Consider the following 283,047-nt stretch of genomic DNA (forward strand, 5'->3'; position numbering starts at 1 on the left):
GTTAGCATCCACCCAGAAACAACTAGAGAGAGAGAGAGAGAGATAGTAATGTTATTGAGTGTGTTTGACGTTTTTTATGGCCTCCTGAAGAAGGGGAGATGGGAGTGGGTCACTGGGCATTGCAGAAAAGAGTGAGGAGAGATTCTATTGAAGTTACAAAATGAAGGTTAGGAATGAGTTTTGAGAAATTCCGAATGCAACACGTTGATGATGGTGATGGTGATTTTTCGTTTCCCTTTCTCTCTCTTTATTTTTATTTTTTTATTCGTTTTTCTTCTGCAAGTATTTTTTAGGTATTTTCTTGAATTTGAGGATGATTGTAGATCTGATATTCAGAACATTTGAGGATGATTGTAGACCTGAGATTCAAATCATATACAGAGATTTTGTAAATCGAAGTTCAGGAAGCAAATTGTTTATTGTTTTTATTTTTTATTTTTTATATGGCCGTATGAGTTCGATCTGATTTTATTTTGTTCGGGTCGGGTTAGTTTAGCGCCTTAAAGAATAGTATTCGGGTCATATAGGGCACAAACCCGATTGTACCAAGTTGGGTTGCAGGGCTATTTTGTTGTTGTCTATTCTTCGAGTCTTCTAGGTTCTTTCGGAGCACAATTGTTAGGTAAATACTTTGAAATAGGTAAGTTTTGTGCAAATTTTTTATAAAAAAATTATCATACTAATAATTAATAACTTTTTTAACAAAATTTTAAAATTAAGTTTATTTTTTTATAAAAATTTGTGTAAAATTTATTTATTTAAAGAGTTTTATTATGCATCAGTCACTATTTACTTTACACTCCATACCTGACAAATTTTCTTTATTTTTATAGGATATGGGATGTATGTAGTAAATAGTGACCATGAGAAATAATTATTTTTTATCCATCCATTATATTAAAAGATATTATAAATAAAATAATACAAAACATTCTTCATCTGTAAATGTTATGTAAACTGTGACTATTTAATTTTTATTCTTATAAAATATTATATTTTTAAAATATAGAAGTCGTGAATTAATCGTTTCAACGAGACTATAAGACGATAGGAAGGATGATTTCTCAAATTCAAAAATAAATTAATAGAATCATAAAAGGTAAGATTTCACGTGAATGATAGCGTTTGATGTATTGACTACAGAGTTTGGCCGACGAATCTAATAGGAAGCATTCGCAAGCAGGGTGGGCGGAAAGGGGGAGACGTCGTGAGCCTGAGCCACATGGAATCCGAGTCCATAGAAAAACCAGAGCCAACCGGCTGGGCTTCCAAAGCGTGGGCTCTACTCTCGGCTGTACGGAGCCAGTCACCGCTCATCCAATGCATAACCAACTTCGTCTCCATGGATCTGATGGCCAACACACTCCTATCCGCCGGGGCGTCGCCGGCGATGATCCACTCCATCGTTGAGATCCCGGACTTCACCCCTCACGCCAACGCGCTCTGCATCAACGTGGGCACGCTCTCCCCCGACTGGCTACCCGCCATGAAGGCCGCAGCCGAGTTGACCTGCAGGACCGGAAAGCCTTGGGTTCTCGACCCGGTCGCTGCCGGGGCTTCTGGTTTCCGGTTAAGGGCTTGTTTGGAGCTCGTGGAGCTTAAACCTACCGTTATCCGAGGAAATGCGTCCGAGGTTATTGCGCTCTCCAAGGCCTCTGTTGGACCCACGAAGGTAATAAAGTTTATTCATTTACTGATTACCAAGGTTTTTGAATACTATGACGATATTGTTTCTGGGTGTTTGAAGGTTTATCGCAATCTTGGGTCATCAAGGCAGTCTTTAATAAAGTTTATTCATTTACTGATTACCAAGGTTTTTGAATACTATGACGATATTGTTTCTGGGTGTCTGAAGGTTTATCGCAATCTTGGGTCATCAAGGCAGTCTTCAACTAACTTCATCGCGTAATTCATAGCTGTTTGATTCATTTTTTTGTAACTCTATAACCTAGTTATGGTTTTCAAAGGGTGTAGACAGCTCGCACGAGTCCACTGATGCAGTGGATGCAGCGAAGTCATTGTCTAAAGCAAGCGGTGCCATAGTTGCGGTGTCTGGAGCTGTTGACATTATTACAGATGGGGAGTTGGTTGTTGGTGCGCACAATGGAGTGGCTATGATGCAAAGAATTACAGCAACTGGATGTTCTGTCACTGCTCTCATTGCTGCCTTTGTTGCTGTTGATCCTTCACATGCTTTTGAAGCAACAGCTTCGGCACTATCCGTATTTGGGATTGCTGGTGAGATGGGAATGAAGATGGCCAATGGTCCAGCTTCATTGCGAATGCATATGATCGATTCACTCCATGGGCTTGATGAGGCTGATGTGCTTTCTCGCGTTAACATAACCGGCTACCGATAAAAAAAAAAAAAAAATTGATACATGAGAGCTGTATGTATGGTATGTGCATGGAACCCCTATATTGAGCATGATAATAACATATCAATCGGTTGGCTTGTCAGCTACTGCACATTTTTCTTTTCATTTGGAACTGCAGTTGCTGAGTTACTTTTCGTTCGTATAGTATCTGCATTTTGTTACCCTTGCAACTACATTTTCTCTTTTTATTTCCCTTGTACAGTGGAAAAAAAATTAAAAACCTTAATCTTTGAGCATTTATACGAATAGTTCTGTGTGTGTTTGAATTGTGAAGCTTTTATAAATTACCTTTTTTCCGATTATATGGTTGTCATTGATGTGTCGTGCCTCTAGTTATGGTGTGATTAAAACCCAAGAAGAGATTTTCTTCCCATGTGTCCCCTTAAGAAACATAAGATTTGATGGAAAATCAACTTATATCATCCTATAATCATGCTTTTGACCGTCTCAAGTTCATGCTCTTACAATCCATAGAAAGAAGAAACGTTAATTCAAACTTTAGTAGAGTAAAAACTTGCCATTAACTGTCAGGTTATGTCGATATATCTCGTGGGAAGATATATATGTGTGATGTAGTTCAAAGCACAATGCGTGTAAATGATTTAAGATAGTGGTTATAACTCTCACCCTAGCTTCTGAATGCAATTACCATTAGGAAGTCATTCAAAAAACAATAGGAAAAAGTCTAATTAGAAAATCATTTTTTTTTTGAACAAATTGCTTATGCTTCAGCTTTTCATTGCATCCTTCTACTGATGTATTAGTTGTTGGTGGCAATATTACATCTTGCATATGGAACCATCGAGATTCTACTTTAATGGTATCCCTTGGGAATCAAGTAACAAGACATCCCCTTTCATATGCCATCACCATAAGCAGAACACTTTAGAAGACAAGTACACGAGATATATAGAATTATCAACAATCTCGACTTTCAGTGGATACAATAAAAGATACTAAACAATTCCATATCCATTTCCACACAAACAAACTGGCATATAGTTTAACGAAACATTCTCAATATTTCAGATGGACAGTGATCCTTAGCAATGTCTCGGCACCATCTGTGACATGTTGACCTGAAGGTATGAGTGATCGTACTTCTGCAACCCCATAAGCACTCTTAAACTTGCCTGTCCCTCCTGTCACTGACAAATATGATACAGTACTCCCAATTTTGTATACTCCATAGAAGTTGAGGTTGTCATTATATTCCCCTCCTTCAATCATAGCCGTAAATGCCATCATCTGGCTGGTTCCATCTGCAGAGCTTGCCACGTAAACTCCTTGAGCTTTCCCCAATGTTTGTGACCCCAAATCTGGACTGGAGGTTAATATGTCATCGATGACTGTAATTGTTCCGAAGCCTAGCCCCAACCCATCAGGTCCAAGTTGGGTCTGAGGTAGATTTTGATTGTTTGTGCTTCCTGCAAAAGTGGTGCCAGCTAAGCCGGTTCCTAGTGGGAGACCATTGACACCATTGACGGTTGGAAGTGCACCATTTGCGTTGGGGATGGCAACCCCGCTTGGAGGTATAAACCCTATCTGCTTCGCAAATGGCACCTGACCATTGTAGATATTACCTAGCAAGCCAGTGATTGGCCTAGCTGTAGGGTTACTGCCCCCAAGAATGTCGTGCATGTATAGCTCAAGGATTGGTTCTTCTTTGGTGGCTGCTGCAGGATCAACTGCATCAATGTTGCTTACCATGTGCACAGTTGCAATTAGTATTAGGATGAAAATAGAAGGTGAAAACTGCTTGAACATTTTGAAGTGTGTATATCTGAGGGTTATCAGATCTGTGAGAATTGAAAGATGAAAGATGAAAGATTGATGAGTACTGATAATGCAAGCAGCCTGTGCATCTTGCTTCTTATATACAGAGGGCATAGCCAGCTTAAGATGGAGTTGTTGTAGAATGTGGTGAAGTTGTTGAATCGGTGTTAGTTATGGGAAACTATTTTTATTTAAGGTGTATTAGCTACTGATAAAAAAAATGGCTTTTTATTTAAGTAGTTAACTTTACTTATGAAGTGTAGTATTGACATTGTTATATTTAAGGTGTTCCAGGCATTCGGGGGCTGTACTCATTTGAAATTTTGGATCGAGTCTTTTTCGACTGAAAGCAGTAAAAAGGAGACGGAAAGGCAGTTAGTCTAAAACGATGCTACCGTACGCCTTTTTAATCTGAATTATAATTCATCACCTTGAGCCATTCCAAGCTCCATGTTTTCTACAAGTTCCTTTTGTGAAATATGATCATGCCTGACTTGTGTAGGGATGACAATCGACAATGCTGTCTTGAAAAGGAGGAAATTAAATTATTAAATTACGAAATACATCTCCTTTTGAAACTGTTGAACTTTAAGTTTTTTAAAATCATAATTTAATGGAATAAGTTGTCATGACAAACACTAATTACCCAGCAAATCCTCTCAAGTTTGTCTGTTTGTTTTTTGTACTGTCCTCTTGGAAGCTGGATTGTTGGCATGCACTGCAGAGGTGGGAGATGGGTAGTAGTGATTTTCCTTGACCTCAGTGTGTCGGGTACAACTACACCAAAGCCATGTCGTAACTAATAATTTGGCCAATGAGTACCATGAAAACGTAAGTACACGTACGGTATCCAAATACATAACATGACCTTACAATTCTTGTGCATTTGACAAGCTTCTGCTAAGTTTGTGTCAAAAGGATGTTTAGGATGATGAGGTTGACACTGGATATTGCATCGCATCTTATTCTCAACTAATGCCATTTTTTTGCTTTATTTTCATAACTGTTTAGCTGTCCTTTTATGTTAATTGAAGAATGACATCTGCACAAAGAATGATTACAAGAAGAAATGATAAAGCCAATCATGGCATAGCTGACTCATCTATCTGTTGGACAGGCTCATCATGATCCATGACTTTGTTCTGTATCACAGTTGGGGAGATCAGAGTCCACACTGCATAAAACTTGAGGATTAAAATATACACACACAAGGAAAAGGAGAGAGATGATTCCAAACACTACAAGCAGGTTCCAAATCCTGGGTGTCTCAAATCCTTTCCCAATCTAAATAATAATAATAATAATAACAACGCTCATTTGAACATCCAATTCTTTAGCTGGCATTGGTGGAATTTCTTGGTGGACTTGCCTAATTGTGCAGAGTATGGTCTATTGGTGTTTATATCATCCTTATTGCCTGATTCTAATGCATGCATCAGATACTTGAATAGTTGAGCTTGACTCTGTTATTTCTATGAACTTATCATGCTACCATATAATTGCAATGGGAAACAAATGCCTCGGATCATAAAGAGTTTACCAAAATTTCTGTGTAAGCAATTAGAAGATGACACACACAAGCATGGAAATACTTACAGTATATAGTGGCAGCAAACCACTCATTGACTATTTTCACCCATGTACTTGCCCAGCCAACATCAATGCTCCACCTGATTATTTTAACGTCCATAAGCATATATATGTTTGATATAAAAAGATGCCAAATAGAAAGATTTAAGTCAAAAGAGGCATGAGTTGTCAGGTTCTTACTTTCTGGCCGAGTTATTTAGGTTCCAACTGATGAATAACATCGCAAAATACATGGCTCCCAAGGAGAATACCAGATGGAAAAATCCATACGTGTAAGGAATATCATCTTCCTGTTGAACTTCATCTTTGCGGAACTGGACAATGCAAGAAATTCTCATAATATCTTACTAAATAAACAATGAAATCGTCCTCACTCTTAACAAGTGATTAACTTGGCCCAAGTTCACCATCAAAATGTTTTACATCCATCCTCTGTTAGCTGACAGACAGGAAGGTATGCGGTAAGATATATAAGTCAAATTTGTTTTGTGTTCCAGTTGTTTAATTGATGAGCTTCATGAACTTGGAAACAATACATGATTTCCTGCCTTGTCTCAATGATCGAACAAAATTTTGTCAAGAAAATCTCTTTGCACTGGCTCATGCAAATGATGGAAACCGAGTTGCAGCTGTTTGACCTTTTCTCTTTAATGACATTTCCAGTACACCTTAACTGAAAAGGCTTTACAAAAAAGATACAACTGTTGTCTGACCAGCTGTGAGTAATGACCGAAATTCTCTAGCTTCTTGAAGACCCTGAGGATTGGTAACATCAAATGAAACAGATTTCAACTCACCTGAAATGATTTTGAATCAATCCCGGTGGAAAAGGTTGCCATGACAATTGCACATATTGCTATCAGGAAGCCCTGGAAGGTCGAGATACACATACGAGGAAAAAAATATTGTTTACTAGTTAATTCACATTCCAACTTCTTTGTGCAGCAGTTCATACATGTGTATCTTTTTTGTTTTTTTCGATTAATTAATCAAAAGAGAGGATTTGGTTGTTGGCAACAGCACTCCTTAAAATATAGACTAGTGATTTTTCTTCATGTTTGAAGAAAAAGATAATATTTCAGCAATGATTCAATCATCCGGTATTCTAAGCATGTTTGTGAAATCCGCAAGGATGAGAGATTCCAACAATCACAAAAGAAGACCAAAGAATGATCTTCCATAATGCATACTCGAAAATACAAACAGGGGGGACACTTCATTTATACCAAAAAGTTGTCGACTCTTATGAGAAGGTTGGTTCAATCACTTACAACTATGGTAGTCCAATCACCATTTCCATTCACTGGCTTCTGTGTGTTGCATTTGGAAGTGGCGGGTTCACTGAAAGAGCACATTTGAAAAAAATGATTTCACATAAACAAGTATAAGATCAATAAACATGCTGGAATCATGATCAGAACAGGAGTAGTGGTCTTGAGCCAATGAAAGACCCGATATTTAAATCATAAAAGAGTTAGCAAAATGAAGATAATATTGATAATGACAACAATAATGATATGATAATAATGGAGTAACTCATCATAGAATTCCAGAAATAAACTAGAGTAGCGAGCCATGTCAATAGCCACACACCTTAATGAGAGCAGAAAGACCAAAAGAACATGGAGGAAACAAATATGGAGAGAAACAGGCATGGCACACCTTACGGTGTCGTTATTTCTTAAGTCCAATGTGAATGATTTACAATTAATTAGTTGACTTGCAAAAGAGTAGTGAAAACAGCTAAACAATGCAATCTAGGCATCCAAAACACTTCAAACTATCAAACTCAGTCCTAACCTTCTGATTGCTGACCAACAGAGGAAAACAATGTAAGACGCCATTATCCCTGAAGATAAAAGACCTCGGTTGACCTGTGAAAAGCACATGGATAATGAAATTTTGAATATCAGTCCGGTTTATTCCTAAAGAACCAAGCTGAAAAGGGAACCATTGTAGCCATGATACAGCAATAAACTTTAACTGCTAATAGTAATATGGTTGGAATTGATGATAAATGAACACATAGACTCCCCTACCAAACCAGGCTCAAACTATACTACTAGGGTGATATATATATATATATATATATATATATATATAATGAGATTGTGATATTGTAGGCAAACAAATCCAACAGTAAAATTATAACATCTGAATGTCTAAAAACAGATCTTTAAGCCTTCTAATATTTGAGGAGTCCATTTCCTTCCAACAGGGGTCGTCAAGTTGTCATTCTGTCAACACTGATAGTATTTGGAGAAAGATGATTCAAAATAAGTCTATGTAAAATAGCTCAACTAGCCAATGGGAATCCTAAATTTAATCATGCTTATCTGAGGGTAAAGGAGACATCTCCAGCTAGCATGTTGGCATGTGAAATATGTCACAGGAAATGAACATCAAATAGTCAAAGGCTAGTCACACCAACTAATGCTTGAGAGCAAAGAATGTTTCATAGTCAATATGAAAAACAGCCCAAACTTTCAGGGAATGAAACACAAACAACTTGCTAATCAACCACAAATGAGTACCCTTTCTGGTCTAATAATTTTAAAACCAGAACATGATCTGACAGCTTTGAACTGCAACACTGGAAAATTTTGAAGAGTACTTCAGAAAGAAATTCCTTGAAGGGCATACCTTTGAATGCAAGGATACTACCATCATCACAATTAGCAGAATTGCAGTCCATGTGATGAAAAATATGTTGAGTGTGCACAACAGTCTTTGTGCATATAACGGGTACATTGACACAATTCCACATATGGAAGCAATGTAGAAAATTGTTGACATTAATAACCCAAGGGAGCAGCTGTAAAATGTAAAAGAAGTTATCAGCAATTTCAGTGATAATGTCAAGTACCCACAATTAAAAGGTCAACATCATCCTAGACCTTAATAGGTTAAATTCATTAAAGTAGTATCTTATGTTTTTGGAAATCATTTGCCCTTCTACCAGTACAAAGTATGTTATCATATCTTATACTTGAGATAAACATGTTACTGCAACATGTCATAGACAATCTAAGCACATCCTAAAAGAGATTTGTATATTCTGAATGGTAAGTCCAAATAAACATATCAACGTTTGATTTACATTACTCCTAAGTTGTTTTAATTGATAAGTGAAATGGAACTCTGAAAAGCTTAGTAAGCAACAGAAAGTTTAAACTATCTGAAATAATAATCAAACAAGGAACTGATAACTTGAAAATCCAATAGATAAATAGTTACCACATAAGTTAGATTTTCAACCTTCCCTTAATTTCTTAAACTCAGAGATGGACCCTTGCTTTATTGAACTAAATGCCTATCTGGAATACAATATCACGCATCTGGCCAAGATGGATGTTCTGAAGACACCTATGTAGTCTAGATGTTTGGACTAAGCATTTCAAGCTTTTGATATTGGATGGATACACATAGTGCCTAACACTGACCCCTATGAGATTTAGGGCGGGGAGCAAGAGCTTATACCTTTGCTTCCTTTCCTTATCAGGCATCCAGTAATTATTCCACCAATGGATAAACTGGATAACACTTACAAGTTGTAGGATGAGAAAAATCCTGTAACATGTAAATCAGAACTTAATGTTAGTGATAGTGTACAGTACTCTAAAGATCAACCACATAGAACATGGAGTATGCAAGCAATCTAACAGATCTTTGTCCTTCTATCTGCATCTATCTAATTCTCAGATAGTACGAGGAAAACGAAAACAGATCCAACAAATTGATTTTTTTTTTTTTTTTTTTTTTTTTTTTTTTTTTCCGGTGTTTGAATCACTGGCTTCTCTGAGATCCGTGCAGAAGCAAAAAATGCCAGAAATTCTGTTCCCGTGCGGAAAAATCTAACCATGTTTTCTTCAATTATCTTATCAGACATTTGCCGATTGAGTACTTTAAATTCCAGAAACTTCATTGATCACTGTATCCATCTATGCCTTATTCTTTTAATTTCTATCAAGTTGGCATTGCCTTTTGTGGGTTCCAGTTCCCAAAAACATCAAAATCTTAGAATTTGGTTATATTAAATGGGGTTTAACCAAGAAAAAAATTGCATTTGCACAGTTCCTTATCATAAAAACTAATGTTGTATTAAATGTAAACCCACAAAGTTGCTTCAAGGTACAAGATGGTGCAACTTATGTTAACTCTCAGCACATTTGTGTTGTGCAAAGATGCCTGAAATTCTGGTTTCCCTGAGACTGCAGTAATGGATTAAGGAGAAGTGCTACATTTATAAAGAAATTTCACAAAAGTGAAACTCACAAATTGATGTGACTGAATGTGATACATTAAATCTACTTTGCAGTAAAAAAAGCTTTGCAACCTAATGCACCACAACAAGCCACATCAGTTTATGAATATTACTTTTGTGAACCAAACATTTCTCTGTATTCACTATCTGGTCAATTCATTGAGATAAGGTGCCATAAACATTTGCAGCCCTATATTGAAAAATTTTCTATAGGAACTTTGATTGCTTTAGATAGAAGCATTTAAGAAGAAATTAAAGATTACCCTGCACCAACACGAGCAAATTCACCTGCAAAGAAACAGTGACAAGCTTATTAATTTCTGGCATCTATTCTTCAAGATGGAGAGAGCAAAGAGCCTGAATAGCTTTTAACAAAAGCAAAAGGAATATTCAACTGCATTAGAGACGAATAGGGTCAACATTGGAAGCTTCCATTCTTTACATATATGACTACTGTTAACTTTCTGTGACCATTGTTATTTTGAGGAAAGGAGATAGGATTAGTATGAATCAGATGCAAATATTCATGACTCGCTACTGAACTCAAGGTCAACAAGGTTATTCTGCCCAAAACAAAATCTTCAACGTACCATATAATTGAATAAAATCTGGAGAGAAGAAGAATGGAACTGTCACTGATACAGCAAACAGGAAAAACTTAAACGCCCACCATCTTGAATGCCAGGTATTGCGAACTTCAAACAATTTCCTTGTTTTAGATGTAGTAAGAAACATTAGAAAGAAATATATCTGATACTTTGTGTCAAGGATGCTAATTCATGAAGATTGAAAATGATACAAACAACTAATTACCGTTACAAATCAGTAACAATGCACCACATGGAATCGTGTAATGTTTCATATTATATGTGGAAGTACATTCAAGTGCTATACTATTTATATTTCAAGTCAGACTCGGATATAAAAGGGAAACCGAAACTCTTAAGCCACAGCAACCAGACATTTTGTCTAGCGGAACAGATTGAGTATATATCGATTCTGACATTAAGACAAGCAGTTATGGAAAACCTATCTGAATCTGGCTTTCAAACAGATATCATATTCAAGAGAGCTCTAGGCCAAGCAATCATGATTGGCCAATGAATAAGAGGTTCAAGTACAGTATATATTTATATTGCCACAGTTCTGAATACTCATATTGAAAAACCCTCCTCAAGCACCGTTGAAGAAAGATACAAAACATCCTAAACTCACGCGAAGTACTCCCAGTGTCCGAAAACAATCATGCCCCTCGGTTCCACAAGCTGTTGGGTCTGCAAAAACAAGTTTTATGACAAGCAAGCGCAGTGTAACTGTGTATACCAGGATCTACAGTAACTGCATGTATAATTTTTTTTTTTTTTGGAGAGAGAGAGAGGGAGAGAGCATCGACTTACAGTGTAGCTGAGGTAAAAGCTTTTGCCCATAGTCGCGGACAAACCAAGCCATAAGATTTGTTATCAAGAAGATGGTACCATACGTATAACGGGCTTGCTGTGTCTGTTTCCTTTGTGCTGAGTAGTCAACGTTCTTTTGCTCCAAAGATACTTCTTCCAGAGAGACAACCTCAGTGTTTTCAAGCCTAATATCTACTGCAGTAGCTTCTTGTGCTCCACTCGACACTCTCATTCTGCTCACTCAATCGGTAAAGCAAAATTCCCTAACTTATCAATATCACACCTTTTTTTACACCATATATCTAATGCATCAAAAAATCTACACTGAAAAATTACAAAAAAATACTGCTTCAAAGGAATAAACAATGCATATTTTTCTCCACGAAACAAAAGTAACATTAAATTAAGTCAAATGCTCCAGTTTACCTTCGATAAGTAGAAAATGCATCTCCAAATGGTGATGCGAGAAAGAAAAACAGACACATTTAGCCCAAGAGTTGGTACTTTGTATACAGGAGCCTTCCAGAATTATATGGGAAAGAATATTGACATTTTAGTATATTCTATTTTTTTTTTTTTTTTTTTCCGGATAAGTATACTCAGACAGATCAGAACGGACTTCAAAACAATGCCCAGAAGAGGAAAATGTCCAGTTGCTGGACAGAATCCCAGCAATAATTAGAAGAAGAAAACCAGATGTTGTGAATCGAATGATAATAGTAATGATGATGATATGCTTGATGAATTAATAGAAAAAGGAAGAAAAGGAGCATTTATTGAGGGGTGAGGTTAAAGTTCCAACCTTTCTTTCTCGTTTCTCCAGTGTGGTATGAGGCTTGAAGCACCTGAGCTGCTGAAAGCAGGAAGAATGTGAGTGAAAGAAAACACTTTGGCAACTTCTTATTTCTTACAAGGACTAAGAAGGAAGCTAGCAATTTCCAAAGCAGTTGTTTGAAAGGCTTTCTATAAAGCTCGGAGTATGATATTAAAGTTGCAGCTGCGGTTCATAACCGTTGGATTCCAAGAACCATTTGCCAATGTCTTCTTCTGCGATGCAATGATTCCCCCTCGGAATGGCATGGAGACCTTTGACATTCTTTAATATATAACACGGATATCCCTCTCAGACACACTTTTGACTTTTTCATGAAGCCATTACCTATGTCAATTAACCCCAACACCGAACAAAGTCCAAACAGCTCATTGTCTCCCACTTTTTCTTCTGTTTTCCAACATTTTCTAAACAAGTACGTGCAAACGAGAGGAAATCTAAAATGGTATTGGTAAAGATTACGGGAATCATCTTTCCTAACTAAGAAAATAATAGAAGAAACCAGCTGTAAAGGGAGTATTGCCTTGAGAATTGGAGAAGCTCCATTCTTATTTGGTCCCAATTAAGTACAACCTTTAATTGTTCAACAACTACAAAGCAGCTTCATGTTTATCAGTCAAACAAATTTAGCAATGCTATTCAAGTTAAACAAGAACAGACGACATGAGCAACATCATGTATTTTCTGGTTTGAAATTTGAATCTAGCTAATAACTTAATTTCAACTTCCCTTATTAGTTCAAGGCTTGGAGTACTTCAATTTTCACTATTGACGACAGTAAGTTAGAACCGAGTGATGTTTTAATAAGAGTCGTAACTTTTGCACTTGATGAGAAAACGATAGCAAAGCTAGCTCGCTCGCTCGCTCACTCACACTCATGTCACGTAGAAGAGTGAGGCATTAACCAAATTGGGAAAAAGATGATGTGGGAGACGAAAGATAAAACAATGCCAGGACAAGGGTGGTAGGCCAGCCACATTGACCAAAACCAAATACCCTCCGGGTTTCAGGAGACGGCGTGGGACCGCGTCTGTTTGACCGTTGCGGCACATGGCGGTGGCGCGTGACCGTGACCTTGTGAAAAGCTGTACAGTACCATATACTACTACTCGATCCTGACAATCTTTTCAAAGCACTGCTTTGTAAGATTGATTCTCAAGTTTTTTAGGTTCTGAGAGCACTGGCATTTGACAAAAGGTTTACTGCAATTACATATCAAATAATTTAATAACAAATTCTTGAAATATTTAATTATGAATCATTTGCTTATACTTTTGAATCATTCATGGAGCTGAAACTTATAAGTTTCACGGTTTTCCGAGTCTGATCATGACCAGTGGCTGCATGCTTGCCATCCATCTTGATCCATCCATCCATGGTGGGTTATGATTGATATATTTAATAAGTTTGCTTATATTAATGTTGTTTCTTACTTCTCACTCTTTCTGCTTTCTTTGACTTCACGTTATAAAAACATGCATCTTTTATGTTAGTAGGTATATTATGATTGGGTTTAGGTGTGTGTCTTTCCGCGTGACAGAACCAGCAAATATTTTTTATCTTTTTTTTTTTTTGAATAGTCCCAATTCGAATAAAGAAATGAGCGGTGCTACGAAAATTTGTCCCGAACAACACATTTCATTTTTTTTATATTTTTCTTTTTATTTTTTTCATTTATTTTTTTAATCATCATAAATACTTTTTTAAAAATAAAAAATTTACAACATTATTAAAAAATACTTTCTTAATCACTAAGTTAAAAAAAAAAAAAAAAAGATTTCTAGAAAAATGTTCGGAATCCATTTTCGAGATCCCAAACATTTCTATAAAGAAATACATAACATTATTATATGTTAATTTAATTTGATGATTAGGGAACTTCTAATGCTAGATATAATATCAAGATATGCAAGTCCTGCATATTTTTTTTAAAAAAATTATAAATACAGGAGATACATAAAAACAAGATGTTAGTTCATGCGAGCCAGGAAAATGGCTTAAACCGCAGATTTCAATGCCTGCAAGTTTCACACTAGATAAAGTGGACAGAAGAAAGGCAATGGGCCTAATCGGTCGTAGATGAAAGCAAATCAATGGGTTTCGGTAACGTTAGAATTTTATTTTAATGGGCCAGGCCCAAATCCCGTGAGATAAAGAGGGCAGCAATTGTAAGATTTAGGCCTCGTTTAGATTTAAAATTCACTTCAATTCATATCATCTCATCATTATAATTTTTTTAAATTTTTACACCAACCTTCTCAACTCTTCTTTAAAACTAAACGGTTGTTAGCCAGGCTTGAGTATCTACAGCCCAATTCACAGGCCTGCCCATTCTTTCTTTTTCCTTCTTTCGAGATTTTCTTTAATTATATATGCACGATTTAAAATGTGTTACATTAATTATTTAAAGTGAACGTAAAAAGAATTAAATAAATACAACATATAATTAATTATGCGAATATCAAAGGTAAAAATTCACCCATTTGAACCATAAATCCCAGGAAGTAGCATTAAAATTACAAACATTCGGAATGAATAGTTTATAACTTTTTCATATACAAAATATACCCATTTTATAAGTCCAATACCTTTTTAAGTCCCTATCCCTGCGCTCGCCTCTCGCACTGAGAACCAGAACCGGAACCGGAACCGGAACCAGCAGCAACGACGTCAACAACCCCCACACTCTCTCTGTCTCAGGTGCTCCAACTCTTCGTTTTCTTCTTTTCCTACTTTAGTACTTTCTTCTACCAAACCCCGCAATTCACTTCGCTTAACAAGGAATTCCCAGATCTTCGATCTTCCTCTGGCATTTCTTTAGACTATACTGTTGAATTCAAATATAACTGAATTTTTCATCCAAAATCTGGCGATCATTTTTTTTTCTCCCTTTAAGTCGATAGAAAGAAGAAGAAGCAATTTGGAATCCGCGAATTTATATCAGAATCTAATTTCTGAAAGTTAGTGCATATAAAATTTTCTTTCCTGAATTTCCCGCAATGTGTGTCTTCTTTGATAATTCATATAGATTTGGATCGTGGGTTGTTGAATTTTTTCCGTAATATACAGGGACTTGTTCGGAAAGAGTGGGGATCTGGGGTTTTGGGTTTTGATTTGATTGAGATCAATGGCAGCTTTCCTGCCTCCTGGGGCACCTAGGCCCAGGAGTGGTAACGATAACCCATCACAACCTCCACCCCCTAATTACAACCCTAACTTGAATCCCAATTCACTAGCAGATAATTTGAATAATCTGAATCTCAATCGGCCACCTTCGATGCCGAGTTCTGCCCCCAGGGCTTCCCCTTTTGGTCAACCACCTCATTTCCCTTCACCAGCCTCTCTGCCTGGGGTTCCTGTTGGGTCCCCACAATTCTCTCGGCCTGGTCCTCCACCCGCTGCACTTTCAAGACCTGCAGTTACTCCAACAGGACCCCCACAGTCAACATTGCCTCCTAATGTGCTCCCGCCGGTAAGACCCACGGGGCCACCCACTGGCCAGCCATCATTTATTGGGTCCAGAACCCCTCCTGGGTCTTTGCCATCGTCGGGTGGCAATAATGTACCACCCACTTATGTGGCACCGCATCCCAGTGCTTTCCCATCTTCAGGTTTTCCAAGCCGTCCAGTTGGTTCAGCAGCACCACCACCAGGTACTCGCCCAAGCACTGCCTCTCCTCCTTTGACCACTGGTCCGGCTTTCCCTCATTCAAGTGCACCGAGTGGTTATGTGACTAATGGGCCACCATCATTCATGTTGGGGCTTCACGTGGTGGGCCCCGCTTTCCTTCAGCTGGCAGTGCACCACAACCACCCATTGGTCCTCCGCTGACATTGGGGTCGGCTGGGGCAACTCCTCAGGCTCAAAGCATGCGTTCTTTTCCGGCAAGTCCAGCGGTTGTTGCTCCACCGGGTCCTCCTGTACAACCTGCATCGCCATTTTTTGCTCCACCAGGTCCTCCTGCACAACCAGCATCACCATTTTTAGCACCTCCGCAAGGTGTAACACCGCCTCCAGGTTCTTATGGGCCACCAACATGGCCAGTGCAGCCCGGACAAGTAAGGAATGAGTATTTTTCTCTGTACATTTTTTTTCCAGTTTTTAAAGCTTAATTACTAGAGATGCCATATTGGTTGAAAATCACATTGTTGTTAAGCTGACTGATATAAGCAATACACTTTAGTATTTATTTGTCTTAGGAGTGGTTTGGATTCAGAGATGAGTTGAGATCGGTTGAGATGGTTTGTGAATAGTAGAATAAAAGCTGAATTATTTATTATATTTTATGTGGGAATTTGGGAAAGTTGTTTTAGGATTTGAAAAAGTTGAATTGTTTATTATATTTTGTGTGGGAATTTAGGAAAGTTGTAATGATAAGTTGAAATGAGTTGAGGTGAGTTTTGAATGCAAACGAGGCCTTAAAGTTTTAAGTTCTCTGACTTCTTCCACCTATTTTATATGTAATCTTTTTAAAAAGTTGCATTAATCATTTTTTTCTCTTTCGATAAGATGCAAAAAAATTTAGTATAAAAAAATTAGAAGAAACAGCGCCTTCTTAATTAGGGCATATAGTTGTTCATGTATTTGTATCGGGCTATGCCTAATTCTTTGATCAATAAAATTTGTTTACTTATAAATAAACAAAGTAGAAGAAACATTAATGTATGTTGTCAAATTGCGACAATGCTGATGATGCAACTTTCAAATCTAGTTCTTGAGTGGATGTTTGGGAACTTTTGCGGCCACCTTGATTGGTCTAGTTTTTTTGGGCGTTGTTTCCTTCTTTCCTTCATCTGATGAAAGATTTTGAGATGAGTGACAAGTGATGTAAGAGAAGGGAATTTCTGGAGTAGACCAAGGACACATTTAAAATTGTAGCTTATCTATATCCCAGACAGCCTTTCAAAGATTCAGAATACTTAAAGTGCATAAAAATGCCACTCATACTTTAATTAGTAGAGGTGTTTGCAAAAAAAAAAAGGGTGAGCTCTCATATGCATTTTCTCTTTGTATGATCTGCATTCTGATTTTTTGATTTGCGATAGGTGGGTCCATCTCAACCACTATCTGGTTCAGTACAACCACCTAGGATGTTTGGAATGCCACCACCACCTCTACCAAATCAATCTATGACTGCTATACCTGCACTGAGTCAAACTGGAGCCCCGGTGTCAGGGACATCGAAGATTGATCCCAATCAAATTCCACGGCCCATTCCAAGTTCCTCTTCTATCTTGTATGAAACTCGTCAGGGCAATCAGGCCAATCCTCCTCCGGTATGTCCTATTTCATCTATATTTTTTACGTTGGTGAACACTAATTTGATTTTAATTATAATTTTCTACATTTATTTATATTGTCTTGTTACAATTTACTCTAACCTTTTTCCCCTGCAATTTCACTTTTATTGTCATTGTTATGTGGATGTTGTAAAGTGATTTAATTGACAGCTAAGGGACTAATTACTTTTTTTGCCTGTTAAATTCGTCCATGTTATTTTGTCAAGCCTGCTACAAGCGATTACATTGTCAGAGACACAGGAAATTGCAGTCCTCGCTACATGAGGTCCACCATTAGTCAGGTCATGATCAAGAATTTAACATGCAACATTCTTTTTGTAATAAATTTTAAAATTCTTGGATGTTAATATCTCACAGGTTGTTGACATTTAGTGATTTCTTTTGATGATTTGACAGATTCCATGTACTGCTGACCTTTTGACAACATCAGGGATGCAGTTAGCCTTGTTGATCCAACCTTTGGCCCTTCCTCATCCATCTGAGGAGCCTATACAAGTATACTTGATTTCTTTCTTCTAAAACTCATTGCAAACTACTCTTTGCATTCATGATAAATATATATTTTTTCACAATGTTTGTTTCTTTTCTTATTTGTGCCAAACAGTCAATAATATTGAATTTAGATCTCAAGACTTTAGTTGTAGTAATTACATGGCCTTGATTTATGTAAAGGCATAACCTTATCTAGCTGTTTGGCTCCTGGCTGTGTTAGCATGTTGAAATCTCATTTACTGATTCAGTATATTATTGGGAAAGTTTTGAGCATGTTTGTGGAAGAATTTTCTTTTTTCTCTCCAACTTTCTATCCAAACATGTTTTTTTTTTGATAAGTAAACAAGTATTATTAAAACAAGAATGGGCAACAACTGCCAATTACAGAAGTCATTATGCCCTATCTACGTAGGCCAATCCAAACATGTTATAGACCCCAAAACAATTTTCATGTCTGAAAAAAGAATCATCTAATTGTTAGTGGACCCCACCACCTTCATAAAAATCTAAAAGGAAACAAAACTGTTTTCACAAAGGAAAAAAACGTTTCTATTTTAAGTGGACAGGCTACTTTCATAAACATTAAAGAAAAACACATCTAAAATATTTTTTCTTCCCAAACATCTTTTCAATTAGTCTCACAACTTTCATAGACAGACAAAACACACCTCAAAAAATTTTCTCAATTTTTCGTATGTAAACGTGGTTTTTTGGCTTACATAGCAATGGAACTTCCTCTTTGTGTCATCATTGCCATGTATTAGCCCATTTAATCCCAGATAAAATAGATATGCTGTATCTAAATGGTGCAGTCCAGGAAGAAAAGGGTTTCATTGCCTTCTTTTTTCTTCTTATGAATGGGTGGACTTGCTTTTCTGCTTTTGGTACATGAATCATTCAAAATGGGAAAAAAATATTTTGAATGGTCATCAAATTAAGTTAGCTTCTATAACTTTTTACTTCAGAACTTTGAGTTCTTTCGATTTCTTGGTTTCGTTGAGGACTCATTAGGCCCTTCTGGATACCTGAATTATATGGATAACTGATGACCTTGCTAGCCGTTTCTTGATGTGCCTTGCTTTGGAATTGTAGATTAGTGAGTTTTGACACCTATTAAAAAAATGAAACTACTCTAGTGTTTCTTTTCTGATGGTTTCCTCTATGTGCTTGTGCCTTGTTCATGGTCTTGTTATGTTCTCTAACCTCTCTTTTGGATGAGATTGAACTAATTGTTTTTTCTGCTTTTTAATCAATCAAACAATCAAAAACTGCATCCATTTTTCATCGTAATATGTTATATTTTTTGTTGTTATAGGTTGTAGATTTTGCGGATATTGGTCCTGTTCGATGTTCTCGCTGCAAAGCCTACATCAATCCTTTCATGAAGTTCATCGATCAGGGAAGGCGGTTCATCTGTAATATTTGTGGTTAGTAAAAACAATTGCTGTATATTTCTGTTGTTTATCTAGTGTTTAGTAGCTTGTTTGTATGTTGTGGAGATTGAACATCTCGTCCTTTTCCTCGCTTCCCAATTTATTTATAGATACACCGTTTGTAATGTGTATTACACATAGGTTTCAATCTTGTCGAGATTTTAGAATGACATACACCTGTGAGCTACTAATGATGTATATTTACTCATGGTGGTGGCTTTACAACATGCCATTTCTTTTGCAGGATATACTGATGAAACTCCCCGTGACTACCACTGCAACCTGGGTCCAGATGGTAGGCGTAGGGATGCTGATGAAAGGCCTGAGCTATGTAGAGGAACAGTTGAATTTGTTGCGACCAAGGAATACATGGTTGGTTAATTCATAAGATCTGCTATGTGAATTGAAATTTATATATGTATTTTTCTTTTTTTTTTAAGTAATAAGAGATTTTATTCCCAAGAGTAGGCATAAGCCCAAGTACACAGGACGTATACAAAGGAAATACCTACTACTTTCTAATGCCAAAAGGAAAATCTAAAACAAATTCTGGAAATTATCAACCATTACAAAAGTTTTAGCCCACAAACTCAGAGTACTAAAGAAAAAATCCTTAAGGTCTCCTAAAGAATGTTCTTTGTCTTCGAAGCATCTCCCATTCCTTTCAAGCCATAGACACCACATGAGGCAAGAAGGAATCATCTTCCAAAAATCAACAACATTCTTGCTACCCTTCACTCTCTTCCACCCTACCAATAAATCCACCACTTCCTTAGGCATTACCCAAAGAAGACCAAACCGATTCAATACCTCATTCCACAAGAACCTGGCCACTTCACAATGAAGAAATAGATGATTAACAGATTCCCCATCCTTCTTGCACATGACACACCAACCAGCAATGTACATACCTCTCCTTCTATGATTTTCAGTTGTCAACACTTTGCCTAGGGATACCACCCAACAGAAAAAAGCGACCTTGGAAGGAACTTTCACTTTCCATATGTTTTTCCAGGGGAATTCACAGCTCCTGTGACTGCTTAATATGCTGTAAAAAGAGGAAACTGAGAACTTAGAATTTCCTGCAGGAATCCACAGCATGTTGTCCTCCCTACCTAGCATCAACTTTGAACTGTAAAGTCTTTCCAGAAAAGCCTTCACATCATCCACTTCCCAGTCATTAACATACCTAAAAAAGTTAACATTCCACTGAATATTATTGTCAATACAAAAGAAAGAAAATCCCACAGCTGCATTTTGATCCCTTGCAATTTTGAAAAGGGAGGGAAAATCCAATTTAAGCATAGACTCTCCACACCACAAGTCATGCCAGAAAAGTATCCTCTTCCCATCTCCCACCTTTAATCTAATATGATTAGAAAATTCCCCCCATCCTTTCCTAATGAACTTCCACAAACTCACCCCGTATGCACCTCTTGTATCTTTTGAGCACCAAACTTCCCACAAACTACCATATTTTAAATCAATAACATTTCTCCATAAGGTATTTTTTTCCAAGTGGTATCTCCAAAGACATTTCCCAAGTAATGCTTTATTAAACAATCTCAAATTTTTTATCCCCAACCCACCACAATCAATCTGTTGACATACCTTCTTCCAACTAACCAAATGAAACATTTTTTCTTCTCCTTTACCACCCCATAATAAATTCCGAATTAAACTCTCAATTCTTCTTTCTACCCTTGCCGGCAAAGGAAAAAGAGATAAGAAATCAGTGGGAAGATTAGACAAAAGTACTTTTTATTAGAGTTAATCTTCCCCCTTTATACAAGTTGATCATCTTCCAACCAGCTAACCTCCTTTCAATTTTCTCAATCACCCCATCCCAAATATTAACAGATTTATAAGAAGCCCCCAAGGGAAGCCTGAGGTACCTCAAAGGGAGTGAAGAAATTCTGGACCCCAGAATATTTGCCAAGTCTGAAATATTCTGATTTAATGACATCTAGGATTTTCCTTTCACTAACTAGCTTATTGGGTGCTCACTGTCATGGCACTTATCAATATCATGTATATGTAAGACACTTACCTAGAAGTCAACCTTGTATCACTTGTTGGACTTTTATGAACAGTTGAATGCAGAGGCTAAAGTTTCTCTAATTTTATTTTGTTTCATAATTGGTTGGGGCCTGAAAGCAATTTTTTTATTGGTCAATAAGGATTTTATTCATGAGAACTAGGCATAGCCCAGGTACACTGGACATACAAGAGCAACACCTGGGCATGATTGACTGGCCTGGGAGTAATTTAGTATAATATAATTGTTAAGTGGTTCCTTTGTTCTTACTTATAACAAAAAGAAGAAGAAAGAAAATGATTCCTCTGTTCTTAGTTTTAGAAGACTTTTTTTTTCCCTCTCTGGGTTGCTGGACCAAGTGATTTTTTGCTTCTATTGACTTAATTCAGGTGCGTGATCCCATGCCGGCTGTTTATTTTTTCCTCATCGATGTATCCATGAATGCGATACAAACTGGGGCAACTGCAGCAGCATGCAGTGCAATCAGTCAAGTTATCTCTGATCTTCCAGTAAGTTTGCCTAGTCTGTGTAGTATTTGATCATGACTGTTTATAAAAACATATTCTTTATTGTTTTTTCCCTGCATTAATTTACTCATTATCTAAGCCCTGCCCCTGTCTGTTGAGATCTTTAGTTGTACAAGGACACACATCAATTTTTTGGTTTGTTATTTCTTGAGGCCGAGTCAATATATGCATTCATTACAGTTAGTGAATTATATATTGATGATTTTTTCTTGCAGGAAGGTCCTCGGACGATGGTTGGAATTGCTACATTTGACTCCACCATCCATTTTTACAATTTGAAACGTGCACTGCAACAGGTCACTACTAATTGTTAACAAGTTTTTTCATTCTTCAAAAGCTTAAGAACTGTAATCAGAATAAAAATTTGGTTCTAGTATAAGATATCAATTATTTTTGGCTATAGAAATGTGCATGAATTAATTTCTTTGGGATGAATGTGGGATAACTAGTGAAAGAGGAAAAGGCAAAATTCGTACATATCCTGCCTCTAGTTTTGGTTAGATCTGCAATGAACAGTTATAAGCATCATTATCTGTATGATTTTTTGTCTTGCTCTATGACATCGAGCCTCTAGTTGTATCCTGTTGCTAGGGAGTTCTGGTTGATAGTTCTCTTTGGTTGGAATTTCATGGTTTATTCTAGAGTTGGTAGTGGGTTTATTATGGTGTTGGAAGAATCATTTGGTGGGGATGTGAGTAGTATTATTCTGAATGCCATTTGACATTCTTTCATATGGTATATTTGGAGGGAGAGGAATGAATGCTTGTTCATTTGAAACATACTATTACTGTCAATAATTTGAAAATGTTCCACTGATTTCAGTTTCACATATGTTTGCAGCCACTAATGCTCATTGTTCCTGATGTCCAAGATGTTTATACTCCTCTGCAGACTGATGTTGTTGTTCAGCTCTCCGAGGTTAGTTTAAGCTATAAAATGTCTTCTTTTTGCGTTGCTTCATGGTTCTGCTAATAAGTAGATCTCTAGCACTTTCATTTAATGTTTATCAATTTAATGAATTTCCAAATGCATTAATTAGTTGTTGTGTGTTCTAGTGCCGTCAACATTTAGAGCTATTGCTGGAAAGCATTCCAAACATGTTTCAGAACAACAGAACTGCTGAATCAGCCTTTGGTGCTGCAGTCCAGGTGTGCCTTTCTATACGAGGAAATTATGTCTACACATGCTGTCTATGCACTTTCAGTTGCTAACCCCTAGGGGTTGGCTCAAGTGGTAAGGCCTTGGGCTTGGGGGCATACTCCCCTCAGGTCTAAGGTTCAAATCTCTTTGGGTGCAAACAATCTCTAGAAGCCATCGGACTAGGGGATTTTCCCTTGAATTACCGGAGGTGCACCTGTGGGAAACTCCTTGCTGCGGGCTTGTGCACCTTGGGATTAGTTGGGACACTGTTCTCGGATACCCAGTGCCAATAAAAAAAAAAAAATGCACTTTCAATTGGTACAATGAAACTATGTTAGCAGTGTAGTAGTTTATGAATGTGTTTATGAATTGTTTTGTGAGTGTGAAACCCAGTTTTGGCTTTGAGTCACAATTATATATGCATTTCTTGTTAGTGATTGGTCACCATATGGATACATAATGAGAAGATGCAGCACACATATCTATTGCAATTTGGAATTTTGTTTGGGTGTTTATGAAATAAATATATTAATTATATAATCATATGTCAGCAGATTGTGAGAACTTGATATTGTATAATTTAATGACGTGTATTTTCATGAACTGATGTTTGATCATTGTACATTCTAGTTTTTATTAATACAATTTTCCTCGTTCATTGGGAGAAATGTATTTGATTATTGCACATATTTTAAGTTTTTGTTCCCATCAGGCTGCTTTCTTGGCAATAAAGAGTAGCGGAGGAAAACTGTTGGTTTTTCAATCGGGTAAGCTCACAGTTTTCTGTACAATAAATACTCTTATTGGTAACATTTGTTACATTCGTGTTTATGGTTGGTGTATACAGTGAATTATGTGGAGCCCTTCCTACAGTTTTCTTCTTGATTAAGTTTGTTGAAAACCTCAAACTAAAGAACAAAACAAACGCCATGTCTATTTTGATTAATGTGCCTGCTATACTTTGTCATTCTGATGTTGCAGTTGCATGGTGCATAAAAGCAAATCTTGGAGATAAGTGTACAAATATTTCTAACAATGTAGGTTGTTTCTCTACAGCTAAGTCAAAATGGGGAAATTTTATGATGAAGATATTAGGAAATTAACATATCGCTAGGGATTTAGCATGTGGGTTTGTACCTAAATGGAAAAAACGGAAAGATGGATAATTTTAGGAATTTTTTCTAAGCAGATAGTTATAGAATTGATTTTGTTAAGCATGTCTGAATTGGAGTTGCAGAAGGGAAGAGAGCCAAAAATTCAAATTTGAGAGTTTTTATTAAACATCAGAAACTGAGGTAAGCAAATGGTGAGTCTGGATGTGAGACTGGAGCAACTTGGAGTCAGGAAAATGGGTTTTTGTTCTAATCAAATGGTTGAGTTGTAGAAACTAAGCTATGTGGCTTGTTGAGCAAGTTATAGGATCAGATCTATTTTGTAATTTTCAGTGTGTTCTAAAAAAATTCCTCATGCAGGGGTTGATAGTGGATGTCTGATATGGAGGTATCAAAATGGATATCACTTACTAAAGATTTTTTTTTCAGTTTGATTAGTTGGCATCAAATTAATAACTGGTAGCCCGCAAATTGCAGCAATGTGAAAGATGGTCCTTATCTATCTAGTGTGGAGTCAATACCTTTTTGTTGGTCTCCCTAAATATAGGGCTGTTAAAAGTCAGACACGTCATTGTTAGAACTCATGAATATTTAAAACATCTTGATGATTGACTAGTTACTCCATCTTTATGGATTAGGTATTCAAAACCATTTATGTATTTAGCTATGATTGTTATTTTTTACAGGAACTTTTGGTGTGCCCGAAATCCATAATAATTTACCAAAACGTTCTATTGCATTGGAGTATGCTGATGATTGTGCTATGTTTGTGTGCAGTCTTGCCGTCAACTGGCATTGGATCACTTTCTGCTAGAGAGGCTGAAGGGCGAACTAATATTTCTGCAGGGGAGAAGGTATAAATATCTTATATGTATGTGTCACCCACCATCTCTGTGTTCTTCAGATAATTATATGTAAAACTTATACGTACTAGTCAGTGTAAGTTCTAGAATTGATCAATGCAAGAGAAAACTTAGTGCTGTGGTTTTGAATTGAATAATTTTCCTTACTGGATTTCAGGAGGCCCACAAATTACTCCAACCGGTAGACAAAACTTTAAAGACAATGGCAATTGATTTTGCTGAGTATCAGGTTGACTTTAGTTTCTTCTCACTTGACTCTAATGAAGATTTTGGTGATAAATTATGCCAACTGACATTTGTTAGCAGGTAGTACTAGGGAGCATAATTTGTATGGGCTAATTGTTATTATCGTGATTGTTCCAGGTGTGTGTTGATATTTTTGTTACTACCCAGACTTACATAGACATTGCTTCCATCTCTGTCATACCAAGAACCACTGGAGGACAGGTATCAATGACTTTCAGATCACTGATCACTGTGTTATGAAATTTTAATGGTACTCAGTGCATGAACTGTACCGAAGTATAGTTTAGCAAGAATGAGGTCGAACCCACAAGGACTTGTAAAAACGTAGGAAACCAATCAAATATAAACATAAATTCTAATCTAGTTCAGAAAAATGAGTTCTAAAATAAAACAAGAAATTAAGAACTAAACAATCAATGAATCAAAGTAAAAAATAATTAATTTAATAAAGTAATTAAAATAAAAGAACTATAAATTCTAAAGATTCAAATCAATCTAAACAATGAATAAATTACTAATGGAGAATGAATTAAGGTTTTGGAATCCACCTTATTAATGCAAAGTAATATATTTATGATAATCGATTCTTCTTGATCATCTACATGATAATCTAGAAATCAATCTTGTTATCATGGAAAATATCATTGTTGAAATTTTTTTTTTTTAAAGAAAATATCTAAAGTATGTTCTTTTTCGCTCAAAGATACAAAATCAATCATCACTTGTATTTATTAAAACAAATCACAAAAGATATTAGAGTTTATTTTTAACAAAATTATGATCAGACTCAACTGATTAAGATTATTCTAGATCATGAGAAAAACATGATTGAACTCATATCGAGAATTTTCTCTCTTCTTAATTTTTTTTTTTTTTTATAAGTAAACAAATTGTATTACTCCAAGAATAGGCCTAGCCCAGTATATACAGAGACAACCCTGACTAGGAGGGCGCTAGAGATATAAGGAAATCATGAAGGGCCATGCTGTAGAAATCAACAGCATTGGACCATGTACATAACGTGCTATAAAATTGATATGAAGCAAGAACAATATATGGTTGAGCACAAATAATTGGGAAAAAATAAATCTCATAAATAATATTACTAATCGTCAATGAGATTTCATCCTCAACCTTAGTTGAAAACTTAGCTAGACATGTTCACGAAAATAAATTCCAAAATCTGAACATAAATAAACAGCAACACAATATTTAAAAGAAACTAAAGAGAAATAAAAATTACAGTACTCTCAGAACGTAAACATAGCTGCAAATTTTTTTTCTCCCTTTTGGTGTTCACCGTTTTGTCCAGTATGAGCCATGTGGCTCAAGTGCACACTATTGTATTTATATACATTGGAGGCCCTAGCTTTTTCTTTTTCTTTTTTCTTTTTTATCACCTCAGCCTTCACTTTCCTTATTTCTTCACGTCTTTATTTCGTTTGTAGCATTCTTCTCTCTTCCAACTTCCTTTGAATAGCAGCCCCATGCCAATGCTTTGCTTCCCTTTTCTTTTCATTATCTACTACCTTTTAGGTTCACATCCACGGCTTATTTTTTTATTACTCCTGTGAAAAAGTAAATATTTCATGACTAATAAAAAATATAAGAATTTACACTACATAGTTGTGATAATGCTTTATTTAAAATAGTAAAATTATGCACAATTCAACTATTATCAATGTGCATGCATGCCTGCTTTTGTGTGAATTTGTTATGAACAGTAAGACTTGAAGTTTCTCTCTAGTGCGTATTATCATTATGAGTTATTGCATATACTGCACCCCATCCAACTTTTATCTTACTGTACTGATCTGGTGCTGCCCATCGACTCTTATATCAACATAATGAGCCACATCAACACAATGGAATGAGAGTGGGATGTGAATATAGTCTATATCATTTTTCTATCACTACCGCATGGGATCCCTTTGCAGCAATGTCTATATTGACAAAAACATGGCAGTTGGAAGTGTTTTTGTTTTCCATTTTACTCCCTTGTGTTAAAAGAGAGCCTGCCACTTGGAAAGGTTTAATAGCAAGTTTTCAAATTTCCTGCTACTAATGCATGTGTAGGTCACTGGAACATATCTTTTAAACTGTTAAGACCTGCAACCTAGGTTGAACTAAGCAATCATCACTACATGTGGAATAGGTTGCTGTGACCATTCTTTTATTTTCTCCCCTTGCCACTCAAATGAGTCAAATCTGACTTGTATTCTAAATCATTTAGTGGCATCATACATCAAATCGGAATAATTGGTCAAAGAATTATAATTTTATCTTCTTGTTTTCTTCTGCTTACTTGGACTCAGTATCATTTGAGCACGAGTAATGCTATATACAGTCGTGGAGTGCGCAAGTATCGTGCAGTCGCTTTGAAAAAGAGTGGGGTTCACTATTAAAAAATTAATTTCTTTTCATATTGGCCCGTATTTATTCACTTTTTTCAAAGTGATTGTCCGGCGTTTGCGCACTCATGACTGCAAGTATCATTTCTCTTTGAGCACGGGCCCCATGACACTTATATTATAACAATAGTACTCTTCTTGCTTTCGTGGTTGCCACTATCTCATTCGATTTTAAGAGGATGGTGAATTCCCCTATCAATATGTGGCAGTGCATTGCAAGTCTTTGTTTTTTTTTGGGAATCAAGAATTTTTATTCATAAGAAAAGGAGGTATAGCCCAAGTACACGTGATGTATACATGAGAAGTGCCTATTTAGGGTTTACAACCGAAAGTAGAAAATCATGGACATTTAGGGGATGTTTGGGGATCGAGATGAGATGAGATGAGATGAGAATTCTGTGAATAGTAGTGAATGTAAATAGTAGTTAAATAGTTTGAGTTAAGATGTTTTATTGGGTTTTGGGAAAGGAGAAAGAAAAAGTTTAATAAAAATATTATAAAGTTAAAATGGTCCCCATATGTATGTGTTGGTGTATTTGGTGGGAGCGAAATGATAGAAGTTTTGAAAATCACGAGAGAACAATGAAGGAACTGAAAGTTTTTTTATTTAAAACATTGTTTTTCATGGGTGGGGGCCATTGTTTGTAATGGACTAAATGTCCATAACTTTCTACTTTCAGTTGTAAACTCTAGTTAGGTACTTCTCCTGTATACTCCCTGTGTACTTGGGTTTTGCCTATTATTATGAATAAAACTTCTTGATTACCGATAAAAAAAAAAAAGTTAAAATATTGTTAGAATATAATTTTTTAAGATTATTTTTATTTTGAAATTTAAAAAAGTTGTATTGTTTTTTGTATTTTATTTGGAAGTTTGGGAAAGTTGTAATAATTAGATGAAAAAGTTGAAAATTTGAAATTGAAAAGTATTTGTGTTTGAGTGATTTTTGAGAAGGAAATTATGAGAAAATTTTGAGATGAGACGAATTTAGTTTCCCAAACAACCCTTTAGTCCATTAAAATCAATGACCCCCGTCCATAAGAACAAGGTTTTAAATAAGAGAACTTTAAGCTCATTTATTGTCCTCTTGCGATCATCGAAACTTCTATCATTTCTCTCTCGTCAAATGCACTAACACATACATATAGGGGTCATCTTTCATATTGCTGCCACTTGTGAATTGGCTTGAAGTCTTCTCCAGCTTGCTAGAAAATCCACTAGCCTGCGAGGCATGGCCCATGATAATCCTATTCCCTAAGAAACATACCGCATGGTCCTGACCTCCTCACAATGTAAAAGCAGATGATCTACTAATTTTCCATTCTTTTTACAATTGCAACATCAACCCAACACCATTACACGTTTCCTCAGATTGTCTATAGTAAGAATCTTGTCTAGGGAGGTTGTCCAAACAAAAAAAGGTTCTTTCAGAGGAGCTTTCGTCTTCCATATATTGCTCCATGGAAAAGTGGTCATGTCCTGGCTAGTTAGAACTTGCTAGAATGATCTAACTGTGAATCTATCTTTCTTGGAAGGGCTCCAACTGATCTTATCTATGGTGCCCTTAGTCACTCTGACGGAATATAGTAAGGCAAAGAACTCGGTGCTAACCGCCAACTCCCAATCTTGTGCTACCCTAATGAAATCTACATTTCATTGAAGGGAACTACGAGAGAAGACCAAGAGAGCAGCTACTGAAGCATCATTAGCCTGCACAAGCTAAAAAATGTTAGGGAATGTTTCTTTGAGGCATTGTTCACCACACCATTTTTCATGCCAAAATTTGATTCAAGAACCATCACCTACCTTAATATGTACATGTCTTAGGAACGTCTTGCATCATTTTCTAATGTGTTTCCACAAACCCACCCCATATGGTCCACGTACCTCAATTAAGCATCATCCTCCCCAAGACTCCCTAAACTTCGAATCTATAACTGACTTCCATAGGGCCCCCCTTTCTTCTTGGTACTACTATAACCATTTACCCAAAAGAGCTTGATTAAATTTCATCAAATTACGAATCCCTGATCCACCCCCAAATATTGGTGTGCAAACAATCAACCGGTTCACCAGATGGAATTTGAACTCGTCCCCCATTCCACTTCACAAGAAATTCCGTTGTAGCGTCTCAATACTTTGGCTAGCTTTGTAGGGAGCAGGAACAAGGACATAAAATAGGTTGGTAGATTAGAAAGGGTACTTTTGATTAGAGTAAGCCTACCCTCTTTAGACAAGTATAACCTCTTCCAAGAAGCCAATCTACATCCCATATTTCAATCATGGCATTCCAAATCCCCTCTGATTTGAAAGAAGCATCTAAAGGTAGGCCAAGATACTTCATAGGTAGAGAAGATACCTTACATCTCAAGAGGCGAGCTAGATTCACCGCATCAGGAACAACCCCACAGGCACTAATTTAGACTTTGAAAGATTCACCACTCTCAAACCAAAACAAGGGAAGAGAGCTCTCAAAGGTTGAATGTGCCCATGATTTGCTCCACAAAAGATGAGAGTATTATTACACAAAGCAAAAATATCAATAGAGGCATAATCACCATTCCCCGCCGAGAAGCCATAAAGAAAGCCACATTCCACAAGTCCCAAAATCATCTTACTAAGAGCTTCCATGACGATAATGAAAAGTAATGGAGAGAGTTGATCCCCCTGTCTCAAACCATAGGAGGAGTTAAAAAACACCAATTGGTGAATCATTCACTAAGATAGAAAAGTGAACTATAGAAATGCAATGTGCCACCCAAGCACCACATTTCACCCCAAAACCACTTCTTGCAAATGGATAAAGCAAGAAGTTCAAGTTGACATGATTGTAAGCTTTCTCCATGTCTAGTTTGCAAAGTAATCCAAGTTCTTTAGATTTGAGTCGTCCGTCCAAGACTTCATTTGCAATTAATGTTGAGTCTACCTTTGATGAATGCATTTTGAGGCTTCAAAATTAACTTCTTCACCGTACCCAATCTATTTGCCAAAACTATAGAAAGGATCTTGTACACCCCATTCAAAAGGCTAATAGGGTTGTAGTCTCTAACATCCAGGGACCCCATTTTTTTGGGAATGAGAGCTAAAAAAGAGCATTGAGACTTTTTTCAAACCTTTCATTAGTACGAAACTCTTGAAACGCCCTCATGAGATCATAATTGATCACTTCCCAACAAACTTGGAAGAAACCCATGGTAAAACCGTCAGGGCCTAGAGCCTTCTCACTCTTCAAGCATATCAAGAATTTTTTTTTTTTTTTTTGATAAGTAAGCATATCAAGAAATATTCTCTCGCTTAGTTGCAAATAGCTCAATGAAATCTAGGTGGTCATTGATATCCAAATTCTCACCGGATCTCACATTTGTGAGAATGTGGATTCCCTTTATAACAGATGGTGGCCTAATTCCCTTGTCTTGTGAAAGTTCCTTCTCTCTTAAAATGATGTATTTGCCCTTGTTATCAATATCCTTTTCCTTACCGAACCACCTTTCTTCTCTTCATCTAACTATTGTACACGCGGCTAGCGGCGTGATCTCTTGTTGATGAATTATGTGTTTTTTCTTTTCCGTACAGTTATGGTTCTGTAGACAACAACAATTCACTGTGTTTATGCAATGTATTAGATCTCATTTGTTAGATTCCTTATCAAGCCAAACATAAGACTCATTACATTCTCGGACATATAGATTCCTATGATACATGTACCAGGCTTTGCCTATTCTTTGATTAATATAATTTATTTACTTATCAAAAAAAAAAAAAAACATATAAATTCCTATGCATCACATTCTTGGGAATTTAGATGCCTGAGGTATGCTATATTCCCCAGCCAATCATCATCTGGTCATCATCTACATCATAAAAAGCCTTTATGTTGTAGGCATTAATAGCTTTGGCCTTTATATATAGTCAGCTAAAGTTGCAATTATAAGGGCATTTGCTTATTCAAATGTCTGCTGAACCTACCGTTATGCCAAAAGGTAAGTGTTCCATGCCACGCTGAAAGGTAAATGCACCATGATTTGAGTTTTTATCTTGAATTTACAAAGGGCAAAAGTTATCAATGATGGTTGTGTTCTTGTAAACCACCCATTTCATGGTTTTTGAAGGATTTATGACTCTTTCCCCAGCTAAAATGAATTAGCGAAGCAGATGTCAAAATTATGCAATTGATGTAATTTTGACCTTTTATGCATATTCAGGTCTTCAGTTTTGTTTTCTTGTGAATTCTCTGTTTCAAGCTACAACTTTAAATGCTGCCCAATATCTTCCAGGTTTATTATTATTACCCGTTCTCAGCTCTTTCTGATCCTGCAAAGCTTTACAACGATCTTAGATGGAACATAACTAGGCCTCAAGGTTTTGAGGCAGTGATGCGTGTAAGGTGCAGTCAGGTATGCTTTTTGGTATACTGAAGTTCTTGTATGTAACAATAGTTTTCATGTTCTTAATAGTTGCTCTATTCTAGGTAGTTGATAGTGTTTTTGTCATCATAGGGTATTCAAGTTCAAGACTACCATGGAAACTTTTGCAAACGCATACCAACAGATGTTGACCTACCTGGGGTTTGTATATCTGCATGATGCTTGATTAACATTGTATTATTATTTTTTCATAAGTAATTGATTGTGTTATTATCATATAACATTTATTTCTATTGTCTATGAAACTTTAATGTCACGGAAACACAGATTATGTTGACCAGCAGTAACTCTGAAATTTTGAAGTTTTCATTATGTGGGAATAATCTGAAAGTTATTTTGGCATTGTATCTTCAAACTATAATAGCAAGATTTACCCCTAGAGACGAATTATAATGTGAATTCAAGCATAGGCCGAATAAACAATCATATTGACAACACAACTTTCTGCTATAAAGAATGAAAAATAAAACTAAGTTTTGAAAATTCTTTTACTCTTTTTTTTTTTTCTTTTGAGAAGTAAGAATTTTGAGAATTCTTTTTCTCATTACAAGCCTCTTATTATTCTTCTTACTCCATTTTTTGGTGTATTGGACTTGCGAAAGGTAATCTTCTTCTTCTTCTTCCCTTTTTTGGTGTATTGATCTTGCTGAAGGTAATCGTGTTCATTCTTCTTACTTTGCCCTAAGTCTGTTCTATTTTGTGGTTTTCTTTCTCCTATTTTGGTTTTTTTTTGGAAATTCTGTGCTTTCTTTCTACTATGTTTTCATACCTCTAACACATCTTTCTGCTCCACAGATTGACTGTGACAAAACTATAATGGTAACCTTAAAACATGATGATAAGTTGCAGGATGGCTCAGAATGCTCTTTCCAGGTATCGGAAAATTTCCCTGTAGTTTTGTGTGGAGTTTATAGTGATCATATTGATCATTTACTTGATGAAGGTTTTTTTTTTTTTTTTTTAAATCGTTTAGCACATTTTTGTTACCATCTTTGTTTTTTGTTTTAATATGCAGTGCGCCCTTCTTTACACTACTGTGTATGGCCAAAGAAGAATTCGGATTACAACTTTATCCCTCCCTTGCACCAGTATGCTAAGTAATCTTTTCCGCTCAGCTGACTTGGACACTCAATTTGCATGTTTCTTGAAACAAGGTATTTGATCTTGTTTTACTGCAATATATATTTTTCATTGTTTTGGTCGGTATTTTTGTCAGTCTGTAACAATTCTTTTGGTATCCAGCAGCTTATATGTATTTAGAATTATCATTATTTGTAACTCATCATCATATTTTTAAAATGTGAATATAAAGTGTGCTTGGGTTGTTCCCCTTACGCTCTTTAATAAAATTTAGTGATGTTATGTATCAAAAAATTAAAATAAAATGCTCTTCCCACTCCAGGAGATTCTTACTTTGACTGGTTCATTGTTGGTACTTTTGTTTTAAATTTTCCTGAAGTGTTATGATTCATGACTTTTTTAAATTTATTAATTGTATGTGAAAGAATACTATTAATTGTTATGCTAATTTTATCTTGTAGCGGCAAATAAAATTCCTTCCATTCCACTCTTGCAAGTCCGGGAACAAGTGACAAATCTTTGCATCAACGTTCTTCTTTCTTATCGTAAATTTTGTGCGACAGTAACATCGTCCGGGCAGCTTATCCTTCCTGAGGCACTTAAGCTCCTGCCTCTATACACCCTTGGTATATTCCTGTCTGCTAATATATATGTGTGCTGAGTTACATGAATGCATGGAGTTGAAACTGCCAACTTTTAATAAAACTTTGTACAGCTAACATTTATGTGCCACAGTGCTTATGTTATCACATTTTTTTTCCTATGTGAGCCATACTTTCTCCGTGTGGTTTAATGCTGAAAGCCTTGTGGGACATCAGAGGTCCATAGGGTTTGGCATGGAATCAGAAAATATTTAGCAGATTGGTGGATTTAAAACCTGCGGCAAAGTACATCCATTTCCTAGGGAGATGAGAAGAAAAGAAGGAAATGGAGAAAATTAAAAATTCTAGTCCGTCACAATTGTTTTGAGAGGCTAATCAATCACAATTGGGCATTCTAAGCAGCTACACCTAGGAAGAGAGCAATTAAACCTATCAAAATGAGAGCTTGAAAGCCAAGAGTATTGATCTCTAATGAAGATACCAATTACATGGGTTTGTGTAAGCTGATTCCGAGGTCTTAATGTTGATTTTAATTAACTTTTGAATCCAAATTAGACACTGTAAAGATTCAAGGAAACCACACAAGTCTTAATCACACAAGTTATCCCAAAATAAGACCCATTGACCACTAGCAAAATAACTCGAACTACTGAAATTTACTCGAACTTTAATAACTTTTTCAGCATCATACTAGCTTAAAAAAAATAGAAAAGACTTCAATTAGTGCCCCCATCAATTTTCACCTGGAGAAACTTTTCAGTATCTAAATAGTTCTGTACTTCAGCCTGTAGTTGTCTGCTTTGTAAGATGACAAGTTACTGCAAGAATTGTATTGCTTGTACATACCCAGCCTTTGCATAGGTAAATTAGTAAATTTCTGTGAAGCTTCACCTTTGTTTTCTTTTACTCTCTCTTACCTTCCATGTTACTTTATCACAGCTTGAGTCTTCACGCATTTGAGAAGTACATTTGTGTTTTCTTAATAGTTAATGGTAATTCCACATCTTACTTATACCAAAAGATGGCTGTCATCAAACATATCGCTTCTACTGGGAAAATCTGGAGCCACAAATAATGCTTGATTAGCAAACTTTATGAGTTAACTATTTGACATTAGTTTATATATCTTGTTCTTTCATTTCTTTTCAGCATTAATGAAAAGCGTAGGACTGCGAAATGATGGGAGAATAGATGATCGGTCTATTTGGATTGAGTGTGTTTCCTACCTTTCTACTCCTTTGGCAATTCCACTGGTATATCCCAGGATGGTGGCGATCCATGACCTTAAGCAAAAGGTGCGAGTAATGCCGCATAAAGTTGGGTTGTACTTTTTTTTTTTTTTTTTGTACTTATAAAAAAAAAAAAAAATCTCTTAATCGACAGGATGAAAATGAATGTCTTGTTTCTCCGGTGATTCCACTTTCAAGTGAGCATGTTACTGATGATGGAATTTATCTTCTTGAGAATGGTGTGGACTGTTTGATATATATTGGGAACTCAGTGGATTCAAATATCTTGCAATTACTGTTTGGCATCTCCTCGGCTGAAGAAATTCCTACTCAGGTAGTTTTCTGTGTTCCTTTCCGGAATACATAATCTCTACTTTACCTATAAAAAAATACATAATGTCTACCTTACGCACAGAAACTTGTGTCTGAGTGACCCAAACCCAAAGTGTTAAACACCCAAACTCAATTCTTCTTGCATAATTTGGCTTATTAATCTGCTAAATAGGCTCATTCAAGACATCGTTCACAAAAAAATCTTAAAGGCTGGATGACTTCAAACTACTTGATATTGAAAGCTCGTTGGCCTTTTTCTTTTTTGATAAATAAATTGGGAGTCTGGACCTAGCGAGCAAGCTCTTGATGATGAAGGGAACACAAATCTAAAAGTGTATGTTATATGCTTCAAGATATATCTATAATTAGGGCCTCATTTGGATGTTGAGATGAGATGAGATGAGAAATCTGTAAATAGTAGTGAAATAGTTTGTGAATAGTAGTGAAATGATTTGAGTTAAGATGTTTTATGGGGTTTTGAGAAAGAAGAGAGAAATAGTTAAATAAAAAAAATTATAAAATTAAAATATTGTTAGAATATAATTTTGTAATCTTATTTTTGTTTTGGGATTTGAAAATGTTGAATTATTTTTTGTGCTTTGTTTAGAAGTTTGGGGAAGTTGTAACGATTAGGTAATGATTAGATGAAAAAGTTGAAAATTTGAAATTAAAAGTGTTTGTGTTTGAGTGGTGTTTGGATATTGAGATGAGATGGGATGAGATGGCTTGAGACCATCTCAACATCCAAACAGGGCCTAAGGCAACGTGGACAAGGGGGTGTTTATAAAACCACTGAGTTATGGTTCCCTTGGTAATTTTATTATAATCTTTTGATCAAATGGCATTCTAGCTCCAATAAGTTACTAGTGTAAAGTGAAGTTGTAGGTGCATGAATGTGTTTACCTACAAGAAGAAAAGTCCCTTGTTTTTGGGGTGATATAGTGTTGTGTTGTGAAAATGGGTATTTATTAGTGGCACATCTCAGGAATTCGTTTGCTGGTTACATTTCCACTGTAACTTGGCATCTTGTAACTTATGACTTTGTGCGCTCAGTTTGTGCTGCAGCAATTTGACAATCCACTTTCACGGAAGGTAAATGATTTAGTAAATGAGATACGGCGACAAAGATGTTCCTACCTCCGGTAAGAATTATTGCAACATCTTCAGTGCATTTACCTAATTCATCAATTGATATCTTTATTCAAATGCAATTTCCAATAATCTTTGTGATTCTTTTTGCAGCATAAAATTGTGCAAGAAAGGAGATCCATCAGGTCAGTGCAGTTGAAAACTCTTGAGCCAAATGGAAATCCTTAATCTTTGTATTGCTAGCTAATTAACTATGATGTACTAAGTTAAACAGTGTCTAATTTTTCCCATTTAGCTTACATTGGCCAATAGTCTCATTCAGCTGATCCGTTGATTTTTCCTTTTAATATTGGGAAGGGAGATTAAGTGGTATTTGGATATCCTCATCATGGGAGCTGGTCCTTTTTTATGAGTTCAGATCTGACCATCATGCATCACTTGTCATAGCAGTAGCCCGTAGCCAAATTTATGTCATAACCCTTAATTAAGACAAGGTCAAATAAATTGTAGAAGAAAGGAGCTGTCATTGCATCAGAACACCCCTTTTATGCACAAGAAATACAAACTACAATATAGTGCTACCTGATCCACAGATAAAATTTAATGACCTTTTGGGGTCAGGTCTGGTGTATTTTGTCTTTCCACGGGCTTTTTGGGTCATTAGGGGCTTTTTGGGTCATTTTGGGCAAGGTGTTTTCTTGTATACATTCAGTGTACTTGGTTTCTCCTTTTGATATATATAATTTTTTACTTATAAAAAAAAAAAATTTAATGACCTTTTCATTCAAAAGAAAAAATATATTCTCTGGCAGTCTGAAAGTGAGAGCTCATTTAGTTCCCATTTTATTTGGGCCGACTCTCTCCATCATCTTTAGGCAATTCTATTCAAAGCGATAACCAACAAGGTTACATTCTTGTTGATAGCATTCTTGGTACCAGTTGTATTTTTCCCTTGCAGATTAGTGTATACTAGTAATAATTTCAGAAGTGGATTCCTGTTGTCAGCTTAAATAGTTGGGTCTGGGCATCTGTAGAGACTGTAAGATCTCATCAACTAGGAGGGCCGATGGTTGTGTGTCAATATGCATATTTGCACATCACATTGCCATTTATGGTATCCACTGTTCGTAGCTATCCTTCTTCTGTCGGGGCATTGGAATTTTGCAGACAGTATGGATAAATATATTATCTGAACTTATTGTCCATTGTTTTTGTCACGCTTATCAATCAACTAACGCCTTCTCGTTTGATTTGAGTATGTTGAGATTTGTTGCATGGGATCAAACACTGTTTTTAGTACTTCTCATTTTAGGGGTATGCTACGACATAGAATGTGGATGATATATTATCTTAGTCTGATCTTCTAGACATGTTATTGTCCCTTTGACTGTATCTATTAGATGCAATGAAGGAATTTCTTTAAATTATTTCACGATATTTCTTTTGTTTACTCAAAAGCATTTTACTGTTTCTTGTCCGCAGGAGCATTGTTCTCTTCTCATTTGGTAGAAGATAAGAATCCAAGTGGCCCCTCCTATGTCGAGTTTCTAGTACATGTCCACCGGGAAATCCAAATGAAAATGTCATCTTGATCATGTCCATGCTTCTTCATCTAGTCACCTCCAGCCATGGCGCTCTTGAAATTCAAAGAAAACAGGAACTCAGATTTTGTTATTTATATGCAGTCATCAGCCACCCCTGCGTGTTGTGAAAATTTTTAAAAAGTAAGCTGAGCTGAATTTTGCTAGATGAGGTTTGGTGGTGTAGGCAAATATTGTTGAGTGGACATTGTTGTAGTGAATACAAAGCTTACAGTTCTTTTATGTATTATGAATCTATGATGGTTGCTGCCCATCCCCGACACCCCTTCCCAACGTCGGGAAGGGGAATAGAGAATGTATGAACAATTTTGTTACTGCCATTGATAACTTGTATTTTTATGATCAAAGAAAGAAACATGTCTCCTCTTATACATAAATTTTGGGATCATTTGAAGTTCTCTCTCTCTCTCATTTTTTTTTTTATGAACTTGTATGAAATGCCAATGCAAAACAGATTTTTTTATTAATACTCACGTCATGTGAAGCACAATATAATGAGAAATGTTTTAGCTACAAAGAGATTTTAAGAAAGTAAATTTGTAAATTAACGTGTTTTGATGTGGTACGTTAGATAGATTGTAAAATTATTTTTATTATAAAATATATTTAATTTATTATATAAAATTATATCAGTTTGTATATTTACTTTTGTATAATCTGTTAAAATACTTCTCTTTTTAGATTCTAATTAACCGCCACACAAACTATTCTTCTATACAACGAATCGGATAAATATCATATTCATTTTATTTAATATCAATTTCAATCTTATATCGTGTTTCTTTAAATAAAATTAAGAAATGAGTACTGTTACGGGTCCCGAATTCGAGATTCAAAAAATTCACCAAATAGTGTAAATTTTTTCTTCTTTTTTTTTTCATGTATTTTTTTAATTATCATAAACATATTTTAAAACAATAAAAATTTATAACATCATTAAAAAATATTATTTTAATCATTCGATAAAAAAAAAAAAAAAAATTCCATTCGGTGAACTTTTTGGGTCTCGAATTTATTGTTGGAAATACGGTAAGGACACATCTGTCTTTTCACTTAAAGAAATTCCCAATTATGACCTTTTAGGGCGCGAAAAGGTCCGTTGTATCAGTGGCGGGAAGAGTACTCCAAGAAACGCCACCTGAATCACCCCGCAGTTGACAACCCAAATCCCCAAAGAAACCGCTAAATCCTTTCCCCGGAATGTCTTTCCTCGAAGAATTTCAAGCCGGTAAGCCTCCCTCCCTTCCCTATCCTCCTCCCTCTCCTATTCATTATTGCATGATCCTACTAAACCCTAATCCCATCTCGTACCTATGGGAAATCTTGATGTTGATCTTTCAGTATATCTTCTCGTCTTTGAGGTTCTTTTACCAATTTACAATTTTAATACAAACACACACACACACACACACACGTTTGTTTGTATATCTACGTTTAATATACCACACCTATGCATAAATACATTTAACGTTTGTTATGTTTTAATGCTAGGAATTCTATTTTATTATACAAAATAGTCGTTTTAGATTCTTGTAAAAATTTGGAGAGAAATAATTGTCTGACAAATTCTGTGGTACTTTGTTACACTTGCGTTCATTCATGAAACGTGCTTTTCTGTTTTGGTATCAAGGCTAATTTGTTCATGGAAAACATAGTTCGTAGCTGATTTCTGTGTGTTACTATATCTTTTGACAATTTCATCATAGATTGATCTAATGAGCCTCTATTTATGGGTGGGTTATTGGAGTTTGTTGTGTCAATTTGTATGTGATAGATCGGAGTATTTGCTGCTTTTCTACGATAGTTTTACTCTTTTTGCGAGTTATTGAAGTATTAGATTATACGAGGTGCTTGATGATTTAGGTACTGTTCTACAAGTAACATTTTTTTTTTTCATTTGCCATTTTACAACAGATTTGGATTCACTGCCCAGCATTTTGCAAAAGAAGTATGCATTATTGCGTGACCTTGATAAAAGTTTACAAGGTTTGACTCTTAACTACAATAGCAACAACATCATTGTCGTTGTTGATATTATTATCTTTATAAACTCTATCATACTTATGTAGCATCTTTTACTATTGGTGTGCTAAAGCTAAAATATGACTTGATTTTCGAAGATTAATGGGCAGAAAATAATAGTCACCATCAATTTGGTGCTATATTTCCTTACTAGATTCAAATGATGTAAGAATCATTAAGCCTACATATCCAGTATGCACAGTGGGTTGAACCTCAGATCATCTTTACGATGATAAAAATAGCACTAGGCTACTGTACCAGTGTTGTGATAACCATGTTTTATTATGTTCTTATTTTTAGAAGTTATAAGAAAGTCATATCAATTCTCTGTTTCAAGAAAACTACTTGTTACTGCTCAAAAAGGGGAGACAGAAATGACTTTATCAGCATGAGTTAGTGCTGGAACTGTAATTTGACCGGTAATGACATTACTATAGGTTTTATGATTATACAATAAGCAAACTCTTTTGCTCTCTTGGTTTCCCCCTTCATGTTACTTTTGGTTTTTGACTTGTGCAAGAACCTGTAGGCTCAAGTCATTATAGATATGAACTAGAATTATATTGACCAAATTAGCTAAATGTTATAATTTTTTTTTTAATTTTCTATATTTAGTACATAAGTGCATTTTCTTGCTTTAAGGAAAATTTGGACTTAATTTTTATGTACACGCTAATTGTTCACTATGCCATGTTCTTATTATGAATTTGAACAGATATTCAGAGACAAAATGAACAGCGTTGTGAACAAGAAATAGAGGAGATTAGGAAAAGAGTCAGGTCTGGAAATATTACTACCACTACTTCACTCATCAGATTCTCAGACGATGCACTTGATGAGCAAAAGCATAGCATCAGGATTGCAGATGAAAAGGTTGCCTTGGCTGTTCAGGCATATGATTTGGTATGCGGAATCTTCATCTTTCTTTCTATTTTGGTTACCGTGAGTGTTGCTTGTTTTTAGTTTTACCTTTATTAGAAAAGGCAATTACCACCAGATTTGCCAATAACAGTTAATAAAGCTAAAACTTTTTTTTTACTTATCAAAAAAAGGTTTACCTTTATTAACTGTTATTGGCATTTCTGGTGGTTATGTCATTCTGGCCTTTTTGTTGTTGAATCTGTTGGTGCCAAATATTCTATTTGTGAATTTGCGATTTCTCTTCTTTAGGACTTGCATCTGATGTTACTTATCAAAAAAAAAAAAGAATTGCATCTGATGCTGACACATCTTCTATTTGTGTACTTATCATATCTCTTTCTTATTAAATATTTTAGTAGGCTGAATCATTAGCATGAAGATGCTCCGAGTTTGTTTTAACCAATACATCCTGCGCCAAAAAATGAAGTTATATTTGGTTTAATGCAGAAATGTGCCGTGCATTCAATGGTATATGGTAAAATGAGATTTATTCTCAGAATTCTCTTTAATCAACGACTTTAATTTTTTGAGCAAAAGAGTATCTGCTTTCTACAGTGTTTAGTTTTAGAATAATGCACTTGAAGCCTCATGGACTTTTCTAATTGATTTATCAGCCGCTTGAACTAGATTCAGGAATTGATACCATCTGACAAAATTATTAGTTTTTCCTTAGTAAATTAGCTATTAGTTACTAATGTGGTAGTGTTAGAAGTTTCTTTTATATTCTGATTTTATGACCTCATTGATGAGGCTAAGATTTGCATGCCTTAATTTAAGGTAATTCCTATTACTGTAGATACTGTGAGGGATATCTTTTTTTAAAATTTGTAAGGAATTAACTTGGTGTTCTTATTGTTTATTTGTTTTGCTAAATGTGGCTATTCATAATAATGTTTCAGGTAGATACACACATACAGCAACTAGATCAATATTTGAAAAAATTTGATGAAGAGCTTCGGCGTGGTACTATACTATTTGATTCATTTTTTCTGATTAGATAATATGTTTACATGTCTTAACACTTTAAAGGTTTAATGTGTGAGAATACTCTTTACCTTTGCTACTTAGGTTTTTCACTTATAAAAAAATAATGATAACAATAATAAAGGAACTGTGGCTACTTAGATTTCTAATTATGTACGAGTGTGTGTGACAGAAAAAGAAAGCGCTACTGCAAGTGGCATCACACCTCCAAGTCTCGATGGTAATGTGAAAGCTGGAAGGGGGAGTGAAAGTGGCAGAGGCGGCCGTAAGAAGTATCTATCTTGCCTATTAATTCATATATGCTTATTTGATAGGTTTATTCTGCCTTTTGCTTTCTTGTAGAAGCTTTTATTGAATGCTTAGTAAGTTATTTCTTATTTAATGGATCCATCATAGATTCTTTACCTCCTAAAGATAAATAGAACATTGGATTTGAAAATGTTCTATATGAAAAAGTATTTTGAAATGGAGGGGATTTCCTTCAGCAATCAAAGGGCAACAAGCAGGGAGAAGAGTGCAAGGACCCTGAAATAAAGCAAGAACAAGAGTTGAGAGAACAGTAGTCTCTATGGTGACCCTTCATTAGACAAGTCCATAATTTATAAACTAGTAGCTTTGTTACATCAAATTTGAGAATGTGAGGTATAGTTCTTTTTTTTAATTGATAAATAATAATTTAATTGATGATAGAAAGTAGGCATAGTCAGAGAATGTGAGTGACTATGATATACCAACCTATTTCTGTCAGAACACGCCAGGCGACAGCAGCAGTGGTGGCAACGACAGAAGCAGCAACTGTTGCAAACTCTTCTGGTATGGATTTAGATCTACCCGTGGATCCAAATGAACCTACATACTGTTTATGTAACCAAGTTAGCTACGGTGAAATGGTTGCTTGTGATAATCCCGATGTATGTAACTCTTCCTACTCTTTATCTTCTTCTTTTTTTTCTTTTAATCTAAATTTGTTTTCTACATTCTCGACCTATAGTTTGATGATGGCCGTTTCCTCTTTCAACAGTGCAAAATAGAGTGGTTCCATTTTGGTTGTGTTGGTCTGAAAGAACAACCGAAAGGAAAATGGTACTGTTCAGATTGTGCGGTGATGAAAAATCGTCGCAAAGTTAGATGATGCTGGAAGGCAGTTATAGGACATAATAGTGTTATGGTTTTTACTGCCGTATCGTGAAATATAATTCTGCCTTTATGTATGCTTAACTTTATGATATAATTCTCACTTTCAGCCTTATATAATGAAATGATTTTTTAAAAGGGAACTCATGCGGGGGGTAGAGGGGCTATTGTTCTTTTTGGTGAACAAGTATTCTATCCAAGGATGTTTCAATGGTTCAACCGCATAGATTATTTTGAGAAATTGTGAAATTTTGATGACTCGAGCACACGTGACGGTGGCTTTTGACAATTGGGGGTTGATATTAGGCTGGAAATGGCTATGAAGCCATTCTATCATAGCCATTTCCAGCCTGTATCCCTTCCCAGACACAGAAATAGATGGGGCCTTCATATGCTACAGGGGTTTCGCCCGAGAGTTGATGAGCATTTGGTAGTGGTAGATCATGGACTTTTAGCTCCAAGGAACAATAATTATTGCTGATTCGTGCAAAACCAGTGCAGTTTTGCCATGCACCTGAAATGGAAGAAACTCGGAATGCTCGGCCTGCAAATTTTATTTATTTATTTATTTTCTCGGCCTGCAAATTACCGCTTCGTGGAGCTCAGGACCCAGCCAGCAGACTTGAGACCTACGCGCTTTCTCATGGAAGAAGAGCTATCCCACCTGCTACTTGGATATGCCTAACTCATCTAAGGTTGGATTGGTGACCCCTAAGCCTCAGCTCATACAACCAACCCTTCCTCAAGCTCCACTACCAGTAAAACACCTAGAGGATCCTCAATATTCCTAAAAACTCAGTGACCCTTGTAGCATCTAGACACACGAAAAATTCTTTTCATCAGTTACTATTTACCATCCCAAATCTCATTCTCTATAAAAAAAAACACCCTTACACTATGAAAAACACTCCAACAACTTATAAAAAAAATAAATTGCACGTGTGGAGTATGTGATGTGAACAGTTGTTAATTTGTAGCAAAACTACTAGAAACACATTTCAACTTGTGCATTAGGATTGGTTATATATAGAGCGACAGAACTTAGAAACAAATACCTAGCCTAACAAAACTAGTGTAGTAGTAACAACCTTTAGATTGCAAAGTAGACGGCAAAAATTCTAGTTCCGGTACATGGTGATTCCTCAGTGCAGCAACAATCACAGGTTTAATCCTAAGTTACCAAAACTACCTGCACGGTTCTCTTGCTATGGTTACATGGATACCTTGTGACCAAACCATTCAAGATTTAAAACGAAAAATCCCTAATGTTTGCATCAGGTATACATCTTGGAGATAAAACATCAAGGCTGTCCGGATGATTGTGCTCCCCAATTACCCATGCTAACAGGATCCTCAATAATCCATGCCGCCCATGCCACCACCTCCCATAGCCGGAACCTCTTTATCCTCTTTGGGTATTTCAGTCACAATGGCTTCGGTGGTTGTCATCAAAGATGACACACTGTTACATCAAAAGGCAACAAACAAGATTTAACACAATGTCGGTAATAACAAAGTATTACTGAAAACACAACAACAGAACGATCTTTCAGCTTACCTTGCAGCATCAACCAGAGCAGTCCTAATTACTTTCACTGGGTCAATTATGCCGGATTTGACCATATCAACATATTCACCTGGTGATGCAATTGAAAAGCAGAACCAAAAAAATCGTCAAAATGAATATACAATTTTGTAGGGGTAAATGAGAACCTGTGGATAAAGAATTGTGAAGATTGACTGACCTTTGGCTGCGTCATATCCTTTATTTGGGTCACTTTCTTCCAACAACTTACCAACAACAACAGCCCCCTCCACTCCAGCATTAGAAGCAATTGTGTACACAGGTGTCTGCATTATTAACAAATGAGAAATACGGTATTAGACACTAATTTTTGTGAGCCATGAAAGGGAAAATAAAAGGCTGAGATCTCATTATACAAAAAAAGAATGTCATCAGTAGGAGATTTTGTTCAAGTTGGTCCAATCCAATTGCCCTAAAATGGGAAAAATTGTAAGAGACAAACCTTGAGTGCATTCTGAATAATCTGAACACCAATCTTCTGATCAAAGTTGGCAGTTTCCAGCTTTTCCAACTCTTTTGATGCGTAAAGAAGAGCGACACCACCACCTGCAAATGGAAAACTCTTGTAAGTTTACCTCTGCCAATTCAAATTTCAACCAGATAGCTCCAACATTATAGAGATGCAATTTACCTGGTACTATACCCTCCTCTACAGCTGCCTTTGTGGCATTTAAGGCATCTGTCACTCTATCCTTCTTCTCACTAACTTCAGCTTCACTAGCTCCTCCAATCTGGGGGAAAAATATCAAGATTTAACCAATGTTTGCCATCATCATTCCCCAAAAATGTGCAAAAATAAAAAATGTAGAAACAGTTGGCCAAACCAGCAAGAATTTTGCATTACTTAGTTGCCAGTAGACAAAATGTTAGGATACATAATAGTAACCATACCTTCAACACAGCAACACCACCAGAAAGCTTGGCCAATCTCTCTTGTAACTTCTCTTTGTCATAATCAGATGTGCTATTTTCAATTGCTGCCCTGATCTGTTATTAAAATTATTGACAACATCAATCAAGTTGGGATCTAAAATATCTAATTGGGTTTTTTTGATGTACCTTGTAAACAAGAGGTTGAAAATTAATCAATTGTCAACAGTTCAAATACCAAGTAATGCCAAAGGGATAGAAGAACACAGTCAAGGAGACAGCAAGACAAACCTGTTCACATCTTTCCTCAATGGCCTTCTTGTCCCCAGCACCGTCAAGAACAACAGTATCATCTTTCGATATTGTGGCCTAAAATAAAAACCAGTAGTCATCTTTTGAAGATCATTACATATGGAATTAGGTGTGAAATCTATATCTCAAGGATAGAAAACCTAATCTTCAAATTTGCCAATCAGAATTTTACACATTAAAAAATTACCCCTAAAGAATCCATAGTCAAACTGCTGGGTAGTGTACCTTTCTTCTATAAGTTAAGCTTAATTGATAATAAAAATGATGTCATCCAGATATACGGGGAGTAAGATTACCTTTTTGCAACTTCCAAGCATATCAAGATCCACTTTTTCAAGATTCAAGCCAAGCTCTTCAGTTATCAGCTAAATATAAAAGCAGCACACATAAACACCATGCAGTATCATAAAATTCAGAAGGTTTAAAAGGATACAGGACAGCAGACTTACTTCTCCTCCAGTAAGAATGGCAAGATCCTGCAGATTGGCTTTCCTATTCTCACCAAAACCAGGGGCTTTGATGGCACAAACCTGTAGCAATCCACAATTGCATCAGATTGGCAAGTAAGGACACCCCTGTATTGAGAGTTAAGAAACAAGAAATACTGCCCCTGCCAACAAAAAATCAAGTCGACCTTGATTCCAGCACGAAGTTTGTTCAGAATAAGAGTTGCCAAGGCCTCACTTTCCACATCTTCGGCAACAATTAGCAAGGGCCTTTGTCTCTGAACCAAAAAAGTGTGAGATGACTATTGATAAAATGTGAAATACACCTATCATTGATCTACCAAAATTTACTCACCTTCAAAGCCAGCTCTAATAATTTGATGACAGCATTTAAACTTGAGATTTTCTTCTCATAAATTAAAATGAGAGGATCTTCCAATTCCTGTCAGAACATAGACATCGAAGTCACTGAAGTGAACCAGAACCAAGTTTTGCTCTTTGTTTTGGTTCTTTATTTAATTAAAAAGGGATTTGGAACACCACTGGTGACTGACATAAGTTGTTTGGACATTCATCCCTCAAGTGAATAGTGAATACCACCAGAACTTTCAAGTTATATAGAGCAGGCAGCTGTGTCACGAGAAAAGGAATAAACTTACACACATCTGGTTTTTCTGGTTAGTAATGAAGTAAGGGGATATGTAACCCCTGTCTAGCTTCATGCCCTCGACAACTTCCAACTCATTATACAATGTTTTCCCATCCTGTAACAGCATAAGATAGTAAGACCTGCTTCTTTGGAAGCTTCAGAATTAGAAGGGAGAGGAAGGAGAGAGAAACCCCCCCCCCCCCCCCCCCCCCCCCCCCCAAACAAAAGGCAGGTGATAGATATAAAACAGCAAGAAAACCCTATGGATAGAAATAAATAACGAGTTATTACTTGTATTGTGATCACTCCCTCTTTGCCAACTCTCTCCATAGCCCTAGCAATCAACTCGCCAATTTCTCTCTCTCCATTTGCAGATATTGTCCCAACCTGTTGTATTTGATTGACATAGAACCTTGGATTTACAACCTTCACAATCATAAAGCCAAGCACTAAGGTACTCGAGTGAGTAACCAGAAAGCATCAAACAGACCTGTGCAATTTCTTCAGATGTGCTGATCATCCGCGCACTGCTTTTCAAATGTGTAACAACAGCATCAACTGCCATGGAAATACCACGTCTTAGGTCCATTGCATTCATCCCAGCCGCAACTGACTTGCACCCTTCGGCAAAAATTGCTCGAGTAAGTACTGTAGCACAGGTGGTCCCTGCACACACATTGAAAAGTCCTCGATGCTCAACTTAACAGTGTGACAGAATTAATTACTCAGCTCACAATGAAAAATTCAAATATTCTACGGTGCATAGTAAAAATGCAAGCCAAGCCATACTCAATAACAACCAAAAACAATACAAATTGCATCACAAAATTATCAATGTAAATTTTTTCAGGTCCATTAAGCCAACAAGTGGAAGAAGACCTCACCGTCCCCTGCTTTATCATTGGTGGCATTTGCAACTTGTTTCACAAGACTGGCTCCAACATTTTTTACTTTGTCCTTGAATTCAATGTTCTTTGCAACAGTTACACCATCTTTTGTCACCTTTGGAGCACCCCAACTTTGTTCAATTACCACATTACGTCCCTTCAACAGCAAAAGACTAATGTCAACAACCGTTAACCATATCAACTGATCCAATATTTGTATGTAGCAATATGCTGTATTCAAAACGCACTTTCAAGAAGGTGGATATAGAGAACGTCAAACAACATGCATCTTTAATTGCTGACTTCCTGGTCAGTAGGAAAAAAAAAAGCAGAAGATTCAAGCGACAAAGTGCAGAAGTGTGTTTCAAGAAATCTCTCCAAAATGCCCCTTCCTTTCAGCAAAGTGAGGTGAAATTTTGCTGCTTCACAACCAATAATTCTTTGAGCAATGTATTTTCATGTTTCTGTTCATTGTAAAAGAATTTATATATTTTCATTGCCAAATCCCCCCCCCCCAAAAAAAAAAAAAAAAACATAATCATTGAAAAAAACCACAATGAGACTATTCCAAACATACAATAAAATCAGACAGACTCCAATGCGAAACACATTCATAATAAACGATTCATTTTTTGGGCCCAAAACAAGCAGAAACACTGAGGTTAGTCGACCTTTTTTATCTATAAATGGTATAAAGATAGTACGAGTTTCACGGCAAAAGCAAGAGATGCGAATTAAGAACTGGTGTGATAGCTAGTTATGAAGTACCTTAGGACCCATGGTGACTTTGACAGCATCGGCCAGGTCTTCGACACCCTTAAGCATAAGAGCCCTGGCCTCCACCCCGAATTTGATGTCTTTGGCCGCATAATTCCTGCTCCAACTCAATCTAGTACCAATCTAAATCAAACGCACACACGACATAGAAAGGCCAACACAATCAATAACACGGATAATCATATAGGGGTTTTACTGTTTTAAGGAAATCCAACAACTAGTGCTCTCACCTGCTGGGTACTTTTCCTAGCGACCCTGCAAAACCCCAAAAAAGAAAAAAAAAAACCAATGAATTCACGTTCTTTTTGTTCCCCTAAAAGCTTCGAAACTTATGTTTCATCGCTGCTTCCAGGAAGCAATATGTTTCATAGGATCTCAACTCTAAACAATGAAAAGAATCTCAGATCCCAGAAACTAGTTTCTCTTTGTCTCTCTCTTCTGCAATCTCTTTTCACACATTTTCTCGGGACCCAAACGGAATAATAGAAAAGGAGAGAAACCCATATGGGAAAATAGAGAGAGGAAACGGAACGTGAGGGGGTGGGGACGTACCGAACTTTGGAGGCGAAGCCGGTGGAGAAGCGGTACATTATGTGTATGTGAATACAGAAACTGAACAGTAGCAACGGCCCCCAGAAAGATAGTTTTGAGAATGGGAGAAATTGGGGTAGAGAACTGGTGATTTTAGAAGGAAACGAAGGGTCTAGAAGCGGCAGCAGCTTCTAGGGTTTAAGGGGTTTTTCTACCTTTTTTTTTTTTTTTTTTTTTTCCTTCGTGTTTGGGGATGAATTTTACAAGGTTTCTCGACGACTTTTTAAACCCTTTATTTCACTGGACCCCCAACAAATAAATAAATAAAAAAAATATAAATACCACACAGCTTTCTGCATGGATCATCATCAACATTATTCAGCAGAGCATCCTCAAAACCCCTGGATTTTTTGTTTTGTTTTTGCCAATAATTAAACAATGCACTAACATGTTGTTCAGTTCAAATTTTCCATGTTGTCAAACACATGCAGAGAGCAATGATCACCAAATGTCCGACTCATAACTTTTCAAATAAGATTTGACATAATGCCATCTCATATATAGCTTTGAATCTAACAGTTGTCTCATCGATGTGTTGATTGTGCTAGCATGTGTGTGCATGGCAATAACGATAATATGGTTGGAGATGCTCTTCAAATTTATCAAAGTAATCATAATTAAATGGCATATAAATATGGAAAAATAAGAGGATTTTTTTTTTTATATATAAATAAAATGAAATTTTATTAAAACTAGTAAGTATGCATGGCCTTAGCGAGAAAATTATATTTTGCATCCTAAGTTATAATATTATTCGTATTACATCTTGAGATTTCATTTGTTTACACGGATTAGATAAAAGTTGAAAATTTAATAAAATATTATTAGAATATAATTTTTTAATATAATTTTTATTTTAAAATTTTTAAAAATTTAAATTTTTTATTATATTTTATGTAGAAGTTTGAAAAAATTGTAATAATTAGATAAAATGAAATGAGATAGTTTGTATTAGTCTTTGAGATGAATTGAAAATGAGTCCTTCTATATGAGCAGTGCTACTCTGCCGCCCAAGTAGCACCGCTCGGTTTGACCGCTAGTTGTAAAACTAGTTTTTTTTTTTTTTTCTATTCACATTTTTTAATGTATTTAAATATTTTAAAAAATAAAAAAAATACATCAATACATTTAAAATTACTTTTTTCATCATTCGGTAAAAAAAAAAAAACTAGTTTTACAACTAGCGGTCAAACCAAGCGGTAACATTTGAACGGCATAGTAGACTTTTCCATTCAATATAGCATCCACTGTAGTGGGTGCACACAGTGGATGCTAACGTGTCTTTAGCATCCAAATTGAATATGTAACGTGTCTTTAACCAAATTGTTATTTTTTTGGTGCACATGTATTACAAAACTAAATAATAATTTATGAATGCAAATTGATAAAGTATATGAACAATCGTCTTTTTATAAAAGGTAAATTTGACATAGATTGTATAAAATATGCTTATAATATCATTTAATCCAATATAAATATCAGTATAAATTTTACTACAAATTTTAACTTTTGTATATGTTTTTTTTAAACAAAAAAAAGTAAAAAAGAAATTAGTTATAGGTTTTGTTATTTTGTTTTGTTTTCATTTTCCTGTTCTTCTTCCTTAACCTCCTCAGCACTTCCGTATTCCTGTTCAACCAAATTCCAACAGAGACAGCGAGAGATAGAGACCAAAGATGACGGAGGCAGCGATAAGGAAGAAGCCTGGGATGGTAAGCGTGAGGGACATGCCGATCCTCCAAGACGGGCCGCCTCCGGGTGGGTTCCCGCCGGTCCGATACGCCCGTCGGATACCCAACAAGGGCCCCAGCGCCGTGGCCATTTTCTTCGCCGCTTTCGGTGCATTCTCCTGGGGCATGTACCAGATCGGCAAGGGAAACAAGATCCGTAGGTCAGCACTTCTCAACAATCATCTCAGCTTCTTCAATGTCAATACGACCAAGTTGATTGCTTTCCCTTTTTAGTATTTATATTTAGTCTGTTTAATGGTTCGGTTAATTGGGTTTTGGCTATTTCGTGAAAAAATTCGACTGGGGATGCGGAGGTGGTAGTTAGTGACGGATAGATAGATCTCTTTTGGTAGATATTTTATTTAGTATTCGTGATTAAGGATTTCTGGTTTTTGGTAGTTCTTTGATACGAGCTCTAGAAATGAGGTGGGTCTGATGGGTTGTTCTGTTTTGGCTTGACATCTTTTGCAATTCTTGGAGAATTATACCTTTATTAATATTATTTTTCAATTGAAGTTAGCTATCTATCTGGTGTGAGCTTTGGTGTGTGGTAGTTTTGGTGAAGCATTAAATGTGACTACAGTGTGGCGTGGAATCACTCAAATGAGGGAGCTGACTATTCCCTTTGTCGAAGTAGCCGGGCTTTGCTTTGGAATATCAATTTAGTAAATGGTTTGCTATTGGCAATGCTTTCTTGTCAGTGAGGTTGAAAATTATAAGTGGTTGTACATATTTTGTATTATAATAGTAATAAATCCTCTGAATCTGAGTGAAGTGGTCTGATCTTTTGTGGATGATGCGAATAGAGAATTAGGCTTTTGAGGGAAAATATATGAATTGTGTATTTGAGTAAATTGTATGTGTTATATTAAGAAAGAAGTTTATAGTTTTCATGTGCGAAAGAAGGTGATTGAGGAATTTATAGTTCAAAAGAAGGGATCAGATATGGTAGTTTTATTATAAGTTTTGTGGCTATAAACTGGATAAAGAATGAGAAAATAAACTGGAATTAAAAAATAAACTCAATTCTCCACCTGGAATTGAGACTATTATATCGTGTAATTTAAGAAGTGGGTGGATAGATTAACATAGAAGAGATAAGTTCTGTATCCGTGCATGTGTCTATGAGAGAGAGAGAGAGAGAGAGAGAGAGAGAGGAGAGAGTAATATGTGTATTCATATGATGGCTCAGGGTATTGGAGAATGCAGCTTCAGTCCAGTTAGTAACTTGAACTCCTCGGATCTGATGAAGCTGCTTTCTCCAATAGCTTCCACTTGGTGATTACTTCTAAAAAAATCTTTTTTTTTTTTTTTTTTTTTTTTTTTTTTTTTTTTTTTTATGACGGGGGACGATAGAGCCCTTAGGACTCACCCATGGAACCTAAATCCCAAGGAGACTAGCATAGCAACCTACCGCCATGGCTTCCCACTTAAATCATAGTTTGATCCTAGGGGGAATCGAACCTGTGGCATGGGGCTCATGCATAAGTTCGCCCTTACCACTTGATCCATCTCTCTAATAGAAGGAAGCATATGAAGCTCTCCATCTCAACAAGGTATAAGCAAATAGCCTGTCATTGTTATATACTTGTATAATGTCCCAATTGTGGGGATTGCGGCTATTGCTAGTTGCAAGAATTAATTGAATTTATAAAGTAGGTGATCATGGTTTCCTGACATTTGGTGCGCTTCTAACTTTTACTGGTAGAGAGGAAGAGGCTGTAACGACCCGATATAGTATTATTAGAGATGAAGTATGGATAATTTTATTGGGCCTAAATTAGGTTTAATGGGCCATATTGGATAAGCCCACAAGCTATCAATTTATTGAGGTTGTCTAGGAATTTTAATTAGGCTCATAGGCCCAAAAGTTTATTTTGGTGGATTACAGAATTTTATTGGGCCAATAATTGAATTTAAAGCCCATTTAATATTTATGGACCAAGTAGATCCTATTTAATTGGAATTAAACCCAAGAATCTATTTATAAGGCCAAAGATATTTATTGGACGAGTTAGACTCATTTTAGAATTTAAGATCGTCGGCCATTAGAGTTTTTCCCATTTTAAAATCATCACTGATTGAGGTTCCCTACACAGTCTCTGTCACTCTCAGCCCTAGGTTAATGAACTGCTAAAGTGTATTTTTAAAATTCAAGAACTCTTAGCCATTGATCACTACCGAGTCCGCCTTGAAATGCACTACCCAATTTCACATGGAACTTCCCCTGTCTCTTAGAATCCCAACCCACTGACCAAGTCAATTTTACATGTTTAATTCATCCCCAGATTCCTTCTCTCAATCCCACAACTACCGTATTATCCATTAGCCAACTGAGCACAAATTCATCAGAGTTCTCGTCGTACACAATTTCATCCATTAGCCAATCAGCTTTTCTTTTGTACAGTTTAAACATGAGAACTCACCATGTCTGTCACCCTTCCTCCCGTCTCGGTGATCATGACCGACTCTTCATCCATCGGAAGTCAATGATTGACTTCAAGTTGAACATGTTGAAGGATTCCCTCCTATCTATATATATCCTCTTCCTCTGCAATTTCAAAACACAACAACCCACTCTCATAGCACCGTAGCATTCCCTTCCTCAAACCGAGATTTCAAAAATGATGTTCTTAACCTTGGGGGAGCGGGGTGTTACACATACACATTCTTATTGGCCTATGCATACAGTCCTGGAGTTCCAACTACTTTTAAGACATAAGAAACAATGATAAATGAATACAATAGATTTGCTTTATTGAACCCTAGGAATGCATATATCTAATGGTATGCCATGTCTGACGACAATTGCGATTGCTGTACTCTGTAAAATCTGTCTTATAATTCATCCACCAGAATTATGTTTCTAAATACAATTCCCATAACAAGAATTTCAGTTTATGGATCTATTTACTTTTAAGTTTTTTGAGTATATAGATACACACGTGCATACATACATGCATGCATGCATACATACATATTGGGACGAGGTTTGGGTTGCAAAAATGAAACTTCTGTTGCTGAGCTTAACGAAATTCTGAGGGGCCAAGATTCTTTTCCATGAAATTTCCTAAAAAATGACCTACTTTATGCGTAGGAAAATAATAAATTTACAACTATTTTATAACTCTATTTGAAAAGTTATGTAAAATTGAAATTATTTTTAATGAAGCGGTACAATTACATTGGTTAATTCCAATATAAGTTGTAAAAGAGTTGGTGTATCATTACTCACGCGTATAATATTTTCATTTTGCAGGGCACTTAAGGAAGAGAAATATGCTGCCCGAAGAGCAATACTTCCTGTTCTTCAAGCTGAAGAAGACGAAAGGTAAACAAGGAACATATTAGACAGTCCTCTTCCATCACCCATAACATATAAATAACCCACTAATTTCAGAATACTAACTCTTCGTTGTCTGCCATCTGTAGATTTGTCAAAGAGTGGAAGAAGTATCTTGAGTACGAGGCGGAAGTAATGAAGGACGTGCCTGGTTGGAAAGTTGGTGAAAATGTATACAACTCTGGAAAATGGGTGCCTCCAGCAACTGGTGAACTCCGACCTGATGTCTGGTGATATACTCTTCTGACTGCAGTTATTTTTGTGCTTGATGTTTAATCGTCAAGAGTTGCTTGTTTTCTATTCAAGAATTTTCTTATGTTGCTCATTGTCGGCTCTGGTGAAATAAAAATGTATTTGGAGCTTTGTTTTACATGCAATCGCATACGACAGTTAATGTTAATTATTATCCCATGTTGCTGTCTACACTCTATTTGTACTTATCTGTCTACACTTTACCTTAAAATCAGGCCTATAAGGAGTAATGGCGAAGTGTAATCTTAATCTGCCATTATTGGGGAAATTAAACTCCGACATGTTTCAGTGCTGCAGCGGTGGCACAATGAATAAAATACTAGCTAAATATAATACTACTTAAGTGGCAAATATGCAGAAATTTAGAACTAGTTTTGTTACAGAGATAATATCACATCACATCATCTTATTATTATATCTTTTTTAAATTATCATACAAAATATAATAAATAATTTAACTTTTTCAAATTTTAAAATAATAATAATATTTATTCAACTCGTCTAAAACTATCTCATCTCATTATCCAAATATATTTATGTCGATTGAATAGTAAGTTAAGATTAAATAAATTAAAAGTTAAAAATTGAATAAAATATTATTAAAATATTATTTTTTAAAATTATTATTATTTTAAAATTTGAAAAAATTAAATTATTTATTATATTTTATTTAAAAATTTAAAAAATTTATAATAATTTGATGAGATGAGAACGGAAATAATGTCAACGTCACGGTGAAGTTGGAGATAGCATGGTGACTGGACAATCTGTTTTAACTTTTGGTGGACGTAAGACGGTCCTAGAGATGATCGATGGAAGTTTGCCTGTGGTTTCGGTTTATTACCAAGTTTTGGAGGTGAGGAAAGTTGGAACAAAGCAGGCCGAAGCACAGAGACTTTGCAAAACATTTTCATAAAAATACAGAAGTATAATTAACGAGGAAAACCAAGCAAGACACATTTACCATGTAATAGGCTAATAGCTTATTCGATCTGTACAAACACACTACATATACTCAATATGTCCATAACTCGGACCATGTAACACAACACTGATATATCTGGAAAACCCTAAAGCTTTATTTACAAGTGTTGAAAAAAATAGAAGAAGAAGTTACATAACTCCATATTGTGGCCCAGTCCCACCTTCCTTGTTAGCATCGGGGATGCTGGAGTAGGAATACAGGTGGTTTGACAATTCCCAGCTCCAGTCATGCTTCCTAGACACGGACATTCGCGGCCATCGGTTTATCCTCACATAGTGCTCCCTGATTTTGCCTTCGCCAACAATGCTAGTGACAGTCAAGTAACAGCATTCATGACCGCCCCATACTTTGTCATCTGGATCTGCACTTTGGCTCCCGTCTGGATGGAAGTAGCGGCGCATGGGTGGGCCTGTACCCTTCCAATAAGGATCAAGATTTCTCCAATATTCTGGAGCCCCCTGACGGACAGAAAATATTAAGTCAGATTAATTGGTCAATTAGTCTAGTCTAAACAGTAGTAATTGGTCTCGTGCAAACTATAAGAGCGCTACTCACAGGTGACAAACATGAGATTTATGAGCTGGCCAAGTCTGGAGAATACCGGAGTTTGAGAATTAGTGGGTAGAATATTATGAAAACAAAACAAAATGAAACCGATGGTAAACCAGAAAATCTGGCACAAAGGATATGATGAGGGGTATGCACGAAAATGCTTACTCTACAGAGTTTTTTCTAACTTCTTTAAGAGTCGACGAAGGTAATGCACGCATAGAAACATGTTCTTTGCTCTTTCAATATCATTTGAGAAATTTGACAATGTTTGAAATTAATGGAATATTCAGCAATATGTGCAAATGTTTGAATACAAAGTTCATGTTTATGCTCCAGGGAAAAAAATAAATAAAAAAATCATTACTATTTACTTCATAGCATACACGTTAACTTCAAAAATAGTAAATTAACCTACAAAAACTATACTTTGATCTTTTCCACATTAGACCTTTAAATTATCTGGCATGCTATAGTGAGACTTTTGGCGTATAGGTCATCACTGCAGCATGCCCTTGATTATAAGGTACTATGTCAATAGCCAGACTAAATACATAATATGACCTAATGCAAATATTACATACCTTATTAAAATGGAACTCCCAAGCATGATCACACAAATCATCCTTCATGATACGGTTCTGACAACAAAGGAACAGGTCAGTCACATGACCCTTAAATATAAGGGACTATAAATGTGCACGGGTGCAGACTGCAAATATGTCATGTCAGTGTGCATGTGAATTTAAATGCATTTGTGTGTGTGTGTGTGTGTGTGTGAGAGAGAGAGAGAGAGAGAGAGAGAGAGAGGGGGGGGGGGGGGGGGAGGGGGGAGGGCAAGAAGATAGTTACACGCTTGCCATCCGTGACAGCTAATGAATAAGCCACCAGTTTGGACAATCCCCGGATTTGCATCAGGCGAGGTATGTGTGCTTTCCCAAGCCACAGTTTCTCCAACTGAAAAGGAAGAGCGTGTGTGATTTAAGTTGATCACTCCTTAAGAGTCTATGACTACAATATGAACTTAAGTTGCTTCATTCAACCAACTTATCATTACAAGTAAATAATATCTTTTAAGAATGTGCTTGCAAGTCTATTAAAAAAAAAAAAGAAGCAAAAAAAAAAAAAAAAACAACAGAAAATTACATTTGGTATTGAAAAGAATAAACAGGGAAAAAAAAAGAAAGACCTACACTGTTTTAGGCCACTACCCCATGAAAGAGAAAGAGAGTATGAAAACTTTCATGATGGATTGAATCGAAAAACTAATGAAACAAATCTTAGGCATTGCCTGATGAACCACAAGGGTGCACTGAATTGCCTTGTAAACTAAGAGATACAGTAAGGAAGGAAAATTGGAGTAGCTAAGTCACAGGTATGAAGTAGCAAGGGCGGCCCTTTCTATCCACCTACCATGAAAAGAAAATTGATGGGTGGAATGGCATGGCATTGTAGGAGGTGATTGGATTCAAACCGACAAAAAGATGTTTGGCAAACTCATACCTTAGCCACTTGGCTATGGTTCCTATCAATTACATACAGTATAAAGTACAACCATTGGAATTACTTGGTATTCCTGTTGATAGTAGCTTTGATAATCTGTGGTCTTCATCTAGTTTATGATATTAAAGTCAGCACTTGGAAATTTAATATGAATGGTAATGGACCAAGCCAGGCAAGCTAGGAAAAGAAGTATGTAGCACCATGCAGTGCTAGCCAACCAAATTAGCCTTGTGCTTTGACAGCAAGTGCCGATTCTTGAATCTTGATGCAGTTTTCTTTTTTCTTTTTAAATTACATACCCAAAAGAGATACATAAGCTTTTATATGAAAGAAACAGAGCATACACCATTCAGCACAATCAGCAAATGAAAGACTAAACCTAAAAAGTGAAAATCATAAAGTACTGACGAAACTTGCATCACCAACAGAAATCCTACCGGTCGTTTATCCTCTAAGTCAACATTTTCAATCAATTGCAGTCGCAACCTTTCCACACACCCCAGAACTAACTCTTTTGGTCTTCCTCTAGTACTTGAACTTCCCTGATTACTCCCTGCCCAGGCCATAAGAGCCTACAACCAGACTGCCCAAAAGTTCAGTTAGGATAAGCAGGCTTGACCTGCCCATGTCCAGCACCATCCCACCAGCTTGCTGTTTGAGATCAACAACGCACTTAAAATAAATACCAGCCATCAAAATAAAAATTAGACGGTAAGTTAAGTTCCAAATTAGTGGATGCTGTCAAAGGCAGTGGCGATGCCATACATAAAAGGTGGTGGAACACCTTAAAATAGGGAGAAACGATGTTCAAACCCATGCCAACCTCCAAATTTCAAATTAATAACATATTTTCAATGTCGTTCTAGGGAAAACAGAAAACACTAAAACATGTATGAGATGAGAACCTCAACTGGAGTTTGAGAAATTGACATTAATACCGAAAAATGAAATCCGTTGTGAAACAGAGCACCACAACTCTTTATGACTTGCAACCCCACCAAATCATGGCCTTTGGGACCAACGCAGTAAACAGCGGCTACATAATGTTAGGAAGGGAAGTGAAGTGCAGAAGGAGATTAGAAGTGATGTGCAAGATCAAAGGAAGTGTTGTCTAGAAGGAGAAGTACAGAATAAAAGTAGACAAAATGGTGCGTTGAAAGATTAGTGAAGTGGTGCGTTTTAAACTAGTGGTACTTGTGAATAAACTTGTAAATGCTTGTATTCTTAGACAAATGGTTCGTTTCATGTATGTTGTTGTATAAAAGCCAGCGAGAAGATAGAAACAGATATGTGGAAGAACTTGCTTGTTGTAGTTTCTGGAGGTGGGATTTTCCCTCCAAGTAAAATCCATTAGTGTGTTTCTTGATTTAGTCCTTCGTTTCTTTCTCTTTTTCTTGTTCTTCTCTTGCAACCCAGAAAATCCATAACACATAACCCCGGCCACCAAGCTCTTTCTCGGAATGCGGAATCGAACCCAATTCGACTTATCCAAGCCGGCCCTTTAACCACCGGTGCACCCTAATGGGCGAAACGGAGAACAACTAACAGCCACCGAAACGCCCATCCAGTATGATTCAAATCATAGAAGGATGGAAACCCAGCTTTCTTCACAACTGAACTAAAAAAGAAACTCCAATCCTGAAATGTGGGTAGGACAGAAATCCATCATGGAAGCAACGTAAGACATGGATGACCAACCTAGAAAAACCACAATTGAGCAAAACCCAACTTCGCACGAACCCATATTTAACAAGATATCAAACCCTATCATCAAAAATTCATTTTCTAGGTAGGGTACTCAATTGGGCAGAAAAAAATAACCCGATCAGAAACAAATCAAGCCCACAAAAGGAATACAACCCAATTCTCAAATTCAAACAAACCAAAATGAACCCAAAAAAAAAAAAAAAAAAATCGAAGGCCAATCATCAAAACCTCGTTTTCTACTTCAAATAGCCAATTAGGTACACACAGAACCGAACCAATTAACAACAAACCAAACAAAGAAAAGAAACTCAACCCAATTCCCAAATTTGTAACAACAAAACCTGAAAAAATGCACCAAAATCCAAAAAAGGGCACGGACCTTGGGGCCCAGATGCGATCACTGGAGGCGACCCCGTGCCAGCCACGGGAGACGACGAGAGACAGTGCCACGCTGCGTGCGTCGAGGTTACTCAGTATCATCAACATTATGTCCGTACCGAAAACCTCCAATGGGTCCCTTCGCAGAACCCCTTCTTCTTCTTTCTTCTTTTTTTCAACAAATTCGACGGTTACACAATCTCGCTTCCTCCTCTTCCTCCTCTTCCTATGCCTCTCCATTTCCTCCCCCACGAAGTCATACTTCTGACCGGATTCCGGTGCATTCGTCTGCTTGTCCTGCAATTCGGACTGTGCCATCGAAGAGAATGAGAGGGAGAGAGAGGAAGTGGGATATAAAAGAGAGGAGAGTTCAGTGTGTTGAGTCGGTGTCGGGCGAAAGAAGACAACAAGAGGTGTGGTCAGATATATTGTACCGTGAATCTTTCTCAGGAGCGTGGGAATTCGGGACCTTTTGGATTATTTGCACCGACAACGCACGCAATTGAGGCTTCAAGGTTGGGCCAACGTGGTTTCTTTACAACGACATGCGGACGGGACGGGTTTTGGAGAAACGCTCGACGTGGCTCCGGCCCTTAATTTTCATCATCACCAACGTAATCAATCAGGTTCCTTGATCATGCCTTTTTTTTTTTTTTAATTTTATTTATTTATTTACTTTATCAAACGGGACTTATAATATATTAAAGGACATTTCCCACCACCAGTTGGCACGGTGTGCCTATGATCTCTTTGATGTTTAAGTCAATAATGAGAAATAATAATTCGAGAATGCATAAATTAGAGAAGACGAAGGTTACCTGTTGCTTATATATATAGGCATGAAAAATATAGGATGAGTACCATAAATTGATTAACTTTGTACTATGCTTAGTCATTATGAGAATTATCCCTAATGTATCGGAACCATCTTAATCATAGGTGGTCTATATCCATAACGTGAGATTTATCCCTTCCTAATAGGTCGGCAGCTAGGTGTTTGTCTAGTCACACGACTCCCTTCAGCTCTTTATGGGTGATGGGCCTTGGGCCCTCAGTTTGGGCCAGACCAATATTAACTCTAGTTACCCTGATAATTCCTCTCACATGTAAGCGTGGAGAATTCCTAATAAAGGTAAACTACCTCGCTAGTGATTTGGGGGCAACCTATGGGCTACCTTACTGGTCCATTAATCATTTTACTCTTCGTTTTCACTTATCGAGAAGCGAATCTTAAACTTAGGGGAACATGCGTATGTTACCCAGTAACTGTCGCCACGTTCCTCAATCACTTCGCTTAGTCAGGTAATGATGATTTATATTTATTACCTTCATTTCGCTACTCTTTCTTATTTTTCGTCTTCTTCTTGATTTCTTCCTTTCTCTTTTACGTATTTGAAACCCCATTGTCTCGACTTCTTTCCCTGCGACCCTAATCTTTCGCATTTTCCTTTCTCTCTGCTTCTTTGTTACCCACATGGCCCAGCGAATTACATCTTGAACCCCTGCTATCCTGGAATCTTCTTCCGCCAAAGACGTCCATATTTTGAAGGTTTCGAGTGGCACTCTACCCTCATTGTCAGAGACTTGTCGAATCTTCGCAACACCTATGGGGTCCTAAACTCCATACTCTTGGAACTCGCTCGTTGCGGATGCGTCGACGAAGAAGGGTTGTCGATAAGCTTGCCCTTCCCGTTTGTGCCTTAACCCACGGTTTGCGATTTGCTTTCTGTCACCCAATACGTGGCATTCTTAATCTTTTTAGGCTAGCCCTTGCATGGCTTCATTCTCATGCGTGGCGGTCCTTCTTTATTTTTGTATTGTGTTTCACTTGGTTTTGGAACCTACTAAGGAAGAATACCCTGATTTAACTACCCGAGAGTTCTTGGCATTTTATTATTTGAGAAGCTCTCGGGGTAACATTTGCAGCTTTCGGATTAGGAAACAACGGTTGGCCCTTTTTGAAAGTCATCACTCCAACACCAAACAATGGACGAGAAAATTTTTCTTGGTCTCGGATGCCGGTTGGGAATTTCCCAACTCATAAGCTATGCGTCGAGAATTTCCAATTAGGGCTACCTGGTGTAAAATTCTTGACGATAAAGGCCTAATGGCATCTTTGGAACCCTTATTTGAATGGGAACAATCTTGTGTCGACATGGTCGCCACCTGGGCGAGTGAATATGAAGACGACCTTTGGACTGAGTATCTCTTGACGCCCGCAAATATTGACCGCTTCTTGGTGATGCCTGACCGCTCAAAGGTTGTCTTTTCCTAAGTAAGGTCGTGGCGCCATCTCTCCCCGCCAAGTCTCCCTTAGAGTATACTCCAAAGGCTTTGAGGAAACGTTCTCACCAACCTACTTTGGATACACATTCTCCCGTAGCAAAGAGGGCTATTGCACGCACAGACGATGGCGCCTCCCTCATGTCTGGCCAACCTCAAGGTACTTCTCTTTCTACCCCCCATTGCTCACCCGCACGTGCACCTTCTCCAGGTATGATGACGTCAAAGGTTTGATGGGTCAAGACCTTTCTGACTTGGCGACTGCATTTGACTTTGATCTTCCCTCTCAATAGTTTTTTTTCGGAATCTAACCCCACCTTCGAATTTCCTACATTCGGAGCCTCTGATTTGCCCAATGAAGGCGGTGAGGTCAACGTTGATATGGACGTCGTCTTCTCATTGAGTCTTACTGACCAGACGACCCTTGAGGGAAGTTAGGGTAGTGGAGATGGTGCCCTAGGCGACTATGGTGTCCAAGGTGGCGAGAATGGTGGTGGCGTTCTTGTTTGTGAAGAAGTGGATGAAGTAAGTGAAGGCAAAGATTCAACTCCCCACTCTTTGCCTACTACCATCTCAGGAAGAGAGACCCCTCCACTCGACCTGGGGGTTGGTGGTGATCACGCTTCTATTCCCTCTCCCTCTCCTTCCTCTTTTAAAGATGACGTCGGGTCTTCTCCCTTAGAGGGAGGTGGTCCTTTGGTGGTCTAGCGAGTGAGGGCATCAGTCTTAATGAGGTTGAACTTGCTTATACCCACAATGTTTTTCTAGTGGGAGATTTGGCTAAGGCTCCTGAGATTGAAGTAGACTCACAGGGGGTGTCTCCTGAGGCTTTTCCCTTGGTCCTTACTATAGGTTCTAGGGGAGGTACGATGGGGAGGTACTTCCACCTTCTCTAGGGCTGCTAGAGACGAGGTCATCTGCAGCATGGCTAATCGATTAAGGAATTTTCTTTATGGGATAACTTTGACTCCACTTCTCTCATTTCTCTCCGCCATTTTTCCAAGACGGTCATTTAACATTCTTGAGTTTTATCTTTGTAGGGTGTCGATGACTTGGCGGGTTGGATCATGTTGATTTGGAGAATGAGGTCCGCTCTAGGCATGTCTTCTGTTTTTAAGTCATGAAAGAATTTGAGAGATGGAGGGGTGAGAGGGCGGAGTTGGAGATCCTACTTGAGCAAGCAGATGGCTATTCATACTCTCTGGCGAGTGACTTGGACATTCTTCACGATGAGGTTTTTCACCTTCGCAATGAACTCCATCGCGCCACGGGGCATGATTCCGCTAGGGCTCAGATTTCCCTTACTCGGGGGGAGTTAGAGTCGGAGTGGGGTCGTGCTTGCTCTGAACTACCCACCCTTCAGGAGGAACTCAAACCTGTCCACCAAGAGTTATCTAGTTCTCAACGGTGCTGCACTAAACTCGGGGAGCAATTGGCAGCCTCAAAGGAGGGCAAGCGGCTAGCTAATCTTGACCTCTCTAAGGCGCATGACGCTCTAAAAGAGTTGACCAAGCGGCACGAGGAGTACAAGAAATTTCATGCCAACGCAAACGAACAACAAAGGAAGCTTAATGAGACACTCATTAACAAGGATAAACGACTGAAGGAAAAGACACAGCTGGTGAAGATGTTGGAGTTTAACTTGGCGGCTGCGAGAAAGGAACTTGTCTGCCTTCATCCTCAGTTGGCGTTGGTGCGTGGCGTTAGGGATTGCGCTTTTGCTTATAGGAATGGGGCCAACGTGCTTCGACTTAGGTCACGTTTGTTGGCCAATCCCCACACTGACTTGAGGCGTATTTGGGGATGTTCAAACTTGATGTAGCTTCACGTTAATTTGTTGGTGCCTTTGGTCGGGACACCATGCTCGATGCTTTCGACAATCCTCACCCAACTCCACCTTCTGACGGTCCTAGTACTTAGCTTTCTGTACATGGTTATCTCTATGCCACACTTGTAATAGTTTTTTGTAAATAATAAAAGTATTCTTATATGTTCCTTTTGTAGTCGTGTACATTGAAAACATTAAGAAAATTTTGACTTTTTTGTGCTTCCCTTTGTTTTTATTTCATGAAGCTCTTTCTTTCTCCTCCGTGTGTGGCTTGTTATTATATTTCGTTGTTGTTGTCTTTCGCACCCCTTTTCCTTTGAACTGCGCACCATGGTACTCGACGTTGATGTTTGAGGGCGACTTTTTTACTTGGTGCCTAAAAATGGCCTTTTGCTTGGGTGAGGTGGCACTGGCTTGGAACATATTCTTTATTTATTATGAAACATAATCAAGAATTCAACATCAAAGTTTAGATAAATCAAGAAATTAGCATAATCAGATATAGAACTTCTTCAAGTGCTCTGCATTCCAGGGATGTTACAACTCTTTTCCTTGGTTATCCTTTAAGCGGTATGACCCAGGCTGGTGGTTAGCTCCTATCACGTATGGTTCTTCCCATCGGGGTTCGAGCTTGCCCTCTTCATTGATGGTGACTCCGCTTTTCTTCAGCACCAGATCTCCTACCTTGAATGTTCTGGGTCTAACTCTCTTGTTGAAATATTGTTCTGCCTTCTTCTTGTCGAGTATCATCCTGACTTCAGCTGCGTCTCTCTCTTCTTCTAGGAGGTCAAGGTGCTTTTCTATAGTTTCATCATTTATTGGCGTCGAAAAATGGTGAGTCCTGTAACTAAGCAGGTTGACTTCCACTAAAGGTTCTGCTTCACTCACGTATGCCAAGGTTAATGGGGTTTCCCCTGTGGGGGTCTTTACTATGGTCATGTAGGCCCACAATACTCCTAGTAGTTCCTCCGCCCATTCCTCTTTCTTGCCCACCAGCTTTTTTTCCAGGATTCCCCCAGCAATGCTTTGTTCGTAGCCTCCGCCTGTCCATTCGCCTATGGGTATCTTGGGGATGAATATTTGACCTGAATCTTTAGCTTGGCGCACCATTCGCTGTAATGTTCTGAATCAAACTATTGTCCATTATCTGAGGCTATGCTTTGTGGAATCTCGTACCGGCAAATGATATTCTTCCATAAGATCTTCATCACTACTTTGATCGTGATGGTCGCTAAGGGTTCAGCCTCCGCCCACTTCGTGAAGTAGTCCATTGCTACGATCATGAACTTAACTCTCCCTTTTTCGAGGGGGAGGGGTCCAACTAGGTCAACTCTCCACTGGGTGAATGGCCATGAGGCGGTCATGGAAGTCAGCTCCTCTTGGGGGGCGTGTGATACTGGTGCGTAAGCCTGACATTTGACACATCTTTTTGTAAATTCTTTTGTGTCCCTCAGTGTATTGGGCCAGTAGTATCCTACCCTTGCTACCTTTCTAGCCAATGCCTTTCTCCCTGAGTGGTTTCCACATATCCCTTCATGTATCTCAACTAGAATGTATTGTGTTTCTTGCGGTGAGATACATTGCAATAGAGGGGCAGAGAAATCCTTTTGTAAAGGGTCACATCCACCTTTACGAATCTAGATGCCCTTCTTCTCACATTCCTTGCCTCTTCTTTCCCTTCGGGGAGTTTTTCCGTATCCAAATACTTGATGATGTCGCCTGCCCACTTGGGTTCGTCCCTACTTATTATGTTGATTTCTGGTCCTATTGCTGGGACTTCTATCATCATTCTCTCGACTTTTCAGGGAATGGGAGAATCCTCCATCCCTGAGGTTGTACGCGCCAGCTTGTCTACCACTGCATTGCTTTCTCGGGGCACTTGTGATATGCTAAAATACGAAAATTGGTCGCGCGCCTCCCAAACTTGACTCAGGTATTTCTTCATTTTTTCTCCTTTTGTGGCGTATGTTCCCAACACTTGGTTGACTACTACCTGTGAGTCTGACTTCACCTTTATTTCGGTCGCCTCCAATGCTTCAACCACTAAGAGCCTTGCTACGAGGGCATCATGTTATGCTTCATTGTTGGTGGTTTTGAAAGAGAGCCTTGCCATGTATCGATGCTCATGTCTTTCTCCGCTGATTATGTGGACTCCTATCCCTCCGCCAACGTGACAAGAAGAGCCATCCACAAAAAGGATCCAGGGTTTTCCTACTGGGGCGGCGACTACTTCTAGTGGGAAACCTGAGAATTTGGCGATGAAGTCTGCCAGCGCCTGCCCTTTCACGGCCTTCTTTGGCACATACTCGATGTCAAATTCACTGAGTTCGATTGACCACCCGATTAATCTCCCCGAGGTGTCTAGTCTTTGTAACACCTTTGCCAGTAGGCTTTCTGTGAGCACTTTGATCGAATGGGCCTGGAAGTACGGGCATAAACTCCTGGCCGTTGTCACCAAGGCAAACGCCACCAACTCTATTCACGGATACCTGGCTTTTGCTCCCCTTAGAGCGTGGCTCGTGTAGTATAGAGGCAGTTGCGCCGCCCCTTCTTCTTTGACAAGGACGGCTGAGACGACATGGAGGGATACTGCTAGGTACGCATAGAGTATCTCTCCTTCTATATGTTGCCTCAGAAGTGGCAGATTGGTTAAATGTTGCCTCAGTTTTTGGAAAGCTTCGTCACACTCCTCATTCCAAGGGTGTATTTATCAATACCTTGAAGAAGGAGAGGCATTTGTCCTTAGATCTGGATACAAACCTGTTTAAGGCTGCTATTCTCCCCGCCAGCCGTTCCATGTCATTTAGGCTCTTTGGCGGCTTCATGTTGATGTTCATGATTGCTTCAATCTTTTATGGGGAGGCTTCAATTCCTCTCTCTGACACTATGAACCCCAGAAACTTGCCTGATCCTACTTCAAATGTGCACTTCGATGGGTTCAGCTTCATTTTGTATTGATGTAGTACGGTGAACGCCTCCTTTAGGTCGACCAGATGTTGGACGGGTTCTTTGCTTTTAACTAACAAGTCATCCACGTAAACCTCTATGGTCCGCCCTATTTAGTTTTTAAACATCCGGTTGACTAGCCTCTGATGGGTTGCCCCTGCGTTCTTTAGGCCAAATGGCATGACTTGGTAGCAATACAACCCACGGTCTGTGATAAGTGATGTCTTCTCTTCATCTGGTGGGTACATTTAGATTTGATTGTAGCCTGAGTTAGCTTCCATGAATCTCAACATCTTGTGCCCTGTAATGGCATCTACGATGACATCGATTCGTAGTTAAGGGAAACTGTCTTTTGGGCAGGCTTTATTTAGGTCAGTGAAGTCCACGCACATTCTTCACTTCTCGTTTGCTTTTTTTACCAGGACGACATTGGATAACTATTCAGGGTAACGTGCTTCCTTGATGAACCCTGCGGCGAGCAGGTGTTCTACTTCCTTGACGATGGTTGTGTATTTCTCCATGCTGAATGATCTTCTTTTTTGATGTACCTTCTTGTGCATGGGATCCACAATAGTCGGTGTTTGATAACGTTGTTGTCAATTCCAGGCATATCTTTGTAGTTCCAGGAGAACACATCTCGGTGCTCTACTAACAGTTGCTTTAGGGCCTCTCGATCTTCTAGGAAGATCTTAGTTCCACTCTGTGTCATTGCGTTGGGGCGATCTGGGTACAATGTTACAATCTCCAAGGGCTCATTGGTCTCTGCTTGCTGTAGGTTTTGCTCATTCCTCACTTCCACACTCTTGTCAAAAACAACCGTGGGGGGTGGGGGCAATGTGCTCTGATTTCCGCCCTTGGCTACCGAGTCGTCGTCACCCCTGATAGTGCATACTTCTCCCATTTTGCTCCTCAGTTCTTGTACGTAACACTCTTGTACTAGGGCTTGTTCGCCTAGTGTTTCCCTCACTCCGCCTTTGGTCGGGAACATCATCTTGAAATGGTACGTTGATGTAACCGCCCTGAGATTGTTCAATGTTGGTCACCTTAATATTGCATTATACGAGGAGGGCGCCTTCGCGACTAAGAAATCGGTTATGGCGGTCGAAGTACGCGTCCCTTTTTCCTGCTGTGACAGGGAGAGTAATAGTGCCCACCAGTTGGATTAGATCTCCTGAAAAACCCTACAATGGTGTCGGCGAGGGTCTCAGCTTAGTAGCTTCTATACCCATCTTTATGAAAGCCTCCCAGAATAATCTGTCTGCTGAGCTCCCATTGTCAATGAGTATGTGCCTGGTAGTGCAATTAACGATCGAGAGGGTTATTACCAGCGCATCATCATGAGGGTACAATTCTCATTCACAATCTTCTTCCCCGAAAGAGATAGCTACTAAGGAGTCAAGTTTTTGGTGTTTGGACGACCTGTCTTCTACATAAACTTCTCCATATCTTGCTCTTCGAGCATGCACCTTTCTGCTAGACGAGGAGGCGCTGCCCCCAGTAAATCTGTCTGCTATTGTCCTGATTTCACCTAAGGGGTCATGTCCCTATCGTTATTCTGAGGCGCCCTGTCCCTTTCGTTATTACAGGCGTCTTTCCCTTGGTGGGCGCCACCTATCCAAGCTGCTGCTTCTTCGGGATTGTATCCTCTCTCAAATCGTCGTTGGAGTATTGCCTGCTCTGCGACAATTCGCTCAAGCTCTCCCATGCCTATCAATTCGGTCACTCTCTTCTTCATAATTGTGCAATCATCTATCCGGTGTGAACTTGTTTGATAGAATTTGTAGTAGCATCTGTAGGTTCTAGGCTAGTGGTATTCTCTTTCTTACTTCTCTTTTTCTTATACGTTCAAATTATTGTAGGCCTTGGCTCCAGATTCGGGCCAAACCAATATTACCTCCTCCCTGACACATTCCTCAAATTTCTAGTCATTTGTATCTGAAAAATTCTATTTTGAAGACAAGTAGTATTCCATTTTATTGACGTACCAATATTTAGTTTACTAGAAAATTTTACAATTAAAATCTCTTATAAATCAAGTCTTATCATATTAATAAAATTAAAGATGTGCATTGCAGACCAATTTTTAAATAAAAGAACTTTTTCGTATGAAAACTCGAGGTGATTAATCTACTAATTATTTCGTAATGATTAGAAACTACGCTTCAGCTATTACAAATTAATAAATTACAAATGAAAAGTTTAACCCAAAGTCATGTTTTCTTAATGGTAATGTGATACCAATCATGTGAATTGTCGACAATTTATACCATTTTTCTTCAATGAAATTAATGCATATATATATATATATATATATATATATATATCTATTCTCTGCAGACAAAGAGAGAGTTGTTGCCATATTCTTGACACTTGACGAAATTGTCCTCCAATGTGCTGCCTAAGTGTGACTAATTTGATGGCTCTTTTGATAATCTCCACCTGGAATAGAAGAAATTGCCCTCCGAGTGTTGCCTGAGTGCAGCTTATCTGGTATCTGTTTTGGTTAATTGAAATAAATGTATCATTCCCAATGGATGCAAAGTTCATTACCAATCTTTGTTGGTCCTTGATTCGGGCTAGCTGCTTCAATTCAGATGAGAAGTTCTCTCTTTACGGTTTGTATTTGGCGTTCTTTCTTGGCCAGAAGCCTTGAAACATTGAGAAAGTTTAGAACGTTGGTATATATTTGCTTTGCTAGTCTTACTTAGGCTTTGTTCGGTTGCAGAGAAAGTCTCGGAAAATTTCACTTGCTTGGGTGGAGAAAAAAAAAAGGCGAAAAGTGTTTTCTTTTTACTAAAACTATTTTCAGAGTCCATTACCATTGATGCATTTGATATCACTTTGCGGGTGATGAAGATATTGAAGATGGGAAAATGTAAATATTAAAAGATATGACACGTTGTAAATTTATTATAGTTAGAGAAAATATTTAAAATGAATAAAAGAATAATAAAAAAGAATATTTTAATGATATAGATAAAAATAGATAAGTTGATGTATAATATATTGTAAAAGTTAGCATGTAAAATATATATATATATATATAAAAAGATGGTTTTGGTGATGTATATTAAAGAATAAAATCAAAAATCCGTTGAGAGTGCTGCATCAAAAGTTGAAAATAGCCCCGAAATATGGTAGATTAATGTCTATATAATAAGGAATAAAATGATAATAATAAGACGCCACACCATTTTGAATTCAACCTTTACTAGTGGATGCTTGAAGGCTGAAGGGTTCAATAAATAAATCAATTTGAAGCAGGAAAGCTTATTGTCCAAGCAATAAGACTGACCATTATAAAATGACTTCATTGGTAGAATTGTTAACATATCTCTCTGTCTCTCTCTCGTCTCTAAGCATGGCTGAGTTGAAGCTACTCGGGTCATGGCCTAGTCCTTTTAGTTACAGAGTGATATGGGCTCTGAAACTAAAGGGCATACCCTATGAATACATAGAGGAAGATCTTTCCAACAAAAGTCCCCTCCTTCTTCAACACAGTCCAGTTTACAAGAAAATCCCTGTGCTTCTTCATGCTGGAAAACCAATTTGCGAGTCCATGATTATCCTTGAATACATCGAAGAGTTTTGGCCACAGATTCCCTTGCTGCCTTTTGACCCTTTTCAGAGAGCTATTGCTCGCTTTTGGGTTAAGTTTGCTGATGATAAGGTACGTACGTGTCTGCCTTGTAATTGGGTCTTCTTCTACTTCTGTATTTCTTCTTCATGGAATTCTTTTTTCGAACTCACAAGTTTAGACAAATTGAGAAATATATTTAAGTAAGATAAATATATAAAATAAATCCTACAACGTGATTTATTATTAGCCGTGTGATATGTTAAACAATATTAAATATTTAATAGATCTTTTCTGTATGCCTGTAGTTTTCTTTGTTTTGATTGATCCAAAAGGAGATCGATTTGTGTAATAGAAAAATAAAAATACTCCTAACTAGGTGTTGTTTGGATAATGAGATGAGATGAGATGAGATGATTTTTTATGAAAGTTAAAAAAAATATTGTTTGAATATAATTTTTTAATATTATTATTATTTTAAAATTTGAAAAAATTGAATTGTTTATTATATTTTGTGTAAAAATTTAAAAAAGTTATAATAATGAAATGAAATGAGATGAAATACTTTCACTATCAAAACGGAGTTTCGTAAATAAGCAAAAGTTTGATACAACTCAAAAACCCTGTACGTTATTTGATAGATTGCATGACAATGTCCTAAATCAGATCCCTGCAATGTGGATAGTCTACAGAAGTAGCGGCAAGGAACAAGAGAAGGCCATGAAGGACACCGTGGAGATGCTGAGAGTCATCGAGGAACATGCCCTCGGAAGCAAGAAATTTTTTGGTGGGGAAGAGATTGGAATGGTGGACATTGCCTTTGGACAGATTGCAGAATGGTTGGGAGTTATAGAAGAAATAGTAGGGGTGAAGCTGCTTGAAGATCACACATTCCCTCGCTTGCATGCATGGATCCTCAATTTTAAGGAAGTTCCTGTAATCAGAGACAACCTTCCTGATCATCACGAAATGTTTGTCTTTTTCAAACGTAGGAGGGAATTGTTACTGTCATCTTCACAAGATCAATAGTGTCCGTCTAAATTAACTTGTGACTTGGGTCTCCATGTTTTCCTCTTAATTTGTATCCCCTGGCTATTTTTTTTAACGTGAAAAACTAATTAGTATTTCTGTGTGTAATATTTTAATAATTAAGGGAATGATAAAATATATGCCAAAGTGAATTGTGATTCGCTTTTAAATACTATTTTAGGGTCTTTATACTACTTACTACTTATGTGACATAATTTGATTTGAAATTTAAATTTTAAAATTCAAATTTTAGAAATAAAATATTACCATTTAAGTTATGTAATTCGATGTATTCTATACAGATTCAGAATAAAATAACCCTTTACTTTTATATTAATTTACCCTATCTGAAAATGGGCAGAGCTTGGGAGGAAGAGCTCATGACAAGAGGTTGTTCTCGTGGTATAGCTGATCTGTAATCGGGATCATAAAGGAAGAAAATGACACCCACCTCCCAAATCCTACTCTGATAAAGATAAACCTTGAATGCAAACGTGCATGCTTCGAAGAAAGTTCCTGCTTGTACTGATCATGATAATCCTTGAATTATATATGCTTGCCTTTATCCATAGTGTGAAAACCTTGACTTGTTTTGCTTAAATCTTTAATTATTTTACTCAGACTAGTGGTTGCGACGTGGACTTCTTTTTTTTTTAGGCCAATAAGCTATAGAAAACCTTCACAAGATGAGGGGTAGAAGCAACTTAATTGTTATTTAATTGCCTTTGGAATTATAAACTACTGGTATTGTTTAATGAAGATGGTCTCTATCCATTAAGTACAAATTAAATAAAATTTCCGTTGTTTATTAGCGAGAGAGAGAGATAAAATGTTCACCAGTTTATTAAACGAGCCGGAAACTTATTGGCCAAGAAAGAAAATACTATTGTCGCTATGAAGCCTGCAGTCAAGAGTGTTAGTAGATCGACCTATATATGATCCCATGCACGCCCCTTTGATTTCTCAACGACATTAATGGAAGAAGTGAAGCTACTGGGATTCTGGGCAAGCCCATTCAGCCACAGAGTGATATGGGCTCTGAAGTTGAAAGGCTTGAAATACGACTATATAGAAGAAGACGTTCCCAACAGCAAGAGTCAATTGCTATTGCAATACAACCCTGTTCATAAGAAAGTCCCTGTGCTTGTTCATGGTGGCAATCCCATCTCTGAGTCCCTTGCCATCCTTGAATACATCGAAGAAACATGGCCACTGAATCCCTTGCTTCCAAAAGATGCATATGAAAGAGCCTTGGCTCGTTTTTGGATACAGTTCCAATTACTGAAGGTACTTCTATCTTTATCATGAGGATCTCCTTTGATCTACTGCTAATTAATATAAAAAGATATCTCTTCTGTTTACAAACTGATTTGCGCATAACAACCAATTCTGGTTTTTTTCCTCTGAAAATCCAAGTCTACTAGGATGTGTTTGTTTCACCAGAAAGCTTAGAGGTAGTCATATTTTTTTCGTTTGTTTCTCTGACTCCATATTTCTAGGCCCCCGTTTTCCATGCAGTTTTCCAAACTGCTGGAGAAGAACACGGAAAGGCAACAAAAGAGGCGCTGGAAGTTCTGAAGATCTTGGACGAGAAAGCCCTTGGGAACAAGAAGTTTTTCAGCGGCGATAGCATAGGAATGGCCGACATTGCATACGGATGGCTGGCTTATTGGTTTTCAGGCATGGAAGAAGCAGTAGGCGTGGAAGTGCTAAATCCTAGCACTTTGCCTCGCTTGCATGCTTGGATTCAGGACTTTAAACAAGTTCCTGTGATCAAAGAGAACCTTCCCGACTATGAAAAAATGTTGGCATATATGAGAGGCAGTATGGCAAAATTCATTGCAAATCTTCCATCCCATAAACACTAGTTTGCATGGGATATTTATTCTCATATCGTCTGTATATATATATATATATATATATGCAGTTTCATGGTGTTTTTTGGTGGCTAAAGTCAAGCCAGACCCTTTATGTAATAAATATTGCTCTATCTGTTTGTGCTATGTACACAGCTTCCCCACATCTTTAACGTCATCTCAAAGTGATTTACTAGCACAATCTGACCGTTGAATATTAATAAAGATCTATATACAATATTAAGATAGGAAACTTTTGCGCATTCTCTTTAAAAAAATATATATATAATTTATTATTAAAAAATAATTTTTTCATATAAATCATAAATTTATTTAACTTTTAATTAAAAAAAATGTGCGAGATTTGTTGTAAATATCATTTCTTATTATTATAAGAGTTTAAAAATCTGCATTTACATCGTATTACTCCTGGAATATCCAAGCCTTTCGTGCCATAGAGGCAAGATAGAATTGCTTTCCTTTTGGGAGAACTAATTTTGGGAGAGATTGACAACAATTAACAACTGACCTAGAATGAGCGGCCACTATTTATTACCACGCCTTTCCTTTTTTATAAGATGTGGAGTATTTTTCATATCATATGAGTTAGGTTGTATGGAATAATGAATAGTAATTGATGAAAAAAAATTTTCGACGTAGAATAACCGAGATGGCTGGAATCCAATTGATCTAAGTTTTGAAATTTCCAAAGCCCCAGTTTGACTATTAATACAGTTTAGACCATGCACGATGTTTTACCCGTCAATCAAGGCAAAGAATTAGAGAAATTCATTAAATTTTTGTATGTTTTTGACTGTCTTCTTTTTGTTTTTTGTTTTTTTCTCTTTCTTGCCACAGAGATGGTGACAATTAGATATCATCACAATCTTGACTGTCCATCGTTTAAATATATATCTCAAAAACTACACAAAACAATTTAAAAAAAAAAAAAAATTGCAAATCATGACCTTTAATGATCATATGTACCCAACCATGCTTTGGTCCACCGACACATGCAGTGTTGCTGATATGGGCATTTCCGACTCCACCGTGACACGATTTCCTGATACATTTCTCAAAGTATGGGTAGGAAATGCAGCACCTGCATGCAATGTGTATTGCACGTTTTTTATTAGGTTAGGAAATAATAGGACCTTTGAGAAATCAACGGTCCATCTGGTTCCATTTCTCCACACCGACCCTCTAGCTACCGTTGACTTGCGAACCATGCCTCTTACAGTATTTCGATCAACAATTACTTCTTCAATAGTCTTGAATGGTCCATTTGATTGGTCTAATTGAACTATTTTCACCCCTGTATAATCACCTGAGAACATATTATCAACGATATTCACCCCACACACAACACCCGCCAACGACTTGATCAAAACGAATGCGTTTCCAAGGAAGAATGAGCCGGTTATGTGGAGTTGGACCGGGTCCTCAGCCACAATACCAGTGAAATCAAAGTAACAGTTCACAATTCGGGTTTGAGTCAAACCGGGTGCCTTGATGTATACTCCACTCCCACCCAATTGAGTGGCCTTGTTGTAACAATGTACACCGGTGAGCATGTTTGCTTGTCCTGATATCATAATTCCTATTGATGCAGAGAAAATTACCACATCGGTGACTGCATTGTCGTTGCCCTTGATGTTGATTCCAATGCCGGAGAAGTCCTTTTCGCGACGGTCGCCACCGACATTGATGTGTTGGCCAATGAAAGAATTTCTAATGTATGTCTCATGCCCACCTTCTATGAGTATACCATTTGTAGTGAAATGTGTGACATAACAATTGTCTATGGTTGTCCTGAGGGAATTGATAATGGAGATGCCACCACCTCTAAAATTGGAGTTTATCATAAGGTCCTTGAGTGTAATGTCTTCATACAAGAAAGAAGCTGAGGATGGCCACAACTCGATCAGATGGCGATTTGTTGGAAAATCATCCGATGCACGAAGCGATCCGCCATGAATCTGTCATGCCATAGCACATACATATATATCCCAAAGACCAAAAAATAAAATTACAAAATTACATTAAGAAATTAATGATAATTTAGCAAAATCTCTTAGCTTTAAAAATGGAATTAAGCATAAGATTTTATGGCATAATGCACGTACCATGAAGTTACCACCACTAATATTTGGTAAACGTAGGAATGACTGATCTTGTATGTCCCTCCATCAAGATGAAGCTCTGCGCCTCCAAGATCAGCAACACCTTCCATCAAATGAGCATCAACATGGGATCCAAAGGCATCAGAAAGAGCTTGCTGTAGTGCTTCAGTGCTGTCCAATCTCCCTGTAGGATCAGCACCATACTCTGTCGCGTGATGAACACGTGATCGTGGTGATACCTGTATCCATCATCACAAGTTCATGACAACCATCCCCAAATTCATAGCCTTATTTAGTCTCATCGATTGTGTACCAAATTGCCAATAATAACTCTGTTTTTATTTTTTTGATTAAAGAAAACGAAGCCAAAAAGCATACCGCCGGTGGTGTTGAATGGCTCTGGGGTGGAGAAACTCCGTTGCGGATGATATGTGTAGCCTTAACCAAAGCCAGACGCCGCATTTCATCATGATACCCACCCTCGCCGGAGTAAGAGCTCTCTCCGCAGTCAAGAATTGCACTTACGTACACAAACACCATGATAATCAGCTTAACGAACATATCTTTCCTAGGCATCATAGCTTATAATATCGTATATTTCGCGAGTAAAAGAGAGGTTTTTCTTTTTTTACAGAGGTCTTCCTAGACAGTACTCCAAATTTCATTGATGCGATATCTACTTATGAGGAGGCGTCGGACAGCACAATATTCACACCCTTTTCTCCCTTTTTGCTTTTGGTTTGAATTTTGAGAACGGGAAAGAAAGAAAAAAGGGAGAGCAGGTTGGACTTTTTCAGGTTGTGGAACACATTTTCATATTGAACACTTGGAACCTTACTGAGGACCTAAAGATGAATTATTCACATCAATATGAACCAAAAACTGAACTTGAATATGACTCGTATTTCAGAATTAGGCAGTCCAACTGATACGCGGCCCCAGCTGTATTAGACTGTCATGAGTCATGAGTATGCAGAGTAATGTTACATACAATTATGAAGTATATAAATATCATATAATCATTTTATAAAAAATAAGATTTATTATTAAAAAATTAATTTTTTATATAATTATTATATTTATTTATTTATTTTAAATAATTATATAATATTTACATACTCACGACGACGACTGCAATACCATTTCTCACTTTATAAAAAATAAGATTTATTATTAAAAAATTAATTTTTTTATATAATTATTATATTTATTTATTTATTTTAAATAATTATATAATATTTAACGACGACTGCAATACCATTTCTCACTTTTAAAATAGTTGTTATTTTCTGTACTTTTCCAGCGCATCCCATGACTCCGCGAGGAAGACGTGCGAAAGAAGTTTTGCGCACTTTAATGTCATCGTGTTACAGATTCTATTCATGTTCTTCATTGTTACCATTATTGTATTTGCAAGGCTGTCGTTATTTTCAACTCCAAACTACAGTACTTTTGATTGTGACTGACTTTCTTTGCACCTTCCTTGATTTGTAACCCAGGTACTAGTTATCTGAGAAGGTCGGTCAAATTAGTTAAACAGTTGCAAGTCTAAGCTCTCGATGACCAAGGGTAGTACGTTGAATTGGGAATACAGGAACTTGGGAGGACATTCAGGTTGGATTCTGAAAGTTCCCTCATTCTATCAAGCTTGGCTGTAGAAAAATTAACATGATAGCAGATTTTCTGGCTAAAGATGGAGAAAGTAGTAACCGAAAGTTTACAGAGCGAGGAATACCAACTTTCTAAGGAGATTAGGTTTGTTGACATTAGAATGTGTTAGGAAATACACAGTAATAAAATAAAAAATTCAAACGAAATGAGTTGGAACCGAGATACAAAAATCTCACTTTCTTTAAAAAGACTCAAAACATTTGAGATGTGTAAAGTTTCAGATAAATCGGTACAGTAGATTTCTTCTTAATTTGTCTCCTCCGGAATATAATAAATAATTCCAACTGATTGTCGTATAGTTCGAACCAATTCTGCACATGTGGTTAAGCCCAAAACTCCTCTAAAAATAACATTTCTCTTCTATCTAAAAATTTTCAATAATCTCTAAACACTACCTTATTTTCTTTGTAAGACAAAAAACTTCAACTTTTTTTTTCCTACGTAGTCCCCAGTACTCCATCTCTTAAAGCCTTTTTTTTTTTTTTTTTCAAAAAAGAAAAAACTATAAGTTTATTTATTTTTGAGATCCCATCATGTGCTGGTCTCCTTCTCCTAGATTCTTGAAAACCGAAGAGGATACAAACGGCTAGCCTCATCCGTTAAAACCAACTAATTTGAATATTTTTAAAATGTGCAATTTGAATGATTTCGTTAAAACTTCCTCAACAAAAAAAATCAAATGAATGTAACAGTTATATTAAAAAAAAAAAAAAATCTTACCAACAAATACAATCTATTAAAAAATACTAACATTCTCCCACTATTTTTTAATAATAAAAAATATAAATAAGAGATACTTCTAGGTAAAGAAAAATTATTATACATCATGAAGGTAAACTCTCACTTAGTAAAACAATAATTTTTACTTCAGAATTAGTAGTAGTCTCATAGTTGAACTATAACTTATAAAGGAAAATAAAAAATTACTGTTCACAAATAACATGAGCTTTATTAGTTGGCATCTTACGACCTTGTGCTATTTCTGGCTTTATGATTGTATTTGAAAACAAACCCAATTCTCATAGAGAGCTGCCTCACCCCCACACTCACATAGGTGAAATCTGTTAAATGTGCTTCTGTAACTCTGACATGCTACTCATAAGAGTTATAAATTTTCATTAAGAGTAGTATCTAAAACAATCCATCCTCTCAATCATTACAGGATGAATGCACTTACACCATAGAAATGGAAAAACTCTCAAATAAAGTGAATAGCGTACGACTACCAAATGGTTCGTTCTTTCCATTGAACTCAGTTCTTAATATCTCTGATCTCTAGATTGGGCATCCTCATATGTGGTTCATGATTGTATGAACTTTAATCTCATTCCCCTCGATGTATTCCAGACTCTTTCTCTTATCAAGGTCTTGATCAATGGATCTATTAGATTATCATAATCCACATTATTGACACCATTACTTAAATATGATTTCACAGTACTGTATTTTCTTCTTATTAGTTTGGATTTACCATTGTAATAGCTATTTTGTACTTTACCAACATTAGCACTACTATCATAATGAATTAATATGAGTAGAATTGGTTTTTCCCACAATGGAATCTCATGTAGTAGGTCTCTCAACCAGTTTGATTCCTTACTCACTGAAACCAAAGCTATAAGCTCAGCCTCCATAGTTGAGTTAGCAAGAATAGTTTGTCTTTTAAACTTCCAACATACAGCACCACCGCCCAAGGTAAAAATATAACTAGTAGTCGAAAGAGAATCATCTAACAAGATATTCCAATCGGTATCACTGAAGCATTTGAGTACAACAAGATATTTTCTATAAAAACAAGCCATAATATTTTGTATTGGATAAATATTTCATTATCTGATCCATTGCAAACAAATGTTCACTTCCTGGTTTGGTAGTAAATCTATTAAGTACTCCTACTACATAAGCAATGTCAAATCTAGTACAATCAGTCGCATAACGTAAACTACCAATCTTGCTAGCATATTCCTTTTAATTAATCACATCATCATCATTTTCAATAGACAATAAATGAACACTAAGATCAAAAGGAGTAAGAACATGTTTGCATCCAACATAATTATATTTCTTTAATATTTTTTCTATGTAATGCGATTGATCAAGAAAAATACAATCACATGTTTTGGTAATTTTAATTTTTCATACACAAAATAAAATTAGCCTCACCAAGATCTTTTATATCGAAATGATTACTAAGCATATTTTTTGTTTTATCTATAATATGCAAATTAGAACCGAATATCAATAAATCATTCACATATATGCTAATAATAACATTTAAATTATCCCAAGATTTATAATAAATACATTTATCACTCTTGTTTGGCTTATAGCCATTCTCGATTATGCAAAAGTCAAATTTCTCATGCCACTGTTTAAGGGATTGTTTTAAATTTTAAGCCATATAAGAATTTTGTCAACTTATACACTTTTTTTCTTGGCCAGGCTCTACAAAGCCATCAGGTTGATCTATATTAATTTCTTCATCTAGGTTCCTATTCAAAAAAATTATTTTAAAATTCATTTGATGAATTTTTAAATTGTAGATTGCTGCAATGACAAATAATAATCTAATAGATGTTATTCTTGTAACCAGATAAAAGGTGTCGAAAAACTCAAGGTCAACTTTTTGTTAAAAACCTTTTGCGACAAGCCTAACCTTGAATTTTTCAACTGTTCCATCCAGTCTAAATTTTTTTTCTAAGGACCCATTTACACTCTGTAGTTTTACAATTCGGTGGTAACTCAACTAATTTCTAAGTTTTATTAGAAATTAGTGAATCTATCTCATCATTCACAGCCTCTTTCCAAAACACAGAATCAGGTGATGCTAAAACTTCTTGTAGAGTATTTGGATTTTCCTCAATATTATAAATATAATAGTCGGGACCAAAATCTTTTTCAATTCTAACTCTTTTACTCATTCTTTATTCAAAATTTTCGTTATTATCTAGAGGAGTAGAAGAACTAGTTCCACAAAAAAATATTTTGTCTAAATTCTTGACCCCCAACTATTTTTTGATTTAAAATGAAATTTCTCTTCATGAAAAATTGCATCACCTAATTCAAAAATTACTTTATTTTCAATATAAAAAAATCTATAAGTTGTGTTTTTTTTTGCATATTCAAGAAAGACACAAGTGATAGTTCTAAGTTTCTAACACCTAATTTAGGTCTTTTAGGATCTGTTAGCCTTACAAATGCCAAACAATCCCAAACTTTAAAATATCCCAAACTTCGCTTATACCCCCTCCATAATTCAAAAGGTGTAGTTTTTGACTTTTTATAAGGCACCATATTTAAAATATGACAAATAGTCAAAATTGCTTCCCCCAAAAAACTTAAAGAAGCGCCTAAATCAATAAGTATGACATTTGTCAATTCAATCAATGTTCTATTTTTCCTTTTAGCCACACTTTTAGATGTAGATGAGTATGGTGCAGTAGTTTCAAGGATAATTCTCAATGACTGAACAAAATAATTAACTCATTTGAATCATACTCTCGGCCTCTATCACTTCTAAATCTTTTATTCTTTCTACCAAATTGATTTTCAATTTCATAGAGGAAATTTTTGAGTTTTTCAAAAGCATCACTTTTATTTTTTTTAATAAATAAGCATAAGTGTATTTTGAAAAATCATCAATAAAAAGGATAAAATATATATTTCCTCCCCGAGTTAAAGTTCCTTCAAGTTCACAAAAATCGATGTGAATTAAATCTAACCATTTGGTATTTTTCTCAATACTTTTATGAGGCATTTATGTAATTTTTGCTTGACTACAAATTTCATATTTTTTAAAATTTTCTTTCAGTTTGGGAATTAATCCTAAACTACTTATGATTGCAACATGTCTACCCTTAGTATGACATAAACGTGCATGCCAAAAATTTAAAAAAGAAAGAATATCAACAGAAACATTCAATGCTTTATTATCAACTTTCAATTTAAACATTCCATCACAAATATAGCCATTGCCCATAAAGACTCCATTTTTAGTAATAACATATTGATAAGATTTCATAGTTTGCTTAAAACCAATTTTGTTGAGTAGAAAGCTTGATACCAATTTCTTCCTCATAGATGGTATATAGAGCACATATTTGAGCGTCAATATACATCCAGAGGTGAATTTTAGTTAGACATCACCACTCCCAAGGATCTTGGTTTTGTTTGAATCACCAAGCATAATAGTTTTCTCTTTTTCAAATGAAGTATACTTTTTGAACCAATCTTTATCATAGCAGACATGCCTATTGGCACCGGAATCTGTCCACCACCCTTTAACAAATTGAACCATGTTAATGTCTGTAATCATTGCTACAAATGGCTCCTCAGTTACGTTCATTTGAGGATTATTTCATTACTTTCGAAATTTGTAAATTTGAGTAGAGTGTCCACTTTTGCCACAAACAAAACAAACTTGATTTTGTGAAGGGAGTCATTGGTTCTTATCCTTTTGGCCAGGAAAACCTTCTTGTGAGTTCTAGTAAATTTTTTGAAATTTTTTCTTTGCAGCTTCAAATAACTATATTTTGAAATCTAACATTTAGGCAAGCCACCATTTTCAGAAATTAAATTTACCTTCTTCATGGAAGTCTCATTTTCATTTTGAAGCATCAAAGCATGTTGACCTCTAGCTTCATCTTATACCCAAATACGCGTAATTAAGGTCTCCAAGGATGTCTCCTTTTGATTGTGGCACATTGACTTTTGAAACTCCCTCCATAAAAGTGGTAGCTAATTGTCAATGATGCCACAAACAATTAGATTGTCTCTAATCTTGATGCCTTCAGATCGAATTTTTGCTACAGCCATTTGAAAATCTTGTGCTTACTCTACGACTGATTTTTCATCTACCATTTGATATCGAAATAAGCAACTTGCCGCATATTTCTTTGCACCAGCTTCTTCCGTATCATATTTATTTTGTAAACATTTCCAAATTTTCTTTGTTGAGGAGTAAGTAGTATTGTAGAAATCATAAAATTGATCCGCAAGACAATTTAAAAGGTAACATCGATAATTATACTCATCTTTTGTATATTTTTCAATATTTCCTTTATGAGCTTTCACTTTTAATTCAATCACGTTCTCAATAGTTATCTTGTTAGGATTCTTTGCAGTGAGAATATAGGAGACGTTGAGAAGGCTTAGATAGAAGAGCACATTGCACTTTCATCTCTTGAAATGGACTCCCTTCAAACGGAATGGCTTGTTGAGGTCTCCAACGCTTTCCGTGGATTCTTCGTTTGTACTCTCCATATGAATCTCCTTAAATTTAAACGAAACTAACTTGAACCATGAGGCACGTAAATCTCACTCTCTTTAAGGAGATTCATGTCTTCTGTAGTATGTAAAGTTTCAAATAAACCAGTGTAGTAGACTTTCTCTTGACTTGTCTTCTCCAAGATACAACAGCCAACTGATCGTAATATAGCTCGAACCAACTCTACACACATTATTGAGCACAAAGCTAATCTAAAAATAGCATCTCTCTTTTATCTAGAAAATTTTCAATAACCTCTAAACATGACTACCTTCTTTTCTTTGTAAAGCTTCTCGCTAGAGACAAAAAAAAATCTCTAACTTCTTTTTTTCCTACGTAGACCCCAGTACTCTATCTCTTAAAGCCATTTTTTTCAACAAAAAATAAATAAAATAAATAAAAAATAAAAACTATACGTTAGTTTGATTCTAGAAAACTGAAAAGGATACAAACGGCTAGCCTTGGTTTTTTCCTCATCCGTTAAAACCTACTTTGAATATTTTTAACCTGTGCACTTTGAATTGTTTGGTTTAAAACCTTCTCAACAAAAAAGTATAAGGAATGCAACAGTTACATTAAAAACAATCTTACTAACAAATACAACCTATTAAAAAATACCAACGGAATGTATAGTATGCACTGAGTTTTGGGAATTTTACAACCCCGAGTCTTTGGTTTTCTACCATCTAAACTAGGGTGATTAATAAAAGAAAAATGTTATAGCAGATTATATAAAATTAAACTTATAAATTGATATGACTTGATATAGTACGTTAGATTGTAAAAATAGATCTAACATATCATATCATATCATATCATATCAAGTCATGTCAATATATGAGTTTATTTTTATTAAATCTCTCTATAATTCCGAATATTTCGTGTCATAATTTAAACTTATCTTATTATTTCTTTATATATATAAATAAGACAGTGCAAACACTTGCCTATTATTGGGAAAAGCCACCCCAACACTCGTCACAAATTAATTTGAAGGCCCTCCTTACTTCTCTACCGCTCCCTAAGCTGTATTTGCAAATCATTCACTACTACGTGTCGAATTAACCTATTTTTCTTCGTGTTCATAATTGGTTTGCCTTCCTTTGTACCGCCCTTCTCGGTTCTTGGAGCTTTCACGCTACCTTCGTCTTCTCCCACCATAAGCCCATTTTTGCCTTTCAAGCCATCCGTGATCACACGGGCGGCACCGTCTTCAGGCCGCAGAAATGATAACGGGTGCGCGCTGGGCTAAACTTAGGCGCGCACCAAGCCCTGCAGCATTCATATTCTTCACCCTTGTTGTCATGCTGTCATGGACCGTCGTGCCATCCTTTGGTGCGTCAGACAAGGAGATACTCATGAAGTTTAAGAAGTCTTTAACGAATGCAAACGCTCTCAGCAACTGGGATCCTAAAGTAAGCCCGTGTGAAGGAAACAGGGGAAATTGGGTTGGTGTAATTTGTGTCAAAGGGAGTGTTCGGGGTTTGATGATCGAAAATAGGGGATTGACGGGTACGATAGACGTGGATTCTCTTGTTTCCTTGCGTCACTTGACGACCTTAAGCTTCATGAACAATACGTTCGCAGGCCCATGGCCTGATATTAAGAAACTAAGTGCATTGAGATCGGTGTATTTATCGTATAATCATTTCTCTGGAGAGATTCCGGATGATGCCTTTGCCGGTATGAGTTTCATGCAGAAAGTGTTTTTGGCAAATAATGAATTTACGGGTAAAATTCCTTCATCCCTTGCTGCCTTACCTAGGCTTTTCATGTTGGGACTTGCTGGAAACAACTTTGAAGGCCAAATACCCAATTTTCAACAGAAGAATTTCAAGAAGTTTAATGTCTCTAACAATAATTTGGAGGGTCCGATCCCTGCCAGCTTGAGCAAGATCAAGTCGGACAGTTTTTCAGGTGATCATTTTAGCCCCATTAGCTTTTTATGCTGGCTAATTTTCCATTTATAATGAAATTCGTTGACATGTGATTACAAGAAGTGGATGAATAGGGTCTTGAAAAGGATGAAGCTGTTTTTGTCCTCTGAATTAATGCTTATATGTGAAACATGAACTTTTCTTTGTAATAGTGTATATAATCCAAGTTTTTCTTCCAACGATTGCGGAATCTTATTCATATTTAAACTAAAATGCAGGCAATGAAAATCTATGCGGCCCACCTCTAGAATCATGCGACTTCTATCGTAAGAGACTGCCAGTTCTAAAAATGGCCCTTATTGGGATAATTGTAGGACTTCTCATAGCAGTAATTGCTGCACTTTTCTTCATATTCTACTTGAAAAAGAAATCACTACCAGCAGATGGATCATTAAAGTTGAAAGACAAAAACAAGGTGAATGTTGCTTCCAATACAGACATAGGAGTGGAACAGAAATTGCCAGAGAAGAGTGGGAATACGAGGAAAGCCGAATATGGGAAGTTGTCATTCTTGAGAGAGGACAGAGAGAAGTTTGGTTTGGAAGACTTGCTCAGATCCTCAGCTGAAGTTTTGGGGAGTGCGACATTTGGATCTTCGTACAGGGCCATGATAATGGGTGGGAAATCCATGGTGGTAAAGAGGTACAAGTATATGAACAATGTGGGAAGGGAGGAGTTAGATGAGCATATGAGAAGGCTGGGAAGATTGAGTCATCCCAACTTGCTGCCTCTTGTGGCATATTATTATAGGAAAGATGAGAAGCTGTTGATTTTTGACTTTGTTGAGAATGGAAGCTTAGCTAGTGCCCTTCATGGTACGTACCTTAACAAACGTTGATGTGTCAATAAGCATACTTGCAAATAGATTTATATATCGATTATTTCAGTATGTTTAGACTCACACCTTCGTTTCTTTTGTTTGTTCAGGCAATCATAATGAAGAACAGCCTGCACTAGATTGGCCAACCCGTTTGAGAATTATCAAAGGCGTAGCTAGGGGCTTGGCTTACCTTTATGATGCAATCCATAGCCTAATTGTACCCAATGGACATCTGAAATCTTCAAATGTGCTTCTAGACGGATCCTTCAATCCTTTATTGACTGATTATGCTCTAACCCCCGTGATCAACCAAGATATTGCCCAAAAGACCATGATTGCTTACAAGTCACCTGAGTTTGCGCAACATGGCCGGATAACAAAGAAGACCGATGTATGGAGTTTCGGAATACTGATCTTCGAGATTTTAACAGGAAGGTTTCCGGAGAACTATCTCACACAAGCTCATGATCCTAATGCGGATTTGGCTTCTTGGGTCAACACAATGATTAAGGAAAAGCGGACGAGTGAAGTGTTTGATTCAGACATGGGGGGAGCAAAGGATAGTAAAAGTGTACTTGTAAAGCTTTTGAAGATTGGATTGAGTTGTTGTGAGGAGGATGTGGAGAGAAGATTGTGTATGAAAGAAGCTGTTGAGAGGATTGAAGAGTTAAAGGAGGGAGAAAGCGTGGGAGCGTATACTTTAAATGTTAGCAACGATAGGGATCATGAATATTCCTAATTCGGTGCATAAAACTAGAACATTAATGACTTCTCCATACCTCAGGTTTAATTTGGGATTTTACTTTTGTATCATCTTTGTGTACATTAGAAGGGTATTAATTTGTTTACACTTCATAGATCGATGTTCTGCGTAAAAGTAATGCTATTTATCACCCTTTTAATTGTCATCATATAATCATAGAACAATGTGGATATTTGAGGGGACTCAAACTTTTGATGCAAGAGGATCCAAGTCAGATGATGTTGAGTTTTCAGACTGCATGTTGACTGCATTGAAATACCTTGAGGTGGCAGATCAGCGCAAAGAGGGCAGGAAATCGTGATCTTTCCTTGATTGGGATAGTTTTGGGCACGCTTCAATATTTTAGCCAGAACTTTGGATACGGGTATCAGAATCGTGCATATGGCTCCAATTTGGAAAGCTCTTTTCGGCACGCACGTTGTAGGCACCTAGCTATGCTCAGTGTGCATCATTTTCGAGACTAAATTTCACTATTTTTCCCTCTGATTTCTTATTTTTAATTTTTTTAATCTTTTATGGTAATATTTCATTTACTGTTTTGGAAGTGATTCTGAAATTAATTTGGTCCAAATTTTTGACAGATTACTTCTTTTATTATGTATTTAATTTTGGCATGATTATTGGGATTTAATTTGTTATTTTTGGTAAAATTCTAATGCAATCCATTTTTAGCTATTACAGCCCGGCTTGTGAGTTGATTTGATCATTCTTGAATATTGATAATTTTGAATTGAACATTAGAGTCGTTTTCTCTGTGTTTTTCGACGATTCTCGTCTTCTTTTCTATGAATTATCTATTAAAACTAACCTGCAGAATAATCCTTATTCTATCCGACGTCAATTTCCCAATCCCCAGACACCTAAAAGAATAGGGTAACCAATATTGCAATGATAATAGCAACCTTTCAAACAATATTGGATGATTTGGACGACCATAACCTACTATTAAACATGCTCTTGTATACATGCTAGCTATTAAAATTCTAAGTCGCACCCTCTAGTTCTTAAAATGACCCGAATTAAAGACTGAAAGAATATTGATGCTCCTATATATGCTAAGAATGACCAAATTCCTATGGTATTAACTACGTATTACGGTAGTTTATGGATTTCATTGATTGCCTAAAGAACATTTTTGTGTTTACATATGACACCCTAAGAAAAACCACTTCCCTTGTAAAATTTACCCAACAGTACTTCTGAAGTAATACTCATTTCTGCAGAATAATGGTGCCGTGCACACTGAAATTTATCCACAAGACCTTAATTTATATATTAAGAATAGGGGGAGCATTGTTCGAGGGATATTGAATATGAAACTCAAATACACACACACATATATATAAAAGGTTTTTGTTGGCCCTAGCTGTAATTCGTTTGTTAGCATTTGCTGACTGTAATTTGCATGTTACTCTTAATTGCATGTGCCTTTTTCTTGCAGGTTTTTATCTGTTTTTGTCTAGGGCTCGTTCTCTCCTTTGTCTAGATTTGGTTTTTGTGTTTACTCTGAAAGTATTTTGTATTTTGGTCGGATGTTTTAGATTTTTGATGACTAAGTTTTGGTCTTTTATGATTATTTGTATTTCTCAGGTGTCTGGTTGTAACTACACCTTTCCTCCACCACAAGTAAAGGCATTCAATAAAATTAGGTACCGTCCTGTTCTTCAAAAAAAATAGCATTTGCTGACTGATATCCATGCATATATGGTTAATTTTCCACATTTAGAAAAGGAGAGGGAGATCAGGGAGAGAGTGAAATCATTGTGAGAGAGAGAGAGAATTGTGGGGGTCATATTTGCTATATTTATGATCTCTCTCTTGTTCAAACTCTTTGGAAGGCTCTTATTCTAAATTAGCAGTAATAGAAAATGGAGATAAAGATATCTAAGATAAGAAGTGGTCAAAGGCATCTGAATTTTAGTTTATTTTTTTAACAGATATAGAGAGAGTAGTTTTGAGCCTCTCAGGTGGGTCTAGTAAATAACACATTGAGGCCAGGTGGTCAAGAAGTTACGTGAAAGTTTTGTCCAAGTTTTGAATTTCTGGGTCACCATATATGCACCACCTGGAATTGTTTGTGAAAGGTTGTTAAAAGATTGCATGCATTATGTTATTTTTCATGACAGTAGGGTCAGTCGTTTGATCGATCTGTATCTACAAACGAAAATGTGGCTTCAAAGATCAGGAAATGTTGGGTCAAAGATCGGTGCAGGTGGAAATGGGTTTATTGCACTTGCCGTAGACAAGGAGAAGGGAAGCCAAGCAGCTCTCAGGTGGGCGATTGATAATCTTCTCACCAAGGGACAAACTATTGTTCTAATCCATGTTGTTCTCAGGGCATCCTCATCTCCATGTAACTCTCTCTCTCTCTCTCTCTCTCTCTCTCTCCCTCCCTAATTTATCAATTTCGATTGATAAAATGGATGAAAAATAAGTGACAGTGACATATTCAACATATCAGATCTTTATAAAGGGTGGATCAACAGCCACCGTTAGAGCACCCGCTGGAGGCTCCCTCTAGTCTATTTGGAGTGTTTTTTTTTTTTTTTTTTTTTTTTTTTTTTTTTTTTTTTTTTTTTATTGCTTTTTTTCACATGTATTTTTTTTAATACTTTTAAATATTTTTTAAAAAAATTTACAATAACATTAAAAAAAAATTTCTTAATTACTAAGTAACAAAAATTAAAAAATCCTAGCGGGAGGACCAGCATTTTCCCTTTATAAAATATGCAAAATGTTAATTTTTAAAGTTTGATGGCATTTTATGTATTTTTATCCCTCGTAGTTTGAAGGTGGTGCGAAATATATTTATCCCTTTATCTTAATATAATTTTATTCTATTGTGACTATGAGGAAATCTAATAGCTAGAGTGCTTTCTACAAGCTTTTAAGAATTATTATTATTATTATTATTATAGTATATCAAACTTCATTTATTTCTACTGTTATTAAAATTTCCAACAGAAAATTTTCCCTAACTAATACCTAAAATATATAAGAGTGTAGTATCCTAAAACCCTTGCCTTATATGCAGGCTTGCAGCTTTCGTTCAGAAAAGATTTTATTGATTGATGAATATTAAAAACACATCAATTTATAATTTTTCTTTTATATTTTTTTTATAGCTATAGTATTTCTAAACAATAATATATACATCGATGATAGCAAAAGCATAAATCAATAGGAACAGTTCAAAACGAGAATTACATGCATCGAAGCAACAAAGCTTTTGGTGTCAGTCTAGCTAGCAATGCTACTAGCTCTGTGCGTCTTCTCTTCTATTATTTTCCCTAACAAGAAATTATATTTGCAGAACTTACGTAATTTCTGTTAAAAAGTGAATAAATATAGAATTTATATAAAAAAATTATTAATCAACTCTGCTCTTTTTCAAAAGAATTGCACACTGTTTACGCATTTTACGACTGTATCTAACATTGCTTTTAGCTAATATTCCCTTTGAATGCAAGATTATGAACTCTAATTACTTTTTATGGTTACAGATGGGGGCTGCCAATACATCATTTGTGACAGCAACAAAGCAGCTGCCTCTCCGCACGCACAAAAACTTGAGAAGGAAACCAAGGATCTATTCCTCATCTTCCACTGTTACTGTGCTCGTAAAGACGTAGGTTTTGGGGAGTTTCCTATTGTTTTTCTTTTTTCTTTTCCTTGCGATGAGAAAATATGTTCTCCAGTACCATGCATGAAAAAGAGTCATTATATATGTTGTATTTCTCTTGATGATACGAGCTTGATCTTGTTCTTTCTACCATTATTTGTTTTGGTTAGTTATTGCTCACATGTATGATGACATTTTGTCTCAGATACATTGCGTAGATGTTGTACTCGAAGACACGGATACAGCAAAAGCATTGACAGAGTTCATTTCCTATGCTGCAATAGAGAACTGTGTTCTTGGTGCGTCACGACATGCATTTATTAGGTAATTGCCTCACCAAAATATATATATATATATATTTATATGTTGCACATTCACTTCAGCACCATTAGCAAAACTTTTTCCATATTCAAAGAAGGCTTACAGACAGGCAGGGCCAGTTTCCTGTCGGTTGTCATCCTCAATCAACTGGAATTTACCCACTCAATTCATACTAAAAAAAGAAGTTTAAGTAATTCATCTTTCAATTGAATAACATATTTTCAAATCTTAGTTTCAATTATTTTAAGGAATCCCATAAACCGAACCATGCTTTGTGGGCAAGCTTAAATTGAAGCTGCAGGGTTCAATACTCAATTGTATGGCTGTCATTTAAGAGACAGTATATAGTGTTGAATTTCAGAAATACATCCAACATACTAGCTTCTATATATGCGTTGACTAATGCTAGTTTGCTTACTTCCAGTAGTTTCCTTATGCAGATTCAAGACATCAAGCACATCGAGTAGTGTATCGAAAGGGGCACCAGATTTCTGCACTGTATATGTGGTCTCCAAAGGGAAAATTTCTTCTGTACGAAATGCTGCTCGTCCGGCTCCCTATGTTTCCCCACTACTTGACCATATTCAGAAACTAAGTAACAGCATTGTAAAAGCTCCTGAAACACCCCCCAGACGTAGCATGAATATAAGTGGTTTGTTCCTGTGATGTTAAATACAAACTTCCCTCAACTTCTGTTTATTAAGTACTGATAAATATTCATCCTTTATATGAAGCAGATAGGACATCATTCAAGCCTCGAAACTCATGCGATGACTCATTCAGGTCAGTCATGATAGATTTCCCCAATCACAGATTATATGATGCAGTGAGCTTGCAAACCCGAGTATTGTGGATATCGATCAATGTTTGTCCGTCTGTCCACAATGAAAAAGGGATTTGAGGGTTGAAGGGTTTTAATTTTTGCTTGATAAAGACAAAATCTTTCTGTTTTAATCAATCAACGAGTTCTGTGAACTTTTAGAACTGACAGGGTAATCCAGATGGAAATTTGAGCGAACTCCTGTCATACTTCCAGCATAATCATTGTTTAAATTCTTAAAAGGGGACAAGAGGTAGAGAGAATGCCATTTATGTTTCCATTGTTTTCATTAGCTGTTTGATATTCAAATTTTGACTGCCTCTTATGCTCTGCTCAGCATCAATTGGTTGATATTTGAAAGCTCATGATTGTGATCAGATTCTTTTATCTTCTTGGCAAGTTGGCCACTTTGAATTTCAAGCACCACCCTGAAGAGTTTTAGTCGTTTGAAATCTAAATACATGACCAGATTATGTTAGAACTTTTAAAATTGAACTTGTTCCATTCATATCATTTGATCTGATTATATTTGATTCAATCCTTTTTATTTTAATCAATAGATTGGATTATATATAGAATGATCAGAGTAGACTATAATTTGACTAATCTACCAGAAGTTTATATGTACACATATGAGGGAACAATAATCAACAAAAAAGAGTGCTGGAATACAAGTTTGAATGCCATTTGCCGTGACTAAACGCAGGCCACAATTCACAAAAGGAGGAAGAGGTTTGAATGTGAGGTCCCATCTGGACATGTCCGAATCAGATACTGACATATCCTTTATAAGTTCTGGAAGGCCAAGCACTGATCAGATGTCTTCTTCCCTGTACGATTTTTCTGATTCGGCCCCAACCTCGCAGTTTTCAACCAGCTCAGATCAAAGCACAGGATCAATACGGTTGGGACCCAAGTTCAATGATCCCAACTTTTTGCACGATTTATCATTCTCACGGGAGAGCAGTAGAACATCATCTTCATGGTCGTCTCAAAACATGGTAACGGTATGATCTTCTTAGAAACAGCTTTTCTTTTTATACACTATCCTGTGCTGGAAGCAACCATATGCACGCGTGACATAAGTAACCAAAAATATTCGATAACGGTAATCTGTTCGATAGTGATCTTATCTTATACAGCAAAGATGAGGATCAAGTCATTAATTTGTATTAGCACATTCAAGATGGGGAAAAATGACAGTTTATTCTTATTAGTTTTACCATTTCTCTCAGAAACGAAGATTTACTCGTTGAATTAAAGGAAATATACTAGTTTTACAAAATAGGATTTATGACTCTATGAGTTAGTTATCTATCTTTTGCACGATATTATTCTGAATTGGTATTGCGCACGCTATCATGTATACAGTGGAAGCGTGTAGCAGAATTCCAACTTGGCAAGGGCGCTAAGCCCCACATCCTAACCCAGCCTTATTTCATTCAAGGAGCATACTTATGCTGAAATTTTCAAACCTAGATTTGGTGTGATGTCGTGAAACCACCACAATTTAAGGCTTCTTTTGGTTGGCTTGCCAAAGTATAGAGCAACCCAACTCAAAGCCTAGGACAATAATATGTACCTAGAACTATCAGACATATGTTGCATATAATAATATATTTGTGTTTATTTCACTTTTAGTGATATAAATCCTGAGGATTTGCTAAATTCGGATACAATGTAAAATTTTAAACCAACTAAACATTTCTATATTTCTGAAGTTCCTTTCTTTTACCATTTTATGTTCTTTAGAACATGAAGCTTAGAGAAATCAAGCCATTTACTACTGTCATCGAGCCAATGGAAATGCCATGTCCACTCCGAACGCTTGAACAAAGAATATCCCTCCACAACTTGTTATTTGTTTAAGAAAAATTTTCCCAGATAAGCAAAATTTTTCCTTGATACCGTTCCAAAAATACACAGCAGATAGAGTATAAGAAATGATACAGTGTCCACTTGTGATATAAAAGAAAATGAAATACTTCCAATACTCCCATTTCTTATGAATCTCACACAAAAATTCTTTTCAATGTTCTGTAACATATCTTAAACCCCAAGAGGATTATAGGAATGCGATAGCCTACCCCACATAGCCAAAACACATGCTGACCTTGAAGTACCAATGTTGCTAAAAAAGATGGTACTATGTTTAGGTCACCAGATGACTTCCACATTTTGTTATTGTTTGAGTAAGATAACTTCCACCTAACAGGTATTAAAAACATACAGGATGATGTGGAAACTGAGATGAGGAGGTTGAAGCTAGAGCTAAAGCAAACAATGGACATGTATAGCAAAGCATGCAGCGAAGCCCTTACAGCAAAACAAAATGTATTGACAAAAACAATTATACTATGTGCATTCTCAACACTCAAAGATAATTCCTAATGTTGTACTTACCATAGGCAATGGAGCTGCAACATTGGAGACTTGAAGAGGAGAGAAAATTAGAAGAGGCAAGACTGTCAGAGGAAGCTGCACTGGCAATAGCAGAGCAAGAGAAAGCCAGGTGCAGGGCAGCCATGGAAGCAGCTGATGCAGCAAAGAGGATTGCAGAGTTGGAATCACAAAGAAGAGCAAACGCAGAAATCAAAGCTCTCAGAGAAGCAGAGCAAATGAGGAAGGTATTAGATAGTCTAGCCAAAAGTGATATCAAATACAGAAGATACACCATCGAAGAGATTGAGGATGCAACAGAATCCTTTGCTGAGTCTCGCAAGATTGGGGAAGGAGGCTATGGCCCTGTCTTTAGGTGTTACCTTGATCATACGCCGGTTGCAGTCAAGCTTTTGCGTCCAGATGCTGCTCAAGGGAGATCACAATTTCAGCAAGAGGTGAGGAACCAAGAATATCATTTGCCTAACAGATACAAATAAAACACTTGACACAACACAACTCAACTCCATCCAAAATCAAAATAGCAATAAAAACATTACACAAAAAAACCAATTGAAACAATATATGCAGAGCAACTGATTACAACATGCATTTCCAATTTTGGTTATTGATACATGAATTTTAGTTGAATAAAAATCCACCACAATTTCAAGGAGCCTTGGCTATAGACTTGATACCCTTGTCATAAATGAAAGATGCTAATGCCATTGGCTATAAGAATCCTCTACAAGACAACTTGGTCAAGTAAGAGAGAACTGTAGCGTCCCTTTCACAAATACAATAGAAAGGAAAACACCATTTTTCAATCTAGAATTTCACATCACATCATACATTGAGCAGAATAATAGCTGGAAAGACAAAGTTCAGAAGAAGAATATATATAGTCCCAATTTAACAGCTCAAGTCATGCTTAACATCTATGGATATGCTCATAGCTTCATGTGAATTTGATTCTCTGACTATGACCCAATTATCAGCAGAGACGTAAATACAAAACAGGTGTATATGGTAAGGTAACCGGTGAACAGCTCAAATATTTTATTCAAGGTAGGATCTGCAATGATAACCATATGATTAATTCTTTACAACGATGAATATTTCCTTTATACCAAAATAGCTTGTGAAACTACCCGATCAGAAACTTCATTTTCTTAACTGCTTCCTCCTCAATATGACAAGAAAGTCACCAATATAGAACTGAGAGTTGATTCTTACATCTTCCTTGAATATTCTATTGCAGATTGACGTACTTAGCTGTATACGACATCCCAATATGGTACTCCTTCTAGGAGCATGTCCTGAGTATGGCATCCTAGTCTATGAATACATGGCTAATGGAAGTTTAGATGATCGCCTTTTCCGGAAAGGAAACAGCCCGGTTCTCTCTTGGCAACACAGGTTCAAAATTGCAGCAGAAATCGCCACTGGGCTACTCTTTCTCCATCAGACAAAGCCAGAGCCGCTGGTACACCGTGACCTCAAGCCAGGAAACATTTTGCTAGACCACAACTATGTCAGTAAGATTAGTGATGTCGGATTGGCAAGGCTTGTACCTGCAGTGGCTGAAAATGTAACACAGTACCACATGACGTCAACAGCTGGAACGTTCTGCTATATTGATCCAGAATATCAACAAACAGGAATGCTTGGTGTAAAATCTGATATCTATTCCCTGGGAATCGTGCTTCTGCAATTGCTAACAGCCAAGCCACCGATGGGCCTGACTCACTATGTTGGAAACTCTATTGAGAAAGGCACGTTCACAGAGATGTTGGACCCAGCTGTGACCAATTGGCCAGTAGAAGAAGCCTTGTGCTTTGCAAAGCTATCACTTCAATGTGCAGAGCTCAGACGAAAAGACAGGCCAGATCTTTGCAAGGAAGTACTGCCAGAGCTCCTTAGACTGAAAGAACTAGCTGAAGAAAAGATGAACCGCGTCCTTTTAGGTGGCAGTGCTGGCCTCTCTCCAAATCACAGCGCTGTCTTAGTGCAACAGGTAAGTTCCAAAATATAGATTATCCGGAGCATTGGACACTGAATGAGCCATGATACCATTCCATTAATTTAACTTAGCAATTGAATGGAATTAAATCTTCTCCAAATCAAGAAGTAAGCATATAAAAGGCAATACAATAGTTTTCTTTGTGCTGTAGACAATTATTCCTTGAAAAGAAAAACAAGACCAGTCAATGGACCCGAATATGACAAAAACGAGTCTAGGAAGAACACCCATCTACACCGAAGATTGAAACTGTTATTCATTATGCAAAATATTAACACATTTGCTGAAAGTTATGTACTTCGGAAAAAGAGCAACCATTGGGCTCAATAAAAAAGCATACCTACCATAGGTGCTGCAGGAAAGTCTTTGGAGACCGTCCTATGGCAGGCGGGCTATGAGATCATCATTGATAACTGAGCAACAAGACCTAAACAAATGTCAAAGAAATATATTATAATTTGTCATTAAGACTGGCAGCGCACTGGAAGGCACATCTCATAAAACTGGATGATAGAATCATCAAAGTGGTCTCCAGTATCATTAATAACGCATTAAAAGGGAAGCATTTAATTGTAGGTAAGGCCCTCCTTGATGACCTCAAATGTGTTCATTTAATTTGCTATTAGTTAGAATTTATTTAAGACTTTAGAGGGTTGAGAAAAAAATGCCATTGCATATTATGGACTCTGCACAAAAACAGATTGACTAACTTGTAAAAGTCCTGAGCTTGGACAATTATGAATGTATGACGTTGTTGATGCAGGATGTTATGAGTGATCCACTCCTTGTGGACTCAGGAATCTCAAAGAGCAGATCAAGCACATCTTCCTTAAAGGAAGACAGTCAGGCATAGATCGGTAAACGTTTTGAGAAAAAAGCATGTAGATCAAGTATGAAAGTTGCTTTATTTACGTTGATTCACATGATATTGCTAGCAGGTCAATGTGAGTAACTTGAGGCTGAAATTTGTTCAATAAATCAAAATTTGGTCCATATCAGCATATGAAATTGTTCAACTTACTACATAGACCAGGCGCTTGTTCTTTCTTCGACAATATATTCACATACTGAGAAGATTCAGAAGGCTTCCTCTAACTTGAGGTTTCTGTTTTGGAAATTGTGTTTAGAAAGTGAAAATTTGTTTTTGTATATATAATGATGGACAATGAAGTGCAATAAACTATGAGGGTTGATGTTAGTTCACTCCAAGAAGATTTCACGCTAGAAGAAGCACAAATATGGGTGTAACTACAGAGGAAGGAACATCAATGCTGTGAATGTTGAAATCAAACATCGTACTTGCCAAGTTGCCACCTTCCTCTAGACCCAAAATGATCAGCTTTTAATTTTGACTTCCAAGCGTAGAAGCTGTCAAAGTAATACAAGGGTAAATCCCAAGATCGAATTCACAGGGACAATGAGTTTAGCAAACATTTCATTTTCGCAAGACATCATATTACCGTTTAGAGTGACACGAAAGTTTGAAATGATAAGAAAAGATTAAACTAAATGAGTTAGCAATGAACAAAAAATAATAAAAAGAAAAGAAGAATAAATTTTAGAACTTAACCGCTAACTATATTCACACCTAAATGGGGCTATTTACTAAAGGAGTGTGGAATGAATTATGAGAGAAATTGTCGGGAAGCTCAAGCATAAGTAAAGCTGAAAATAACAGTGAATCTATTTTTCTAAAATTGCTAAGAATCAAGAGATTTAAAGAAAATGTGCGGGAGTTGACTTAAACTTGTAAGAAGCAATTAAACAAACACTTGGGATGCAATTTTCGCCCACTAATTTGGTGATGGATTTACTTCTCTTTTCATTTTCTCTCAACCATTTTTTCATTCCTAGAAAATCATGGTCGGATGATATAGCAATGAACCACCATTTTTATTCTAACAAAACTACTTGACAAATTATATGACAATTATATAAAAGTGAAAGAAAAACATCAAAGTCATGTTACTTGTTCAAGTATCAATTGTGCCTTTACGTCTACAATTGATCTAAACCAAGAACAAAGAACTCTAATCTTTTCTAGATGCACATTGAAATATAATCCATCAAGTTAATCATCAAAAGCACTAAATATTGAAGAGAATCCAACCCCAAATAGTCATGAGTTACTCATTGAATCCCAAGCTAAAAATCTAGCCTATCATCTCTAGATTAACAAAATGTTCAAGAAGATTAAAATCCAACATCACTAATTACTGCACTAAACAAAAATTGCAAAATGAAAATACTGTAATCTCCAAATGTGCTGAAAACCCCAAAAGCCGAAGAAGAAGAACCAGCAGCAGAAAAATAATACCGGAAGAAAAATCTCAGAGTAAAAACAATGCTGAAGAAAAAAACAGACGAAAACGGAAAAAGCAAAAACTAAAAACGGCGAGAGCGGCGCATGAAAATTTCTTTTTCTCTTTATACTCTCTAACCCTCTCTGCGTTTTGCCCAGCCCCTCTCTGCGTTTTGAGTGTGCGTGCGTCGTGGCCTTTTCATGCGTTTTGCCAGCCCAGCTTCCGCATTTCATCTCTCCACCTCCTGCGTTTTGAGCCAGTCCAGCAGTTCACCTTCATCTGCGCATCTCCTGAGCCGATTGCTTGCCGTTCGTGCGTTTTGTTCTCTGATTTCGCATTCCACTTCGTGCATGCGTGCTGCTGTCCATTTCTGCCAGCACAGATCCGCGTTTCATGTCTGCAGCCCCGCGTTTTGAGTCCGTGCTGTGAGTGCGTGAGCGGTTCAGCGTGAACTCGTCTCCAGCTCCTGCGTTTGTGGTGCGGCCCTCTGCTGCTGTGCGTTTCGTCTGTGCAGTGCAGTGCAGTGCAGCACCTCGCGTGAGTGGATTTGCTGTGAGGCCACACGGTGAAGCCATGATCGTGCCTCCCCTGCCCTCTTTCATTTCTTGTCTTTATTTTGTTTCCAATCCCTAGCTGCTGTGCGTTTCTATTGTTGCTGCCATGCTAGTTGGGTACTTCCAATATTACCCATATAATTTTAATATCTTTCCCACAATGCCCTGCAATATTAACAAAAATATCAGAATTTAACGTTGAGTCGAGCATTAAACTTTACTATATACTTAAGTGCTTAATTCATTCTTTGGTTAAACAAATCATTCATTTTAGCAACTTAATCATATAATTTTTAACACTTTATCACAAAACAACCATCCTCTGCACGTCCTCCAACCCTGCCATCTCTGTTGCAAGTTAAACCCACAGTTATATTCACTTCGATTCTCGAGTTTCACAGACAAACCATGTTCCCCTTCTAAACGAAGGTGGCGACTTGGTAAGGTTGTGGGGACTGAGAGTTAGAAGTAAATAAATTATCATGGGACCAAAATGTAAATACCTTTTATTTGATTTGGATTCTGATTTCTGAATCCTTGTGGACGAAGACGGATAAACATGACCTCAGAATCATTCAAAGGAGAAAGTAATGGACTGATGGGGACAAATTTCTTCAGGTAAGAGCATTGTGCCCAGTAGTACCTTGTGAAAGTGTGCATGCGGTAATTGCTTATTTAGCAACTTCACTTCTTCTTTTTTTCTACTCGATGAATTTTGCCTTCAGACCACCTTGATTACTTCACAAATCAAAACATGGGTGCATTCCTCTTCATTACTCTTTCGCGTCTCTTCCATGTTGACATTACTCTTAAAACAAGCACATTAAATGTGCAACTCAAGTAGGGCTGGCAAGCCATTCGTATCACACCTGGAGAGAAACGGTGCATTATTGGTTTAACAAAGCCTCTAATACAACGATCAAGGGCCAGCTTCTTGGTATCATCCCATCACTTGTTACTTGGCGCTTGTGGGCTCATAGGTGCAATGCTAGAATGGATAATAAGCATGAATCAGTGGAGGAAGTTTGGAGGAGTATTAAATTCTGGATAGTGAAGATCAGTGAGAAATTAAAAGCTGTCAAACCTATGTCTAGACAAGATGAAATGTTGTTGGCTGATTTAGACCTCTCTTCTAAACCGATTTGTACTGTTGATGCGGTAAAAATCGCTCAACAGGCCGGAAGGGGAGAAAAAGTCATTCACAGCCCACTGGGCAACTTGGGTCTCGTTCGGTGTTGTTTGGTGCCCCCGGTAGCATTTTGGTGCGGCTGTACGGTGGTGGTGCGTATGTCCATAGCGGTGAATGGAAAACATAAATGTAGAGAAATAAAAGAGATGAACACATAGATTTACATGGTTCGGTTTAATGGCTACGTCCATCGGCGTTTGGAGAGAAGAAATCCACTATAATATTCTTGTTTACAGTCTCTCATATCTCATTATACAATAATGATGCTGTATATAAATTTACTGAAGGAGAGACATTCGCTAGAGCTCTATGTTCTCTGGTTAGACGAGAGGTCGAAGAGGAAGAAGAACTGAAGACGAAGAAGAAGCTGACCCAGAGAAGGAGAACCTTTCCCTCTATTTATCTGAATCTATTTTCCTGCGCGTGTCCTCTTCCCTGACATCCCATGCGCCCTTATCCCCCATGACCCTTCTGACCCCCTTGGCGTGCTGTCCCCCATGACCCTTCTGATCGCTTGCCCCTTGACATGCCCCTGGAGCGATGTCCCCTATTATCACCTAGCCCTTACTTTTAGCACTCTTCACGTGCCTCCCTGCCCATTATCTCTTATTGGGCCCAAGACCAATATCTTTATTTTTACTCCCTCACAGTATCCCACGATTCTTAAGGGCAGGTAAGGACCTTGAGAATCTTTAGAGGTAAAAATGTTGTCGACTTGATCTGCCTGGATATGTAGGGAAATAAATTCTGGAGGCCGGTTCTTGTTCATTTGTTCCTCTGGCGCAAAAAACAAATATTTTCGAACTGAGAGTTTGACTGTGTAGAGTGCGAGCATGTGGCTCATCTAAGGCGGGAGATGGACTTGACCGCGTTGAGTGCGAGCGCGAAACTCGGCTAAGGCGAGGGATGGACTCGACCGCATATGGTTCAAGCGAGAAGCTCGGATGTGGCGGGAGGCTGGCTCAACCGCATATGGCGCGAGCACGTAGCTCGGCTAAGGCGGGAGATGGACTCGACCACATATGGAGTAAAAATAAAGATACTGGCCTTGGGCCCAGTAAGAGACAAGGGGCAGGGAGGCATGCAGAGAGTGCTGAAAGCAAGGGCTAGGTGACAATAGGGGACAACAGGAGCATGTCAAGGGGCAAGTGGTTAGAATGGTCATGGGAGATAGCACGCCAAAGGGGTCAAAAGAGTCATGGGGGACAAGGGTGCATGGGATGTCAGGGAGGGGGACGCACGCAAGAAAATGGATTCAGATAAATAGAGGGAAAGGTTCTCCTTCTCTAGGTCGGCTTCTTCTTCGTCTTCAGTTCTTCTTCCTCTTCGACCTCTCCTCTAACCAGAGAACATAGAGCTCCAACAAATGTCTCTCCTTCAGTAAATTTATATATACAACATTATTATTGTATAGTGAGATATGAGAGACCATGAGAGACTGTAAATAAGAATATTATAATAGATTTCTCCTCTCCAAATGCCCATAGACGTAGGCATCAAGCCGAACCATGTAAATCTATGTGTTCATCTCTTTTATTTCTCTGCATTTATGTATTCTATTCACCGCTATGAACGTAAGCACTGTCGCCGTACAACTGCACCGAAATACTGCCGAGGGCTCCAAACAATACCGAAAGAGGCCCAAGTCGCCCAATGGGCCAGGAATGACTCTTTCTCCCCTTCCGGCCTTGTCAGTTTCCCGAGTCGTGCATGCGATTACTTCCCGAGCTGTTTCTTCCGAACCGCGCATGCAACTATTGGTTTCCCGAGCTACGTCTCCCGAGCCGTGCATGCAGCTGTTTCCCGAGTGGTTGTCCCAGTTGGTCATCTCCGAGCTGTGATGGTGTCCGATCTTTGCATCCGAGCTTGGTGTCCGTATAGTGGCCAAGCAATGGTGGCGAGTTGAGTGGCTTCTGAGCTAAGGAGGTGTCGTGCGGTGCTTCCGAGCATCGAGCTAAGTTCCTGAGCAGATGAGGTGGAGAAGGTGGGGGTGTTTGCCAAGCCAAAGGGGAGGAGGACCCCGTGGGGGTGTCTACCTAGCCAAAGGGCTACCGTGGACCGTGAGCTGGCAAAGGGCCTGCGCAGAATGGCTGCCGAGCCGAAGGGTAGAGGAGTTGCGGAAGACCCCGTGGGGGTAGTGCCCGAGCTGGAGGAGAGGCGGGGGAGCTATGGAGGACCCCGTGTGGTGGTGCATCTGCCGGTCCGAATGGTGGAAGGGGATCGTGGACATGTTTGCTGAGCCGATGAGGTGGAGGAGGACCATGGGGGTGTGCCCGAGCTGAAGGGTAGGAGGAGGATGTATGCCCTAGTTGTGGTGCGCCTGCCGGTGGCTCTGCAATCCCTCTGCCACAGGCAGGCAGCCATGGGTCGTTTCCCAGGGGCTACGCCGACGGCTGGCATGGACATCGCCGGCGTAGCCTCGAGCCTAGCCATAGCGAGGATGTGGCCTCTCCGTGCGTACGTGCGCTGTGGTGAGGACACGAACCACCAGGCGCGGCCTCGCGGGAGGGGGATCACGTCACCCCAAACAGAAACTCCCTACGGCCCAAGTGGTGGCCGCCGGAGTGTCAGACGGGCTCACGATGGTTAGTCGTGAGCCTCTCGGGGGCGTTGGGCAACGTTTACACGTTGCCCCGCTGTGCACGGCCAGCAACTACTATGACCCCCGCGGCCGCGACAGAGAATGCTAAGGGCCTTCACGGCAGCTCAGAGTGCCAGCCGGTGGCGCCACACCGTGGGTATGGGCTGCCAATGGGTGCATGGGAAGTGCACCCGTTCAGTTGCCATGCATGGCTTCTACGTGGGTGGCACTGTGCACTTAAGTGCACAGTGCCTACCGTGGTACTATGCCCTGGCTCGTGGCTACTGTGTACTTTTAGATGCACAATATTTGGCCACTAATGACTCGGAAGTGCAAGTGTCCGAACAATGTATATATTTTTCTTTTTGTGGTAGAGCGATTCGAGTGCAGGGGCGAGGAGTTGACTGATTCCCTCGCCTGAGCGAGAAAGATTTAATCATTTCTCACCCACGATCCGCCCATTTTTCATAAATGTAAACGTTAAAGAAATCGAGAATACTCATTTGAGTGTACTGTTGATGCGATAAAAAATAAATCGTTCAACAGGCCGGAAGGGGAGAAAGAGTCTTTCTCGGCCCACTGGGCGACTTGGGCCTCATTTGGTGTTGTTTGGAGCCCCCTGCAGTATTTCAATGCGGCTGTACGGCGGCGATGAGTACGTCCATAGCGGTGAATGAAAAACATAAATGTAGAGAAATAAAAGAGATGAACAAATGGATTTACATGGTTCGATTTAATGCCTACGTCCACGGGCGTTTGGAGAGGAGAAATCCACTATAATATTCTTATTTACAGTCTTTCATGGTCTCTCATATCTCACTATACAATAATGATGCTATATATAAATTTACGAAGGAGAGACATTCGCTGGAGCTCTATGTTCTCTGGTTAGAGGAGAGGTCGAAGAGGAAGAAGAACTGAAGACGAAGAAGAAGCTGACCCGGAGAAGGAGAATATTTCCCTCTATTTATCTGAATCATTTTTCCTACGTGCGTCCCCCTCCCTAACATCCCATGCGCCCTTGTCCCCCATGACCCTTCTTACCCCCTTGACGTGCTGTCCCCATGACCTTTCTGACTGCTTGCCCCTTGACATGCTCATGTTGTCCCCTATTGTCACCTAGCCCTTACTTTTAGCATTCTCCGTGTGCCTCCCTACCCCTTGTCTCTTATTGGGCCCAAGGCCATTATCTTTATTTTTACTCCCTCACATGTACAAAGCCAGTCCATGTAGTGCAATGGAAAAAGGCCTCAACCTGGATGGTTTAAGCTTAATGTAGATAGAAGCAGTAGGGGAAACATAGGTGCTATCGGTGCAAGGGGTGTGATTCGGGATGATAAAGGCAAGATGATTTCCTCTTTTTCCCTTTCTCTTGGCAATGGTACTAACAATTTTGAAGACTTTTTGGCACTTCTACATGGGGTAAAAATGGTTTGGCATTGTGGGATTTCAAAAGTTGAGTTGGAAATGCATTCAAAGATTGTGGTAGATTCGGTTCTTTCTTCCGCCATAAATTATTGGGAAGAACTCGTCTCTTTTAAAAGAGATCACCTTCACTATAAGGCATAAGGGAATGTACCTGCTAATTTGCTTGCCAGAATGGGATCGGAAGGTATTTCAAGTGGTCAGGACTCTTTGTCAAGAATTACACTGCTGCTTAGGGGCTTATTGCATACCGACAAGCTTGGGATTTCTTTCTTGAGGAATGCGTTTTAAGTTGGTTGGTTCATGGGTTTTTCTAGGTTGTTTCCAAGTAGGAAGGGTGATTCTTTTCCACTATAGTTTTTCTTTAAGGTTTGTAGTAAAATTTTCTTCCGCCATAAATTAAGATTTTTTTTTTATTTTTAATAAAAAGAGAGGTGGCTTGAAAAAAAAATTGCCCAAAAACACCCAAAACTTCGCCGAATCCTGAAACTTGTAGTCTTTGTAGACTGATGGTAGTTAATACAACTAATTTTTCAGCTGGCAATGCGTTTGGGACAGTGCATGAACAGTACTAAAATTGCACTGGACTGTCCTGTGCAGGGTACGTGTACTCTCCCCCTGCCCTATCTGAAACGGTAGTCAAAAACAATAAAAACAACAGAGCAAATCCGATCCATCGCACAAGTCTGACCCAAATTGAGCAAGTCAGGATTGTCTATATAAGAGTTCGAGGTTGTGGACAATCCAATTCGATGAATATAAGTTTGTAGACATCAACGAAAATGATTTAAAGAGGAAAAAAAAAAACCATTTTATTACGCATGTACGTATTTATATATTTTTCTCTATTCTCGCCCCTTCAAATCACTGCTCGTGGGAGAATGAAAAGATAGCTTTTTTCCACATGATAATCAAAGAAGCATTTTTTACAGACAACTCTTTATTATTATGTATTGATGGGTAATCCGAGTTCCTGCCCGGAAATCCGGGTTAGCCGCGGTCAGACCCGGATTCAGGGTTGAACTCGGTTTTTTTTTTTTTTTTTTTTTTTTTTTTTTTTTTTTTTTTTTTAACATTAGGATTCACAGAAGTCTTTTAAGTCCATTTTCTCCTGCCAAAACAAAGAAAGAAAACTGTAACCAGATGGCTTTCAGATTGAATAATTGATCCGTACACAGGTAATACATACAAAAATTACTTTGCAGTATCTACTATAGAGCAGTTTATGGCATGCTAGCTTCTTTACAATTTTCTTCAAAATCCGCTCCACAATAGTATTACTGGCAATCGCTGTGATTGCATACTTACATTCAAAGCTCTCGCTTGGGGCCTCAAGCATCAGAGACTTTGCTGATAATGACAGAAGCATACTGGGCAATTGTTGATTCTGGGGATTGTCGAAGCTTCCCAATCACTGGAAACAACTCTGATGAACACAGGAACTGCCTGCATGGATGGTGTGAACACATCTTGGCCAATGAAAAAAGAGCTATTTTTAATGGTGACTCGTTAACGGCATCTTTTCTACTTGGGTTCAGGGCTACTACAGAACAGTCGGCTACTAACTTTAATAAGGCCTGTAAAAGAAAACCAACTCACATTATAATCCATATTTTCGAAGTACGGCAAAATTGAATGTGTTTTTACAATAGTAACAAACTGGAAAATGCTTTGAGTCATTTATGTCCTGATGCAAGCAGTAAAAATTGATAAGCAAAAAGAGACATAAATCAAGGTCTGCGGATCAATTAATTATTCAGACCATGTAAGAATTTAGAAAGTCAGCTTAGGGATTAGAAATAATTTATGAAGACCATTTGATGATCCTCACACTTGAAAATTTTGATGGGACACAACTGATTCAAATTCCAACTAAAGCTTGAAACTTGCACGCATAAGGTAACATTTAGGAGGGAATGCAGCATGTCCACAAACCTGCATGGCTCCTTTAGAGATAACATCCTCACAAAGCCTGTTGGAGTTGCGTACAAGATTGCTTAGTGCACCTGCAGCATTTGCTTTTGTCTTGTCTTCCTCTGCTGCAAGCAGCAAGTTTGCCAGCTGAGGAATGGATCTCTTAAGTTCTTCATAAAGCGTATCATTATGGTAGGCAGCATTTCCAATCTGTAAGAGAGGCACGAGATCAGTAGCCATATATCTATAAGGCCTTACCTTCATGATTTCTTTCATAGAAATAAAATGAATGGATTACGCCAGAAGCATCTTCATAAGATAATGATGAAGATATGGTTACCTTCAACTGCAACAATTTTTTGAGTAAAGAAATGTCAGTGATTTGAATCAGAACTTACAGCGAAGCATGCAAATTTTCGAGTCCGTTTGTCTGGATCATCACACCGATCAATGAGGAGACGAATAATTTGGTGCCTTGCCTGTATAATAACTTAAGCTGGTAAGAAAACACAAATTAATATAACGTTCATTTGATACTTCCTAGTGTCTTTGTGTGGAAATGAACGATCCAATAAAAAAATTAAAAACTGTTACAAGTAGTTCCGGCAATCCAGAACAGGAATTAATTTTGCATTCAAGGTTTTCAAAATTTAAGAACAGATATTTCATAAGGTTTAGCATATTGAGAAGCAATATATGATTCACCACTCACTAGTGAATTATAGAAGTAGGAACTATGCCGACACATGTTGCCTAGAGCACTGCACGCCTTTGCACGTACATTGGGATCTTCATGTGTAAGAAAATCCTTCAATGACTCCAACACAGAAGCCCGGTTGATGAATTCATAGAATCCCTAGACATCACAAAATATAAAACTAATTTAACCAGGCTAAGCAACCAGAGGCAAGAAGGTAAGTTAATCATTTTGGATTGTTTTCTTGAATATGTATTAAATTTTGTTTTTAAATGCATGAATATAGGCATTAATCCTTCTTAAGATTAATATGGAGACACAAAAAGGGAAAAAAAAAAAAAGTCAAAACAGTTAAAATAAGAAATTTCCAGGGTCAACTTTCTCCACTAATTTTTAAGAGAATTTGGATCCATATTCCTAGTATACAAAAAGCAAAAGCTTAATTTGGCGTTCCCCTCCACTTTTATCCCAACTAGCTCCGAGAAAGTATTAATTTATGATGTTAATGATAATGAGGTAGCTTCAATGTTCCTAAGACTTCCCAACTCATCACCACCTCTTCTCTGCATACAAATATCCATCAGACTGTTAATAACTTGCATTTATGGAGAAACTATGAGTGGGAGGATGTTAATATGTGGAAAGGAGCAAGCACATAGTGCATGCCAAACTAGTAAATAACAAAGAGGAAATAATTTGGGAGGTGAAAAATAAAGGATAATGTGATAAAAATAAGATGATGCAAAGAATGCTGATATGCCAAGGATGCCATACGGATACATTAATAGATAAAATAACTTTCCAATTATACTTTCACTTTTTAATTATATCATTATATGTTCCATGGTTAAAGAGAGAATTAGTTTTCTAATTAAAACAACAGTCACGATCATTCCCTATATTTCATTTTCCTTTAGTTAAAAAAAAGTTGGGACTATTATCAGATTTTTTACAATTACGTATCAGATTTAGATACAGCTCTCTTCTAGAAGTATTCACGCCGCATAAGACAATTCAAATTTCCCTCTATGGCACATCATTGTGGCATCCACCAATCAGGAACAAAGTTAAGATGCAAATTAGAAAAGATAAGTCAATCATATGCAACAAGGACCATTTAAAAGAGACAAAACCAACCTTATCCATGCGAGCTAGATCAGAAATTATCATCAAAACATCGAGCGTTACTTCTCTCGGGCATGACCTATCAAGCAGCATTCTCATCCTATTTGGATCCAACAAGCCATTACCCACAAGTTGAACTGCTAGAGGTCGATGGCCAATCATTTTTGCGAGAAAGGCAACGGGCTTTCCCAAATCTTTAGACTCCACATGTTCCAAGCACCGAAGAATAAGAATAGGTACTCCAACCTGAAAATGTCAGAAGCAGTTGAATGAGAAACATACTTGAAACACAAATTACATCATTAGAACCTACATCAGACATATTTCCTCCTAAAACAAGGTATAGGTGTTAGATCATCATTTGAAAAGTTATACATTTTTCATAAACATGACGTAAATGTATCTTATCCAATGCTGGAACATAGTTTTAGTTCACCCCACAAGATAACTTAAATCTCATGTTCCAAAATTTATCTCAATGACAAAAATATAAAAACCCACAAGTGAAAAATGTATCGAACCTCCAGAAGGATTTTAATGTACTTTGCTAAGTCTTCCTCAATTGCTTTCACCATGTCCTTGTCTTCCATGCATATTTTCCCTCCTGGTGAACCCATGTTGAGAAGGAACCCACTGTTTACAGAAGCAGTGGCAGATGGCAAGCCAGGACCATTCTGTACAGCAACAAAAGGAAATGCCAATAGATCTACTACTGCATTTATAATATCTCTGAGTCCATCCTTCCCTCCGCCAGGCCCACCCCAGCACTTTACAAGCTTGAGATGCACATCAGATATTAAGTCAGAGATAAGCTTGATGTGTTCACTTCTAACCAAGATCTGACGAAAAGTTAAAGCTCCGCCTGAAATGCAGTGACATATTGATGAAACTATCCATACAACCCCAATAGGGGATAACCCAACTCGATCTTTTATGCTGTCAATTCCTTGAGTAGCATTGGAATGGTTGTTGGCTAACAAATCAACAAGAAGCAAAGGGATACCACTTGCACACAACTGCTGGACGGCTAACGGTCCACCCCACTTGAGTCGAGACTCCAACAAACCAACACACCCATCTCTAAGGCCATGCCAATAAGAGAGAGCACCATTTGGGTGACTGGAATCGACTTCAGTTTCATTAGCAGATGAAATCTTGAGATGATCACAAAGTGTGGTAGTTCGAGGAATCAAAGGCACAGCTATTTCAGAGACTGAAGATTCAACAGACGCTCCAGCTTCAAGGGATAGAATGGATGCAAGAGCCAGCATAGCTGATGCACTATGAGGTTTAAAGGAAGTGTTCACTCTATCCTCAGAAGAAAAATGATGTGCAAGCACTGAAAATCGAGAAAGCTGCTTCTTTGGAGAGGTTGTAAGCATAAATAGTGCAGAATTCCTTCCAGTTGACTTCAAACATTGCGCAACAGTTGCCAGGATGAGGCATGAATGAAGAACCAGGGCAGCAGGATTGGTTAATTTACACTTCAAGTTGATTGTTTCACCTGTTTGCAGATCTTTATTTAAAGATGAAATGCAGAAAGACAATATAGAGAATATCTCCGAGACAATAGTGCCATCCCCTCCACCACTTACAACACTAGTTGCAGGTAGGGAAGTGGGAAGTCCACATAGAACACCTGGAACAAGTCCACTATACAGGCAGCACCTTGCCAAGAGCTGAAACAGCAAAAGGTATTACATTATTTTATATGAAATGTGATCTACCATTATACAAGCATGATGCATATGAAAATAATTCGGCATCAGTAGGGAAACTCTTAATTAACTGCTGTCTTCGGTTATTTGAAATAATTAAAGGCCACAGAACTGGCTGTTTTTCATGTGAATATAACGCATGCAGAAGAAATAGAAAATATTGAGGACAATAAATAAACACCTGAATGCCAGCAGACAATGAAGCCTCGAGACGTTGATGAAGGCAATAGTAAATAGCAACCTGCACTGCTTTTGATGTAACAAATGCTCTTGTCACTACATCAACAATTTTTGCGGATTCTGTGCCAAGCAAAGGGCTTCCATCATGCTCCCTAGTGTCAAGTCGAACTAAAGAATGACTTCGCAAAGCATGTAGTGGAAATAAAAGGGGTTTCTCTTTCGTTGCAAGGGTTTCCAGTGCATCTATAAGTGACCAAATAGCCCTACATGCTTCGCAAGCAGCACGCAACATATTTGAAGAACCCGAAATGAGACTTGAGCCTGAATTCAATAAGCAGAGACACAAATGATCCACCAAGCCAGACGTTTTAGCATGATCCAATATTCTTTTCAGCGTTTCGTCAAGAGCAGAAACCACCTCAGGAACTGAAGTTGAATGAGATGCCTTGAGTCCCTGAGCAACTCTTAATAACATGACAGTGATGCAAGCACTAGATTCATAGAGAACTCTTCCACATGAATCTTCACTGCAGCCAGCTACCTACATAACTAACAAGATGAGAAATCTGGAAGTAAGTGCATAACGGTTGGAAGAGAACATCACGATAGAAAGAATTAGACCTGTGAAAAAATCTCAGATAATGCAACCCAGTGCCTGAAATATGAACTTGCAATGCCAGTCCCATAGTTATCTAGTAGCATTTTGATGATCGAGAAACTCTACAGAAATAAGAAACCACAGTTGCATCAGCTGGTAGTAATTACAGAAGCAAGTATCCTCCCTGGATTTTTCACAAAGTTTGGCTTTAAACAAACAACTGTTATTTTTATGAACATATCTTTATAGGTGAAACGACCAGGATAGATAAGCCTAAATATTTGGGGTTTAATTCTAACCAAGATCCGACTAACAGCAGCAAATTCTCTTCATAGAAAACATGACTCTAAACATCATGGACATATGAGGTATGAAATATCATGATATTAGATATCAAAAGCCAGAAGTTTCTAAATGAACCTGCTAGAGACATACCTTTGCCATTAAGTCATTATATTCAGAGGATTTCAAGCTAACAGCAATGCCAGTGAAAACAAGAAGTTCACGAATTATATCATCAGATAGCCCATTAGAATGGATAGCACCAGCTGCAACTAGGTTTGAAAGAACTCTGAGCGACTGATTGGAACTAATAGCATCTTGATCCCTGCATGTGTTTGACAAGCTATCAATTACTCACAGGCATCTAATACAGGAATACAAAAGACTATATAACCAACTAAACTTAAAAATCTTGATGGTTATCTGATGGAGCAGCATCATAGCAAAGAGATAAATCCCAACATGTGTAGATTTTTCAGTCTTTGGTAGATGTAGGAACATAATGACATTGCATCTTGAAAGAGGCCGAAAACCTAGTTGGGTCCAGATGCTAGTTTCATACTCCCAGGTCATCATGCTCCTTCCTTTTAAGGTCACCAAAACATCCTTTTCAAAACAACTAAGCAGACCACTTTTTGCATCTATGTTATGGCAATACCTGATCCAAATGCCAGCAAGTAGCTTTAAGGCAAGTTTTATACGCATTGTACGTGAGGTTATACCGCTCTTTTATCTTATAGCATTAAATGCACAAATCCTCCTATGTGCTGTCGTTTATTAAGTTATTTAATGCTCACTAGTGTTGGACTATTCAGATCAAATGCTCCACAATCTTGTTGTTACCCATCTCTCTGTTATTACTGATAATGAAAGGGCACTTCAATACCTCGTAGTTTTTTTTAATAAGTAATTCAATCCCGCACAGAGTATTTAAAATATTCGAAATGATACAAGGATGTGAGGAAGTGAGAAATTAGTCAGAGGTAGTTGATTATTTCATAGCATCCATGAATATGGGAATATTCTTCCATCTCATCAAATCACCATAACCATTAATACTCCTCCATTTGATACTTCTTTTTTTCGTTATTCTGGCTAGTTCTTTACTATTTGCAACTATACAAGCTCATATCAAATTATATGCCAGAACAAAATGCAGTCCCTTAGGAAGCAATGCAGAACAGGTAAGAATAACATATTTGATGTCTAAGGATGCTCCTCTGATCACTTATGTCTATATTTTCAGAATGGAAAGCGTCTCACATTGAAGTTCAGCATGGAGATTGAACAGCACTCAACTATGGACTTTGTAATCTCAATATTGGTACCAACAAATCAGGGTTAGATATTCAGAACTAAGCAAATGCCATGGATGCAAGTAATCCAGTTTTACCTGCAAGAATTTTTAGATCCTCCAGACCATCTTTTAAGAGGTAGCAAAACATGTGCCAATGCTTCATTATCTTGACCAATTATCTGTGCACCCTTGACTGTGCGGGAGTTGTTTTCCAATCTGTCCAATGTCTGGCAGCCTAAAGAAGGTTGATAATAAACACGTTGACCATATTAACAACTTTTACAAGGTAGGAAAGAATCATTGGGAATACTCGTATAATGAATATATCAAAATAGAACAAAAGCTAGATGGAAAAGTGGGCTTCAATCGACATCCTTTAGTTTCACTTCAACCGCATGCATAAACATGAATATATGTGTATGTCAGTTTCACGAAACATAGGAAAGTGACTGGGGGATGTTTTAGTTAGTTTCATAAATCATAGAGAAAAATGGAAGTCTAGTCAAACATAAAAATGAGTTCATTTGGATAACTTCAATTTCAAGCACTAAACTTCTAATACATGTATATCATGTAAATGCCAGCCTACAAGGGAGGGCAAGAAAGCCAACCTACAGAGCTGACCAAGTGATAACAACCAATTGGCCCTTTTAAGGAACCCTTCTCTTCGTAGAAGTACACAACTCAATATGACTCAAAAGATAACAAAAGCAGCAAAAGATGAGAAAACACAATATCAACGGTACCTAGAAAACCACTACACCATATACGAAAGAGAACTTCTCTGTTTACAATGTTATGGTGAATTTCTAAAAAATCCCTCAATACTCATAGGTAAAATAATGTATTTCCAATTAATTTACCTAAAGAAAGTTGTAAAGTAAAAGAAGACACATATATTGTACTGATAAAAAAAATGAAGACATATATTGTGTGGTAAGAAGAAAAGCATAGTCCTGTAGTATTTATATATGCAGCCTAGATTGGAAAACAATAAGAAACCTAGGAGCAAGAAAAGCACAGAAGGGTACAGATACCGATCATATATTCGGTACTTTCAATAATTAACTGTTAAAAAATCCAACCCTAAATAAATTACCACTTAGCATGTAATAGTTGGCTGCTAAAGAAATTATGAGCATATGGAAGTGTTGACTACAATATAAGAAGCTAATTTTCAAGTTTCTTATTAAAGTTTCGTAATAAGACCATATTACCAAAAGGGCCTCATATCAAAGAATTTGAAATTGTCCATCAGCTAGCAAATTTAAAACACAAGTTACGGAGCAAATTGGAAGGACAAATATTGCAGAGAATCATGTCCTGATCCTTCAAACATCATACTGAATTTCTGTCCTAGAATCATTCATAAAACAGTTGAATGCATAGTTTTGTTTACCTGACTGTTTAACATCATTAGGACTTGGAAACCCTGAGAACTCCTCATGCGGTGAAGGATTGCATGTTTCCGTGTTTGGACTGCTTAATTGAGCATCACTCTGAAGATTTGGACCATTATCGCTCTCAAAAGCAGCAGCAGAGTTGTTTTTACCTATGATGTTGTAATAATCAATGCTAAGGTATACAAAAAACAAAATTTTTAAGAATCATAAATAAAGTGGAGGCCTTACTCCCTGGAGTGGAAACATTTAAACTCGGTGATGTTTGAACATTGTGAGCTTCACCCCTCCATGCTGCATCACATCCCCTGGCTGCAGCAGTTGCTGCACGCATTTCCTGGGAAAATAATAATAGAGAATAAAAAATTCTAGAAATGAATCACCAAGAACTTAAGATAAAATTTTAAAAATGCTGCAATGTACCAAATAAAAGGAACCAAAATTGTCTTTTCCAGATTAAGGAAATGTAATTTAATATATAATTACCCTAGCATCCTCTTCGTCTGAAGTTTCTTTAACAAATGGATGTTCAAGGAGAGCGGGCCAAGTTAGTCGATTTTGTGGTACCTGGTTTTCATAATTTGGAAAGCCATCTTAGATGCCATGTAAATTAAAGTTACAATTAGTCGTGAAAAGGATGCGTGGACTTCAACCATAAACCAACCTTATTAAGCAAACCCTTCAAAAAGCTTTTGAAATTTAGACTCATGTTGTCAGGATATTTAACCGGATCCTGGAATGTAACATTTAACATTAGCGTATACCTTGTATAACAAGTTTAAACTAACAAAGCTCATATGATGATTGAGCAATTGTACCTTAACAATGTGCCGGATAAGTGCATATACAGAATTTGTGTAAAATGGAGGTTGGCCAACAAATAACTCATACCTGTTGTGTACATGACAAAGAGCTTTCAATTCAAGGTGAACATCAAAGAAAAAGAAAGGCAGAGAAAGTATGGATACAAATCAAATTCCAAAATAACTGCACCAGTCAAAAGTATACAATTTTTTTTTTTTAAAAAAAAAAACTAAAGGAGAATAGAATGCAAAGCAAAAAATCTCTTTTTTTTTTATAAGTTGAACTTAAAAAATCTCTTCAACTATGTTACAGTTTGAATGAAAAAGAATTCAAGGCACTTGCAGTTGCTGTCAAATCTAACTAGTACAACAAAAAAACATGAAGTATAGGCAGGGAAATTTTACATACAATATAACTCCAAGCGACCATAAATCAGCCGAGTGGTTGTATGGTTGTTCCCGTACCAATTCCGGAGCCATGTACAGTGGAGTGCCTGAAAAATATAGATAAAAGTCGCACTGACTAGAAGAGAGTAGCCTAATTCCTCCAGGGCATCCCAAGGAAGTTCAGCAACAGTTAACAAAATAAAAAGGCGATCAGCAGGTACAAAGATTGGACAAACCTTTTATGGATCGTAAAACAACAGTATTTGTGGACATTGCACGTGCAAAACCAAAATCACAAAGCTGAGATAAATAACAGGATATTATCAGTTATGAACAATTACAAGGGATATAAGAAATGTTTAGTTTATATAGAGTAGGACACCATCTGAAATATAAACTAGTGATTATTAGAGTAGGAGAATACTGCATACCACACTTTCATCCTACTTCCATCCTACCATATAAATGTGGCATAGCCCATCAACCCTTGAGGGTAAATGGGCAGTGCCACATTAGCACAATGGATACTGGTAACATGAGTGTATTATATTACATAACTCAATTATAGTATGGTAAGAAATGTTGTGAGCTCTTAAAATCCAGAGATCAAACCATCAGAACTATCCAAGTGAAATGGACTTTTAAGAGATAAAACCAATGAAATAATAATCCACAAAATAGATATAGAAATAGCCAACCCGATGCATGGACAACAAAAAAGGAAAGAGCGCTCAGCTAATCAGTCCATTTTTTTGTTGTATGTTATACACAAAACATGTGGGTTTTGAATACACAAAGATATTACAAGAAATACAGTTCAGATAACACTAATGATGTATCATGCAAAAGCCAAATAAAACCAATGTAATGGGATCGGGGAAAAAAAGAACAGTGTCCACAACTGATTTGTTAATGGAGAGCCCAAAACTAATTACATGCAGGCCAAATGGTAACATATTCCTTCTAAACTGGTAATGTCCTGTAGATTCAGAATATAGACAGTATGAGAACATTTCAAACAGATTCTAAACCTTCTAAGCATTCAGTTAATAAGTTTAATGAATACGTGAATTTAAGCATGCACTGATATCAGTCCACCTTAACCACGGACCCAGCACCAATGAGAATATTTTGTGGCTTCATGTCCCGATGGATAATACGGTTTGAATGCAAGTAGTGAAGTGCCCTCACCTGTAAGTTCAGCAGGAGAAAGTTCTAAAAGAATGGAGATACTCATATTGAACATAATGGTAAATTATAATACTGGAAAAGAAAACTATCAATAAAGTCAGATGCAATAAAAATGGGGGTCACTTCTTGTCTTCTTGGTTGTTCTACTACTTTTTCTCTTTTTCTTATTAGGTGTAATATCCTGTATAATCCTGTGTACTTTGATAAAATCCTTTGTGCTTGTCAATAAAGCTTAACTTATCAAAAAATAAAGATGGAGGTCAATCTGTACCAATTGCTTTGCAATTGCTTGAACTTGTTCTTCTGGAAGGCACTTATCATCCTCCAGAATCTCAAACAGTTCACCCTGCAAGAAAAGTCATCAACAATTCATGAAACTGAACGACTTCCATGACAAGTGTGTACTACATAATAGTTGCATTAACATACAGAATAAATTTACGTGTTTTTAGAGATTAATAAGGAAATAATTACTTGAGCAAATTCCGTGACAACACAAAACTCTTGTGCGCTTTCAAATGAGTCGAGCATTTCAATGATATTTTCATGCTTCAACTTTCTTAAAATCTGTCAAGGCCATGAGAGATCAAACATCTAATCAGTTGAAAAACAGTTAAAAAACCAAAGTAAAATGAAGGGATATCAAATTAAACTACTATAAGGCTAATTGAGATGTGGCAATTGATTCTAGGAATAACAGGATTGGTGTGGGTGTTATTGTACGTGACTTTAAGGGGAATGTTCAAGCAACCTTGGAAAAACCATTACCATTTTGCTTAGAACCAGTGGCAGCAGAGGCTCTGGGTTCAGTGGAAGGTGACTCATTACAAGTGGTTAATGGTTAAATGATCCAAATATTAATCTCAGTAGGTATGAGCAGTTGATTGAGGATGCAAAAAAGACTAAGACAGAAGTTTTCTGATTCCAAAGTTGCTTACACGAGAAGGGAGGCCAATTCAGAACCTCACTATTTAGCAAAATTTGCTCTTAATCTATCTTGTCTAAGTTTGCACATGGAAACGATCTCCAGTATGTATTCGATCTGTTGTTCAGGCAGAGATGTATTCATTGTTTAGTCAATGAATGTATTCTCTTTTCAAAAAAAATGAAAATTATAAATAATCCTAAATTCGAATGTGTTTTTTTTAAATAATGCTAGACTATCACGTCTTTAATTGCGGGGAAGCTAGACCACCGCATTCCCCACTGAAACGAATAAGTGTACAAAAAGATAACAAAAAATTTCAAAATAAACGACTCCATTACCTCAATTTCTTGTCTTAAATTGTGAATATCCTTCTCACTTTTCCCATGCTTCATAATGAACTTCATCGCGACGGTCTGATACCAGTAGCAATAATCAGTAAGAAGATTTATGCGATAGTAATGAGCATGCTATTGATACGAAGGAAATACCTGTCCTGTGTACTTGCGCCTCCCCTTGTAGACCTTCCCAAACGAACCTTCCCCAACAAGCTCGATTACATGGTAGTTCTCGATGCCCATCTTCCAAATCTAACAATTGCTTAGCAGTAACAGATATGATCGACAACCATTTAACCAGAATCAAAGGCAAGAAACTAGTTTTCTTCAGATTTTTCTTAAATAAAAAAAAAAAAAGAAAAAGAGGAAAAAATATAGTCCAATAATATTCAGGGAGAATTCGAATAAAAGAACTAGGTAACCATCTTGCTTTAAATATATAAATGGCATCGAATAAAACATTGCTGATGAACTAAAAAGGGAGTGAATACCTGTTCCGAGACTGCTTAGGTTTTCGAAATTGGAAGCCGTTGATAGGGGAGAGGGAAAAAGGATGGACGGACTATTGGATCTTAGAAAATATGCAGAGAGAGAGAGAGAGAGAGAGAGATTTAAAAAGTGAAGGTCCCGCCCGCCCACTTTTATTTCAAGCTGCAAGCCAGCAAAACGGTGGGATTTTAGCCTGCGTTTTAGTGCACAGACTGGCAACGATATTTGAGTCTTTGACCGTTTGCTTGTTCGCTAAAGTAATGATCTCACCGTTAAAAGTAGAGGATTTTTTTTTTTTTTAATATAAGGGAGGGTATTCCATCATTGGTTCTCTTAAGTGAAAAATCAAAATATTACCAATTAATCTAAAGAATCTTGGCAAAAGTAGAGGTTGATTCAACACAAAATGTATATTTTTTTAATTTAATTATATGTATTTGAAATAAATAAAATAAAATAAATTCTACAATTTCTACTTGGTATCATGTTCACATTATTTGGTATTTGTGTAATTCTATTATAGACAACCTTTAGTTAGTACGACTGTCATCTGAAGAGGTGTACCTAATGTTTGTCACAAGCATACAATTAGTGAATTATTCAATATTAATAACAAAATTATAAAAATAATGAAAAGAACAAAGAAAAATATTTTAATACGTGAATCATTTACTAAACACAGTGTTTAGATACTAATCTTAGTTTATTTGTAAATAATAATATTTTGTAAATTCTATTAAAATGTGTCTAAGGTTAAATAAGTGTTTAAGCGTATGAAATGAGATAGGATGAATTTAAACCTTTTTATAAAAAATTGAAAAAATGGTTAATTTCATCAATAATTAATTTAAAATGAATTGAGTTGATTTCAACCATCAAACACACCCCAACTCTTTGCAGTTATTGTAGCACTGCTCAAAGAACAAACAAAACACAGCTGTTGTTTTACATTGTATTTTCTATAGGAATTCACACATACATGATCATTACAAATTTACACATACAAAAAAAAAAAAAAAAAACCCCACGTGACACAAATATATACAAACTGTCTATATGGTACAAGCAAGTTTAGAAAACCCGACTATTCCTAGCATGCACAGCAGCAAAAACAGCACCTAAGGGAGATAATTCGATTCAATCCCAGATGCCTTTCAGAAGGGGACGAATGGAAGCAGTGTCTCCAAAAGTCTTGACCAAATCAGAACAAGATGCATCACAACATTCCCCTTCTGTCTTCAGCTCCAAACCCAACTCCTCTTCTATGTCATCCGAAGCCGATATGAGCAAGAACTCGCATCCTTCGTAGTTCAAGAAGTCGGGCGGATCAGCAGGGCAGTACCGAAGTTGGCCAAACCGCGCTTGCAGGTGAGCGGGAAACACGGCCTTGCGTTTGTTCGGTAGCCCTCTGAATTGGGAAGCGCCGTGCTGATCTGGGTTCTTTATCTGTATCAGAAATGAGCCTTCACGTTCGATGTTAAGGGACTCCTGGGGCTCATTCTTCTCGTCCTGGGGTGGGAGTTCAAGCTTATAGACTAAATGGGTGTGGGTTTTCTTGCCTGACTTGTGCCTCAAAATGCGATAGATTCCTTCCCCGGCCGCTCTTGCAGGAGGTTTTTGGCGGTGACCTCTGGTCGAAGTATCATATTCCTCTGCAATGCAAAATTGCTGTAAATATAAAAACCGCAACGAATGAAAGGCATGCCAATTATAAGGCTATATCCTATATTACCTTCTTTAAGAGCATTCTTCACGTCATCCATGTTTGTAGTAACCATCTCCACAAAACCCCAGTAAGGTCGGCTTTTCTGGTGCGGATCCGGAAGGCTTTTCTTGCCCATGACGATGAATCGAAACAAAGTTTGCTTCTCAATGTTCACTTCCTATAATCGACAAAATAAATAAACCAACCAGTGAGTCACCCTGGCTAAGATATATAACAGAAATAAACATACATGAATCGAGTGAAAATTATAAGAACTGCAGGCTCGGTCACCTGACTACCATGTCCACTTTCACTCGTGCCAGGGCCAGGGCCACTGCCGCCGGATTTGGATCCCTTCTTGGCACCTTCCTTCCCTGAATCTTCGTCTTGCTTCTCTTCCACAGGCCTCTCGCCGGACTCTGGCCGCAACACTATGTACAGACGTTGCACGTCGTCTACGCTGTGAGCTTCTTCCTTGTCAACTTTTGGCCTGTAGAAGAAAAATATCTCCCCCCTTTCCTACAATTTCCCAAAAGCCAAAGCTTTGCTATTGCAATTAATTCGCCATTAGCCAGAGCTGGAATGATACTCTGACTTCGTGCTTGATTATTCTTATCATATACCATAAAAAAGAAAAGGAAATAATATTGAGGAAGATCACCTGAATCTCAACTTGGGGTTCACTCCTGGTCTTGACCTCTTGACCTTGTCCCATTGTTTGTTTGCGAATCTTTGATGATCAGAATGTGGGTGGGTGTTTGGTTTGCCTGGAAGACGAACGGTGACCTTTCCGTATCAACTTTTGCGATTGTTTCAGCTTGGTTTTCACTGCAAAAGTAAATACAATAACATTTACAGGACCAGTAACTTCCCCACCGGACACGTTTGTAATGCTGTTGCCACGTCTTGCCGATATGCAGATCTCACGTGGCGACACGTACACGTGGAAATCACGACACGTGGGTTACTTTAAGGCCTACAACCAATTAAGCTATTTCGGTTGATTAAGGTTTTATTTTTTATTTTTTTAACACTGTGGGTTCCATATTTTTCTATTCAAGACAATCTTAATAATATAATAATAAATTGTTTAAATGATTATATAAAAAGAAATAAAAATATATGGAAATAGGCTATCAAGGCCCGTAAAAGTGATCTCAAAGGCCCAATGTTTCTGAGAAGAGCCATCGTAAATGAAGGTTCTAGTTGTAGACCCAAAAATGAATTGTTTTGGGATGAAGAAATAATCGCAAGTATAATGTTGTGAGGTTAGAGTGTAATGTTGTGAGGTTGCCTCGTTTGTTTTTATAAATGAAATAATATAAATAAAATAATATAAAATGAGATAAGATAAGATAAATTAAATAAAAATTAAAATTAAAAGTTAATAAAATATTATTATAATATATTTTTTTAATATTATTTTTATTTTAAAATTTGAAAAAATTGAATTATTTATTTTATTTTGTATGAAAATTTAAAAAAATTGAATTATTTATTTTATTTTATATAAAAATTTAAAAAAATTATAATAATTAAACGATATGAGAATTATTGTGAAAACAAACGAGACCAGTTTGTATTTGTTGTGATTGTGTGATTTTACTGCAAATAATTTTATTTGAAAATTTTTATACTATATATGATATAATTTGATTTAAAATTTAAATATTACAAATTAAATTATATCATATAGATAATACGGGCATAAAAACTTTCAAATAATGACTCCATGCTTGAGATCTACTAGTCTATGTATCGATATGGCTAGCATGTAAGTTGACATGAGAGGAACGGTGGTAACTGCATGGATCAAAGAGATTGGGTAGGAGTTAGGGAAATTGAACGGTGTTGTAAGTGTTAGTACTGGATGCATAGGGAAGCAATGCTGTGTTGTTGACGCTACTCATCTCGACTTGAAGATCGATGGCTGTTCTAGTTTCACTGACAGCATTGGCAAATTGTCAAGTCTAAACTTTAGTTAGAATTTTAATTTTTTATTATAGCATCAACTTTTAGCTAAGTGAATTCACATTAAACTAATCATTTTAAAGTTAAAATAATAATATTATATTATATTATTTTAATAATATTTGGCAACTTTTTTTTTTAATATTTTACAAATATACTTCATATATTAATTAATAACTTCATTTTAATTAAAGAATTATTCCTTATCCCGAAACCAATTACGAACTATATGTAAAATAAATCCTAAGCAAAACTCAATAGTTCCCAGAACAACAACTATTCGAATCCATAAACTGGAATCAAATGCTTGTAGAACAAAAGCATCCCAAGACCATAACCACAAAATACAGAAGATGGATCCCAAGATAGCACCCACAACAACTTGGCTAACTGTGTGGAAACAACAATGCAACAGAGAATCCACCGTTGCTTGTTTGCAGGCTTCCAAAACTGTCAATGGACATGTTGGATCCCTTATCAATTTTATGGTAAAATACTAAAATCCTTGCGATAGATCATCGCCATTGTTGTCATTCTTGTTCAGGCCTATCATTCTAATGAATCTTGCACCACCTTCCAACATTTTCCTGCCTGGACAGTAAAATCTTCAAGTCTCTTAATTCTTCAACATTAGAAATCTCAAACTCAAAACCCCCTTAGCAGCACCCTAAAACTACAGTATCCCACAAGATTTCAACATCAAGCCTTGATTGTGATAAACAGAAACTTATTTTGCAAGTAACTTATAGTTTAAAGGTTTTCTCAATTATTACTTTCAGAAACAAATTTGAAATTTTTACACAAAGGAAAACACTCACTTTGATTGCTGGGACAGAAATAATAATGACAGGAAAGAAAAAGAAAATACATAAATTGAATTAGGCACCTCCATCCAAAATTCCAACTGCACTTACTAAATCTAGTTGGCAAAGATCAGCTGGTTATTCCATAAATTGATAAAGAAAACAACATGAAAAATAAGATTCAAACTTTCATACTTACTCCCTTCATTGGTTTATTTAGCAATTTTTGACATATTCAAACTTTCATAATATCAAATAAAAATCACAAATTTCTTTCAAAACAAATTCGTTGGTAAAAAATGAAACAATTAGCTCAAAACAAAAAAATCTCATACTAAACTTTTCTTTGGGCCCAGCATAATTTCTCGACTATATTCTCATAATCCGAAGTGAAAAATAAACTAATTAGATAAATATAAATAAATAAATATATTAAAAAAAGCTGACATTTGAAAGCCTCAAATGGAGACGAATGATCATTGAACCCAAACGAAATCATACTATCCTATAGAATCGCTTGGAATTTTAACATTTCTTATAACAAAAACTTCAATTCACAAATTAAGATGAAACATACACAGCCCAAAACAATTATATATCTCCAAAATAATGCAAAAATTTTAGTCAACCAAAGCAATCGAGAAACATCAAAGAAACTCGCTCATACGATTCAAGAAACAATCGGTGGGTATGCATCTGTAATAGATGATTTCTTGGAGGGTTGGGGTAATACCTGATTTTCTGGATGAGACATTCGGACTGGGTGATGAAAAGAGAGAGGGAGAGGGAAGTGGAACATAGTACTTATGACACCGAGAGATGAAGAGTGTGGCGGCAACAACTTCAACGGGACGATGAAGCGAGGAAATAGAGTGCCGACAACCACGTTTAGAGAACCACTGTGTTCAAGATTTGGTGAAACCATGAAACGCATACATGCATAGATCAGGTGAAACCAAATAAATAGATGAAGAACTGCATATTATCCATGAGTCGAAGCCTGTTGAAGAAGGTGCGCGAGGTTGATACCCATAAACTAACACCCACAAAAACGAAGGAAATCTGGTGGAGGAAAAAGGGGGAAGAAAACGGAGGTCTCTTGGGTGCTTGCGGTTGAAGAAGACGAAGGACTCAAGACAAAGAAAAGGGTTTATTCGCACGTTTCAAGATGAAGAAAGGAAAAACGAGGGAAATTGGATGAAGAAAAAGAGAAAAACAGGGGAAATTGATGAAATAATAAAATATAGGTTTCAATGGTGAACAGTAACTTACTATGTTTGGATATGAGTCTAGATTTACTGTAGCTCAAGTCTTAAACTTTGAACTTTTAGCTAGTTTAATGTAGGTGTTTTTTCTCACATATAGCCAAATTATAGACTTGTATTGGCATTTAGCTAGGCCATTGCCAGTGCTCTAAAGGGCATGAATGCTTTGAACGCAATAGATCAAATTTTAAGCGTTTGTTTGGAATTTGGATTGATTGAGCCTAATTTTAAATTGAATCTAACATCTAAACATTCAAATTTTAAATTATTAAACTCATCTTAACTTAAAATCTTTTTACACGTGAGATTTATAACCTTTTCGAACTCAACACCTTTTTACATGAGGAATTCACAATTTTTTTTTAACTTTTCATAAATATATTTAAACTCATCTTAATATCTAAACACATTTAAATTTATCTTAGGTGAGCCATACAAAACTCACTCCACCATTTTAACTCAGTACTATTCATAAATAACTCAATTTATCTCAACTTAGCTTAACATCCAAATGGATGTAAGGCTTTAAGAGATGGATAATGATAGGCTTACTACCCTCCTACCACCCTTTTACTACTATTTTTAATTTTTTTTAATTATTTTTACTTAGTGGTTAAGGAAGTGACTATTAGTGAAATTGTATTTTTTTTAATTTTTTCTTAATGATTAAGGATGTTAAAAAAATACTTAAAATAAAATTAAATAAAAAATTAAATACACTATGGAATGGTAAAAGGATGGTAAGAGGATAGTAAGCCTATCATTAAAAGGGAGATGCAACACGGTTTATTTGGAGGTGAAAATAGTGTTGGAGTGTATGTAGAGACTGGTTTTTAAACTGAAAATCGAGAAACAGAGTGTTTGCTCGATGTGCGCTTGACAGTGGGTTCGAGCGAAGCTCAACCCGTGAGTTCACTCGAGTCCCACACGACAGTGAGCTCGAGCGAGACACAAATCTTAGTGTTCGCTTGAGCCCCGCTCGACACCCCACTCAAGCCAATGTTGTTCGCTCGATGCACGCTTGATACGCCGCTCGAGCAAAAAATGCAGAATTTGCCATATTAGGGTTTTCAACACCGTTTGTTATATACATGTCATATTTGACTTGTTTTGTATGAATTTTAGTATATTTTGAGAGAAAACAATTATCTAAGTGAGTGCATATTGTGTGAGAGAGCATAAAAAGTCCTAGAGAGTGTGAGTTGAGATCGAGTGATTGTAATCTCATCTGTTAATAAGATTTTCGTAGCTTTGTGGACGTAAACAATTTGCTGAACCACGTATATTGTGTATTGTGTGCCTGATCGTGTTTACTTTTATTTCATTTGTCATCGTTAGTGTGTGTTTTGCATATCATTTCACAACAAATAGTTGTATAGTACTGGTTTGTGCTACGGACTGAATCATTATTTGTGTTTAAAAACTATCTAATATGTGTTTTACTTTCTAAATTTTAATAATATTATTTTCATATTCTAAAAATCAAATTTTGTGTTTATAAATAAAAAATTTAATTCTTCAAGGGTAAGATTAAAAAATTTGAAATTTAAAATAAAATAAATAATAATAATAAATTGAATCACTATAAATACCAAGGCATTCATTACCTCTGTTTTTTTTTCAAACCCACGATATGTAATTATTTGTGGGGGACTGCACATTTCACAGACATTAGAGTCCTATATCTTTCTCGCAGGGTTTATATTCGAGTCAGTCCCACAGTGAAGAGCCGACTCTTCCACCGAGGGTTTTAGGAACTAGGGTTTTAGTTTTTACTTTTGAACTCAGCTGAAGAACTGCTTTGTCTGACTGACTATCTACCATGTTCTCCTCCAAATTCCTTCCCTTTCCCTCAAATCCCTCTCTCCCACTCTCTCCATCCCCACATACCCATCTCTTCAACCCATCTCTCCTCCCCCAAAACCCTCTTCCTTCCCCCAATATCCCATTCAAGTCCGTCCGTCTTCTTCAACCCAAACCCGTTCTCTCATCGCCATCAGGCGACCAATCTAACCCTGCGTCCGCGCCTGCGTCTCTGCCCAAAAACCAATCATCAGAAACCCAAGAGACCCAAGAAGCCCAAGAGGCCATCTCTGAATTTCTTCAACAGTCCGGGGTATCCGCAGCGGATTCGGATTTAATTTCTTCGAACTCGCCGCGGTATTTGGCGATGTTGGTCGATGGGGTTAAGGAATTGGACGAGCTCTCGCTGTGGGATTCGTGGAAAAGTGAAGGTAAAGAGTCTGTTGCTGGAGATGTCGGGTTCAAGAAGAAGGTTTTTTATATGGCCAAGGAGAAAGGTGATAATGGCAAGGTTGCCTTCTTGGAGAGCGTGGGGTTGAGTCTTTCTTCGGCCATGAATGTTGCGCGGTATCTGTCGGCGGAGACGCTTCCTTGTCTCATTCATAGGGTGAGACTCGAGAGAAGTCCAAAACGGTTATTTTTTTGTATATCGTGTTATAATAGCCGTGGGATTCTTTTGATTTTCTTAGATACTGGATGCGAGCCTCCTTTTGATTCTGAGACAGGACAGTGTGTAAAAGAAAAGGGATTGTGGTACCATGAGAGCAGTGGCCTGGCGAGTAAAGAAGTTTTTCAGTTAAAAATGGAAGCCCGGACAGCTTTTATTGAAAAACTTGGAATAGGAAGCCACGGGGAGCGATAATGACAATGTTGTGTCGTGGGCACTTGGATAGAACTCAAACAGCGAGCTAACTTCGTCGATATAGCTAAGACTGCTCTAGTACAAATCCTGAAATTAGCCCGAGAAACATTCTAGAGAGTTAGCCGAATTTTTGCGGCCTGATACCTTGTTTCCAGGCTTAAACTTGAAGGGCCTTGAACCAGTTTTAGAATTTAGTCTGTTGCTCAATAGGATTTAATGAGGAACCTGTTTAGACTTAGGTAGCTGATATCCAGTGGTGTCGATAAGTATTCTATGGTCACCTACAAAGCAGTTGCAAATCTCTATAGCGTTATTCCCTATTTTTCTTCCCCAATTGTTACTATCCATCTTTAGCCTAGCTTAAATTTTCTTAAATGAAATTATTGGTTTAGTCTGTTCGCTACAATGTTGCTTATTTTGCATTTCCCTTATAGGTTAAGTGTATGAAGGAAATGTTATTCTGTGGCAGTAACGATGGGGGGCTCATTGGAAAAAATGCTCGTCGTATGATGATGTTCTTATCAATTACAATTGACGAAGAAGTGCAACAAACCTTATCCTTTTTTGAGAAGGTTCAGTATGTCTCCTGCTTTTTTAGCAATCGTAGCATGCCGATCCCTTTATGTGCACATGTGACTTTGTAGGTAATAGTATTATGAGAGAAATTTTCCATTGATGCTGTAGATTGAAGCAAGGCGTGGAGGTTTAGAGACGCTGGGTTCCAACAATGCCTCTTTTCAATATCTAATCGAATCATTTCCTCGGCTCCTTCTGTTATCGGTCGAATCACATATGAAACCCATGGTGGAATTTCTTGAGAATATTGGAGTACCCAGAGAGCGCATGATAAATGTTATTCTATTATTCCCACCAATTATTTTCTGTAACATTGAAGTTATTAAACGAAGAGTCCTGGCTTTCAAGGAGGTACTGTGAATTTCACTTATGTTTTAATTTAATTTAGTAGGTGCATAAAAACAAAACGAGAGATGATAAAAAAGATAGAACCAAACTAACATACGTGAAATATAAAATTCTTTGTGGGTTCTAGGTCTCTTCTCCCTTGTTTGGAGATTTACTTTTTCTCTTTAAATCTAACTCATTTGAAAATCATTGATCCTTTGTTCATTGCTGATATAGCTTCAACTATTTTCAAAGTTTTTATATGTTCTTCTAGTCGGAATGACTTTATATGTTTTTGCTTGCTTGGTATTTTTTCCTGTTATGTTATTACCATGTCTTCCTATGTTTATGAATTATATTGTAGGTGGCTGCAATGGATAAAGATGTTGGCAAAGTGTTAGTAAAATATCCATGGATTCTGTCCACTAGCATTCAGGATAACTACAAAGTGGTTCTTTCGTTCTTTAATTTGGAGAAGGTACAATGTTTTATCAAGTTATGTTTGTTGCCCAGTGCAGTTTTGCTTACACTATGTCGTTCTTTTTGTTTTCCCCTCATTTTCTTTTCCTAGGCAAACAATAGACATTATATTTATTAGCATGGGAAGCATTGCTTGTATATCTATTGTAAAGAGGCATGCAATGTGGGGCGACTTGCATTGCTAGACTCAACTTATGTTTGTTGCCCAGTGCAGGTTTGCTTACATTATGTTATTCTTTTTGTTTTTCCCTCATTTTCTTTTTCTCGGCAAATAGTATACATTATATTTATTAGCATGGGGAGCATTGCTTGTATATATATTGTAAAGAGGGATGTAATATGGGGCGACTTGCATTGCTAGGTTACCCTTTTTGTTGCTTATGGTGTCAACCTATGAGTGTCTTGATCTTATTCCACAAAAGGATATCTTTTTTCTTTTTTCTTTTTTTTTTTCCTTCCTTTTGAGCAACACAAGGATATCATTGTAATGTAAAGCTGATGTCTGCAACTATTGGTCAATCGCCCTTTCCTAATGTAGACGAGAATAAAACAGAGGCTCAGAATAAGATAACAACATAAACTATCATAACCCCTAGGGGTTGGCTTTAGTGGTAAAGGTCTTGGGTTTGGGAGTATGCTCTCCCCAGGTCTAAGGTTCAAATCCTTTTGGGTGCAAACAATCTCTAGGAGGCTATTGGACTTGGAGATTTTCCCCTTGAATTACCTGAAGTGCACTTAGGGGTGAAAACTGACGTTGTCGGTGCGGTTTTGGTCCAAAACCGACCCCGCACCGATGTCTTTTTCAGATGTTTAGAACCAGCCGATTAGGGGGGAGCAAACCAATAGCCTTGGTGTTGGCGTGATTCCGGTTGGTTCTTCGGTTTCCCATTGGTGGCACTGTGAAGGAGGAGGGGAGCGGAGGGCTGTGGCGCTGCGGGGCTGCATGTGAGAGAGGAGAGAGATTCTGAAAAGGGAAGAAGAAGAAGAGGGAGGGGAGGTTTCATTTTTTTTATTATTTATTTTTTTATAAACGTCATAACTAAAACGACAAATATATATATATATATATATATAATTGGCCGGTTCAGTAGTTTGAACCAGGTTCAAACCCTGACTGAACCAGTCGACATCGGTTTTCATATTTTTCTGCCGACATCTCTCCTGGTTTCGGCCTGTTCTGGACTCCGGCGGCTGGTTCATGTCAGTGATGGCCGGTGTGGTCAGTTTTTGTACAGCCCTAGGTGCACTTGCTGGAAACTCTTTGCCGAGGGCCTGTGCACCCCTAGAATTAGTCGGGACGCTGTTCCTAGACACCTGGTGCCAATTTGAAAAAACAAAACAAAATAAACTGTCATAGCAGGTTTTTTTTTTTTTAATCTTTGGATTAGCAGTATATCCACAGGCTGTAATTCTATTTTCCTGTAGAGAGTGGTTTTGCTGGGACCTTCCAATATCTTACCTCACCACAATGCTGCTAGTTATTTCCACCACATCCCTTCTTCATTGAGATTTAGGCTTGAGTCTTAGATTACCTACATTGGTACCTTGCTGACAGGTTATTTCTTGTGCTGGTGTGTAGACACGGGTTGTATATGTCCTATCTGTATATTTCTTTTCCTCCTTTGTGTGGGTGGGAAGGGGAGGCAGGGATACTTTATTCATTTGACTGAAATACTGACTTTTATTGGAAATGTTGATGAGTTATTATGCTCTGTGACAGGTTCCAACAGTGAGTGTTCACCGTGCAATCAAAAGCTGGCCTCATCTACTGGGTTGTTCAACTAGCAAGCTAAAGTTGATGGTAGAACAGTTTGATGAATTAGGTGTTCGAAACAAAAAGCTCGGTCTGGTTATTGCTAAAAGTCCCCAGCTACTGCTACGGAAACCTAGAGAACTTCTCCAGGTGGGTATTACGATTTATGGCATAGCTATGCATTTATATTATTCATTTAACTGACTGATTGGTGGTACATCATAATTTTCCATTTAAATGCTATGTTATTTATCAAGAAAGCAAGAAAGCCGTTCTATGTTTCTGTTTCTTCGTTAGATATTTAATATCATTGTGGTTTTTACTTCCATGTTCTGCTTCACAAGTCATTAGGTCTTTCCTGAGTTCATCTTTTGTAATAAATGAGTTCTGATTGTATAAGAGAGGAACAAAATTTCATTGAAGAACAAGTATATCAGAATAGAACCTACACATGGGAAATGAAGCAGAACAAAGGATAAAGTAGTTTTTGTACGAGGATAAAACAGTCTCTGGTGATCTTCATAGATGTTGCCTTTTTGTTGTTGGCTATTTAGGCCCCGTTTGGAACTTGGACTGAACTGAGATGTCCAGTCTAATTTTAAGCCGAGTCAAACATCCAAACACCCAACTCTCAAATCACTAAACTCATATCAACTCAAAACCTCTTTACATGTGGGACTCACAACCTTTTTCAACTCAACATCTCTTTACACGCGGGACCCACAACCTTTTTTAACTTCCCATAAATACATCTAAACTCATCTTAACATCAAAATACATATTCGTAAAGAACTTAATTTATCTCAACTCAGCTCAACATCCAAACAGAGCCTTAGTCTTTGTCTGAGATAGTTGACTTTGGTGCTGCATTGCCACTGATATGTAATGTCTACAGAAGTAGAATACTTAGGACAATGACAGTCTAAGCAATGATAATTCTCTATATTTAGTAAGCACCAGAACAAGAATGAAATTTTATCTAAATACAATTGATCCACTTAAAAGTGCATTTTTATCAATAAGAGTTTTATTTTTCGAAATTGTTATGTACAGGTCATTTCATATCTGGAACATCTTGGACTTGACAATGAAGCTATTGGAAGGATAATTGGTCGCTGTCCTGAAATTTTTGCTACCAGCATCGAGAAAACTCTCAAGAGGAAAATTGAATTCCTTACTGGCATTGGTGTCCTTAGAGCTCATCTACCCCGTGTTATAAAAAAATATCCAGAGCTTCTTGTATCTGATGTTGACAGAACTTTACTTCCTAGGTATGCTTTTATACGTGAATACAGTAGCCATGGTTCCATTAAGTCACACTTCTCTATATATCTGAAGATGAATTACTTGACGACTTGCTTCAACAGCCTCTAGGCCATATTTTATTGATTACAATGTATTAATCTGGGATTTGAGGCACATCAGGTGACTTCACGATTTGATGCAAAAGTTTCCCAGATCACGGCATAATTCTTGTTAGTGTGGGTGGGGCAATGTGCAGGATGACATATTTGATGACATTGGGGCTGACAGGAAAAGATATTGCATTTATGGTACGTAGATTCTCTCCTCTACTTGGATACAGCATTGAGGAGGTTTTGAGACCAAAGGTGGAATTCCTTGTGAATACAATGGAGAGGCCGATAACCGACGTGGTGGACTATCCGAGGTATTTTAGCTACTCGTTGGAGAAGAAGATAAAACCTAGATTCTGGGTGCTAAGAGGAAGGAATGTTGAGTGTAGCTTGAAGGATATGCTGGGAAAAAATGATGAAGAATTTGCAGTCGAGTATTTGGCGGCCGATAGCATGCATGTCCCCCTTCCCCTGCTCATCAATAAAAAGTAAGGTGCTTGTAGCATATTCTTCTGTAAATAGAATACTCCATCAGTGAAAAGTGATGAAGTGCTTGCATCATATTGGTGATTTTGTAAAGTGAGGCGATTCAAAGTGGGGAGTTTTAGGGTCATACATACTTTAGAATATAGGATTGTTGAACTCTATTTTGAGATAATATTAATGCTAAACAAAGGTATGTTGAGCCGATCATTCTTCATTGTTATGCTTGTTTTCACCAATGGCATCCTTAACCAACACACATCATTACCATCTTCACCCAAGGCCTTGAGGTTAAGCTTATAATGGCAGATAATATATCATATTATCTTTTAGCTGAAGTTACAAATCCTAGATCATTATATCTAAAAACTAATAGAAAAATATTCTAGCCACAAAGTGATTATACAAAAATAAATTTACAAACTGGTGTGGCTTGATGTGGTTTGTTATATTGTAAAGTTATTTTTATTGTAAAACAGATCCGATGGATTACATGAAACTACGTTAGTTTGTGGGATTATTTTTGTGTAATTTAGTTCAAACTAATATGAACTAAATTCACTCATATGTTATTTTGCCCCCACCACATCTTTCAAAGGAACCACCCTTGCATGGCGTTACAAATCAAGCTTGTGCAACATCCTTCTCAAGTTTTGTTTTGATCCTTTTGAGTGCAGGTAGCACATCATTCATATTTATCCTTTCTTCTGGACTCTCCACAGTACAATCAAGAGCCAATCCTATAATTGATGTCAGACACTCCTTGGTAATGGAAAATTGCCCATTCTCTGCGCTCAGCAAATTGGGATCAATAACTTCTAGTAGTGCATGTGGAAACGAACCTTTCACCCAATTCCTGAGGTTCACTTCTTCCGCAAAAATTTCATCCGTTGGCTTCTTTCTTGTGAAAGTCTCCAAAAGCAAGATACCGTAACTATACACATCACCTCGTTTAGAAACTATTCCTTCAAATCCATACTCTGCATGTGAGATTGATTTGATCCAATAACATGTTAATATCATTAAAAAAACATGGAAAGGTAAATCTGAATGGAAAATAAAAAACCATGGAAATACAAAAATTTGCACGAGAAACTGAGAAAAATTACCTGGAGCCATATACCCAATAGTTGCTAGGGTCATGGTTTGTGTTATAGAATCCCCTCCGTTTAAGAGCTTAGCAATACCAAAATCAGCCACACGGGCAACCATATCTTCATCCAGCAATATGTTGTTGGGCTTTAGATCACAATGGACAATAGGTGTTGAAAGACTATGATGGAGATATTCCAGTGCTGATGCAACGTCTGTCATTATATTCAATCTCTGTGGGATATTCAACCCACAATTGCGAGAATACAGGCACTTATCTAGGCTCCCATGAGGCATGTATTCTAGTACCAAAGCTCCAAAGTCTAAGCCATTGCTGCAACTGCTGATGACTTTGATCAGATTTCGATGACGAATTTTGCATAGCACTTCGCATTCAGCATCGAAACTCTTGAATGCTCCTTCCAGTTGCATGTTGAAAACCTTTACAGCAACAATTGTCCCATCCGAGAGAGTTCCTTTGTATACTGAGCCAAAACTTCCTGTACCAAGTAAGTTGCTTTCACTGAACCCTTGAGTTGCTTGTACAAGTTCATTGTACGAAAATCTTCTCCATGTTGCTAGAGGCAGTGAATCTGTCTCAGTTGTGGGTTTCTTTTGACCTTTTCTATATCGTATCAACAAAAGCAGGAGCACCAATATGAATAATATTGAGGCGATTGCTGGTAGAACATATTTCAATACAATCCTGCCAACTCTATTCCTTGAGTGTGGAAGAGTAGCATTCTTGCATGGTGGGACTTGCAGCCGAGGTGCACCGCAGAGCGCCTCATTCCCTGTGAAAGATTGAGCAGAGAATTTGGCAAAACGTCCGCCATTAGGAATTTCTCCATGCAGTCTATTGAAGGACATATTTAAGTATTTGAGGTATGAGGCTGCTTCCAAGGATTTAGGAATCGTTCCCGAAAGATTATTTTCTGACAGATCCAAGAACTCCAAGCTTATTAACTTTCCAAATGATTCGGGAATAGGGCCTTCTAGCTCATTATGTGCCAAGGAGAGGTTCACTAAATCTTCAAGGCTCCCGATGCTGCTTGGGACATTTCCAGAAAACTGATTGTTTGAAAAATCCACCATAGTTACAACCTTCAGATTGCCAACATCTGATGAGATAGAGCCCCTCAAAGAATTCGATGACATGTTTACATGCAACATATAGGATAGGCTCCACAATGTGGTGGGTATTGTTGAAGTCAGATTGTTGGAGCCTAATGACAGTTTTCTTAAAGATGTAAGATTACCCAAGCATGAAGGTATAGGTCCATAGAGATTATTATCGTCTAAATATAAGTCAACCATGCTCTCTAGTTGGCATAATCCGTATGGGATGGTTCCTTGCAAATTGTTGTTGCGAAGGTACAAACCTTGAAGCTGTCGTAAATTGCCTATTGTAGTTGGAATAGTTCCAGTCAATTCATTGAATCCTAAGTCCAAAACTGTCAAACTACTTAAGTTGCCAATATCCTGAGGTATGTTGCCCCCAACTTTACCATTCCTCAGTATAAAACTTTGAAGAGATGTAGAGATATTCCCGATTGAATTTGGAAAGATGACATCCAATGGATTATCTGAGAAATCTAACAGTCTCAAACTTTTCCAATTTGTCAAAGAATTGAGAAAATTCGTTTCTGGAGTGGAAGACTTAGCTGATAGTTGATTGTGGGCAAAGTTTAGCAACTTGAGTCCTTTTAAAGTTCCCAGGGTGTAGGGGATAGGGCCAGAGAATGAATTATAAGCTACCTCGAGGTCAGTGAGCTTGGAAGCATTGGAGATTGAGTTGGGTATTCTTCCACTGAGTTGATTCCCCCCTATAGCTAGAATCTCAAGATTTGGAACCCAAAGACCTGTGCTTAATGGGAGACTGCCTTGAAGTTCATTATTAGTTATTGCTATGAGTCTGACCGTAGAGATGTTAAAGAGTGTAGATGGGAGGAGTCCATTGCAGTTGTTACCATCGAGTCCCAAAACCTCAAGATTCTGAAGATCACCTATCTCATTCGGTATTGGTCCTACCATATCATAACACAATATTTAACTTTACTGTCCAACATGATCTCAATTGTCTTTAATATGCTTAATTACTTATAAAAAAAATGATTAATTAGATTATTTTATGTCAGTCCCTCTTTATATAGTAAAGATGCAAAACTACAATCTGAAGCTTAAATCAAGCTCACTATCAAAAGATCAAACGACGTGTTGTTTCTCCTTAAGACATATATCTGCATGTTGAGTTAAAATTTCATAGGTGTCAGCACCTCTGGTTTCTTTTTCTTTACCGTTTCTCCACAATAGATAAATAAGTTCTTTACATAATGTCAATGAAAGATACAATCCTATTTTACAAGCTTCTAACTAGAGACTTGGGATGAGTTTTAGGATAGATGTGAATGTGATTTAATGGTCAACGTTTTTGGGTTTCTAAGATCAGCTATAGTCGAGAATATCATTATAGATCAGTAAAAGCTTTTCTAAAGTTGACATTTTACCTGACAAGTTGTTGTAGTGAAGATAAAGCTCCGTCACCTGTGTCAAGTTCCCAATTGTTCTCGGTATGTTTCCACTGAAGTTATTATATGACAGTGATAGCATATGAAGATCTCCACATTGCGACAATAGGGATGGGAGTGGGCCAGCAATCTGGTTGTCAGTTAAATACAATCCTTCAAGTATAAAGTTTTGACATATATTATCTGGCAGGTTGCCGGACAGCTTGTTTCCTGTAAAACCTATATTTTTTAAGGAAGACATGTTGAATATAGCCCCAGGAATTGACCCTGTTAGAGCGTTGTATTGCAGATTCAAGAGTTCCAATCCAACAAGATTACTAATCTCCTCTGGAATTTCTCCTGCAAATCAATATGCAGACAAAGCTCCTCAGAATTATTATGTTAAATGATTCTCAAGGTATTCGAACTAAATGCACCTTTTAGGTCGTTCTGCTCAAGATATAGTTCTTTGAGCATTGTTAAATTTCCAATTTCTCTTGGAATAATTCCTGCACACCACAAATATTAGTAAAGAGTAAATCAAGCCCTTTTAGTGTACCAAGATAATCGACAACTCTACATGCTAACAAAGATTTGAAGGGAAGACAAAGCTGAAGATGATGGTGGGCATGGAACTGTACCAGACAACGGGTTATCGCTGAGATGAAGTACTTGCAGTGAAGATGAGTTAAAAATGGAGGAAGGTATGGGACCTTTAAACTGATTATTATACAGATACAAGCTTTCAAGATATGGTAAAGACCCTAAAAATGAAGGGATCTCTCCCTCCAAGTTGTTGTACCCAAAGCTGATTAACTTCAAGCGACGCAAACGAGCCAACTCATGGGGCAGGGAGCCATGAAAGCTGTTGTTGTGGAAGTGGAGCTCGACAAGGAATGAGAGATTACCCAGATGAGGAGGGATGGTGCCGGTAAGATTCATGAAAGATAGGTCCAAAACCGTGACTCTAAGGTGGCTAGAGCCACAAGTGACACCAACCCAGTTGCAAACTGGGGTAGTACTGCTGCTGGACCAGTTTTTTGCCAAGACATTGTTGGGGTCACGAGTGATATGAGCTTTGAGAGCCAGAAGAGCAGATTGGTCTGTGCTGATGTTTGTGATTGTGGCTGCCATAACTGAGCTTCCTATTAATAAACAACAATGCACCAGCATCATGATCACCACGATAAGGGAAAGTGGATGATCAGTTCTCTCCATAGGTGTTAATGAAGAGAGCTTGTTTGTGAACTAGCAGGAAAAGCTAGCATCTGGGACCCAGCAGAGTTGCATATATATGGCTTGGCTTTAATTTTTAAATTCTACAGAGTCCAAACAAACAGATAGGTTGGCGGACTGGAAAAATAAGTTACAATAATTGAAGTGGTGAAGATGATGTGCAAGTGCCAAAAGAAGCTTGAATCCCGCGCCCTGACTCTCAATTTCGGCCCTGCAGTATTCTTAAAGAGTAGAACATACGGTATTATTTTTTGTTGTCTGCATTTTTATTCCTTTTTTTCTTTCCCTCTCTCTTAAAGAGTAGAACATACAATTTCGGCCCTGACTCAATCGATCCCGTTTTATGAATCTTATTGGCCAACTCAACTTATGTGTCAATAAACAACTTAATTTCGTATATATAAAAGAATTAGAATGCGTTTGAATGTTGAACTAAGTTGAGTTGAGATGATAAAATATTGTTAGAATATTATTATTATTTTGAAATTTAAAAAAGTTGAATTATTTATTATATTTTATATTAAGATTTAAAAAAATTATAATAATGAGATAAAATGAGTTGAGATAGATTAAGTTCCAAACAAAGCCTAGTCAACATATTCTGCTCTAATAATATTTTGTTTATCTGTTTGTCTTTTTTACGACGACTGTACATGCAATGCATCAACCTCCGGGCTGCCGATGTATTATGAATGTACAAGCTGCAAAAAGTGGACCATTCATTATTATTTTTATCCTTTTTTTTTCTTAATTATTTCCTCCCGATCTTTCTGCAGATTTCTCTCCTAGGCTTCTCCTTTGGAGCAAAGTCTTGTGAAATTAATGAAATGTTGCCATTACGAAGAAGTTCATTACACATATAAAATGAGATGGGAAGAGATGATAAATTTATTAATAATATTGAGATAATTTATAAATAATAGTAAAATAATTTGATTTAAGATTTGTTACGAGGTCTTGATAAATAGGAGAGAAAAATTTGAATAAAAAAATTATAAATTTAGAAGAGGGTTAGAATATAATTTTTTTTATATTATTATTCTTTTTAGATTTGAAAAAGTTGAATTATTTTTTATGTTTTGTTTATAAGTTTAGAAAATTTGTAATAATTAGGTAATGATTAGATGAAAAATTAAAAAATTGAAATTTTTAAATAGAAAAATGTTTTTGTTTAAATGATGTTTGGATGTTAAGATGAGATAAAATGAGATGAGATGGTTTGAAAAGTTTGTGACAAAATCTTCCCAACCCATCTCATTCCATCTCATGATCTCAATATTCAAATTTTTTATCTCTCATTTTCTAAAATCTCATAAAACATATTAACTCAAATTATTTTATTAGTATTCACAAACTATTTTACTATTATTTACATATTATGTCATTTTATCTCACTATCTAAATGAGGACGATCCACATTAATAGTAAACATGCACGGTATGTATGAAAAACTTGAACTTAACTAATAAAATTAGAATAATGCTACTCATCATCTCAATTTCCATCATCTTATAATATAACATTAGATGATTAGAGATTATTTATTATATTTTATTTATGAATTTATCATCTAATACTAACTTATGAGATGATGAGAATTGAAATGATAAATAGATTTTTTTATAAAATTATAGGATATTATATTACGAGGTTAGCATGCATTTAATTAACCATTATTTAATAAACAGCACCTTTCAATGCTATCAAGAGCCAATATTCCGCGAAAAAAAAAAAAAAAGATCCAATATTCCTATGTTTCAAAAAAGAAAAAGAAAAAAAGAGAGACAGTATTCCTATAACGGATAACAGACATCGTGAGATCAAGCTGCATGCACGTTACTGGAGGCCGTAGGATATTATATATGCACCCCGTGAGCATGTCCTGATTAAATTTATTGATTACAAATAATTAACGTCTTATTTCCAACGCGATCTCTCCCTCTGTTTTTTTTTTCTTTTATCTTTTTTTTTTTTATCAAAATTTTAAATACTGCAGTTCAGTATTATAAGAATAATGTTATATATAATTTTAGGATATATAAGACTCGTCCACTTCTTTTAAAAAAGTGAGACCTACTATTAAAAAGTAATATTTTTTATATGGGTCTAAATTTGTTCTTTTTTTCAAAATATTAATTATATTCTTAAGCCGGTGTGTTGAGTATACTTAGTAAAGTACTTACATGACTTAATTTTATTTAAAAGATAAATTTTATAATGTAAATTTTATAAATCAAATTTCACTATTTAAATTGTGTGGATGATATACTCTATTGAATAATTTTTCTCATTAACCATTCATTACTTCACATCTTAAAAAAAATATCTCATATTTTATGAAAACTAAAAAAAACTGTCAAGTATTAGATATAAGAGTGAATAATGATTGATGTATAGTAAAACTCATACTACAGGCCCAAGGTGGATCGAAAGGCCCATTCTCTCTCTTCCGATATCTTCACTAAAATACTCGACCGTTTAAAACCGTTTCCCCTCCCTCTTGATCGCTCTGATACGGTTAGATTGCACAAACACTGGGTGCTTGGTGGCTTCTATGATCAGAATTTAGGTCGGTACATAGGTTTCTTCTGGGAAACCTCTGCCTTTTCACTTTGATCATTTCATACTCTTGATTCTTGGGTTTCTTCTTCTTTAAATAATTGTTTTGGTTTCAAAGTATACCTATGCGAACAACGAGTTACCATGCTTTAACGCGTGTAAGAACTAAACTAAAGTGGTGCGCCCAATGATAAAGTTCCAAAATTCTTTAAATTATGCTGATGAAAAAGGAAAAATCTGTTCAATTATTTCGCGGGAAAAGTTTTTTGAGGTAGTAGTTAAAGTTTTTTGGTTACATTGCATTTATAGTAAAAGAAAATAAACGTTCCTGTATATCTGGGACTATACCTTTTGATTTGTTGCTTTTTTTTTTTTTTTCAAATGAGAAAAGAGTTTTGTAATTGTGAATTGTGCAACCATTGCGTAATCGTTTTAATAATAATGAATAAAATATAGAACTTACATGAAAAAAATTATTTTTTTAATTTTAAATCTTACTTTTTTTCAAAACGATTATGTAGTGTTTATGCACTTTACATAAAATTACTCGTTGCAAAATTTGAAATATTGCATTAAAGCTAAGGGACGGGAAAAGGGTTTACAACAAAATAGGTTTTTTTGTTCCTCTCATGCCTATTGTATTTACAACAGCTTTTGAACTTTGAAACATTGGGCATAGGGGTACCGACAACTTTTTCCCATTTATCTTGTCACTGCAACTGTTACGAGACATGACTGTGGAGATCTTTCACAATGGGGAGTGTCATCAGTAAAGCTGCGAACGGCATTGGAGGTGTTCTTGGAAATACTTTCGTAGCTCCACTTAAGACTATCTTTGGTGCATCATGCGAGTAAGAATTCTATGCTCATTATGTTTCATCTTTTATGTTTGTCCCGACTCTTGTCCCGTTTCTTGTGTTGGGTTCTGCCACACTCAATGAACTAAGTTGCAAAGTTGAAAGAAGTTAAAAGATGTCGAGCTTGTTTTCAGTTCCATTATATTTGCATTTGCTTCTTTCGCCCATTCTCCTAGTTTATACTAGATGTTGAAAGATACATAATGTTGTAAAAAATGATGATAATAAAGTAAAAACAAACACGAAAAAAACAAACAATCACACATGAAACAGTATTTACGTGGTTCGACAAATTGCCTACATCCACAAGAGCTGCAGAAGATTTTTATTTCTTGAGGAATCACAATACAATAGTATGAGGCGGCTATTGTTCACTCTGATATAGTCACAAGTCAAGAACAAAATCACATAAAATACATCATGCAGCAGAAACCCTAAAGGTTTCAGAAATAGTGATGTTAGCTTGAGCGACGTGTCGAGTCCGAATCGAACGAACCTGTTTCCCGTAATCGCTCAAGCCATATGTCGAGCAGCTCTTCAAGCGAAGCTCTTTGACTTCCCTCCGCTTGAGCAGTGTGTTGAGCGGTGTCGAGTGAACTCTCTCTCACTTGCCTTTGCTCGAGCAGCTTGTCGAGCTGTCTTGAGTGAACTCTCTCTGACTAGTCTTCACTCGAGCGATGTGGACAAGACTCCATAATACTCAACAATTCTCCCACTTGGAGAATGATACACCCACAATCTCGTCATCTGCCTCAAACATGATATCCTCCACTTCTGCAACTCACTGCCCCTGTCTTCATGCTAGAAGACCAATTAAAGTTGCGCACAACTTCAATTTCTCAAGTATAACACCCTTTGTCAACATATCAACATGGTTCTTACTTCCACAAATTTTCTCAAGTAATAACTGTCCGTCATCTAACAATGATCGTATAAAGTGATACCTGATCTGAATGTGTTTAGTCCTAGAATAAAACACTGGGTTCTTGGCAAGGAATATGACACTCTGACTGTCACAGTAGAGAGTGCCTTTATGATTCTTTTTACCCAATTCCTCTAAGAGCCCTGTAACCAAACCATCTCATTTGAAACTTCTGAAACTGCAATATACTCAGCTTGTGTAATAGACAAAGAAACTGTCTTCTGTAGATTGGAATCCTATGAAACTGCAGTACCACCCAGAGTGTAAACAAACTCTGTGGTACTTTTTCTGCTATCAGTATCTCCAGCTAAATCAACATCAACATAGCCCTGTACCTTTAAGCCATCTTTTGAGAAACACAAGCACGTTTTTTAAGAGCCTTTTAGGTATCTACTTCACTGCTTCCCAATGTTGTTTTCCAGGATTACGCATGTATCTACTCACAACTCTCACTGCATAGACAATATTTGGTTTAGTGCAAACCATAACATATATAAGTGAACCAATAGCTGACATAAGGAACCTTGCTTATATAGTCTTATTCATCTTCTAACTTCGGTGCTTGATCCTTGTTGAGTCTGAAGTGACTATCCAAGGGTGTGTCAACTGGCTTGACCTTGTCCATATTGAACCTGCTGAGTACTTTTTTCACATACTTAGCTTGTGAGAGTCTCAACGTGCCTCTGACTCTGTCTCTGACAATTCTCATGCTAAGGATTTGCTTTGCAGCTTCTAAATCCTTCATTGCAAAGTGCTCTGACATCTGCTTCTTTGAATTATTGATCTCATCAATACTAGCCCTTGTAATAAGCATGTCATCCACATATAGCAACAAAATAATGTAAGAATTGTCAAACTGCCTGACATAATAACAGTGATCTGCCTGACATCTGATGTATCCTGCACTGCACATGAAACTGTCAAATTTCTTGTACCACTGTCTAAGAGCTTACTTCAAGCCATACAAGCTCTTCTTCAGTCTGCAAACTGAACCTTCTTTTCTCTATACCACAAACCCCTTAGGTTGGTGCATGTAAATGTCTTCTTCAAAATCTCCATGAAAAAAAATTGTCTTCACATCTAATTGTTCAAGAAATAGATCTTCAATAGCAAGTTAGCAACTATAGCCAAAACTAACTTGATGGTTGTGATATTTACCACAGGCGAAAAAATCTCAGAGTAATCAATACCCCGTTTCTGTTGAAAGCTTTTTACAACAAGTCTGGCCTTGTACCTCTTACTGTCATCATACTCAGTTTTCATCCTGTACACTCACTTGTTGTGTAAAGCCTTCTTCCCTGATGGAAGTTCTGTCAACTCCCATGTCTAATTCCCTAGCAAGGAATCCATCTCATTCTTCATGATCAATTCCTACTTGCTAGAATTTTCATCTTGCAAGATTTCTTGGTAACTCTGTGGTTCTCCACCATCTGTCAACATAATATAATTCAAAGTAGGTGAGAAACGCTGTGGAGAGGAGTGGACGGCTCTGGATCTGACTGCGGAATAATAGGAATGGATGTACTGGACCCACTCTCCTCGTCACTCATTTCCTACACTGCACTGTGGCCTCTGGTAGGTCATCCAAACTCACAAACTCAAACTCCTGAGGAGCTACTTCAGGAATTGTACTAGACTTGTTCTCTTGAAAATCACATTCCTACTTTAGGAATTGTACTAGACTTGTCCTTGTACACAATCTTCTCATTGAAAATCACATTCTTACTTCTTATAATCTTCCGACCCTGATCATCCTAGAAAGATAGCCAAATGCCTCGTCTCCATAACCAATGAAATAACAATTCCTTGACTTAGCCTCAAGTTTACTACGAGCATTAGAATCCATAAGAATATAAGAAAGACAACAAAAAATTTTAAAATGAGAAAATTTGACCTATTTCCTGCTCCAAACCTCCTCAGGTAGTCCACAATCCAGAGGAACTGATGGCCCTCTGTTTATCAAGTATACTGCAGTGCTAAATGCATCTGCCAAAAAAGTAGGTGGTAACCCAGCATGCAACCTCATGTTTCTAGTGCGCTCATTTATGGTTCTGTTCATGCGTTCAACAACTCCATTTTGCTGTGGTGTCTCAGGAATGGTCTTCTCCATTCTGACACCCTGAGTTGCACAATACTCCTTGAACCCACCATCAATATACTCATTACCATTATCAGACCTCAAGCATTTCGGCTTTAAGTCTGTCTCTGTCTCAACTATGGCCTTCTAAATTTTGAACACATTAAATACATAATATTTATGCTTCAAAAAATAGTCTCATACCTTCCTACTGTGATCATCAATAAATGTAATGTAGTAACGAGAACCTCCAATAGATGCCACTGTGGAAGGTCCCCACGCATTAGTGTGCACAAGATCCAGTTTCTCTTTCTTCAGTGTTCTGTCACTCTTCAAAAAACTAACTTTCTTCTGTTTCCCGACAAAAAAAAAAAAAAAAACTCTCACACATATTGAGATCAACTGACTTCAGTTCTGGTAGCTTGTCTCTAGATAGAAGTTCTTTCATGCCCTTCTGACTCATATGGCCAAGCCTGCAATGCCACAAATCTGCCGTGCTCTCTGCAACGGTAGTAGTAATAGTGTTATTCAAACCAGTAGTCATATAAAGTGTACCAATTTTTTTTTACCTCGAGCCAGTACCAATGCCTCTTTGGTGACCTTCCAGGTGCTATATGAAAACACCACTGAATGACCACAATCATCAAGTTACCCAACAGAAATGAGATTCTTCTTCAACTCAGGAATGTGTCTGACCTTCTGCAAGATCCATTTGTTCTTGTTAGAGAGTGCAATGTCAATGTCTCCCATCCCTACTACATTCAAACTCTCTTCATCAGCCAGATACACCTTCCCAAAATTATATGCAACATAATTCTGCATTATCTCCTGATGGGAAGATGTATGGAAGTAAGCCCCTGAATCAAGTATCCAGTCATCAACTGGACTATGAACTGCAAGTAATAGTGCATCTTGTACTTCTGCAGTTACCACATTAGCACTATTATTCTCGGTCTTCTTAGGATTTCTGTAATTCTTCTTAATGTGGCCAATTTTGCCACAATTCTAGCAAGTTGCCTGCTAACCAGGCCTTGACTTGCTCTTGCCCCTGTTATTTGATTTTGATCTGCCTCTGTTTGAGTTCATGTCTTGTGCTCTCCCTTGAAAATCAATAGCCATCGTTGAACTCGAACCTAAGGTCTCGCCTGAATTTCTCTTGCGCACCTCCTTAGTCAAAATCAAATCACTGATATCATCATATTTCAACTTTGACTTATCTACAGAATTACTGACAGTCATTCTCATGGCTTCCCAACTATTTGGCAGTGATGTCAATAGTATCAGTGCACGTATCTCATCATCAAATTTAATTTCAACAGACGACAATTGATTTGTAATAGTATTAAAATCATTTAGATATTGTGCAACAAATGTACCATCTGCCATCTTCAAATTGAATAACTTTTTCATCAAATGTATCTTGTTATTCGTTGACGGCTTTTCATACATACCTAACAAAGCCGTTATGAGATCCACAATCATCTTCTCATTGATGACGTTGTGTGCAACGGATCTCGACAGGGTTAGCTGAATAACCCTCAGAACCTGTCGATCCAATAGGGTCCAATTAGCAATTGACATGCTGTCTGGCTTCTTCCCGAACAATGGAAGATGAAGTCTCTTCCCATAGAGGTAATCCTCTATTTGCATCTTCCAGTATCCATAATCCGTGCCATCAAACTTCTCGATCCCTGATACCTTCACTTTCTCTCCAGCCATCATTTTTCTTCAGACCCGAACTTTAGTTCTTGATACCACTTGTTGTGAAAAAATGACAATAAAGTAAAAGCATACACAAGAAAAACAAGTAATCACACATGACACAGTATTTACGTGGTTCGACAAATTGCCTATGTCCACGGGAGCTACAGATAATTTTTATTTCTTGAGGAATCACAATATAATAGTATGAGGCGGCTACTGTTCACTCTGATACAGTCACAAGTCAAGAACAAAATCACATAAAATACATCTTGCGACGGAAACCCTAAAGGCTTCAGAAATAGCGGTCTGTCGAGCTATCTTGAATGAACTCTCTCTGACTTGTCTTTGTTGGAAATATTTTCAAAATAATATATATAATATTTATGATTAATAATATTTTGGGGATTTATTCTTGGAAGTTGTGAATTATTTTGGAAAGAGAGGAATTAAGGAAAGTTTATAAGCAATAGCTTATGGTTATAATATTATTGGGTCTGTAAGCCTTCATAAGGCAATCACTGGCTTGGTGGTGTTAGTGCCATTGGTTTACTATGAAGGCTTGAGTTTGAGTCACCCATTAGACGAAACGGTTTTAATTTCTCTTCACCGCATGCGTGAAGCACTGCATCGCATGGTTCAAGCCTCAAGTGATCACCGCATGCCTAGGCGCTGCGACGCATAGGAAAGAAAAATTAAATTCTTAATGCGCGCACGCGATAATTTGAACTGGTGCCAACCAGTTGAAGAGGAAGCAAGGCAACCACTGGACTAAGGTTCAACCGTTGTGTCATTTGGTAGCAGGCACAATATATATACTTATTCCAAACAGTTTTCAGAATTACGAAAAGTAATAACTTTTCGTTCATAACTTTTGGTCATCTATAAATAGACCCATTGGCCTGCTATTTGAAGATGACATAATAGAATTTCAAATTTCTCTCTCTCTCTCTCTCTTTCTCTCCCAAGTTTTTCACTTCTTCATATTGTTAGAACTTGTTAGAATCTGTTTGTTCTCAAGAGAACATATTTCTAATTTCTTGGTTGAATAGCAAAATTTGAGGGTATTCGAGATCTAATTTCGTTTGTGCATAACGTAGTTAGACAAACAGACTTGTTCTGGGTTTCATTGTATTTTGAAGGCAAATTCACTTGTAATCCGTGTGCATACCGTTATTAGTGGAGGCGAATATTGTCTTAAGGAAAGCGACATTGTAACGCGCCTTAAAGCAAACTTTCTCTCACTATTTATTATTTTGCAACCCCTTTTTACCAACAGTCTTCATTCTAGCGGCTAGAGACTCTGCTCGAATGGTATGGACCAGACTCTATAATACTCAATAGAGAACACATGGTTTATGCCTGACTTCAAGTACAGAGATAACATGGTTTGGGTTTGCAAGCTCTCTAATTTTTTAGATTGATGGCAATCACCGCACAGATTTTTTGGAAATTGTGAACCTCATTATGGTGACCTATCCGATTTCAGGTGTGATAGCCACCCTGTGGTCTATAAAGATTTATGGCTTACTTATATATCATCCTGTGGTCAAGTGAATTTCATGCTGTGCTCGAATCTAGAAAGAACATGGTGCCATGCCGCATATCTGTGAGACAGTGTATTAGCCGAAGAAATAATCTAGGCTTATTGTTTGGAAGCACATCAAGTATACCAATGAGACTGCTTAATGTCAAAACATAGTTTTTGTTTGGTCATGTCTCTTCCAGGCAGGATTAAATGAATATTGAACTTGGAGCCAATAAGTCCACAACCAACTAGTTGACTAATGACAGGGCAACAACGTCCATCATCCATTTTAAGGAAACCATTATGAGTTTGCTTTAAATGCAGTTGAGATGCATTCACATAAGCTTTCGTTGCCTCATATATGCGTTGGGATTTCATTTTCCACTGATGCAAATTTGCAGAGTGTTATTTTATCATGACTGCATATTCATAGCTATGGATTTTATTACAGATCGTTCCTGTTTGACTTTGATTGCTTGATCTGCAGGGGTGTTTGTTCAGGACCATGGGATGTGGTATGTTTCATTGAGCATTTATGTGTCTCCAATCTGGTGAAGCTGTTAATGATCTTGGTCCTTTGCTTCATAAGTAAATATTCTTTCCTTTTTTTTTTTTTTTTTCTTGATGGCTATTTCATTTTTTTTCTCCATTAGCTTCGAATGATTAGCCTTAGAAACACAGATAAGCTAAATCCTTTCTAGGGTTTTCATCAGTCTCTTGACATAAACACATTGCATAATAAGATTTACTGCTTAGCCGCTAAGTTGGTAGGGTCTTGTTTGTTACTCGAAGATAAGGAAATGAGTGGTTTCATTTGAATTCTCCTCTGCTTTCAGTGTTATTGTTCTGCTACTTACTGTTCAAGGTGGGCATCTGTCAATGCATTGGAAGAAGCCTTTGTAAGATGTGTTGGGCAGCTTGCGAGACATATTGGTTTGCTTTAGAAGACATTACCTGTTTCTTGTGTCACAGATTAAAGAACACCAAGAGGATAAACCGTTGGCGCAGGCACCGTTTTCAAGATATTGAACTAGGGTACAGTTCAAGTGATGAAAGTGATTTGTCAGATAATTATCTTCATTTAGATGTGAGTAGAAAGCGAAGGTCAGTTAGAGAGAGAAGAAAGGATCGGCTTCGGAGCTCGCTTTACCCTTCAAGAAGGCACAGTAGCCGCAGTCACCATATCCATCATGTACGATTAAAGAGTAGGGAACCATCCATTCATGTTAAGGGTGGCTCTCAATGATTAATGAGCTCGAGACAACTCCAATTGAGTAAGGTAAGAAATGCTCAAACAGAGGCTGGGAGTTTTAAGAGGCGGCGGCTTAGATGATCATAATAATTTTGGTGTTATCACTAGCTAGAAAATAGAAGTATCTTTAGTTGAAAATTTGTGGGAGTGTCAAAACAGTTGTGATTGATAAGAAGTTCTTCATTCTTTCCTTTCAAATTGATCTGGCATAAGTTGTTGATATATCATATAACAATCTCATGTGCACACGCGCCCCAGCACACGCGCATATATGTATGTATGTATACTAGTTGAAAAGACTCCATAAACATAATTGCCATTTGGTTCGTGTGGAATGCAATGTTGCTGTACACGAAGTCTCGACATGTAAGGCATCCGTTTATTGAAAATGTACAAATTGAGACGAAAATAACTTTCATGAGACAGATGACCTTCTTCTTCTTTTATTTTTCTTTTCAATAAAAAAGAATATATCAGCGTTGGTACTCGGTTTGGTGTGCCAAATTACTTGTACCTAGTAAGGCTCTTTGACATATATCAGCCTGCACAACAAAATTTACCCAGCAGTAATGAGGATTTTTTTTTTAATGATGGACAGTAAAGGTTAGTTTATATAGTGAGATGATATGAGTTGAGATTGTTTATAAATAGTAGTGAGATTATTAATTGAGATAAGATGAGATCATCTCACCTCTATATCCAAATGGGCCCTTAGAGGTAATTACTGTGATTGTGATAGAAGACCGGTACTCATGCATTCATGGGATAAATTAGATAGAAAGAAAGAACAAGAAAGATACGGTAGGCTGGTATTGAGCCGAGCAAAACGACATATAATAAGACATCATATCCTCTATAAGCATTGAAAAAGACTCAGGATATTACCAAGATCTTGAGGATACAAATAAATGTTCTATGCAGGCAAAATAAATGGTACTCCCCATTTTCGCATGTAAATAAAGAGGATCCTATTCTCTCTAAAGACATGACACCAACCTTTCTTCTTACGTTACCTTTCTATTAATTTATTGACCTTTTAACTCTCTACCCTTTAGACTCCTCAACACAAACATTCCTCTCTCACACCAAATTTCCAAGCCTAAAAACTGCTTGCTCCTCTTTAGGACACATGCTTTCTACCCTCTTTTAAGTGACTATTTTAGCAATCTAAGGCCTTGACTGTCGGACATAATAAAGCACCAACATGCACGCCTCCTTTCCCTGGCCTCCTTCCTAGCTTTCTATCTTGCTCACGGTTTCTCACCCAGATTTCGCCAAAAGTGAACCGAGAATGCTTACCGACAAAAGTGACCGATTGTGTTTTTTTTTTTTTTAACTTGATGATTAAAGAAGTGATTTTTAATAGCTCCTTCGCTCAAGTTGCAATTTGGAAAGAGAGACAGACACCTCTAGGTTTTTGAAGCTCAGAGTTCTCAGTTTTGGGCTCCTTCGTCTGTTATTGCTTTCCATCTATATACCCTTTTTGTGAAGAAATTTCACCAACCAGCATCAAAATCTCCACATACATGCTAACTGCATCCTCCAGTCTTTTCGAATCTTCCCCATCTATTTTCTCCAGCTCCATTTGACACAATTAATCTAACACCAACTTTGAGGATTATATCTATTATATATATATAAATATATATATATATATATATATATATATATATATATATATATAAACCCACCCTTAGTCTCAAGGATCTGCTTATTTAATTTAAAAAAGAGTTTTTCTACTTATAATTAAAAGAAAAAACTAAAACATTAATAACTTTTTAGCATAATTGACGTGGTGTGTCGGGTGTATAGAAAATAAGGTTTATAAATATATTTTCACTTTAAAAAATTTTTCTAAATCCGTGTTCTTGCAGTTCCCTGTTGGAATGGAAGTACAGACAATCTCTTATGAAAGTTCCCTGTTGGATCATCTGTCTGAAAGTGTAACCAATTGAAATTGTCTGTTTTCTCAAAAAAAAAAAAAAAAATTGGAATTGTCTGCAATCCAAGCTGGAAATTATAAGATAAATGATCCCAGAACATTAGTAGAAACAGAGATGATAATTGGACAGCCGAAGACACGGGAGAGGGACCGTTCATCGTGCACAACAGAGAGTAGCCGCGAATGATGGAAAAACACGTAGTAATTTAATGTAACGACATCCTTAAAATGAAGATTCTTCATTCGTCATTGACTCACTGTGGGTTCTTTTTTTTTTTTTTATTTAGTCGGTCTTTATACCATTTCTAATCCTACTTGGTACCAACACTTCCTCTTTCAGATCTAACGGGCGAATTTCTTCCTGCTCTTTCTCGTAAACTACCTGATTTCCGTCTCTGCAATATCACTCTCAAGGAAACACAGAGAGAGAGAGAGAGAGAGAGAGAGAGAGATAAGTCGGAGAAGAAAGAGGGAGATTGCGTTAGTAGCGGTTTACAACAAACATTGCTCTCGGCATTTATTGCCTGTTAAGGTCGTCTCACGCTCACGTTTTTCTTCTTGCATCTCTCTCTCTCTCTCTCCCTCTCTCTCTCTCTTCTCGAGCTAGAATTCATATATTAGCAGATCTCGAAATTTGGTTCTAGTTGATATTCTGACCTCCATTGGCCGTCTTCAGTTCTTGCTGCCTAATCTGTAAGCTAGGATTTGTTTTTCTTAAAAAAGCCGGATCTTAGGGCTTTGGTGCCTTTTGGTTTGTGAAATGGTACGGTCCATTTGGTTGCTGAGAAAATTGAGGTTTTAGGTAATGATCCTTTCAATGTAAATAGAATGTCTGGTATTGGTTGTGGATCAGTTCCTCTGGGCTTTTCATTTCCCATTTTCCGTTCGGTTGCCGGGACGGAAGAAGAAAAAATTGAATTTTATTTGTGTTTTCCCCTCTTTTCTGCTGTCTGCGTTTTCTAGAAACTAAAGGGAGCATTCAAATTCTCTTACCGTTGCTGATTTTATTGTTACTATGATAGTTATATATGCGCACACTCAGACTTTACTCATTCCATTATTATAGCTTTGAATTTGGAACTTGCTTTTGCCCCTGCAGAACATTCAAAATTCAGCGACCAAGTTCAGGGGGCGACTTGCCCCAGGTTCGGAGGGTGAATTCAAGCACCCTTCCTTTGGGCATGGATGACGAATTGGAGAGCGGTAATCTTGGGCCTTATGCTGACAGGCCAAGGACTTTCCCTAACATGCGTAGTAAAGCTTACAACCCATTGGTGAGGACCTTAAATGTGTAAACTCGTCTCATTCTGAATTAGTAGATTTTCAGTTCTGCCACGGGAATGTACATTTAGATTTTTATCAGTGAATATGAATGCAAGTCATGTGGCTGTCTGAGATCAAACCCATTCCCATACATTTATTGTGGTGAACCGAAGTTGTTGTTGCTTTAATATCTGCTCAGTCATAGCATGGGTACGTGTTTTCCTCTTTCTCCATGTAAGGTTCATGCATGCCTTTGCTTCTTCAAGGGGTAGGTCTAGGATTTTGTCTCCTCTGTGTTGTTGCAGCAAGTGAGTTACTTATTGTGCTTTTGATATGTGACTGGTATGATAGGAATCTATTGTGTTATCTGACTTTGAATATCATCCCAGTAAGCGTAATTATTGTAACTTCAATAATACCATATTGCATTGCCAATGACCTGTGTTAAATGGAACTTGCACCCTCCATATGAGTGTGTTGCTGGGTAAGATCATGTGTTCAAGTTCCGTGGAGTCTATGAGTCATATATAAATGAAAATAAAACCATATTGTGTTATTTGGGCTAATTGGAAACTAGTAGAATGTTGAAAGAGAAGTAGCACTGATCACCTCAAATAAGAAACGAAGTGAAACATGATTAAGATTCGAACTAGAAGAAATATATGAATATGAAATTGACAATATGCATATGTATACTGACACACCCACTTTTATAAACGAGAATTTATATGAAAGAGAGGGTAAGACATCCTTGAAGAGTAGACGAGTAGAGAGATAACAAGGGATAATTCAATTGATTGTTCTGAGCACTTCACCCCGTGTTGGAAATTGGCAGCTACTTGCAGCAAACATAAATGAGGATAGGGCTGGCAGCTGCTGAGCTTATATTATAGAGACGTGATAGATATGTACAAAGAGATAGCTTGAGGTGGAGGGTTAATAATCACAAGATATGTACAGTCAAGGCGTATTATAGCATCTTGACTACACATCTTGACAATATTCCGTTCCCATGGAAGAATATTTGGAGAGCTTGTGTGCCTTCTAAAGTAGCTTTTTTTGTTTGGAATGCTGCTCTTGGGAAGATATTGACCACGGACAATTTGAGGAAGAGAGGTTGTGTATTGGTGGATTGGTGCTACATGTGTAAAAAGAATGGAGAATCCGTGGACCATCTCTTACTACACTGCGAGGTAACAAGGGTGTTGTGGGATGAGAGCTTTCAAAGGGTTGATGTTGCTTGGGTTATGCCTTTGAGGGTGGTGGATTTGTTGGGTTGTTGGACAAAGTTGCAAGGCTATCAACAAGTGGCAGCAGTGTGGAAGATGATTCCGTTGTGCATTATGTGGTGTACTTGGATGGAAAGGAATACAAGGTGCTTTGAAGACAAGGAACGCACAATGGCCGAATTGAAGAATTTTTTTCTCCACACTCTAATGTGTTGGTTTTCCACTATTGTTTTGCATGGGGACAATATTTAGGATTTCTTGTCTTTAATTTATCGTTCTTAGAATATATTTAGGAGCACTTATGTATACTTCCTGTGTACAAGGGCTATACTTTTTTCATCCATATATATAATATCTATCTTTTACTGATAAAAAAAAAAGAAAAGAAGTCACTTAAAAGCATGGTTTGTAAGCTAGGTTTTGAGAGGTGTATTGAGAGAATATACACAAAAGATATGCTAGCTAATTGAAGTTTCCATTCACTTGTAAATTAGGAATAATTTTCCACTTTCTATAATGCAACGCCTAAACAAATTTCTTTGAAGGTCGAGAGCGGCCAATGAATGAGCTTAGAAATTTTTTTTTCAATACTTTATTCGTTTGGTTGATTGTAATTGATTTTCATGGCATGACTTTTCATGAATTCCTTGTATCACTAAACTAGCATGCGTAGGCGTTGCTCTGGTACATGTCCCATATACTTGGGCTCTTGCCTATTCTTATGATCACTACAATTTTGTTTGCCGATCAAAAAAATAAAAAATAAAAAATAAAAATGCAATGCCTAAACAAATTTAGAGGAGTGGTGGAACATTAAAAAATTCTCTTCTCTTCTCTTCTTCCTCCTCCTCTTTTCTCTCTCTTTCTGGAGGAAGCCGTCTCAGAAAAAAGGATTTTCAGAGAATGAATCATTCTGTTGATGATGCAACTAGGCTCCTTGGCTATTGTTTCTTCTTTCTGAGTTTGGAGTTGGTGAGTTAATTGTCAGCTTTCCTGGACAAGCATCTAGGCTTCCAATTAAAGGAAGCCTTACATGCCACATCATTGTCTTGAAAGTGTGGATTTGGCCTTCATGAACTTATATTCTTTCAGCTTTCTTGGACAGAAGAACAACCTGGTGTTAAATGTAACGGAAATTGTGACTGGTGAAAATGCAAGTTGCTTTCTTTTGATGACAATGATTGGCCCATGTCAACTTAGTTATCTCTACTTACCTCTAGATGCAGGATTTATTAGATTCTTGTTCATTTAATGTCATTTTATGGAGTTTTTATTGTTATCTTGCTCCATCACATATTGTTTTTTCGTTTGGTTTTTTCATGCTGATCTTCTTTTACCTTGACTGGATAGAACTAAGTTGTTCTGTTTTGCAGATTTTTCGAATTCTGATGGGAATAAATTTCCGTGTTCTGTTAATACTTCTCTTCTTGGGATTGGGAGTGGTCTTTTACATTGGAGCAAGAACTTCTCCGATCATTGTGTTTGTCTTCTCAGTTTGTATTATGAGCTTTCTTTTGTCAATATATCTTACTAAGTGGGTACTCTCCAAGGATGAGGGTCCTCCTGAGATGGTTCAGGTACATCTATTTTCAATCTCTTTTGCTCATATTGTTATTTTCCTTTTTTCATTTTTTTGTTTTACAGAAATTATTTTTATGGTAGATATTTCTTTTTCTTTGTGGTGGATCATCATGTTTCTATAGCTTCTATTTGCTGTCTGTGCATGGATGCTACCATTTATCATGTGGGATTGTGATTTCTTTCTATTTTTCTGCTTAGAAAAAGATACAATTGACATGTTCGTACAACAAATTTAAAGGATTCCTTTCTGTATTCTTTGTTGTTAGAAAGGGATATTAAGAATAGGGCAAAAATAGAGCGACAGAAATGAAGTGGGAGATATCAATTTGTTTTGTGGCCTGATAGTGATTGGTCTCAAGCACTTGCATTTTGAATAAGCAATGCACAAAACTGGTTGTGTGATATAGTGGATAAGATCAAGACTATGGATTTGATAAGTTTGGGAGTTGGGTTTTCTGGAAGACGATTGCAGACTTCACACTTTATGAACTTGTGAGTTATGAGTGGTGATGAGATGTGTTGAATAGTTGAAAACTGATCTACTTTCTTGGGAGCTCACCATGAGATTAAATTAAGAAAAATCTTCAATCCAATTCAAACTAGGTTAAGAATATATCAATGGCGGATGACCTCTTTGTAAAAGTTGAGTTATCCCCACTGTTTTGTTTTGTCAAAATCACTCGATTAACTGGACCATTCATTTAATTCGCTACCAATTCTCACATGACATCCAATCCTATTTGGTGGTGCTTCAGTACAGTTTTGCAGATGCCATTGTCTATTCACAAGCTTGTGGATCTCGACTTTGGGACTTTTCTATTTATGGACCTCTCTGAATTTGTATTAGCCATATTTATTTTGTTTGTTCAGTGTTCCTTTGCATCTCAAGGAATCATAGATAGGGAAGAAAATTATGTATAGGTTCCCTACCAAAACATTTAAAACCTTTTGGTCTTCAACACTTGCAAGTATGGTCTTAAATTTTAATAAAAACGGTAGTGTTGGAGTACCATTGGGAATTGATGAGCACATGTGGCATCCTAAGAGTTCCATTTGCTATGTTTTAGCTGAAGATTCCTACATTTCTTTTTTTATGAGTAAAGATACCACATTTTATAAAAGCTCTAGGGGCGCAACCCAAGTACATTGAGGGTATACAAAGGGGGATGCCTAGTTTAAGGAAGGGAAGGGTAGATGGATTAGTAAAATCCACAGAAGATTCAAAGGAAAAAATTGCTTTTTGCTGTGGAAAGGGTGCAATGAGGAGGCGGTAGTCAATATTTTGGAGTGTTGAACGATCATGTTAGGTTCTCTTCTACATTTCTAAATCTCTAAATCCAATATGCAGAAATTAGGAAATCAATTTGAATTTAAATGTCATAGTTGGCATTTTTTTTTAATTTTAAAAAAGACATGTTCTTAATGTTTATTTCATGTTTTTTTTTAGGAAAATAGTTGCAACATTCCCCTCTTAAACAAAAAAGAAAAAGATTTGTCTCGGTAGTCATAGGTGATGTGAACTGGGGTTTCTGTGGTTTTTGATAGTTGGACAACCTGATGTTTTGTGGCCTAATTCTGAAGGCAAGATCGTTAGCTTGGGTAATGGTCGAGGATCAGCATTAATGTTACTGAATAAATAGATGTACTGAAATTAGTAACTTTGATGCAGGTGGTAATAGGTGGGTGGTCCAGTACCAAGCAAGAGAAAAATACAGAATCTAATACATAATTTTACTTCTATAGTTACTTATAAAAAAAAATTTACTTCTTTAGGCTGAAAGCTTGGGCTAGGTGGTTTTCTAGATCTTATTCATAGATATTTAAAAGAGATTGTGCTTTATGTACAGTGAGTTACATTTGGATTCTTTTTTTTTTTTACTTATAAAAAAAAAGTAGTAATTCTTTACTATACCATAGATGAGAAAATAAGACAACAAAATATGCCGTGATTGCCTCTGCATGTAGAATTTGAATGTTCTTGCAAAAAAAAAAATTGTGTTCTTTCTGAACTCGTCGTTTTGTTCTTTTGATTGGTACGATATACACACACCCTGAACTCACTACCCCAGCTTCTACCTTGTTCTTATGGGTGGGTAACTGACTTGTGGCTCTGAATTTGAAATTTATCAAGTACTTGCCCTGAGCTTATCATTTCACTTTCTAGATATCAGATGCAATACGAGATGGGGCTGAAGGTTTCTTTCGAACCCAGTATGGGACTATCTCCAAAATGGCATTGTTGCTAGCACTGGTTATTCTGTTCATCTATTTGTTTCGCAACACAACTCCTCAACAAGAAGCTTCTGGCCTAGGAAGGTGATAACATAATTTAATATTTGCTATAGAGCACCTTTGTGGTACTAATATTTTTTTTATTTCTCCATAATGACACAATTCACAATATTGAATCTGCTGATGCAGGTCAACTTCTGCATTTATCACTGTTGCTGCATTTCTTTTCGGGGCTCTTTGTTCAGGTATTGCAGGGTATGTTGGGATGTGGGTGTCAGTTCGTGCTAATGTTCGAGTCTCTAGTGCTGCTAGACGGTCTGCAAGGGAAGCATTGCAGGTTGCCTCCTTTTTCTAGTTCTTTATCTTAAAAACAGTTTTAGATTGGTATCATAAATGGAGGTATCATGTGCAGATAGCTGTTCGTGCTGGTGGTTTCTCTGCCTTGGTTGTTGTTGGGATGGCTGTAATTGGCATCGCCATCCTTTATGCCACATTTTATGTTTGGTTGGGGGTGGATTCACAAGGATCAATGAAGGTTACTGATTGTACGTGTTGGGTTCCTTTGTTCCTTCACTTATTATTATAAAGCCTAGTGCATCAAATTCATCTCTTCTTTTATGTTTCATAGTATATCAGGAATATGGACTTGAACTTCATTGTGTTATCTTTTTAAGATTGCGGCTTTGCTGCAGTAAAGCCTAGGAGCAACCCCTTGTCAATTTTTTTTATTTTGACTTTGTCTTTGTGTCTGATTAGCATCATGTAGTTTTATCTGCAGATGCAAGGTATCAGGTACCCCTCTTTAGTGGAACCAAAGCTGGGAAATGGGCTTTTAACTTGGGAGATGGTTTCAAAAGGGGAGGGTGGTCATTCATGTTTTCACAGTTATTGAGGGAACTTATTGATTAAAATTCACTTGATGCAGTGTTATCACTTGTGTGACAGTTTAAAATTTAATTTTTTCCAAATTTAAATTCGATATACTTATGGCCTCTAAGAAATGCTTCATCGATACATATATATATGTATCCATATATATATATATTCATATGATTGTAGTGTACGTCTTGGTCACATGGTATGTATTATACTATTATGCATCTTACACTTTATCTTAAGATAATAAGAACGCTATCTCTCAAGGTTTGTGGTGCATTATTTCATATGTTTGCTGTATGGATACTTTTATTTTATTAGCTTATGCTATGAAGAGTTCCAGAAATCGATTGCTCTTTTTTTTTAACAAAAAAAAAAAATCAAAGCTTTACATATGCTGAACTTTCGTCTATACTAAACCATAATTTGACTAAAAGCATGCATGTGATTGTATCTGTTGGCTGTTGTGGCTGTGTACACCTTAGATTTCACAGTTCCTCTAGCCATTTATTTTAGTCTTATATAACTTGTTAGCTGTTGTTTCCATTGTTTTCCGTGATCCAGTGCTTGATGTTAATGTTCTTGTCTTTCAGTGCCTCTTCTCCTTGTGGGATATGGTTTTGGAGCTTCTTTTGTTGCCCTGTTTGCTCAGTTGGGAGGTGGAATTTACACAAAAGCTGCTGATGTTGGGGCAGACCTTGTTGGTAAAGTAGAGCAAGGAATACCTGAAGATGATCCTAGGAATCCTGCTGTGATTGCAGATCTGGTAGTTACCCCTTCTCTTTTATTGATTTTTCCTGTTATTTCCTGTATATTTTACTTTTGGAACTTTTTGTTCTGGGTTCCAATAAAATTTTACTGCCTTTATTTGCCTCTACAATGACCGTTATTGGTGAAAGTTGGGCTGGAATTAAATTATTAGGTGTATATTAAAATGTGTATGTCAAAAACTGAAGGTTAAGGTTTGATTTTTCTTATTGCATTATAACTATGTGAAATTGTTCTATGCCTGAATGATTGTTTCATTTTCATACCACAATGAATTGCACGATTTATTTGCTACTTGAAGTCTTTGTTGAGAAGGTTAGACAATGGTAGTCTTCTTACAATTTTCCAAGGCACCCTCCAAACTTAAGGTATCAGAAAGGGATTTAAAGGTTTGGAGCGAATAGACTTTAGGCAATGTAGTTCAGCAGGTAAAGTCCTTTATGGAAGAACTAAAAGTTGTGGGAGGTTTGGCGACCTGGAGCAGGTTACACTATCAGAGGAGATATGCTGAAGGCAGAAGTCAAGGTCTCTATGGTTATAAGAGGGCGACAAATGCACATAGTTTTTCCATAGAGTGGCCAAGTCTAATAAGAGATACAATATTATTGAGATGCTCTTGCTTAATGGCTCCATCTCTATTGAACAAGAAGGGATTGAGAGTCATATTGTGCAGTTATATGATAGTTTGTTTAAGTCAAGTTCTAAGCTTGATGACCGAACTTTTGAATTTATTGGGGAGGAGGAGGCCTCGGGGCCTGAGTGACCTTTCAAGGAGATGGAGGTTCTTAAAGTTGTGAACGGTGAAAAAGCTCCGAGTGCAGATGGCTTTTCATGGCTTTCTTTGAATTCTATTGGGATGTGAAGGATATTCTTCAAGTTTTCATGATATTCATGCCAATTGTAAGTTTGAAAAAGTCATATGCCCGTTTGATTGCTCTCATACCGAAGAAACCGGTGGCTGTGGATGTCAAAAATTACAGATCTATTAGTGAGCGGGGTTTTCAAGACATATATCTAAAGTTATTGCTCATAGATTGCATATAAATGAAAGAGAATTCCAATTATAGTTGCATATTTATAAACACTGATAAGATTGCTTAGGGATTATAAGTTGGCATACCCCAAAAACAAGGGGATGTGGTTTAATCCTCTCTCTCTTTGGTTGAGAACTTTGAAATTGAAGAAATTTGCAGATTATAACTTTCTAGCTTCTACTCTCTTTCTTTGGGTTATCTACATCCTCATTGGTTGTTTAGACACATTAATTTTTGCAATCTACTCATAAAAAATTTTGCAATCTAGGTTGGAGATAATGTGGGTGATTGTGCAGCTCGAGGTGCTGATCTTTTTGAAAGTATTGCAGCCGAAATAATTAGTGCTATGATACTTGGGGGAACAATGGCTCGGCATTGTAAAATTGAAGGCAAGTAGAGTGTCTGAGTATATGTTACTTTGTGTACGCACACGCACAGTTGTGAGTGTGTGCATTTGTGTGTATGTGTTAAATTGGCTCATGCATGGCCCATTTTTTTGTGCAGATCCATCGGGTTTCATCTTGTTTCCTCTTGTTATTCACTCTTTTGACCTTGTGATTTCATCTGTCGGAATACTTTCAATCAGGGGTAAACGGGACTCTAGCTTGAAGTCTCCTATTGAAGATCCAATGGCAATTCTTCAAAAAGGATATTCTCTCACGATAGTGTTATCTGTTCTGACATTTGGTTTGGTAATATTTTATCTACAGTTTAGAAGTTTGTTTTTAAAACTTTTTAACTTTACCATAATTGGTTAGGATTCTAATTAACAATTTTCTTTTTCACTATTCTTATCATTTGTAAACATTCTGGCTTTAAATCTAAAATTTTAGTAGTGTTGGAGACAACATTATTTTTGCTTTTGATTTGTTTGCATACTGATTCATGATTCTATTGGTGGTTTTAAATACTCTACAGTCCACACGTTGGTTGCTTTATACTGAACGAGCTCCTTCTGCATGGTTCAACTTTGCCCTGTGTGGGTTGGTCGGTATCATTACTGCATATGCTTTTGTTTGGATCACCAAGTACTATACTGACTACAAGCATGAGCCTGTACGTACATTAGCTCTTGCAAGCACCACTGGTCATGGGACTAATATAATTGCTGGAGTCAGTTTGGGCCTGGAATCAACAGCTCTTCCTGTTCTTGTCATCAGTTTATCTATTGTTTCAGCTTTCTGGCTGGGTCATACATCTGGACTAGTGGATGAAGATGGAAACCCAACTGGTGGGCTGTTTGGAACAGCTGTAGCAACAATGGGAATGCTCAGCACTGCTGCCTACATTCTAACCATGGATATGTTTGGTCCAATAGCGGATAATGCTGGCGGCATTGTAGAGATGAGTCAGCAGGTAACCCTTGAGTTATGAATTATTTAATAATTAGACTTGATTGATGAAGAAAATTGTTGTGTTTTCCCCTCGATATCATCTAAGCATATATCATTTTTCTCGCAGCCAGAAAGTGTTCGGGAGATCACTGATGTTCTTGATGCAGTAGGGAACACTACAAAAGCTACCACCAAGGGATTTGCCATTGGTTCTGCGGCACTTGCATCTTTCCTTCTGTTCAGTGCTTATATGGATGAGGTAGCTGCATTTGCTCAGGAACCTTTTAAACAGGTATAGCAAAACATATTTCTGCTATTAGTTAATTGCTTCTGTTCCAAGTGCTGTTGCATACTGTCTTAAATTCTGCTATTTGAAATTGGCTTTTAGGTTGATATTGCCATTCCAGAAGTTTTTGTCGGTGGATTGTTGGGCTCGATGCTTATTTTTCTATTCAGTGCATGGGCCTGTTCTGCTGTTGGCCGAACTGCTCAGGAGGTTGTTAATGAAGTTAGGAGACAGTTTATTGAGAGGCCTGGTATAATGGTGAGCATAAGTTTGCTTAGTATACTTGGGCCTTTGTCTATTTTATGCTCAATACAATTTTGTTTATTGATCAAAAAGTTTGTTTAGTAATGCGCGCCTTGTTCTTTAGTTATTTGTTTTAAGTGATGCATTGTTTTTACTTGCTGCAGGACTACAAGGAGAAACCAGATTATGGTCGTTGTGTTGCTATTGTAGCATCTGCTTCTCTGAGGGAGATGATAAAACCTGGTGCTTTGGCTATTGTTTCACCTATTGCTGTTGGTGGGTTGGCTGCTCTTGTTCTTGTTGTTGCCTTTGTCCAGTGTTTCCATGCACATCAATATTTTTTCATTGCTGTCACAAAATGTTTTAGAAAGGGAAATAATGAATGTTTAGTTTGTGTTCACAGTATTGTGGAAATAATGTATTGCACCGTTCTGATAAGACAAATGCAAAAAGATCAAATTTCATGATTCGTGTAATTGTTGCTTTTAGATGGGTTGGGCAACATACTTTGCAATATTTATTGAAGATTACTGTTGGCTTTACTTGGTGTCACGTTTGTGGATGCATTATGAGCCAGTATTGTAAGAGCTTCTGCAATGGGATTCATATATGGCTGACAAGATGTTTTTAGTTGATATTAATCTTTTTATTTTTAGGCATTTGTCGGCAGATGCGCATGGCAACCCATCCATATCTGTGTCTCATTACACAGTTCAAACTGAATACCGAGGGATTTAATGACATATCTACACATTCTTTGACGTGAGAATGTTCCAATCTACTATTTATAACCATGTGTTGTCGTTGTCGTTTCTATTATTGATATTGTTACTATTACTACCACTTTAATTGTTATATCTACTCCCTCCTTTTTAAAATGGATGGGGTTTTCTTTTTGCATTGTCCTATGTGTTTCTAAACATCAAAGTATTTATCAATTCCTTTTCTCCTATTACCCTTAAATTTAAACTCATCTCTTTACAAATTTGAACTCTCTTTTTCACTTTTCCCCAATAATAGTAATAGTACCATGTGATTGAATTAGCAGTTGCAGTAGTGGTTGTGGTGACTGCGGCGTTATTTTAAAATAGAAGTGTTGTATGACCACTCAAGTGGTCCATATGTTCAAAAGCATATTTTTAATATTTTTTGTGGTGCACTACCTATTTAGTGACTCGTCTTTTGCATATCTGTTGTATCTGTTTATGTTTATATCTTATATAGTGAAGGACTCATTGAAGTTGGTTCTTATCACCTGCAGGTTTCCTGTTCCGGATTTTGGGTTACTATACTGGGCATCCTCTACTTGGGGCTAAAGTTGTGGCTGCTATGCTGATGTTTGCCACAGTTTCTGGAATTCTTATGGCCCTTTTCCTGAACACAGCAGGTGGTGCCTGGGATAACGCAAAGAAGTACATTGAGACAGGGGCTCTTGGAGGCAAAGGGAGTGAGTGTCATAAAGCGGCAGTTACAGGAGATACGTAAGTCTTGTTGATGTTCTCTTTTTTGTTGCTGTTCTTGCCACCGCTTTGGTTGCCTTGGTAGTTACAGAAATAGGGTATTCTGTGTCTCCTTCCGCATGAATTGGTGCCTCATTTCCTTGTTTCTGACTGGTGGAATCTGGTATACTGCGTCCCTTTTGTGTCCATATTCTACCGTTGTGCTTTTTATTGTTCATTAAAAAATTCAAGTAAACACCTAAAATTAGGTACCTATAAAAAAACATCTAAAGTTACGTAATAGTTTCCATATTTGGTCAACTGGCAAAGCATGAATCAGACCAGCCCCCCAACCCTGAAAAAACAAAACAAAAAGTTTTTTATTTTATTTTATTATGGTTAATAATTAAGAGGAAAGAAATACGGGTAGCATGAGACCTATAAAACTCAATTAGGAATGTTCTGGTGATGTGGAAGTTAATTACCTAAAAAATGTGTTGCTAACACATGGAGTTAAAAAGGTTCATGATATTTTAATAGCAGTGTGTACTGCATTTTTTTTTTTTTTTTTTGCCCCACTGTTCTTGTACTCTGCACCCTTGATATCAGGCTTTGCAAAATACTATAAGAAAAAGGAAATTAAAGTATATTTTGCTTATTTGATCAAGAAATCAGGTTCCTTGAGTTGCATACTGGATATCAAGTCTCTACAATTTGGAGGCCTAGTCTGACCAGATTTTTTTTGCAGGCTTTTGTTTTCAATATAATGCGGATTACTTAATGATGTTCCTTCCATTGTAATCTTTTTACTTATTAGCTACGCTTTACCTGTCCTGCAGTGTGGGAGACCCGTTCAAAGACACAGCTGGACCTTCCCTTCATGTCCTCATAAAGATGCTTGCGACCATTACGCTTGTCATGGCTCCAATCTTTCTGTGAGATTTGTTTTGAACTATATCCTGTTGCAATCTCACACCCCCTGTGGTCTCACCAAAGTATGGCACCCATTTCCCTTGAATACATAGATACTTTGCAAATATAATGGTAGGTATTTTCATGGATATCAAGGGTGCCTGATTTACGGTCATACAAATTTTCTCTCGTGCTTAATACAAATAAGATCTGTTTAATTTACTGCTCCTGTTAGTGTCAAATTGTTACTACAAAAAAAATACATATCGGTTTATGTATTGAGTTATCGGCATTCGTGGGATCGGTTTGAGTATCTTCTATTTTAATTTTCCATGTTTAATTATTTCTTTTTTGGTTGCTTGATCAGAATGGAAATGATGTAATCTAAAGCCTTGTAACAGGCGGACACTCCTCTGGGGAGGTGGACTTGAAACTTTTTGTTTATGGACTTCATCTTTCCCCCCCTTTTTTCTTCTCAAATTACTCCCCTTAAAAGTGTGAATCATTATTATGTGAGATTGTAAGATCTTCAACATATCTTGAATTGGAGATAGAAAACCGTTGGGACAATGTGACCTTTTCCTTTGCCTCTTTTATTTGTACATAATCCTCCAATTTATCTAGCTGCTGTCTCTGTTGTAAAGATTTTACTAGGATTCAATGGGGCAGTTTAGGCTGTTAAACTTGTAGGAGACAACAAGAACCAAATCTATTGCATTTTGCACGTAGCGAATGTGGTTTTTTAATGAATACTACTAGACAGAAAAAGTTTTAACTGTTTTCCGTTGAGAGACTTGTACTACAGTCGTGAGTTGTTCTAAAGCTGGCTGATGTGTCTTTTGTATTATCAAATCAGAAATTACCTTTTCCACTTCGTGGCTACTTCAAACATTTTTCTCTGCAAGCAAATGAAGAGAATCTTTTCCGTTCTTTTGTTTATTTTCTGGTGTCACGTTCATTCACCTTGGGACCTTTTTTTCTTTTGGTATTATGATATGATTATAGATGGTGTATGGCACATTCCCTTTTGCGCAAATACATTTTGTGGCCCTTCATCCCCTTGAAACCACCATCCTTTATTTTATTTTATTTTATTTTTTATTTTTAATGTCCCCCTTGAAACTATCTTAGGTCCCGTTTGGTATAGAAATAGTTTTGTAATAAAAAAATTAACCTTTTTAAATATAATAATAATAATAATAATAATAAATAATATTTTAATAATATTTTATTCAACTTTAAACTTTCATTTAAAATCATTTCATCTCAGTATTCAAATAAAGTCTTAGGCCTTGTTTACTTTCAAGACTAAAACTCAAAACTTTAAAAACCTCTCATTTCATCATTATAGTTTTTTGAAATTTTCACACAAAATAAAATAAACAATTTAATTTTTTCAAATTTTAAAATAAAAATAATATTAAAAAATATATTTTAATAATATTTTATTTAACTTTTTAATTTTAATTTCAATTCATTTCTATCTGAAAACAAACTAGACTTTAAGGCTTTTCACGTTGACTCTTTTGTCAGAAAGGTAAGTCGCTACAAGTTTCACACTTTTCAAGTCATTGGGCTCGGAATAGGGCCTATTCAAAACTTTTTAAGCAATGCAAGGTCCAAAAACAGGTCCAGGCATGGCCGGCCGATTTTACCAGGTGGAATCCATGTTAAAAAAATACAAACCCAATTACAGTATGTTCACTCACTGCCCAGTCCAGTATTGTGCAAAGTTCAACCCATTAATCCATTGTCCGCTGCCGCCATTACTTTACTCTGGGTATCATCTTATCTGCAAAAACCCCCCGATCCTAGGGTTTTGCCAATACCCAACCCCTCTCTTCTTCAATTGTTTTTCCTTGGCTTCATTTTTATCACAAAATGGAACCACCACCGACCCCAATGGCCTTCTCACCCCCACAGGGCAAAGACGCAGCCAGCCAGAAGAGAAAGCTGCCTACCCCACAAGAACTCGTATCCCACTATGAGTCCCAAGGGCTCGACTCCCAAGAAGCCTCTACCAAGGTCATAGAGGACCTCCAGAACGCTCTCTACAGGGTCATCTCCTCTGGGAGAGGCAGAAAGGACAAGTTAATGGCCGATACCTCGAGAAAGGTTGATGCCGCAAACAGCAGGCTTGCAGTTCTTGACATGAAGGTTGATTCAAAGCCTGGGTATGGGGAGGCTTTCGCCATTGGGGTTGCTTCTGGTCTGACTTTGCAGGGAATTGGGAGTGTCATGCCTCATATTCTTGGGGGGCTTGGCCAGATTTGGGGTTCTGTTAGGAGTGCTACCAAGTCTTCTCCTTGAACGAGCGAAAATTTTTGTTACTGTGCTTTTCTTCAGTCTGTTTATTGGGCTTTCATTCTTCCCTGAATATCTTCATGATTATGTTTGGACTTCTGTTGAATACTGGAGTTTGTATGGGGAGTGAACTTCTTTTGCGGATTTCTTATCTCTTTGATTTCCCTCTCCCATTTTTTTTTTTTTTTTTTTCAAATTTTTGATTTTACAGAATTTAAAAAACAATCATATGGCGGAAAAATAGACATACGAACCAAAGTTGGGACATACACGCTAGAATTGTCTCAATATTTTGTAGGAATGAAACAATCATCATAAACCCCTGAGAATACACGTTTGTATAAAGAAAGAGTGATTGGAACTTACAGATATTGACTCACTGTAAAGCACAATGCATCATTCAGATTGCACAACATGATGGGTTATCGGTGCTGAATGCTAGCTCTTTACCGTTCTGGGTTTTGTTTCTTTTAAGTTTTCTTCTTGGTAATGTCTAATTGCCCTGAAGTAAATTCAAGTGATTTATAAAGTTTTCAAAAAAGGCAATGACGGTTGCTGTTTTCATATATTACTCAACCTCCAACCGTCAGTGGCTGTGAAGTGGGAGTTTCCTAACTAAAGATCATGAGAAAGAGGAAGTAAGAGTTTTCTTTAACCAAACCGGATTAGCAAAGTGCTACACAAAACAATCTACTGGAGCTTTTGGTTGTAGTATTGCAGTCCGATTGAGCAATCGCTTTAGGCGGCTTTTCTTTGTGGGAAATAGGTGGAGCCGAATTATTTGCTCTAGATCCATATTGTGGAGCCAAATTATTAGCTTTAGATCCATATTTTTTTTCTTTTTCTTGTGCTGTATTAACTAGTTTGGGGTGATTGTTGAGGTCTCCCACCCTTTTGATCAAGCTTTAGAAAAATGAAAAAAAATTCAAAAAAGGCCTAAAGTTGTTCTTGGGATCATTGATCAGCCGGTCAGTCGCATGTAAGAAAAGTAGGCATTGGGAGGACATTCGTTCAAACTCATTAGCTATATTTTGGGGTCTCTTTTGAAACCTTGCTCGTCCAAGTCTTCTTGGATTGAACAGAATTGTTGTCTTTTCTTGGTCTTGGTCTTGATCTATTGGTAACAGAACATGTAAAAGACGTGGAAGTCCAGTCAACCAAGTCCACAAAAGGGAAGAAATGACAATAATCTCCACCTCATCCCACTATCGCCAACATTTTCCACGAAATTATTCCTTCAAAGCTTAACCCTCAAGTTACGAAATTACAAAGAGGTTCCTTTCTATTAAACCCGAACTTTACTCCCAGATTGAGAAAGAGCAGAACAGCATCAAACTCACTCTCTTTTTCTCTTGTTTCTGCATTTCTTTGTGTTATAAGCTGATGTGATACTCCTCCACTCGACTAGAAAACGTACGTCTACTTCTAGTCATGTTTTATATGATCGGTTAGACTCTCTGTTTCAATTTTACTCGTTTTTTCCATTTGATTCCTTTGCTAATATGTTGATTAGATGTAAATTTGTCCCCTTTCAGAAGAATCAAGCTCAAGTTCTGGAATGAAACAAGCAAGGATGAATATTGAGTACAACGATGTAATGATTGAAATATTCAACCGGCTGCCCTTGAAGTCTCTTATGAGAGTCAGGTGTGTCTGTAAATGGTGGAACCAGATCATCTCCGACCCACTCTTCATCTCTAATTACTCAAGTTGTAATCCGCAGTACCAAGTCTCAGGATTCTACTTGCAGAAGTATTTATTTCTTAGAATGTATTCAGGGTTAAGGTTCATTCCATGTACCGGCCAAGTGGATGCTGCTCCCAAGCCGTCTCTTTCTTTCATTGATGATGAGAATGGTGTTTGTATAAAGCACTCCTGCAATGGCCTCCTACTTTGCAGTAGCTTCCGTTGCCATGAAGAAGACCGCAAATACTACATCTGTAAACCCACCACAAAGCAGTATATGCCATTGCCCGGACCTCAGTGCAAAACTGTCTTTGGTATTAGCATTGCATTTAACCCTCAAAACTCACCCCATTACCAAGTTATATGCATTTGTGACTCCAAATTGTCAGCAAACCATCGCCAAATAATGATATACAGTTCGAATACTGGCTGTTGGAGAGTGTCAGGAAATCCTTTTGTAGTTTTGGATGATTTTCTTTTCAACCGAGGGGTCTGTTGGAAAGGTGCTTTACATTGGGTTGGCAGGGGAGAGTCATCACTTCGGTTTGATGTTGAAAGAGAGCTTCTTCATACAATGATGATGCCTCCCATTCCAGAGGGCTGGGCAGAAAGGAGATTTGAATATTTCGGTGAATCGGGAGGCCATCTATATCTCATCGAGAACTATGGCCCTCAAAGAGCTGTGTTTGATGTGATGGAGATGAATGGCGATTATTCTGGGTGGTTTGTGAAGTACCATGTCAATCTCGATGGACCACTGCCTACCCCGTTTCCGTTGATCCCAAGGCACCATCAGGAACTTCATCATCGTGTTTTCTCCGTCTTGCACATTGTTCATCGAAGAGTTGGAGAAAGGGAAGAGTCAATCTTGGTACTCCATATTCCTGGAGACTTGACCCTTTACAACCTTAGAGACAACACATTGATGAGCCTTTCTGACCTGTGTCCGATGAGCATGGGAGAAAATCCGAAATTGTCATATGCATGGGAATCCAGGAATCTGGGATTGTGCTATACATGGGAATCTATTCATCCATTTAGCAACACTCAATGTTATCTTTGATGATTGCTTTATTTGTGGATGACAGACATGCTTGAAGTGGTTTTATGTATCAACGATTTAAAAATGATGTGAATAATTTTTCTTTACATCTTATGACGGATTCAATCACCATCCATCTCCATCTTTTAGGTCCCGAAGGAAGCTAGTGCTGAATTTCTAACAAAAAAATAAAAACCTAAATTTTACACGTGATAAATAGTAAAATTAGATATTTAGTTGAAGTTTGTATCATTTTTTAAAATTTTGGTTTTTTCTAATCGATTTTTAAATTGGAAATTCGCTTTTATATATTTTTACTATTGTTGGCTCAACAGCAACGGCTGGGAGCTCCTGCTAGTTCATTTTGTGTTTTTTTTTTTTGCTATTTTTTTCATTTGTATTTTTTTAATACTTTTAAATATTTTTTAAAAAAATTCACAATATTATTAAAAAATACTTACTCAATCATTAAGTAAAATAATAATAATAATAAAATATCCAGTGGTAGCCCTCAATGGGAACTACCAGCGGGAAGAGTAGCATTTTCTAATTCTGGGTGCAGTCCAAAATAAGGTCTCCCCATGCACGACTAAATGAAATGGGGAGTTTTAATTAATTAAACATTGTCGTTTCAATACCTCCCCCAAACCCTTGCTAGGTTTGTCTTCCCCAACCCCCCCCCCCCTCCCCAAAATGACCTGACCCTCCCTCATTGCTCGAAGGTGTGCTCTCTCTCTCTCTCTCTCTCTCTCTGGTTTTCTTTAAGCTTAGTACGTTTGTATGTTTGTATGAATCAACTGTTGGTGTAGTAGTACTACTAGAACCATTTTAACTCCTCTGAATTAGGAATAATCGAAATCTATAGCATTGATGAAAGCGATGTGCAAGTGGGCTCTATCTCTCTCAAATCTGGTATTTCTTTTTTCTGATTGTGATTTCAGAGGGTAAATTTTGTTGTTAAAATTCTTTTTGTATTTGATTTTGATTTTAGAGGGTATTTCTTCTTGAGGATTTTGATTTTAGAGGGTATTTCTTCTTTCTAATTTTTATTTTGATTTCTCGTTAAATTTTCTCTCATCTGGTATTTTCACATTAAAATCCTTTTTGTTTGCTTTCAGATGGTAATTGCTGGCTGAGATTTGTAAATTGCAAGGATTTGATTTCAGAGGGATTTGTAACGTTAAACTCCAGGTGTATGAAGATCTTCACTGCCTTTTGAGAGAACCGGGTGGCCCTTGAAAGTGTGATGACACTTGTGTTCCGTTGCAGGCATATAGAAAAGATGAATTGTTTTTTCATTGAGCTGCTTGTGTTTCATTTCGGCTGTTTAATTCATTTCCATATGTTGCCTAGCAAAGATTCCTTTCTTCCATGTTTATATTCTCTACTTGTCATATTGCAAATATTCATAGTGAGGTAATGATTATTTCTTCCAAGTTATCCAGCAATGATTATTATTTCACTTTATGTTTTTGTGATATAATTTTAGATATTGCTTCACTTCCGGTATCTTTCTATCATGTTCATAAATGGCATAACATTATGCTAGTGTGCTAGCTTCTAATATTTATTCTTGTATGCAGGCATCGATGGAGCACAATGCAGGGGAACTGAAGCAATATATTGAGGAGCTTTATTGGAGTTGATGTTGTGGCTGTATTGTCAGTTTACTGGTCTGATTTAAAACAAAAAAGTTTCTAGTTTGGGTCTGATGCAGAGTCCTTATGGTGGCATCCCTTTAGCTTTTATTACTCTCGGTGAAGGCCAAATTGCTGACAAAGGAACCTGGATGATCATGGAATTCTTGATTTGCAGACTTCAATTTTAATCTCATTTTGGTTGCTAAGATCAAGATCAAATGATGATTAATGTTGTTAATGTTGTGTTGGGGACTTAGCTCATTTGCCAAGTTTGTAAATGTTGCAGTTAGACTGATAACTTGTAAGTGTTGGTGTAAGTGTTGTAAATATCTAATATCAATTTATGTGCTACATTGTACCAGACTTGTGATGTTACAATAAATTTTCTGCTTTTGTGGTTTTATTTATATAGCAGTGAACTGTCCAGCAACAATACTTCATAAGCAAATTCTTTGCGCGCAGTAATAGTAAAAACTGCACTTCATTCATAAAGTAGCATCTCTGAGAATACATCATCAAAAACTCGAAACTAATATAGAGTAGCAACTCTCAAAATACATTATCAAAAACTCAAAACAAACATAGAGTAGCAACTCTCAAAATACATTATCAAAAACTCAAAATCCTAAACATCAATTCGGAAGGGGTTCATCAACTAAGCAAGCTGGTCATGATGTTGAGGATCCATCTGTAAAAATCACCAAACTCTAAATTAACAACCACAAAAATAAACTCGAAATACTTTTAAAAAAAACATGTACTTACTTAAAAACTGCATACATGTAAAATGACACTTTGTTGTGAGCCAGTCACTAACATAGCCTCTGTAAAAAGTGTATGGCCACTCATGATGTTGTCATTTTCCGTTTGTTTCTTTATCTACAAATCAATATATATATTTTCTTAAAAATCAAATTAAAAACTCGACATATTAAATACAAATGAGAAATACCATTGAAAAAAAAAAGAGATAAGAATGCAATACATTTCTTCTCTTGCTATTGTCATGGGATCGGATTGGTTATTTTTAGTACGTCACTTTCCCATAATCTTCTCAATTGGATGTGCTCTTCTCTTCGATGGGGGTCTCCCTTTGCCTCTAACAACTTGAGGACTCAAAATCTTTTTTGAACTTCCAACCTCAACATCATGTTCCTCAGTACTAGCTTGTGCAAGTGTGGGTTGGGTCTTTGTTTTTGTGTACTGCAAATTCATTGCTCGTAACTTTTGTGCCATATTCATTGCATTATCATCACATTTTGCTACATTTATAGCTACTTTGTAGCATAGTTTAATCAACATAGTGTACCTGCTAGCAGCTGGTTTACCACTCAAATTATCGTAACTGCTCTGAATGAGAGCATACATACGTTTAATGTCCTTCCTCCATCTATCCATAATGTATTTTGAAGGCAACACTCGGACATCCCGCACTGAGAAAATTGCAAGAATATGCCTACATAAAATGTCTCTCATCTCAAATAGGCCACACATGCATTTCACCTCACATTCATCCTCATTAAAGTATACTTGATATGTAACCTGCTTAATAAAGTCCTCGACTTGCAGTTGGTCATTAACTTAATACGTCGAAATTGCCTATTCTGTCTTGATAAGAATACAATGTGAATAGATAATCCCTAGGATTTGGGATTGCACTTCCTTAAACTTAAAGTTAGTACACAATTCTTGAATTTGCTTCTCCACAGGTAAATGGGTTATACATGAGATTGTGCAGTTCCATGAATGAAAGTCTGTTGCCATCTCATTCTCTACTTTCTTTCTCAGTGCATTGTCAAACTGATCAACAAACTCTTTCAACGTTGTCCCCGAATGCACAAATCCATCAAAAAATGCATTCATGCTTTAACTCCTCTGAGTTGTGCTCATCTCAGCCCAAAATGTATCTTTTAGATATACTTAAATCCAATACATTTGCTCACTATACAGATCTTGAAGTCATATATGGTCATGCAAGTTGTAAGTATTAAGAAACACCTCCCAGGAAGCCTCTAACTCGTTGGGAGTCTAATAATCATAAACACATTTGTGTAGGGCAGTCTTCAAACCACAGTTGTATTGGGAATGTGAGCCCAACTTCTCAGGTAGTTTTCGCATAATATGTCATAAATAATATCTGTGTCGGGTGTTTGAAAAAATTATTTCAACAGCATTTTTCATGACCCTGTCTTGATTAGTGATGATAGCTTTTAGCACTTTCTCATCCATACATTTCAACCAAGTTTCAAATAACTAGACAAACGTTTCAATATTTTCAGTTGATATCAAACATGCACCCAACAATATGAATTGTCCATAATGATTAATACCGACAAAAGGGGCAAATGGCATACCATATCGATTTGTTAGGTACGTTGTATCAAATATCACAATGTTCCCAAAATACCCATATGTTGCTCTGCTCCGCGCATCAACCCAAAAAATATTTTTAATCTTCCGTCCTCATTTAAATCCATCAATGAGTAAAAGTCCTCATTCTTATGCTGCATTCTCACGAAATAATCCCTCAATGTTGCAGCACCTCCTTTGCCAAGTCTAAAGTGATGGGCTTTGTCAATATAATTTCATACATCTTTCTCAATAAATGGAAGTTTATCGAATCCACCAGCCTTGACAACCAATGCGCTGAAACTTTTAGCCATACTTATGTTTGCCTCATCGTTAATGTCTAGTTGCCTCTTGACAGAATCATCAATAGATCGATTACATCAAAAGAATATTGTCTTTCTTGGACTTAAGCCATGGTTGTATGCATTTTTCATAGTATTTATGCGCAACAACTCACCAACCAAGACTGCATTAATTCTCGCCTTACATTCAGTCTTGGTTGTCAGACGTGGTTTAGCGAGATTAATACTACGATTCCTTGCCTTCCCACCACGCGCACAACCAAGTATTACATATCTAACACTCTCATCTTGATCCCTTCTACTTCGTTGGGTCATTATTCCAAACCCAGCCCATTTCCCATATTTCTTATAGTACTCAATGAGTTCCACCTCAGTTTTAAAAACCATCCTAGTCGTTGGCTCTGAAACCTCCTCATCATGATTACATCTCGACGTTGGCTCTAACACCTCATCTTCAGCATTAGAGCCCGTCGTCGGTTTTAAAAACTCATCTTCAAAAAACAATGATCGCCGAGTATATGTGGTGGGTTCAACCTGATTACTTTTGCTACTTTCTTCCAGCTGTTCATGACTACTAGATTAAAGCATGATTGTAAGACAACAACAAATAGCATGCAAACCCAGCAAATCAAAGCAACAATGTTGATCATCAAATTAAAATAATAAAAACATGAGGATCAGGAAGAGCATGATTGCAAGAACAACAAATTAAAGCAACAACAATATTTTATCTCCACAAAGGAAAATGTGAAATGATGTCTTCACAAAGGAAAAAGCGGAAATGACCAACTTAGGATCAAAAGAGCTTTACGCATATTGATTGGGCACTCAAATGAAAAGAATATGGGAAAAGAAAAGGTGGGAATACCTCCCTACGAAAATGGAAGTCAAAAGTTATTTACATTGAGAAGTAAAATGACGGAATTTCAGAATCACACCCTTTGAAGGACTTTAAAAGTTGAATCAGAGAAGGAAACTTGTTGCTTTTGCCTCCTTTTCTTACCCTTGAAATTTTGAAATGCAAAATAAATATGTTAGTTGGCCTAAAAGAAATAAAGTAAGGCTTCTTCACACACCACAGAATCTCATAGAGAAAGCTTGGGATATCTGAATGCTTTAGAAGTGAAGGAGAAAGGGTCGAAGATGGTGGAGGAGAAGCTGAGGTCCATCGGGAGGGATAATTGTTGGATTGGAGGGAATGTATTGAAATGTGCAGTTTTGATATTTCACCACATGAATTTGAGAGGAATTTACTGAAAACCTAGTCGTCTGCACGCAGTCCTCCCAACGTGGATCTTAACTATCATGCTTTTTTCCTTTTACAATACCGCTACGTACAAGCGTATGGACTCGGAGGCCTGTGCACCATGCTGACGTGGCCCATTTTATTAAAAAAGAAAGAAAAAGAAAAGAAAAGAAAACGTGACGTAAAAGACAGTTGAAGAGGGAAAAATGTGACCGCATAGGGTTCTTAAATTTCAAAGAGAACGAAGGCTCGCAATCTCAGTCTCCGACTAGATATTCTCTTCTAAGGTGAGGCTTAATTTATTTTTCTGGTTCTTTGTAGGTTGTTTTTTCACCGAAGCTTTGAATTTTCTGGTTCTTTGAGCTAATGGTAGTTGAGTCAATGGTGATTGGTTTCCAGAAAGGGCTCACAATATTTTTTAAATTTGTGCGCCACTCAAATTTTTGTACATCCTCTAAGTTGGATGGCTTTGTGGTGTAGTTTTTTACAAAACATCTTTTAGAGACATCCCCGTTTATGGAATGTAAAAAAAAAAAAAAAAAAAGAGATATCTGGAGGTGGACATCGGGCCTCTACTAAAACTAAAAACACTACAAATTAAATATTATTGTAACTAAATATATACGTATGTGTGTGAGTGTGGGGGACTTCAAGTCAAAGATTCAACGCCAAAATGTCAAAAAAGTAATAAGCTAGGGGCCTGCTTTGAAGAGTGGGAGCAAAGCATGATGGTGGGTGGAGAAAACAATTGAAAAGGTTCAAGATGTGAGTCCAAGTTTATTGGATACCACAAAGCAGATTTTTGAAGTTGTTAGATGTATTTAACTCCCAATTTTGGAAGCTCATAATAATGTTAGCACATTCAACTTTTATGTTGTATCTGGTATTTTCTTTCTCTTATATAGCTTGAAATGCTGTTGAACTTTTTTTTCTCATATATTTTAGATCGATTATATATTTCAAATGTAATTGAGATTATCTTTTTCTTAAGAGAAACGATAATAGACATTTCATACATTTTAGTAAATATTTCAACTTCTATTTGGAATTGTGAAGATGGAGAAAGAGAAAGAGAAAGAAGATGCATCCCCATAACACATCCTCTGACTAATACATCAACCCAGGAATTGTACACAACACACACAACTGACGTGTGTTTATTATATATGTAGTCACTGCCCATTTGGGTTGATTAACATTATACTCCTATATGTTAGGATGGGTCAAGACCACTTTATCCAGACTTTTCAAACTACATGCCATGTTACTACAGTCCAATGCCTCCTTCAAGTGCCAATCCACGCCCATGGAACTCTAATTCTACTGCCACGTCAAGTACTACTCCTTTGAGTAGTTCTGCTACTTTGTATAGTTCCGCTATACTAATGATGAGACCTCATCCAATTGCATACCCATATCCATGGAGCAACCAGATAATCGTTGGATGGTAAAGTAGTTCATGTGCTTTAATTTTATGAATTTGAATATTTGGTCTAATTATTTATTTTTAAATTTTTGTTTTTGAAAAATTGCAGCAACACCCATACTCTAATTTTGCTGCAATGGATACTTGTACTGCCATGTCTACTTCCGTCCCATGTATAGTTCCGCAACTAGCGCCAGCTCTAGTGTAGCGGTCAGTTCTAGTGTAGCTACCAATTCTAGTATAGCAGTTGTTCCTTTGACGAATGCAAAACCAGATCCATGTGTTGGCAGGGTGATTTGATGGCGGTTTCACCTGCTGTGTCTTTTAAATTATCAGAAGATATATTGTCATACAATAATTTTTTCTTCTAATTTGCAGAAAAATAAAGTGCAACAAAGTAACTCTTTTGAAAAAATTAGTGAGACTACACTAGACTCGATAGAAATTGAAGTGCAGTGTACTGCCTCTTTGGGTAATACTGTTGATACCAAAAAAGCTGGCAGCTCCGGATCACTTCACGTGGATCCTACTGATGGGGGTGATATCACTGAGGAGCCAAAAGTAGGAATCTGCTTTGAATCGGAGAATGAGTTGATGACTTACTATAAACATTACGGAAAAAGATGTGGTTTTGGAATAATGACACAAAGGAGTAGAAGGGAGAAGGATGAGACTATCAAATATGTCACTCTTGGATGTGCTCGTGGTGGCAAGGCACGAAATAGGACGTCAAACGTCTCCAAGCCTAGACCCACAAGCAAGACAGATTGCAAGGCAAGGATGAATGTGTTGTTGAAGGATGGGAAACTGTGTGTCACATCAGTCTTTAACACACACAATCATGTGCTCAGTCCAAAAAAATCTAGGTTCTTCAGATGTAATAGAGAAGTTAATGAATCTGTTAGGAGGGTGCTGGATACAAATGATCAAGCTAGCATATGGTTGAATAAGAGTTTCTATGCTCTTGTGATTGAGGCTGGTGGGTTTGAGAACCTACCGTTTGGAGAAAAAAATTGTCGTAACTATATTGATAAGTCACGACACCTACGCTTTGGTAAAGATGGTGCTCAAGCACTATTTGAGTATTTTGGAAGGATGCAATTGAAGAATGATGGTTTTTTTGGCCTCATGGATTTGGATGATGATGATTGGATGAGGAATGTATTTTGGACAGACGCCCGTAGTAGAGGGGCATACATCTACTTTGGAGATGTTGTAACATTTGGTACTACATACCTGACAAATAGGTATGGAATGCCATTTGCACCTTTCGTGGGTGTAAATCACCATGGACAGTCAATCCTTTTGGGTGCAGGCCTTATTTCAAGCGAGGATATAGAATCATTTGTATGGTTATTTAAAACTTGGCTCGACTGCATGAGTGAAAAAGCGCCGCATACTATTATTACAAATCAAGATCGAACAATGAAAAATACGATCGCCATTGTCTTTCCCAACACGCGGCATAGATATTGCTTGTGGCATATATTGCGAAAGGTCCCTGAAAAGCTTGGTTTTCATCTTCAATACCAATGTGGCCTGAAAAGTAAGTTGCTATCTTGTGTCTATGACTCCTACACTATCGATGAGTTTGAGAATTCTTGGAATGTCGTGAAGGATATGTTCAACTTGCATGAAAATGCATGGTTGCAAAGCTTATATGCGGAGAGAGAATTTTGGGTGCCGGTATATTTAAAAAACTCATTTTGGGTTGGAATGAGTACAACTCAACACTGTGAGAGTATGAACGCTTTCTTTGACGGCTATATGCATGCCAAGACAAATCTTAAAGAGTTTGTTGATCAATTCGACAATGCATTGAAGAAAAAAATTGAGAACGAAAACCAAGCAAATTTCCATTCATTTAACTTCACCATTCCTTGCATATCACATTTGGCTATTGAGAAGAAGTTTCAAGAGGTGTATACAAATGCAAAATTTTGGGAGTTTCAACAAGAGATAATAGGAATGATATATTGTCATTGTCATTTCCAAAATATGGATGAAGTAATCGTAACTTACTCAGTAGATGATGAAGTTAAGGCTGAAGATTTCATCAAGGAGGTTACTTATACTGTTTACTTTAATGAGGCTGAGTGTGTTTGTGGCTTGTTTGAGATGCGAGGGATAATATGTAGACATATTATTGCCATATTTTCAGCTAGGAAAGTCCGTGAGTTGCCAGAAAAGTATATATTGGATCGGTGGAGAAAAGACATAAAATGCAGATATACTATTATTCCGAGCAGTTATGACATTATTGATCAGAGACCTGAAACTGAAAGGTATAAACGTCTATTGAAAATTTGTTATGAGGTAATAACAAATACAACGTCGTGCGATGGGCATACTAAGGACATGGTATCGAAGTTGTATGCGATGAATGAGGTATACCGCACCTCGAAGACCCACCACATGGATTCCATTGTTGGAGTTAGTAATGTGAATGTAGCCACCGAAGGAAGTTCTAAAAAAGTGTTAAGTCTCCATGTTGTTAGAGGCAAGGGAAGACCTCCGTGTAATAGGAGAATGTCGATGATGGAGGAACGGGTGAAGAAAATAAAAACTAAAGCAGCTAAAAAGAAAAAAGATACGGGAAAAAGTAGACTTGTGAGTGCTTGTTAATTTTTAAGTTATTGTCATTGTTACCTGATGTTTTTCTTTGAGTATTTGATAATAACGTACCTTTTTACCCGTAAAAAAAAATATTTGATAATAACATACCATTGGCTCAAGAAAGTATTTACAAATTATAATTTTTTTTTTATGTTTTTAGAGGTGTGGATTGGACACTGAACTATTGGCTCAAGAAAGTGTACAACAAGTGATGGGGCACAAGAAAGTGTACAAACTCCAGTCATGGGGACACAAGAAAGTGTACAATTACCACTTTGAAGAGTTCATTGTATTTGTATTTTTTTTATGTGGGTCTTACTTTATCCACTATTACATTCACAGATGCATCTAAGAGTAGATGGAACACAACCAGAGATAGCAGATGGAACACAGCCAAATATATTCTCTTAGCAAGAATTTTCGATCTATTATTGGAGTATGGTGTGTTGGTTGTGATTTGTTGGAGTATGTTGTGTATTGTTGGTGGTTTGCTGAAATTTGTGTTGGGGTGGTTTTTCTTGTTTTCTATAATTTACTCATTAATTAATATGTCCAAACTGTTATGTAAACATCTAACTCTAGTTTTATTTATCGTATCAGGTACAACAAAAGAATATTGTTTTGGGTGTCACGACAACATTTCAGTGGAGCATGAGAAGATTCCCTTTTGCATACAAATATAAAAATTAAGCTCACATTTTGTATCCTAGTATTTGAGCCTGCATTTTGTATCCAAGTACTCTCTATGTAAAGTTGACTTTGTATCCAAGTGCTCAATTTATGAGAATGATATTTGTTTTATTTATTTTTATCACTGGATTAATGTATTGAGTATAAATTATATATATACATCTGGATGGCCAAAATGGAAGTATTTTTTTTTCTGTCATAAAAATGACAGGCAGGCATGCAGCATGTCTGCCTGCCACACAATGCTGGGAAGTTTAGAATCTGATTTCATAAACCTGTAATTTATTGACAATTCATAAACCTGTAATTTATTGGCAATCCATAAACTGTAATTTATTAGCAAGTTCATTTCATGCAGGTACATACTTTGTTAAAAAGAAGTGGCACATTATAGTCTTAGGATTGAATATCACTAATCGCAAATAAAGTTTCCAGTACATAACAACAAAGTCTCGACTTACAAATGCTAAGTTCCTATCAAATACAAAAACAAAGTCGTCTTCACTTCAAGTGTATCAAATACAAGTAAATAACTATGTATATTAGAAAATAGGAAGAAGTGTGCGTGCATGCTGCATGTCGGCTTCTTGACTAAAACGCTGGGCTTGATCATTGTGGAGTGCCAACTCCCTCTTCCCAATCTCTTCTTCTCTCATTTGAAGTTATTCCTCACTCCTTAATGACATTGTAAATCTGGGAATGAAGCCAAGAAAAACTGCCTTAAGAATGTGCGATTGTATAAAAAGCTAAGAAGGAATAAAGAGAACATGTGCTGAAAGTTATTCCTCCCTACATTCTTGTCACATAAATTGAAAGAATTTAGAATTTAGACAAAAAACAATTGTCACAGCACCCTACATTCTTCTAACATAAACTGAAATAGTTGCTCCTCAAATGTAAACACATAATAATTGTAACTCAGGGATTTTTTCTCTTCAGCAAAAGCAATTGAAGGTTTAACAGAGAACCAGATCAGATCAAACAGAGAACCAGATCAGATCAAACAGCAATAAACATTACATTTCACAAGATGCTTAAGATTTAAGGTTTAAGGTCAATGCATATAAATGGCTGAATTTTTGAAAGAAAGTTGAACGTCTTATATATAATAGACTATGTCATATTTTCTAGCTATAAAAAACCTCAGTACCAAGAGAGTAGATGGGTCTGTATTTTGGTTTACTTAATTGGATGTTAACGAAAAACAATACCAATATATTATAAGTAATCTAGGAACCATGCTATTGTAGCATGCTATTGTAGTGAATATGCATACCTAGAGTCTCCTATAAAGGAACACAATAGAGTCCATGAGCATTGCAGGCCTGCATTGGTTTTTCAGTGTTAATCAAAATTTTCCAGAGAAAAAGCGCACTGTTTCTTTGGAAACTAAAGACCATGACAACTAAGCAGCAGAGATCATCATCAATTTGCATAAACGCCATGACAACTAAGCAAAATCTATGCCAATAAATATACAAGTAGGGATTTTTCAAAATTAATTGGATGTTACAAGAATATACCTCAGTTTATGATTGGTTCAGTTAATCGGATGTTACAAGAATGTAGGGTGCTGTAAATTATATTTTAACAAAAAATAAAAAGGGTTTAAGAAAGACTTGTCTTAATATTTTTAACAACCAATTATAATTGAAATTAAGCTCAAAATCCAACTTTTCACCAAGTCATTCATTGCCATCTCATTTTTATCCACTCTACTAAATGATTTCTACTTTGCAGTACTGACTCCCCAGATCAAACCATCAAGTATTCTTCATACATGCATATCAAATATTGCTTGTGTATCCCATGCACAACAAGATTTAACCAAGCAAGCGTATTATAATGCCTGTGTACTGGGGTTGAAAGTTCTATGATTCAACACATTTTGACGTTTAGAATTAATAAAACAAACACAAACGCACTCCATAACTAAAGGAAACAGAACAAAAATGAAAACCTAGGGTTTCATTTCAAATCAGAAATGTAAATGATGGAGAACGTGGTTTGGTCGGGATTAATAAAGATATTTGTCTAATATCTCCATTTGGTTTCAGTGAGAAGGAAACCCATGAAAAAATCCTCAAACACAGCAAAATCTATGCAAAAATTGACTGAGATGGAGTAGCGAGTTACCTAGAAAGAAATCGGAACCGACGCATTGCAGAAGCCGCCTCGCAGAAGATCCAGCACGGGGGAGAAGGGAAATAAGGGGGAGAAGAGGAAGAAGCGGGAGAAGAGGAAGAAGAAATTAAAGTAGAAGGGGGAGAACTGAGAAAGGGAAATCGAAGGGGGAGAAGGGACCTGCGGACAAAGGGAAATCGAAGGGGAAGAAGGGACCTGCGGACAAAGGGAAATCGAAGGGGGAGAAAGGGAAATCTGGTGGAGGAAGAGGTGCTGCAAACGCACCGTCTTATTAATTCTAAACGGTGCGTTTTAAATCCACGTAGGACGTAGTGCGCGGGAGTTGCGGACGACGCCTGCATCCAGACTTTGTCTGCCTTTTATGAGGTTAGAATAAGGAAGCTAGAAATTTTAGATTTTAGAGTTATTTATTTGTTTTTTTAAATCCAAACTGACTAGTTAATGGAAAGAAAATGCTAATTCTATTTTAGTTTTTTTTTTTTTTTTTAAAACAAACTTATTTATTCACGTATTAATTATTAATACGTTCAAATTATGAAAAAAAAAAACTGATAAAATCAGTGTCGTTTGTCAGTTTAGTTTTGGAGTGTCGAGACAGCGAGAAGAGAGGGAGAATCGAGTGCACAAACCTTATCTTCATATAAAGTTTCAGAGAGAGGAGAGAGAGCAGAAGAGGAACTATGCCAATTACTGCAATGGCCGCAACAACAGCTAGTCGGTTGCTTATTATTATTCCAATTCACTGCTCTGATTCAACCCCAAGACGCGGTTTTGGAACCAAAAAGAACACCAACAAGGTACCCACGTATGTATTTTCATTTATATGTAATTGTATTGTCTCTTAAGTGTGTTAGATGTCTGGGTTCTTACCTGTACCTGGAATTTTCTTTGGTTCTGTGTTTGGTTGCCAAATAATGAAAGAAAGGAAAGCATTGACGCTGCTTTAGTTAATTCGAAATGGTTTCTCTCAGGCGTGACTGGAGCATAACATTTACCAAAAGAAAAAAAAGGAGGGGCATATGGGATCCCACTGTTTTCTTTGGAATCATATTTGGTTGCCAAGAAAGTGAAGGAGAAGAGAACGATTTCATACCAAAATATTTAAATCTTTCTGTAGTCAAAACGACGTTCTACAAAAATATTAAAATTTTCTGAAGTCAATTTGTATTGGCGTGTTCTCATCAATAAAATGGGCATAATGGAAACCCACTGTCCCGACACGCGCGTTCCTTATTTGAGAATTTTCTTGGTTTACCCGTTTGATTGCCGAGAAAAAAGAAAACACTTTACAGAGTGATTGCTTCAGGGGGTATGTACCTCCAACAATCACTTCACGGGAGATTAGCCTACAAGAAGTCGTCCTTTTAATTTCCACTTCTTGATTTCATAGGCATAAGGGATCTGCATATAGAGAGAACAAAACCTTAATTTCCTGAGGAAATTCTAGTTCAATAAAGGAAATAATAATACTCCTAAAATTATTGAAATATAATTGTTCATTTATATCTAAAAATGCCTAACTAGTTGATGGTTTTCTCATCAATGGAATTGGCAAAATGGAGACATCTTATTCTCTTTTTGATAAGTAACAATACTGCATATCATTGAAAAAGTGCCAGGGGCACAACCCTAGTATACTAGGGGTATTCAAAGGGGAACACCTAGTTTAAGGAAGGTTAGGGGAACAAGAGCAAGTAAATTTTATATAAGGATTCGAAAACGAGAGTTGTTGTGGATCATAGTCCAGTCATACAAAGATCTAAGCATGAACTATAGAGTCTGTTTCACTTGTACAATGTAATGCTTGTTGTGTGATCACTCTTGTTTCCCGTGCAGGAAATCAACAGCTAAAAAATCTGGTCCTGTACCTCCTAGTAAGTGAATTGTGTTTTACTCCTTCGACGTAGAATATGTATCTGTCCAAAAATTGGTTTTTTATTATCAGCACATCTTGCATGCAAATGGTCGACTCTGCATACATTGCCTGTGATTTTTTTTTTTTTTGTTATGTTTAGAGAAGGAAAGGAGTGAGGGCTTTGGTGGGGTAGGATTCTTTTGCTCACTTGGTCTTCTCCAAACTAGGATTTGGAGTTGTCATATATTCTTGTAAAATGTTTAGGGTGCTAAAGAATTTCATATTCAACTTGATTTAAATCCACTGATCGGTCCATCCCTTTCATTTATCACAATTATCTGATTACTGAGCATCAGCCTGAGTCTGCTTGAAACATTTATAAGGATCAGTCATCTTTGTCTATTTCTACTTCACCTAACCCTTCTATTTTTGTGCTCGTCTCTGAAACTACTTCTTTATCTTTCCTGGTTTTTGGGAAATAGTACTTCTCGATCTCGATGTCCTGCAAGATTTATTTGCCTACTTGTTGGTTTGGATATGCTCCAAGAAGCATGCTACCATGGCCATATTTACTCATTTCTGCCACCAAGATCATAGTCTTCTTATACTGTTGCTTTTTGTTCCCTATTGTGCTTGGATTTCAACCTTTTATTTTTGACTTATTAAGCTTTGGGTACTAGCACCGTGTATCTTTGCTTGTTTCTCATGAAAGTTCATGGCCAGCCTGTACGTTTGGCGATGCTTGTAGTCTGCACTGGGGGTGAGCGCCAACCCCCTTTGAGTAGGCTGCCAGTTGTTTCTGATGATTGAATCATTAGCCATCAAAAGTCAGGTGGCTCATTGAACTGACTGATAGATTCTTGCCGTCCTAAATTTAATTCAGGCCAATACTGACAGATGTTGATTGGCTCATTGGTGGTAATTGGGTGGCAATGGGGTGTGAGATCTCGAACATTGCTAGCAGATTTGTCAGTTGGGTTGCGAGATCTCGCCATCCTGCCACCGCCTTGCCGCCAAACTAGGCAACAAGATAAGATGAGTTGGGTTTCGGTATTCCAAAACCCTTTTCTGGTGGCCAATTTGACCTCTCCTGCCCCTTTTATCTTGTGACTGATTTAAAGGGGAACCTTGGCCGATTCAATCTTATGTAACTCCCCCAGGTTTATTGTGTTTGTCTTCTACCACTTTTTGCTGCATTCAACCTAATAGGAAGGTTTCCTTGTAGAGGCACCTGGTTTAAGTTCTCAATTTGATGGGAAATCTAACAACAATTCATTGGACCGTCAGTTTGAGGAGCGGCTGGAAGCTGTTAGAAGGTACAATTGTGTTACTTGTCACATTTGCTTGAACAGACATTAGAGTGGATGCTTACTGGAAAAAGTTTCCCATTAAAGTATTATTAAATTTTTTGTGTTTGTGAGCAGGTGTGGCATATTTCTCTATGGCATAGACAATAATATTTTATTTTTTGATAAGTACAGCCTAGACAATTATATCATTTTCTAAATATACATTATTCACCCATCCACCTTTGGGAGTAGGGTATCTTGTCTGACTTGCAAGCATTCAATCTTGAGGTAGGATTGTGTTTCTCTGTAAGAGTCATAGTTGCATTACCAACGACTTCCTTGTGTAGAGACAAGGTAGACTTAGAATTATTTTTCATTCTACCGATCAAAAAGAATTATTTTTCATTCTAAAATGTTGTAACTTGTTACATAAACTTTCGAAGGTAAAAATAATTTTATTTTTTGGTTTAGAACTTTAATCTAATGCTGTACTTTTTAAGTTTTTTTATTTTTTAAAATAATTTTAATTTTTCCTTACACTTTCGCAGATGGTTAGTTGGATAACTTCTGCTTTATGCATGATTTTGGAATGATTTTTCATAACTACTCCTTTCTATATGATATTTAGGTCAGCGCTTGAGCAGAAAAAAACAGACGAAGAAAAAGAATTTGGAGCAATAGACTATGATGCACCAGTTGAGTCAGAGAAGAAAACAATTGGACTGGGTACCAAGGTAAAACTTTTCAGCTGTTTGCACTTTTCTAACTTGAAACATGATATCATTGTTACTGTCTTTAATGGTACAAATATCTCTGACTCAGTTTTGACATGGAACAGATTGGAGTAGGAGTAGCCGTCTTGGCCTTTGGTTTGGTTTTTTGCGCTCGGAGACTTTCTTCCCTCTGGAAGGTATTGCTTAGTACATCAAAAGTTATATTTTCTTTTCTCCCATTGTGCACAAATCAGATCATCTAGGTTTTGCTGTCAACTACTCTGTTGTCATATATTCTTTGTGCACAAAACTAGGATTTGGAGTTGTCATATATTCTTTGTTTCTATCGTTGACTATGGTGTCTAGCCTAGACTACTCTGTTGTGTTTGATTAATTAATCTGTTTCTTTAACAGTTCATCTAGGTTTTGCTGGTGCATAAAGGTCAAGTGGGAAAAACTTTTACTTAAAACAAATGGATGGCATATTTCCATTTATGAACATATTAAATTGCAACTATGGCATACAATAACGCAACTATAGCATACAATAATGCATATGTTATTCTAAAACGTGTTAGATTATCTATCACTAAAAATTTGAGCATTTTATTCTAAGGGGACCCTGGAGCTCAAGTAAGACTATTTGAAAGAACAACTTTAAAGTTAGTGATCACATTTAAACCTCGCTGGTTCCGATTTTTGGAGGGTTGGTATGATTTTGAGATGCCTTCAATTTTCCAGTGTTAGTCCCACCGAGGAAGGCAAGGTGGTTAATAATCTGTCGGAAGAAGAGAAAGCTACTCTTCAGGTAATATTCTTGGAAAAGTCTAATAAGTTTTCTTCTCTAGAGTAACTTATCAAAAAAAGTTTTCTTCTCTTGAGTATAAGTTTTTCTTAACGATGGCCTTTATGATAGACTGTTGCTCACAGGTTCTTAAAGGTATTAAAATATTGGGGCCCAATAATTTTAATTTCCCTGGTTGGAGGTTTTTGTCCTATTTTTATGGTGAGCTACTCAATGTGGCCCCAGTGACCAGCTTCCTCTAATAGGTTGCCCAGATACTTGTATATTCATTACTGTTACCAAAGCAAGTTTAGAGTCTTTTGTTACCAAAAAATGAAAGAAAGGGGAGCTGTTTAACCTGCTTGTGAAGAGGAAGAGAAGAAATGAGAATAATATTTCCTTTTTACTAGTGTTCTTGTCATAGTAAGCCCTGGAACAATGGTGGTTAATCTATACTGGAAGAAGGGTTTCTTTTCTTGCTGACAAATGGCCAGCCTCCAATTCCATTTGGGGGGGGGGGGGGGGGGGTTGTAAATGTACTTATCTATTTATTCTTCTATTTAATGTAGATTTTGTTTGATGGTGTCATATCATAGTCTTTGCTATGTATTTTGGAAGAATTACAAAATTATGTTTACTTCCTGATGTGTGTGGCAGGCTAGGCTTAAAGATTATGAGGCAATGCTAAGTAAATCCCCAAAAGATCCAGTTGCTCTTGAAGTGAGTCATTGGTTATTATGTGGTATATCAGTTTTGTTTCTTTGTTACTATATGCTGATATTAGAAATATACTTGTGGAGCTTGACCTTGTTCTTACTACAAAGTTAGTATATGGTTATGTGAAACATATTTTTGGTTAATTAAAGATGTCATTTCACATTTCAAGAAGAAAAGGAAGGGTTAATATCCGATATTAGCTGCTGATTGTGTCAGTTCATGCTGGTTGAAACCTGGAAATAGAAGAAACTGGTTGGGTCAAAATCCCATGTTCTATCATAAGGTTAAGAGCTTGAACCTAAATTGGGAATTTGAAAGCTTTTCATCTGGAACAAAACAATAGCCCAATTTTCTTTTCCAAGTGAATCTAGACCCAGAGAGATGAAATGGTAAAATTTTAGTTTCTCATGGTTTGGTTTTATGCTGGCTAACCCATCCCATTCAAATATATCTTAGGTAACAAGAATTATTTAAGAAAAATTAAAGAGACACAGATGGACATGCAAACACTGAAGCTAAAATTTTATTTGATGGAGGATAATACATTAGTAAATTTGTTGGAAAAATACAAAAGTTTATACTTGAGAGAAAAAGAACAATGTGAGAATCTCAATCATCCAAAATCTGAGTCCAACTAGTTGTGAGCTAAAACATGAAGTGAGAAATGACAAAAAAAAAAACCCTTGACTAAATCAACTAAAAGAATGCTTTCTAATGCTATATGACCCTAAGGCAAAGGCCTAGACAATATATTATTTGTATACTGTGAATTTATTTAATTTTTTCCTGGCTTCATCAAAATTGGTTTCTTATCACATCTATTGCCTATATATATAATGGATTTCTAGGGAGCTGCAGTGACCTTGGCAGAATTAGGAAATTATAATCAAGCTTCCTCTCTGCTTGAGGACTTGACAAAGGTATGCTCATGTTTTCTTGTTGGATATTTTTATGGAATTTATCTGCCACAAACTGGACAAAATCCTAAGTACTCTTTTGACTGATCTTTTGTGCTCCATAGGGGAAACCAAGTGACCCTGATGTTTTCCGCTTGCTTGGTGAAGTTAAATATGAACTCAAGGATTATGAAGGGAGTGCTACCGCGTATAAGACTTCACAGATGGTAAGTTTTCTCCAGATGTGCTGGATAGTTTCCTACTTATTGCTGTTTCAGATAACTGTTCAGCCTTACCATGCTTGACTTCAGCACACCAATAAATTGTTTTCATTTCCCATCTCATGGAAAACCGTTTTAGCTCCACTTAGCCCTATCCCCCTCTAGGGTATTTTACTGATAGGTTCTATATTTCGTGAGACTGTTTTATTAGTTCTAAGTGCCTAGAAATTAAAACTCGTGTTTGTCTGTGTGCACTTACCAATGCATTTCATTTATGTGCATTTGCACAGATCTAAAAAGGTTACTCTCAAGTAACAATTGTTTCGGAGACCCTATAATTTGGACTTACTTTAATTTAAAGATTAGTGTTTCCTGGGATCAATCTAGGGGGCTATGTTTAATTTGTTGATTAGAAGGGCGGGCAGAGGATCGTGGAGGGTTTACCACATAAAGTTTTTATTTTAGGCGATGAATTTCAGCATTGAAATTGTTAACATATTTTGCAAGCTCTGTCCATAAATATCTTCTTATTCTGTAACAGGTGTCTAAAGATATCAATTTTGAAGTTCTGCGTGGCCTTACAAATGCATTACTTGCTGCTAAGAAACCAGATGAGGTATATCATCACACGGGTTGAAATTACAATTGATTCACTATTGAAATTACAAAAGCATTGGTGATGGTTGGAAGTGTTTGCTGCTCATCTGATGCTTTTGAGACAGTAATATATGTTCTAGACGTTTTTAGGGAAAAAAATTATTATCCAAGCATATGGTTGTCATCTTATGAATGATGACATCATTGACATGGAACAGCCTGTTGGATTAGCAGGTGTGCAATCAATTACAAATTTCCTTTTACTCATCTTTCTAATGCAGGCAGTTCAATTCCTTCTGGCGTCTCGAGAACGTCTAAATTCACAAATTTCTAATGGTAAGGCTGAAGAAACAAATTTGCCGCAGGTGGACCCTGTTCAAGTGAGTTTTTTATTTCTCACTAACAGATTACATGTCTAAGCTCCTATTTTTTCCAAAGGAAAACGAGGAGGATTTTAAGCATCACTTACTAGAAACTTAAAATTGCTATAATATGGTTTTAGGCTGTTAGAATATATTGCTTAATAATACCTATAAAAAAATAACATATTGCATAACAATTGGCCAGCAAGTTCAGACAATGGGTTTAAAGAATGTACAATATTGAAGTTTAAGCCCATGGGTATTTTCTTGAAACAAACAATATATTTATTAACTGATGAAAATGACTCAAGTTTCGTGTGGATAGTCTTTGTAGTTAACAAGAAATTTATTATTATGCCTTTGTTTTTGTTAAATCACCAATAATTTGTTGGGCTTTTTGTGTGGAGCCTGGTTTTGTTTTGCGGCAGCCCAATTTGATGACCCCACCCGACAAGAATTCGTTGCAGTGTTTTTTTTTTTTTTGGTTTTTGTTTTTTGGTTTTTTTTTTTTTTTTTTAATGAGGCTTGGGCCATGGAGCGCAGGCTTGGGCCGGTCTGACCCACCCAACCCCTAATTAGGGTTTACGCCCTAATTATCCTAATTAGGGTTTCACTTCATATACATTGTACTATTCCGTATGGCCACTCATTGTATTGCCGCACTGTGTATTTGACTTTCAAGAGAATAAAATCCTCTGTAGCTCCGTGGATGTAGGCACGTTGCCGAACCACGTAAATCTTGTTTGTTGTGTGTAATTAATTTCGGTTTTGCTTTACTTTTTTCTTCTTATCGTTCCCGACATCATCGCACAAGCTTAAACTGATGGTAATAGGTGAGTCCATCAATAAATTTATATTAGTTCATCATTAAATTTATATTCTAACATTTCCTCTCACGCTTGAGTCAAACTCTCTCTTAATAAGCGGGCTCAACACATGGATATTTAAATAAAACAAGGGTGAAGTGTGGAATAAGGTTCAAACTCAGAACCTCTCATCTGATACCATATTAAATAACTAATCGTCTCAAAAGTTTAAGCTGATAGGTAATGATGAATTTAATAATTTAATTTATATTCTAAACATTTTGAAGAACTTAGAAAGAGTGAGATCAAATTATCATACATTTTAGAGCTTCAACTCCTTTGGGTTTGTGATAAGGGTTGCAGATCTAGTTTGTTGATTTTGGCTAAAATGTACAAAGAGCTGCAGCCTAAGGAAGTTGGTATAACTGAAAATGAAACACAGGAACAAAAATGTTGGGGAAGAGGTTCTTATTTTTGCGATGACACAAAGTAAAGATAATAGCCTCAAAATAAAATAAAATTCTTAAGTATACCAGAAACAATCGAAAGAACTTGACTTGCTACCAAACTGGAGTGTTCAGTCACAGAGGACAGAAATAATACTTGTAATAATTTTAAACAGATAATTTATTGTGTATAGTTATGCTGAATCTTTTCCACATGTTTTCAGAAAATTGCTAAAGATACTATTTTCATAATATCAGTTCCTTTTTTTAATTTATCATTTGTCCCCGCTATCAGATGTCAGTTTTGGGTTTGGTTGCTTTTAAATCTGATGTTTAGAACCGATCAAAAAAAAAAAATCTGATGTTTAGTGTGTTTGTGGAGAGATGTTATTTCAGGTTGATTTACTTCTTGGCAAAGCGTATTCAGATTGGGGTCATATAAGTGATGCTGTATCCGTCTACGATCGCCTTATCTCAAGTCACCCTGATGACTTCCGTGGTTACTTAGCTAAGGTTCTTCTCTCCCTCTCATGAATGTAACAGCCAAATTAGAATATTTTATTATATATAACAGCGCCATGTATGAAATGGATATTCTTAGGAACAAAGCTTTAGCTAACTAAATGGATCTATTTTGTTTACACACTGCTAGACAATTTTAAAAAGAACAAAAATATAACTTGTTACCGGATTCACATTTTTTTATTGTCAACACTGAAAGGCATCTTCATTAGGCCACAAAATTCCTATTCCTTGCTAAGAAAAGAAAAATGGTTACTAAACTGAAGCCAAATGATGACTATCCACAATATTCATTATACATTTTACCTATTATTATTGCTAAACAATGAATACTTTTGAGTGCATACACACACCCACACAAATATATACATATATACACATGCATATCCTTATTATCTCTCGCGCACACAAACCCATCCACTTAGACCCTAAACTGTTCTGGATTCTTCAATAACTCTGGTGATCATGGAAAGAGTTAGGGTGCTTTCAGAGAATAAATCCTGGAATTGTTCTTTTGTTCAGACATCTCCAGATTGGTGTAACACATTATAAGAGAAGAATGAGATGCTATTGAAGTATTCAGAAATGTGGTTCACGCATCTATGAAGCTTACAAGTATAAAGCTTAGAAAATAACTGGTATCTGATACTGTGAATCAAGGCGCAAGTTGGAGTACTTTGTCCCAAAACCTTTAGGTTTATGGTCGTACTGGTCCACTTGAGATTCCAGTTCTCATTGTAAAGCAAGTGCCATACAATTTGCATGTATTTTGGATATCATTAACTTCTTAGGCAGATTTTCATATCTTTAAACCATGCATATAATGACTGGAAGGAACTAAATGTAATCATGGTAATACAAGAAGCTTGATGGTCAGATTATTTGATTACCAGTATAAATATTCTTTTTACTTATCAGAAGGTATAAATATTCTTATTATTTAAAAACATTATGCAGTTATGTCACTTTTGTGCTGCTTGTGTTCCTTCTTTCTTACTTTACCAAGAAAAAACATTCATTCACTGTTCTTTGTCATGCTTCTTTGTTCTTTATTGGTTAGTGATTCTATCTGTCTGCATTCCGATTGGGCTTTGTCTTTAGATAATTTTAAATGAACGGAACTTACATTTACAATTTTTTTTTTTCTCTAATGCTTCTGCAGGGAATCATTTTGAAAGAAAATGGTAAAGTTGGAGACGCAGAGAGAATGTTTATACAAGTGAGTAGTATGCATATTATAATACATGAACATATTCGAATTTGTGAACTTGGAGGAGTATATATTATAGATGTGCCACTACATACATTTTATTTACTTGTGCACACATGGCTACGCCTTTGACTGCATACAAATATACACATACATACCTACGGCTTTAAGTGTCCACATACAAATACACACACATTCTTGTATAGAACCTTGGCGCCTAGATTATACATACTTACACACATACATACATACATTCAGGCAGAAAATATTACAAAGTATCTGTGCACTAACGGAATTATGTGCAGGCACGGTTCTTTGCACCGGAGAACGCCAAGGCACTGGTAGATCGTTTTGCTAGATAGTAACTGATCTTCGTTCAGATGGGAATTATTTACCTCAGGAGCATAAACTTTTCGCCAAGGCCCTCAACGGAGTTCAATTTTCTCCAACCTCTATATTGTATTGATCGTTAGAATTGGCTGATGAGAATAAGGCCAGACCTGATTTTGCCCGTTACCAGGATTTTCCATGTTAGATTGTGAATGAAATTAAACAAAAATCACGAAATCTATCAAATGTAAATTTCACTAGTAGTCACAGCGAAATTCGAAAGAAATGAAACATGATTCCTCCATTTTAAAGTATTTTTCCCTTTGTGTTGACTATTTTGATTAGTAATTAATTGACTCTTGGCATAATCAATGCCAGAAATTCCAATTAAGTTAAAGACACATGTTTGACCAGAATTTTCAGTTTTTAACTGATGGAAACTAACGCTTTGGTGAATTTATTTTGTAAATATTGCAACCAAATTAATCGGTTGAATTAAGTAAATAAGGCAGGATGAAATAAAGGGCCTCTTGCCATGGGGAGACATCCCTACTTCCTGCATATGGCCTTAAACTGGACTTTTCCCCCCAGCTGGTATGTTCTGTTTCCAGAATACCAAGATAAATACAGATACAGAAGTCTCCAGATATAATTTTGTAGTATGGAATGGATACCTGAACTCTCCATTTGTAATTTCAGGATGGGTCAATGCTTAAACATTTTTTAGCACAGACATTTTATTTAGCAATGCTTGCCAAGTGATAACCAATACAACTCTCAGAATCCCCTGTCCCATATGTTAACCCTTTGTTACATGATTTCTGGGAGAATTTGTAGAGCAATTACTTCGAAGTAGGAGTTCTACAACAGCCATTCGTATATGATAGAAAAGGATTCCACAATCATTTACCCTCTCTGAAAATCTTGGAATGGCAGTGGATGACAAGAAGGAGGGCAGTCTCTTGGAAAGTATGTGTATTAAGTAGACACAAATCTATCACATTCCAGCTAAAGGAAGTAATTAAACACAAATTTCCATGATATAAACATTACATTCTGTTTCTAATCCACAAAAGAAGCCAATTTCCATTATCCTCCCCCCCGCCCCCCAAAACAACATGCAAAACAGGGGAACATGGTGAGAAATGAGTTCAGCAGGGATCGTGATTCTATGAGTGTGTTGATTCCATCACAAAAGCAACTATATGTATAATGAGAAAGCTGTAGCCTATGTTGAGAAGAAATAAGATTTCTCCTCACTTTGACCACAGCCCAAGGTCCACACAATGACTAAGGAGGGGGAAAAAAACCTTGCATGCAGGCATAGATTTAAGTCCTCTGCAGGAAGTTCTTCGCTCACCAGCAGGATCATGCTTGCCCTCCTTACATGCAGTATCAGGGTTTTGGCAAGCAGTGCCAGTCAGTCACCTAAAGCAAAACAGAACATGTCGATAATGTTTATTATTAGTCCTCACTGCAATTTCAGGTAGTACTCCAACTTGACAATCTAATGAATATCTACAATGAAGAAAAACTGCAATGCTCTCTTCTTTTAAACTTGCAGCTTAAAGATATATTCTCTTCTGAAGTAAGACAAATTGACTATATATATAATTACTGAAAATTTGAACTTGTTACCAATAAGTTGGATAGGATGTTTCTGAATGACCCCTCAGACTGAGTGAAGATAACGGTTCTAACAATGACTGCACAGGATTAGCTTCAGGATAACTACTTGAGCCAATTGGCGATTTCATTGGAACAACTAAATCCCTGCAGCAAGTGAAATGAAAATTTAGGTCTACATTAAGGAAATCTTGTTAGTTGGCCCCTCTTTTTTAAGAAAGAAGTGCCCAAAAATATTTTGCTTTCTTTCCCTCCCATTCCCTGCAGGCCCAAGGCAAATGTTCTGCAGCACTGCCCATGCTTAGACAAATATTATACCATTAATAATCTATACTTGAACTGCCATTTGAAATTACAGTAGATAGATTCTCTTGGTTAAGGTTAACTTCATTACATGCTTTAAGTCATTAACCATATTATTTCATGTTGCATCAAACCAGAAAATATAACAGGAATAAGTTACAATTGAAAACTTCCCAATTCTAGCTACAAAAGTGAGGTCTCTCACATGTCATCAGAAATAAGTAAAACGGCATAAACTGACAGAATAAATCTACATAAATGCATACCTGTCAAAACATTTTTGTTTGCAGCAATTAATCATATCCACTGTGTAATTCCCAAATAAGACATCAAGATGATTTGCTAATTGTGACATTTTGGATAATGGCAAGATGTCCCAGATCTTCAAAATCTGAATGTAATATGCGTTTTGCTTGACAATGTCTACAGTCCAAACAAGAATCAGTGACCCATTATTGACCTTGTACTGCTCTAATAGTGAAGAAGAAGTTCCATGATGAACAAAGGGTTTTTTCTTCCAATGAGGCTGACGCCAACCATTTGCAAGTTTCACCAATAAAGAAAGCACCTCAGCGTTTTTAAATCTAGACATAGATTCCACAAAATCATTGCTGAAGGAGACCTATATTAAAAAAAATTAAGTGAGATCAACCGATTAATGTTCGAAAAAATCCCACCACCACCTCGAACTTAGAAGCTAAAATTCAAATTCCAAAAGATTCCAATCTTGAAGATTGTCTCTCTTTTGATTACTATCATAAAAGTGCCATTAGAAAGTAAAACATATGAACTTCAATACACTTGAATACGTCAAATTAAGCTAAGACCATAGTTTCAACAGTTAATGCTAAAAGAAATTATCCATTTGTTCTTCCCAATTGGTGGAATCTTTCCTAGAGAGAGAACAAAACTGAGGAACAAAGAAAAATCATTTACATCAACTTATTTCTTGAAGCATTTTCATTACATTATGAACAAAACTATAGAGATAGAAGTCAATAGAGAAACAGGGGAATGTACTAGATCAATGGGAGGCCAACTACTTCTGAAACATGTCCTATCTCCTAACATTTTTCAGCTTAATATTAAATAATAAGATTTGCTCTCATCTAGTTTATTTTATTTTATTTTATTTTATTAAAGAGGCCTAGAATTGTGAATACCATGAGTTGATACATTATTTAAAAGGATGGATATGTTACAATAAAAAGAGTATCATACCTTCCATCTAGTTTTTCTGAACAGCAAAGAGTCATTGTTGAGTAAACTCCCCATTTGGCCCTGCTTAACCAAGGCAGCTGTAATAGCCTCAGCCAAGCTCTGGTCTTCATCGGCATTATAGAAACACCCTCTTTTCTTTGCATCAATGACTAGTTCCGTCCAAACAGTGCCGCTGTTATTTAAAGTCACCCCATTTCCCACTATCCAAAGGCAATGCCTGCATATGAAACCATGCCTCTATTACTTGTAAAAATTAACCATAGATTCAACACACGTTTGAGGGGCTTCATAGTTGAGTGTAAAATGTGTTACCGTGCACGTGTTAGAGCCACATTTGCTCTCTGACGATTGGAAAGAAAACCTACTGCTCCATTCACATTACTTCTGACAGTGGAAATAATTATAACATCCTCCTCACCACCCTGGAACCCATCTACAGAGCGAACACTAATGGATAAGTTACTATTAGAGCCTCTACTTAATTTGTTGACCATCTTTGAGATTGTATCCACTTGTGCCTTGTACGGTGAGATGATACCAACCTTAACCTTGTTCTTCTTGTTAACTGCATATTTAGCGAAGGAAAAAAAAGAGTTTATGAGTAAAACATGACCAAGCGTCCTAGAACAATACCTTATTCAAAACAGAGACTTTTACTAATTGGAATGGAAATGAGACATACCTTTGACAAGGCGTGAAACTATCTCATACACTACAGCAGCCTCAACCATATTTTTCTGGCTTTGGCTGTTATCAAGTTCCTCTTTTCCATGTGCTACATTTATGAAAGAGTACGAACCGTACATCTTCCCCTGAAGGAAACGCCTCTCGTGGCTTTTTCCTTTGACATTGTCTCCATCCAAAATCTTACGGTCATAGAACTCCCGATTCGGAAATAGGCTTATGGATGGATGCATCCTGTGCTGCACATTGAGAAGGTGTCTCCTGTGTCCTAGCAATACCAGCCTTTGGAACAAACTTCTTCCAAATTCAGCGTTCTCAGCAACCTAATAATAGAAAATTTTAATGATGTTAAAAGGGTAAATATCTATTGATTATAGAGATAAAAGACAAGCATGACAATAAAACTCTAAACCTTGCTTTGAACCATCGCAGGCAGTTGTCGCTCATCCCCAATAAGCACTACCTGTCGGAGACCGGGAAGTTGTAAAGGAATGGTCGATTCACATTCCTTGAGCTGAGCAGCTTCATCTATAACTAATAGTTCCAGAGGATTCATTTTTTCTCTGTACAATTTAATAGAGCTTGATACAGTGCAGAAAATCAGACGTGCATTTGCAAGGCAGAAATCTTTTAGTGCATTCTTATTACTAATCTTCTCCGGGAGAGAGAATTCTTTAGGAAGTGATCCAAGTATGCGAAGGCACTCGCTGATCGCAAGTCTCAACTTTTCCAAGTGACCGAGACCGCCTCCTAATTTTTGGCTGAAGACTTGTTCTACTCCTTTGTCATCAACACTAGCAGTACGCAGCAAAGCTTCGAGAGACTTGAGAACATCAAGAGCTTTTGCCATGTTCTTTACCACTTCTAGTGAAATAAAAGAAGTTGGTAAGTGCCTACACAAATTTACAATACAAAACTCCAGACGCTCTACAATGCGATTGAAACTCCCCTTTAGAAACTCCCCAAACGTCAAAGGATTGTCATTCACAACTTGTGAAGAACAACCCCCGCTTTCCTTCTCCTCATGCTTTAGTTTCTTTTCATTCTTAGAAGGCACCATCCCTTTCGGTGTTTTCTTGCTTTGGTTTTCATTTGAGGCCTGAACAACTTGCTTCTGAAATTTCATGCTCTTCTTACCCTTAGAGGACTGACCCTGGATATTACTTCCTTGATTCCCACTAGTCCCCTCATTTTCAGACATTCCTTTCTCTTTTTTCTCCTCCTCTTCTTTCACTTTTCCTTCTTTCAAGTAGCGACGGTATTCCTTTTTGGGGTCCTTGAGCAAACAAATCATTGATTGTAAACCATTTTTCCAACCGGATGGAACTAAGCATTTATTTAGTATCTCAATTCGGTTATCAAGGAATACATCGAGAAGGTCATGATGATCAGTAATATTCATCCGCTGCTCATTTCCGTATAAAACTACATCCCCAAGTCCATAAGCAACATATTCAAAGGACTCTGTAACATTCTTCACAAGCCGCCGAGTCACTTCCAAAACTGCAGTATTGGTCGGGGCACATATAAGCACTCTGCATTTCATTTTAAGGAGAGAAAACAGTAAGAAAGCAACCGTCTTGGTTTTCCCAGTCCCCGGAGGTCCCCATATTAGATTGATAGTATTCTTCTTCTTATTGCATTCCCTAGAAACCAAACAGCTAATAACTGCAGCTTTCTGGGACAAATTTAAATCAGAAGACACGATTCTGTCCCTCATATCTTCAAAGGCAGTTCTACATTTCTCATCAGAGAAGTTGATAGTTGGATTTTCAGCATCATCCTACGCAAAGTAAAATATAAGGAGCTCAGAATTCATTCCAAGAGTATCAATAAGAAATACCAAGCAAGCAAGCAATGATCAAAACTCTTACAGTAGATTTAGGGTTCAGCACTTCTTGCAAGAAGTTCAAGTTCCCACCTTCCAGTTGAGCGTTCAATGCTCTCCAAATGCGGATATTCGTGGTCATGTTTGTCAGGAAAACGGCATAAAGAGTTTGTTTGTTCTTGCTCTTTTCTTCTTCAACCAAGATGGGCTGTGAGGACAGTACTGAGAGTGCAAGTAGGCCTCCTTCTCTCACCCATTGAACATAAGCGACAACATAGGATCTGTTGGGTCTGTCTAAATCCTCAACAGATTCTGGTTTTACATCTGTAATTGCAATGAGGTCTCCATTCTGAGGCTCATACGTCTCTTTATGATTCTTGAATTGCCACACTGCTGGTAGCATAATGCTGTAAAAGAAGTCATGGGGCGGTTTATAATTTTTTGATTTTTGGACAGAAACTATTTTACAAATAGGTGCTCGAGACACTGTTGAAATGCTTGCCAACAAGTCAGCATGCGTTTCCTTAATAAGTGGAATCCTTAATGACTTCATGTATTCTGGGACCGATGAGAATGTCAGTGGGATCGTTTTCACCTGTTATAAGGGAATCAATTTAGTCTTAAGCTGACTGCCATTTTGATGGAAATTAAGAAATCTAAGAACATGTAGAAATCATGTCATGATAGACATGAATCAAATACAATTGCAAGGATATATCCATCTCTGGAAATGGGATCATATAATAAAGAGATTATCATGTACCCACATCCAAATTACCAACAAATTTGTGTCAGCCATGCAGATAAATTAAATCATAATATCTGAATAAATGTCACGGATATTAATGTGACACCATGATCCTCTTAATCCATAGCACATTCTAGTACTTTTCTATCCAGATCATCAGATAGTTGACCAAGAAGAAGATAAAAAACCAAATAGGCAAACGTACGCGTAACGGATACCAAAACTTATCAACATCCCAAGAGTCTAGCCTAAGTACGTAAAGCAAACATCTCCTCTTATTTAATTTTCTATAAACCACAATTTTATATTATTTTATTGTTTAGACACTGGATATTATAAAAAAAAATATCAAGGAATTAACTCATGTACTTTACTAATATTCCCACCGTGCAATACTATTTTTCACCTTAAATTTTGTCATCTTCAATCACCTTAAAAAGTACAAAGTTCCATAGAAACTAATTAAAATAACTCCATTTTCATATATAGATGCATCGATCGATCAAAATGTAATTAATCGGCATGATCATGTTTTGCCTAGAAGTATATATGATTCATAAATATCACAATCTGCATGATCATGTGTTGCAACTCTGCTTATAATCAGGATCGAGGAGGAGGGTGAGATTTTAATGGTGCACAAACCTGTCCTTCATAAAGATTTTCATTGAGGACATCATTGATAGACCAGGAGAGTACCAAGTCGATTAAGCTTCTGCCCGGAAATTCTTGCTTCTTCACCTTAGTGCTCATCTCGGCCTTGATGTCAGCTCCTTGGTCTCCTCTCAAACGCTGTATAGTCATCCAAACGCCAAAATCTAATTCTCCTTTGAAATAGAGGGAAAGAAGGTCCTTCGAGCTGAAGGAAGCAGCTAGGAAAAAGTTTCCTAGTACAGGATGTCTATGATGAAAGGAAAAGTGGAATTCTCGTTATGCTTTTCTTGCTTTTGCATCCTTGACAGGAGCCATCAGAAGCATATCTCTACATATAGAGAGAGAGAGAGATCAGACGTATACATTAGTAAAAAAAAGCATGTGTATTATATATGTATACTGCGCGCGCGCGCGTGTGCACGTATAAAGTGAAACAAAGACTCGTACTCGATCTGGGAAAAATATGGGAGGGAAGAAGGCATTGACTTCGAGTCAAATTATAGAAAGAAAATGGAGCCGAGTACTGAGAGACACTCGAGTCTCCATCAATGGCTGAATACGCGGGACTGCTGCAACTACGTACCTACCTTTACTTCGTTCACGTTATAAAGAGAAATGCTTTGGTTCTCGGGCCATTATAAATTCCTTAACAATAAAGGAATTCATTCTATTCTGTCCGCACGGCCGTAATGCAACGCATAATACTCCTCCTTTTCCTTGTATGTCAGACAATCCCAATTACTTAACCGAACACGGAAAAGCTGGTAAGACTTCGCACGTACGTACGTAGTTGTTGGGTTCAAACCTTGGAAACCTTTTCAACTTCCTTGACTAATGCATGGTGGGTACGTGTACTGACTCAATCAGTGTATAGTCAAGGGAAAGCAAATGCCGGGAAGGATCCTAGACGTTCCATCTTCCCGATCATTTATTTATTTATTATTATTTGTTGGTATTCCATTTTCCCATGATGAAGAAGAAATTGCTCGGAAGTCGGAACTAACAATGCATGCGCATGAAGAAAATTTAAACACATACGGCTAATTATATAATACCAAGTAATAAAGGAAAAATCTTACTGCAAGTAAGTTCGTGTACCAATTCGTACACTAATATTGATATATAATACATATGTTTAATAAAATGATGTGAATTAAATATGAAAATAATTTTTATGATATAGGAGATTTTTTTCTTCTCTCAAAAAAATTTTTTTCATTGTTTTTTAAATTTAAAAAATTATCGGTACGCGATATGGTGTACAAACTCGCTTGTACCTAGCAAAACTCAATAATAAAACACGCAACCTCGATTGGCCATGATGATATTCAAGAAGAGTGGTGCTTGTGCCGCACGGCTTTGACCGTTAAGGGTGCCCACTTTACAAATTCTCTATATTATTTTTTTTTTCATATTTTTTAAATATTTTAAAAAAATACATCAATACATTAAAAGTCATTTACTTAATTATTAAGTAAAAAAAAATTAAATATATGCGCCGTCAAAATGAAAGACGCAGCATATTAGTATTTTCCAATTGATCATAATTTGAAATTACCCATGCAGGAACCTTGATATGGAAAAACAGAAACTCCCATTTACATAACATGTAACCCACATTAAAGAATTAAGATGCAACCTCAGAATGGAAGGTGGTCATCGATCGTAGAGAGATGTCAAGGAATTAAAGCGATTGATCGAGCATGGATCCCGGGTCAACGTACAAATGTCCTCCCATTAATAAAAACGAACGATCAAACAATATTTTGCAGGATGATCTATCGATTAATCCCTGCAACTATGCACTCTAATTTCTCCCATTTGTCCCCTTACAGACATGTACACAGTACAGCTAGCAATGAAAATTAAGAGTAATTTTAATAGTTTATATATAAATAGCACGCATCCTTTTTAAAAAAGAGTGAAATTCACCGTTAAAAAAATTAATTTTATTTATGTGTATTATATATTTATTCAATTTATTTAAAAATAAGTACGCGACGTATACACACTCTATAATTATAAATATCATTTCTTGTGAATTAAACACAACCTCGATATGCAAAATCGTCCGGTTTTGCCTAGCTAGCCAATTGATCTTGCTCGTATATTTGTCGATCGCTGAAAGGTCTAATATTTGCTTGATTCACCCGTCCTCATGGTCACCCTCTTGCATGCAAAACAGAGCAACATGATACATGTGCCGACGTATAATAATCTGGCTAAAACTTTTAACTTTTCCATGTTATTATATATGCATTAAATATTAAATTAATTCTCGTGATTTGTTTAATATTCTAATTTTTTAAATTAAACCTTTTCATGCCCTTGTATTTCACAATTAATCAAATCAGTATCTTTAACGTCCCTAGTTATATCTTTATGATCACTTTTCTTGCTTCCATTGCACTTTGCAGTACTTATTAAGCTATATGCTTATTCGCCTTATAAATACGAAGAGGAACTTATTAGTTAAAGAGAAATGATAGTTACAATTAGGCCTGTGCAATAAGCCCGATAGGCCGATCAACCCGCATGACCCAATTGGATTCACCCGACAATAGTCGAGTTCATCGGGTCCAGATCATCTAACGGGTTCGATAATTCTCACGTCGGTTGAAACCGATCACCAATAGATTCGATCTTGCGTCGATTTTCGACAGATTTTGAACAAACTACTTGCAAAAACTCATCAATCTTCGACGGATTCTCCACTGCTAATCAGACCCACCAAGAAATCAACAAAATTTTACATTTTTCTCTGAGAATAAATCAAGCAAGCTACTGTTTTACATTTAATTTCCTTATTCTGTTGAATATATCCTTTAAGGTCTCAAAGACTGGTATGAGGTTCCACCCAAAGCCTCTGCTTCCTCCCTATGTGAAGGTTGTCGATGATTTCAAAGAAAATTAAATAGATCTTGAAATAGATCTCAAAGAAAATGAAATACATCACAAAGAAAATGAAATACATCATAAGCTTCATCACCAGTGAGGCATCCGACAAGTTCCAGAGGTAGAAGCGACGATCAACGGCGACGATCTGTGGTGGGTTTGCAGAGAAGAGGAAGACTGAGCTGTAGAGGAGAGGAAGAGGAAGAGGAGGAACAGATGATGTGGGAGAGGCTGAGTTTGCAGAGAAGCAAGAAAAGGGTCTGGGTCTGCAAATGAAGGTGAACGAGTGAAAGATCGAAAACAATAAAAAGCAAGACGAACAGGTTCGACCCGATCCGACATTTACAGGTCAGGTCAAGTCGAGTTGAAACCATCTTCCATGCGAGTCGAGCCCAATTTTGATCGGACTAGGTCTCTGTGCAGCCCTAGTTACAAACGTGAGTACGCAAGTACCATGCAATCACTTTGAAAAAAGTGAATAAATACGGGATTCACATAAAAAATAATAATTTTTTAATAGTAGACCTTATTTTTTTTCAAAACGACTGCACGGTACTTGCGCACTTCACGACTACATATAATATTACTCTTATTTAAATAACAAAAGTATCAACGTTTTGAAATATTTATTCCCAACTGTACTAAAAAGAAGAATGATATACATACAACACATTGCATAACATATTGTACAATAATATTATAAAATAAAGATATTTTTATAAAATAATATTACTTTATTAAGATGTTTTATAAAAATACCCCTCATTTAAAACTTAATTATTATTTAAAATATAATTATATAAAATATTGTGCATAAATAATTTTCCGTACTAAAAAATAGTGGGTTAGGGCGTTGTCGGTCCGGTCCCTTCCCATCGTGTTCTTTATTTGGAAACACTTCTTTAAATTTACTCTTTCTCGTAGTACTACTTTATTTGCACTTTTTCTAGTAGAACTAATTTCAGTTGTATTTTCTATTTTTTTAAAATTTGATTATTTTATTTAGATAAATGATTTCTTATCTTTTGACCTATCAAATAAGAGAAGTGTTACGTATATAAAGAGATTTTATAAAAATAAATTTATAAATTGACATAGTTTTATGTGATACTTATATTAGATATAATAGTTTACAATAAATGAGTTTTATAATCTAATGTATTATATCGAGTCATATTAATTTATAAATTTATTTTAATGAGTTATTTTTGTTGCTAAAATAATTTTTGTCAAATAATACGTCTTGAACAATTATTGATGTAGATCATGTATCGTTTATAATAGTATACTGACGAGAAGATGATGATGCAGAAACAAATAAATGGAGTAAAGAATTTAATTTTGAACATAGGGACTAATATACCCATCATTCTTGCTAACTTTCAAGATAATCAGAAATTCAGAAATTAAGAACAACCTCCTCTGAAAAAATATTTAGTTTTGTGTATAATTCAATTATCCCAAAAAAACAAATGAGTTCTGATTTGATATTAAGAGTGCGTTTAGATGTTAAACTGAGTTTAGTTGAGTTGAAATGATAAAATATTGTAAAAATATTATTTATTATTATTATTATTTTGAAATTTGAAAAAGTTGAATTGTTTATTATATTTTGTATTGAGATTTGAAAAAATAGTAACGATGAATTGAGATGAGTTTACTTTCCAAACGAAGCCTAAATGACATTGGATTTACGTGAAATTTAGTAAAGATATTCATGAAGAGTTTTGAAGGACGATAAAAAGTAAGATAAGTACTACATACATAAAAGGTTTATATAAAAATAAATTTACAAACTTACATGGTTTTAGATAATCTGTTAAGGACAATGCTAGGGTGAAGTACACCAAATGTGCATCCCAAATATGCACACCAAGCGAATGGTTTTCTTCTTTTTCTTTTAAGTATTTTTTAAACATCCTTAATCATTAAAAAAATAAAAAATAAAAAAAAAATTCATTAATAGTCACTTTCATTTGTTAAATCTATTTTATTATAAAAATATTTTATAATTAATCTAACGTACCACATCAAGTCACGTCACTTTATAATTTACATTTGTGTGCATGATATACAAAAGAATAATGTTACTATACCGCCTCATTTTATCTACTCATTTTGACAGCTTCTATATTTATTTATTTTTTAAATGTTTTTATTTTACTTTCTGATTAAAAAAGTGATTATTAGTATATTGATATATTTTTTCTTTTTTAAAAATATTTAAATATGTTAAAAATATAAAAATAAAATAAAAAATAAAATTTGTAACAGTAGAGATGTCCAATACTCAAAACTGGACTGTATACTAGCAGTACTACCCTATACAAAATCATTCGGTTAAAAAAAAAAAAAAAAAAAAAAAAAAAAAAAAAAAAAGATATACAAGATCATCGTATATATTCATCATGGTTAAAAAGTTGACATCGTGTGATTCGTGTCATTACTGAGAGGTAACCTATTTTTTCCGTACATCGAGAGGGCGTCGATCGATTGTCCTTTTTATTTTTGGCCGGCCGTTACTTTTTTCATGGAAGGTGGTTCATCGATTGAATTTTTTTATTTTTTTTATTTTACTTAATTGTTAAGAATTTTAAAATTACAGACATACATATATATTAGAGAACGGTTTCGAGTACGTTAGTTTTAGAGTGCATCTAATATAATGATTTAAATAAAAAAAATAAAAAAATCAGTAATTTATTTGTCTGCAAAAAAAAAATACAAGGTTAAAGAAAAAAAAATAAAGATTAAAAAAAATCTAAACTTTAACAAAGTATGAGCATTGATCTGCATCCATATTAATTATTAATTTACTCTCTATATAATAATAAAATTTTATTAACTTTTTATTTAAAAAAAATTGAAACAAAAACAAAGGAAAATAAGTACACTGTCAGAAAAAAAATGACATGAAAAAAAGACGTCAATTCATGTGCGCCGCGGGGCTATTAAGGATCTTTTGGTAAAACACGAATCTTTATTAAATTCTATAAGGGAGCTACACGTCAAATGGTTAAGGGTCTTAAGGATCTTTGGTAAAACAAGATCCTTCATTAAATCCTACAAGGGAGCTACACTTACGTCAAATGGTCAAGGGTTTTAAGGGTCTTTTGGTAAAATAGAACTTAACGGACTTAACGGAAAAACAACAAAAGTTAACGGAAAAAAAAAATTACTATTTACAGTTAGATAGCCATTTATTATAATATACTAGCAGTGGCTAAACGTGCAAAACACGTTTGCCACATCTGCCTAATTGAAGAAAAAAATAAAGTGTGACTTCAAATATTAAAATAGTCTAATACATAAAAGAGGAATTACTGTTTATTCATGTTCATCATTTATTATGGAATTTAAATTATATTAAAAATTCAAATTAATTAGATAATTCTATTCTCTTAAAAATGTTCAGTAAAACTTCATCATTTATTTAATGATAAAAAATTAATATGTTATAAATTAAAGTTGATTTTAAGTGTATGATATAATATTTATATTTTAATTATCTATTTTATGTTAATTTAAATCAATATTTAAACCTCTACCGTTAGATTAAATCTGAAGATTCAAGATGAAGGGTTGGGATTTAAATCCTCAAACCTAACATTTTCCCTCACTTTTCCTTTTTCTCTCTCTCCTTCTTCATGCACGTCTTCCCTCTCTCTCATCCGATCTCCTCCCTCAAGCAATCTAACACCGTCATGCGCCACCCTGCGGCGTAACCGACCATCCCATCGGCTTCCCCTCATGCCGGCAAGCAAAGCCCACCATCAAAGCCCCTTGGCAGCTCATCCCTCAGCCGCATGCAAGCAACCTGAAATGGGTCTCGACATACGGGTTCTCCACCCTTGCGCCATTGCGGCTCAGCCCCAGCTCCACCAAGCACCACCACCGAGTTCCCCTCACGCCGTGAAGCACTTCCATGAACCCACCACCTGTAGCTCCTCCTTAGCCCCACGCACGCAGCCCCTCTACATGCACGGGTTTCTCCCTGTAGCGCCGCCGTTAGCCACCCCTACGGCACCGCACCAACACCACCAGCCTCGTCCTTCGTCGACGACTCCTTCACTTCCTCATTTCCTCCAGTCGACGACCCCTGATTTGTGATTTGTGTGGTAATTTTGTGATTTGTATGGTGATTTATGTGGTGATTTTTTTGTGAAGATTGAGAGAGGGACGAGTATGTAGAGACGAACGTAAGGAGAAGAAGAAAAGCATAAAACAATTTTACTATTTATTACTGTCCATTCCTGTTCATTCATTTATAACCGCTTTTTAGTATAAGGGAGATCATATATATTTATACATATGTGTGTGTAATTTTGATATTCTTATGATCTGTATTTATTAATTTTTTCTTCGACAGATCATGAGAGTCAACACTCAATCTAAGTACTGCCTAGCTAACGCGCGCAATAACGTTAAATTTGTTAATTATGGTTATAGCTGTCGGGGCTTCTTTCCATCATATGCATTAAAAACGACAAAACCTACGAAGAAAATAACCATTTTTGAAGGATAAAGAAATATTCAAAGAGACATTATGTATAATATCACCCGATAAACCCTCTAGCTATATACGGTAATATATTGACTCTAATAGCAGCTAAAATTAGAGGACAACAAATAAATATTTGTGATAGATTATTTGATATGAAAATAACTATTTATAACGAAAACAAATTCATCTTAACAAGAAATAGATATTTTTATATAAAATAATGAATTATAATTAAACATTTTTTTTTTTTTTTTTTTTTTTTTTTTTTGTAGTGGCAGCACGTACAACTCGCTGAATTAAAGGAATTAAGTTCGTCCCGATCTGCAAAATCAATGCGTTTCTGATGATCTACCCCCAGCAAACGTACAGATTAAAGAACCAGTTCTTTAATCTGTCCCTAAAGCAAAAGGATGTATAGAATTAATTTCTTCTCTCTTATAATTATTGTTCTTTTCCCTTTTTCCACCTCTTACGTATACGGATAAAGCTAAGCTTTTTTCTCTGTGATTGGATGAATTCTCTTTTCTTTTCTCCCCCATTTTTTGTAATTTTCCAGTGCCCATTCCAATCATGGTGCTATAGAAGTAATTTTAGGAAATTATAAGAAGATCAATAATACAAGGAGAAGACGTTAATGTACGTACGTACGTACGTACGTACAACTACACACAGTACTCTTATCTGATCTTTTATATATTCGCTCGCTGATCGCTCTCCAAATATTCATGAAGTCCGGGCCGGCCGGCAAGATGAAGCAGTACCGGTTATGTCGAGGTTCCAACTGGCCGAAGAACATTCATTGGCTAATGCCATGGTCGTGGTCTCCAGTACCTAATTACCAGAAACGTCCAGCGAAGAAGCTAATTATTAGAGAAAACTCATGTGCCATGAAGGAGTCATTGCTTGCCGGAGATCATCAGCTGTCCGATGGCAGGAGTACTAGTACCACTACTGGAGTGCAAGTAATTCCTAAGGGGTTCTTGGCAGTGTATGTTGGGACGACAGAGCTTAGGAGGTGTGTGATTCCAACGAGCTACTTGTCGATGCCGGATTTTAGGATTTTAATGGAGAAGGCGGCTGATGAATATGGGTATGAGCAAGAGGGAGGGCTTAGACTTCCTTGTGAGGAAGAAGATTTTAAGAAGATATTATTGAAATGTTAGGCCAACTCCAAGTATACGCGCGACAGAAAGCAGAACAATTATAAGAAGGTCATGAAGGTCTTATATATACGTACGTACGTATATGGGATCATGACAAGGTACTGCATATATGCATGCATGGTGGTCGGAATTAATCAGTATTAATCCGATCGTGATCTTGCATGCATGCTGCAGGTTCAATCAATTCCAAGTTAATTTCCTTCTCCTTCAAAATCAATCTTAATTTCTTGATTTTTAATTAGGTCCATTAATATATACATGCACACGATGAGCTGAGCCACTTGCATGCGCTTCACGATGCGCTTGTGAGCATTATTATTTTTTTAAAAAAAATATTTGTCTTAATATTTAATTTGATCTGTAAATTAAGTAATTTTCCTAATTACATAATTAATATATATTCAATATTATGAGAATTTTATATAACTTATTTTGGGTAGGAGCTAGGAAAAACTCATCATGCATGTACATGATGTACTAGTACTACTCATGCATGGCCGGCCAACCAATTATTAATTAACTAGTGCTAGCCCCTACACATGATGATCATGATTCATGATCATCAGTTTGTTAGCATATAACATTTTATTCCTTATTCATTTACTGTAAATAGGTTCAGAATACTCTAGAAGTTAGGTTTTGTTTATTGTCAGGAATACCCCTGCCTTTTGTAACAGATTTGATTATCCTCTATATGTGTATAAATACACCATATCTCACTAATGAATATACGAAGGAATTCATGAAAATCTCCCAGGCTTACATGGTATCAGAGCTGCTCGACTAGCAGTCTCGTGATCCATGGCCTCCCTTCCCTCTCCTTTTGCTTCCATCATTTCCTCGTTTTCACACGTAGTCACCCTTAAACTTACTACTGAGAATTATCTGCTATGGAAGGTACAAATATCTGCTTACCTTAGAGGTCAAGATCTCTACTGCTATGTGGATGGTACCTTACCTTGTCCAGCAAAATTCCTTATTGCTGCTAACAATGAAATACCACAAATCAGCTCGGACTATAAAACTTGGGTGAGAACAGATCAACTGGTTCTCAGTGTTCTATTCTCATCCCTTTCTGATTCGGTCATAGGTCTTGTTTTATTAGCCTCTACATCTTACTCTCTCTAGAATTCCATTTCCTCCATGTTTGCCTCTCATTCACAGGCGAAAGATTTTCATCTTCGCTTTCAGTTAACTAATCTTTCTCGTGGTGAGCATACTATCACTGAGTATTTCGGTAAGGTCAGATCCATAGCAGATAGCCTTCCCTCCACAGGTAAGCCTTTTCCAGACAAAGAACTTGTCACATACCTGCTCACTGGGTTAGGTCATCTCTATGAACCCTTTGTCACGTCTATGACCACCCGTTCTGACCCCATCTCTTCCCACGAACTATATCAAATGCTTTTCATACATGAAAGCAGACTTGCTCACATTTCTAAGCAAACTCTAGAACCCTCGGCCAACTTTAGCTCTCATGGTTCTACTGGAGGTCGATACCAGAGAGGTAGATCTAAAGGTAGACAAGGTAGAGGTCGCAGAAACTACTCGAACCGTGGTGGTCATTACACACCCAATCTCTCTGGACACACTCATCAAACACCCGGTGGTGATCGCCCCACTTGCCAAGTTTGTCAAAAATCAGGGCATGTTGCCCTTCAATGTCGGCAAAGGTTTAATCACTCATATCAAATGCAACCTCCTCCTTACTTCTCAGCAAACTATACATCCAGTTCTCCCACCCAAGCTCCATCCTCCAACCATCAAAACTACAACTCGGATACCACCTGGTATCCCGATTCTGCCACGACCCACCATATCACCAATGACCTCTCTAACCTCAATCTGTCAAGTGTGCATTACAATGGTACTGAAGGCATTCGCGTGGGTGATGGATCGTGTCTCCCGATTGAACACATCGGTGACTCTACTTTTCTCTCTAACTCTTCCTCTTTTCTTTTACATAAATTACTTCATGTTTCGAATATCTCCAAGAACCTTGCTTCTGTACTTCAATTCTGCAAAGATAATCTTTGTTTTTTTGAATTCCACGCAAACCATTTTTGTGTGAAGGACACTCGGACGGGGAGATCCCTCCTCACCGGACCAACGCTTAACGATCTCTATGCTTTTCCTTCAATAAAAATGACATCTGCTTCAACCCATCTGGGAGAGAAAACCTCCATCTCACAGTGGCACCGACGACTCGGACATGCTTCCCTTGATCTTGTGTCTAAAATTCTGCACACTAAGTCTTTGTCCTCATCTCGCAGAGAAGATTCCTCTTTTCAATGTTCAGCTTGTCCTCTTGCAAAGGCCCACAGACTTCCGTATACGTTGAGCTCGGCCCAATATAAAAGGCTTTTAGAAATTGTTAGTGCTGACCTTTGGGGTCCATCTCCTGTAATTTCAAAGAATGGGTTCAAATATTATATATCCTTTGTGGATCACTTTACCCGTTTCACATGGATTTTTCCATTAAAATTAAAATCTGATGTTATTCAAATCTTTAGGGAATTTTTACCTTACATTGAACGTCTTTTTAACTCAAAATTGCTTGTACTACAAACTGATGGTGGTGGTGAATTTACACCACTCACATCATTTTGTAAAACACTTGGAATTACACATCGTTTTTCATGCCCACATGCTCACCAACAAAATGGACTTGTCGAACGCAAGCATCGACATATTGTCGAAACCGGTCTTGCACTCCTTGCCCATTCCTTTCTTCCAAAACATTTTTGGGTTGAAGCCTTTGAAACCGCAGTCTATTTAATTAACATGCTTCCTTCCAAAGTTCTTCAAAATAAATCTCCTTATTTTTTGGTTCATCAAAAAGACCCTGATTACACTTTTTTAAAAGTTTTTGGTTGTGCATGTTGGCCCAACTTGAGGCCCTATAACAAAAACAAATTAATGTTTCGGTCAACACCATGTGTTTTCTTGGGTTACAGTAACTCTCACAAAGGTTATAAATGTTTTGACCCAAGCTCTCATCGTATTTATATCTCCCGAGATGTTACATTCCATGAAACATCTTTTCCTTACTCTCACCAAGAGTCCAATTTCTCAAGCCCATTAAAATTACCCAATACCTCCACACATACGACCCTCCCTTTACTATCCTCATCCATTTTAGGCCCAGGCCCAAGTTCGGCCCCCATTTCACCCATAGTTCCCGAAACTTCTTCAATTCCACCTAACCCCAATTTCCAAAATCAATCTCTGCCGCTTCCCAATCCATCGAGCTCTTCATCTTCAGAAAGCTCCTTGTCTGCTCCTTCGTTTCCCCCTCTTCTTCCTTCTGCTATATCAATGGATCTTCGTCTCCCTCGTTCTCCTATAATAACTCGGAGTAAAACTAACTCTTCTCACCCTCACATATCTCGGGATGGCACGATCCCTTACCCACAACAGCAAAATTGTTTTCTTACTATTGCAGATGTACCGAACAATCCCTCCAGTTTCTCGGTCGCGAGCAAGTTCCCGGAATGGGAAGCCGCCATGGCCCATGAGCATCATGCCCTTGTCAGCAACAAAACATGGAGTTTGGTACCCCCTGATCCCTCCTTTAATATTCTAGGGTGTAGATGGGTGTTTAAAACTAAGTATCACTCAGACGGCTCCTTCGAAAGAAGGAAAGCCCGATTGGTAGCCAAAGGCTACCATCAACAGTCTGGCCTAGATTTTCATGATACCTTCAGTCCTATTGTGAAATCCACAACTATTCGTTTGATAATCTCTCTTGCTATTATGAATGGCTGGCCTCTATGCCAGCTAGATATTCAAAATGCTTTTTTACACGGTGATTTACATGAGACAGTGTACATGCAACAACCCCAAGGGTTCATTGATTCGAAAAATCTAAATTTTGTCTGCAAACTGCACAAAGCCATCTATGGCCTCAAACAGGCTCCACGAGCCTGGTTTGCACAGCTTAGTACCTGGCTGCTTAGTTACGGTTTTTCAACATCTCAAACTGATCCTTCTCTGTTTACACTGAATCATGGTGACTTGAAAATGTTTATGCTCATCTATGTTGACGATATTGTGGTTACCTCATCAAAACCAAGTGTCATTGACTCTCTGATTAATGCTCTGTCTCAAGCTTTCCCTGTTAAAGATCTTGGCTATTTATCTTACTTTCTTGGGCTTGAAGTTGATTATTCTAGTTCTGGATTATTTTTATCTCAAATGAAATATATCAAGGACCTATTGGTACGAAGCAATATGCTTCACTCAAAATCTGTAACTTCACCAATGGCATCCTCAGTTAAACTATCTCAATATGACTCACCAGAGTTTGAGGATAGTACACTATTTCGCAGTATTGTAGGAGGTTTACAATATTTATCTCTCACACGACCTGACATAGCCTTTGCAGTAAACAAGGTTTGTCAGTTTATGCACTGTCCCAAAGTTCCGCACTGGACTTCTGTGAAGAGAATTCTTCGGTACCTTAAGGCCACTCTTAATTATGGTTTATTTTTTAAATCTCAATCTTGTGTCTCTCTTCAAGCCTACACGGATGCAGATTGGGCAAAGTGCCATGATGACAGACGTTCCACAGGAGGCTTTGCTGTTTTTATGGGCACTCATCTCATCTCTTGGAGCTCTAAGAAGCAAAAGACTGTAGCAAGATCCAGCACGGAAGCCGAATATAAATCACTTTCATCCACTGCAGCTGAGCTTATATGGTTACCAACCATGCTGAAAGAGTTGGGGATCTCCTTAACTACAGCTCCTACACTTTGGTGTGACAACTTAAGAGCTACGTATCTTACTGCCAATCCAGTTTACCATTCAAGGACCAAGCACATGGACATTGACTATCACTTTGTACGTGATAGAGTTGCTACACAAACTTTGAAAGTCTCTTTTTGCAACTCCAAGGAGTAACTGGCTGATGTGTTTACTAAGCCATTAGTCTCTGATAAATTCTTTTCTTTTCGTTCGAGTCTCAATGTAGTTGACACCCTTGGACTCGAGGGGGCATATTAGCATATAACATTTTATTCCTTATTCATTTACTGTAAATAGGTTCAGAATACTCTAGAAGTTAGGTTTTGTTTATTGTCAGGAATACCCTTGCCTTTTGTAACAGATTTGATTCTCCTCTATATGTGTATAAATACACCATATCTCACTAATGAATATACGAAGGAATTCATGAAAATCTCCCAGGCTTACACAGTTGTATCCTAATTAATTCATCTAACCACTACTGATCAGTGATCAAGAGATTAATGCATGCAAGGTACTTTACCAACAACGTGGAGATCGATCAGGATACATACCAATTTGCGTACGAATCCAAAAGATATATACATTAATGATCATCGATCTAATTGTATATATATACTTTGATTCTAGTGATTTTTTATGATTTCAATCAATAGTACTAAAGGCCGTAATTCGTGAAGATTTTATTGTTTGTAATTGCAATATGTAAGACCATAGCAAATATATATATATATATATTATAAGCTACTTAATTTGGAAACGTACAATTGATTATATATAAGGCCGGCGGCCAGTTGTTGCCACCCTACCATTTCGAAGAGAACTGGTCAAATTTGTTGCACACTACCTCACCTACCTAAATTAAGATCGCACAACCTAACTAAACTTTTTTCCGGCGAAAACTGGTCGTGGCAACAATTGAATTCCACCACCTCATTTCGTGGCAAAAATGTTGCAATGTATTATATAACATCAGTTTTGATAGTTTACCTACCATATTATAAAATTGAGCATCAATTTAAGGAGTAAAGTAAATATAATTCCCAGCAAAAAATCATGACATAGACTAGGATCAATAGTACTACTACTTTGGCTCATGTGAGCTAGCTACGAGAAAACGTGAAGTAGTAATAGAAACTAGCTAGCTTGTAATTATATAAGGCAATTGTTATTTTCCATAAAAAGAAGATTGAGACACATGATTGTTGAAGAAAAATTGTGCACTGAAAAATAAATGTAACTTTGAAGCGTGTCTTTAAGGTGATAATTGCCTCCACTCAAAAGAGTTTGTTATCAAGTTACAAGCAATTCACCTCTAGGATATAAGAAAGTCATCAACTGTAGATAGCAATTATGAAATTTTTCCTTCAGAATTTCTCTACAAAATTGTGTAAATGATCACTAAAAATATGACAAAATGGAATATTGAAATTCATGGGTCTCATCCTCTATTTATAGAGAATGAAGTGGCACCATGTAAAATATCACAACTCTTAACTTGTGACTTTTCAACTGGCAATTACTAGTTTAATAGTTATAATGTTTCACTTAAAGACCAAAGGGTATGGCACAGCCTAGTGGTCAGGTGCCTCCCTTGGGGAAAAGGTATTGGTTCGAGTCTAGAAGTGTCTTTTCAATTAAATTGATTGTTGAAGTGCCTATTCAGCCCATGTGCAAGCACCCAAGTGTTGTGACTGTGTGGGCTTAATGTTTGGCGCACATACAAAGTTTGGCAGGCCCAAACATTGTGTCTGTCCAAGTCCAACACTTCACTTATTCCACAAAATAAATTAATGTCCACACTTGTAAAGTTTCAAACTCCTACACTTTCATTTGAAACAACACACTCTTACCAAAACCAATGCATCCCTTTAAACAATGGTTCACGAAAATAAATAATAACTCACATTTTAATAAATTCACATATTTAATATCATAATCTATAATAAATATAACAATGATGAAGTAGCAAATTGTACTTCTTCTTCATGCATCCATTACGTAACAGTGATCTAATTCAAACAATTTATAAGCAAATTATCATGAAGTACTAGCTAGCTACAAGCGGGTTCAATAATCTGGAAAAAAAAAAAAGAGAGAGAGAGAAAAGAAGAAGATCTGGCTGGCCTAGCAGTAGTTCCCGGCTTCACTATATATGTTGCCTAGCCTTCGCCATGGGAGAAAAGGATCAGTACAACATGCAAAAAAGACGTACGGAAGAAGAAGGCAACTCATGAACAGTACTTAAGTACAAGATCAGATCAAGTGCCTAGCTAGTACTTATGCGGCCGTGATCTTAGAGCACTCTCATTGAATTAGCCAAAGTTAAAAGACATTTTTTATGAATATAAGAAAATTTTGACTTTTGGCTATTTCATTCACATAAATCTTCACATTGAAATAGCTATTTTTTCATTATATAATAATAAAATTATATAAGATGAATTTAGTTTTAGTTATTCACATCAAATCTCTACATTAAATTATACATTTATTCATTATATAGTAATGAATAATTAATAATTTCAAAAATATTTAATTTTTTTAATTATTAATTTATTTTATTTTATCATATTTTACTATTCTACCTATTATATATTAATTAATAATCATATTTTTATTAAATTAATATATCACTAACTCAAATTAATGTATCAATTGTGATAAAATATGTGATAGAAAGAAAGGGAGAGAGAAATAATTAATAAAATATGTATTTGATGTATGTACAGTAACTTTTAAATTTAGAAAAACTTTTGAAAGTCACTGTAATTAAATTCTAAATATTTAGAATTTGACTAATTCATTGTGAGCATATTTTGCTCTCTAATAGCTAAATATTTATTAGATTTTTAGCTAATCTAATGAGAGTGCTCTTACGCGCACTTATACATGCAGATTCATTAAATTTTTAGCTAATCCAATGAGAGAACTCTTATGCGCGCTTACACATGCAGATGTATGGCCTTATATCGCGGGAATAGTGGGATGACAGCATTGAGTAGCACCGCAACATAGATCATTGGCTTCTACGTACACATTATATATCTGATCAGAGGAAACTCAAGGACGTTTTTCCTTTATAATGGAGAAAATCATTGTACTTTTCCACCAAAATAATGGCAGATCATACGATACAACCTGGATCCTAATCCATATCCAACTAATTAATACCTATTTTCCATCGTGAAAGATACATATCTTATTCAATCTAAAATCTCCCCAGATCTGATCACTCTTCTCTCGGTAATTATACATTACATTCAAAGCATAAAGGGGAAAAAGAAAAAAAGAAAAAAGCAAGGCATGCATTTGGTGATCAAGCAGAAAAATCAAGTGATCTTCTGATCATCTACACATTTGAGGATGATGAGAGGGTGTGAGCTCACAATCCGATGAGTAGCACCCAATCTTTTCGTTTTCTGCATCGAAACCAACCTCATGCAAGTAGAATACCTCCCTTTTCTCTTCAACCGCCTTCAAGATTTTCTCGAACACAGATACTTCACACGGAATTTTGAGCACGCCCTCTTGTTGGAAGCCAAATTCTTCTTCGGCTTCTCGCAATAATATCCCGAATGCTTGGTGACCCAAGTAGTGCGTCGGGATGATGAATCTCTTCAGCTCCTTCCCTACACAAACGGCAAGAAAGCCTTTCGGGACGACATCGTTGGAAGCCCCCGCAACATCTGAGAAGGAGAGTGTTCTCTTTAGGAACTTGATGCTTTTACTGCCATTGCTAATATTGGTGGTGCTGTTAGAGCTAGAAGTACTAGAAGTATTAATGGAGCTATTTTTTGGAGCACTAGCAAGCTTTTTCCACTTCTTGAGGATCTGTTGAAGCCTAACAATCTCTCTGATCTTGTTAGACTTCTTTGAATCCATGAACTTGCTTGCTTGCTACAAAGAAGGCTAGCTGCTAGCTGTGACTTTTTCTCCTCCCTCGGATGCTTCTCTGTGTGAAAGCACAAGTGGGTGGTGGTGTAAGTATTTAAAGAAGTGAACTGAGTCGATCATTATCATTAATTATTTGTCGATATTTTTTATATATATTTATATATATATATGATTAAAATATGGGTACATCGGTTAGTACTGGTGTCTGGTGCAACTGCCTTAGCCCTCATCATGATGAATTAATCATGAATTCTATCAAGTGGTTTTTGTTTGTTTAGTGATGATCTAGTCCCTGGCCGGTGAATGGCTACTAGATTTCAACCTGACTCTCTTGGCCCTGTCTTCTGCACCTGCAATTTTAGCTTAATACTCTCATTTTATGTGTAAAATAAGCCACCCTGAGACAAAGAAAGATAGCCGGGCCGGCAGCATATATAATTGACCATCTGACCATTAATTGACACTTTTTATTCTTTAAAAGTTCTCAATTTACTGTTTTTCCTTCGAAGAAAAGCATATGGTCAAGTAACTTTTTACGTACGTACCAAGCGAAATACACATGAAATATAATCTACCCAGTTCATGGCGGTAAAACCATCCACTTGCAGATAAATTATATTCATGCAATTATAATCTTTGCAGCAGTTTCAAATGATGCAACTTGCGGGATGTGACAGAGATCTGAGTCTTTTTTTTTTTTTTTGTCTGAATTTAAGTGACTAATTATCTCCAATGATCTCGTGCGTGTGTATGGAAGCTGGTTAGTCGTTGATCTTTAGTACATTAATTAATTAGTTAATTTATAGCAAGTTGTAGCTTGTTTTGATGCAATCGCTTTATAGGATCAGATGCTCTCCGCCATTAACATTATTACAGCTCTCTCGATCGGCTGATCCGTCTGTATATATATCTCTATCTTGATTCCAATTTAATGTTATTTAGTCAATTGTTGTGGTCTTTTGTTTGTTTTTTTTTTTAATTAAACTATTCGGTGTGCTTCGAAAGGTCGTGGAAGATGTCAGTACTCAAGAAATTCCATGTGAAATGCCGATGTCCTTCTATAAAGAAAGAAAGAGAGAAGAAGGAAAACGTAATAAAGCTAGCCCACGAGGTTGACATCTTAATTAATCAGTACGCTGTGCTCAGAGAGAACATGGATGTCCTTTTCATTCAATCATGAAATCACTTTTTTATATCTATTTGACCAATATTGGATTAATGATTACTTAGAGAATTACTTGTGGTATTTTATATATACTTGGAACTTGGATGTTCATGGAATCAAAAATCTCTCTCCTCGTTGATCAACATACATTACATGCATGCATGGAGAAGAATATATATGAGTTTGTTCTCCCGATTGTAACCATTGTAAGGGATTTTTTCCCTATCGACCCTTAAAGCAAGCTCGTGAGGGATCATTGGGGAAGTAAGTCAGAGAGCTCAGCCAACCCCAGTCGAGCCCAACGACCCTCCTCTAAAAGGAGTCAGTAGGTCTTTGCAGAGTACTCGGCCCATGAGCAAAACTTACCCACGAAGCAACCAACGCATAAGGAAAGTGGACGGTAGGGCAGATGAGATTCATCGCCCTAACACCACCCCAATGACGAAGTACCATCAGGAACCTGCATAAGCAGGTGGGCGGGAAATATGGAGAACACGTGATCTCTTTACAGCAAGCATAAAGAGGGTTAACAGGGAACCCTTCTGGGTAAAGTAAGTCAGGGAGCCACGCCGCATTAATAGTGTCACTCCCCGAACTCCACCTCGCATTAATAACGCTACCCAAGAAGCCACACCGTATTAAAAGATTCTAACTAAATGAACAGTGGAAATGACATGAGTCCCTCAAAGTCAGGGATGAGTTGTCCCCACCATAAACCTAGTATAAAAACTAATCCCCGGGTACGAAAAACTCTCTCTAATCTCTCTAAATTTACGCACAAATTATAAACTTCTAAGGATATATACTGACTTTAACATCGGAGACTTTCCCGGCCACCACCAAAGCCCACCATTCTTTGTATTTGCTTAAGTGTGCAGCTGAAAGCCTGAAAACCTGAGTTTCAGAAACCCGGCCCAAAGACATGCGAAACACGACGTTAAAAACCATCACCACCAAATTAAGCATATATTTTCTTTTACATTTAGCGTAAAAATTATTGTTTTACTTTCATGCACCATATTATCGTGTATATATGGCAGCTTCCCTATCAAGAAGACTTCAGTATTAATTTGTTGAGAAAAAAAATGCCAAGGTCTCATCATAATCATCAAAAGGCAAAAGGGAGTACATGAAGATCTAGCAAACTATTCATGATCGAAATATCATGCAATTAATGATGAAATGTCATTAATTAGCTACCGAAATAGATTAGTTGTATATTCATCGATCGCATGCACTATAGTACTGTTTAATTAATCTCATATATATATATATATATATGAAAAAGCAGTGGTTCTACCAATCACTACACCTAGAGGGGGTGAATAGGTGTATTCCAATTTTGATAGTCTTTTCAATATTAGAAACAAATAAACAGTTAATCAATGGACAAAAACAATTAACACAATGATTTTGGTCACGAAGTAGAAACTCATTTGAAGAACTTCTTCAAATTCTAAAACCACTCCGCGTGTAAGGCACCACCTAAAATCCACTATAGAAAAAGTTTATTACAACCAATTTAGAGACACTCACAAAACCTTTGTAGTTCCTAAACCTGGCTTGCAACATCACGAATGACCCACTCGATCTCTACACGCATGTAGTGTCGGAACTCCGACCTTCTATAGCTTTCCACGAGAACCTCTCGATCTCTGCATCACAACAGCTCCGGAAACCTTCCGGCCAACAACACGTCCACTTCAATGGACTTTGAATGAGATTTTATCTTGAGTGTGGTGTGGTGGATATGTGTTTGTCCAAGAGAGATTCACAAGGGAGGAAAAGGTTTCTCTCTTTGGCTCTTGAAACACTTAGGGTTTTGCACTATTTTTCCACACCACAGAACAGAAATGATCTGTTCTATTTATAGTCCCAGCAAGTCACGGCGCTCAAAACATGAATCTTTAGGTTGTCTTGAACATTGGCTCGAGCGAGGTGTCGAGCGAAGGTCGAGCGAACGTCTCTGGATGAGTTCTGCTCGCGCGCAACATCGAGCGCACATCGAGCGAACCACTCTGGATGGGTTCCGCTCGAGCGCCACGTCAAGCTCACCTCGAGCGAACCACTCTGGATGGGTTCTACTCGAGCGCCACGTCAAGCTCACCTTGAGCGAACCACTCTGTTTGGTTTCCGCTCGAGCGCTGAGTCGAGCGCATATCGAGCGAACCACTCTGGATAGGTTCTGCTCGAGCGTCACATCAAGCTCACCTCGAGCGAACCACTCTGCCTGGGTTACGCTCGAGCGCTGAGTCGAGCGCACATCGAGCGAACCACTCTGGATGGGTTCTGCTCGAGCGCCACGTCAAGCTCATCTCGAGTGAACCACTCTGCCTGGGTTCCGCTCGAGCGCTGAGTCGAGCGCACATCGAGCGAACACCTCTGGAAGGTTCCGCTCGAGCGCCAGTCGAGCCATGTTGAGCACACTTCAATCTTTTTCATATATCAATGCATCAACACTTGTTACAACTCAACTTTACATAGGTTTTCACAAGAATATGCCAATTAACTCATTTTTCCCTCAACAATATATATATATATATAGTACTCTTAAGCTAGTTGCATGTTCTTATATATTATAATTAGATCATCAGCTAAAACTAATTGGTCATGTACATACAAGTACTAAATTCACACACACACACACACGCACACGGTTTGTTTGCATTATACTGCTAGTTGTTTTAAACTAGAAAGTAATTAATAATGGGTTTACGATTTGGTCAAAGGTCGTAGAGATGAGATGCACAAATCGTACACTTTGGTTTAAGTGCTCTTTAAATTCCGGTTTTTATGTTATTAATTAGTATGATCTGATCTATGTATTGGAGAAGTGATAACCAATATCTTAATCCCTAGATGATTGCTCAGCACATGAAGTTTAGCTACGGGAGTATGGATCAGTACTATTTATCTTTCGCTATATATATATATATATATAATGGGTTTCCTGAACTGTTGCATGTTGATCTCCATGCATTTGCATTGAAGTTTGTTTCTCATCACATGACCCCCGGTTTATGGACATGATTATATTATGGTTATGCAAGCATTGTAGCAATTTGAAAATCCTCTCTCTCTCTCTCAACACATGTTGGAACTTGGAATGATCGATAAAACCATGACACGTACAGACTAAGAAGTTCAATCTAATATGGTATCTTAAAAAGTGTTCAACTTTTAAGTTATAACAGCTAGGTTATTATAAGTATATAGCAGCCACGTACATATGCAATTAACACTTATTTTACCTGCATGCGGTAGTATTCAGCGTAAAGGACATGCATCGAACTGAATTATTGTCTCTTTGGAAGACAAATTAAACAATAATTAGAAATGACTTCATACATATATAGAGCTTGTTCCAATAAAATAGAGTTATAATATGACACGTGTTTTCTCTGGTATACATAAGCTAGCTCTAGCTAGTACGTACTTCTTAATTAAGCATGCATCTTATATATTCTAAGCGCCTAAGTATTCTTATATGTAAAGAGAAAAATAAATTAACAACTTCCAAGTTTATTTCTCAAATATTAATTAGTGAAGGCCTATCTGGTCCTTCATGCTCTTCATCATTCATTCATAGCACATTATATATAGGCAGAATAAAGCACCTATTTCAGTAATATCAGTTTTATCCACCAACTCCTTGCAGAAAAAATGAGAGAGAGATTGAGAGAGAGAGAGAGAGAGAGAGAGAGATCCACAAGACAAAGAATTGTCATCTCGTATATTACATCGATCTCCAGTTTTAATTTCCTCATGAGTTAGAAAACAAAAACAAACCTAATGATTATTCTGGCTTTCTGTGTCTCCATGATGATCAGGTGCATGCATATATCTATAATGGGCAAAAGGAGGTGAATGCATATTGCAGAGCAGCAGAAGGAAATTCGGAAATATTGTAATTAACTGCCAAAAATTATAGTCACAATATTTATTCGAGTTAATAACATGCATGACAAAAAAAAAAAATAGAAACCAGAATCCAAAAAAACATTATGCGATAGGACTGTCAGCTTCTCTCTCTCTCTCTCTCTCTCTCTATATATATATATATATAGCATATAATAATAAAAAAAAAGAAGAAAAAAAAAGAAATCACTAGCAAAATGCAAGGATTATAACAAACAATGAGCTGATAAAATTATAACTTTGGTCACTGCAAAAAAAACAAAAACAAAAAAACACAGAGCAACAACTGATCATGATCTCTAATTAATCCCCACTAATTACAAGCTGCAGTTAAAAATCTCTAGAACTACTGATCTCAGGCTTCAGTAATCAGTACCCTTTTTGACTTTTGTCCCGGCGCACGCGGAGAGTAGAAAACGTTTACAACGATATGGATTTAGCATTACCGAATTGAAGCAGCTAGCTAGCCACGTACGTCTGTCTTTTGTTGACAAAAGCTGGGAGCTTAGCTTGCTAGCTGCAGCAGATGGAGTAGGGTCTGATAAAGGAGGGACCAGAAAACCAAGCAAATGAACCGATTAACCGAATGGGTCAGGACTATACCCAGCTTCTTCTGCTCCATCTCTCTGCCAAATCAATTATTTATGAAAAATGATAAACACAAAATACTTTATACAATACTTTATACAGTAATATTTTAAAAAGATGAGTATTTTTATAAAATACCTTATAAAACTAATATAATTTTATAAAAATATCTTTATTTTATAATGTATTATAAAAAGTGTTATATAATATGTTTTATGTTTATCATTACTCATTATTTATAGGTCAAGTTTCAAAAATATATATGATCGATCATTAGCAAATAATGAAATTCTGTCGACTGACACAATCACACATTCATGATATGACATATTAATCTTTTATAATAATTTGCAACTCCCAAAATTAATAAAGCTACCATATCTTTATGCCCCTTCCAATCATATTTTCCACACAGTACACGTACATATTTATCCCATGCAGTCCATAAGTAATAATTGACTGTAGTACTGCATGATGCGCATGCAGCAGTAGTAGTACTTGACACATGATGAGAACAAACCTAGCTACATGAATAATTTGATAATTAATGAGTATTTTAATTTACATGTGGTACTGTTTTACAGTATTATATATCTAATATACTAAAAGTAATTTAATTTGTCGAAACATAAATTTTGTATTAATTAATGCATGCATGTCTCCAAGATATCATAATCCATGCAAATGCTTCAAACTCTAGATCAGTTGCCTCTTCGCTAAAGTTTTCAGGTTCTCTTAGTAGCCCATGCTATATATCTTACGTGTAAGTTGTAATGATTGGAGAGAGAGAGGGAGAGAGATATCAGAGAGAGAGAGAGACCGCCCACAAGCTGCAATGTCAGCACTATATTTTTAGCATCTTATTGGTATGATTATGCATATGAAAAATGTCCCAACCCCTATATATGGTCATGAGCATGTGCCGAGCGAGCGAGCGAGCATTGATTGGTGAAGCTTGAGATCAGCGTATCTAATTGAATCTGCATGTGCAGTTCACATGGTTTATGATCCGAGTACAACTGATGTTGTGCTGATCAAGCTGCTAGCTAGTGAGATTACTTCCAGCACGTAGATTACGCATACCCACAACAGAAAGGCATAAATTATATATCATGTGGCTCTGCATCGACTATTGAATTAGCCGTAGTACCTTTCCCATTTTACAAGTTTTTGCACGTTACATATATAGCTAGCTAAACCAATATATCATGTGTACATGTGTCTACATGATGTCATGTATATATATGGCTAACTTCAGAAATGCATAGATCTTGAAAACAATAATGGTATTTCTTCCATCAATCTGAAGCTCGATCTAGTACTGTATAATTACTTTCTTTTTGTCGGGATCTCTACAAAAAGAAACAAATCTTAATTCTCTTTAAAATAGTGTAACTTAATTTTAATACTAAAACACCTGATTTCAAAAGGGTCATTTTTTTTTTGTTTTATATTATTAGAAATCATATCATTTAAACCAAGATCTATGATTTTGGATGAAAATTATAGGTATTAGGTTGGCAATATTGGCGGACTTGGTCCCCAGCCTAGCTTCCAAGACAAAACCTTCCTTTTGTTGTTATATATGCATGATAATGTGTGTGCATATATATATATATAAAGATTGTCCCATAAGTTTCAATACTAACTAGACCTCAAATTTATATAAATAATAATACATAGAGCTCTGTTATACATCAGCCACTGTTTTACCCTACATTCCATACTTTTTATTTTTTCAACTTTATGTCAGACCCATTGCCATCACCTTCAACCTCTCTCTCCCCTCAATCTCTCTCTCCAACCTCTCTCTCTCTCTCCCTCCTCAAGCTCTCCTCAGCCCCTCTCTCTCTCTCTCTCCTCAAGTTTTGTTTTATAATATGTTAAAAGGGAAGAGAAGAAAAATAAATAGAACTCCACACCTCAGGTGTACTGATTGATAGAGTTTTTCAAATACATATAATATGACCCCCTCTCTCTCTCTCTCTCCAAATCTTTATTTGTTTGTTGATCCCCCGTGACCCTGTCCCGCCTTCCCCCTCTGGCTCTAGTTGTACACTAATTCAGAAGATCAAAACCGTCCATATATGCTATGTTAATGCGCCTGCATACAGTCCATACTTGATCGCACCAACCAACCCTGCCTTATTTTTATTTTTTAATGCTAACCCAATTTTCATATCCATCCCGCTATTACTTACCATGGCCAACACTTTGAAAACAATAAATTTTGAGCCAGAAATGCAATTTATTACCTTTTACTTTATCTGTCAATCTTTTGATACTAAATAATATATATTTTTTTTTTTGGACTAGTATGTTCATCTTTACCTCCTCCTATCATGCTAATCGTCGCAACGCCGAAAACCAACCACAATTAATTCTCATGATCACCATCAAACTAAGATCATGTCTACTTAAAGGCGTACGTACGTTTAACATTTGAGGCTTCTGGGAAAATTATATAATCAGCAAACAGAAAACCAGCTCCTCATGATCACTGTTCCTAACATATATAATGCACGCACGTTACAATTAAGACTAGAAAAAGTCTTCATTTTACTTATATTTCATTTTACTTTTGGCAAAAATAACTATGAAATTAATAAATAGGAGAAAAACACATCTATCAAAATAATTAAAAATCACCACAAACTCATGTCAAAGCCATGGCTAGGCGCGATTCTTTCTCAAAAAGAAATAATTATAATTTTTCAACGATTTTCCTTCATGCGGTCAAAAGAATCGCAAATTTTTTTTGTTTTTGTTTCTCTGACCATTTTGCTTCTCTCGTTACAGGCTCGCATGGGGCCTTCTGTACATGCGCAATACCTTCAAATCAAAGCACAAATCCAAATGACGATAACACATACTGATCAAAATGCAGCGATCAGCAATTGACGATAACACGCCAGAGTATTTGTAACTGCGCCCGTGACAGTATTCTGTATAGACTTTTCAGGAAAGAGATCCCTGCAATTGGTAACAAGTCGCGAGGTCCATTGCCTTGGATTATGCTAGGCCACTCACAACCCAATTGCAGCTCCAGAGCCGGACAATCCAAAACGTAATAGTAACCTAATGTCCGCCCATCGCCGTCGAAGCATGCTGCTGAACCCCTGTATTTCACCACAATTTAATTCAATTAAAAAATAAAACTAAATTGAAATGTCACAAGTACAAAGGTTTTAAACTCCTCGCTTCTGATCTGATCTAGCCATATCAATCCTATTTTTCAGACCATGTAGAAGCAATTTTCATACAAATATGGCTCAAATAAATTATACGTAACTAGCAGAACAAAAAACAAATATTCAATTTCATATCATTTGCATCTTTTCCTCCCATTGCACAATGTGAGATACAAATTACAATACCCTATTTCAGGAGATTTTATAACGGAGAAAGAAATATAAAGGATAGCGACTAAATGATCATAGTAAGATACAAAGAACTCCGACAATTAATTGCAAAGTGAAACTAAGATTATTCACATATATATAACATGGCGTCGGGCGACTTTGTGAGCTCAAAGCTACAGGTGAGTTGTTTATAATGGACCCAACCATCCACGTCTTGAGAGGAATAAATCAAGCATCATCACTCCCAACAGCCAATTTTCTCAATTGTGAGTTTCACTGCATTATTCATGGCAGTAGAATGAAAATAAAGGAAAAGGGAGTGAAGTAGGACAATAGAAAACCTTGGGAACATCATTTGCTATCTCCAAAATTGCAGTGACTTTAACACTTGTAGCGGGTCCTGGTGTATGAGGGGAGAGAGAGTCAGGGGTGAGAGAAAGAGAGCGACTGAGGGGGGAGATTAAACATTTTCGTGGCCTCGGGCTTGAGCAGAGAGAGAGGGAGGGAGGCTTGAGAAGAAAGAGACCGAGGAGGAGAGACTGAGAGAGAGTTCGTATGATCATCTACACTCGCTTTTACTGTAATTATCCTAAAGAGAATACGTCTCCCCTTCTCATTGGATGCTGTAAATATGGGATTGTCACCGCATCCTGTTTGAAGATTTATAACTTTTTCAGTACCTCCAGTTAAGATTTTTTTTCCAATAGTAAGTACCAGTAACCTGATAAGAAACTCATCAATGACAGGTTCTGGTTACCATGGTATATTTGATGTGTGGGTACACCAGCAGGAATTCCACCAATTACCTTACTGTTGGCATACCACATGCGCCAAAACTCTCCATTCCGGTTCAAGTTGTACCATTGATCGCAAAGCTTCAATTTGGAAACTAGATCCTTAAAGGACTCCAAGCTTCATCCAAGTCCTGGGAACTCAAAAAATTTTATTTCTTATTGCGATGCTTATGGATCTGATTTTCTGATGCACTTGTTGAAGACGCTGGTGGAACTGATAGAAGAGAATAAGACTGTCAGAAAGGTAAAGCATCCAGAAGAAAGATCAAAACAGCTGAAGTCAAGCAACTTAAGGTATCAAAAACTAATAAATAAATAAATTGAAACAACTTAAAGGTATTTCAAGCATTTTGAATTATTTTAAACTGTTGTTAACAACTTCCGTTAGTGCCACTGAATGAAATACATGGGAATTCTATATAAGAGAGAGTCCCTGTAAAACATGAATTTTTTAACAATGACCTAAATTCATTCCTGCTCATAATGCGGGCAACTAAAGTCAAATTGCATTCTGGTGTCAACAAAGTCCCCCCAAAACAACCAACCTTACACTTGAAGGCACAAATTTCAGAATAAGCAATCATAAACAACACACCATATGCAGAAACTGAAGCTGGTGTAACATATGCCAAGAGTGAACCAATGATTTTCGGACATTCATTTTTAACTAGTTTACAACTGATCAAACATGCCTAAACTAGAACAGCACAGTGGAAGAGGGTACCTTTACTGGTGTAACATATGCCAAGAGTGAACCGATGATTTTCGGACATTCATTTTTAACTAGTTTACAACTGATCAAACGTGCCTAAAATAGAACAGCACAGTGGAAGAGGGTACCTTTACTTGTTTTGGGAGGTTTTATGCCACCACTAACATTTGCTGATGACGAAAAAGACCTTTTGGCAGGCAGAGGTTTCGTTGACATTTCGGACTTCTTGGAAGATATCAGCGAAGAACAAAGAATAGCATCAACAGCTTCACGTTGTTTCCTTTTTGCAATCAAATCTTCAGCACGGCCTACCTGACTGGGGACTTTACCTCTGACATTTGCATCTCTCTCCTTAGAGCTGCCTTCAGTTAATTGAGTTGCCTGATTCCCCTGCTCGCTTCTACCACCATCAGAGGATTTCTTCAGTCTTTTTGACACATGTGATTTCGAGAGTTTATGACCATCAGCCAATTCTCGTTCAGAATGGTTTGAATGATTATTAGACTTGTCAAATTCATGCTTCCTTTTGCTCATATCCGTATTCCCCAAACCGACTTTCTTTCCACTACTCTCTTTGCCCTTTCTTTCACCCACTTTAGCATGTTTCCCTGAGTTTGCACGCTTAATATCCTCAGAAGTTCTGTTCTTACCATTTGCTACTAATGATGAATCTTTAGTCGAAGCCAAATCCTTTTCATCTCCTATACCTGTTCTTTTACTCTGATCTGCACAGCCTACATTCCTTGTTTTCCTTTCAAAGGTTTGATTTGTATTGCGCTCATTTTGTTTTGCATGCTGGCTAGCATCATTAACCTTTTCAACATATTTCTTCTGTCCTGAGCGGTTAACAGAAATTCCTGAAACAGCATTTCTACAAAAGGCTGTTTTAAACATAGACTCGTATGGCATTTTGACTGAAATTACCAAGTTTCTTGCTTTAGCATCCTTTAAAAGAGCAGCCCAGTTATGGTTCGTCATCAAAGTCCTGGCATTACCCAAGACCCAGAGCGAGAGCTTGGCTCTTGTCAAAGCCACATTCATCCTTCTTACATCAGCTACAAACCCAATGTTGCTTGAGTTCATCCGAAGGGCAGAGTTAGGATCCCCTGCCCTAACAGTTGAAAGTAAAATTATATCAACCTCCCGACCTTGGAAACCATCCACGGTATTTAATTCCATATCATCTATAACAGAAGATCCAAATGCACTTAAAAAACGAGAACGTAAAAGTGAGAGTTGACTCTTGTATGGAGTTATGATGCCAATCCTTCCACCAATAAATTCAGATGGGCACCTAAACAATGTGGCCAAATACAGAATTAGAAGAAATAAATTACACACATTACAAAGAAGTATGTCTACCCTTTACTTAAAAAATAACGTATCCAAAATAGTTGCTGTACCTTTTCTTGAATAACCTAAGAACTTCAACTGCAGCTTCAGCCTCATGCTCATTGTAAAGGGACAATGCACCAGAGTTCTTACCACGATGCTCTTGGCCATCAACAATGTCATAGAATACATACGGTCCAAGACCCTCAATTTCATGAAATGGAGCTGACTTGTTAGACATTTTTTCACCATTTAGCAGCTTTCCGTCATAAAAATGCAATGAAGGAAACTGACATATTTCTGGGTGCATTCTATACTGCAAGAGGAAACTTTGTCATTAAAGTTTTTCAAAAAGTCAAAGAAGGATAAAAATGTAAAAACACACGGACTTCCCTACCTCATCACAAAAAAAGAATCAATAATAAAGCAAAAGGCCCAGAAATAAGTGACACATGAAAAAAGTATGAATTTAGTAATAGAGAGAGAGAAAGACAGAGAACTTGGATTAGTAGGCAAAAGCCACATCATAGTTGGCAACCTGGTCAAAAAAATAAGGTGCAGCCCAAAGCTCAAAAGCATAACCAAAAAAAAAACGACTGAATGACCCATAAAGTCCCACCAGATACAGTTTTGTCACTAGAACCAACAATCAGGGGAAGCCAATAATTGTTCTTTTTTTTTCAGTAGGGGAAGCTAATAAAATTTGTACAATCATTAGTAAGAATTGTGATGCAGCAATTTAACCAAAAGCATTTAATTGGAAAGCAGTAGTCATGTTTCAGATCCTCCAAAACAGAATAATAAAAAGTATTGAAGATTTGCTGTTTCACCAAAACAGGTTCTTGAGCACAAAAAATTGCGGCACATAAAGCAGTTAACACACCAAGTCATCATATCAGGAATTTCAGGTGGACAGAAGCAGATAAACAAGAACTGCATTTGATCACAGAAGGTATTACAAAACATACTCAACCAACACATACTTTTTTTTTTTTTTTTATAAGTAAAAACTCAACCAACACATACTTAACCTTGTAATAAAACTTACAGGGTTAACAGAAGGTATTTCAACAAAAAAGAGAGAATGTAAGGCCAGCACATACAAACTTTCCACATAAAAATGGGCATTAATTTTTCGTGGGACCATTTCTGATCCTTCAATGCAGTAATCGGCCATGGACATTATTATTCTCATCACCACTAATTTAAAGCCCATGGAAGCACACAGCAAGAAGTGCCTGGACAGCTATTTTGTTTACAAATCATAATTAGAAAAACTGAAACTCACAGCAACTAAAAAGATAAAAACAAGAACTCAACCAATAAACTCTATGTATTATTGTTGATAAAAACGCGCTTAAGCGCAAAGCACCTAGGCCAAAGCACTTCGCTTACCAAAAGTGAAGCGCATTTACAAAAGCAAGCTTTTTGGATTGGTGCTTTATGTGCAAGAAAGAAGCGGAATCAGTGAACCATCTACTACTTCATTGTGAAATGGCTAAAGTGCTGTGGGATGGTGTGTTTGGAAGGGTTGGGCTGTGCTGGGTTATGCCAGAAGCAGTGGTTGATTTCCTAAAAAGCTGGACCAACTTTCAAATGCATACTTGTTCCCAAGTGGCAGCTGCATGGAAAATGATACCCTTGTGTATTATGTGGTGTATTTGGTTGGAGAGAAATGAGAGGTGCTTTAATGATCGGGAACGCAATAGAGATGCATTATGGAAGTTTTTTATAAGCACTCTACTTTGCTGGTTCTCTGCTATTGTACTCAAGGGTGGAGCTGTAAATGAGTTCTTGTCGTCGTTTTTCTAAGTTTTAGAATGTAACTAGGTGTTTCTTGTGTATACTTCCTGTGTACTCAGGCTTCGCCTATTTCATTGTGCTTAATAAAGTTCTAACTTATCAAAAAAAAAAAAGTGCAGAAAAGCACACTTCTGTAATTATATTTGAAAAATGTATAAAATATCAATTCAAGACCTAAAAAAAATATTTTAAGTATTTAGTTGATATTGAAGATCATTTGTATACCAGGGCAGCAAATGTTGTCGTGTTATGCTTTGAACCCAATATAATGGTTCAAGATGACTTTCTAGATGGATTGATATTTGATTGCTTATGTTGGCATAAAAGTCAGTACCTACAATTTTGTGTTTTTTTGGTCATGGTCTTTTTGGCAGATTTTGATTCAACCATATACTTTAATTTGGTTATTGAGATGAAATATCATAAATGTGTTCATTTAGAAAAGCTCAAGAGAATTATATAAAATGCTATGTTTAAATTTATGTCACTAGTAGATTACTTGATTGTCATGTTGCATAATACTCTAATTTATTGGAGTTTTTTTTAATCAGTAAATATGAATACTATAATAAATTGAGTTAATAGGCTAAATATAATCAAATTGCTTTTAAAACTTTTTTTATTGAAGTGCAAGGATTATCTGTAATTATTCATCATCTTAAAAATGTGCGCTTGACTTAATTCAGCCACTTTCTTGTGCTTAGCGCCTAGGCTCTGGACAAACTTTTCTCTCAAGTACACCTAGCGCTTTCACCAACACTACTATGTACACTAGTCAAGAAAAAATTTTTTTTTTTTTATAAGCGTATACTCATCAAGAAAAAAACTACCATCTATACACAGAGAGTTCTTCTACTCATAATCCTTACACCACACACCTGCTAAAGGAAAAAATAAATAAATAAAAGGTGTGTGGTGTAAAGATGACGAGTAGAATTTTTTTTTTTTTTTGATAAATAGATGATGAGTAGAATTTTTCATGCACATAATTGTGTCCAAATGATAATGTGGTCGAACAAAGCATTGGAACCAATACATAACCTCGATCAGCCCTCAAGATAAATTGAGATCACCAAGTCCCCTCCCACCTAGAGATGATAAAATTATTACTAAAGGCATGAGGATTTCCAAGACAGCCATTAAGTTCAAGCAATCAAATCTATAGGTATATAGTGATTTCATATCAGTATGGTAGAAAAGCTCTATTTGACAGGCTGATAAATTCTAAGAATAATTTTACAGGATATCAAAACTGACCACCCAGTATATATCGTCACAAGTGCCAACTTTTATTGCTATAGCTCGTCGCCCGTATACTGCTAAATATGGTTCAATCATGTAAAATTGCATTACAACTACACAGATAAGGGGAAGATTTGCAATCTACTTCACCTGTTTGGTCAGCATAATGACAGGATGACCAGCCCTCTGTAAACGTTCAAACATACTGCATTCATACTGGAATTTACTAGCAACGCTAGAAAGAACTGTCGCTGGAAGCTGCTTTGGGTCACCAACCTTAAAGAATAGATTATTAATTTCAGACTATTTCTTGGCAGAACAGAAGTAGTTCCAAAATTAAAGAATTCAATGGTCCTTACCATAATACATTTAGTCCCGCTAGATTTTAAAAGCTGAAGAGGAATCAGAGTAGCAGGTTCCAGAGCCTGTAGTGGCAAGGAGAAATGCTTAGAAGACAAGGGAGAGCAAGAGCAATGATAAAAAGATTATAAGTTCAACTGAGCAAGGAATATTTTACTTGAGCAGCTTCATCAATCACTATAGCATCAAAAAGAGTATGCTCAGATGGAATCCCAAATTTATTAGTTGACACAGACTCAGAACACACTCCATAGAGGTCTCCACCACAACCACTCAATGTAGTTACCACAATCTCAGCTTCCTGCAAAATACACTTCCGAAGCTTACGTCTAAGTGTTTTCATTTCTTCATTAGATTTCTTCTCCTGTGTCTGAACACTGCTAAGATCTTTATAGATTTGCTTCTTTTGCTCATAAAGTTTTCTTAGCTTCAACTCTATTTCTGCATCAGACACTTCTTTCTCATCATCCCCCTTATTACTATCAGCTTCCAAAGAATTCTTAAGGTCAGCATTTCCATCCCTTAAGTTAGCACGCTTTGTTTCATAAAACCTGATTCGGTCAACTATTTTCTCAAGATTAGAACGCAAAGTAATTGAAGAGCCCACAGTTGAAACACTCTTTTCATTGCAAACTTTCATCCTCTCTTCCACCAAACGTTGATCAACAAGTGTATCAATAAATACTGGTAGTGAATTTGGATGGACTGTCTTCACATTGCCAACCCTTACAAGATACGGCTTGTAAATCTTCCCATCACTTCCATAAAGACCTTGACTAGAAATTCTCGATACTAACTCATCAACAGCAGCATTTGACTGGGCGCATAGAAGCACCCTTCCTCTTGCCAAACTTTCCATGGATTTTGAGCTTCTTTCAACATCCTCATTCAATTGTCTAGCCAAGGCTGCATCCTGCCATGCCTTTGCAATTGCAGCAGTCTGGCTTATCCGTGGACGTGAATTGGTGCACTGCATACCATTTCTTTTCAAAGTGCCATCAAGAAAGCTTTTTGCATTACCCATCCTCTGTAAAGGTGAAGCAAGCAAACCACTGACGATGGCCAAAATAGTTCGCGTCTTGCCAGTACCTATATACCAAAGCAATAAAGACTAACTGGATAAATCGCAAGTACATATTATTCAATCTGCAAAAAGTTGGACAAAAGTAAATCAGATACCTGGAGGACCCTGAATAAGGGATAATTCAAAATCTTTCTTTAAACTTGGTGATCCAACAGCAACACCAATAGCTTGAAGTTGACTGTCATTGAAGGATGATTTCAGTACTTGCTGCAAGGGTTGGGAAAGCTTACCCAGATCCACTTCCTTGGATACATCACCACCAAGAGAATCATTGACGGGCTTCAAAATAACTGGAAGTATGGGGATTTCTTTAATTGAAGACAGTGCCTGAAATTCTCTAAGTTGAGGTGTAATGCTCATTAAGCGAGTTGCGTGCCATTTACCACGTTCAATGAGGTTTCTTCTAGCTTGATTTAATCGTGAAGAACCATTTTGAAGATAGAACCTGATTACTAATATAGTTTGTCTTCTCTTATTGTCTCTCTCACGCCTCTCCACCTGAAAAATATTGCAGATGCTTTAAAAAACTATTACATATGATGAAACCTGGAGGAATGTATGATAAATGGGCCACCCAAGTGTAGTATCTTTTTTTTTTTTTACAAGAACAACCCCCCCCCCCCCCCCCCCCCCAAAAAAAAAAATATATATATATCCAAGGGCATCATCTAATTCTATCATCTGCCACTTAGATATGTAACTTGGATGACAACAAATTCTATCATCTAATTCCAACCTTTTTGTAAGTAAGATCACAACCAAAATTTAGGAAACACATCATGTAAATAGGGACTATGGCCAGTAATAGATAGGCAAGCCAATTTAGAAATCTGGTTATCGCCTGCATGATTGCAAGAAACTCTTGCACAAATCTTCCAAAGGATGTTATGAGGTAACAAGAGGGCATACCTTTCCAACCATATGAATATCATGGGATGATTTTTGCAAAGGCTCTTTTGTCAACAACACAAGGTCATTTTCAGAAAAGCTTTTAGAAGCAGCAGAATCATTATCATCATAGACAAATCGAACCAGATGAAAATCATCAACTCTCTCAACCAACATCACAGATAGACTGCCAAAATACATCTCTTCCAAGGAAGACATTTCCAGAAAGGAACTGTGCAACTGTGCTTTGAACTCCTCCAAAACCAACGGCCGAAAAATCTCTATATACTGTTCAGGCGATTGAAAATAGACGGGAACCTCCTTTAATTTGCTAACAATTCGACTCCTATCCTCACCAGCAGATGCTAATCCAACAGTTTCAAAGTAATCAATTTCCAAAATGGGTCTATACCAGTCATCAAGCCTTGGCGGCTTGAACCTTTTCACTCCAGCCTCCAGTCTATGTAAACGGCCAGATCTAATTTCGAAATGTGATTTAAGTTGAATAACTTGCCGTTTTGGAAGAGAAGTGCTTGACTTTGCTATAAGTGACTGCTGACGCCTTGCAGAGTTTAGTGCAGACTCAAATGTATCATCTTCAGTATCATGTACTATCTCTTTCAAAACAGTGTCACTTGCCTTGGAAATTGCACTGTTGAAATTTAGAGTCATATTCTTGGAACTGACGGCTTCATTGGATGAAACATGAAGATTAACTCTATTCTGGGATAAAATGGAATCATTTTTATTGTATATGGAGCGTATTCCTTTCCTCTTACCATCTAAACCTTCTGATTTGAGGAGAGCGGGTGCTCCTTTACCTTTTAATCCATCAAAGCTCTTATCCCGAGAAGCAACCACAGAACCATCAGTAGCGTCATTTTGCTGAAAAGACACCAACAAATCCTTAGAAGTGTCAGTGTCAGAAACTTTCTTTTTCGTAGAGTCAAAATGTGATTTGCTCCCAGGATCAATAGTCTTGTCCTCCAACATGTGGTGACCTGTCTCAGTATCAGAGAGAATGACCTCATTGGCAGATATAGGTTCCTCTGTTTCACTGTCGGAAAGAACAATCAGAACATCTTCAGCCGTTTTGTGAGCTCCCGTTACCAAGTCCAAGATCTGCACCTCTCTGTCATCCACAGAGAGAGGCTGCTCATTTGAAACTGAACTATTCCTCTCAAATGACAAGAATTCGGGAAATAAAGATCTTGAACTATAGGGGGTCTTTCCACTGTCACAAGAAGCTTCCTTCGATAACGAAACAGAAAGGCGTGAAACTGTTTCTGTCAATTCATCCGTGGCAAAATTATCTAAATCAAGAAGAAAGACATGTAACAAATCCGTTAATGATCACTTGACAATGATCAACAAAAATCCAGACTAGCAATAATAATAACCAGGACAACAAAGGTAGTAATAATAGTGACTATAACAATAGTAACAACAAAAAATAGCAACTATAACAATAATAATAACCACTGCCACAACCATTATTACTATGTTAAACATTTTGTGTCTGCATGTAATGAAATATTGAAAGCTCACCACTTGATATCATATTTTCAATGGTCCCGATTGTCATTGTAGCACTGTTACTACATGAACCCCTGAGAAAAGACAGCAACATGGAAACTGTCCGTTTCCAATACACGGTTATAACTTTAAGTGATGACTTTCCCCAATCCATGAGATCATTAAGCCATGAGAAGTCACAAGAACTTTTCACCATCACTCTGAAATCCTCATGTTTTGTACCCAATGGCGGGTACATTATTTCAAAAACAACCGGGAGGATCTCAAGTAAGCGGACGCAAGTCATCTGAAACAACAAAGAACTAGTAAGAATGCCTTCCACGTGAACCCTCATGGGATGTGCCAGACAGGGTTATGGGGTGCCAGAGTTGAGGTGCATTTGCACAAAATATAAATTCCTACCAGAAACTGAAACAGAATTTCAAGAAATTTGAAGAGTAAAAACAAATTAGATTAGTAAATTATTTATCAACCAAGCAATACTCATTGTACGCTTAACCACAGACAAGAACTGGTCACCTCAGAGTATGTGCCTATACAAAACCACACACACACACACAAACAGAAGGGGGGACTGTAAGAACCAAAATGGCTAATAGAAAATACTCAAAAGGCAAAAGTTGTACATTGCATGTAACTTAACAAGTCCACACATAACCAAGAGTTTATAAGTACCATAAGCATAACTACAGTTCTAACACAACCATTTACAGGTAGAATGAATGCAGAATACCTAACAAAAACTTATAAAAAAAGAAAAAAAGAATACCTGACAGAAACTGTAATCAATAAATGCTTTGCCCTCTATTAAGCATCTCCGAATAGAAGGCCAAGCAGTTTCTGATAGCAAGTAAATGAACTTTTGCAGCAATTTTAAGTCAACATTTGAGGAATACCCAATGGCATTCTCAGGCAATGTATCAAAGAATGGCTGCCTCAAAAATCCACCTTGGGAAGAGAAGCTTGTGATACTTAAGTGATCAGATGAACTTTCTGGCCATTCTTCGGTAACCCCTTTGAGTAATTTGCGTAGAACGAAAAAAAAATGTTGCAAAGTCTGAAACTTTACCAAAACAGAATCCAGTAGAACCTGAAATAGTGCAAACAGAGCTGTTAGGAAAAACACGAGAAGGTGATTATTTGTGAAACTTACAATTTATCCCCCTTAAAAGGGCATCCCATAACAGTAAAGACATATCATCCATAGTGAACATGTTCTATCTGCATACCAGAGGAACCAATACGAAATTTCAAATATGAAATTCCAAATTAGAAACTGAAGGCCATTACACATATAATGAAGAAAAGCTTTGCTTAGTTTTTTTGCAGGGCTTGGGGAAGAAGGAGATTGGAGCACTTGGAAGCTCAAACAAAAAAGTAATTCCACTTGGTTATTATGAGCATGTCTGAAAACCTAGTTGCCAACAACTTAATCCATTTGCTTACTTTTCCAATCAATATAGATATATATCTAACCACATATCATTATTCTGAAGCTTTGACTGAAAGGAAGTCTTTACCAATTTACAAGCATGCCTGAAACCCCGAAAAATGGCAGACAACGAGCATCCACTTGAGCAGAGGAACTTCAAGCCACAAGAAAGACCACGTGTATCCGAAACTTGTTCCAAAATACATTTCCCAAATTGCCTGATATTCTGTATCAAAACACAGTATGTACATATATAAAAATTGCTCAAACAGGAGAAAGGAAATCGAGAATAATCCATCACTTCAATCATAAATGCATATAATAACAGAAGGTTTAAGATATAAAAAGATTAATTTGACATACATCATTAGGATCCAGGAGTGAAAGTATCAAGCTTTCAGACATCCTTGGTTCCCAAGTCCACAGTTTCCCAATTTCTCTTTGCCCCACTTGATCTATAAAGTGTCCAGTTAACCTGTATCACACCTCTCATGTAATTATTCAAGTGATCGGTTCCCACTAATCTATGCATTGCCTCATAACATAACCATCAACCTAAAACTATAAAGGGGTCTGCCACAACATTAAAAATATTGATAAAGTACATAAACACTAACAACCTGTTGAATGTTCTTGCTAAAGAAATACACATTGATGATATTTTTACTGAGTTTTTTGAGTCCTTCCCCTCTCCACCATCATCAGAACCAGTTGGGATTGTCCAACCAAATGAAGTGGAGATTTCTTCAACAGAAGATTGAAGCCAAGTTCTCAATGGAAGTGCCATTTCTGCACTGATTTCGGGTTCAACCATAGAAAAACGAGATCGAGCCCAGAAAACAGCCTTAGAAAATGATATCGGAAAGACTGAGGGATCAAGTTCAACTAGAACATCAATCCACAACATAGGAATGCACATCCACTCTCGATATTCCCGACAAGTAATTTTACTTTGTGCACCAAGTTCGCTCCAAGAACTATTATCCTCCTCTCTACCATCTGGAATAAATGGAAGCCTGTCATATTGATCATCATCATCCAAGTCCAGAGACATGCTTTTGTCAATACTCCAAGAGATGCTGCAATTCAGCATTGAAGTTATAAGGGCAGCAGCATCAGACACTATAATAGTTTGTATAAGATCAAATGCAGGTTGCCTCAGAGAACTGTGGAGTGAAGAATCCTTCAGGGATGACACGAGAGAAGGGCCCCTGTCCAATAAAAATGCACATAAATGAATCATAAAGCCATCTCAGTCAACAACCAAATTACCTTTTTGATAAGTGCGTCCACAACCAATTTACCAACAAATCCATATACCTACAGGAGGATTTTAAATGTTTACGATTATGTTTTTTAAAGTAATACATGATTTTCAGGACTAAACCAAACATCGCTAAGGATAGGGGATGAAGTCATTTAATGGTTCAACCATAGAGCTAGTCATTGAACAACTGATTTTTTACCTAATAAATATTTCTACCAAAATAACTTATATTATAGAGGTTAGAAGAAAACTTTTAAGATATCTTCTCACATTTTTAAGTGCTCAATGATTTGTCCTGCTGAAACACCAAGTCCTACATTGGGAATATGAATAACCCATATAGAACATGTGCTAACATTATAAGGGTAGTCAGGGGTGCTAAGTCCCACGCTGGCTACTAACTAGAAGAAATTGGGTTTAAGTGATTCTAGGGAAGCTAATATATTTTTTACATACAAGTGTTTAATTTAATGACTTGTCCTTTTGTAACACTGCAGTCCTATATTGAGAATATAAATAACCCACAAAGAATGAGTAGCTTATAAAGTGATTCTTTCTTTCTTTTTTGATAAGTAAGAAAGAATTTTATTCATCAAACCTAATTACATTCTATAAAGAAGAAAACGAAAACAGAAAATCATGAGCTGAATCTCCATTAAGCACTATATATAGCTGAAAACCATTGAAATAAAGAAAACACACGGAATTTCCATATTTCCTCCATAGTGCGCTCTTTATTATTAAAACAAGATTTATAAGTGGTTCTAAGGAATCTTCAAGTTGACCGATCTTTTTGGGGTTATAGTGTAAACCTGACTAGTGCTTTCTATGGCATGTCTTGACGAGGAAGTCAAGAACTTATGAGAGGAAGTTTGTAACACCCCAATCTAAAATTGAGGATATGAATAACCTACACAACCTATCAAAAAAAAAAAATAACCTACACAAATTGGGCAGGTTATAAAGGTAGTCACGAGTGCTAACTCACACATTGGCTAGTTATTAGATAAAATTGGGCTTTATAAGTTAGAATTTGTAACTGATACAAGGAAGTCAAGGAAACTTAGTCCAAATTGAGCTTTATAAACGATTTAAGGGAACTTCAGATCGACTACTCTTTTTGGGTTTATGGCATGAATATGCCTCGCACTTTCCTTGGCTCATTACACCTATATAACTAAGTTCATTTTTAGGGTGTAAGAAAAAACTGACCAACGGATTGAAAATCGGTTCAATCCTGGTTTTCATGTTTTGAAAACCAATTTGGACCTACCCGAACCGAAATATATATTTTTTATATTATATATATATATATATATATATATTATATGCTATATATTATACATATTATAAAATTAATATAACCTGAACTTTTAATCTTATTATTTATGCTTCCTTGATAAAAAATTACTCTTAAACATGAATATTAATTTTAAGTTATTAATATATTATTATTTATCCTTATATATTAAATTACATACTTACATATATAATATGTATAAGTATAATAGTACACATTTGCTATATACATAAAGGATAAATACATATTTACACATTTTTGGTATAATTTTTTCATTTGGTTCAAAGAAACCAACCAGCCCAACAAAAAAGCCCAAAACCAAATCATACCTGTAAAACCGATCCGAACTGGACCAAAACTGAAAAACTCGAAAGTTTCGATTTCGTGGATGAATTGATCTGTATCAGTTTTCAGAATTTCAAAAACAGACTTAGACCGGTTTGGCTCCAAAATATGTCCAAAACTGGACTAAACCGAACCGATTACACCCATATCCATTTTTATGCTCAATAAAAAAAATGTCCCGTATACTCGGGCCTTTGTCTATTTTATGCTCAATAAAATTTTGTTTCTCAATCAAAAAAAATTTGCTTATAATTTTTTTTTTTATAATTAATAAGAGAAATTTTATTCCAAGTAAATAAGCATAGCTCAAATACATCGGATGTATACAAATGATAGCACCTACTTAAAAGCTAAAACAGAATACAACTAAAGCAAAACATTACAATCATTCCCTTATGTTTGTTTTGGTGCTTATGGCTTGAAAGAAATGGGAGGTGATTTGAAGATTGCAAACATTCTATGGGGGAATTTAGGTATTTTTTCTTTAGCACTTTTAAGTTTTTGGGTGAAGAATCTTGTAAGGGATGGGAACATTTGTCATGTTTTATTTTAGTACTGTTTTTGCTTTATCTTGTATTTAGGTGTACTCACTTGCATACATTCTGTGTACTTGGGCTATGTCTTTTTACTTGGAATAAAATCTCTTATTAACTATCAAAAAAGCATTACAATCATTCCCATTCCTTATAGGATTCTTCACCCAAAAACTTAAAGTACTAAGGAAAAACTCCCTAAGTTCCCCTAAAGAACGTTCACAATTTTCAAAGCACCTCCCATTCCTCTCCAACCATAAACACCAAAGCAAGCACAAGGGAATCATCTTCAACACTACATGTTGTTACTTCTCCCCACAATACCTTGCCAACATGCAAAGAAATCTACCACACGCATAGGCATCATCCAAAAAATGCCAACCCTTGGAAAAATCTCATTCCACAAAGAAGTCGCCCCCTCACAAGGAAGAAAAAGATGATCAATAGATTCACCATCATTCTTACACATAAAACACCAATCAACCACCGGCAAGCCTCTCCTCCTCAAGTTGTCCGTGGTTAAAATTTTCCAAAGAGACACCATCCAACAGAAAAAAGCAACCTTACTAGGCACCTTGGCTCTCCAAATACTTTTCCAGGGATAATCTTTGACCCCATGACAGGTTAACACCTTGTAAAAAGAACTCATTGAAAATCAGGAATTAACTGTATGCACCCACTGCAGACTGTCCTCCATGTTCTGATCAAGCTTCATCTCATATAATCTTCCAAATAAATCAGAAACTTCGCATACTTCCCAATCCTATACATCTCTAGTGAATTCCACAGTCTAGTGAATCAAATTGTTAGAAAAGTGATAGGACTCAGCCACTGCAGCCCCTTTATCTCTAACAATCCTAAAAAGATTAGGGTAAACATCCTTAAGAGGTGAATCCCCACACCAAATGCCATGCCAAAAATAGATCTTTGCCCCATCCCCTACCTTGAATTTAGTATTCTTGACAAAGCCCCCCCATCCCAGCCGAATAGACTTCCACAAACCCACCCCAACATCCCTCTTACTTAATTCGTACACCAACTCCCCCACATCCTCCCATATTTAACATCCACAATATTTCTCCAAAATGCATTACTTTCATTATGATACCTCCAAAGCCATTTCCCAAGAAGAGCTTTGTTGAAAAGTCTTAAATTTCGCACTCCCAAACCTCCACAAGACACCGGGAGACAAACTTTATTCCAACTCACCAAATGAAACTTTCTTTCCTCCCCATTACCATCACACAGAAAATTCCAATAAATCCCCTCTATTCTTTTAGTAACCCCAGCTGGTAAAGGAAAGAGAGAGAGGAAATAAGTAGGGGGATTAGTCAATGTGCTCTTAATCAAGGTAACTCTTCCACCTTTTGACAAGTATAATTTTTTCCAGCCAGCTAACCTCCTCCTAATCTTCTCAATCACCCCATCCCAAATAGAAACTGATTTGTGAGGAGCACCCAAGGGTAGTCCAACAAATCTCATCGGTAACAAAGCTACCTTACGTCCCAAAATATTGGCCAAATCCATAATATTCCTAACCGCACCCACTAGAACAATTTCAGACTATGAAAGATTAATTCTTAAACCAGAGACAACTTCAAAACATAAACAGTAAGGCTCTCAAAACACGAAGGTGATCCTTATTGTTATCACATAAAATCAAAGTGTCGTCTGCAAAAAGCAAATGTGATACTGTAATACTATCCCGAGTCTCATCACCCACCACAAATCCCGACATAAATCTTCCTTCAACAGCCGCTTCAAGCATACAACTCAAAGCATCCATCACTATTACAAAAAGGAAAGGAGATAAGGGGTCTCCTTGCCTCAAACCCCAAGAGTTGTTCAAAAAACTAACCGGATTGTCATTCATTAATATCGAAAATCTGGCTGTCGAAATACAATGTTTAATCCATGAACACCAATTCTCACCAAAACCAAATCTCCCCAATATGTAAAGAAGAAAATCTCGATTGACATGATCAAAAGCCTTTTCCATGTCCAATTTAACTAAAACTCCATATTTTTTTTTATAAGTAAAAATATTGTATATATCAAAAGGAGAAACCAAGTACACTGAATGTATACAAGAAAACACCTTGCCCAAAATGACCCAAAAAGCCCATAAAAAAACCAACCCAAAGTACATCATACCCGACCCCAATCGCTTGTTTCCCGTAGAACTAAAACTCTACCCGAACACCAACCCCAACACCTTGATTTTCGTCTTCACAATGCCCTCCCTTTAGACTTCCCTCTAGTTGAACTACCACCCTTAGCGTCGTAGTTGATTACTGAAAAAAGACGTTGTAACTCTCTGCTTTTCTTGAAGCTTGATTTGGTTTCAAGTGTGCGACTTGCCTCAATCGCAATAATTAGTTTGCTAAATTGGTCTTCACATCCTCCATATGAAATTCCCACAAACTGCTGAATCTTGTTAACTTTTGGCAGAATCCAATAAGCTATTGGAGAAGAGAGACCAAGGGAGCCACAATATCCCCATCAAACTGCACTCCCAACTCTAGACATTCCTCTACAGAAAGCACCAACGCCAAACCCATTGGTTCTCCAATAACTCCATTGGTTCTCTCCAATGGTATCGGGGTCCCTATTGGAGATTCTGGGGTGACAGCAAATCCCTTCACCTCTGGGGTGATAGCGGATCCTACATCTCCTTCAAACCTCGACAGTACACCATTTTCCTTCAACTCTGATGAGGGAGCCATAGTTTCTTCAGGGACCAAAGGTGCAATACCGACTATCGATCTATCCTGTGTTACACGAGGCGAATGACATTCCATTACTGATGTCTCTACGCCAATACCCGATGTAGACCCCGCTTCAAATAACCCAAATTTCCTTTTGACCCGCCATACTCTCCTAGATCTGGTTATGGGGACAGGGCCGAATTCGATCTTTCGTTTTCCTTTTTCTAAGTTTAAAGGATTCAGGCCTATCATGTTTCTTACTATCCTGTTGCCTCCAGCTGAAAACCGGTCTATTTTCGTAGACAAGAAATTTATCGCTGCCTTCAACTCAACAAGTTGGGTTTCCATCACCTTTAGAGAATTGTGCATCTCGACAAGTTGGTCCTGGGGCGTGATTGGCAGCCCCCCACACTCTGAACCCCCGAAGCACGTTCCGTCTTTAGAGCTGCCGCATAAGATTGCCTAGCCACAGAGGATGTACTTGGGTCTTTATGCATCTCCAAGTTCTCCCTCCCTGCCACACCACTTGCATCACCTTGTCCTTCCAAGCCGTCACTCCCTCTCTTGCCGAAGGAAAAATGACAGTACCTCCCCCATCCTTCTCCAGCCATTACCCCTTCTTCAGGAATGAAAATAAAATTCCTGCTCCCCCCACCACCATACTCCTCCACCGCCATATAACGTCCGCGAGCATTCGAGCAGCGATGCACTGTGAAACTGCGACAACCTTCCCGAACAATGGAGAAAAAATCTTGTTTCTTATCCTTAAGTGCATGCTTCTATGGCCTTGGCCAGCCACTGTACTGTTGTCGAACCCAGAACCAACTTAGATATCATCCTTCGACTCCTTTCAGTAATGGCCAACATGCTCCCCTCCTTCACCAGTGTAAAGGATTTAGATTCTATGACCAACTCCATAGAAGAACCCATACTGACCCACTCCCCTTCTTCAACAACCATTTATCATCTTAGAGAAACCAGATTAGAAATCCGTTGGGAGCTACAAGCACTGCACTGGACTCCAGGTTGTGCTCACTGCAAGCACTGCAGAGTTGTCTCGTGCTCACAGGAGACGCTGGAGTACTCGTCGGAGCCTTCAGAGTCGATGGCATGACCAACGGAGCCTTTGGGTGGATCGCCGGAGTACTCTGAGAGACAAAACAGCGATATCTAGGACGCCGGACAGCCCTTAGCGAAGTCGCCGAGGCCCGTCGGCTTTATCTGTGACGACGATGCGGTGTGTCTCACCGGCAAGGGTGGGTGGCGGCAGATCTGGTTACTTAGGGTTTTCAAGCTTCGTTGTGTTTTCTCTCTCCTCTGGACCGACGCTGGACGGCCTTCAGGGAATTCACGGGGCCCGTCAACTTTGTCTGTGACGTGGGTGAGAGGTCACTCGCCAACAAGGGTGGCGGCGGTTTCCTTAGGGTTTTACGTACAGAGAGGAAATGTTGTGTTTTGTATTCCTTAGGCTAACTAGGGATATTCTGGTGGAAAGAAATTAACAAATAAAAGACTTGCAAGCATTCTTATTCTTTACACAGTATGGCAAAGCCTTTTCCATGTCCAATTTAACTAAAACTCCAGATTTACCCATTCTTATTCTACTTTGCAAGCATTCATTTGCAATTAAAACCGAGTCAAGAATTTGTCTTCCCCTCACAAATGCATTCTGAGACTTTGATATAACTTATCCATAACCACACTAATACGATTGGCTAACACCTTAGCGATGATTTTATACACCCCATTTACCAAGCTAATAGGGCGAAAATCCCTCATCTCCACAGCACCCGCCTTTTTAGGAATGAGAGCAATGAATGTAGTATTAATACTCTTCCCAGATTTCAGGAACGAGTGGAATTCACCAAAAAAATTCATAATGTCATCCTTCACGATGTCCCAAAATGCTTGGAAAAACGCCATAGAAAAACCATCCGGACCTGGTGCCTTGTCCTTAGACATACCTCTTACCACATCAATAACTTCTTGCACAAAAGATCTCACGAACCAATCTGCAGTCAATTGATCAATGGACTCAAACACCAGCCCATCTAACTTTGGTCTCCATGAATGTTCTTCCCTAAAATGCTTCTCATAATAACTCACAATGTGGTCTTCAATCTCCCCAATATCGGAAAGAACATTATCACCATCATGAAGAGCTTCAATAGCATTGAATCTACAGCAAGAATTTTCCATTTTATGAAAGAATTTGCTTATAATTTGGAACAAATCACAATTAAAAAAAATCCCAACCGTAGCCACCAACATTTCCAAAATCCAAAAACGGGAAACACAATCTCTATGACATTTTTCCCCTCCAAAGCCCTTCTTCATGAGGTCATACTAAAAGTACCCAATCAATTCTTTGGGAAAGGTCACACTCAAAATAAACATTTAATTGGCATGTAACAAAACTTCATTCAAAGAATAAAAGAGTGCACCCCAATACACGATACACAAAAGAAATAATAATTAAGACCTAAAGATACAAAGGTCTAGAAACTCCAAGAATGAAAGAAATTATGATGCTAACACCCAAAACGCATTCAAAAAATGATCTCATAAACACCACATAAAGGTCATATCAAGTACAAAACAGTTAGGATCACATACCACATATGTGCACATTCAGAAGGTGGGCACGGCGGGTTCATCTTATAACCTCTTTGTATAATAAAAAGAGCTATCTGAAAATACAATCTTGCAATAAATAGCAACATCGGTGAGCCAAAAATGTAGGAGATACGGATTGCAAAAATTTTAGCCATTATTTGACAATCTAGAGGTTGAAATAAGAACCTGGCAAGCCTTTTTCCTCGTTAAAACACTGAAGTTACTGCTCATTGGCACTTGGTGGAGGAGAAAATATATAAAATGCCTACGTTGCTTTTCATGTTCCCCATCTTGCAAAGCTTCAAGAGACTGTATGGATTGGAGCGTACACATCACTTGTGTGAAAATAAACTATATCTAACATGTAAAATTGAATCACAAAAAATTTGACACAGAAATATTGAAAAGGAACTTGAAATGAAGTGTCATAATTTTCCACAGACATGCCTGCAGAAAAGGCTGAATAAGATCAAAAATATCTTTATGGCTTTTCTCGTTTCGAGTATGAAAACACTGCCCCAATAGCGTGTTGCGCATCACACTTGGAGACAATGTAGATCTCAACCAAAGTTTACAACCTTAAAGGAAGCCCAAAACATCAAAGGAATATGTAAGCTCAACATTAAACAGTATATTAACCCAAGTAATTGGAAAAAGAAAAGAGCTCACCAAGCATTTCAAAGAGTAGTCTCAAGCAGGTAACTGCATGAGAAAATACAACTGAATCACCACTGATATGATTGAGTACGAGGTCCAGAAAAATGGGATAGCGTTCTAGTATCCCTTCTTCAAAAGCTGGAGGATCTAAGAATCCAAGCCTTCAGAAAACAAGCATGCAAAACCTAGCTTTAGCAGGAAAAGAGAGAGCAACGAAATTGTTGAAGATGAAATTAGCCAACATGCCCTACAATGATTTGATTCCAAGCCATATGGATACACGGTCCAGCTTTGCTCTAGGTCTTGAAGTCTCAGGTGTCGGTGGCAAAACTTCTGTCTCCAAAAAGCCTATAAATTTCTTAAGCAAAGGCTGCAAAGGTTCCAATTCAGTTGCTCTCCTACACGCAAAGACAATAAAATGAAAAGGCCGATCCAGGATTTAGGGGACTATAAAGCAGTAGAGAAAAAACTAATAACCTTGGAAGTGTGTAAATGTCTTTGTGGTTAAAAGTTAGGATCTATCACGAGACAGACTATTACCTTTTTTTAGTACAGCAAATTTTATTAATACTAAGAAAAAGGTTCTTATCGAAAATACTAAGAAAAAGGTGTAGCCTACAAGATAGACTATCACTCAGTTCTTCTTTTCCTTTTTTCCTTTTTTCCCTTAGAAGGGGTTCTTTGCATCAAACTTGAATGACCCATAATGATAGAAACGGCAGGAAAAAAATACAAGACATTATTCTGGATGCAAGTAATTACAAGTAATGATAGCCTTGTTGATAGTTATAATAACTGCGAAAATAACATTAACCAAAAATAAAATGAGATCATCAAATATAATGGAGCCAATTTCCCACCTAAACCGATCTCCCTAGGGGTTGGGGGAAGTGGGACGGGGTTGCAGCCAGAAAAAGAATCCAAAAGTAAGAACAGCTTCATCAGCATGATTATGAAAGAAGAAAAACAGGGGGGATTTATATCAGGAAACAGTACCTCAATTTTCCCATAGACGCAGCAAGACGATGACCAACAGAACGCACTCTTCGTTTGAAAAAAAATAATGCATAAACACCCTGAAACGAAATGCATTCACTTCATAAGGCATGGGAGAATTTAAGAGATCAGTGTAAGCAAACATATAGCCCAATAAGTACCGGAAACTGTTGTTGTCCATCCAAAGCCAGTTCATGCTTATTATCAATTGCTTCAATAAATGTTTCGAATTCAGTGAACAATGATTGATCGTCCAACAGGATAGGGAACATCAAAATCTGTGATCATAAAGACAGAAAATTCAGTCACCATCAACCCCAAAACTAAAGCTCGGCAATCAAAGTAAAATCATTTCAAATTCACAATTATTTTGAACGGTAAATAATAATTTTTTTTATAATAGAAAATAGGCATAGTCAAGTACACAGGGCATATACAAGAGCAACACCTATACTTGGTAGGCTGCTAGGCTGCAATTCAATGGGATGCCTAATATACAAACCATGAAAGTAGTTATATGATGTATAACTACTTACATGGCATATAATAAGGGACAATAGCATTGTTACACATACAACAGGAGAAAAATTAATTCATTCAAGCATCAAGTGCAATGCACAAAAATCCAAACATAAATAAAACTGTATGAAAATTCTAGATAACAAGGCTTAGAGATCCTTCTTTTCATAAGTACAATAAAATTTTATTGAAACGAGTAAATAGACATAGCCCAAGTACACAGAAAGTATACAACAAATAACACCTAGTCACAAGTTAGGAGCTAGAAAGGGATACAAAAAAGTCATGTAAGCTGGCTCCGTTAAAAACACTGGCAGAAGTCCAAAGATATAATAAGTATGGAAAAATAAACATTTACTTATCAAAAAAAGGAGTATGGAAAAAGAAACATCTAAGCTCATCCAGAGAGCATTCCCCATCTTCAAAGCTCCAGCCATTCCTTTCAAGCCAAATACATCACAAGGCTCAGAGATCCATCAAATAATTAAAACTTACATCTCTGTTTACTGAAAATATTGCATGTTCTAAAAAAATAGTAAAGCCCAGAGTATTCAAAACTCTATAATCACCTTATAACTTGTGTGGCAAGCAGGTAAAGACTTGGGTATTTAATACTTCATTCCATCTTAGGAGGATCAATTTATGAGACTTGCATCAGAGATTTAAGTATTTAGAAAGATATGTAAAAATGAAACGCTAAACAAAAGCAAAACAAAACATATAACAAATATTAGTACCAAAAACAAAACAAAAACATATAACCCAACAAAACAGAACACTATTAATATCCATTTCTATGCCAACATTTGTCAGGACCCAAAAAAGACCAAACCACATTTGAGCATATACTCCAAAAACTAATTAAAGTTATATAAATGAAGCCGCTTGTCTCCCCTCTCAAGAAATGCGCGATATTCACCACTCTCTTGGGCTAAATCTGAAGTGTTGCAATCTACCCTTCCTAGACATTCCCGTCAAGTCATTCTATTGTAGATGGCACAGCCCAAGCCCCACACTTCTTGATGGGAACCAGCCAGAATACCATTTTGAATTATCTGAGAAAGTACAAGCCACATCACAGCTTATACTCCAAAAAGATTAGTCCGGATTGAAATTGAAGCACCTTGGAATCATTATAAACTGCCAAGAATTTCCTCCAAAGAAATGTGGGATCCTATTCACCACCCTCTCATTCCGGTACGAGGTGTTACACTATTAACAATCATGATGATGTCAATTATCTTATATAACAATTTTAAATAAATGAAGTGTTATAAGAACAACATGAATACCTCATACATTACACTAACAACTTCAGCATTATCACGAGCCGGATCATATTCTTCTCTTGCTATTCTTGCATTGATCTCTCTCAAGTGTTGAGTCACCCTCTGCTCATCAAGGGTTCGCAGCACATCAAGAAGGGGGATAATGCAACTTAGCTCATACTCCCTATCATACATTTCTAAGGCTTGATGGTACTGAGAAATGCACTGGATACATTTCCGCATTTCATCAGAAATCCTCTTCCATAATTGCTTGAGAGGAGAATCAGGATGCTCGTCTTTGAAGTAATTGTAGAACGTCTCTAAAAGAGGACCCATCAAATCCCAAGAGCCACACCAGATATGAGTATCTTTTGGGAAGCAAATTAAGAAATTAAATGCATCTGCAAACCTGAAAAAAGCAGAAAAGAAAAGCTAATTTGAAAAACACAAACAAAAACAAAAACTTGAACTTGGAAAAAGTTAAATCAAAGACTAGAGAGTAGAGATCTGCGTAGATTCTTGGAACATCATCCCATTAATGAGCCATCTAAAAGTATCCCCACACATGGAAAAGAAAAACAGGTGATGAGCATGAACGCCAATTTGTCAATTTAGGCACCATTTTGACATAAAATATTTTATTTACTTCCTGTGTACAAGGGCTATGCCTATTTCATTTATATATATAATATCTATCTTTTACTGATAGAAAAAAATATATTTTATGAGTGAAAGCATTTTCAATAAAAAAATATATATATATTTTCGGGGAAAATTACGTGAATTGCATTGTTTGGTTGAAATCCTTTAAATACATATTTTTGGATCTAAATTTCTTCATTAAAAAAAAATGTCTTTCAACTAGGTAAACTTTTTCCCTTAACTTCCATTTTCAAGTTGCACCAATCATTGGAAAATTTAGAAAAGTTTTCTAGAAAGCGTTTTGCATCAAAATGAATGGTGGTCTATCCCTAAATGGCTATATTCTCATATTCAAAATTTTAACTTGATTATGACACCAATAATAAAGAATTAAAAGAAGCTATCAGTGGACATTTTAGCGGGAAAACAAAAACAAAAAAAACAAAAAACTCGGTAACTCTTGTAGTCGTTCATTAAAAAAAACTGCATTTAGTTAAAAAAATAAGTTATGCAAAAATTCCAAAATATGAAAGCAACTCCTTATAAAGGCAACGATTTCCACACAAAAAGTTATGCACGTACAGGCTCGCAATTTACCGCAAATAACAAAGAGAAGAAAAAGGTGCTATCCACATACAGCAAGAATCAAAACATAGACATGGCTTGTTGAGCATGTTTGGCTTGCATTAAACTTTGTAATTCTTCCAAGGATCCAAGGGAGAAACAATCGAAAGAATGAAATGAGAAAGCAATCAGAAATTCAAAAATGAATAAATAAACATGACATACAACAAGAAAGTAATGAAAAATTGCAAGTTAATCGAGCCTTCAATCATCATTGTAACTTTAATGACTATTCTACGTTTATCTATAGTTCTTAATAACTAATCCTACTTGAACTGCGAAGCTTTATCAAATTTCCGTCAGGAAACACATGCAAAATAGTAGTAGTAGTAGTAGTAGTAGTAGTAGTAGTAGTAGTAATCTGTAGTAGTAGTAGTAGTAGTAATAAGATAAAAAAATTCAGGCATTGCTCGTTTTCCATTCTGGCCTTAAAATTTAAATTATCCACTAAAATCATTCGGAATTTATTTTTAAAGAAAAATTCATAAATACGTGTGTTTGTGTGCGCGCGCGCGCGCGTGAGAAAGAGAAGAGCAGCGAACCATTGCTCCTTAAGATGGTGGAGACGGCGTCGTCTGGAGGAGTCATGATCGTCGTCTTCGTCGTCTTCTTCTTCCTCGATGCCTCTCCATCGGTCCAAAAGCTCTCTTCTCGTCGCCAACTTCTTCGACATCTCTCAGAGTCCCCAAATCTTTCCTCTTCCTTGCTTTCTTTCTTTCTTTCCTCTTTTTTTTTTTTTTTTTTTTTTTAACTTAGGGTTTTTCCTTCAACGTTCCTTTTTCTCTGGGCGCGCGGACAGAGACAGAGAGAGATGATCCCGGAGGGAAAGAACAAGCTTTTTTACAAAATCTCGATTCTCTGCTGACTGTAACATATATTGCAATGCGAAAGTACATGAAATTACGACAAAGGGCTATGATTTAGGGATTTACCCTGATAGGGTGATCACGGATATTGATTTTAAATAATTTTACTTACCATTATCACATACTATACATTATATTTATTTTATTTTTATTTTTTTTATAACAAATATATAGTATATAAATGATAAGTAGAATAATCTAATAATTTTAATAGTAATAAAATAAAATAAAAAATAATATTAAAATATATAAAATGTATAGTGTAAAATGATCTCTCATTGAGTTTTACTTACAAAGTGGATACGAATGTGAAATGACCAATGGGCACTCCCATTCGGAGACTACTGTCTACCGGTTTTTGGGCTAAGTTCTCGCAAATGATCCGACATTTTAAATGGGCTTCGTATCATTGGGTCCATAGTTCCTTCCTTCTTGCTTTTCTTTCCGCAAGTGATACTCATATCGAAAACAAAAACAAAATATAAGATGTTTTAATTATTATATTTAAAAGAAGGGTTAATTATTTTTTACTTATTTAAATTCTTTTAAGATTTTCCCCCATATCTCATCTTATATCGTTTTTTATTACTAATAAACAAACTTATCTCCAAAATCAAAGAATAATATCGGAAAAGCCCAATAATCAACAAGCCTTACAAATAAAACAATGAGAATTTACAATATTAGAAAATTACCTATAAATAATTGGCGAAAAAATATTTCCTTAAGTTCTTGCATGAACTTTTAAGCCAGAGAGAAATTAATATATTAATACAATACTTATTACTCATTTAATATTATCCGAAATATTTATAATTTGATTCTTACTCTAGCTCATTTCAAAAATCTAAGTGAATAATAAGAAATAATTTATATAGTCATGTAGTGTATAAGTATCGCATATTCATTTTGAAAAAAATTTAAACAAAAAATCTAAATCCACGTAAATAAAAAAAAGTTAACTTTTTTAATAAATCTTACTTCTATCTAAATATGTAAAACTGTATTTAACATAATTCTTAAAAATCTGTCAAAGTTTATTATTAGTGGGTGGATGTGACGATGTGTATGTATTAAATTAGTTGTTCAACTTTTGCACGATGGTTGGACTTGGGGATACTCATCTCCCACGAAAGTTGGTTGCATTGCAAGCATCTTTTTCTCAGTGGTCCTGCACACCCGTGGAAGTATCTCAAGGATACGAAAAGAGTTCGAGGAAAAGGGCAGGTTTGGGGGGTGAGATGAGAATTTTATATTTTGTTTGAAAATTTAAAATATTATGTTTTAATATTATTATTATATTGAGATTTGAAAAAAGTGAATTGAAATTTGAAAAGTTGAATTATTTATTATATTTTATATGAAAATTTAAAAAATATATAATGATGAAATGAAATGAAATGAAAATTTTGTGTCTCATCCCACCCATACCTGCCCTAATTATGGTGCTTTGGCCCGCCGAGTTAGACCCAAAAGTCGAGATTTTTGTTGCTATTTTTTCTTTCAAAGGTTTTTTTTTTGGCTTTTTTTTTTTTTTTTTTTGGGGATATGGATTGACTGGGTTGGTCAAGGACTCAAGCGGTCGGCTTAGAAATAATAGCTGTCGGTACTTTTTCGAGTTTTTGTCTTTCGTTGACCGAGGAAATAAGTATAGCCGGGGCCGGTGTTAAAAGAATTTTAAGGATGTGTTTAGATGTTAAAATGAGTTGAGTTGAGTTAAGTTATAATGATAAAATATTATTAGAATATTATTTTTAAATATTATTATAATATTATTTTTAAATATTATTATTATTTTAAAATTTAAAAAAGTTGAATTTTTTATTATATTTTGTATTAGAATTTGAAAAAATTGTAATGATGAGTTGAGATGAGTTGAAGTGAGTTTGGTAACCAAACGTACCCTAATTCTTTTCGTTAAAAATTGAAAAATGATATTGATAATTAAAGATTGTGTAAATATTACATATTTATTTTTAAAATATAAATAAATACGGGATCTAAATATAAAAATTTTATTTTTTAATAATAAATCTCAATTTATTTCAAAATGAATACGCGATATTTATACAATCTATAACCGTATCTAATATTATTTTTAAAAATTTTCTAATTTTTTAATAGAAGTGTAAGGAGAATTTTCTCCTTATGAAAGGCCCACAGGACCACAGTCCAGAAACCCAGCCTAATGAGATTTTTATCCAAGCAAGGAACAAAATATCAACTAGAGAAAGGCGTCATCTAGTCGACAAGTCAGTACGACCTGACACAACTGCAACCTCCCTCGGGAACAGATTGTGCACAGATTACACAGGAACACACGGAGAACCCTCGATTCATCGACATCAGACCTATTCATCGACATCAGACCATCATTAATGGTGCTGCTAATTAATGATCAGGGGTCAAAGAACCATTCCACATTAATGGTGCTGCTAATTAATGATCAGGGGTCAAAGAACCATTCCACATTAATAGCACTGCTAATTAAGTCACACACCACGATTATAAAGCTGATACAAAGCCATGTCACATCAAAGCAAGTCTGACAGTAGATACAAAAAAGGAAATATGGACTTTGTGGAAAAGACTATTTGCACCCTCCCTAAGTATAGTACAAATAGTTGATCCAAGATACGAATAAGCTCTATCATCCACAGACTCTCTTACTCATTTACTACACTTTAAAAATATTTACTAACTCTGGCATTAGATGTTTCTTGGCCCCAAGGCCACCCTCTCAAAATTACAGTATATTTTATCTTGTGCATGGCTCGTTTTTGAAGACTTAAGTTGTTGGAGCTTGACCTAAAAGTATGCGAAATACAACGTTAACAAGACGAGTAATGATATATATAATTATTTTTATAACTCTTCAAAAAAAAAAATTAAAATTGAGGATCTTTTTATAAAAATATGTTAATTTTATAAAAAAATGTCCCTCATTTACAACATAAATTTTATAGATTATTATATAAATTACATCACATTTGAAATATAATTATATAAACAAATATTATAATAGTTATATGTTTATCTTTTTCTTTTATAAAAATGTCTCATTAGAAGCCCGTAACTTGGTAGGTTTTAAGACTGTTCATCTGGGTTCCGACCTGAAAACTCAGGTTTCAAACCCGAGCTGGAACCTAGATGAATCCAAATTTTTGAAACTCAAAAATCTAGGTTTCGGTTTGTACCCCTTTTTTTGTTTTAAAGCTAATTTATAAGATTTTGTCTCCATTTGACTAAGAATAAAATCAGTTGATGGCCTTTAAAGGAATAGAGAAAATTCAACTCTTGAATATAGCGTAAGCCTATAGGCAATTAATTAATTTTATAATTAAATGCATGTATAAAAAAAATCAATATTCATAATCTATAATGCATGCGATATAAAGGATGCAATCCACTACATATTACATTATTTGAACTAATTTGCTAAAAATATTACAAAACACATACATTACTTTAATCAAACTTTAATGCACAACAAATTATATGCAAAAAATTAAGAATTTTTCCATCAATTAGCTCTTATTCCGACAATTACAGGATAGTGGTTTAGAGTCTTGACAAGCTCTCTTGGCCGAATTGAAATCCTTAAACGTTTCTTAATTACAAACATAATGAAATTAGAAATCAAAAGTACAAAAATTAGAACAAAATGATTAATAATGCAACTAATATATGACAGAAGATCATCGTGATAAACGTCATTTGAAACATGTTTTTTTTTCTTTGTTTTTTTTTGGGCAAGTGGAAGAAAGAGCTACAAAAAACTAACGTAACAAAGAAATCACTGTCCATTTAAAGAAGCAATCAACTCGTATTTTTAATATAATTTTCAAGTATTAATGGAAGGACTAAAATTCTATAAGAAAATGAGTTCAACACCATTTAAAATTTATGCCCACGAGCTATATCTCACAAACCCAGATCCAAATCTTATTAGGAGACTCTATGGTTATGGATATTTTCACTCTTCTCCCCTTCTAGATCTCACAAATTCATATTTAACCCATAAAAATACTACACAAAGATTACTCCATCTATACATTCACGTCAAAATAAACCAAAAATCAACAAAGAAAACAAAAACCCAATCGCATAAAGCAAGCCAAGACTATAAAAAATAGCAGATCTAGCAAAATATCAAAATGAAAAACTAGATTTATGTTAAGAATAGCTAAGGCTATAAACATCTAATTATCTTGTTAACTCTCTTAGTAGTGACCATTAAAAAGACCCAAGGTCAAATGCGAAAGGACGCGTTATCTAGACCATTTTACAAGCAAAAAAAAAACTCCAGATCTATGAAGGTAACAACATATAATATACCCATGTTTAACAAAATAACAAAAAAAAATCCAAATCTAGTACAAAATGTCGTAGTCGTAGCAAAAGAAGGACGTTAGCACAAAATGTCATAGCACAAATCTTACCTGAACAAAAGCTACACAAGTCGTAGCATTTCATAATCGTCATTCCAAGGTATCTGATGATGCGAGATCGAGAGGATGAAAAGAGAGAGAGAGAGAGATCGAGGGTGAGAAGAAACATCAGCAAATAACATTGTCTTATCATAACAAAACAGACCTAAATCATAATAAAAAAAGGGACCCAAATCGCAAAGAACAAACCTTGGGTCATGATGATGAGGTGAGTAGACAACGAAGATGATGGAGTCGTGAGGATGACGAGGTTTCTTCTTCAGCACTGAGGGAGGGAGGCTAGGATTTATTTGGAGAGAGAGAGAGAGAGAGAGGTACGAGACAAATCTGGATTTTAGAAAATAAGCCGTAGGTCCAAAGATAAAAAAGAAACCCAAGTACTAAGTTTAAAATCCAGGTTCCAGATATTGGTCCGGATTAAATCCGAGCCGGAACTCATAACCGGAACCTGGCCGGACCGGGTCGAAAAAAATATAGTCCAGATGAACAGCCTTAGTAGGTTTGGATGGTGAAATTGTTTGTGAATATTTGTAAATAGTAGTGAGAAGAGAGTGTAATTCTTAAAACACTACACATGCATAATTTATTTGAAAATATTGATAGAACTTTTTTAGAGTCTGTAACGCTCTCCTCTCAAAAAACAACCAACTCCATAATATTGGAAGTTCAGACGGGAACCCTTCAATGACAAGGTCATTAAATAATTTAGTAATTAGTACTAGTACGTACGAGCATTAGGTGTGCAGATCTTTTGATCGGAATTGGGTATGAAAATCTCATCAGACATTTTGAAAAAAAAGTAGATTTTATTATGAAAAAATATAAAATAATTATTTTTTTTTATAAATCATATGCGATTTATATACTTGAGACATTTACGTTAACGCATTGTATAATTACATTATTTGAGAAATTTATGCCTACATGGTATGTGTATCATTTTATTTCATTCAGTTACCTTGAGGATTCTGAGTAGATCAATGCTTTGCCAAATCAGATTAACTAAGATATTTCTGGGCTCGAAAAATATTAAGGCATCATTTGGTTATACAAATCATTTTATATAATCATTATAATTTTTTTAAATTCTCGCATGAAATACAATAAACAATTTATCTAATATTAAAAAATTAAAACAAAAAAAAATTAACATTAAAAAAATTATATTATAATAATATTTTATTTAACTTCTGTCTTATCTCATATTATCTTTATAACCAAACGACACCTAAATTATATTGGGCTTGTCACAAGACAACCTTACACAAATTTACCATAAAAAGTTAATGAGATGATAAATCAAATTACAACTTTAAGGAATACTTATCTCGTCTATTAATGGATAATTTATGAGATTTTTAATAACAAAATGGTCTATTTAATTTGCCTTTATATACTTATTGTGCTCTTAAATTATTTGATTTTGATCATCTTACTATTATGTCGCTAATAGTTGGTTAAATATGTTAAATCAATCAAAATGATATATATAAAAGAATTAAAATAAAAAGAAGATGTCAATTGGCGACCCAAGTGCACCTAAGTATTAATTTTAGACTAGGAGGAAGTATTAATTTATCACATGCAGGATACAATGAGCTGCAAGAAGTATTCAGTACAATGATATTTTTAGTTAGATAGACGCTCTAAAACTAAACAATAGAGCATAGTCAAACAATTAATTGACTTCTGATGCAATACCAGTTACCAAAATTCATGAATTTGCATATCAAATAAATAGTTCACTAGAAATGTTAGATACGGTCATAGAGTATCAAAGTTATATACATTTCATTTAAAATATATATATAATTCATCATTAGAAAATAATTGTTTCATACGGATCATGAATTTATTCATTGTTTTAAAAATAATTGGCGAGACTTGCACATTATAAATATCATTTATCATATAAAAATAATTCATATAGCCTATTTTTAAGTCAAATGGCCTTTTATATTCTATAAGGATAATGATAGACTTACTACCTTCCTAGTTTAATACTCTATAGTGTATTTGATTTATTTTTTATTTATTTTCTCTTAAGTATTTTTTTAACATCATTAATAATTAATAAAAAAATAGAAAAATATACAATTTCACTAATAGTCATATTCTTAATCTTTAGTAAAAATAAAAAAATTAAAAATTAAGAAAATAATAAATGAGTAATACGAGAGTAGTAAACCTATCATCTTATTTATAATTAAATTCTGTATACAATGTGATTTAAAAAAAATAAAATTAACTCATTTGTTACACCGCGTATGCGTCACAACCCCATTACTTATTTATTCGTTATTATTGTTTTTTTTAAAAAAAATTTAATTGTAAGTAATTATGTATATTAATATGTATATTTATTCAATATAATTGATTAGAAAGTAAATTTTATTAAAATATAAAAATAATAATATTAATATACATATTAGTAGGCAAACCTATTTGGATGTAACAAAACTCTTTTTGAAATTTTGAATGCCCAAATTCCGTATTCCGCGGAAAGAAACCCTAAACAATAAAAGAACAAAGAAAGTGTAAAAAAAGGAAGGAAAAAACCCCACCAGAAGGGCCAAAACCAAAACCCTCCAAAAATCCAAAGCGGCAAAGCTCCGGAAGCCGAAGAAGCAAAGGAAAAATATCTCACGCCCACCAATCTCTCTCAATGTCTCAAAAATCATCCTCTCACTCTCAGGCATCAATTCTAATTTCTTGACAAAACTTTGTTATTGCTGTCTCTTCCCCTGTTTCTATATGTTCATTCACATGGAACACGCGTTTATATATTTGTGTAGCAATCTATGATAGACCTGCAAGTTGCATTTGCACAATTGGATAAATATAGGTTCTAAACACTGTTTGCTGATAAAACTAACAAAAAATGGCATTTGAATCGCAGTCTTTGAAGAAGAGGTGCTCCACTGGGGTTTTTGGAGACGTATTGTACGGGACGATGATGTTTCCCAAAGAGCTTGAAATCGACAAGGAGACCAATTTCGTGTTAGGATTTCAAGTTCCAGACCTCGGATGTATCGTCAAAGTGAGTGTCAGATCTCTCTGTTTTTTTGCCTTTCATTTTATTGTAAACGATTTATGCTTGGTTGCCGGGAGAATCACGTGAAATTTTTTGAAAAGAAATTAAGAGACTATTCCGACTTTGAGCGAAATATAAAAACTCTTGCCACTTTTTAGCCTTTTTTTTTTTGTTTCAAAAAAAAAAAAAGAAACAGAAACTTCTGTTTCCATATGTCTCTCTGGTCGCGAGCAAACGATATATGGAAATCTGAAAACAATAAACGAAAAGAGAAGGCATTGTGAACACACTTATCAAGGTCCCAGCCGCAGAGATTACAATGGAAGTGTATTTCTATATATGTTTTCATTAGGTGAGAAAATAGAGGGGCAATGAAATCAAGAACTCTGTTTTCTACGTTGTTTCTGCTCTACAAAGCCCTGTGCTTGGCAGCTAAGATAATGGATCAAAGTCCTCGAAAGAAATTTTTAGATCTTTTGTTTTGTTTGTTTATTGCCTTTTTTTTCCTTAAGAACAAAAGTATACACAAGAACGATTTGATTTCAAGGGTGGAAACTAGTTTTATTTTGGATCACATCAGTAAACATTTTTCAGAAATTGAGTGTTCTGCAAAGAGATAACAGCAGAGTTTCTCTCTTCTGTTTTGTTTTGTTTTGAAGGCTTTCCGGTTGTTTAACCTTTTCTATTTCTGTGCCTGGCTACGGTTTGTGTTCCCATGGACATTGCGGCTTGTGTTACAGGTTTATGATGCACGTGTTTACCATTATTTTTTATCTGTTAATTAAGATTGGTTGTGACAGTCCCTTTGGCGACTGAAATAAGAAAGTAAAAAAAAAAAAAAGGTTTCATTTTCAATTGGCTATATCTCATTGACATGCTTCGATATAATTCAGGATTTTTTAAAGAGTAGGGAAGTTCGTGAGTTTGTTAGCGGGGCTTTAGCAGGTGCTATGACCAAAGCCATACTTGCTCCTCTCGAGACCATCAGGTTGGCTTTGTGTTTTTTTTTTCCTAATTTTTCTCACTTCTTATTTTATAAGTTAATAATGAGCAACGATGTTAATTACTTTATGGGTTAAGTGTATTATGTCCTGGGGAGTGGTGGAGCTGTTGGCAGGCTGGTATGGCAGTGTTGTCCTTCTGGAAGTGACAAAAGTTCAAAAGTTTTTAGGATGGTTCCTTTGTGCTTGATGTTGCATTTGGCAGTAACAAACTTCTTCAAAAAAATTGCCTGGAACGCAAGGCTTGAACTTTTGAAGATTGTTTGAGGATGGTATCAGAATTTAAAATCATTCTATTGCGCACCCTCCAACTCACTAGCTTTCTGATTTCAAAGACTTCTGCTCTTTCTTTTTCTTGCTAGTTGGGTATATCCTTTTGCTTACTTTCTGGATATTAGGGTTGCCCCTCTCTATGTTTTTAATCAAATTGCTTATTGAAAATTCCTAGGGGTTGGCTCAAGTGATAAAGGCCTTGGTCTTGGTGTTATGCTCCCTCCAAATCTAAGGTTTGAATCCTCTTGGGTGCAAACAATTTATAGGGGCCATCGGACTAGAGAACTTTCCCTCTAGTTACCCGATGTGCACTTGCGGGAAACTTTTTGTCGAGAGCCTATACACTCTTGAGATTAGTCGGGACTTTATTTTCAGACATTCAGTCAATAAAGAAAAAAAAATTTTTTATTGGCAAATTAGAAATTGGTTATATATGTTTAATAAGGAAAATTCTATACCCCATACTACCATCCTACTTTCATCCCACTATGTAAGATATGACATTTATCACCATTGGATTATCCTTTATTGGATTTTTTTTATCATCCAATGGTGATAAATGTGCCACATCTTACATAGTGGGATAAAAGTAGAATGTGAGTGTGGTATATAACACTACTCGTTTAATAATCTCTCTTTTGTGGCCATCTTGATTGATGATGGTTGCCTTCTATGTCATTTGATCCCCGAAACACCACATACATTGTTGCTTACTTTATGTAGCTTGTCAATTTGTTTTGCATACCTTTTCTTTTGTTCATTCATGGTTCCTTTTGTGGGTTTTCTCTCATCTTCCATTGTGATAAACTCCCACATCAATTAGGTCTATTACCAGTTGACCATTGTTTTTACTTATAAGAAAAAAGTTCTCTCATCTTCTTAAATTTCTATAAGGGTGCTTCTCTTGTATGCCACCAGTGTACTTGGATTGTGTTTTTTGGGTTTTTTTAATAAAATTTTAGTTAATTATATATAAAAAAAAGTTCGGTGCTGGTGGCTTGATACTGAAGGCAGCGTGCATTGATCATATAAACAAATTGAGGTAGCCTTGTCCCATCACCACATCCCTTGGGAAGCTGATTTGATCCCATACAGAGGCCAAAGGATTTACTGGCTGAGCTAGGTGGAACTTAAGGCGACAATTTAGTGGTTCCATCAAGTAGATATTAGTAGTTGGTTTAGATCATTGCAGTAGTTTAGCTGCTTTGTTTTGATGTATGATGAATAAAATTTGAGAAAACCACTTCCGTTTGTTTCGCTAATTTCTTCAGCACTCACTAAATGAGGAATAAAGAAATTTTGGACAGTCATTTGGGTTCTAATCTGTTATGAAAGCATATTAACTGGAATGCATTACTTCCCCTTTAATTGTTTAATCACTTCAGGCTATTTTCCTATGCTTTGCACTCTTAACACTTACCACGTATATTTTTTTGAAGAAAATCAGTATGTATTAGATTCTCTTTAACAAATCCATATTGTTTAATTTCTGGATGAGCTGTGTGGTGTATATTTCACACACACTGTGGTATGGATGTTACATATTTTGGATGGATGTGGTCTACACTAAACTAAGATTATGCAATGCTGACTAGTATTAATGGATGTGATCTATATTAATCTGTGATTATTCTGTCAGATTTTGGTCGATCACCTCTTTGAGGTGCTTCCTTCTCATTATATAAAAAATAGTTCCAGAAATAATTACAAAGATAAGATTGAGAATTCAATTTGAATCTCAACAAACTACATCTTTATCTTATCTAAACTAACCTGACTTTAATTTGAATCTCAACAAACTACAGCTTTATCTTATCTAAACTAACCTGACTTTATCCTATCTAAATATGTACAAGTTTAATTCAAATACAAGATAAGATTAGTAAATAAATCCTAATCTATTTGAAATTCAGTTCTGCTGTATCCCAGTAAAATAGGAGATTAGTTGCCATGTAACCCTAGCCACAACCCAGTAAAATAGGAGATTGGCTGCCTAGCTGCCGTATCTTAAAGAAAACTGTAGTTTTCCTTTGATATATTCATTATACAATGCCGACCAGTATTTTAAAGATGCGTGTTTGAGGTTCACTCAATATGGGTAGAGTTGCTTTAGTACTTGGAATTAATAAAGTAATTAAATCCCTGTACTGGGAATTAATAAACTAAAATTATACAATGCTAACCAGTATTCTAAAGATGTGTACTCTAGGTTCACTCAATATGGGTAGTCTTACTTTAGTGCTGGGAATTAATTTGTGGTTTTGTGTGGATAATCCAAAAGATTGATTTAAATTTGCTGAATAACAGTTGACAACATTTTGGCCAGGTTTCTTTTCTGGAGTTTCATTTTACAAAAAAAAAAAAAAAAAATCATCTAACGACCAACTTAGCTGTCATAAATCAGCGACTATCTCAACCCATCCAATGCAAGCTATGAAATTTGAGGATGTCCAAAAGGTCTTATTTGCACTGAACTTCTTAAGATTTGAACCTTGATTAAATTAGAGATTTGAAACAGTTATTGTCATTAGCAAATTTATGATAACAAAAAATAAAGCATGAAATACATAGTATGACTTGTGACATGAAACTTTCAGGACAAGAATGGTGGTTGGTGTTGGATCCAAACACATTGCTGGTAGTTTCGTTGAGGTTATTGAGCAGCAGGGCTGGCAAGGATTATGGGCTGGGAATGCAATCAATATGCTTCGCATAATCCCTACCCAGGCAATTGAGCTTGGAACATTTGAATGTGTAAAACGGGCAATGACATCAGCACAAGAGAAATGGAATCAAACGGAATGCCCGAGCGTACAAATTGGCCCTGTCAGTTTGAACTTCTCTCTCTCCTGGATTTCTCCAGTTGCCGTGGCCGGTGCAGCTGCTGGAATTGTTAGCACGCTCGTTTGCCATCCCCTCGAGGTTTTAAAGGTATTCGCTAGGGACAATCTTGTGAAAATTGAAATTTGAGAGAAGTGCCCAACCATTCTTTTATGTTCTTGGACATTAATTACATATGATCTCTGCTGAACTGTCATGATAACGTCATATACCCCTTTATGTTTTATTTATTTCTTATATGGTTGGAACTAGATTTTGTTTTTAACACTCTCTTCTAACTTATTGATATTCAATGATGAATGCAGAAGCCTTTTCTCGTGCACGTAAGTTTCACTCCCAAACTGATTGTTTTCCTTCTAACTTCTTATTACAGGATCGGTTGACTATCAGTCGTGAAGTATACCCTAGTTTAAGCATTGCTATTAGCAAAATTTATAAGGATGGAGGTATTGGCGCCTTTTATGCCGGTATCTCACCAACTTTGATTGGCATGCTTCCGTACAGTACTTGTTACTATTTCATGTACGAGAAATTGAAGAAATCTTACTGCCAATCAAAAAATAAGAAGTCTTTAAGTCGTCCAGAGATGCTTCTGGTTGGAGCTCTTGCAGGTGAGCAACATGGCTTCAACAATGCCATGTGGTCTTTATGAAAAATCTCTCTTGGTTTCTTTTAATATGAGCTTAAAAGAACCCATTCAATTCCTTTTGACAAAGATAATGAGAAACTGGCGTCTTAACTTCCCAATCTTTTTTTTTTCCCCATTGATAATGTATAATAATCGCTTTGAAAACTTATGGATCCTTATGTCTGAACTAGAACTGATTCTTTGCCCATTAATAGCTTCAATATAACGTATTAATTCGGTTTTGGAACTATTTGCTTATTAATTGATCAGAATTCTTGTGCATGCCTCATGACGGTGAAGTTTCATTTAGCTCAGACGAAACTATCATTCATGTCCATTCCCCGTCATTCTCAACTAATTTGAATTTCATATACCTCATGCATTGCCAGGTTTTACAGCTAGTACAATTAGCTTTCCATTGGAGGTGGCCAGGAAAAGGCTAATGGTGGGAGCTCTAGAGGGTAAGTGCCCACCCCACATGGCAGCGGCACTTTCGGAAGTCATCAAGGAGAAAGGCCTGATGGGACTCTACAGAGGGTGGGGGGCTAGTTGTTTAAAGGTCATGCCATCCTCTGGCATCACCTGGATGTTTTATGAAGCTTGGAAAGACATATTACTTGGGAAAGGTCATCTCTGACACATCCTCCACGATTCCACATAAAGTTCATAGTTAAGACTTATGTTGGGGTCGCTTACTGGAAATTACAAGGTGGAAGGTACCACCAACCAACTAGCATGCTGAAGTCTCTTGGTGGCTCGGCATGGTCCTGACATCATATCTTGCTTTTTTCTCAAGGGAAGTTCATGGTTTTGGACGAGGGGCTCCCCCATGCTATCTACAGCATTGTTGACTTCCGACCAAAAAATTTGGTCAGCTTCAATTTTGGTGCACCATAAGGTTTAATGTACTGATTGTTTTTTTTTTCTTTTTCATTTATTGGTAATTAAATGTTGGTCTTTTCTTTTCCTAGTGTTTTTTTTTATTAAAAAAAAAAAATACCTTTCCGGTTTTGAGCGGCCATGTGGCTCAGCCAGGCAAAATACTCCCATTGCAAATAACAAGCGATATACTTTATATATGTGAATCTTAGACGGATAAACAGTGAGAGAAATGTTATAATCTTTATTTTTTATTTAATTATTTTTAATCACGTTGGCTAGTATATCATATTTTATCTGACTTTATTAGGATAAGAAGTCAATTAAAATATGACATACTAGTCGTTAGATAAGTCTTTATTTGGTATTTTAATTTGTCGATAGCCTTGGACCAATCCACTTCCTCTTCAGTCTTCTGTATATCTCCCAGCATCCACAAGTCTGCTTCGAAATTGTGCTAAAATAGAGACCAGACCATGTAAACAGGACTCATTGAATTTAGGCAGACGAAATGAAATGGTTCTTATTCCTAATTAGTAAACAAGCCGCTGCATGGATCTTAATCATGCTAATTAGCCACAACCACTGGTCTGTGCTTATCATGATTCATGTAGCTTCGAGTGGATCTTCCTGAATGCTTCGAAAACCAGAAACAAGAGGATCGAGTCAAATGAGCTGAGGCAAGCATTCATTTAGTCGTGCATCTGTTCCAAATAATTGCTACTCTTTTACAGTTTTACCACAATTATCAAGAATATCCCAAGAGGGTCACCATAATAGTTGTAGTAAGATAACTGCGCATGCATGAATTTACATATCACAGACTACATCCAACTCCTGCTCTGAAGTTGAGCCATTTCTTCACCTCGGAAACTGAGACACACATTAGCCGATTGATTGAGAATTCTCTGCTAACAGGTATAGACAAAACAAGAACAACCCTGTCTCCCATAGAAAAGAATTCAAATAAGTCACCAAAAAGAGGGTACGAGCATGAAATTTGAAAAGTAGAAGTATTAAATCAAGAAGCGAATGACTTTGATGCAAAAACTTTTAGCTCTCAGAACCAAACAAGTAGTTAACCTCAGGCACAATATATAAACATAATCTCATCATGTACAGATGTAAGTAGCAACATACCAGCATAAGCAACTGTAACACCTGAAACAAATCGTCCCAAAGCGGATAGCGTGTACAGACAAACCACCACCTGCAGGGATTTACATCATACATTAATTCTCTGGTTAGTTGTTTCCACCCTAGCAATAAATAGGCTACTGATTTCATTCTCTGATGAATATTGGCACAGTACTTTTAAAAGAAAAAAATAATATCAACACACATTAATGTGAAATGAGCCACCTCAGAACCCACAGTGAAATACCCTACTAGTTAATAACTAATTTTGAACTTGAAATCATACAAAATCTATCATCTTAAAATGGATCTCATCTATAAAGTCTATAATTCTAGTCTGGGATACAAATCACCTTTATGGTGAAGAAACTCTGTTGCTTCTTGAAAATAGCTTAAGCTTAATGTGTATGCTTTCGGCTATGTAAAATAATAACAACAATAATAATAAACATATGGGTGATGCTACACCCGCAGAGGGGAGCTACCAAGAGTGCTCACCAAATGTGCAATTTTTTGCTACATAGAATTATTTTTGCGTACTTTTTGCATACTCCACTGATGTGAATGGCCAAATCAGTTATTTTATATTAAAAAAAAGTGACACAGCCAATCACATTAGTGGAATGCGCAAAGAATACGCAAAAGTGACTGCACATGGAAGTTTTGAAACATATATGCCTTCTCCATCCATGCCAATTCGCTTAGAACTTGACAAAACCAGGAGTACTAGAAACTGTGGACAAGCTCAATGTTAAGATGGAAACAACTAAAATTAGAAAGTATTACCCTGAAAAATAGCCTCTTGTCATGCCCCGTCGCGGCAACCCTCAAAACAGACTCCGCAGCTCCAACTGTATTAGCTATACACGCAACAATGCCATTAGCAGTGTCCTGAGAAATCTGCCACTCAAGTGGATCCACGGGTACCCTATACAACGATGTTTTGCAACAAATCAGATTGTTAGAACAAGGAAACACGTATTTACGGGTTACCAATAGAGGGCAAATCTGGAGATCCCATGGGAACTAATTTAGTTGCTGCAGAGAATTAGGCTTTTCAAGTAGGAAAGAAGAAAAAAGAAAGCCAAGCAACACATCAGAAAATGAAAAACCCTAATTTCACTACCATTCAAGAACGAAAACCCAGAACAGAAACCCACAGAGTGAAAACCCTAAATTTCGCTAATAATTCAAGCACATTACCCAAGAACAGGCAACGACTCGAATTATGAACATTCTGAAAACTCTTTAAATGGGGAGAGAAGGAGAGATATGTAAGTCATTACGAGATGTTCAATTGGCGGAAGAGGAGACCGAGAATGGCGAGGGAGCAGAGGAGAACGATGAGGACGTCGGAGACCAAAGAGAGAAGGCTGGCCTTCCTATATGCGCAGTGGTAGTACACCAAAGTACCGCTGATCAACAGAATCAAAGGCATCCCAAGTTGGCTTCTCCTCCCTTGTCTACTGCTCCCCTTGCTTTCGTTGTTGTTCTTACAATCATTGCTATCCATTCCCCACAATTGAAGCCCTCGCGATTCACTCCTTCATCAATCAACCTTTTCTGTCGCAGCCTCGCTCGCTCTTCCTTCATTTCTTTGAGCATTCTTTCGTTCAATAAATGGCAGCATACCACGAGACACCTGTAGAATAATCGACTTTATCTTTCCTATTAGTTAGGTCGATTGGTAGACTCATCATCTAAATCTATACACTATATAATTTTTTTTTTATTTTTTTACTTTTTTCTTACGAAATATGTGATCTATGAACGATATAGATGAAAATCATGAAATCAATTAATTTATGAAAAATATAACAACAAAAATTTAAAGAAAAAGAAAAAATAGAAATAAGTGTAGTATGTATTATATAAAAATGATGAATAGCAAAATTAGAAAGTCGAAACTGAGGAAAAGGAAAAAAAAAAAACCCAAAGTAAATATGAATTTTGTTATCAGCTTGTTTGAAAAAATTTCTATTATTATTATTATTTTTTTTAACCATCATTGTTGTTTTGGATGGTAATTAAAACCCATGATCCACTTCTATTTTACAAATCTATAAAAAATAAAAGCGTAATTTTATAATATTAAAATTATATTTAATAGAGTGACATTGAAAATAAATTGTAAAAAAATTGCAAGTAATAATAATAGTTGATGAAATATACACATCAAATGTTTGACATAAAATAATAAATCTTAGCCCGCAATTCTTTTTATTTTTTTTATTTCCTAAGAAAGCTTCATTTTTTCTTATTCCCACACACAAGACATACTTGAGACCAGCAAAGGATACATAAAAATCTTTAGACATTTTAAAACGAATGAGGTAAAGTAAAAGATAAATATTTAATCCAGGAATATATGGCAAATCTCATAAACTAATGTAAGCGATATATCACAAACTGACGTAAATTAATGCAGTAAGTTATATTGTAAAACTATTTTTATTATGAAATAGACGTAACATACCATATAAAGTCATATTAATTTGTGAGTTTATTTTTATGAGATCTCTCTATAGCTATAGCACTTCTCAAATCTCAAATCTATCACATTAACTTGTAAATTTTACTTTTGTGAACCAACTAGCATTGTCAAAATAAAATGCATGCACGAACCAAATGTCCGTATGGTCAAGCAAGTAGATATTAACAGAAACTCATGAACTGAGACAAATACTACATGCACAAGAATGATCATTGAACATAATTTCCCAGCAATAAGATTGCTTTGAACAATGATCATTGCTCATTTTCTATATACATTGACAACACAAGCATACCATTTGATTATACGAAGTTACATAAAATATACTTTAGCTACGCCTAACAGGCAGCCATCCGTCGCAGATGCAATAAAGGAATTTACATTTGCAAAGAATGGAATGTGTTTGTCCATCTCTAACTTTTTTACAAGCAGAGTCGTTCTTGCTGCAGCCAGCTTCCTGCATTTCACTTAAGACGACCTGCTGTCCCATGCAGAGTACCTTATTCTCCTTCCAAGGATTGGATTTCTGCACGTTAGAAATAAAAAATGGTTTTAGGCATTTACTCTTCGCAAGAATTTCAATTTCCCACATGTACATGCAACAGATGTTTCTTCATGTCAGGGCCATTGGACCTTCTGCTCTAAATTTTAAATAAGCATTTGGGTAAATCTATCGTTAGGCGCCTACAAGCAAATGTGTATAAATACTGCCAAGCTAACCTTTACTATAGATAAAATGGAGACAAGAAAATCATGGCTTTCAAGTATGTGCACTTACTAAAGACGGAAAACTGACGCACCTTCACCAGATAGCTGTTCAAATCGAGCAATTATGTGTTTCCCATAGGTGAATTTCTTCAAAGCATGAAGATGAAGTCTTATATGATTTAGTAATATTTCGCGTTGTTTATCACTGCTTGTTTCGAGAATCTTCTGGACCACGTAATTTGCAAATTGGTCCTTCATCATTGTCTAGTACATAGGAGTCAAACAAGAACCAATCAGTAAGCATAAAGTAAGTTCCAAGCTGAATTATACTGCACTCAATGTTAATTATTCCCAAAGACTAGCCAACTGCAAAATGACAGAGTGGAATCCTGAATGCTCTTCTCATCTCGATATTGGAATGTCTCTATTTGACCTCACAACAAGCTCAGTGACAGGAGAATATATGCACATCAAAGAGTTAACAAGATCAACAAAGAGACAAGGGTTTCAAATAATCAGAATTAATATCCAGACTATCAGAAAATTAAATATCCAGCTCACATTTTAACAGGAAAAAAAAATCTCAACAGTTAAAACCACACAGTAAGTTAGGTACTGAACACAATTGGGAAGGTGCAAGGAGTAGAAGTCAAAAACCATACTTTGGTGTCAAACACTTAACATCCTGTCTATCAGAGATTCAAATAATGTAGAATTGGTTAACAGGGGAGAGAAAAGATTCTTTTGAAAACTGTTGGGTGCTCATTGTATATCGATGGGTGACATAATAGCATCAGAATAGTAGGAAAACTCGTTACTCATCAGTCTTGTAAAATTATGCAATGGTTTTGAATGGCTTGTCCCAGTTTCCCAGGCATTCTTATAACAGTTCTATTAACATGTTTAAGTAAACGCATAATTTAAGATATATTCATAGGCCAATTCTGACAGAAACAGTTATTGGTTGCCTGGCTTGGATATGCTGACCTTAGTGGGTTACACCGATCAATCAGTCGAGCCAACGTACAGGGTAAAATCATCAGGACGGCATGTTATAATTATGTACAGGATGTCACTGATAATATGAATTATATGAGCTTCATGTATGGTTTCAAGTTAAAGAAGAGAAGAAAAAAACTTCTCACCAATAAATTATCATTGTCCTCAGATTGCCCAATAATCTCTCCGATCAAGAGCTCCCGTTCAGTAGTGTCCCCATGCTCCAAACATTTCTCAATGACGTTTGAAGCATATTTATGAAAGCTCATGTGGACAACTGCCCCAGTGAAGCTTTTGATTATTTGACTTCTTGCATGGGGCCTTCCCATCTTCAAAACATGCTGCAAGACATTATATCCGTCTTAATATTCAATTGAACAAGAACAGTCAAGCATCAACTCTGCGAACAAACTAAAAATGAAAACATAGAGAGAGAGATGGGTAAGGCCCCAATGTTTACCTATTATTAATTAGAGACCAACAAATCAGTTTAACCTGAAAGCATCTAAAATTACAGCATGACTAACCCCTTTTAATGCACCAATCAAAAGTTCTTATCTTTGCTCTTTTTCTATAATTACAAACCGCTTCTTACAGCCTCTCTTTACAACACATCTTCAAACATGCCATATCAAGAATATTTCCAAAAAGTCCTTGCCATCCTTTTCACCAAATAACGGATGCAAATGAACAAAATGCTAAAAATGATACAAATTTAATTAACAAAATTGCTTTCACCTTCGCCTGTGCCACTACCTTTATGACAGATAATACTACCACTGAATGCTTTGGAAAGCAAACAAAACCAACCTGCGTGACATAATTGCCATACTGATCTTGAGCAAGAACATAAGCAGACTCCAAGATTTCGTCCACTATGCATTGAATCTGCAGCTCATCTGAACAATGCTCCAGAATTCTCTATCACAAATCAAAACAAAAAAAAATCAATACCAAGCCACGACAAAGTATTAGTAGAGCATTTCCATCAAACTATCAGTGAGCAGATTACCTGAATGACACGACAACCATAGGGATGAGTAGAAAGCGTGGCAACTTGACCTTGAAAAGCTGAGATAATAAATTCAATTTTCTCTGTAGGGACACTTTCTATACATTTTTGGATAACATGATTTCCATTCTGATCATGTACACATCTCATAACGTGTCCATCAAGCTCACGCACAAGTCGTATTTTGTGATCAGGCTCAATAACTTCAAGGACCTAAAATACAAATTTAGCACAGATCAACAGCCAAAGAAACTCATGAGGTGGATTGCACAGCTTAAGACTGCAACGGTTAAGGTCCTGACAAGGCCATTAACGAGCCAAATGCTATGTCAAATGGGGACAACAGGCAGATTTAAAATACCTAGCTGGAAAAGACCATCCCCTATACCAATGTTTTAAGTATGTAGTGCCACTAAGAAATGCGAAGAGCGTGATATTATTTTAAACTCCCCAATGAGAAAACAATGGCTTCTTTAAGCTATCAAAGATATAGTAGAAGGGAAATATTATAAAGGTGAACCATCATCAGGCCACGATTTCAACGAAACATGATTCTCTTCCCAGCAAAGAAACATCAAACGAACTCATTGTCAAGCAAATACCTATTTCCAAAATAAAAAATAAAAGAAATTTCCCTTTTCCGTTCAGGTTACATTGTTCACAAAACCAACAGAAATTGTACTTCCCCGCCAACATATCTCATCACCTAAATCCCTGGAAAATGAAGGTTAGACTGAGGAGGTGTGAGGCTGAAGAAAGGAACTCTAAAAGTTTCCTTCATAAAATAAATAGAGACTATTATTCGAGGGTGTAAATATTCTTATTCAACAAACGCCACCCAGCATGTGAATTTACTGGTGAACCTAAGGAAGAAGGAGAAGTTAAAGAAGCTTCATTGGTGCAATATTGAAATCTACTCTCGTTAAGGATCACACATTTTATGTTCATCCCCAAGCTTGAAGCAAATTTTTTTTTTTTGAGTTAAGGAGGGGAAAGGGGAGGGGGGGGGGGGGTGTGGAGATCCGCAAGCATATTGGCAGCCATTCGTGTGCACTATAATCTTAAATTACTTCATACAACCTTTTGTTATCATAGACGTAAACCAGAGCCCAAACCCACAATAAATTGTTCGTCTGAGTGTATTTGTTTTTCTCCGCTTCAATTTCTATTCGACATTGAAACCTAGTTTTGGGCCTTGACACAAACAGAGATAATACTACTCATGGATGGAGTAATGCATACATTGTTTTTCTTTTTCTTCCTTTTAATAGGTTGAAAAACATGAGATTAATTTTCTTTTTCTAACGATAATGCAAATGCTCAAGATATATTTTCATCAAGCAGCATATTTGGAGGAATTATAAGCTGCACATCTATCAGAAGAGTCTAGCATACCTTCTGGATTACACGACAACCATACATCTGCAAACTTAAAGTCAACATATGTCCAACAAGTTGATCTGCAAGTTCCTTTCTCTGCTCGAGACTTCCATATTCAAGAAACTGTATAATATCAACAGGATTCCCATGATCAAGCAAGCCATTCAGAAAGTTAACATGCCCAGCAAGATATTAGATCACAAATATCCAATGTAATGCACATTAGTTTTGAAAGCATACCCTTTGAATGACATAATTGCCAAAAACATCTATCATTAATATTGAAGCATGTGGAAGAACTTCTTTGAAAACAGATGCCCTGTCTTCAACACTGCAATGTTCCAGGTTTTGCTGAATAAATCGACTCCCATGTTGATCAACACTGAATTAAACACGAATCCAAAATTATTATTTGAAATCACATCTTGTAGATGACAGGAACGAAAAGAGCAACAAAAAGGCAAAATTTAGCTTAGAGCCTTGCCTGAATTCAAAAATATGCCCTGCAATAGCAGAGAGTTCAAACTTTCGAACATTGCTGGATTTCAGTTCTTCAAGAAGAGAGTGCCCTTTGGGCTCAACAAAGCTGTTGAGTCTTCTCTGCCCTTGCCTCTCTGAATATTGTCCAGAATTTCTGATAGAACTTCGAGGTAACCTCATCTCACTATGCTGACCAAGATGACTCATTCCACCAACCGGAGATGATGGATGTAATGAACTAGGAATTGGTGATGCAGGAAATTTCGCCATGACATCCAAGTTAGGAGAAGTTGGAAAATAACGACCACTAGCATTTCCCACTTCTCTTGGACCTGGAATGCTCAGATTTGTCTGAGGTTGAAATTTCTGATAGCTCATATAAGAGGCCACAGTTGACAAATGGTTATCCTGGCTCCCAACAATACCTGTTGATGCCAACTGAGAATGGAATGCAGTGCCATATGCATTATCAAAATAATGTGGATAATAAAGCATATGATGAGGATCCACAAAAGAAGGTTGAAGCATTAATCCATGCCGCCCATAAAACTTCCCTAGATTTTGCACATCACCTCCAAGTGGGATGCATTCCCCTATTAAAGCACCAGCAGTTTGACCACTAAAACTTGGAGCAGAAGCAGGATCAAATGGCAGAGGCATCACACCATGAGAGGGGTATGCAGCCATATATGGGGGAAGAGGCACTGAACTCAGAGTATACCCCCCAACACCGTATTGAGAAGAAAACAGCCCTGATGGATAAAAATTAGGGTAATATGGATGTCCTGACATTACTGTTGCATATAAGGGAGGAACAAGTCCATGAGAATGCAATGAAGACTGTATGTCAACAGAAGAAAAATTAGGATCATGGGGAGCTTTTTCAGTGGCACCATGAGAATTACTCATTCCTTCAGAATGAACTTGGGCTTCGATTCCCTGAACTTGATGTGGAATACCCCCTTGAGCAGAGGGATGCTGTTGTGCCATATTCCGATGCTCTTCTTGTTTCTTCCTGTCACTCTCTGCATTAGATGCTATAGTTTTGGTCTCCATTTTGGAGATGTCTGACCTGAGGGTACCACCACTAAATGGTACGTCATCCTTTAAACTGGAATTTTTATTGCTTGATTCATTGTATTCTGACATTAGTGGGCTCCTACTCGCATCAGGACACCTTGAGCTTGTAAAAGAGGTCATTGAAGGATTACTATTTACTGTCACTCCAACAACACGTGCATCCAGAGCACAAGCCTCTGAACAAATGTCAGTAGAGCCTGAGTTTGATTCCAGGAGCTTGGAAGCATCAATAGAAGAAACATTTGCTGAAATTGCATGGACATCAGAATCAAACGATCCCTCTGTTGTTGCATGGCCAGATGAACGAGACTGATTATAAACTGGAGAAGGTGTACGGGGGAAGTCTTCCTACAAATCCACCAACAAAATGAAACAGAACGTGAAAGGAAGAGGCAATAAGAAATCTGAATTTACTGAAATGTCAAGGACCGCTTAATGGACACCAAGATAATTATTAACAACCAGTGCAAGCCCATGGTTTAATTTACATCCACCGAGACCTTGCCACATTGTTTGAGAACAAAAAGAAACCTTGTACCATTGCAAATGGCTTCATTAGTGACGGCGGAAAATTTGAAAATGCATACTTAACAATGAGGACCACTCACCCACCGGGGTGGAAGAGGGATGGCGCAGAGAGTTGGGAGCTTAAACATACTTAACGTGCAAAAGCATGGAAAAGTTCAACACTTGTTGATTGAGATTAGAATCCAAAACATGCAGTTAAATCTGTACCTGAATCAGATCAACCAAACTTTTGTGATGACTACGCAAAGATACGGAGTTCTGTCCAGGCATAAATGCAGTACTACTTTCAGCCAAATTGTTGGAAGCTGGCCTGGGTGAAGGATCATCCTCAGACTCCTCCATATGAGGAGAAAGAGAGCCTTGAGACAAATGCAAGGGCCTATTGCAACTATCATCAACAGAAATCAGTCTCGCATTATTGCCAGAAAAACCCATTTGATGCACTAGGCACTGATTCTCTTGCGAGATAAGAGGTGGAGGAATCCTCGGGTTCAACTTGATCTTAGAGCTGGAGTATGCAGAATAAGCTGGATCAAATTTTAGTTGTTCCTCCGGCACACCACTTAAATTAGCCAAGCTTGAATTGGCATGAGAGTTATGTTGCATCAAAAGATACTTAATTGATGCAAGTGAACCTTCCATGCTTGGTGGAGCGCTACCACTTCTGTTAGGCACTATGCTAAGTTGATCTCCAAGAACTCTTTGCCCCTCCAAGAGTACTCCCAACTGCTCTGCTGCCATATTTTGTAATGGGAATCCAAAAGCTGCAGCATCCTTAGAAGAGGTCCACTTTCTAACTCTGCTGCTTTCCACCATTCCCATAACGCTCTCAGTTGCCATCCTGCTTTTGTATTGACTCTAGTGTCCACAATTTTATCTACACCCTGCCAAATCAATCCAATGCCCCATGATACAACTCAAATCAGCTGGCTCCCCGTTAAGTACATTGACAACAATAATAAGCATAAAAAAAATACCATTTTGGTAATAAACCCACAAATGCTGACAGGAAAAACCACAACACAACTTATAATTCATTGATTCCCCATCTTTTTTTTTTTTTTGAAAAAAAAAAAAAGATAACACCCATAATATTATAAGAGGAGTGCTATAGCCACAAAGAGATTACACAAAAGTAATTTTACAAACTGACGTAGCTTCATGTGATCTGCCAGATCTACTTTACAATAAAAATAACTTTACATTCTAACAAACCACATCAAGCCACATCAGTTTGTGAGATTACTTTTGTGCAATCTCTTTGTGGCAAGTATTTCTCATATTATAAAGCACCCTCACTTGTGGTGATTCTCCATCATTAATATCATCTAGATGCACGTCTATCAAATGATATGCCCAAACATGTACCAATCCCAGTTACAATCACATTCAAGGCAGCAAGTCTTCTAGATTGCAGAAGACAACGTGGCAACAAGGTTCCAAGGTTTTTGGTAGCCTGACATTAAGAATAATGCGTGACATGCGCTAACTTATCCCTCAACTAACAAGAGCATGCCAACAGAGCCCAGAGAAATAAAAGTTACTTGGCTACAAAATGAATGGGATATTAGAACCAGGAAGGGTAAACGAGAAAGTAAGAAAATTTGTTGCAAACTCTTTAACAGGGTATATCATCACTGAAAAAGGAGATGTGCCCTTTGAGATTGAAGGCAGGGCTGGTGAGAGACCCTTTCTAATCAGCAAGGTCAAAAGAAATTAATTGACTCTTTAATCCATCATAGTCTACACCTAAGAAACAGTTCGCACGTTACTTCAGGAACGTTTTCTCAATATTCAATGACCCCTTGCTTAGTGTAAAATTAAAAAGCATCTTAAAATTCTTAGAACCTGAAAACTCGTGACAGATTAATATGAACCTCAGGAACATTTTAGAAACATTTAATGATTCCAGCATCCTTTTTCCATAATCCCACCAAAATTCCGGGCAATCACTTTGGGTTTTAAAAATTTATGCCAACTTAAGCGAAACCTCGTCAACGTTTTAACATAAGATGATCAGATAACAATGATTACAATTTTTTTTCCATTATTCCACCCTTCAGTTTGCCCAAGATTTGGTTCAGTCAGCTTGGAAGTATATCAATTCTAAAGAAAACCATTTTATCATAAACCTGCAAACATATGAAACCTCATCGCATTTTAATATGAAATGATCGGAAAGCATTTTTCGCTTCCATTAACGTATAATCTGGGGCAGTCAATTTGCAAGTTCATCAAAACTAAAGAAAACCCATCTATGATTGATCATAAAGATGCAACCATAATCCTCATATAACTATTAACCAATAATAAAATTATTAAAAAGAAAAAGACAATCAACAACCAATCATTCAAGCCCACAAGGAAAATATATATATATACATATATATATATATATATATATATATATATATATATATAAGAAACAGGAAACGAGACATAATTTTAGAGCATTAAAGAGAATAATTCAAAAGAAGCAGAACTATTATAATTCAAAGATGAAAACCATCAATCCTCAAACTTTCTTGGACAGTTTCAAGCACTGAGAGACTCACCGGTAGCAACTAGCAATATCAGTTCTCAAGTTTTGGAGCACAAACCACGTCCGTTGGAAGCTCTCCAGAGTTCCGGAAATATTACACGAACTTGCTTTTCAAGAACCATTGCAGTGGAGGGAGAGAGAGAGAGAGAGAGAGAGAGAGATACAGACGGAGAGATTGACGTTGTTAGTAAAAAACAATGAACTTGCTTCGCAAGCACCATTGCAGCGGAGGTTTAGCCCGGAACAAAATGAAATGACAAGAACACCCTCCCGAATATTTATCTGTCTATTGTCGAAGGATTAGATTGATGGGGTTAACTTGTAAATTTTGGAATGGCTTTATGGGTATCTTTGGTATACACTATATAAGTGGAAGACTATACATACATACATACTTTTTATTAATTAAATAACTAAAATATCAAATAAAGACACGTGTTCATTCAACTTTGTTCCAGATACAGGTGTCAACACGACGTGACTGTCCTTCTTTTGTCGATCATTAAACGTGGCGATAAAAGATTCTGCTTTCGTCGGTATTCGCTTACTTGGCAGTTGAATAAAAGAACTTCGTCAATTAAAGAGTCACCAGCCTGTCGATTTAGAGTCACCCGCTACTGTTTCCTTGTACACCCTCGTATTTTAAACTACCGCATAATTATGGGTTCGGTATGGAAAATGTATTCATCAAGTAAAAGCAACCGACGACGTGTCTACATCTCCACCTTCTGTTGAAACGACTTAAGTCAACGACTGACTTATAAGCATAATGTTATATGTAATGTAAAATGTATAAGTGTCTTGTAATCATTTTAAAAGAGAGTGAAATTTATTATTAAAAAATTAATTTTTTTCATGTAGATTCTGTATTTATTTATTTTTTTAAATGATTACACATCACTTACGCATTCACAACTATAACTATTATTTATCTTATTATAAAATATAACTAAAAGATCACTGATGTCATTTATATATGAACAAACATCCATGGATCTCCAATTAAGGTCCAAATGAAAAGAGAACACAAATGCCACGAGGTTCAATAGGCCATATTTCGTTGGTATGAGCATTGCAGACCAAAAGGGTACCTCTTACTATATACGCGCCGCATGCCATTGCAGCTTTTCACTTGATCTCAAATATGGTGGATCGCTAGGGCCCACACCGACAGGAGGGACAAAACAAGACAATGAACACTTGGAAAAATACCCATAATGTCCGGAGGCTTATTGTGTTGCTTCCTCCGAACGGCAGGCGACCCTTGTTGTCTGGAGTTTTGGAGTTTTTAGGTTGTTTTCATCTGTAATAGAAAAGGGTTGTCATTATCTGAAAGTCAAGCGGCTTCGATTGATAAGTAAATTCATCTTAATTTATTGTTATAAATTTTTAAAATTTTAATATAAAATATAATAAATAATTTAATTTTTTAAATTTTAAAATAATAATATTAAAAATTAATATTTTAATAATATTTTATTATCTCAACTTAACTTAATTTAATATTTAAATAAATATCAATACGATTTATTATTTATTAGTGCGATACATATTCTTTGAACATCAACGTGACATGACATGACTTTCAAGTCCAATCTGTTTTAACATTCATACCGCTCTCAAACTACAAAGTAATTCAAAAGTATTTAGAGTAGGAGAAATGAAAATAGATTTATTTTTTTATTATTTCAATATTTATTAGTATTACATTAAATATTGTGCGATTTATTTACTTTTATTTAGGTGTCAAATTAAAAAAATAATAATAGTAATAAATCTGAACCCGGAATGTACTGCAGATGTGACTATCAAATTATGTTAGTTTAGAGAACGTCATTACCAATAATATGAAAGAGACAAGGAACATGACGACAACAACATGCAACTCCACTTACAAATTAAGCTGACATGCTGCTCAAACCTAAGAGGTAATGACATATATATACGTGCCAAACGCGTGTGTTGCCATCGGCATCAGCTGATATTAGCATGCACCGACGGGATTATACGTACACATGTATAATGCTGATTGCGACATCTATTAAAATAATCAAAGTTAAAATATTGTATTAAATTATTATTTTATTTTAAAATTTGTAAAAATTATTTTAATTTTTATGTTTAAATAATAAAAAAAAAGTTGAAAATTGTTTTGGAAACGAAATCAACTTATATCGTAATGATAAAAAAAGTTTATAATTATAGATAAAGATTCTTCCTCCTAACAAATAGCTTAACATGATTTTCAGTTCTAATAATAAAAAATATTATAGGATACTAAAAGAAATGAGTGATATTATGTAAAGATGTACAGCGCGTAAGCGTCGTACAGACGTTTTGAAAAAGAGTAAAGTCACTATTAAAAAATTAATATTTTTTCATATAAATCTCGTATTTATTCATTTTTTTCAAAGTAATTGTATAACGATTGCGCACTCATGATTCTAACTATCATTTCTCAAAAAGAATATCCGTAATGATTATCTGCAACACCAACACAGTCAACAAAATAACATACAGCAGACAGCCCTTCTACAATCCTTTATCCTGGTCGATGAGAACAAGGAATTCTTGCCTGGAGTATTATTATGTGACGTATTGGGTATTTCCTAGTAGAAGGAGATGATAATTCCTAGCAGCATCCACAAGGGTAAAGGACTACATGAGGGGATGCTCACTTGAAGGGTTCTAACATATCTGTTATTAACAAGGGAAAAGGATGGGAGAAGGATCTCTCCGCAGCTTGCCATCTGCTATATCAAGTTTTTTCATCTTTTCTTCACACCAAAACAATTGCTCCTTGGTGATCCTCACCATTCTGAGAACCCTGGATAAGATTTTCACATCAATGAGGCTGAAAAGTAGCTCAACATCTTCGTCTCTTTGGGGCCAGGAATTCTTCTTCCAACCTCTCCTCCTTTTGCGCAGTTCATTCAGTTTTATCCTCTTCTGCAGTCTCCAATGGTACAGAATTAGATCAGCATGATTGGTCAACAAACAAAAGAGTGCCATAACCGCCATCTATTCTAGAAGATCTCACGTCCTAAAACACACACACACACACACAGAATTATGTAGCAGATGCATGCAATGCAATGCGGTTACTAGGGGCACATAGAAAACAGCTTCAGCCTTTTCTTTTGGCTAGAAAACACTTCCCACGAAGATGCTTCCTTTGTTAAAAGTAACTGAATAGCTGAACACCACGTGCCACCCAACAAACAAGGTGCCTTGTACACAATCCTAAGACAATATGTCTGGCGTACCTTCTACCTCTACTAAAAAAGTCAACTGATATGAGGACATCAATCAATGCATGGTAGTATCAAACCATTGGTAGGCTCCCCATTAAGTACAAATCAAACAAGAACATACTGATGACATTATCATGTAAAGAGATGCAGAGGGTGAATGTATCCTGACAGAAAGAACAAGAACACTAAGAAGACCTTAAATTACCCGAGGTGCACTCGCGGAAAACTCCTTACTAAGGGCTTGTGCACCCCGGGATTAGTCAGGACTTTATACCGAACACCTAGTGCCAGTATTTTTTACACTAAGAAGACAGCACTAACGTCCAACGGGATTCTCTTGGTAGAACTTCTCTCAGTACAAGTCTCAAAGGTCCAAGTGCTTAAGTTGCACCTGAATAATTTTTTGAATAAAGTTCAGAATGTGAAGAACATAATTTTATAATCAGACTTATCTGGTTAGATACATTATAATTAATACCCTCGATTCCCCCTTCATTAAAAAGCAAAAGTAAATATTTGGGAAAAAGAAGGGATGTAAGGGCATCCATATCCATGTTCAATGAACAACAAATTCTAGATTAGTTTGATGTGGTCATATATTAATCTAGGCAAACCGCACATCAATTTTGGTATCAAGTTGTACCATCATCCAAAATATACTCAAAGCACCACAGGGTAAACTTTAGGATATTGAACATTAATACAAACATGGTGTTGCATACAAGCTTATAAGAGTTAAAAAGCCAGCCACAAACAAGAACTAGTGGATTAAACAAAGGGTGAGAATGCATTCACGAATCTCAAACAAACAGCAGGTGCAACAAAAAGGTTCCTGCACTAGAGTTCTGAAGAGACTCGTTTCCTGGTTATGTCAGATAAATATAATAGTCTAGTAAGTTGAAATACAAGGAATTTTGTAGAACCTTTACCTTCTCCAGAGCAGATTGGATCTGTTGAAGAGGGGTTGCAACCTGGTTGTGATTTCCAAACAGGTGAAGAACACTGCTTGATTTTTTCTTGTCCATCTTCATGAACAAGTGGAAAGTAAGGATTGAGCACTCAACAATCTTGATGAGATCAAGGGCAGGGACAGTCAGATCTGAAGATTCTTCTGTTTCTCTTTCACCTGATGCTGAAATAGATAAAATGAAGCAAATTACACAACAGCACAGTTTCATATGTGAAAAAATAACAATCCATAGGCGGTCCATTTTCCACATAGCTAAAGATATTGAATTTTGACAACGGGTACATATGATCTTGGATGTTACACAAATGAAACATGGAAAAGCTCATATTCTCCAATCCAATTGATCCAAAGAGTTTTGTGAGTTAATTCACGAGACTTTCACCTTTTATATTAGGAGCCTGGAGCAGTTTAGGCCAAAGATTCCTGGATCGAGCATAAGTTTGTGCCCTAAGACCCTCCTCAAAGGGCTCATTCTCAATAAACCTTTGTAACAAAACTTGGAATTGTTGAAACTGGTGAGCACTATGATTATAGCAGGCCAGACTATCAGCTTGGCATGTGATTTTCTGACTCAACTGAGTATATTGACAGTGAAGTGCTTCCCAAGTCAAACAGATTTGAGCTACGTATGCCTTTTCAATATCTTGGTATGGGTCATGATCTGGATGCTGAAGATGCTCGGTTTCGTCATTAGGTTCTTCAAACTTCTTCAGAGAAAGGCAGCCAATAGGGAATGTAAGCTTCTTAGATTTGGATCTTGATGATGGAGTTGCAGGGGCTTGGGAGCCCGCAAGACAACCTTTATTGTGAAGAGGAATTAAACAATATGTCATCACATAGCAACCATTAAAGGAGCTCATAAAATTTGAAAAACAAAAGGCAAAAACTGGAAATCGTTGATGGCCAAGGAAAATAAAAAGAAAAGCCATAAACATCAATATCATATAGGTAAGCACAATATATGATACAGTAGCAACCCAGGCATAAAAAGCAAGCACCAGATAGACATGCTTGTTTGTTTTTCCAACATTGTCAAGTTCTAATTGTGGTCCTTGTGCTCTAGAAAAGATAGGTATATATTTCACAAATCTCAAATGATGTAGATGGTGAAGAAAACTACGAGGTTTCATTTTTGAAATAAGTGTGAAATTATCAATTATTCCAAAAGTTTAAACTAATAGGAAGAAATAGATTTTTATTTTTTATTTTATATCTTAACACTTCCTCTCATGTGTGGGCCAGACTCTCTCTCAATGGGTGGCCCAACAAGTAAAATATTTAATTAAATAGAGTAGAGTGTAGAGTCAAGATTCGAACTCAAGTCCTTTGCTCTGATATCATGTGAAATTACCATTTGTCTTAAAAGCTTAAGTTAATGAAAATAGGGAGATTTTATTATTTTATATCTTAGCAAGAAGCACCCCGAATGGAAGAGTTTGCAATACTACATATTATCTGTTAAAGCAATATACCTCTACCGACTTCGTTAACCTGATGCATGCTCATACGATCAAAGAACAGCATTCGCTCGCAGTACTTGTCATACAAAGCGTCAACGCCTCCCCACCACTGGCGAGCTTCAGCTTCCACATCCCTCCAGTCACTAGAGCTTGCCTCACGCTCCTCCTCATCCTCCTCTTCTTCAGCACATGACTCTTCTTCAGGAATCAAAACCATAAAGCTGTTTCTTCTCAGTTCTTTCAATCTTCTCTTCACCTCATTTGTAATAAAATCGTCGTCTTCATCCTCAGCTTCAGGAACAGGATCAGCGTGAGAAGATTTACTCAAATCATCACCAACATTCCCATTCTTTGGTTCCTCATGCTGCGGCACCGGCTTCTCCTCTAAATCTTTTTCTGGGTCTGGTTTGTGGGCTTTTCTGAATTTTCTGACTTTAAAGAAACTCATGTTCAGCGACCTCGCTAATAAGCTTTTCTGGTGCAAAGAGTACTAACTAGATTCTTTCTTCTAAATCACATATCAGAACCCGAAAAGCACGCTACTAAGAAACTTTGCAGACGAAAATATTTTTAATCCAGGAATAAAACCAACTTTTATCCCAAACGTTTCATAGAGCCAATGTGCGATGCTGCAGTCAAAATCCGTCTGAGTAGTTTATCTGCAAACAAAATCCAGAAGTCTTCCGGAAAATCTATGACGTGTACTGAAAACATTTTATGCCAGAATATGACGAGCAAAAAACCCTTCGTAATGCCAATCCACCGTCACAAGAAATCAACGATACAGTACTGAAACAACAAAAACACTTGCATTGATCTTAGATCAGCTTCAAAGCACATTCTTTTCACCAAATAAGGGAGTTCTGAAGCAAACTGATGAAAAAACATACACCGTAGCAAGCTGAAAACAGAAAAAATACCAATTATTTTCCCCTAAAAAGCTAAACTACAGAACCAAGTTCTCAGAAAATAACAAACAGATAGGTCAGTAAAGTACATTCTTTTCACAAGCATTCAAGATGTTAATCCCTTTGGATTTCTAAAGACTCACAACAGATCGAGCATTTACCTTATAGTGATCAAAGAAATTGCATTAACAGAGACCAGAAGTCCCAGCAACTTCTTAAATATTTGCAGATCCTTCGAACATTTCATTTATGAGCCACAATATGAAACAAATCTCCAAGGTGTCTCGAGATAAGTCACCGACTAGAGTAGCCCAGCGGGATTTGCTTATTATTTTTTAGACCGTTTCGCTGCTCAAAAGCAATCTTCGAGCAGCATTGCACTGAAAAGTAAAAACACCAAAACCCAAACAAGAACCCAGTAGCATCTCGGGAAATAAGCCAATTTACTCAACTTTTCACACTAAAGGACAAAGAAAATAGAAACAAATCCATGAAATCTGAGGAGATCAAGAAATGTGTGAGTAATGTGGAACCAGACACCCAAAACCACAGAAGCAGAGCTATAGAGAGATGCTTTGTAATCACTTGCGGGCATTAAATTGTTTTGATTTGGATTTCAAATGAAAATGGTGGGTGTGCAATTTTTTCACCATTTAATGTGTTGCTTTATTGGATAAATTAAGTAACGTAGTTGGATTTTCTGGAACGATTGGAAGCTCGAAAAACTAATGATAATAAGAAAATACATGGGTGGAGTCGGTGGACAGACTGCTCCTCGTACAGAGAATATTGTCAGAAAGTAGCGCTCTCTCTCTTGACGCCAAAAGCCGCGCTTTCGAGGGTGTTTGATTTCTGCTTCTCAATGAAATCATTGAAATGATCTTATTGCCCCTCAGTGAATTTACTTGGAAAAAGGCAATCAAGCCCTTGCCCCCACAATTTATTTGATTTAATCAGTTGCAAATTTGTGCTGGTTTCAATTAGATGAAAGTTAAAAAATATATATTATTAAAATATTATTTTTTAATAATAATAATAATAATAATATTATTATTATTATTATTATTATTATTTTAGAATTTAAAAAAGTTAAATTGAGATTTGAAAAAATTAAATTATTTTTATATTTTATGTGAGAATTTAAAAAAGTTATGATGATGAGATGAGACAAGACATTTTCTGAATCCAAATAGAGTCTTTTTGTTTTAAATAAAAGAATCGTTACATACGTAAAGTTTTTTTTAGAAAATTAAACTCATAAATTGTCATAATTTTATATAATATATTAGATCTATTTTATAATAAAAATAATTTTGTAATTTAACAAATTATCGAATCACATACGTCAATTTATAAGTTTACTTTTAAATGATCTATTTGTAGATAAAGCATTTCTAATGCAAATCAAATATTCAAAAAGTCACTTCTTAACCGAATCCTACCTCAAGTAAATGCCAAAAAAAAAATTATCAAAATAAAATAAAAATATAGAAGTGAAAAATAAACCAAAAAAAAATTGGTTGCTTTCACCAATGCAACCATCAAGTTAATTTAATATCCATTAATTAAGCTTCTACAGATATCATTATTTCTCCTCTTGTTTGAAAAGAAATACTATCTAAAATAATCTCTTATTAATATCTCGAGAATTCTAATAATATAAACTCCCGATCTAAAAGAATGTAATTTAATAGCCCTTCAAACATTCTCATTAGATTAGCTAAAAGTTAAATCTAATGAAAATTTAGTTATTAAGTCATAAAATAGGTCACATTGAAATAGCTATATTTGAAATATAGCTACAATAGCATCTAAACTAATTTCCAAATTTGAAACACACTATTCATTCATCAAATCCCTTTTATATTATTTATTTCTCTCTCCCAAAGTCTCCATCAAGTACATTTATATATTGGATTGGTTTGTAAATTAAGACATTTATATAGAATTTTAGATAAGTTTAATTACACGTTTGTGGTTATAGCATTAAATGACAATTGAAAAAATATAATTTTTTAACCCATAATTTAATTAGAATATAATTATTAATTAATATATAATATTATGAATAGTAAAATATGATAAAATAAAATAATTTCATAATTAAAAAAATTAAAATATATTTGAAATTATTAATTACTCATGAATAAATAGATAACTCAATATAGAGATTTAATGTGAATAATCAAAGTTAAATTCATCTTTTATTATTTTATTGTCATATAATGAAAAAATGGCTATTACAATGTAGAGATTTATGTGAATAGAATAGTTAAAAGCTAAATTCATCTTACATTCATAAAAAATGTACTTTAACTTTAACTAATCCAATGAGAATGCTCTAAAGTAAGCACAATATCTTGATATTGATGGAGGTGCACATTTGCCTCGTATTTAGCTAAAAGTTAAATCTATTGAGTATTTAGTTATTAGAGAGTAAAATATACTCACAATGGATTAGCTAAATTCCAAATATGCTCACAATGAATTAGCTAAATTTCAAATATCTACAGTGACTTTCAAATTTAAAAGTTACTATACATATATCAAATATATATTTTATTAATTATTTATCTCTCTCTTTATTTCTATCACATATTTTATCACAATTAATATATTAATTTGAGTTAGTGATATATTAATTTGATAAAAATATAATTATTAATTAATATATAATAGGTAGAATAGTAAAATATGATAAAATAAAATAAATTAATAATTAAAAAAATTAAATATTTTTGAAATTATTAGTTATTCATTACTATATAATGAATAAATGTATAATCTAATGTGGAGATCTGATGTGAATAACCATAACCAAATTCATCTTATATTATTTTATTGTTATATAATAAAAAAATAACTATTCTAATGTGAAGATTTATGTGAATGAAATAGTAAAAAATCAAATTTCTTTTACATTTATTAAAAATTCCTTTAAGTTTGACTAATCCAATGAGAGTACTAAGCGAGTTCATGCACCAAGCCGTACATCGATACTGACATATAAGGCATCTATTTAATAAAATGGTAAGAATTAAAGATAAAAATAATTTGCGTAAGATGAATAATATTTTTTTTTCTCAAAAATTTTCTTTTTTTATTTTTTTTAATAAAAAATTATATCCACATTAATACATAATTTGGTACTCCGATTTTTATAGGTAAAGCGGCTGTGAACTGACAAGCACAAACGTCAACACAGAAAGTATGTAGACTTTGTGTCTATTCTTTAGGTCGTGTGGGGATTTTGAAGGCCCAATAGCGAGGTC

General features: G+C 36.6%; 30 protein-coding genes, 1 long non-coding RNA gene and 1 pseudogene across 49 annotated transcripts; 18 read left to right on the forward strand and 14 right to left on the reverse strand.

The window, feature by feature from the left end:
• The first annotated feature begins 1,113 nt into the window (after nt 1–1,113).
• LOC121257220 (hydroxyethylthiazole kinase) lies at nt 1,114–5,443 on the forward strand. 3 transcript variants are annotated; one of them, XR_005939178.1, is made up of 4 exons: nt 1,114–1,672; nt 1,968–2,399; nt 3,408–3,910; nt 4,061–4,390. XR_005939178.1 is itself a non-coding variant. In XM_041158167.1 (3 exons), the coding sequence occupies exons 1-2, from the start codon at nt 1,223–1,225 to the stop codon at nt 2,358–2,360; spliced, it is 843 nt and encodes a 280-aa protein (XP_041014101.1). In that variant the 5' UTR covers nt 1,114–1,222; the 3' UTR covers nt 2,361–2,399; nt 5,272–5,443. The 3 variants fall into 3 exon arrangements, 2 of the variants coding, with proteins under 2 accessions (XP_041014101.1, XP_041014095.1); XM_041158167.1 differs by lacking the exons at nt 3,408–3,910; nt 4,061–4,390 and adding an exon at nt 5,272–5,443; XM_041158161.1 differs by having other exon boundaries at nt 3,408–4,390.
• LOC121257236 (dirigent protein 16) lies at nt 3,235–4,145 on the reverse strand. Its single transcript, XM_041158184.1, has one exon. The coding sequence runs from the start codon at nt 4,143–4,145 to the stop codon at nt 3,396–3,398; it is 750 nt and encodes a 249-aa protein (XP_041014118.1). The 3' UTR covers nt 3,235–3,395.
• LOC121257211 (probable serine incorporator) lies at nt 5,004–12,464 on the reverse strand. The gene is made up of 13 exons (XM_041158149.1): nt 12,208–12,464; nt 11,406–11,638; nt 11,206–11,282; nt 10,599–10,758; nt 10,272–10,296; nt 9,225–9,314; nt 8,388–8,559; nt 7,545–7,618; nt 7,016–7,085; nt 6,542–6,613; nt 5,925–6,058; nt 5,751–5,824; nt 5,004–5,328 (listed from the first exon to the last, which is right to left on the reverse strand). Exons 2-13 carry the CDS (start codon nt 11,635–11,637, stop codon nt 5,237–5,239), a joined length of 1,272 nt encoding a protein of 423 aa, XP_041014083.1. The 5' UTR covers nt 11,638; nt 12,208–12,464; the 3' UTR covers nt 5,004–5,236.
• Nucleotides 12,465–14,776: 2,312 nt separating this feature from the next.
• Nucleotides 14,777–38,546, forward strand: LOC121257245 (protein transport protein Sec24-like At4g32640). The gene is given in 26 exon segments (XM_041158195.1): nt 14,777–14,937; nt 15,307–15,989; nt 15,992–16,296; nt 17,284–17,514; nt 17,745–17,819; nt 17,935–18,033; nt 19,346–19,457; nt 19,708–19,835; nt 21,891–22,010; nt 22,244–22,324; nt 22,869–22,946; nt 23,084–23,176; nt 23,881–23,935; nt 25,058–25,134; nt 25,301–25,372; nt 25,507–25,590; nt 32,075–32,194; nt 32,297–32,365; nt 33,020–33,097; nt 33,240–33,378; nt 33,766–33,930; nt 35,056–35,201; nt 35,290–35,469; nt 36,522–36,610; nt 36,711–36,742; nt 38,040–38,546. Coding segments are annotated over 25 exon segments (3,363 nt in total). The 5' UTR covers nt 14,777–14,937; nt 15,307–15,364; the 3' UTR covers nt 38,150–38,546.
• A 684-nt stretch (nt 38,547–39,230) lies between these two features.
• Nucleotides 39,231–43,357, forward strand: LOC121257265 (PHD finger protein ING1). Its single transcript, XM_041158214.1, has 7 exons — nt 39,231–39,386; nt 40,073–40,144; nt 40,896–41,083; nt 42,001–42,064; nt 42,258–42,357; nt 42,834–42,996; nt 43,107–43,357. Exons 1-7 carry the CDS (start codon nt 39,359–39,361, stop codon nt 43,215–43,217), a joined length of 726 nt encoding a protein of 241 aa, XP_041014148.1. The 5' UTR covers nt 39,231–39,358; the 3' UTR covers nt 43,218–43,357.
• Nucleotides 43,358–44,294: 937 nt separating this feature from the next.
• On the reverse strand, nt 44,295–49,547 carry LOC121257256 (chaperonin CPN60-2, mitochondrial-like). Its single transcript, XM_041158203.1, has 18 exons — nt 49,298–49,547; nt 48,976–49,000; nt 48,737–48,868; nt 47,966–48,125; nt 47,572–47,747; nt 47,373–47,468; nt 47,092–47,196; nt 46,788–46,874; nt 46,621–46,710; nt 46,436–46,516; nt 46,283–46,351; nt 45,966–46,043; nt 45,696–45,791; nt 45,436–45,535; nt 45,247–45,350; nt 44,965–45,070; nt 44,778–44,856; nt 44,295–44,681 (listed from the first exon to the last, which is right to left on the reverse strand). The coding sequence occupies exons 1-18, from the start codon at nt 49,333–49,335 to the stop codon at nt 44,573–44,575; spliced, it is 1,731 nt and encodes a 576-aa protein (XP_041014137.1). The 5' UTR covers nt 49,336–49,547; the 3' UTR covers nt 44,295–44,572.
• Nucleotides 49,548–50,912: 1,365 nt separating this feature from the next.
• LOC121257274 (NADH dehydrogenase [ubiquinone] 1 alpha subcomplex subunit 13-B-like) lies at nt 50,913–54,817 on the forward strand. The gene is made up of 3 exons (XM_041158225.1): nt 50,913–51,227; nt 54,326–54,397; nt 54,499–54,817. The coding sequence occupies exons 1-3, from the start codon at nt 51,013–51,015 to the stop codon at nt 54,641–54,643; spliced, it is 432 nt and encodes a 143-aa protein (XP_041014159.1). The 5' UTR covers nt 50,913–51,012; the 3' UTR covers nt 54,644–54,817.
• A 783-nt stretch (nt 54,818–55,600) lies between these two features.
• LOC121257280 lies at nt 55,601–60,350 on the reverse strand. Of its 5 annotated transcripts, XM_041158269.1 has the most exons (6): nt 59,785–60,350; nt 58,136–58,281; nt 57,048–57,152; nt 56,780–56,836; nt 56,202–56,236; nt 55,601–56,104 (listed from the first exon to the last, which is right to left on the reverse strand). In XM_041158269.1, exons 2-6 carry the CDS (start codon nt 58,262–58,264, stop codon nt 55,963–55,965), a joined length of 468 nt encoding a protein of 155 aa, XP_041014203.1. In that variant the 5' UTR covers nt 58,265–58,281; nt 59,785–60,350; the 3' UTR covers nt 55,601–55,962. The 5 variants fall into 5 exon arrangements, with proteins under 5 accessions (XP_041014203.1, XP_041014173.1, XP_041014188.1 ...); XM_041158239.1 differs by lacking the exon at nt 56,202–56,236 and having other exon boundaries at nt 59,785–60,310; XM_041158254.1 differs by lacking the exon at nt 56,202–56,236 and having other exon boundaries at nt 58,136–58,349; nt 59,785–60,310.
• Nucleotides 60,351–70,032: 9,682 nt separating this feature from the next.
• Nucleotides 70,033–71,541, forward strand: LOC121257313 (probable glutathione S-transferase). Its single transcript, XM_041158279.1, has 2 exons — nt 70,033–70,510; nt 71,084–71,541. Exons 1-2 carry the CDS (start codon nt 70,145–70,147, stop codon nt 71,444–71,446), a joined length of 729 nt encoding a protein of 242 aa, XP_041014213.1. The 5' UTR covers nt 70,033–70,144; the 3' UTR covers nt 71,447–71,541.
• Nucleotides 71,542–72,421: 880 nt separating this feature from the next.
• Nucleotides 72,422–73,314, forward strand: LOC121247396 (probable glutathione S-transferase). Its single transcript, XM_041145755.1, has 2 exons — nt 72,422–72,733; nt 72,946–73,314. Exons 1-2 carry the CDS (start codon nt 72,422–72,424, stop codon nt 73,312–73,314), a joined length of 681 nt encoding a protein of 226 aa, XP_041001689.1.
• An 808-nt stretch (nt 73,315–74,122) lies between these two features.
• LOC121257325 lies at nt 74,123–76,235 on the reverse strand (annotated as a pseudogene).
• Nucleotides 76,236–83,459: 7,224 nt separating this feature from the next.
• LOC121257332 (pollen receptor-like kinase 4) lies at nt 83,460–86,626 on the forward strand. The gene is made up of 3 exons (XM_041158300.1): nt 83,460–84,279; nt 84,518–85,114; nt 85,227–86,626. The coding sequence occupies exons 1-3, from the start codon at nt 83,589–83,591 to the stop codon at nt 85,856–85,858; spliced, it is 1,920 nt and encodes a 639-aa protein (XP_041014234.1). The 5' UTR covers nt 83,460–83,588; the 3' UTR covers nt 85,859–86,626.
• Nucleotides 86,627–88,048: 1,422 nt separating this feature from the next.
• On the forward strand, nt 88,049–96,227 carry LOC121247404 (U-box domain-containing protein 35-like). The gene is made up of 10 exons (XM_041145762.1): nt 88,049–88,235; nt 89,386–89,510; nt 89,710–89,828; nt 90,266–90,477; nt 90,563–90,608; nt 91,352–91,652; nt 92,878–92,979; nt 93,054–93,482; nt 94,286–95,041; nt 95,811–96,227. The coding sequence occupies exons 1-10, from the start codon at nt 88,049–88,051 to the stop codon at nt 95,898–95,900; spliced, it is 2,367 nt and encodes a 788-aa protein (XP_041001696.1). The 3' UTR covers nt 95,901–96,227.
• An 8,001-nt stretch (nt 96,228–104,228) lies between these two features.
• LOC121257340 (serine/threonine-protein kinase TIO) lies at nt 104,229–116,600 on the reverse strand. Of its 2 annotated transcripts, none has more exons than XM_041158311.1 (23): nt 116,446–116,600; nt 116,108–116,206; nt 115,958–116,032; nt 115,166–115,258; nt 114,963–115,037; nt 114,599–114,691; nt 113,737–113,800; nt 113,523–113,607; nt 113,129–113,201; nt 112,975–113,043; nt 112,797–112,877; nt 112,542–112,647; nt 112,310–112,462; nt 111,007–111,145; nt 109,767–109,938; nt 109,355–109,453; nt 108,735–109,274; nt 107,357–108,514; nt 106,848–107,081; nt 105,726–105,869; nt 105,412–105,492; nt 105,035–105,223; nt 104,229–104,676 (listed from the first exon to the last, which is right to left on the reverse strand). In XM_041158311.1, exons 2-23 carry the CDS (start codon nt 116,195–116,197, stop codon nt 104,431–104,433), a joined length of 4,059 nt encoding a protein of 1,352 aa, XP_041014245.1. In that variant the 5' UTR covers nt 116,198–116,206; nt 116,446–116,600; the 3' UTR covers nt 104,229–104,430. The 2 variants fall into 2 exon arrangements, with proteins under 2 accessions (XP_041014245.1, XP_041014251.1); XM_041158317.1 differs by having other exon boundaries at nt 116,108–116,216; nt 116,446–116,566.
• Nucleotides 116,601–117,285: 685 nt separating this feature from the next.
• LOC121257354 lies at nt 117,286–118,970 on the reverse strand. Of its 2 annotated transcripts, none has more exons than XM_041158328.1 (4): nt 118,810–118,970; nt 118,440–118,667; nt 118,176–118,326; nt 117,286–118,095 (listed from the first exon to the last, which is right to left on the reverse strand). In XM_041158328.1, exons 1-4 carry the CDS (start codon nt 118,861–118,863, stop codon nt 117,581–117,583), a joined length of 948 nt encoding a protein of 315 aa, XP_041014262.1. In that variant the 5' UTR covers nt 118,864–118,970; the 3' UTR covers nt 117,286–117,580. The 2 variants fall into 2 exon arrangements, with proteins under 2 accessions (XP_041014262.1, XP_041014272.1); XM_041158338.1 differs by having other exon boundaries at nt 118,440–118,695; nt 118,810–118,949.
• Nucleotides 118,971–123,843: 4,873 nt separating this feature from the next.
• Nucleotides 123,844–130,036, forward strand: LOC121257366 (transcription termination factor MTERF2, chloroplastic). Its single transcript, XM_041158351.1, has 7 exons — nt 123,844–124,597; nt 125,287–125,424; nt 125,537–125,779; nt 126,120–126,233; nt 127,956–128,138; nt 129,042–129,259; nt 129,490–130,036. Exons 1-7 carry the CDS (start codon nt 124,010–124,012, stop codon nt 129,833–129,835), a joined length of 1,830 nt encoding a protein of 609 aa, XP_041014285.1. The 5' UTR covers nt 123,844–124,009; the 3' UTR covers nt 129,836–130,036.
• Nucleotides 126,524–127,560, forward strand: LOC121257380. The gene is made up of 2 exons (XR_005939208.1): nt 126,524–126,964; nt 127,477–127,560. It is a non-coding gene; the product is annotated as an uncharacterized LOC121257380 (long non-coding RNA).
• A 130-nt stretch (nt 130,037–130,166) lies between the features above and the next one.
• On the reverse strand, nt 130,167–134,948 carry LOC121257371 (receptor kinase-like protein Xa21). The gene is made up of 3 exons (XM_041158362.1): nt 134,067–134,948; nt 130,936–132,945; nt 130,167–130,806 (listed from the first exon to the last, which is right to left on the reverse strand). The coding sequence occupies exons 1-3, from the start codon at nt 134,641–134,643 to the stop codon at nt 130,451–130,453; spliced, it is 2,943 nt and encodes a 980-aa protein (XP_041014296.1). The 5' UTR covers nt 134,644–134,948; the 3' UTR covers nt 130,167–130,450.
• A 2,909-nt stretch (nt 134,949–137,857) lies between these two features.
• Nucleotides 137,858–145,749, forward strand: LOC121257387. Its single transcript, XM_041158380.1, has 3 exons — nt 137,858–138,071; nt 144,793–144,893; nt 145,142–145,749. Exons 1-3 carry the CDS (start codon nt 137,974–137,976, stop codon nt 145,549–145,551), a joined length of 609 nt encoding a protein of 202 aa, XP_041014314.1. The 5' UTR covers nt 137,858–137,973; the 3' UTR covers nt 145,552–145,749.
• Nucleotides 145,750–147,762: 2,013 nt separating this feature from the next.
• Nucleotides 147,763–160,918, forward strand: LOC121257397 (pyrophosphate-energized membrane proton pump 3). 2 transcript variants are annotated; one of them, XM_041158390.1, is made up of 15 exons: nt 147,763–148,031; nt 148,599–148,773; nt 151,365–151,568; nt 153,737–153,888; nt 153,994–154,141; nt 154,217–154,349; nt 155,274–155,446; nt 156,751–156,871; nt 156,987–157,174; nt 157,401–157,838; nt 157,944–158,108; nt 158,205–158,360; nt 158,510–158,621; nt 159,607–159,826; nt 160,624–160,918. In XM_041158390.1, the coding sequence occupies exons 2-15, from the start codon at nt 148,681–148,683 to the stop codon at nt 160,721–160,723; spliced, it is 2,403 nt and encodes an 800-aa protein (XP_041014324.1). In that variant the 5' UTR covers nt 147,763–148,031; nt 148,599–148,680; the 3' UTR covers nt 160,724–160,918. The 2 variants fall into 2 exon arrangements, with proteins under 2 accessions (XP_041014324.1, XP_041014331.1); XM_041158397.1 differs by lacking the exons at nt 147,763–148,031; nt 148,599–148,773 and having other exon boundaries at nt 151,430–151,568; nt 153,744–153,888.
• A 1,502-nt stretch (nt 160,919–162,420) lies between these two features.
• On the forward strand, nt 162,421–163,144 carry LOC121257414. Its single transcript, XM_041158409.1, has one exon. The coding sequence runs from the start codon at nt 162,578–162,580 to the stop codon at nt 163,004–163,006; it is 429 nt and encodes a 142-aa protein (XP_041014343.1). The 5' UTR covers nt 162,421–162,577; the 3' UTR covers nt 163,007–163,144.
• A 1,429-nt stretch (nt 163,145–164,573) lies between these two features.
• LOC121247413 (F-box protein At5g07610-like) lies at nt 164,574–165,749 on the forward strand. The gene has a single exon (XM_041145770.1). The coding sequence runs from the start codon at nt 164,574–164,576 to the stop codon at nt 165,747–165,749; it is 1,176 nt and encodes a 391-aa protein (XP_041001704.1).
• A 7,113-nt stretch (nt 165,750–172,862) lies between these two features.
• LOC121247420 (protein FAR1-RELATED SEQUENCE 5-like) lies at nt 172,863–175,316 on the forward strand. Its single transcript, XM_041145776.1, has 2 exons — nt 172,863–172,982; nt 173,070–175,316. Exons 1-2 carry the CDS (start codon nt 172,863–172,865, stop codon nt 175,314–175,316), a joined length of 2,367 nt encoding a protein of 788 aa, XP_041001710.1.
• A 3,344-nt stretch (nt 175,317–178,660) lies between these two features.
• On the forward strand, nt 178,661–189,204 carry LOC121257432. The gene is given in 15 exon segments (XM_041158432.1): nt 178,661–178,947; nt 179,979–180,016; nt 181,223–181,313; nt 181,915–182,020; nt 182,125–182,163; nt 182,165–182,196; nt 182,741–182,807; nt 183,441–183,503; nt 184,349–184,420; nt 184,522–184,623; nt 185,159–185,233; nt 185,496–185,594; nt 187,225–187,341; nt 188,513–188,569; nt 188,866–189,204. Coding segments are annotated over 15 exon segments (1,140 nt in total). The 5' UTR covers nt 178,661–178,822; the 3' UTR covers nt 188,923–189,204.
• On the reverse strand, nt 188,610–196,299 carry LOC121257422 (probable helicase senataxin). Its single transcript, XM_041158420.1, has 10 exons — nt 195,946–196,299; nt 194,599–195,147; nt 193,137–194,507; nt 192,723–193,047; nt 192,353–192,605; nt 192,041–192,257; nt 191,086–191,441; nt 190,529–190,663; nt 190,201–190,318; nt 188,610–189,073 (listed from the first exon to the last, which is right to left on the reverse strand). Exons 1-9 carry the CDS (start codon nt 196,102–196,104, stop codon nt 190,315–190,317), a joined length of 3,369 nt encoding a protein of 1,122 aa, XP_041014354.1. The 5' UTR covers nt 196,105–196,299; the 3' UTR covers nt 188,610–189,073; nt 190,201–190,314.
• A 7,779-nt stretch (nt 196,300–204,078) lies between these two features.
• Nucleotides 204,079–204,516, forward strand: LOC121247431 (auxin-responsive protein SAUR22-like). The gene has a single exon (XM_041145783.1). The coding sequence runs from the start codon at nt 204,079–204,081 to the stop codon at nt 204,514–204,516; it is 438 nt and encodes a 145-aa protein (XP_041001717.1).
• An 8,094-nt stretch (nt 204,517–212,610) lies between these two features.
• On the reverse strand, nt 212,611–213,192 carry LOC121257441 (auxin-responsive protein SAUR72-like). Its single transcript, XM_041158444.1, has one exon. It carries the CDS (start codon nt 213,145–213,147, stop codon nt 212,611–212,613), a length of 537 nt encoding a protein of 178 aa, XP_041014378.1. The 5' UTR covers nt 213,148–213,192.
• An 8,324-nt stretch (nt 213,193–221,516) lies between these two features.
• LOC121257451 lies at nt 221,517–247,748 on the reverse strand. Of its 7 annotated transcripts, none has more exons than XR_005939216.1 (23): nt 247,393–247,748; nt 245,609–245,993; nt 243,959–244,075; nt 243,798–243,877; nt 243,053–243,199; nt 242,814–242,962; nt 242,592–242,722; nt 242,331–242,453; nt 242,145–242,218; nt 233,996–234,586; nt 233,739–233,850; nt 233,464–233,601; nt 232,713–233,033; nt 231,956–232,229; nt 230,429–231,720; nt 229,615–230,017; nt 228,593–229,524; nt 228,435–228,500; nt 228,226–228,351; nt 225,102–225,346; nt 223,827–224,992; nt 222,999–223,200; nt 221,517–221,949 (listed from the first exon to the last, which is right to left on the reverse strand). XR_005939216.1 is itself a non-coding variant. In XM_041158458.1 (22 exons), the coding sequence occupies exons 1-22, from the start codon at nt 247,521–247,523 to the stop codon at nt 223,136–223,138; spliced, it is 7,068 nt and encodes a 2,355-aa protein (XP_041014392.1). In that variant the 5' UTR covers nt 247,524–247,748; the 3' UTR covers nt 222,133–223,135. The 7 variants fall into 7 exon arrangements, 1 of the variants encoding a protein (XP_041014392.1); XR_005939219.1 differs by lacking the exon at nt 247,393–247,748 and adding an exon at nt 245,236–245,456 and having other exon boundaries at nt 245,609–245,750; XR_005939218.1 differs by lacking the exon at nt 247,393–247,748 and adding an exon at nt 245,236–245,490 and having other exon boundaries at nt 245,530–245,662.
• A 6,964-nt stretch (nt 247,749–254,712) lies between these two features.
• Nucleotides 254,713–260,924, forward strand: LOC121257517 (probable mitochondrial adenine nucleotide transporter BTL1). The gene is made up of 6 exons (XM_041158541.1): nt 254,713–254,862; nt 255,067–255,207; nt 256,095–256,189; nt 259,073–259,406; nt 259,690–259,927; nt 260,334–260,924. The coding sequence occupies exons 1-6, from the start codon at nt 254,833–254,835 to the stop codon at nt 260,579–260,581; spliced, it is 1,086 nt and encodes a 361-aa protein (XP_041014475.1). The 5' UTR covers nt 254,713–254,832; the 3' UTR covers nt 260,582–260,924.
• On the reverse strand, nt 259,452–280,544 carry LOC121257493. 4 transcript variants are annotated; one of them, XM_041158534.1, is made up of 7 exons: nt 279,937–280,544; nt 278,880–279,768; nt 277,790–278,194; nt 277,367–277,569; nt 275,856–276,132; nt 263,780–263,790; nt 259,452–259,463 (listed from the first exon to the last, which is right to left on the reverse strand). In XM_041158534.1, the coding sequence occupies exons 2-5, from the start codon at nt 279,313–279,315 to the stop codon at nt 275,887–275,889; spliced, it is 1,290 nt and encodes a 429-aa protein (XP_041014468.1). In that variant the 5' UTR covers nt 279,316–279,768; nt 279,937–280,544; the 3' UTR covers nt 259,452–259,463; nt 263,780–263,790; nt 275,856–275,886. The 4 variants fall into 4 exon arrangements, with proteins under 4 accessions (XP_041014468.1, XP_041014461.1, XP_041014444.1 ...); XM_041158527.1 differs by having other exon boundaries at nt 277,790–278,206; nt 278,880–279,526; nt 279,937–280,532; XM_041158510.1 differs by having other exon boundaries at nt 277,790–278,206; nt 279,937–280,532.
• Nucleotides 261,487–263,636, reverse strand: LOC121257527 (reticulon-like protein B22). Its single transcript, XM_041158552.1, has 4 exons — nt 263,247–263,636; nt 262,747–262,888; nt 261,964–262,033; nt 261,487–261,764 (listed from the first exon to the last, which is right to left on the reverse strand). The coding sequence occupies exons 1-4, from the start codon at nt 263,471–263,473 to the stop codon at nt 261,709–261,711; spliced, it is 495 nt and encodes a 164-aa protein (XP_041014486.1). The 5' UTR covers nt 263,474–263,636; the 3' UTR covers nt 261,487–261,708.
• Nucleotides 264,651–273,389, reverse strand: LOC121257477 (pumilio homolog 5-like). Its single transcript, XM_041158487.1, has 10 exons — nt 273,207–273,389; nt 270,849–271,529; nt 269,038–270,461; nt 268,794–268,935; nt 268,569–268,676; nt 267,174–267,386; nt 266,972–267,082; nt 266,308–266,502; nt 265,255–265,426; nt 264,651–264,980 (listed from the first exon to the last, which is right to left on the reverse strand). Exons 2-10 carry the CDS (start codon nt 271,479–271,481, stop codon nt 264,955–264,957), a joined length of 3,024 nt encoding a protein of 1,007 aa, XP_041014421.1. The 5' UTR covers nt 271,482–271,529; nt 273,207–273,389; the 3' UTR covers nt 264,651–264,954.
• Nucleotides 280,545–283,047: the final 2,503 nt, after the last annotated feature.

The sequence above is a fragment of the Juglans microcarpa x Juglans regia genome, chromosome 1D (assembly GCF_004785595.1).
Source record: "Juglans microcarpa x Juglans regia isolate MS1-56 chromosome 1D, Jm3101_v1.0, whole genome shotgun sequence".
Lineage (NCBI taxonomy): Eukaryota > Viridiplantae > Streptophyta > Magnoliopsida > Fagales > Juglandaceae > Juglans > Juglans microcarpa x Juglans regia.

What these genes read in the sequence shown, in the direction of transcription:
- LOC121257220 (XM_041158167.1), top strand. Translation starts at nt 1,223, where the DNA reads ATGGAATCCGAGTCCATAGAAAAACCAGAGCCAACCGGCTGGGCTTCC. An exon ending in CCTCTGTTGGACCCACGAAG is followed by an intron (nt 1,673 to 1,967) that starts GTAATAAAGTTT and finishes TGGTTTTCAAAG; the next exon opens with GGTGTAGACAGCTCGCACGA.
- LOC121257236 (XM_041158184.1), bottom strand. Translation starts at nt 4,145, where the DNA reads ATGTTCAAGCAGTTTTCACCTTCTATTTTCATCCTAATACTAATTGCA.
- LOC121257211 (XM_041158149.1), bottom strand. Translation starts at nt 11,637, where the DNA reads ATGAGAGTGTCGAGTGGAGCACAAGAAGCTACTGCAGTAGATATTAGG. An exon ending in TTTGCTCGTGTTGGTGCAGG is followed by an intron (nt 9,315 to 10,271) that starts GTAATCTTTAAT and finishes TACATGTTACAG; the next exon opens with GATTTTTCTCATCCTACAAC. An exon ending in CTAAATAACTCGGCCAGAAA is followed by an intron (nt 5,825 to 5,924) that starts GTAAGAACCTGA and finishes TAAAATAATCAG; the next exon opens with GTGGAGCATTGATGTTGGCT.
- LOC121257265 (XM_041158214.1), top strand. Translation starts at nt 39,359, where the DNA reads ATGTCTTTCCTCGAAGAATTTCAAGCCG. An exon ending in CCTCGAAGAATTTCAAGCCG is followed by an intron (nt 39,387 to 40,072) that starts GTAAGCCTCCCT and finishes ATTTTACAACAG; the next exon opens with ATTTGGATTCACTGCCCAGC. An exon ending in TTGCTTGTGATAATCCCGAT is followed by an intron (nt 42,997 to 43,106) that starts GTATGTAACTCT and finishes CTCTTTCAACAG; the next exon opens with TGCAAAATAGAGTGGTTCCA.
- LOC121257256 (XM_041158203.1), bottom strand. Translation starts at nt 49,335, where the DNA reads ATGTACCGCTTCTCCACCGGCTTCGCCTCCAAAGTTCG. An exon ending in CTAGGAAAAGTACCCAGCAG is followed by an intron (nt 48,869 to 48,975) that starts GTGAGAGCACTA and finishes CGTTTGATTTAG; the next exon opens with ATTGGTACTAGATTGAGTTG. An exon ending in GCTCTGGTTGATGCTGCAAG is followed by an intron (nt 44,682 to 44,777) that starts GTAAGCTGAAAG and finishes TTGATGTAACAG; the next exon opens with TGTGTCATCTTTGATGACAA.
- LOC121257274 (XM_041158225.1), top strand. Translation starts at nt 51,013, where the DNA reads ATGACGGAGGCAGCGATAAGGAAGAAGCCTGGGATGGTAAGCGTGAGG. An exon ending in AAGGGAAACAAGATCCGTAG is followed by an intron (nt 51,228 to 54,325) that starts GTCAGCACTTCT and finishes TTCATTTTGCAG; the next exon opens with GGCACTTAAGGAAGAGAAAT. An exon ending in CAAGCTGAAGAAGACGAAAG is followed by an intron (nt 54,398 to 54,498) that starts GTAAACAAGGAA and finishes TGCCATCTGTAG; the next exon opens with ATTTGTCAAAGAGTGGAAGA.
- LOC121257280 (XM_041158239.1), bottom strand. Translation starts at nt 58,264, where the DNA reads ATGGCCTGGGCAGGGAGTAATCAGGGAAGTTCAAGTACTAGAGGAAGA. An exon ending in ACTTAGAGGATAAACGACCG is followed by an intron (nt 57,153 to 58,135) that starts GTAGGATTTCTG and finishes CTTCCTTTTCAG; the next exon opens with TTGGAGAAACTGTGGCTTGG. An exon ending in CTGTCACGGATGGCAAGCGT is followed by an intron (nt 56,837 to 57,047) that starts GTAACTATCTTC and finishes CTTTGTTGTCAG; the next exon opens with AACCGTATCATGAAGGATGA.
- LOC121257313 (XM_041158279.1), top strand. Translation starts at nt 70,145, where the DNA reads ATGACTTCATTGGTAGAATTGTTAACATATCTCTCTGTCTCTCTCTCG. An exon ending in TTAAGTTTGCTGATGATAAG is followed by an intron (nt 70,511 to 71,083) that starts GTACGTACGTGT and finishes GTCCTAAATCAG; the next exon opens with ATCCCTGCAATGTGGATAGT.
- LOC121247396 (XM_041145755.1), top strand. Translation starts at nt 72,422, where the DNA reads ATGGAAGAAGTGAAGCTACTGGGATTCTGGGCAAGCCCATTCAGCCAC. An exon ending in TACAGTTCCAATTACTGAAG is followed by an intron (nt 72,734 to 72,945) that starts GTACTTCTATCT and finishes CCATATTTCTAG; the next exon opens with GCCCCCGTTTTCCATGCAGT.
- LOC121257332 (XM_041158300.1), top strand. Translation starts at nt 83,589, where the DNA reads ATGATAACGGGTGCGCGCTGGGCTAAACTTAGGCGCGCACCAAGCCCT. An exon ending in CAAGTCGGACAGTTTTTCAG is followed by an intron (nt 84,280 to 84,517) that starts GTGATCATTTTA and finishes ACTAAAATGCAG; the next exon opens with GCAATGAAAATCTATGCGGC. An exon ending in CTTAGCTAGTGCCCTTCATG is followed by an intron (nt 85,115 to 85,226) that starts GTACGTACCTTA and finishes TTGTTTGTTCAG; the next exon opens with GCAATCATAATGAAGAACAG.
- LOC121247404 (XM_041145762.1), top strand. Translation starts at nt 88,049, where the DNA reads ATGTGGCTTCAAAGATCAGGAAATGTTGGGTCAAAGATCGGTGCAGGT. An exon ending in CGTCTCAAAACATGGTAACG is followed by an intron (nt 91,653 to 92,877) that starts GTATGATCTTCT and finishes AAAAACATACAG; the next exon opens with GATGATGTGGAAACTGAGAT. An exon ending in CCCTTACAGCAAAACAAAAT is followed by an intron (nt 92,980 to 93,053) that starts GTATTGACAAAA and finishes TACTTACCATAG; the next exon opens with GCAATGGAGCTGCAACATTG.
- LOC121257340 (XM_041158311.1), bottom strand. Translation starts at nt 116,197, where the DNA reads ATGGGCATCGAGAACTACCATGTAATCGAGCTTGTTGGGGAAGGTTCG. An exon ending in GTGCTGGGTCCGTGGTTAAG is followed by an intron (nt 113,801 to 114,598) that starts GTGGACTGATAT and finishes TATTTATCTCAG; the next exon opens with CTTTGTGATTTTGGTTTTGC. An exon ending in AAATGTTTCCACTCCAGGGA is followed by an intron (nt 112,463 to 112,541) that starts GTAAGGCCTCCA and finishes ACAACATCATAG; the next exon opens with GTAAAAACAACTCTGCTGCT.
- LOC121257354 (XM_041158328.1), bottom strand. Translation starts at nt 118,863, where the DNA reads ATGGGACAAGGTCAAGAGGTCAAGACCAGGAGTGAACCCCAAGTTGAG. An exon ending in AACCCCAAGTTGAGATTCAG is followed by an intron (nt 118,668 to 118,809) that starts GTGATCTTCCTC and finishes GGGAAATTGTAG; the next exon opens with GAAAGGGGGGAGATATTTTT. An exon ending in AAAGTGGACATGGTAGTCAG is followed by an intron (nt 118,327 to 118,439) that starts GTGACCGAGCCT and finishes TGTCGATTATAG; the next exon opens with GAAGTGAACATTGAGAAGCA.
- LOC121257366 (XM_041158351.1), top strand. Translation starts at nt 124,010, where the DNA reads ATGTTCTCCTCCAAATTCCTTCCCTTTCCCTCAAATCCCTCTCTCCCA. An exon ending in TTCCTTGTCTCATTCATAGG is followed by an intron (nt 124,598 to 125,286) that starts GTGAGACTCGAG and finishes TTTCCCTTATAG; the next exon opens with GTTAAGTGTATGAAGGAAAT. An exon ending in AACCTAGAGAACTTCTCCAG is followed by an intron (nt 128,139 to 129,041) that starts GTGGGTATTACG and finishes TGTTATGTACAG; the next exon opens with GTCATTTCATATCTGGAACA.
- LOC121257371 (XM_041158362.1), bottom strand. Translation starts at nt 134,643, where the DNA reads ATGGAGAGAACTGATCATCCACTTTCCCTTATCGTGGTGATCATGATG. An exon ending in CAGCGATAACCCGTTGTCTG is followed by an intron (nt 132,946 to 134,066) that starts GTACAGTTCCAT and finishes ATGATATGGTAG; the next exon opens with GACCAATACCGAATGAGATA. An exon ending in TATTGGGTATATGGCTCCAG is followed by an intron (nt 130,807 to 130,935) that starts GTAATTTTTCTC and finishes TCTCACATGCAG; the next exon opens with AGTATGGATTTGAAGGAATA.
- LOC121257387 (XM_041158380.1), top strand. Translation starts at nt 137,974, where the DNA reads ATGGGGAGTGTCATCAGTAAAGCTGCGAACGGCATTGGAGGTGTTCTT. An exon ending in ATCTTTGGTGCATCATGCGA is followed by an intron (nt 138,072 to 144,792) that starts GTAAGAATTCTA and finishes CTTGATCTGCAG; the next exon opens with GGGTGTTTGTTCAGGACCAT. An exon ending in CTTGGTCCTTTGCTTCATAA is followed by an intron (nt 144,894 to 145,141) that starts GTAAATATTCTT and finishes CTCTGCTTTCAG; the next exon opens with TGTTATTGTTCTGCTACTTA.
- LOC121257397 (XM_041158390.1), top strand. Translation starts at nt 148,681, where the DNA reads ATGGATGACGAATTGGAGAGCGGTAATCTTGGGCCTTATGCTGACAGG. An exon ending in GTAAAGCTTACAACCCATTG is followed by an intron (nt 148,774 to 151,364) that starts GTGAGGACCTTA and finishes TCTGTTTTGCAG; the next exon opens with ATTTTTCGAATTCTGATGGG. An exon ending in TGTTTCACCTATTGCTGTTG is followed by an intron (nt 158,622 to 159,606) that starts GTGGGTTGGCTG and finishes TATCACCTGCAG; the next exon opens with GTTTCCTGTTCCGGATTTTG.
- LOC121257414 (XM_041158409.1), top strand. Translation starts at nt 162,578, where the DNA reads ATGGAACCACCACCGACCCCAATGGCCTTCTCACCCCCACAGGGCAAA.
- LOC121247413 (XM_041145770.1), top strand. Translation starts at nt 164,574, where the DNA reads ATGAATATTGAGTACAACGATGTAATGATTGAAATATTCAACCGGCTG.
- LOC121247420 (XM_041145776.1), top strand. Translation starts at nt 172,863, where the DNA reads ATGTATAGTTCCGCAACTAGCGCCAGCTCTAGTGTAGCGGTCAGTTCT. An exon ending in CAGATCCATGTGTTGGCAGG is followed by an intron (nt 172,983 to 173,069) that starts GTGATTTGATGG and finishes TCTAATTTGCAG; the next exon opens with AAAAATAAAGTGCAACAAAG.
- LOC121257422 (XM_041158420.1), bottom strand. Translation starts at nt 196,104, where the DNA reads ATGACTATACAGCGTTTGAGAGGAGACCAAGGAGCTGACATCAAGGCC. An exon ending in TGCTGAACCCTAAATCTACT is followed by an intron (nt 194,508 to 194,598) that starts GTAAGAGTTTTG and finishes TACTTTGCGTAG; the next exon opens with GATGATGCTGAAAATCCAAC. An exon ending in GTGGCTCTAACACGTGCACG is followed by an intron (nt 192,258 to 192,352) that starts GTAACACATTTT and finishes TTTCATATGCAG; the next exon opens with GCATTGCCTTTGGATAGTGG.
- LOC121247431 (XM_041145783.1), top strand. Translation starts at nt 204,079, where the DNA reads ATGAAGTCCGGGCCGGCCGGCAAGATGAAGCAGTACCGGTTATGTCGA.
- LOC121257441 (XM_041158444.1), bottom strand. Translation starts at nt 213,147, where the DNA reads ATGGATTCAAAGAAGTCTAACAAGATCAGAGAGATTGTTAGGCTTCAA.
- LOC121257451 (XM_041158458.1), bottom strand. Translation starts at nt 247,523, where the DNA reads ATGTCGAAGAAGTTGGCGACGAGAAGAGAGCTTTTGGACCGATGGAGA. An exon ending in TTGTTAGTGTAATGTATGAG is followed by an intron (nt 244,076 to 245,608) that starts GTATTCATGTTG and finishes TTATGATCACAG; the next exon opens with ATTTTGATGTTCCCTATCCT. An exon ending in CTTAGGTTATTCAAGAAAAG is followed by an intron (nt 224,993 to 225,101) that starts GTACAGCAACTA and finishes CACATTGTTTAG; the next exon opens with GTGCCCATCTGAATTTATTG.
- LOC121257517 (XM_041158541.1), top strand. Translation starts at nt 254,833, where the DNA reads ATGTCTCAAAAATCATCCTCTCACTCTCAG. An exon ending in AATCATCCTCTCACTCTCAG is followed by an intron (nt 254,863 to 255,066) that starts GCATCAATTCTA and finishes TTTGAATCGCAG; the next exon opens with TCTTTGAAGAAGAGGTGCTC. An exon ending in ACCTCGGATGTATCGTCAAA is followed by an intron (nt 255,208 to 256,094) that starts GTGAGTGTCAGA and finishes GATATAATTCAG; the next exon opens with GATTTTTTAAAGAGTAGGGA.
- LOC121257527 (XM_041158552.1), bottom strand. Translation starts at nt 263,473, where the DNA reads ATGGATAGCAATGATTGTAAGAACAACAACGAAAGCAAGGGGAGCAGT. An exon ending in ACAAGAGGCTATTTTTCAGG is followed by an intron (nt 262,034 to 262,746) that starts GTAATACTTTCT and finishes AAATCCCTGCAG; the next exon opens with GTGGTGGTTTGTCTGTACAC. An exon ending in TGTTACAGTTGCTTATGCTG is followed by an intron (nt 261,765 to 261,963) that starts GTATGTTGCTAC and finishes TATGGGAGACAG; the next exon opens with GGTTGTTCTTGTTTTGTCTA.
- LOC121257477 (XM_041158487.1), bottom strand. Translation starts at nt 271,481, where the DNA reads ATGGCAACTGAGAGCGTTATGGGAATGGTGGAAAGCAGCAGAGTTAGA. An exon ending in GCAATTATGTCATTCAAAGG is followed by an intron (nt 268,677 to 268,793) that starts GTATGCTTTCAA and finishes GATATTATACAG; the next exon opens with TTTCTTGAATATGGAAGTCT. An exon ending in AGGACAATGATAATTTATTG is followed by an intron (nt 265,427 to 266,307) that starts GTGAGAAGTTTT and finishes CCTATGTACTAG; the next exon opens with ACAATGATGAAGGACCAATT.
- LOC121257493 (XM_041158527.1), bottom strand. Translation starts at nt 279,315, where the DNA reads ATGAGTTTCTTTAAAGTCAGAAAATTCAGAAAAGCCCACAAACCAGAC. An exon ending in GGTTAACGAAGTCGGTAGAG is followed by an intron (nt 278,207 to 278,879) that starts GTATATTGCTTT and finishes TTCACAATAAAG; the next exon opens with GTTGTCTTGCGGGCTCCCAA. An exon ending in CCAGGCTCCTAATATAAAAG is followed by an intron (nt 277,570 to 277,789) that starts GTGAAAGTCTCG and finishes TATCTATTTCAG; the next exon opens with CATCAGGTGAAAGAGAAACA.